Raw genomic sequence first — 244,913 nt, 5'->3', positions numbered from 1 at the left:
ATAACCTTATATATATTAGGTATATTAAGTTGTAGTGTCATGTTCCAAGTAATCAGTCAAGATGATTTCAATGAATTGCCTAAAACTTTAATACTGGATACATAATATATAATATAAAGTATCATAAATAGTATTATATAGAATAGATTAGACCACCTAATGTTGAGCAGCTTCCAAAGTAAAATGACAATGAAATGAATTTGCCACCACTGAACTTATAATCTTAATTTCACATACCAGATAATTTAAATATATCTGTTTGAACTGGATGATTATTTTGCAGCCCACATAGGTAAATGGCCAACGGTGCAGATCACAACACAATATACTACTAGTACTCATGATGTGATTTGGAAAAAGTGTTTATTAGGAATAGGATTGGGTCACTATGTGTTGAATCTGATTAAGCTCTAATAAATATACTTCAGGGCAATGAATGCGGGTCACCTAAAGATACCTAATAATCTTGGAAACTAAGAATGCTAGCTTAATAAAATAAACTGTGCTCAATAGATAGAATATAATACCTCTTAAATGAAAGTAATGACATTTATAAGTCACTGCATTTTATTTAAAAAAAATTACATAAAATAAAAACTGCTGATCCCGCTCTTAAAACAAAAATAGGAAACATAACATTTTTGTACAACAATATGATTTTCTTGAATTTTAATACTTTATATTGCCTCCTCGTTTCGGGGTTTTGTTGTTTTACGTATTTCCCTAGCTCTTCCCATGCATGCTCGATCGAGTAATGTTCATCTTTTGTAGACGAATGTTTCATTCACAATGAAACCTGTACGAGGTCAGGAATTGTCATGCCTAAAAATAGCATCCTCACTAAAAATGACCATAAATGGCCCAACATGTTCATTAATGTTCATGTTCATTGCTAGTTAAAGAGCCGTTTTCTATGGACGCCAGTTCTGTGCGACTCTCAGATGAAATTCCGGCCCACAAAAGTACAAACCCATCACCGTAGGCTACTTTTTCTTCTATGCATGCTTGCTTGAATCTTTGCCCTTGTCTTTTATGCACTCTGTATCTTCCATCGTGCTTGTAGAGCATAAATTTTGATTCGTTGGAGAACATAATGTTCGATCAATCTTCAATAGTCCAATTTAAATGGTTCAGGGCATATCTTAGTCTTGAAATGCGATCGTCACGCTCCAGTTTAGGGCCATTTTCAGGTCCAAGTGGTTTCAAGTTAGCGTCAGCAAGTCGTCGACTTACTGTCTGTAAGTACTGTAATGAATCAAATTCCTACAATCTTCTAGATTATAGATTAACCATATTCGAAAATTTTACATCTCGAAACTGTAGAGTTCTATTTGCAGCTTTTAAGACAAGACAGCTATTCTTATCAAGTAGAATAATCTACTTTGCATAAGTTCCCAATCTGCCTTTACTTTAGAACCGTAATAAGAAGTCACTTAATATATCAGATTACTAAAATAGGATTTTTGTTGATATGATTATTGTTTATATTATAGCAGCAGACTGCTCCAAACTGCTGCCTATTTAGCGGTAGACAGCAATTTGGCATCACCTCTGGCATTGCTGATGTACATTTGCTACCGTTAACACTTACTATCAGATGAGCATACAAAAACAATAATAATGTGAGCATTTTCATTAGAGTTTTTTAATAGCACATATCATGCTTAATATTACAGATAAATTTTAACTCACTTGTAGAATATAGGACGTGTTTAACAAATTGACCTGCGTGAAGTCTGAATTAATACTGTTCTATTATAAAAAATATTTAAAACAAAATTTTGCGTATAAGGTATTATGAATTATGACACTTTATATGGTATATTTTTCTTTACCGTGGATATCATTCGGCCCCACAAAATTCAGCGGTTACTTAAAAACTTGGTATCATGTCGCATAATGAACCTACGGCGTAAAAGTCTCCAATCCGTCGGGCATTCTTTTAACTTCAAACTTTTACATCCAAACTCTGGTTTTTTTCGAGTATTAATTGACAATCTTGGTGTCAAGTATGTTGGAACGTGGAATTGCGCTTTGACTTACACATATGGTGCACGTTTTGTATTTCTGCCGTAATACCGGACTGTGTATATGATCAAGTCAATTCTCAATAACGGATAGTCTACTCTTCAAATCTGATCACTTCATTACGTAGCGAAAGTAAGACAATACGGTAAGTAGAATGGTAAGCCAAACAGTGTGGGATCTATATGCCTTAACATCATTATTGTCAAATTGAGAAATCGATCTCATGTCTAGATGTGGGCGGAACGTGGATGGGTGACATCCAAGATTAGTACTAGATGGACCGTGCCTCTTCCGCTCACTGTATTAAAAATCTAGTTATTGATATTTCTGTTTCAAGAATGGTACTTAATATCTGCGCGAGTCTTCGTTTTATGAAACTTTTTTTCATAATGTAAACATTACTTAAATAATTGCGACATACACATTATTAATTTATCTAACAAATTTCCTTATATTTTATTTGCAACAGTTAATTAGTTATTGTATGTTGTTCGCAAAGACTTTTAAGGCATATCTATAGCAAGTTTAAAAACAATGAACTCTGAAATGAATTTATAAAGTTTATAAGTTATAGTTGCTTCACTAGCTTCCGATTTTAAAACAAGCTTCCCGTTTAAACTCGGGATTTCATACTTTCAAACTTTTCAAACAATCAAACTCGAGACGCGAAACGCTAGTCTGTTACTATAAATACAATCAACATTTTTGAAGAAATATTAGCTATTCGATAGCGATGCAGAGGGTGTTGCAACACCCCTCGCTTCGGCTGTACCGCGCGCGAAACGCCGGATGTACCGCGCGTAAGATGTAAAGCAATTGTGGTACCTAGAATACCGTATCGGTTTTTCTTTAGATGAACTCTGGAATATTTAAATTCTTCTCGTAACGTGTTGCTCCGACATCTAACCTAAAAAGCGACCACCTTCATGTTTCTACTGCGAAGAATTATGTGTGTCCGTTATGAAATGTAGAACGAATTCTATTCCAATGTCATTACGCCTCCTGCTTGATGTTACGAAGTCAACCAGCGCCATCACTTTGTCTGTCGGTTCGCGCTGTAGGTTGAACTAAAAAATAAAAAAAAGTTTAGAAAGATTTTATCAATTGCCACGTAAACAAAAAAAGCATCAATAGCATTTCGGCAGATTTTACTGGTTTGTTTGGCGTTTTATCTTCGTAATTATAAGGGCCAATGTACAGTAAAAACTTATTCGCGCTTCCTTCATTCACGTTTTCACTATTCGCAGCTAAAGATTTCTTTATTCGCGGATCTAATCCGTACATCAGTATATACACATTAATAAAAAGTATTCCAATATGTAGGTACCCAACCGAATATCATTTGTAAACGCGTCGTCAAATGGACTAATAAAAAATAAAATATTCTTTATTACAGCTATGTCTAAAGTATGTTGTCAATTGATATCGAATGAGATGATTTTTTTATACTTGTTTTGTTACCTAGGAACGTATAATTCCATATATGTAAATTATCATTCCAAATTCGCGACATCTTTGTGGAACATATACCCCGCAAATAAAAACCTTTTACTGTGAATAAACAACAAAATTTTTGTGAAATCCCACGAAAACTTTCACACAGCCAAGTTGACAACGAGCATGACCGCATTTCACTAATAACTGACAATATACGTCCAGTTTTTGAAATTTTAAATTCATTGTATTGTAGTGTGTATATTTTATTGCAAGACAATTAAGTTTCCTTTGTGGCATGTTCAAATCGTTTACGGATACGCCCTACGACATTTGTTATTACAGAAACTAGTAGTTTACATAACCTGCAAACGTTTTCTATCCCCGCAAAGCTTCATAAAAATAGTTATTGACGGTTTTATTATATCTTGTAAAGGACACATAGCTTTCATACCTTTCATAAACAGCGTTTCAAATAGCATCGAAGTATAGTGTCACTATCAAGTATACTGTCACTAATAGTTGTACTAAATAAATAATCTTCTTTAGCGATGCGGGGACTAAGAATTTATTATCGAAGCAGTTCTATTTACTGGCGGAAATTAAATAATAATACGCTCTAAAGAAAATTGCACTGAGTAGCGTTAATAGGGCCGTGGGAACTAGACACTTGAGCTATTATCTACAAAATACTTTAAAGGCAACAATCTAATAATCCAATATAATTAAAAAAAAAAAAAGCATTTGCTTGTTCGCATACGTGATGCGCGAGTATTTTTTGGCATTCACTTGTCTTCTTCTACTTCTTGTTTCCTGCCCTTACTCCACTATGTGGGGTCGACGTACCATATCCTCATTTTCCATTGAAGTCTATGCTACGTCAGCTCTGTACTGACACCCTTCCTCGTATATCCCCTCTCACACAGTCCAACCAAGTTTTTTTACGACACCACCTCCAGCTGTTCACTAGTATGGTGATGAAGACAAAAAAATATCATTATTTAGAATGTTAAAATACATATTGTTTTTACAGCAACATACTTGTACGTCCAAAAGGCACATTAATAGTTGCAACTGAATTTAATAACCAATTATAACATACATGTGATATGTAGTGGTGAAAATTTTATCTATTCAATTAATGTTTCGAACATACTAGTAAAAAAATCATCCCAGAGAATTAGGGGTATTAAATACTTTGGCCAATTTGATACCATACTGCCACATTAAAAAATTATGTAATTTTTTTATCTATTATTGGTTGACTTAATATTCAATAATATTAATTAGTTAGCTGACCCGACAGACTGCGTAGTGCCTCAATCGATAAATAAAATACCTAAACTTTTGTATAAAATAAACTTAAAACAAACAAAAGGAATCCGTCCGTTCGTATTTATCTACCTTTTGAACCTTCTCTGGACTTCCACAAATAATTCAAGACCAAAATTAGCCAAATCGGTCCAGCCGTTCTCGAGTTTTAGCGAGACTAACGAACAGCAATTCATTTATATATATATATAGATAATATTTATTTGGCGTTTATTTTCGCTTAGTTTTAATAACACTACTGTTACTAGAACCAGTGAAACCCGGTCACGATACACTATGCACGAGTATATCGATTTGTTTGAATTACATCGATTTTTTTAAACTACTCGCACACCCTTTATCGTGTCTTGATGGTATTATGAGCAAAACGTCCCTCGAGTCCCAATAACAACTGTACGAATATTCATCACAAACGTATGTGTAGATGACTATGGTATATTAATTTTAACAATATCGATAATAAATATAGATTCCGTTCGATTAGATTCGGTTTACCGTGGAGCATGTTAATAATAAAATTCAAGAACCGGCCACAAATGTTTTTTTTACTATTAAAAAAGTAAAAAAAAGACTAATTATATTAATAATATTATTATGATATATCTTAAATGAATAAGAGAAAATGATTCGATTTTTAGCAGTTCCAGCTTTATATGTTGTCTATATCCGTCCGCTGTTGAATTTTACTTAATTATGAAACACTGTTGCAATAAAAAACAGAAGAAAGATAACAATTGCAATAAGTACTTAAGTTTTGAAAAGAAAACAATAAATGATTCCACTCCTAAAACATGTTCTAACAAACATTGATTAAATATATTAATCGCATATGTAAAGTTTCTTTCAAAATCCGGAAGACTAAAATAAAATAAAATAAATTATTTTATTACAATAGTTTTTTTTTATTGCTTAAATGGGTGTACGAGTTCACAGCCGACCTGGTGTTAAGTGGTTACCGTCGCCCATGGACTTCAGCAATGCTAGGGACAAAGCCAAGCCGCTGCCTACCGTTGAGTGTTTATTTTAGTCATTATGCTCAGCACTGAAATCTTATTTTGCATGTGAACGATTAGTTCGCTTGCTAAAGATATGTTTTTTTTTTTTTGTCGAAAAAAAAAAAACGTCGTCTTTCAGGATGGAAGCAGTGTAAACGAGAAGAAGCCTGTGCTTTGCACTGAGCAATTTGGATTATCACAAATATAGTTAGTTACCAACAAAGTTTGCAGATTATTTATTGATTTTTATAGTAAAATTATTATATGCGAGTTTAAATACACAATATATTTCAATAAAATAGTAATCAATTGTGTAACCCTATCAAGCTCGATTAAAATGTATATTAATAAGTAATTACATATACTGAATTAAATTAATGGGCCGTACGCTTGTCTGGCTACAAGGGCAAAAAAAATAATAATTAAATCACTTCTCAAAGCTGTTAATATACCTACAATAGACAAAAATATATATACATACTTCCCATTAGGTAATTTTGTGTGTTATGCAGTGATAATTAAACAAACTAGAGCTCCCGCAGTACTCGAAATTCGACTATAATTAACTAGAATTGTAAGTTTGTACACTATTATGATTTTATTTTATACTTCTATAATCACAAATTTCGCCAAGACTACACTATAAAAAATATACAAAGACAAACAATATTTAATCTATTCTCAATTTGACAACAGACGTCAAGAACAAAAGTTTGACAACAAATAGCTTGCATGCGTGTGTGCGTCAAATACATGGTATGTAGTGTGTGTAATGTTTTCTTTATTGATTTAATGTATCATTTATGCATTATATAAAAAAAAAATTAGCATTGTGCACTTCTTCTTTATATTCTCTATAAGTGTGGAAAATTTCATACTCCGCCGTCCGCGCAATTTTCGTAAAAAGGGATACAAAGTTTTTGCTTCACGTATTAATATATAGATAGGCTAAAATGTAGTCTACCACTATAAAGTCGTATTACATCTATACCTCTATATCTGCGCTATAACTATAGACTCGTCAACTATAAAGTGTAAAAAAAAAACAGAATCGAAGAATATTCCTTGTCAATAATAGCTCGTGTCATATTGGATTTACAAGGGGCTGACTGAAGTGCACTAAGTAACACTATTGTCCGCTATATCACTATAGTACTCTGTTCTTTAATGCTCTAGAGGCGCAGACTAGATTACGTCTCACTGGGTCTTAAGTAGTTGGCGAGGCCACAGACATGATAGCGTTCCTGAGAGATCAAGTAGAAGTCTCAATTTTGTTGCATAAATACTGCCCCGCCCTTCGAATAAGTGAGTCTTCTATTATCAAAGGTGGCAATCTGTGCATTTGGACAAAAAAATGTTATTGATATGTCAATACAGATTGATTTGAATATAATCGTCTCCTTCAAAGAATACGGTTCAAAACCTGCATTAAATAAAGGTTAATACATAACCTGTTATTTATCTAAGATGTCGTTCAGAAGAGTTTTGTGACTGCCAATGGAATACAAAGTCAATAATTCGTTTTTCTGATTTACCAATAATTGTCCAAAAGTCACATTGCCGGCTTTGATAATAGTCGACTCAAGTATATCGGAACGCATAACACGCTTTCAGAAGTTGAACCCTAGCTGTAATAACACTTAAATACTGAGTAAAGTGCTTCTGTAATTCGGAGTTTTTTTTTGTCTTCTTAGTTAGACGTGGATACGGACCCCTTGATGGTACGTAGTTTCTGTTGCTCATTGAAATTAACAACGCCTGTGGTACAGTAAAGCTACTGTGTCGTGTTGAGTGAAGAGCCTCATACCTGTTTTGTACCTACCTATAAAGCCAACCCAAAACCGTTTCACGCGAAAGTCGATGTTATGGAAAATAAACCCTTAAATCAATATAAGTAGCTGATTTTTACTGAATACGTTACTACAAATCACTGCGAACATACTCATCTTAAATTTATATATTATGTAAAAAAAAGATATAGATTTATAATAAACAACATTCATATACTCATTCAAAATCAATATTATTTCATATTTCAAATAAACTTTATACACGCAAGGGAGTGTTTGCAAACTTAAAACTTACTAAGTTTTGAAACAACTGGGATACGGAGTTTCAGACGAAATGTATTTTCCTATAGTGCGTCGTATTTCATGATTTTCAGTGTTTAACTAAAAAAAATTATTTCAATTTAGTCACAAAAATCTGATAACCGATTTACGTTAGGTGTGTTTGAATTTCGGGTGCATAAAAACGATAGCTATCGAATAAACCCGAAACAAAAATTGTAACTCGTCCTCTATTAAAATAAGCGACGTGTTTGTGGATGCTGTATTCATTTCCCTAGATAAAATCTTGTGCGTTCGGTCAGGATTTCAACGTCCAAATTTTTTTCAGAGTGTGTTTCATCGCTCCTATCAATGGTCCGGTACGTTCGACTAAAACCAAGCGGATAGAGGGCTTAATATACTATTGCTACACACGCATACTTTGTGCTATGATATCACAGGGAATCGGTTCTCTTGACGTAAAAATTAAGAAAACATAATGAATGTTCAAATGAGAATGTTAAGATCCAAATTAAAATTTTATAAAATACTTTATCAACTTATTTATGGCCAGTCTCTACGTATAGTAACGTTTAACAAACTTACAAATTGCCATTAACGCGTTTCAAAATAGATTATCCATTAAAATTTTTAGCATCCATTTTTTGCAAATAAATAATGAAATTAAATATTCCCAGTTAAAGTTTAATATATACCATGATGAGCGTTGTAATGGTAATTTTTTTTAACACCTGTTTACCGGCTAGCGGTGGGAAGTTCGGAAAAAAACAATCTAAAACTGACCATTAATCATGACCGTACTGTTGTTGAAGATTACCTTAGGTACTTCTCCAGCTTGACGCCATTAACGCGGAAGTCTCAACAATTCATCAAGAAAGCTACTTCACACGAATGCATTGTCCTTCTGCACTACGCCACGGACCTTGACACAACACTGGTTCTCAAACGTGCTATTGTTAGGAACTGACATTTATTCTTTTGTTACGGGGTGTAGTTGAAGGGGCTTCTGCAAACAAGCATTGGAATACAAACATATATATAGACGTTAGAGCCTTTTAGGGTCATACACGAAAAATAAAGATTAGTTATTTACGAAGAAATAGTTATTCGAATTATAGGACACTAGTCACTATATAGTCGTCCTAGGTATTCTGGGGCGTTTCTCTTGCCGAGCGGCCCTCGGGGTGTCTGCGCGAGTGAGCGAGCAGTAGCGAAGATTTTGTCATATAAATATTATCAGTTACCGCCGTGCTTCCATGCCATTCGTGTGTCCGCACCGAGCTAGAACTTTTAGTTCTTGTCACGACGAACACGCGCCAAATCCGAAACGCCGAACGACATTTTAAAAGCCTGTACGTAGTTACCTAAGTGCAAGAGCCGCCTTAAATTTTTCTTGAAAGCTTTTAAAGACTAAAATAGACAATACAGGAGTTGGAGTTGTCATTTGATCATGTTCCGCTGAAACCTTGTGAATATTTTTGCAGACTTGAAGCGTCGGAGGATGATGAAGTGAGGGTGACGAGATGTTGTCGTGTTTAGCTGTCTTGCTGCTCGTCGAGGCATCGTTACTGCACGCACTTGACATATGTGAGTAGATAACTTTTGTAATTATTGAAGTTTTATTTATTTAATTCTTAATGTTGGTGATAATAAACAGAATTAGGACGTTGACTGAAACCACGATTATCTTCAACTAAACGACATTATGAACTATTAGGCTCCGATATGGACTGTTAAAGTTCGCACACGTGTAATTTAACAGCCGGTAATTAATTTAAGTAATTACCTCAAAATTTCACAAATACTCATAAGATGGATTTGATGTAGTTATGGATGTCACATTCTGAAAGTATTTAATACCTACTAACGTGCCATAAAATTAAGGGCGATAAAATGTTTTCCTTTAGTTCCGCCGAAGTTTCGCCTCCGGGAATTTGAAAACTTTAAGATAAAGGAGCCTACAATATTCATTTATCTATTTTTAGAAATTACAAAGTGTAAAACTCCACATGATAATGTTATACATTGTGTTTGACACTTAATTGAAAAAAATTATAATAAAAATTAGAAAAGTTTCAAAAAAGTTTATAGGTATTGTAAAAAAAAGCATGCCCGGCGTTCAGGCTGAGGCTCGATGAGATAATCAGCATTTGTCAAAACTAGATATTGATACTTTTTCTAATTACGTAGACTTGCATCGTAACGTATATGTAAGTATATGTTACATTTTCTCTTTTGTTGGGTTCATGAAATTTATAAAACTATTGGCAAAAATAACTTTATTGGTAAAACTAAAATTTCACCATTAGTTAAAAAATAAGATTGTTTGACAAACAGAGGAGAAAATGATACTTAACTGTTTTACCTATGGTTCTTTAAATATAAATATTTATAATTAAATAACAAAAACACATCATTGATTGACCACGAAGCATTGATATAATATACTGCGTGTATCGTAAGTATCACATTGAACTTAAAGACTGTTGTACCTAGTAAGAAAAAAACCAAAAAAGAAATTTCAGAGACCTTTATTTGAAAAATTTATATTATTCATCCGATTTCGACCCATTTTTCATGCTGTACTCATATGAATACACTCAATTGAAAGAGAATGCGACTCGTTTCGTTAGTGAAATTTGTTAATTTTACTCATTCAAAATGCATCTTTGTTTTATCTTTTCACACACATTAATAATTTACTAGTGGTCCCGCAGTAGTCGAAATTCGACTATCATTCATTCATTCATTTATGGCCAGATATAACTCGCCTATCCAACTAAGCTAAAGAAACTATTGACCACTACAAAACTAGACTAGAAAGTTTAAAATAAATGTTGACAATAAAAAGGTCGAACCTTAATGATCTTAAAATCTCGACTTTAATGCATTGGTAGTCGAGCCCAAAAGAGAAACTCAACCAACCCGCTTTACTAATCTAATCTCGAGAAAGAACCTTTAACCATTAACCAATAATGATATTTTCTTTAATCAAACGTTAACATGTTTATTAAGTTTGTCATTACGTTCGTGTGTACGCATAAAATATTAGTTCAACCATTGTCAATAAATTCATTCATAAATCGCGCGGCAACCAGCCTGTCAATCCATGTCAATATGGTTCGCGCATTCTCGCAATGTGCATTCATTGACCACAATTTTGTGCAGGATTTCCGGAAACTTTTCATAGTAATCATTTTGCCATAGTAACATTAAAGTCCGAAGTCGTCATTGGCTAAAGGATGTCGGTATTGAAATCCTGCAGATTAGTTTTGTACTGTAGTTGTGACGATTAATGTGCAAAAATAAATAAAAAATGTCCTGATTGCCGTCATATGTGTGAGAAGTAGACCTCAAATCTCGAAGTGTGTGGCGGCATTTACCGATGGGCTTCGGAAACTTCTAAATACTAGGTTAGCCGAGAAAACCTTCCCCAGTCTAAACAATAAAAAAAGATAAATTCTGACTACACCATTACAAATTGTTACTCCTTCGAAACTGCATATAACATAACCAGCGGAGATATATTTATTTATATTTAGCTTAAAACCTTTTTTTTCCTTTACGTTAGGCTACTGTTTTATTACTATTCGATTTCTGTAACGGTCCATTTACATCTCACTTACACACTCGTAAAAATAAGAACAACGGTGAGCACTTTTTGTAATTATTGCTAGCTTGATTTGTTTTAAATAATTTAACTACTGACGATGCCATAGATAGCTGTATACAAGTTTACACAGTTAATTGAAAAATGCAAAGTACTGAGCTTTTAACTCTGCCATGCAGTAAGTGGTATAGTATCGTTAACAATACCTGTCTATGCATTTTAAATTTTACTTAATAGATTCAGGTTACCGAGACGGGAGCGAGACGAGATCCGGCATTTTAAAAAACTTATTATGTCGTACCTCATTATGTAAAGACACGAGTGCTGATATATTTTAAATTATTGGATGGTTTCATGTAATACGAATAATTTTGTTTAATAAAAATAAACGTTTGCACAATTTATAGCTTATATTTCATATCATCAATTAGCGTGTTCTTACTTAAATAACTGCATTTAATTTAACCATTGATGAACTGCCCGAGACTAGAGATAACGAAAAATATTAATCTTCCTTTGAATATAACATGTAATCAAGCTATTAATTGTAATGGTAAAGATTACTTGAGATTACTTAAAATGTCAATCTGTTTTTGTCGTATATAATTCAATAATTAGTCGTTGGTAGCTATTCGTAATTGTTTTTTATGAATAGTTACTTATTTTGATTCTACCGTCACTAGTTGGTATGATATTTGCTTTTGAGATTTGGATTTAATAAAAGAAACCACCAAAAAGACTTTTAAATCATTGTGTCCTAAAGGATAAGGCGGCCAATGAAATCGTATCAAGCGATGCAACGGTGTTGGAATTCCTCACGCATGTATTACTTTGATTTATTTGATTGATTGTACTGTAAAAATGGAGACCTTGAAACTTATGTCTTGAGGTAGGTGGCATTTACCTCGCAAGTGTCTATGAGCTCCGATAACCACTTCATACCAGGTGGGCCGTGAGCTCATCCACCCACATAACCAATAAAAAAAAAGAAAAAAAGACGATTTTGTCTTACATTATTTTTCAAGGCTCATTGATCCTTGTAAACGTATCGAAATTTCTCAACTTATTACAAGGTAATATCTGAAAACGGTGCAGGGGATTTAATTTATCAATTGAATTTGTGGTGTTACAATTAACAGCCATCTGTTAAATTGCCTTCTATTGTTTTTCGTCTTAGCGAGACTCAAATGAGATTCATCATAGTGTTTTGAAAATTTTAATAAAACTCAAGACCACGAAATCTCGAATCAACGACCCCTTGACCACTGACACGACTGGGCAAATATCCAACAAGTAATATTGTTAATATATCATCATGAACGAATATGTATAATTAAGTTAACAAATGAACGTAGTTTCGAATCCTGAACTCCGCTGTCCAAATGGCTTTTTATAGTGTAAACTGATGTTCGCCGGGGCAAGTCTCATGTGGTAGGTAGATACAGAAACATATTTCATCTCGAATGAAGTGACCTCGTAGCGAGCGACTAACGAGCCGGTGCTCCGCGCTCGTCGCTCCAAATGTATGGTTATGTCTTCTCCAACAAACATTTGCACGAAAACTGCCTTGCCGCTTGAAAGCATTTGACTTTTCACTTAGATTTTTAACAATTTCAGAGATACAAACGACAGTGGCATATATCGATGGCTGCTACTCATAATAACGAGGCTATTACGTTTCACATTTGGATAAACCAAATAAATTTACATATTTATTTGGTTTATATGGTTTATTTACAAACTTACATAATACTCCATAAATATTACTGCTAATACTGGAGTACGAATTCAATCCCTACCTAGAGTAAAGTGGTTACGGTCACACCGTAAATTGCGCTTTCCGAAACCATTTTAAAAAAAAAGCATTTGCCCAAATGCAAAAGGGCTGATGTGCAGCAAGCAGCAGCAGCAAGCCAGCTTACGAAATGGCTACCCCAAGATACTTGGGTTCCTACTTGGCGGCCATATCGGTCACGTGTACCGGACACGGTGGGATCGTGCACCGGTTCCCGGTCGTGCGCGGTGTTCCACAGGGGTCGGTGCCCCCTTTTGTGGAATATCGGGCATGACTGGGTGCTGAGAGGTGCCCTCCTCCCGGGCCTGAGCGTAATCTGTTACGCAGACGACACGTTAGTCGTGGCCCGGGGGGGAGTTTTGCTGAGTCTGCCTGTCTTGCTACCGCTAGGGTGCGGCATGTCGTCGGCAAAATCAGGAGATTGGGCGTCGACGTGGCGTTCAGTAAATCCGAGGCTATGTGGTTCCACAGACCCCGGAGAGTGCCACCTGTCGATGTCCATATCGTGGTTTGAGGCGTCCGTATCGGGGTCGGGGTGCAGTTGAAGTACCTCGGCCTCATTCTGAACAGTCGTTGGATCTTCCGTGCTCACTTTTAGAACCTGGTTCTTCGTTTGTTGGGGGTGGCCGGCGCGTTAAGCCGACTTCTGCCCAACCTCGGAGGGCCTGACCAGGTGACGCGCCGTCTCTATATGGTGGTGTGATCAATGGCCCTATACGGGGCGCCCGTGTAGGGCTTGTCCCTGGGCGTGGGGGTGGCGAAGCTGCTGCAACGGCCGCAACGCACCATCGCGGTCAGGGTCATCCGTGGTTATTGCACCATCTCCTTTTAGGCGGCGTATGTACTGGCTGAGACGCCGCCTTGGGTTCTGGAAGCGGAGGCGCTCGCCGCTGGCTGGCTGATCCTTCGGCTGGTCGTAGGACCTTCGAGGCGATTCGCCCGGTCCTTGTGGATTGGGTGAATCGTGACAGAGGACGCCTGACTTTCCGGCTCACGCAGGTGCTCATTGGGCATGGTTGTTTCGGTGAGTTCCTGCACCGGCTCACAGCCGAGCCGACGGCAGAGTGCCAGCATTGTGGTTGCAACTTGGACGCGGCAGAACATACGCTCGTCGCCTGCCTCGCATGGGAGCGGTGGCGTCGTGTCCTCGTCGCAAAAATAGGAAACGACTTGTCGTTGCCGAGTGTTGTGGCATCGATGCTAGGCGACGACGAGTCGTGGAAGGCGATGCTCGACTTCTGCGAGTGCACCATCTCGCGGAAGGAGGCGGCGGGGCGCGTGAGACGCACAATCCCGCCGCCGTCGAGTGGGGGCCAGGGAGGCGGATCTCGCCCAAGCCCTGGCCCTCTAAGTGTTTCGTGTCCCCCTCACACCTCACATGTCGGGGGACCGGCGAAGGGGGCCTAAGAAGACGACGTGCAAGCTGCTCTGTACGCGTTTTACGCAAGAGCATCCAGGTGATGAAAGGCCGGCTATCCTCGACCCACGCTGGTTCTGGCCCAGCGGGCTATTCCGTAGGGTAACTCACTCTAGGCGGGCTTCGGACAGCCTGCCGACCGAGAGGGCTGGTAGTCGTGGCGCCGACGATCGCCGGTCCTGCGTCCCGAGATGGAGGGTGATAGGAGAGATGTGCTCCGCACTAAACGCTTCACTTTCCCCCCTTTGCCTGTTTATGAGTTCTGTCTCATGCGAGGTTTGGATGTTAGTTGTTGAGCGAGAGCAGGTTTTAGTCAGTTCGACTCTGACATACCCTGCCCGCCATCCCCAGTGAAGGGCGGAAGTCCGGCGATTTCCTCCTGAACAAAAAAAAATCCCAAGATACTGCTTGCGAAACGGTTGACTCTAGGAGGGCTCACATATCCCGTGAAGGCCTCCTCTGAATCCACCACACGGTCCGTTCAAGGTAGAGACCGCTCAAGATCTGGCCCGCGAAGGCCTTACGATGGGCAGCGGGTTGCCCTCTGAAGGTTGCCATCACTCTATACTCATCATTCATAACCTGCCACAAAAATAAACACTAAAATCCACAACGTCACTCGATTTCATTCGTTCAAAAATGGAAACAGGCTATCCCAAAAAATTTGTCAAAAAACGAACCTTATACATGATATCATATTATCATACAGATAAAGCTCATATTTGCTTGCCGGTTACGTGAGCCAGAACACTTCTTAGGTATCAAAGTATATATATATATATATATATATATATATATATATATATATATAGTTCTTCTTGAATTCAAATGGAAGTACATTGGGATTTTTAGTACAACTCCCTGAAGGGGCCGCGTCGTTTGCCCATTTCATGTTTACGAAAGCGTTATTACCATATCACATAGGTATAAAATGTTATAGTGGTATCTCCCCCGTCGATGTCTGCGCGGACCACCTTAATATTTAATTACAAAGTTCTCTCGACTTTCGGAGCTGCTAGAACGCGCCTCGTCAGGCTAACTTCAGAAATTAAAAATTCTGTTGGTAGTTATATAATTTTGTCGACAATTTCAAAACTTACCGCGGTAAACTGAATACTGTAATTATAAGTACAGTCAAACCTGGGTAAGTGAGAACTGGATAAGTGAGAAAACTCTATAAGTGAGAGTAATAGCCAGGACCCGTCATTTTAAGCTCCTAAAACCTCTATTAGCGAGAAACAGAAACCTCTGTAAGAGAGAGTCGTTTTTCCCTCATGAACCTCCGTAAGTGAGACTGCTACTTATCTATACCTCTATAAGCGACAGTCGAGCTTTATTTATTTATATTATTTAGGAGGAACAAATAACAAAACAAATTACAAATTTAATATCTGCTATTTTAGGACTCATTCTTAACTTTTGTGGAACTTCCTTCCATTGCTTTTGTATTGTTTTCTCGTCAATATTGAACCTATTCTATTTCGTGGAACTAAATAACGTAGATAATTTATCGCATTCTTTTCGAATGGACATGTATGCCTGTGTACCGTCCTGTTTGTCGGACTTACTCAGTTTGTCGTTAATCAATTGCGAAGGAAAGTTCCGTTCTGCATCATGTATAAACGGAAAATTAAAGTACTGTCATTAATAAGTGATAAACTTAAAACAGTGAATGCATTTGAATTCAGAGGGAGCATTAGCGAGAAACTCGGGTTAGTGAGAAACCTCTATAAGCGAGAATGAGATTGTGCTCCCTTGAACTCTCGCTTATCCAGGTTTGACTGTATTGGAAATATTGTTAATAACCATTTTTGTGTTTATTTTTGAACTTAAAATTCGAACAGGGCTACTTAAGCGCACGTTTTGAATTTACGAAGCTTACAATTAAATCAGTGTGCTTAGTGCGAGTTTTTTAACGTTCTCGATAGCGTTAAAGTTAGCTCATATTTGTATGGAATGGGATCGTTTGCCTATGTTTGCCGCTAGGGGCGCTGTTCCAACTGTATACAAAATTGGGTTAACTTTTACGCTATCGAGAACGTTAAAAAACTCGCACTAAGCACTCAAGGGTATTGCACTGTATTGCACTACACAACCCACTGAGTTTCTCGCCTGATCTTCCCAGTGCGTAGAGATTCCGATCCGATGGTAGATTCAGCTCTTGCTAGCTCTAGAGTTAGCAATTTATCTCAGGCTGAGCCCCGTAAGCTCGCCTACCAAATAGTGCGTAGCTGGAATAGCCCATCGAGGCTACCAGCCGTTATTTAGTAGGAAATAAAAAGTTAAGTTTCACTATCCTTTGTTGACATTTATCTAAAGAACATATCACAATTAATACTACTTAATATAAACCAATAGACCAAAAATCACTGTCTTAATTGACTGGCTCTCCAAAATATATATATTAACCTTTCAGATATGTACGCGTGTTTTGTAAAATTTAAGTTTCGTCTATCGATAATCGTAAGTGTATTGGTACCTATTTGGTATTTGGTTTTCGTTCGTTGACTTGCTTATGAATTGTTTGTCATAAGGCATACGCAACGTTTGTTGTTTCGTGGTCGTGACATCGATGCTTATCGACGTCACTTGTCAATAAACTGCCACGATCACGGAGCGATCGAGAACTGTAAATAGGCAAATTCACTATAGAAAAGACGCGAGTTAGTAAATAGGCAAATCTGTCTCGTGTTTCTTTTCAACTTTGTTGAGTGTTGCCTGTCGTAATAGGCTGCATACTCACAATCGTGCTTGTTAATAGTACATCACCTCTCGTCTCGATCCGCACCACTTTTTATGGCAAGACATAAAAAGTATTACGCATTGCCACAGCGTGATATTTCGTGTTCGTAATAATTCAGTCCGTGTAGTACCTACTAGTATCGTGCAAGTAATGATTTATTTCGTTCGATAGACATAATCGACCAATTGTAAATGGTTCGTAATTACCGCCTCGGTGATGCACGTGGGACATTTCATAATTGTCCCAAACGATCAATAACGAATCGCCTTCGTGTCGTGTCGTTACCAAATTACGTAGAAATATTTTGTTTCCTTTACCTGTCAATATTATCAGAGTAAAATAATTTTAGTTTTGGAAAACTTTTAGATACTTTTGTCAATGCAAATTGATATTTTACTAGCGACCCGCCCTCGCTTCGCTTCGGAAACATTAAAACACACATGAAACCAAAAAAATAAAATATTTTTTTTTTTTACAAGTAGCCTATGTTCATCAGGGACAATGTCGGCTTCTAATGGAAAAAGAATTTTTCAAATCGGTCCAGTAGTTTCGGAGCCTATTCGAAACAAACAAACAAACAAATCTTTCCTCTTTATAATATTAGCATAGATTTATAATATTAGTATAGACTACAATTCCTACTGAAGAGGTTAAACTAAACCAAATCACACACGGATTAGTTATTAGTAGCCTATAGTGTTCAGTCAATCGCTCTGCATTCGCAAAACATTTCGCTTTTAAGCTTGTCACTCTATCCGCGTGACGCAAGCCTGGACATCTGTTACCACTTATCAACCAATGATCGCCGTATAGTTCAGAAACGAAAGTACAGCCACCTTATATATTAATAATGAGAGTTTAAAATACAAAACATCGTCGCTATGAAGTGATGTAACTAATAAAAAAAATGGCATGGTCATTTAGACGCGAACTAGGATTACGTATACAATTCGCACCGGAGGCTTATTTGTACAGTTGCATACGTTTTAAATTAAATAAAATTTATAAATTTCATAATTTATCACGCTTAAGAAGTCCGACTAGGTACCTACACTAATGTCAATAAACTATTATAAAATGCTTTTATCGTAAACAGTATGTAAAAAAAGGTTTAAATTGTGATTATTTTTTAATATTGTAAATGTATTTAATAACGTAGCATTGAATACTGCATAATATTTAGGTGGTACACAAAATAACGATATTGTTCTTGTATTATTCTTTTGCACAATGATACTAGAATATCTAAGGCTTTTTGTGTTTGACACTAAATAATACAGTATTTAAAAAAAGATAATCCACGTCTACATATAAATTAAAGTTATTTGTGTGAAACAGTGAACGTAGCAAAAATGATAAAAGCACATTATAATATAATATCTCCGGCCGTGTTTAAAGCAATGAAAACACGTTCATAAGCATTTCACGTAGATATCGCCGGTGTCTGTGACAATGGCGAAACACGTCATGCCCTCTGATTTTAAAGAATGGAAACGGAAGCCGCTGTAGCATCTTAGGACGTTTACCGACCGGGATGCGTCGGCTTCATACAAATAGGGTTCGAAATGAAATGTGCCGACGCGACGGCCTTCTCGACAACGCTCATGAAGATTTCTTGTCGAACTTCAGAACGTAAAGTTCTCGAATTAGTCGAAGGCGTCTGACATCGAACTTTCACAGGAAATACCTGAATGCCGTCGTTTAATAAAACATTTCAAATGGTATTTTCGCTAATGTAATTAGTTCAAAAGATTAATGAAAACGATATCTCTTATCGTTAAAAACTTGCATAGTTTTTATTTTTTTTTCATAATGCTTCAATGAGCAAACTTCCAAATAATAAAAATAAATTCTTTTAGAGATTCAGTGACATACTTTCGTTTTGCTGTCATAGTCTACTTCAATACCTAGATCTAGTTAGTACATTACAGGTTTAACGATTTGGAAAGACACCATTGATTCTATTTACAATCGTTATCGCTGTCAACTATGTATAAATAACGTACACATTTGTCGTAAAAACTACTGAACATGTAAAAAACGAAATGCTAACGACCCTCGAATACAATGAAAGTAATTAAAATATTAGTACGACGACATCACGCAACATTGCTTTGGTCGTTAAAGAAAATCGTGTAACTATAGGGATAAAGTACATTGCGGTGAAAAATACACGTGTCATAAATCCAGCCCACGCTCATAAGCATACTCTCTCAGGTTGAGCCAGTGAGCTCACGTTGCCATCCGCGAGAAGCCCCTTCGGCTACCAGTGAATAGGTAGAGAAAAAACGTGTCACTAAGATCGCGCTAAGAAAACCGTAGAGAGGCTGTGTTACACGATGGTTTTGATTCTGAGTCAAAGCCAAATATTCTAGGCGGTTTAAGTTGACATTCAATAGCTTTATGTAAAAAAAAAGGATATTGCTTTTCGTGGATGGATATGAATGAGTAGCGACTCGCCGCTGCGCTGTTTATTATTCATTAGACGACTACATGTCACGCAATGGCAGAAGCACGCACAAGTTCAGTGCTTTTTAAACTTCAACAAACGGAAATTTTGCTCTTATCATATAATACTATAGCGTATAAAGGTTAATTTCCAGAACAGGAAGTTGAGAAAACAATATCTTGAATGATTAAAAAAAGTATATTCAATTTACCGGACGTCAGAAACACGCGTACATAGCGAGCTAGTCCAAGGAAATGGTTTCGCTTAAACAGAGAGCGTTTACTCGAGTTTATTAATATTCAAAACTGACTTTATGACGTCTGTAATTTGTTCTCAAGCGCTCGGCAACAAGAGGCCTACCTGCTCAAATACGGAAACACGCAACAATCAAATTTCATTTGCATTTGACCTATTAGCTGTCTTGTGTTCAGTAGGGGGTAAAACATAATGGTAATCGAAATTTCAATTGAAAATAGGTTATCAAATTCGCTGTAAATTAACTAATAACAAAATAATTACACACAATGACACATACACTCGTGCAATGATGAATTGTTACAATTTAGTAAGGTTCTTTTTTATAATATAATATATTGAATGTTAATAGTTATTCATCGTCGGTGCATCTTGTGATCGATATAAATCTATCTACGGTTCCATATCGTAAGTGTTGTTGCTTTGTGAATATAAATTACTATTGAGACGTCAAGAACCTGTGCTATAAGTCTACGGCTGTTTATATCCATGGCTGTTCCGTTCCCAGAGAGAGAGAAACTATCATATTAATTGATATAGTTATCTCTGTCTCTGATTTGCTTACAGATGCGTTCGTCGAATACCGATCTAATATACCTAACAATAACGATATGGTTATGGTAAATGTTATGCGATGAATTGACTCAATCTAGATTAATCTATTTTATTGATTACTTAATTAATATCGTTAAAAACTATACAATCTTTTTCTCAGATTCGGGTATGGAAACTTATGAAATTATTTTTAGGTTAGCCAAATTGAGTTTTCATCTCATAGGAGACATGCTCAACGTGATGGTTGAATAAGGGTGATTGATGACCATTGTGCCAGGCTTGGAGCAAACGATAAGGTTCATCTTTAATAAAATACAAAATTCATATCGACGATCTAGGGGAACTACTCTGATTGCCGTGATTGTTTATAACACACTAAACTATTAGGTATTTATGTATCGTATTAAAATTGTCTAAATTGTTCGCGCCTTTGACTGCTGGGCAGAAAAAAATCACATAATAAAAATTGGCATAAGTTTTTACATATTAAATTCCGGAGCCCATAGAAACCAAAACGTGAATACCCCTGCCATCAAAAGTATCGAAGTAGCGAATCCGAATTAAATCTACACGATACGACGGTTGTCTTAATATTTTTGTTACAATAAGTACTATGTTTATTTTGGCACTTGATTAATATCAATAATTACTGTTAAGAAAAATAACGCAACGAGCATGTCGCCGCCTGTTTATTTATTAATTTGAACTCTGTACGCTCAGATATCTAATTAGGTAGCTGCGTAATTGTGGATAGTTTACAATATATCATGTAATTGAATTATGGGCTACAAGTTATCAAAAATATTATCATTTTGCTTTCGACAAGCTTGACAAATTGTCTAATGATCTCATTTAAGTTACTTTATAAAACGGTATCGGTGTTGAACAACATAAGAAATATGTTCGCTTTCTCTAAACCAAGAATAAAATGAACTACGAATATGGACAATTTTTATTATTGCGCCAATCTTGGATATACAGGTTATTGCTATAGATTAGCCATTATACTCGTATATATATAGTGAAAGTGGCCGCCCATCTTGAGACATAAGGTTGAAGCTCAACGGTATTGTATATTTAATACATTTGGAAGTCGTCGTGGCCTAAAGGATAAGAAGCCCGTGCATTCGTATCGAGCGGGTAGACCACACTACCTATTTCTGCTGTCAGCAGAAATGCGTTTTATCCTCAAGACTGGGGCAACCCTTATACTGTAAAAGAATTAATTTCTTAACGTGGGTACAGTTCGGTCAGCCTCATCCCAGCGTTAGGCAAATTATACGAACGGCTATTACGTAAACGCCTCTGAGACTTCATCACCTCAAAAGCTATCCTGATCTAGGAATAGTTTGGATTCCGCGCGAAACACTCGTGCATTCAGCAAGTGCACCGCCTCACAGAGCACGTCTTAGTAGGGCTAAACACACGAAGACCTGTCCCCACCGAAGGCCTCTTCTTCGATATCGCGTTGGTATTCGACTAAGTCTGGCTGGCACAACGGCTTAATTTATAAACTGTAGACCATATGAGTGCCAGATAGCCTCGTGCTCATCATACGAAACTTCTTGTGAGAAATCGCTCTTTCCCGCGACAATTTTCAACTGGAGTCCCGTAAGGCTCCGTTCTCCTCCTATTAGTATTTAGCCTATATATTAACGATATACCTTGATCACCGGCGGCACAGTTAGCCCTTTTCGCGAATGACTCTACTACTATAATGATCTACTACTCGAGTAAGAAAATGTCGTTCATCCACAGTAAGCTCCAAATTCCGGCCATTAATTTAGGACAGTGTTTACGTAAGTGGCGCATCGACATTAACCCCACAAGAAGCACAGTCGAGCTATTTTCGCAAGGAGTCGCCTTCCCTACACCACTACTAGGATCTCATCCCGAATTGGGGTTGGTAACTCCATTCCCGTAATCAAAATCGTTGACCAGCTCATATCGTGGTCCTCGAAGGCCAAGTACCTAGGCGTAGACAGAGGGATGACATTCGGTCCCCACATTAATTCGATACGCCACCGAGTCACGTTCCGATTCCGTCGACTCTGCCCTGTGATCTGCAAGCGAAGAAAATTGTCTCCTCGTAACAAAGTGACACTTTATAAAATTTGCATAACCTATGCAAGTGTAGTATGTATAATGTATGTTCGCTCACGTGGCCCGCACGCTCATAAACTCTCTCCAGATCATTCAATCCCTTTCTGCAAGATAGCCGTCGGAGCATCGTGGTACCTTCACAACGATCTATATCTAGAACCGATACGTAAGTATCTTGAGGTAGCGTCAGAGAGCTACTTCGATAAAGCGGCGCTCCACGGCAACCTATTTATCGTGGCTGCCGCTGATTACTTATTCGACCCAGGCGACGGGGCAACGCAAAGCCGTCGTCACCTGAAACTGTCTACTCTCGGTACTTTTAGGCCCCTCAAGCACCGATCAGCGTCCTCATCGAACTTGTCGATTACCACAAAGAGTTCAACGAGCAAACTAATCCATAGACACGGCTCACTGAGTTTTTCGCTGGATCTTTTCAATGGGTCGCGAATCCGATCCGGTGGTAGATTCTGCGGAGCACTGCTAATGGTAAAGCTAGTGCTAGCAAATTCTCTCGTGAGCTCACCTGTCCGTTCTGGCGTAGCTGAAACAGCCCCTTAAGGTACCAGCGAATAGGTAGGAAAGAAATTAAGTGGGTGGCGGCATTTACGTTGTTGATGTTTATGAACTTTGGTAACCACTTAACATTAGATGGGCGATGTGCTCGTCTCCTTACATATGCAATGAAAAATAGGCTATCCGGAAATTATTACTGCTTCTCGGGAAAATTAAGCAACATGGAGGTAGACAAGTGAGCCCACAAAACTCCATATCGCTAGTCATTTTCTAGATTACCTGTTCATCCGTAAAACTAATCAAAATAAGAGCGTGTATTTAAATTTACATTCAATTTACGGACAACTTACAATAATTCCCACTAGGCAACAAATAAAATACGAAGACAACTTCGAACACAGTGGATGAAAATTAACTGTCAACTTGTGTTCCATCTAACCGTGAATTTATTCCTTTGTTACATTCGCAATTAATATTTGCCTTTATGCTGTCCCGTACAAAAAGGAATCGTTCAATGCAAAGTTAATTTGTTTCGTATAACTCACGAGCACCGTGGCGGTTTTGGTCGCTTTATTTAAAAGTCGATTTACGTCCAGAGAAACAGAACCGCACAATCGCAAACCGAGCTCGTATGAAAGCCGCTTGATGCCGGCTACACACCAAACGAACGCTAACGAACAAATGCTTCTCGTGTTCGACATATACATATCTTATTTATATTTTAATGCATTAACAAATGAACGAATGAATGAATGATTTATTTTATTTCATACAGCAAGTCCATATGTGTACATAGTATCATTGAAACATACTTCAAATTAACAACACTAATCGAATAAAAAAGATACATTTATTAAAAATAATTATCAGTTGAATACATTTCAAATATTCCATTCAACTGATACTTACTTCGAACCAACCATTATTATTATTATTATTATTATTTAGTCCGCAAGTGAACCATGGTACAATGGTTCAAGTACAAAAACAAATATTATACATAACACTATTATATTTACTTTAAAATGGGCTCGCTATTGACTATGAGATTGTGATACTGTTTCACCGAGCGTTGTCAATCTGCGTTTGCCATCACTTAATTCAACATCTAAGTAAGAACCGTATATTCATTGCATTTGTATCTGCTCTAGTTGATCATGCAATCGAGGTAAAACCCTCACTTTCGTTTAAATCTCAAGCTTTGTTACAGTGTGTTTAATGCGAGTTGTTTAACGTTCTCGATAGCGTAAAAGTTAACTCAGTAAATTTGGATGTAGTCCCTAGCGGCGAACGTTCCAACGCTACACAAATTTGAATTAACGTTTACGCTATCGAGAACGTTTAAAAACTCGCACTAAGCACAATGATGATCCTATGGCATAACGAAACCAGTTATAATCACGGATATTATTCTTATTTTTAAATTGGAAGAAAGCATACAATACTCTTTATATTTAGTTTACATTTTAATAAACCGGTCGCATTTCACAGAATAATATAAGTCGTACGATAGAATACCCAGGCGACTCTTACTTTGTAAGAATGTTAAAGTGCAAAAGGTTACGAGCTTATGTATAAAACAGTGTACGCGAACTTCTTTATAGCATAGCTTTATACATACGAAATAAACAAGTTACCACTTAACAACGGCTCTTGAATGATTTACACTCAAGTAAGGCCATAGCGACAAGCATCTGAATGTCATTTAACTTTGTCGTAGTCGGTCGGCTCACTATGCATAATCCAAACTTGATGTTGGGTCGACGGCGCCATGCGTAATTCGCTCTAACACTGGACGCCCTACAAATGTGTTATCGTTCGATTTGCCAGTTAAGAAATGCGTTAACGTCTTGAGACTGCGTCAAATCGTTAACTTAATTTGACGTGCTCTATTCAGTTGGTCTAATGGGTTATATTTCGTCTACGTCTTCAATTATATTGAATTTAAAAAATGCTATGATGATTATCAATCAGTGTCTCTAGCTTGATGATAAATATACTGCACTGCTTTTGATAATATATCCAAAACTCGTAACTTTACTGCATGTCATGGTTCAGAATTCGCTTAAAGTTTACTAACTGCCTAAATCAGAAGCCATCCGGTAGCAAATTGCAGTCTATCAACTCTTTTGATGCGGTTCTCAACTACGTCAGTTAACTTTTAAAAGTTTCGGTGTCATGTTAAAAGCTATTGCAGAGTTTTAACTCATATCAATACACGCATACTATAACTCTACCGCGATATTGAGTATTATAATATTTATCGTAGGTGCATTCTTCAAATATATATTTTGTTTATTAAATTTAAATTTATTTAAATCAATTATATTTTGTTTCTATATATAGTAATATTTATGCATAAATATATTATTTTATATATATCCGCTGGATGCACGCAGCGCAGGACCGGTCTTTGTGGCGAGGCTTGGGGGAGTCCTATGTCCAGAAGTGGACGTCCATGTGCTGAAAAAAATATATATTTTTTTGCAAAAAAAAAGGAATCGAAGTTAACTTGATTACTCTATAAATAGGAGAAAAGAGACGCGTTAAGTTTCGATAAATTAATAAAGATACTTTTTATTTATGCTACCATTGTATCAATTAGCAAAAATAAGTTGAAAATGTAAAGATATTATCGGACGTCTCATCTGGGTGGGCTTCGCACGGTCCCGCTGACCGTCGGGCGATTGCACACGAAATTATTTAATGACACTACATGTTTAATTATTCACTGATACCGTTTGAGTGTTTAACGATGTGTAAACATGTCATTGAACGTGTAACGAATTGAACTCGTAATCTAAAGTCATACGTCTTGTTCGACTGATTGATTCATCAGCTCGCAACAATGTGTATACTTGTATGAATTTAAATACACCTATATGTTCTTTTTGCTTGTAATAGTAAAACGAATGGTTGGTATTTACTGGTGGTAGGACCTCTTGTGAGTCCGCACGGGTAGGTACTGTACCCTGCCTATTTCTGCCGTGAAGCAGTAATGCGTTTCGGTTTGAAGGGTGGGGCAGCCGTTGCAACTATTAGACCTTAGAACTTATATCTCAAGGTGGGTGGCGCATTTACGTTATAGATGTCTATGGGCTCCAGTAACCACTAACACCAGGTGGGCTGTGAGTTCATCCACCCATCTAAGTAATAAAAAAATAAATAAACATATAATCATCAAATACATCTTGGATCGAATCCTTGGCAGTAGTAGGCTGCAGCATGGCTTTATCGACGTCAATGACAGACGGTAAAGCATGACATTTACCATCCGCTGGGCAACTGTTTTTTTTTTTTTTTTATTGCTCAAGTGGGTGAACGAGCTCACGGCCCACCGGGGGTTAGGTAGTAACAGGATCCCATAGACATCTACAACTTAAATGCCGCCACCTACCTTGAGATATAAGTTCTAAAGTCTCCGTTTAGTTTAGTTACAACGGCAAATTTAATTTTTATTCATTTATTCTCGTTATTGTATTTTTTTCATTGTTCACAGCTCAATGTATAGCGCCTCTCGGAATGGAGAGCGGCCTGATTGCCGACAAGGACGTCACTGCTAGTTCTTGTTATAACGATGGCAACGTCGCGCCGCAGAACGGAAGGTATGACAATCTGTCTACATATTAATATTAACTAGTACATGTGTGAATATGTGTATATTAATTAGTATACATACGTAGTAGTAGTACCTACATATATTTCAGGGTTCGCGCTTACATAATGTAAACTCTCTCTATAATGTTGGGAAAGGTTAATAGGCAACGACATTAAGCCTTGTTGTATAGATATATAATAGTACTAAAATTATAAGTCATAACGGATAAACTAATTTAATGTTGAAACTGTTGAGACTATGATTTTTATGTGACTATTGTAGTTTTGTATTTGAACAAGATTTTCCTTTGTAGTATTGACATTGCAAAGGTTGCATAACCTTTTGCGATCTTAATAGTGCTAGAAAGGATATATATATATATATATATATATCAAAACAATACAACCCGAGACAATAAATTAAACTTTTATTAACAAAATACCAAGATACATCATTTTTTATAGTATCTGACTTCTTTGTAATTGCCGAATAAAAATTTACACGCATTAAATAAGCTCAAGCTATAATGGTCTCATGTGTTATGAGTATCGGATTGTCACATTCGAGACGATTATAAGTAATATCTAGACTATCGCGGCGATTAATCACGATATACATATGAGTTCGCTCTTTTTAAAATATGAATAGTTCCATTGAATTATCGCATAGCACATCGCATTCTCATTTCCAATTCATTACTCTGCGATCCATACTACTCGGATATGTATATACCCTGTTATTTCTCGCCGCAATTCACCGAATTATGGAATGGCATTCCTGTCTCGGTCATATCATTTTGCAACCGAGAATGTAACAAGACACAGACTCCAGTTTCGCGGTGGCTATATACTATGTCGCAGGCTTGTCTAACATCGTCCGAAATAAGAATAAATGATTTATCCCGCACATAGAATCTCTCCATCGCTGTACATCACTTCTAGTATTAACAGACGGTCCATGGCGTAAGCTTAGCCCACATTAATAATAGTTTAACGACCCCAATCCAAGGTCTTACGACGCAAACATTTTTTAGCAAACTCGATATGTTAGACACGATACTAACTATACCTTAGCGATTAAAATTATAAAAAAATATACTTTTTATAAGTTTAGAAGTGTTTTTTTGTTTTTGTCGAAGTACAATATTAATTTTCACAGCCAAAATAAAGTGTTAAATTCGAATGAAATATGTTCATTAAAATAAAAGTTCAAATTGTATAATAAAAAATAGTAGGTAATTTTGATTGTGCATAATCACCACATAATAGTGTGCATGTATTAATTATATCTAGCATCGAAAATTAATCGTTTCCTTTAAAATTTGGACATCATAATAATCTATGGTCATTGTTGATAAAGGGATGCTATTGAAATGTGCGGTTACACAGATTATAAACCAGCATTCTTGATGCGTGCATCTGAAGCGTCTCGTCCACGCGTCCAATTCGTCGCGTTGAATGTCTGCCATCTCGGAATTCGATTGGCTCGGAATTGTACCAAGTGATGTCAGATGTGCGACATACTCTATCCCACTATAAATCCGTCTTGCTAACGATGCAAATGATTAGAAGTCTTAGTCTGCCTCAATTTAAATTTCAGATTGCCACTCCGTATAATATAACGTTCGTCTTTGATCAGAAAGCGTAGCTCTTCCTTTGACAGCGACAAGGAGACCAGTGCCCACTATTTGTAACAAAATACACGGAACTCTCCTACTTATTCACTGATATGTTGATTCACTCGGCTCTTCTAATTGATCATTAAATTTGTAATCGTTACGAATGAATTCAGAAAACAAGATTGATACTTTTTTGCGTGTAGAAGTGAAATTTATGATTGAAGGAAAAAAGCATTATCTATATATATATAAAAATGAATTGCTGTTCGTTAGTCTCGCTATAACTCGAGAACGCCTGAATCGATTTGACTAATTTTGGTCTTGAATTATTTGTGGAAGTCCAGAGAATGTTTAAAAGGTGAATAAATATGAAAATGCTCGGAATTATATAAAAACAAACAATTTCGTTTTTTCTTTTACTGTGTCCCCCGTCGGGCGGATTACTTTGTTTGTTTTAAGTTTATTTTATTTTTAATTTAGGTATTTTATTTATCAATTGAGGCACTACGAAGTCTACGGGGTCAGCTAGTTTATTAAACATATTCTGTTATTTGTTGTTTTTGGTTTGCAGATAAACTCACGGCCTTCCTAGTGAAGCGTACTTACCAGAATTAAATAATAATACACAATGTATTATCATTTTTTTTCTTATTTTCAATATTAGCTCTAGAACCTGTTGTGTCATTAAAATTAGAAACGTACACTATTTAACCATAAGAAGCTTTGCGTTAAGTTATAGGGTAAAACCAACATTGACGATTACGTATTGTGATATGTTGATTGAAGCTCGGAACTAATGATCAGTCGAGAGTGGCCGCTTGGACTGTACATTGCACTACAGGCCGGTGACACCAGATAAATGTGAGCGTTAATAACAACACTACGAGTACACGGTTATTAACTTTGATTGATATATGTAAGGCGGACGCGCTTTGATCACAATGCGTCTAATAATTGTATCTACATTCGTGATGACTATTTAATATGGTTCTAAATAGAATAAGTCATGAATTTTTTCCTAAAAATGAAATTTCTGACACAAAATATTGCAACGTCGGTGCTAACAGTAATTAAGTTAGTCGAGTAGCTCAGTACAAGAATTCACAAGCGCCTCAAGAGTACTCTCTTTGTCAGTGACCCCTTTGTAGCTCTCTTCTTTATTTTGTATGAAATGAAATTATTATCTTACTATTATTTTAAAAAGCCATATTGTAAACGTACTTGGTACATGCTTCATTTCTCTAAGCTAATATTGCTGTTTCAGACAAACTGTAGCACAAATAAATTAATTAAAAACGATATCGTTCAGAAATGAAGACGAATTTACAAATTCTTAAATGATCGCCGTAAAACTAGTTAACGTCTAAAGTATCGTATTAATTATTGTAAAACGACCACCCTCGCCATGTCTGTTTCTTTTCCCACGGCAACACGTATTTTGTGTCGCCGTAAAGCTATTTCGCAAATTAATATAGAGGTAAATTATATACCAGTAGCCGGTTGCAAAAGTCCTTTTGTATATTTCATATTGGTCAGAACTAGGATAGTTTTTGAATACTACTTACGACTTCGTAAGCACTTAGGGAGTCTGCCCTTTGACCGTTCGGAGAGTTAACACAAGAATGTAATTAGTAATTTCAACAATACGAAGGTTTTGTTCACAAGAAATTTCGTTTTGTTCTAATTGGGAATTCACTCTCTGATTTACACATAACACTAAACATTGAAGTAGAATGTAATATCTGAAACTTTTGACCTAACAATAAATTGTAAAAGAAAGTAGTTTTAATCCTGAAATGTGTGTTTATATTCTCCCATTGTGGCTCTTACTCTAAGCACACATTTTAGTGCCTTTTTATAACACACAATGTAACATAACAATAATAAACATATAATAAAAATGAAGTCTATTACGTAGTAACACGATTTAAATTGATTTGAATTGTTTATATAATCTGTATACATATATAAAAATGAATTGCTGTTCGTTAGTCTCGCTAAAACTCGAGAACGGCTGGACTGATTTAGCTAATTTTGGTCTTGAATTATTTGTGGAAGACCAAAGAAGGTTTAAAAGGTAGATAAATATGAAAATGCTCGGAATTAAATAAAAGTAACAATTTTGTTTTTCCTTTGGTGTGTCCCCCATCGGACGTATTCCGTTTGTTTGTTTTAAGTTTATTTTATACAAAATATTAGGTCTTTAATTTATCGATTAAGGTACTAAGAAGTCTGCCGGGTCAGCTAGTGCTTTATAAAATCGAACTCTTAACAGTTGGTCTTCGTTTTGTCAGGCTAAATCAAGACATCAAAGGAGGTGCATGGTGTCCTAGATCCCAAATCACGACTGAATCCACAGAGTGGCTAGAAATTGACCTTCACACTGTACACGTAATCACCGGTGCAGGCACCCAGGGTCGTTTCGGTAACGGCCAAGGTCAAGAGTACGCGGAGGCCTACGTACTTGAATATTGGCGCCCTAAACTTGGGAAATGGGTACGATACAGGAGCTTAGACGGCCAAGAGGTCAGTATCAATTTTCCATTAGAAACATTTTGTATAACATTTATCAAAGTTTATTTTCGCAAAAAATGAAAAATAATATTAATTTTAGAAACTGACCGGTAATACTAACACATACTTGGAAAAGAAGAATCATCTAGAGCCGCCGATCTGGGCGTCCAAAGTTCGTTTCATTCCTTACAGTTCGCATAGACGGACTGTTTGTATGAGAGTTGAATTGTATGGATGCTATTGGAGCGGTAAGTGTAAACTATAAATTACTTCTGTTTTTCTATAATCCGTAATTTATTTATTTAAGGATTACCAACAGGGCTTACAGTAAGACATAAAATAACATTGACATGTATAGAGCAATTGATAACTGCAACTCTAATTAGAGGCAATCACATCATGCATTACATTAATATATCAATAGAGATTTAACAATACTATTAATAATAATAAAAAATTAAAAACAAAAGAAAGACAACAAGGACAGTAATACCCGAGTACTCAGACCAAGGCTGAGGCTGAGGTTCAACAACAACTTTTTATAATTTTGTTCCTGAATATTGGAAGGGAATCGCCAAATATGTCAAGGTTTCAACTTTTCTGAATAGATTATTATAAAGGTTAGTTAGACGAGGAGCAGGTGAGTGCTTGCCTAGATTGGTTCTGCTAAAGCGGGTGCTGAAAAGAGCAACGGGGCGACGAGGTAACCTGGATGGCACCTTCAAAGAGAATTTATTGAGAATGGATTGGGAGTCGACAGCACCGCTCATAACTTGATGTAAAAAACACAAGCCTAACATATATTAATGACAAACTTAAACACATTCGCAGAAGTAATGTCGCTTTAGATTAAAAAAAGGAAGGTATACAACAAGGTGCACAACAAGTGAATTTTTCTTTTAACTTCTGGAACATTTAGAACGAATTTTAGATAAGGTGTCGTGCGATGCCAGACTTTAATAACAGGTTGTGGTGGGTTCTGTATGTTCACGCGACGAACACGTCACGCGCAAGCTGATTATAACGACGTATCTCATACCTTGTTTAAGTAAATCACATACTACAAATGAATTATGACTACGGCTCGTCTACGCCTACTAGAAGTCTTTACTATGCTTAATTACTGGTCTCTGTAATATCACGATCATGTTTACGATCTACAAGCCCATTCGCGGTCTTCCATAAAGCATCTAATCAACTATCGTGCTTTTAAGTAACACGGCAACACGAATCAATGTTGCTATTTCTAAATGGCGAAAAGGACTTTCCGTTACCGGACATGGCGCCAGCTAGTAAGCAAAAACAGGCAAATTGCATGAGCTAATACCATGTACGTGTATTAATGCCGTAATTTGCTTCTTTCTGTATGTTTTACGTAATAGCTAATTTTTTTTTTTGTTTTGCCGTTCGCCCTTTTTATGCACTAGCACAGTTTAAATGTTTCAAAGAAAACTACGAAATTGCCTTTGTTGTTTTGCTTTTAGACATTGAACACGAAAGCTAAGGTTTTCGAACTGTAATTTTAGGTAAGCTTCTCATAGTACGTTACCAAAGAAGTATTTTCTAGAATTGATGTATTTTTTTGCTGTAAACGGACCGGTGACGATCGAAATGAAATGTAAAATAGATTTTGGTGACATTACACCACAGCATGAATGTACCCGGTCACCGTCTTTGTCGAACCTGTCGTTGCGGCGAAGGGCTCGACGAGCAAATTAACCCATAGACACAACCCACTGTGTTTCTCACCGGATCTTCTCAGTGGGTCGCGTTTCCGATCTGGTAGTAGATTCTGCGAAGCACTGCTCTTGGTAGAGCCAGTGTTAGTAAAACTCCGGTTTGAGCCCCGTGAGCTCACCTATATTAGGACGACGCTAAAATAGCCTCTCAAGGCTATCAGCATAGTATAAAAAAAAATGTACATACATATTTGAGACACGAGAATCAAGTCTCAGTTGCATTATGTAAGTGGCTATCCTGTACTACGAACCGGAACGGATCAGCACATGACTGCTTAACGGCCCCATCTGTATGTAGTTCAAGCAATCGCGAAAATGAGATTTATTCCTTTTATTTCAATAGATTTATGTCTGATTACATCTCGTGTTTGCTACGTACAATAAGTAATCGTGTAAAGCAAACTCTCGTATCCCGGTACAGGCGCATTGAAACATCTCCGCTTGTGTAAATAGGTATTCTAGCCAGGTGCCCGCTGAACATGCGTGTTGAATATAAATAATATGCAATGTCATTGAATCATAGCCGGTGCAGTGTCGGACGTTTGACGAGAAAATATTGCAGTTCTTAAATTACTATTATTGCGCGTATATAAATTCTTTTTGGACACATACATTCTTTGCAACTGTCAATCTGCTGTACGATCTGAATTTTAAGCGATCGTTGATAGGTTTATGGGTCTGCTTTACGATAAGATTGATCATGATTGTTTTACGCCTTGACTTTACTTACTGTCGTTTCGTTAAGTCATTGAACCGGCCGTTCTGGTCGAGCGATTAATTGGGCTAAGAACTAACTAACTATTCTACGTACGCAGCTTAGACGGGTTGCTCACACTAAAAAACCCGATTAAAACGTCTTCAAAATATACATACAAATTTGTGTTTTTCAAACAGATTATCTTTTATAATATACGAAATTATAATTATCTCGTTGATTCATTTCTAAGCAATTGTATAAAAGTAAAATTTTACTTTAAATTTCAATACACTTAACGACTATTTGAGTATAGTAGATACAATAAAAAAACAGGCGCCGCAACACTGTGTCTCTAAATTTTAATTTATAATTTGTTTGCATGTACACAACACTTTCTCGGAATTCTCACAGCAAACGGCTTCCAGTAAACGATCTTAACTATTTTGTATTCCCTAGACATTATTTTTGTGGCACGATGTAACCGTGGCATTGCTAAGTGGATGCATGCTTTTTACATTCGCCAACGATATTTTTATTGCGTGTGACATTTGGTATGTAAGGTTCTGTCGTTGTATGATTTAAAAATTTACTTAAAACCACTGGAGTTTACGTGTTTTTCGAATTCACACCCAAATACATACAAATCATTAGTAAAGCTATCGTTTTAGACTCGTGCTTTTATTTTTCACCTGTTATATTTTGGTTAAATTTACATTATAATATCCGTGGTGCATTAATTACTATCTCTGGAGGCTAGTCCGCAAACTGATATAATAATATGTATATGTCTAAAGTGCAGAGCTATAGTTGTGGAAGCTAAAACCAGCTTGACTTAATTGAAACCTTGTAACCGATCGGGTGCTACTGTAGCTTGGGTAATAGGCGCCGATAACATCTATGTTGTTTAGCTAACATCATATAATTGCCAATATATGCATACATTGATTCGTACGTGTCTCTAAAGTAAATATTTTACAAAATAATCAGGATCATTACAGAATAATGAGACTTTTTTAGTTGGAAACAATTTTGAAGAAAAATTAATTTGCGTAATTACTGGTGGTAGGACCTCTTGTGAGTCCGCGTGGGTGAGTACCACCACCCTGCCTATTCTACCGAGGAGCAGTAATCCGTTTTGGTTCGAAGGGTGGGGCAGCCGTTGTAACTATACTTGAGACCTTAGAACTTATATCTCAAGGTGGGTGGCGCATTTTACGTTGTGGACGTCTATGGGCTCCAGTAACTACTTAACACCAGGTGGGCTGAGAGCTCGTCCACCCATCTAAGCAATAAAAAAAATAGTTTTTTTTTTTTTATGTTACGCTTTCTCTAATAATTTGTTCTCAGTGGGAGTGGTTTCGTATTCGATGCCTAAAGGCGATAGACGTAGTAATGGAATCGAACTCACGGACATGATCTACGACGGTCAGTGGGGCGAGGAGCTCCGCGGGGGCTTGGGCCAACTGGTGGACGGTCAGTTCGGAAGCGACGACATCCGAGAAGCCTCTAAGAACTCCGCCTGGGTCGGCTGGAGAAACGACTCGAGACCAGATCCCCCGGTCATCATATTCGAATTCGACAAAGTCCGCGAGTTCAGCGCTGTACATATATTTTGTAATAATAAGTTCATGAGGGATGTACTAGTACGTATTCGTAAGCATTACTATCGCAACGTGTTTGTTGAAAATACGGATCATCCTACAAAGCATGCTCTTTTTAGGTGTTCTCTGAAGCAATTATATCATTTTCGATCGGCGGTCGTCACTTTCAAGACGAACCTATCCACTATACATACGTTCAAGACAAGATCTTCGAGAACGCTCGTAACGTGAGCATTAAACTACACCATAGAATAGGGAAGTGGGTGCGGATCGAACTTCAGTTTGCCGCGAGGTGGATACTTGTTAGCGAGATCGTTTTTGATTCAGGTCTGTATTTTTATCAATAGAGACAGCTCATTTTTTAAATGTCACGTAAACTCTTGTAAAAACGTGACGTGTGACGTTATTCAAAGTTAATATAAACTAACAATAGGTTATAAACTTGTTATGATTAGCCACATATGACGTCATGCGCTGTTATTTGTTTTTTATTTGCTTCGATTTATAATAAATAAAATTCCATTAGAAGTATTGGTTTATTAAATTTAAATAAATAATTAATATACAATAAAATAGTGGCACTTATAATTGATAACATTTAAAACTGCTTGTATCTAAAACGGGATAGCAGTATCGGTGTACGACTATTCTATATAATTTTCGGTTAACAAATGTCTACTAGAATATACCATTTTCATAGGGAATTATAATATCGTTTCAATTAAATCATTTTGCAGACGTAGCACAAGGCAATTACACACCGGAAAGTATGAAGCCACCGGTCAGTAAGGATAAAACGAAAGTGATTTCAAGTAAAGAGGTACCTATTTCGACGGCCCATCAGGAAGATCCGCTGTACGTCGCGATTGTCGTGGGAGTGTTGACCGCTCTCGTCATACTGTTGGCCGTTGCGATATTCCTTATAATACACCGACACAAACATAGGAAGTGTTTCGCTTCTCCGCTTGCGAAGTCGGCTGTCTCGCAGAAACGGGCCGTTGAGAGCTACAGTGGGTGCGGTACGTCTATGCTACCCGAGAACAAAATGATCTTAGACTGCGGTCTCGATGTCAAGTCAGACGAGTACCAGGAGCCCTATCAGGCTCTCAAATGCGCTCCCTACTTTAGTTACAGCACGGTCCTGCTCGAGATGAAAGATTTTAAGGACTCCAACACCGCGCTCTCTGGTAAGTATAATAAATTTATAGGGTCAATTCTTTTTATCTCACAGCAATAATTAGTTGAAAATACAATAGCAATAGTAGATTGTTATACTATAATGTAATAATTAGATTTCATGTTAGAGAGAGAGCGCACTATAGTAAAATATGACGTCAGAAGTTTTGCGTTACATAATATAAACTATACTGACACTTTGCGGGAAAGAGACAACATCTTTTCAATTCACGTAATATGAAACGCTTCATTCGTATACCTCAAGACGTTTACAGCTTAAATTGTTTCATCAATGTTATAAATAATATCAATAAATATCAAAAAGAATGTAATCCACCAGATAATTACTGTAGTCACCCGTTTATTACTAAGAGTATCACGAGCTGTAAACATGATTGATCAATATAATTAGACCCCTGACGACTACATTGTTAATTTTAAGTGCATTGCAAGTCCATGATTCTAGACGTGCGCTTGATAGCACTTCGCATATATCGTGCACTATATCCGCCAGGAAATCTAACTAATTGTTCATCCTCCTCTAACGATTGTATTAAAGAAAGAGAGAGCGAGAAAGAGGGAGATAGAATGTTTTTACGGATACACATGAATCACATTATGACATAAAAACAATTTCTTTTTAACTTGTATGTACGTTAAATCTGAGCAGACAGTTCGAACTACGATTATGCGGTACCAGAATTGAGTTCGGCTCCGTTGTTAACGAAGCGGATGGGAGAAACGCTTTCCCAGCAAGCTACCGAGCTTGTTGGCGAGCCGATGGACACGTTACCTGACCTCGGAACGAGACGATCCCTCAATCCTTCCGTACGATCCAAACAAAGCACGAGAGTAAGTCTTGACCTTTCTACGTAATATTAAGTTATAGTTTTGCGTCGATATTTTCATCTGGTCATGTTGTCATTAAACAACAAATTTATGTTTAAGTTTGTATAGTGTGTGCGTTTTGGTAAAATGAATTGCTTTATTGAATTGGAAACGTCTTTGGCACCGTTGGGATTTGAAGCTAGATGAAACGAAAAAATGACACCCGAAAGAGACAAATATACGTATTTAGCCTGCGAAAGAATGAGATATAATAATTCTGAAGGTATCACTGCTATTACGTGTCAACTGCACGTATGTTTTTTGCAGCGATGAATGCATGAATTTAGTATAAAAGTATGTGGATTAGAGATGGCGTTAATGGTTGAATTTATTTATCTGTTAACTGGTAATTGATAAAAAAAATTACCGATATTTTTATTGGTTGAAAATACCGGTAAATCTTTTCGTTGAAAAACTAATTTTGCTAATGTTAAACTTGAATGGTAGAGTTTCTTACATTTATTTTCGATTCAGTGAACTTTAGAAGCTACAGGCTTAGGGCTAACTAGCTTAACTAATTAGTACGAAATGATTAGTGGGAAAAACTCTTTACAAATTTTCCACCACGGCGGTGCGCTGGTTCAATATTTTTGAATTGATTTTTCTTACAATAATTACACATTGCAATTTTTTCCGCTCCCAAGCACTTTTCGAAATGATCCCATATTTCTGCATTGCGTTTCGGCATTTTAAATTAGATATACACTTTAAAAATCCACAACAACAAAGTAAGCAAAGTCTCAAACACACAAAAACAAAGTCAAAACACACAAACACAAAGTACAAATCTCTTAAAATACAAAAACACAACTTTACCAAAATAATAGAAAAGATGCACTGAGCCGCCAAAATGTCAAGTATCAAACAAAATATTACGTTTAAAAAATCAACCAATCGCGTCATCTTCACGTTCGGTAAAAATATCGTTTCATTTCAATTTTTTAACGAAAAAAATTATCATTAACTGTAAAATACACCAACTTAAATATTGTGCTTTATTTTGAGGGGTATAGAGCATACAATGAAATCATAAAATTCAATATTTTTTACATGATAAGTTGAAAACATCTGCAAGGCGAAAATGAATCTTACGTGTTGAAATAAAGTTGAAACTTGCATAAATATAATTTCCAATAATTGCCTATGCCACTACACGCAGTGTGTTTGTTAAACGGTATTTTTAACCGTTTTGGGTAATTTTATTTATCGAATAGAAGTGTTAATTTTTTTTACCGGTAAATTTATTGGTTAATGGTTATATTAGCCACCTCTAATGTGGATGAGTCCATAGACACCACGTATGCCGCCACCTTGATTATATTTAAATCATAAATTAATTAAACACTGTCACCTCGTTGAGACCATCGTGAAATGTATAAAATAAAATCATATTTTTTTTTTATAAGAGTAGTTAGTATTCGCCCAATGATCGAAAATCGACCACAATCACTGATGTTTCAAGATTTAGATTCGTTTTATATATTTTATTTAATAATTTAATTTTTTCTTATATTTTTTTCCTGTGCCTATGTATAAAAACGTGTTCCTATTTTATTGCTGATAACGCAAAATTCGTTTAAGAGTTACTAAATAAAACAAAAGAAAAACTGCCTTTGTATATTTAAATATATGTAGATGTATTAATGTTGACTGCACCAATTGCTATATGATTAAGTTCATTTCATTGTTCCATCATTATTTCAGTCGCCGAGTCAACAAGAAATATTGTTGGATCTGAAGAGACGCCTCGAAACTACTAACGTTATTGAGTTCCCGAGGCACAGACTCCGGATGATCTCTAAGTTAGCCGAGGGCGCCTTCGGAACCGTACGTACTTAGCGTCAAACAATTAAATATGGTCATAACAAAAATGATATCATTGTATATTTATAAATAAATAAACTTTAGAAATCGGTGTAAGGGGTGATTGTCATAATGTAACGCAGCTGTGGTAGAAAGAGACGGCATAACATAACGTTTCGTAACGACGTCGCTAATGTAAGGCGGCTGTGTTAGAAAGAGATGGCGAGCTGTTCACACTACGCTTTTCGTTGCATTCACATTTCAAAATGTTCATTGCTTAATCATTACGCGTTTAGCTTCAAGATAATCGTAACAAAAATGGAGTTAATATTCTTAAATGCCCAAATAATACTACTAGAATTTGTATTGTCTATAAAAATATAATATTAATCACACCTATTGTGATAAAGTGTGAAAATACAACATTTGTTCCGCTACCTCACCTCAAGTCTCAATTATATTGTATAATTGTTGTCTCATGCCTCAAACATGGTTGTGGTACTTACCGATACGAAATCACAACATGATCTATCTACCAGCAGTAATTACACAAAGCTATAAAGTTAGTGTATTTGATTTTTATTAAATTAACTTGATGAATGATGTGTTTATCATCGTGTTTTTCGAAAATAAGGTAAAAGGTACGTATTTTCTTTAAAAAAAAAATGTTCCTACCTCAGAACTTAAACCGATATTGGCGTATAAAAAGCACTATTTTCAGTATTGCCGAAAGCTATACAAATGGTCATAAAGCTATTTGTGTTCACTTTTCCTCAGTTGGCATCCACTGAATAATACATTCACATTTGTTATACTATGGTCAGTGATTGTATAAAATAACCTCTTACACAGGAACACATTCAATAAAATAAAAAATCCATTGCATTTATCTCATTTTTGACTGCATGCAATGGAAAACAATTCGAAAAATATGGTTACATTGCGTGTTTATGAAAAAATGAATACTGCAATAAAAAATCGTCAAGTATTTTTGTTTTGCAATATCGATAGCAGCTTATGTCAGCTTTGTCGAAAATCGTTATGTGTCGTCGTGTATTTCGATTGAAAACTGATTAATATTACGAAACGAAAACATCAGGTTTACGTAGCGGAAGCGGACGGTGTGCCTGAATATAACGGAGCCATTACGTCGGAGAAGAGATTAGTGGCCGTCAAATTCTTATGTCACGACGCCACGCTCAAGGAGAGGTATATCATGTATGAGCCATAGTTCTATAGATGTTTTTTGGTTTGTTTTGAATGCGCCGCCTATAGCTCTATCCCTAATACATCTTAAACTAGTTTCTGTATACATTACACCCTTATTATAAGTATATTGTAAAATCACACATGCATGAATTCGATGTTTAAGTTTGTGGTTAATAAAAAAAAAAATTGCATATATGGGTGGACAATCTCACAGTCCAACTGGTGTTAAGTGGTTACTGGAGCCCATAGACATCTACAAGCTAAATGCGCCACCCACCTTGAAATATGAGTTCTAAGGTCTCAGTATAGTTACAACGGCTGCCCCACCCTTCAAACCGAAACGCATTACTGCTTCACGGCAGAAATAGGCAGGGTGGTGGTACCTACCTGAAAGGTGTTTCCCGAGCGCTATGACATGTCCTTCTTCAAACGAGGCTTATAGAGAGTATTAAGCGGTAGGCAGCGGCTTGGCTCTGCCCCTGGCATTGCTGAAGTCCATGAGCGACGGTAACCACTCACCATCAGGTGGGCCGTATGCTCGTCTGCCTACAAGGGCAATAAAAAATAAAAATAAAAAAAAGTATTGATAATAAATTAAGTAATATCAATTATTTGTGTCTTACACACTATCCATTCTTCATAATGTTTTTTGTTTTTCGTAACCATGGTGAATTTAGTAAATTTATTTTTGTGTACAGTAAAAAAACCTATTAATCTTAAACGCTTTTGTAGCAAACATTACGATGTTTTTTACTACTAATACGTTCATAAAATAGTGTCGTTATTTTTTAACAATGAATTAAGTATAAAACATTTGGTATAATTCGCAATAGGACCAAACGTTGCGATTTTGTTAGTTAAAACAAAAAGTTTTGGCTTACTGCATGCATTCTGTACAGTGAATTCCTTTGTATGGGCTTAACGTGCTTTCGATGGTTGGATTAAGGTGTACGCTCGGTTCACTTCAACGAGTTTTATACACAAATTACCTGGTTTCAATATAGAAAATAGGTATTTTGGGTTGAGTCGAAACGAAAATATATATATAGTGATGCAACGCATAACAACGGAATGAAGTATCTTATTTCATTATACTTACTCAATTTGACTCTTAGTTATATAATTATATAATACCAACTTAGTAATCGAGTATCTCCCCGTGTTTTATCCAAAGTCAGTTAAAAAGTTTTTTTATTTCCATTTTCAAATCAATAACAAGGAAATGTTTTCGTGGTCAAAAACCTTCCGCCGTTTCAGATTGCAACATATAGAATAATAACGTGATGCATCTTTTTTAATGTCGGGTAATTTTTTCCCCAGAATGGATGATTTTTTTTTACTTGAACACTGTTCTGAAGTAGGTATTGTTTTTTAAATGAACTCGTAATTCATACTTGCTGATTAAATTTGTTGCGTCACTACATATCGTCTCGTGTTCGGAGCCGAGCGCTAAATTCTAATTATATTAAATCGCGTCGTGTTATTGAATCAGGGAGGAGTTCGAACGCGACGTCCGCATATTGGCCGCGTTGTCCTCGCCTCACCTCGCGAGGGTATTGGGCGCGTGTCGCTCGCCGCCCCTCGCCGTGGTGCTGGAGTACCTTGAGCTCGGGGACCTGTGTGCGTTCCTGCGGGCTGCTATTCCGCCGACGGCAGCCACGCTCCTGCACATTGCCACGCAGATAGCCGCTGGAATGCAATACCTCGAATCGCTCAATTTCGTTCACAGGGACTTAGCAGCTAGGTACCGTTTGTTGTCTTAAGCAGTATTTAACTCTAATAAACATTAAACACTAGCCGTACTCGCCCATTACATCGCCAGGGCATTTAACATTATTATTTATTGTCATTATTATTAGGGAGTCCAACACTCTTACCCTCAGACACAGCCCACTGAGTTTCTCGCCGGATCTTCTCAGTGGCTCGCATTTCCGATCCGGTGGTAGATTCTGCGAAGTACGGCTCTTGCTAGGGTTCGTGTTAGCAACGTTAGGTTTGAGCCCCGTGAGCCTCCTAGTTAAGGTTACGCTGATATAGCCTCTCAAGGCTCACAGCTTAGGTAGGAAAAAAAAACAAAAAAAAAACACTCATATAAATAATAGCCTATCCATTAAGTACATGTATTTTCTACATGGATACCAAGTTTCAACTCAATCGAATTCATGGTTCAGTAGTTATAACGGAATATCCGTAAAAATCACTGTAGATTTATATATTAGTATATAGATTACATTAATAATTTAATAGATTTGAAGTTTTAACAAGTATGTATAGGTCAATTTACTAGCTTATCAGACTTAGGTGACGAGGCAAAGCAAAGCCGCCGTCGCCCGAAATATGTCTTGTCGGATCCCCCGGATTCACTCTCGGTGCTTTCAAGACCCCAAGCACCGGTCACAGTCCTTGACCCTAACCCACAGACACAGCCCACTGAGTTTCTCGCCGGATCTTCTCAATGGGTCGCGATTCCGATCCGGTAGTAGACATTGGACATTGAGAATAGGACATTGAGAATTTTGTACATTTTTTGCCACGTACCATCCGGCTTTGGAATGAGCTCCCCTCCACGGTGTTATTCGAGCGCTATGACATGTTCTTCTTCAAACGAGGCTTGTGGAGAGTATTAAGCAGTAGGCAGCGGCTTGGCTCTGCCCCTGGCATTGCTGACGTCCATGAACGGCGGTAACTACTTACCATCAGGTAGGCCGTGTGCTAGTCTGCCTGCTCGGCTAATAAAAAAAAAGAAAACTAATTGAATATGCAATTTCGAAAAGGGCACATCTCTGAAAACGTAAAATGTTCAAAAAATGAAAAAAAAAACTGATTATTTTCTAAAGCAGTGTAAAATTTAAAATATTAACTTTTAAGATATATTTTAGTGTTAATTAGCAAATGAAAATTACTGGAATTATTATAAAATGGGTGTAGGTAGGTAAACCTCAAAAGTACATGTATATGAAAAAACGTATTTGACAAAATATGCGACATGTGCCCTTTTCGAAATTGCATATTCAATTATTCTTTAATTACTTTCCAGGAATTGTCTGATCGGGAAGGGTTATCAAATTAAAATAAGCGATTTCGGCACCGACAACGAGGCGTACACTTGCGACTATTATAAAGTGGACGGTCGCGTACCGCTGCCTCTGCGCTGGGCGGCCTGGGAGTCGGTGCTCCGGGGAAAGTACACGACCAAGAGCGACGTGTGGGCGTTCGCGGTCACGCTGCACGAGATATACTCGCTCTGCCGACGGCGCCCCTACGAGCACCTAACCGACTGCGAGGTACGTACGAGACGATTGACTGACGACGCACCTTTGAAAACGTTTTGGGTACAGTGACATTAAAATTAATGAGGAATTGCTGGTGGTAGGACCTCTTGTGAGTCCGCACGGGTATCACCGCCACGCCTATTTCCGCCGTGAAGCAGTAATGCGTTGTACTGTAAAAACTGAGATCTGGAATTCGTATATCAAGGTATCAGTGTTAGCAACTCTCCCGGTTTGAGGCCCGTGAGCTCACCTACACGCTAAGGCGAAACCGAAATAGCCTCTCAAGGCTATCGGCATAGGTTAGAAAAAAAAACCTAAATTTTTAGCTGTCATTTGATTATTTAAATATCGTTCGTTGAGCGTTGATTCGATGTCTATATATTATTATAGTTATTAGGAAACGGTAATTTTTAACTGTTACAGGTTTTGGATAATCTGTCGCACTTACAAGCGGACGACGGTATGTTCGAGTGCGTCGACCGCGCCCCCGGCTGTCCCCGGGACCTCTACGAGCTGATGCTGGAATGCTGGCGGAGAGACGAACTGGACCGGCCCACGTTCGGTGAGATCCATCTCTTCCTGCAGCGCAAGAGTCTCAACTACGCGACCACGTGATCCAGGCGCGTCCACTGCCCGACTCTGTTCCCGGGCGCGGAATAGCGATCGCGTCGGAGCGACGGTCGGGACCCGGGATGCAGATGCTACGCGATCGACGAACACGTCGCGGAGACGAGGTTCTGAGCTCGCGGGCGACCTTTGAACTTCTTTGTGTGTTTGTGTGTGTGCTCGATGCGCTTCTTTCGTTTTTGACTCTGGCACGGTTTGTGCATTGGCCAGTGTCAAGTAATAAGATTTTTATATAATTCGCCTTTTTAAGTATTTACATTTTATCAATAATAAAAATCAATTGGTATGAAATTAAATGAGATGAGATGATACGGGATGAAATATAATCTCAGTGAAATGGTCGTCATTTTTACTGAGACTTTTTCAATGGACTTTTTGGGAGGATCCCGAGATGTTACGTTCAGCGGCTTTGTTTCACTTTCCCACATTTGTGCACTTTCACAGATACTAAACAGTTAATAAACCACTGTTATTACACATTTAAACCTGAAGAAACACTAAATAGACAAAATAAAACAAATCACACAACTTCACTCCTCGCGTTCCCGCCAAAAAGTCCCGCTCGTTGCGTTTGCGAACAATCAATGTACAATAGTCGACCAGTGTCGTGGTCGTTTCAATCGATACGTCTGCAACATTATTATATCGATTTAATAGGGTATTTGATATTTTTAAAAAAAAGTGCTTCGTTTTGATAAATTCAGAAATTATTTGGACTATGAATATTATCGATTCTTAATTTAAATAAAATAATCGGTTAAATTCACATAATAATATTCCGGTTTCGTTGAATAAAAATCCCGATCTGATTCAGATTCGTTCAGACAGATGTCACGTAATCCAAAAGTTTCTCTAAAAGGGTAATGCTTTATAAATGTAATTACTGTATCTACTAATATTTGAGTTTAAATTAACGTTTGTAATCAAATACCTTATCAAATATGATATGTACGTTATTATTATAAATAAATTAAACTGTGAAAAGTTAGTTTATGTGTTTGTAAGTTTTTATGGAGAGTGGAGACGAGTGTGATGCTCTATCCCTTTCCCGCAAAGCGACATTCATGCTATAGTTAACAACATGATGTTTTTGTTTAACTAATAAATTCATCATAAATTTTTAAGAGACAATAATTAATCATTCGACTTGCCTATTGGAGCCGCACTGTTTTTAGCTTTGCGTTTGCGATTGAAACGTTGCAATGTTTTTAATTAACAATGTAATTGTGAAGCCAAAGCTAGTTTATATCAAAGAAGTTCAAAGTGTGTCTGTGTGTATATATATTAAAAAAAATGCATCTCGAAATGTTTCTCGATATCGCTCCGTTAGTCGCTAAGTGATATATATATTTGCTCCGGTACGAATAGTGATTAGAACTGTAACATTGGTTACGTTGTTTCCCGATAACCCTCATATTTCATACGGAGGCGTTCGTCTTATTTTGTACTTAATGCTTAGATCGCTTTACACCCTCCGATCTCCTTCACGCACGGCTTCCGACAATTTTTTTTTTTTATAACCATCGATACGTTTTCGTGTGAAATATAATATTATTACGTAAATATATATAAATAAACAATAATTACGTATGTACGCTGTAATCTGTTCGTGGTGATCGAAAACGTTACTTATGAAATAAAGTCAGTGCCCTAGTTAGTATAAATCTTATATATATTATAATATATATGTATGTATAAATTTATTTTGTTAGTCGTAAAGTTTTATCGTATAAAAGTTTTTATTAATACTTTTATAGCTTTTTATAATTCGTTTGTCTTCTAAATGTATTAATTTTGATTATCATAATAATAATAAAGCTAATTTGACATCTGTTTTATTAACTGAATCTGTGAAGATACATACAAACCAATATTTTGTCATTACAGTTGACTATTATGATATGAACAGTGGTTACATGTTATTGATTGAAGTAATGTTTTTACGTATTTAACGAGAGGAATTCGCTCAATTATATAAAGAGATTAGATAAAATAATATTAACACATACGATGCTTTAAAATAAATAAATAAAGTTGTGAATTGAATTTCAGCGTTGCAATATAGTACAATAAATAATAATATATATGTAAAAAAAGGTATTTTAGAATATGCTACGAACAGATTACAAAAAAAAAACTTATAGTTGATATATTATTATACATAATACATAAAGAATAGTTTTAAGAATATAACTACGGTAACCTTTATCGCTGAGTTAGAGTGACTTCGAAATTGATATCTTTAAAATTTTTTGGGTTCCTTTTCGTTTTAAACTGTTGCAATTTGCGTAAATATATTCTGAGTTTTTCGATAATTTATACTAAAAAAAGTAGATTGACACGACCGTTGCTTGGTGTCGTATATATATCGAGGAGTGAAAGGAGGAGGCTTAAGCGACATTTTGCATAATATGTCACATTTATCTTTATAATTAAAGGTGTATTTTATTTGATATTTAACAGTTCGATGTTTTTGATTGATCTTCAATTACTACAATTAAATTTGCCCTATTCAAATAGCTGAAAATGTTTTTTTTTCTTTGTCATTTTGATATTTTTTCCTAATTTTAAACTTTAAATTGCTCTGCTGTAACGTTACAAAAATGTCGCTTAAACCAAATAAGCTTTCACCGCTTGATATAAAATAAATATCGATATCCGTATACGGAACCGTATTTACAACAATAAGTATGTTTTTCGTATTGATTAACTTCTTACTTCAGATGTCGATTTTGTATTATTTTGATACATAATTTCGCGATCACTGTAATTCAGCGAAAATGGCCGCTCAGCAAAAGCCACGAGGGTAAAACATTGATTAAAATTAATTATAAAAAAAATTAATAAATAGGTACTGAACGCGTTTTATAATTTTTGAACATTAGCCCGTAAGCGAATTTTCGGTTTCATGCTGAGCTTTAGTTGTAACACTGTTTTATGAAGCTAATGAAAAAGCTGTAAAAAAAAAACTGCTACAATCTGATGCTAAATTTGCTGTGTATGTATGTCGCAGGGCTGTGTTGCTATCATAGATGGGTCTGTTTTGAGGCCGTGAGGTCTAAACCATTATTACATTGAAAACTATACTTCACTACATAGTATAAAACAAAGTCGCTTTCTCTGTCCCTATATCCCTATGTATGCTTAAATCTTTAAAACTACGCAACGGATTTTGATGCGTTTTTTTTTTAATAGATAGTGATTGAAGAGGAAGGTTTATATGTATAATAACATCCATTAAATAGTGGAGAAATCAATAATAAATTACAGTTTCCGAAGCGAAGCGAGGGCGGGTCGCTAGTATGCTATATTTCAAACAGGAATGTATGATTGCTCTGCGTCCGATGTAGGAAATAGGCCAACGCAAACTTAACGCGCCCTATATCATTTTTGAATATGTAATTACATAATCTCACTAGTGATTTCAATACGCGAATTTCTGTAATTTCTGACATCAGGCCATGTCACAGGTGTCGGGATTGGAATATCATTGGAAAAATTAAGAGACGATATGAAATAATGGGTTACTGTTAATTTCGTTTGAGAAATATTTTCATTTTCCTGAGGTAGCAGGTGCGAAGTGAATGGCATGTCCTGTCGTATACGACTTTATTGTTTTTTTAATGACCATAATAACACCCTACATATCGTTCTGCAGTAGGTTGCAGCTTGGCTGATCCGTGAGTGACAATGGCTAACCATCGTATATGTCATATAGTCGTCTATCTCCAATGGCAATATGCCATATTATCATTCAAATACATTACATAATGAATAATAGTATTTTATTAGTGAAAAGTCCAATGATACTAAATACTAAGTAAAAAAAAGCGTAAAGTATTTGAAATAATATCAAACCTACCCATGTTTTTAAAGAATAATGATATAATTTCTTTTAAAAACTTGATTCATAAATGACCATCTACTTATTTATTTAGTCCAGTGGGTAGGTAGAGATAAATAAAAACAGCCTTATCTCAGTCTAATCGATAATTAAAATGCTTAAATATAGATAATAAACTGACCGGCTATAACAAATTAACGTCCTTAATGATCGCCGGCATGCAATTCAAATCCTTGTCCACCACAATGTTTCCACACACGTTAAAGTATTTCCTACAAATGGGCAATTGATGGTGGATAAGTATTTAGCGATAATGCAGATAGCTACTAGTGATATAGTTGCCAATACGTGTGATGTACCAAAAAAATCCTGAATCGCCCAGCTACCTCAGCAAGCAAAGTCTCCGTGAAACTTACGCGCCTATAGAAATTATTTTAGCTGTTGTTTTCAAAACACATTTAGTAATTATATAACAATATTTAAAATTAAATAGGATTATCTGAGATACTAATGTTTTATGCTTATTATTTCCCATTGTTTCATAATATATTTCTTCCTTTACCGATGCTATGTCGTAGTGTGAGCATTCCCGATCCTGCGGACAGAATGGAAAGCAGTCGACGTCGCCCAAAACATTTCATTTCGGACCCTCCCGATCCACTAACGGTGCTTTTAGGTACGTCAAGCACCGGTCATAAATTAGCCCACAGACACAGCCCATTGAGTTTCGCGCCGGTTCTTCTCAGTGGGTCGCGTTTCCGATCCGGTGATAGATTCTGCGAAGAACGGCTCTTGCTAGGGTTCGTGTTAGCATCGTCGTCAGGTTTGAGCCCCGTGAGTTCACCTACTTGTTAAGGTTACGCTGAAATAGTCTCTCAAAGCTCTCAGCATAGGCAGGAGGGAAAAAAAATAGTGTGAGCTCGCATCGTTCCTGTTTGAAATGTAGGGTGGGTAGCTTATGTAGAAATGCAATTAGTGCTTCGTCTTCTTTATTCGAAGCAGAGAACGTTCACAGAGGGACGTCAAATTAAATAATGCAATCCTTTAGCATCTATAGGTATAGTGAGAGAAGATTTTCCTTCGTAATTTTTTGGAAAAGTTCGGATTTATCGTGCTCTCTCAAATAGCTTCAGTACAATGAAATTATTATTTTTTTAAGGGATTTTATGACCTGGTAACTGAGACCTTCAGGTCAAGTCTTACTTTAATTTTAATGAAAACTTTTTTATATGAAAAATGATATTATGAAATGAAGTGACGCTGATTAATATGAAACATGGCATGAAACGAAATGAGATGAGAACAGATGATATATGGCATGAAATATAATCTCAGTAACATGGTGGTCATTTACTGAGACTTTTGGACTTTTTGGAGGATCCCAAGAAGTTACGTTAAGCGGCTTTGTTTCATTTTCCCACATTTGCGCACTTTCACAGATACTAAACAGTTAATAAACCACTGTTATTAAACATTTAAACCTGAAGAAACCCTAAATAGACAAAATAAAACAAATCCCACAACTTCACTCCTCGCGTTCCCGCCAAAAAGTCCAATGAAATTATTCATTTTGACATTTGACACTAAACAATAAGGTTCCTTAATAATACATATGAAAATGTCACTCATTTAATACGATCATTCATTGACAGTTCGAGTGTCATCGTATTCCGTTAAGAGATATTCCGTTAAGATCGAGTGTTCCCGTAGGAAAATAATTTCTCACTACATCTATAGCGATATTAAAATACGACATTGACAATGGCCCTGCGATATGTACACGTCAAATACTTACTGAAAATCGATGTTTTATGCTCATAGCTTTCTCTTCACGTGTGTCAGCTAAATTAATAGACATAAGCAAACTGTTCTTCCCTATTGTAAATATTATTAGAAAGATTCCACGTGTTACATCCGATGACGTATGCAGTATGTGTACGTAAAACTAAAAAAATGATATCGTTTTTATTATAAGGACTACATCCGGTAATACATAATATATCTAAGAATATATTTTATAGTTTATTTTAGACGTTGTATGACTTCTTACCTTTTTTGTTAGTTCAAGTTGAAAATTTCACTTCTAAGTTATTCACTTTCATCTAAACACTTACCGATATCATTTTATTATTGCAATCGTTTATTATGAAAACAAAAGTGTAAACCGTGCAAAAATATCGTGAGACCAAATCAAATATAGTGGCTAAGTTTTAATAAAATAATAGAAAAGTCCTATTTTATCTTACATTACATACAAGCAATATTATACTGCCTTACAGAATCCCGCATAGCATAAATGGAATTATATAATGTAGGTTTTTATTAGAAATAAATAAAGACTTTGTCTAGACTAAGTAATAACAGTTTCACGATGTTATGTAGTTAAAGTTATTTTTAAAACAACAAAAATATGAATATTACTTTGTGACAAATCTAAATACATAATTATAAATTTAGTTAATCCTAATATTACAGATTTTGAAGTGCAGTATCAAAAGTCATTGGCTTATGTTTTTCAAAATAGATCAAATAACTTTACATAAAATACTATAATAATCGCTCGAGATAAATGATATAATTTTTATTATCGAATACTAAGAAATAGGCCTACCAGTGTACAACGAAATTCAATAAGTTTTTACACATGTTAACAATTATTACAAATAGTTTAAAGGAATATATAAACAGAAATCCCTTTTTTAACGTGGCTTAAAAGGCGTGAACCACGACAGTTACCAGTAAACAAAGTATTGGAATTAAAAGAGTATACGGTAGATAATAATCGTTCAACAAAACCATTGATTATTTCGAGACCCCGCAATATAAGCGAACAAAACTCCAGAGTAACTTCGCTGCCTGAATCTCGATCGGCTGACTTTGAACACCACTCATTCTTTATTCCTGTCTTTGATTCAATATGACCGTCGGCAATCACCCTCACTAAAACAGCTGAGTTATATTTCTTCGTTTTTGAGTACTTTTCCAATACATTTTTTGTTATTCGAAAAAGAAAGAAAAATTAAGATTTACAACCTTTTGTACTTAGAATAATAAAGAATATAATATAGTTAATACTTAATAGTTTTATAATTTCAGAGTTAGTCGAAATATGGACTTTGTTACGAAAATAGTAATAAAGTATTTGAATCTATTTTCTGTAGTTTTTCGTGTTATTATAGGCGAAACGTGCAGCGTGCAGGTTATACTGACAATATTTTATTGCGAATGTAATATTATATTATTTAATATGAGAGTTGCAATTTTTCTATATACAGTTGCACTTATATTCAGATACATACAGTGACCATACATCGTGTTGAAATGAATATAAATTATCATTACTAATATTAGATGCACTATGGAGTTTATAAATGATACAATCTATTCTTGTAAATTAATGTTTTTTATTAATAAATTTTTAAAGAAGCACGTATTTTTTTGAAAGTCACTGCAACGATTAATATTCTCGAAAAATTACATTGTAAACATCTAATCTATTTATTGATTTAAAATATTATTAATTGTGTGTGCAGTGTATGTGTCGGAATGAAGGCTTTATTAGTGTCATAAAAAAATCTCTTTAAATCAAAACTAACGGCTTAATGAGAAGAGCCTAATATAAATTGTAAGCACTATTTAGATTTAAGTACATATTTCTGTTTGAGAAGTAGATTGTTACACGGTAGTATTCACTTTTAAAATGTTACAGTCGATTTAGAACCACTTAGGATGTTAAACGTAACATTTGGTTAAATCGGTTCTAATTGTCTGTACACGATGTAATGACGATGAAAGCAGTGTCTACTGTGCGAGATGGTACCCGCATTACACAGCACTAGTAGACTGATTATATTATTACGATAGATTCGCGAATAGATTAGTTCTTGCACAGTGGACACATGCTTAATCACAGCGTAAAAAACTTAGTTTAATCTGTAGCCGTTGTAATTCAATGACGGTCAATCGATACGCACACAAATATATTTCTACCAATAAAGCTATTGAACAGTTAATTAATAATAATTTTACTAATGTATTATAACAAATCTCACAAACTATACACGAATAGTGAAGTGAATGTTTTTACGTTATCATTATATTAAAGATGTAATAGATGTTTATACTTTCAGAGGTTAACACTTAGCTGAGGTGCTACATTTTAATTCATAAATATTCTATAGGTATAATGTGTTCTTTACGCTGTGATTGTAGCACACGCGGAACCAATATTAAGATTATGTAAACAAAGATATCTTATTATTTTTGTGTAAGTAGGACAAGTATTATATGCATTTAAATTTCGAGATTCTAGCCTTATTTTCTTGTTTAAATACAGTAAGATAGCGATTAGTTAAGGAAAATGTAGTTTTGTAATGAATCCTCATTCCCTTGTGCTGCTGTATAATTAGTTTGTAATCTTAGGTGTTAATATTAATAATGTACAATAAAACACCCTTTCTGCCTTAGTGAAGCTATTCTTACCTTTAATGCTAAGAACGAGATATCGATTAGAATCAAATTATACCTTGTAAATACGAATTCTTATGCTGATCTTATATATCAAGCACTATGGAAAACTTAAATTCCTAACAATGGTCCAAACTTCAATCGCTTTTTTATTTATACTATACAATTATACATTTTCTACATAGATAAAGGAATAATTATTATAAAATTTAGTCTATAGATCTTATGCTTTAATTTTTATTTCATAGATGTAAAACATGTATTTGTCAAAATGCTTAATTTTCATAAAGTTTTATGAGAAAGGTCGATACCAAATGCAGTATTTTTATTTTATATTCTACAACTTTGTACCCAAATAAAAGCAATAATCTATTTAAATGGTTTTCATTTAATTTTATTACACACTTACCTTAGTTTGTATCAACGTAGGAAATATAAACCCATTGACGAATTTTAAATTAAAAAGTAGCAATGCGTATTTAAAAAAAAAACCGTAAATTGAATTGAGTTTATTTACAAACATACGTGTTATCGGTACACTCTTAACATTCACTTCCTGAGTTTAAATCAACATCTAATTAGAAGAGCGTTCTGTAGCTGCAGAGTTTACTTGGAGCTCGAACAATGAGTTTGTCGAGTCAAATTGTTATTTGCATTTACTTAACCGAAATCGCTTTTGCTGTTAACGACAAACCAGTCGTTATTGATCAAGAGGATTCGAGGGTTGACGATGAAGATACTAGTCGCACAGAGTCGTGGGATCGTAAGAAAGGAATAGATATTACTTATATGCCATTCATTAAAAAGCGTAATGTTGCGACCGAGAAGCATACTGAATATGAAGATGAAAAAACAACAACGGAGAAAACGAAACCACTTCACCCAAATGAACTGCTCTTTCCCTTGATCTACAAACAGAGTCATGTCAATAGCATGTTCAAGTTCGGCGAGAATTGGTACACTTGGTCGACCGAGAAAAGAACGGATGGATCTAAAGCGACCAATTATTACATTTGCTACGATGAGCCAAAGCGTTGCGACAATATCGGTTGGGTGAGTTTATCGATTCGTTTACGAAAATGTCTTATTCAATTATTTTAATGAATAATTAATGAAAACTGTGTTCGGGAGCTACCATTAGGAATATTTACAATATTTACAATATTACAATTAGGAAATAGGAATTTACTGGTGGTAGGACCTCTTGTGAATCCGCACGGGTAAATACCACCGCCCCGCCTATTTCTGCCGTGAAGCAGTAATGCGTTTCGGTTTGAAGGGTGGGGCAGCCGTTGTAACTATACTGAGACCTTAGAACTTATATCTCAAGGTGTGTGATGCGTTTACGTTGTAGATGTCTATGGGTTCCAGTAACCACTTAACACCAGGTGGGCTGTGAGCGCGTCCACACATGTAAGCAATAAAAAAAAAATAGTTTTATTTGTTTCGTAATTTGATAACTTCTAGAGGTATAATACTCATGAGCCCTTACGCTAAACTGGACAATTGTAATGCTATTGATACTTCGTCATCATGAGTATAGGTAGGTGACGGCATTCAAGTTAAGTCTATGTCTATATACGTAGCGCGCTAACTCTGAGCTCATGTTCAGATATAGAGAAAAATATAGTATATACTGAAACGGATACAACTTAATTCTTTGTAATAGGAACGTACGGATACTCTACCAAAATGCGCGTTTGAAATAGACTCTCTAACGCCCGATGATCGAGCGTGTATCAACAGTTTTGGTGAGGAGCACCATCTTCACTATGGAGGTTTTTGCGATGGGGCAGAGCAGATGAAGGTATTTGGTTTTTTTTTGTTCTACAGAACCCTATTGTAAAAAAAGCTATACATTTATTTAATTATTTATAATCTCTTCTTTTTTATTAAACCAGAACAAATATGATTGTTTTGAAGAGTCAATAACTTAATTGGTAAATCTTTTTGTTTACTCTATAGATCATTCGACTATGTGTATTTTAGGGTAGGTATGTGCTTACCTATAAAGTTCCTAAAAATATGTTCACGGGCGACTACATTAGTGGTACCACCAATACCGTCTTTACCATAAGGGCACACGGGGCCCGTGCCCAGGGCCCCCCTTCTCAGGGGGCCCCTAAGGACCGACAATTTCTCTCACACATTTATTCTCAAAACATTTTTGTCGGGCGCATTACACTTTTTTCACAAACAGTAATCTTATCAGAAGGTATTTACAATAGGAGTGGGTGATATAAATCGTATATAGATTCAATATCTATATATCGCAGCAATATCGTTGAATCCGATATCGCCCCGCACGAAATCTATATATCGATATCAGCCGATACACGATATTGCTCGATGTGATGCGCATCGCCATATCGGACCGATTCGTGAATCGAAATCTATATTTCGATATCAGCCGATACACGATATTGCTCGATGTGATGCGCATCGGCATATCGTACCGATTCGTTAATATCAGCAATATTCGTTTGGTTCGTATCGAATCGGCCAGAGTGAGTGAGCGCACGATAGGGATATCATGTGATGAATGAAACAGAAACAGGCATTATCCATACAATTGTAAACCTTATATTTAAGTCCATATGTCTGTAGATTATTCTTAGCGTATCAGCAGGATACAATTTAGGAAAGAAGTTTCAACTTTCGACCCTAACTTGAATGCAGTATAGCCTATTTGCATCGTTGAATTTAATTTCACGCGCTTTGACCTTGAACTAGAATTTTTGGACAAGTGTTTATAAATACTTAAAAGTTTTTTGTGTTTGATTTTTAAAGTACACATTTTTCTATTTTTAGTTGAATCCAAATAATTGAGTTTATTTCTTGTGTTTGTATTAAACTTTTGAAATCTACACTCTTTTGGTATATTTTGTAATTTTAAATTAAGACATAAAATACTAAAAACTGAAAATAATGTAGCCAGTCCTAAGCCTGGTAAAAGCATGAAGGAAAGTTTTTTTGATATTTTTATTTTCATGTTCTTTTTGTTACTTTAAGATCATATTATAAATTGATATCAGAAAACCAACCGTATAACGTTGACTTAAATCTATATCTACTACGATATTATATCAGCGTACCGTTTCAAATCTCAAATATCATGAATCGAGAAAATCTACTAGCATCCATCAATATATAGATTCAGAAAATATATAGATTCAATATCCGATATTGATCCTCGATATATAGATACGATTCGATACGAGGCAAAACCGATATTACCCACTCCTAATTTACAAGGCACATACTACGCCATTATATCGATGACTGCGCCTATTCTTACTGTACTAATTAATAATATTTCCGAACGCATCTAAAAACCAGCAGCATTCTAATATCATTAATGACATATTATATCATACTTTATTTGATAACCTATAATAAATTTTCATACTCAGTAAAATAATGTTTATTATAATTCGCTTTTTTTACTTTCCAAAAGGACCTCAAATTCTTGTGTGCCCAAGGGCCCCAGCCTAATTTAAGACGTCCCTGGGTACCACAGTGTAGTGATTTTATTTTAGCTTTTTAATTAACTTGCATCATTAATCTAATGTCCTTCCTATATGTCCTATATCCTATGTAGTCTTTACCATTCAATGAAGATATTACGCTTATAATCTTGTGCAAAAATAATTTTCCTACTACCGGAAATAATTTTCAGGTCAGCGAAATGGTTCGGTCTTGTGGACCGCGAATACGTTCTTTGTGGCGATTTGTGCGCGTAGGTCGTCGACCTGCAAACGCGGCCAAACCGGCTGACGTAAACTCTCTCATTTGTGATGATGAAGAAGAATGTTTCGTCACTATCGAATATAGGGTAAGAAGACTTATTTAATTGAATACATAAGTTCAAAATAAATATTTCTCAATCACCATAGATGTCCAATTGGAAAGAGTTTTTTTTTTTGTGGTATCATACCTAAAGCGACGAAAATAGGTGATCAAACATGTAAGAGAAACATCTTAGAAAATCGCATAGAATATGCTTAGATAGCCTTTTGTAATTTTTGCATTCCAAAATTAACTGGATCAGACTAGCTAATAATAGCATTTGCTTGTTTTTAGTCGCGTATAGATAAGTTTTAATTAAGAAACATTTTAAATCGATAGATACATCACGATAGGATAACGTTTTCACTGCACGAGCCGACCAGGGGACAAACATTCAAAAGTGCTTTAAAACGAGAAGTGCCTAGCGAAGATGAAAACAAAGTGAGTACAACCACAGAGACCCGGCAACGATCTGTTCACAGAAGCAAGAAGATCGTTCGGGAAGAAACGAAAACGAAGAAGTTCCGGGTCAAACCTAAGCCCAAAGTTGAAGGGAAAGATAACTATAAAGTTAAGGAGCGAAATGAATCCGGATACACGAGTCGGCGAGAAGACACTAAAACAAAGAAATTCCGCGTCAGGCCCAAAACCAAAGTTGAAGGCAAAGGAGTCGTGAAAGAACGTAATGACTCCGGATATACGAGTCGTAGAATAAAAAACGAGATCACTTTCAAAGAGGACATATCCAATGATACTTCTGAATAAATACTGCATTAATCTGTTTATTAGAGTTTGTATTATTATTCCCTATGATCTTCTCGTGGAATTTACGGAAAATAACGAGTTTCCAGGGAGGTAGTGAAATAAAACAACCGAATCACCATAAATGGATTTTTAATACGTTGCACTTAGCGATTAATCGTTCACGTTTTGTTTCTTCGACTTTTTGCCCTTTATCTGCTTAGTATTGTTGGTTACGTTGTAGAACTTGTCGTAGGTCGCGTTCTGGTATTGGTAACCGGCGGTGACCTCCTTTTTCGCGACATCTATTTTTTTCGGAACATGTTCGTTTTTGTGGGCCCGCCCTACATTTTGTTCCTCTGCGTTTTCGGTGACGATTTTTCGTTTCCGTTGGGCCGTTTTCGTATCGGGCTCGGTGTCATTAGCGGCGGCGGCTTGAGGAGCGACACTCGTCTTATCGTGCTCGATGTGCGACTGCGCCTTTTGCAGCTTCTGCAGAACCTCCTCCTCGATCAGCTCGTTTCCCTGACTGATGGCCGCCACTTTGGCTTCCATTTCTTTGATATCTTTGGCTATTTCCTCCTGCGAATGACGTTCAATGTCTTTATTTTGCTAACACATAAAACGTTTGAGATCAGTCATACAAACAGAAGCTAACGCGGCACGTTTGCTTTGTATATTATTACTAGCGACCCGCCCTCGCTTCGCTTCGAAAAATATAATTTATTATTGATTTCTCCACTATTTAATGTATGTTATTATACATATAAACCTTCCTCTTCAGTCACTCTATCTATTAAAAAAAACCGCATCAAAATCCGTTGCGTAGTTTTGAAGAATTAAGCATACATAGGGATATAGGGACAGAGAAAGTGACTTTGTTTTATACTATGTAATGATTTAGAATATTAATACAAAATAACGTTCTTATTTTTAGTAAAAAAGTCCTTTAGTATTTTTGTATAATCTGATACTAGTTCGTGTGTTTTCCAAATAAGTTAAGAGAATGTTGCAGTTTTCAGATTTCGGGGCGTGCCTCAAGTCTATTTTTAAATTCATCATGTAACAATACCGCACAGGAAATGCAACAAAATATCGTAATTATATTCATTGAAACTGTTTTACGATCCTAAATAAACCTAAATGTATGTACGTACTCAATTTTAGAACAAATACAACAATATAACAAAAAAAGCTAATTTAAACTTTTGATATGCAAAAAATACATTTTTCCTTCTATATATGTATGTATGTATGTATTGGTTTGGCCAATAAATACTGTCTTCATTCATTTCTGTATTGTGTGAGTACATATTTATGCACACATAAGCAAGAATAACGCTGTTAAGTATCATTTTCTCTTAAGCTTGTCAATCGATTTTCAATTTTTGTTTAGTCGTTATTAAAGAGATTTAGTGTTCATCCATACAAATAATTGGAAACATATATTTTTTTGACGCTCACAGAAAAAAAACGTTAACATGAAAACAAAAGAGAAATGCATAAAGAGAATCCTTCAGTGATTATAGTCGAATTTGACCGAAAGTAATAGAAAGAAGAAAGAAAATACAAAATATATATAATATTAAAATTCATAATATCTTATTTATGTATGTATATATTTCTTCTGTGCGTGTGTTTGTCACTGAACTCCTCCTAAACGGCTGGACCGATTTGAATGATTTTTTTGTATGCGTTTGAGTGGCACCCTGGATGGTTTAGATTCACAAATCAGCCCGGCAGATGGCGCAGCAGTCGGTATCTAGGTTATTTATCATCATCATTATCCTGCTCTTCTCCCAGTCACCTGGGTTCGGCGCAACATGTTTTCTCCTTCCATACTCTTCTATCATATACCATTTCTTCGCTCACTCCCCTCTTACCCATATCGTGTTTCACGCAATCCATCCATTTCTTCTTAGGTCTACCTCTTCCTCTATATCCTTCCACATTCATAGTTAACACTCTCTTACCAACCTCATTTTCATTTCGTCTCATCACATGTCCATACTATCCCAAACGCGCACTCCTCAGCTTCTCTCTGTCACCGGTGCCACTTTCAGACTTCCTCTAACAAATTTATTCCGTATTCTATCCATTCTCGTTACTTCACACATCCATCGCAACATTCGCATCTCTGTTGCATGCAATCGCCTTTCATCCGCCTTTAATCTAGGTATTTTTTCTTTCCTAGAAATAATTTATATGGCAAAACAACCTTTGCCGGGCCAGCTAGTAAATATATATATAAATTTTTATTTACCTGAGCAAGAGTCCTGTAGTTCACGTATCTAGAATACGGCGGAACGAACATTTCGGCGTCAGCATTCAATGCGGATACCTAATCAGAAAATTCATTTATTTATTGATTGTTTGCAATTCAAGATACGAAATCCATTTTCCATTTGAATTTAACAGTCATATGACCCGCGACGCATCACGAATCATCTCTATTAAATATAATCCGAGTAAAACTTACAATGGTCCCTTCTGGAAACATCATTGATGCCGGTATAAAGGCCTCGACTTCGGGATTAAACTTCGAAGTAATTTTGGTGGTGACGGTTAGACAGTAATTAACTTGTTCGACATTCGACTTCTGTTCCTCGCTGGAAGATGAAAAATAAATATCGACTATAACAAGTTTTACAATTTCAACTAAACTTTAAATAATCCTTTTAAATGCTCGATAGTTTTTGTGGTTACATTCTTTTTTTTTTTAATTCTCTACAACGGTGTAGTCTTTGCTCGAACATTACAACGTAAATTGAGACAAGAGTTCGAAGTCTTTAATACTTTGCAATCGTTGCCTTAAATTAAGCAGAAAGCTATCAGCTACCCGTGCAGACTGCCAATAAACCCAACATAGTAAATGTATTCATATTAATACGCTTTTTTTAGCTTCAGACTAATGTAAGTTAGTATGTGACAGAATCTTTGAACATGATTTTGACCCCCTTCAAAACGTTGGATTAACTCGAAATTTGGCATACTTATTAAGGACCGATGACAGTTCAATATTTAAAAAAAATACTTGAGAATCGAAATTCAACTAAAAAATGAAAAATAAGTAATAGTTTTCTAAAGATATACGCTTTTATAGAAAATCCAACTAAAAATTAGAACATAAATTTTAATAAATTTGAATTAAAAATAGTGTAAGAAAAAATGATTTTATTGTAAAAAAGCGTAGTGCTTTTCAGGTTATTATCAAAATAACCCTTCTAGTCATATCTGTTCATAAAATATTTATAACTACTGATACCATGCACCCCACGCTATTATTTATTTATTTTTCTTAATCTCCAATCCAGTAGCATACCAACGTACATATTGTTATTAGTGTCACACTAAACCAGAAACATTGTAACAATCAAACCATAATTTACTGATGGTAGGACGTCTTGTAAGTCCGCGCGGGTAGGTACCAACACTCTGCCTATATCTGCCGTGAAGCAGTAATGCGTTTCGGTTTGAAGGGCGGGGAAGCCGTTGTAACTATACTGAGACCTTACAACTCATGTCTCAAGGTGGGTGGCGGCATTTACGTTGTAGATGTCTATGGGCTCCGGTAACCACTTAGCACCAAGCGAGCCACCAAGTGAGCTCATCCAACAATCTAAGCTAAAACAAAAGAATTAATTGTCAGATAAACTGATGTGTTAAGTATAAGTAAAGTGAATTATTATTCATTTACAATCTCTAATCGATTTACTTTCGAATCCCATCGATTAATTTGCTCAAAGACTTAAGTTTAATAAATACCGATATTCCGCTTCGTGATCGAGGTCGTGCATTTCATAATGTATTTGCTCTATCCCGGCGTTCATCATGTTCCTTATGCCGGACGGTATGTGGAATATCTGAGCGTCCTTCGGCAATTCGCGACACTAAAATAATAAATTACAACACATGTCAGAACATATCAGAACCATCATTGAAAGTAAACAAAAAATATTGGCTATATTACTTATGATAAAGGTATAATATTTAACCCTTTGACTGACGTGTAGGTCACCGGTGCCCTACGCTGCGCACTGAAGATTTTTTTTAACTTCTTGAAGTGAAACTTCTTTAGAATCGTTGTGATTTCAAACTCGATGAAACGAAAAAAGAAGTCCATAGAGACACAAACACATAAATGTATAGGATTCAGCCGGCGAGAGAATGAGATAGAACAACTTAGACGTTCTCGGTCTCATCTTTGTGCGACTCTTCGTAGTATCCCCACTATCGTCTACTAAACATTGTCCATATATATGCTCTTATGTAGTGGGATAGTCACTATATCTATATCTTATTTATAAGTTTCACTTCTACCGTGTGTGACTTGCACACACATACACACACTTTTTTTTATTGCCCTTGTAGGCAGACGAGTATACGGCCCACCTGATGGTGAGTGGTTACCACCGCCCATGGACTCAGCAATGCCAGGGACAGAGCCAAGCCGCTGCTTAAAATTATGTCGATTTCTGTTACTAAGGCACCTGTCTGGATTGCGTAACTTTGCCTCATTTTGTTTGTTAACGTATCCTTTAGTATTTTAGGTCTCTTTGAAATAGATTCGATTTTCAACATCTTCAGGTTTGTCTTTCCCAGAGTCTTCTAGATATTCTGGCGCCTTAGTAAATTTTAGTAAATCGACCGAAGAGAGAAATCGACATAATTACTTCAGGGCGCCACGTAAGGCACAGGAGACCTACACAGCAGTCAAGGTGTTAATTAATAGGTATAAAATATTCATTCGTTCAAATCTAATTCTATCAACCGACCTAACCGGATTGCCAAAACTTATTAACTTTAAAAATCAAAATCGTGTATTAAAGGCAACGCGATCGCAATATAGACTAACCAGAGATTTTATTTGTATGCTCGTGACATATTTTAAGGAAATGTCAATGTTGCATGTTATTTAAAATGTGAGTACATACATTATACACGATTTGAGGAATTTATTTTATGTTTTATTCATAGTCAATGTTGCGAAAGGTTTATAACTGTATATACAGAGTATCCCAGAACTCACGTCAAGCCGAAACGGGGTGACAGAATTGATTGTAACCATCATTCAGAAAAAAAATATATCCCATGCAGTTTGGAAATTATAGGCATTTAAGAAAAACCTAGAAATTTGGTCATACTGTAACCATTTTTCGGTTATTGTGGTCAATTTTTAACAGACAAGGTGCAGTAAAATAATGTTAGGGAACGTACCCATACTACGTGACCTATTTTTTTTAGTTTTTTCGACCTCTCCCTCCCCTTGGTGATCGCTCGTAGTATATGCCAAGACCCCCCCTCTCCCCCTTTAGTTTTCACGTAGTAATTCATAATTATGATTTTTAATCAATTCACAGGCAAAAATTAAAAAAAAAAATTTGGTTCATACTCGTTTTTATTGCATAAGACTGCACGCACACTTAAATTACTAGTGAATTATGTAGTGTGAGTTTACAAAGCGCTAAACACTGCGCGCTATATCCGAATATAGGTCGAAAAAATACGAGATTTCTCTCACTAAAATCGACTACGTGACAAAAACCTGTGCCACCCCCCCTCCTCTTGTGACTGTGACTGACCGTAGTATTTTAAAGACTCCGCTCCCCCCCTAAACGGGTCACGTAGTATGGGTACGTTCCCTTATAGTAGTCTATATATCCTAGACAACTAAATATGATTTTAATTAAATTTAACATTTTCATAATAGGCGTACCGTACCGCATGGCCAATTCTGTGCCGTGAGCACGTTAACACAGTAGCGTCGTTCATTATTGCTCACAACATTGTCTATATATGTATTATTATATACATATTGTATTGTATTTATTGTATATACAATTTGTAGCCGTTCTCGCTGTTGAGACAGTAGCTCAGTAAAAAAACGCCCTGACGTATCTAATACGCATTGTTAATATGTTTTGTTATTTTTTTTATTTTTGCGTCACAATTATATCCACTAGTCTTTTCCCTTTGTTACATGCAAGATGTAACCTCATTAGTGGCGTCTGTTATAAAGGTTGATAATCACAAATTATACAAATAACATATTAAAAATACATTAAGAAATAATCAAGGTTCTTTCTGTCTTCGTATACTTTTTACCAAAACCGTATTAATCCCAACTAAATAAAAGAAGGAAAAAATCCAATTTGGAAACGTAATAAAATAACGTAAAAAAATTCGATGCAACGCAATTCAAAAAAATCAATTGAAAATACATATCGAAGCTTGAAAAGCAAAGGTGACTAAGCGACAATAACTGCTTTGTACATAAATGATAGGCAATAACCATATTCGATGCGCAAAAAAAATATATTTCTAGGTCTATTAAAATCATTTCAATCCTACAGCTACTAGCTAGATTCTACTACAGCTAGATTCGTTAAAATAAATTTTGTTTTCAGGTATTTCAACTTTAAATTAGTCTACTGTAAAGTTCACGCATTGTCGCTTAAGCCTTGTTCGGACTAGGCGAGTATTTTAGTCGAGTACCGAGTAATTTAGTAGCTAAATGTGTCTCAACACCAAAAATTTTGTCGAGTAGCTTAGTAAATAATTTAGTCAAGTCAATCCATTTTGTTCTACTTTTATCGGGTGAGTAGCTAGTAGTTTAGCCACTAAATTACTCGGTACTCGACTAAAATACTCGCCTAGTGCGAACAAGGCTTTAGAGTTACGTTTGTCTTTCAAGCGTCGATATAATATAAAACTCAAAACGGAAATCGGTTTTCACAAGCAACATTTCAACGTTCGTCCTATATAGAAATATCTATCGTTAAATTTTAAACGAATAGCGTTTATCACGTAGCTAGCCACCAATTTTTTTATGGAGATTAAAAAACTGACCGATAAGATCATACGATGGATGGTTATCACATTCTGTTTGACGAATGGCGGCATCGGATCGCAGCAAGCGTTGACGCCTTGTAGCTCGCGCGGCAGATTCTCGGAGAGCGACAGCAGCATGTGGTTCGGCAGAAGGTACCTGCGCGTTAGCAACATGAGTAATCCACGAACGCAGACAATGCTTACTTTACGGACGTAAGTATTATTAGCTCATTTATTTTCTCTAGGACAGTGGTCGGCAAACTTATTAGCCAAAGAGCCCCAAATATGCATATTAAAAAAATTAAAAAAAATGGAGAGCCAAATCTGTTTGTAAATGTAGTTAGTAAACGTTTATTATAATTTTTTGAAATTCATTACAAAATTTACAGTCATTTTTAAATAAACTCATATAAAAATCAATTTTCAACAATATGCATACATATAGTTTGTGTTAACATTTCATTTTTATAATAAATGCATAAGAATTATTTAATATTAAAAAGGTATATTTTTCTTGAAATAATACATTTTTTTGTAATAAATTATTATTGCAATTCATAAAATAAATGCTATATTGTATACTGCTTCGATTAATATATAATAATCGACATCAGTCAGGTGTGCTGATATTAATGACTATTAACCGGGTTTTTCGTCCACAGCCGGATAATATTAGAAACCGGGCAAGCCCGTAGGATATTTGTGCCAGAGCCACACTCAAGAGTTCAAAGTGCCGCACTTTGCCGACCTCTGCTCTAGGACGTCCGCTATACCAGAGACCACAGAACAGCCAAGCTAGTATGAGAGGAGTGCTCGGAAAATCAACTACGGAGAAAGGTTCACCCGGATTCTGAGGGTGGGTACTTTGCAAAACTTGGAAAACGCATTACAAACGAGCGCAACGTTCCTAAACATGGATGAACTCTGCTCCGCAGTAATAGGGAAGCGTAATGATATAATCACAAACACATCCTCGAGAGAATTATTGACCTAAATGATACCCAATAATTACGATGAAGATGAATAGGGACATGTGTTTTAATAAATAAACGAAAGCCTTACGGAGAGAATACACATGCTATCAGAACAAACAATTTCCCGACCAAAAATTCGCATGCAATAGACAGCGCGTTTTTTTGTTTGTTCTGATCAATAAAAAATTTCACGGGTGAGTTAAAAATTTCATCTCCCTAAAACATGTGGCTTTACTTTTCTGATTTTGCCTATCACTTATTCATTAATAATGCAATAAAAACAGAAATCATTACGAGACTGAAGTGTTTTGGTTTAAATTATTATATGTTGATTTTCGATCTGTAATGAATTTCCCGATTGGAAGTTGAGGTGTACACCAGTGGCCCGACTCGTAAAGAAAAACCACAATTTTCTATTTGATACATATATGGATTAAATTTATCTATTGATTTTTTTCGCGCTAAAAATAAGCCTTTTAACGGCGACGTTAATTCGGTGGCAAAAATTCATCGATACAAGCTTCACGGACGGAACTTTCCGGCTACTGACATGTCTATAGCTGTGACCATTCGCACGGGCCTTTCGATGTTAATATTATTATATTTAAGTGCCTCAGCCAAGTCTTGCATGTCAAAAATGTAACGTTATGCAATCTAATTATCAGCTTTGGGCACGCCATTTAACAAATACACATTACGGCCATTGATTGGTACGTGCATGGAGATGGTATACTATTGTGCAAGCTACGGACGTGTGTATTCTCGCCTTTTCGGGTAGAAACGAAAGATAATGTCATGCAACTGTAGAACCCTAACGCCTATTGGTTAATTATTGGTGTTTTTGCTCCCACTGCGAGCCCACTCAGACATAGCCGTATTCGCTAATATTTTGGCATCAGTTTGGGGGTATGATAACCGATATTGTATTTCGAATGTGACGTCAGAGATTCACGACTTTCGTCGATCTACGCTCGAACAGTAAAAACGGGGGTGTTTTTTTTTTAATTTTTATTTTTTTTCATTCTTTTCTCCTTCACGTAATGGTTATCGTACCTTAGAATGCAGCCGCAGCAGAAGACCTTAATAGTTTATTAGAAGTAAAACTAAAAAGAAAACAAAAATTTAAAGTAAACATTTACTTGTATAAAACTTAAACGTTCAATGGATCGCTAGTTTTTTTTTTGTTGGAATTACCGATCTAAAGAATCTAGATGATGCAATGAGAAAAATAATACTGACATAATAATAAATAAGTTACTGTTTTGAGTATACTAACTTGCTTTAACGTCTTGTTACATGTCATTGTACAAATTTTCTTATTAATTTTTAGGTCCTGGAGCGTCCTGGCTTTCTCAAATCACGTCTTGGATACGTCTAGCGTAAAATGTTCGCAATTAAAAAGCCGTTAATTAATTATTTTAAATAGAGCAGAATAGTTTTTTTTTTGGTGTTGTATTTACATTATTTTAAATTCATTGTAGTGTAAACACGGAATAGAATGCAATGCAATTTTAAGAACACAGTTATGTACGTAGTTTTTCGTTTCATTATTGTGTTAAGACTTACGTGGTGCTTTCGTCCAGTTGCCGCGCCTGCGAGTCTCTCCATTTGTAGAGCATCTTAAGAGCCGCCATTTGCTGATTATCGAAATTCTTCTTCGAACGTATGTATAATGGTATGTGGCTCTCGTCGTGAATCACCTCTTTATTGTATGTCTAAAGTAACAAAAATATAGAAATTATATTTTCACAATAACATTTTTTTTTTATTCTTTGTTGCTTAGATGGTTGGACGAGCCCGCCTGTTGTTAAACGGTTACTGGAGCCCATAGACATCTACAACGTAAATGCGCGACCCGCCTTGAGATATAAATTCTAAGGTCTCAAGTATAGTTACAACGGCTGCCCCTCCCTTCAAACCGAAGCGCATTACTGCTTCACGGCAGAAACAGGCAGGGTGGTGGTACCTACCCACGCCGACTCACAAGAGGTCCTACCACCAGTATGACATAATCGGTATTTGTACTTAATATTTTCGTAATTAAGTGGCAGTTTTTCTGATATCAATAAGTTCAATGAACGTCAACTGCAAAAAACGATTTCTAAATTAAAATTCACAAACATTACAATGATTAATGATTATTGACAACGCAATATTCTGTACTGCCAACGTTTTGTGCCATATTTATTCTGAAATTTTAAAACAGTTCGATGAACATTCAATTTCAAAGCGTCAATTATGGTGTTTAATTCATTCCTAAACGCTAAACGCTAAACATCTTTAAATAAACTTATATACTAACAGAGGCGCAAGTCTGACGGCTGTCCTCGAAGACCGACAGTAGCATATTCGTTTGTCCAGCATTCTTCTCGATTATTTGATTCTTCATAACGCGCCAAACGTACAAAAGATAGTGCGTATCCATGCGAGCGTACTTGATCAACACGTCCGGAAGCGGACGAATGCGCCAGTCCGCCAGACGATACCTGTGGACAATTGTTTTTTTGTAGCTTGTTAGTTGAACATGCTAACGGCCCACCTGATGTTAAATTACCAGAGTCCATAGACATCTACAACGTCAATGCCGCGACCTACATTGAGATATGAGGTAATATTTATATTGCAAATATTGGACTCCTTCATTTGCAATCGAGCAAAGAACCACGTCTAGTTCCATCAACGTTAAAACATGGAATCTCAAAACCGTTAACAAAAATACTGGAAATGACGTTTAAGAACCACTGATCATTCAACTCGGGAAGCGCGTTCTCGTGTAGGTTAATAGATTCCGGCAGACTGAATTACATATCAACAGCAGCGTTCCAAAACTTAAGACTACAGTAAAACTCATTAATATGGTAGTCGTACTGTCAAATCTCCTATATCCTGTAGAGATGTTATCAGTATACATTGAACAGATTCCAACATAAATGTATAAGGTCTGCTTGTTTGCAAAAGATGTCTTACGACCCCTGCCCTTTTTTATTACTTAGATGTGTGGACCAGCTCACGGCCCATAGACATCTACAACGTAATACCGACAACCTACCTTGAGATATGAGTTGTAATGTCTAGTTTTTACAGTACAACGGCTGCTCCACGCCTTACTGCTTCACGGCAGAAACAGGCAGGGTGGTGATACCTATCCGTGCGCACTCACAGGACGTTCTACCACCAGTAATCTATGGTAATGCTACGGTCTTTTACAGGTGTTTCGGTTAAAGAAAGCACGATCCACTTTGTTTTTTATAGCGGTTTTTGTTCAGTAATTAAAGACGTCAAAACATGAATGCGTCCACTCACTTTGAGGTATAAGATCGAAGTTTCAATTATATTGTAAGCGGCTGTCACACTCTTCTAACTATAGAAAGAAAGACTTCTCCGCGATATAAATAAGCGGAATGGTGGGTCGCTGGTTTTATAAGCAAAAAGACCGCGTTGTCAAAGCCGCATCGTCGTAACTTATAACGGTTACGTGCCCACTGCATTCTGTGCTTTTCCCTAAAGCTACGCAAGTCGTGTAATATTTCAGGAGCGCACGCGAATGTCTGGCCTTGCAGCGATTTAAAATTTGCATCGTTAATTATTAACGATAGGCTAAAGAAAACGTAAAATGAATCGGAATTCAATCTAAGTCTATTTCTGACCGTAGTTTTATTACGTGCCAAATATTTTATTTAAAAATTAGTAACTAACAGCCAAACAATCTATTTAAGGTTTAATATACACACGAGTACAAATATTCAATGTCTTCTAAAACAAAAAAAACAAAACGCGAACAGATTAAAAAAACATACAGAAGGCACAGACAGCTTCGCTCTTGGAAAACATGAAAAATTTCGGTGAAACAACATTAAAAAAAAAAAACGACGCTTTTAAGTGACGCGGTCCGAAAATTACAACTTGAAGAATTCAATTGCAATCTTTATTTAGCCTTCGAATAATTTAATTGAATACAAAACTTGTCCCTACGATCGAGTCGCGGTGCGACATATTTGTACGACCTTGTAATGAATGATAACGGTTTCATTCTTTAATACGTGCACATTTCGAATATCAGTACGTATTAACTAATGAGGTTCTCAAATTTTCTATCGTCTATTTAAAAATAATTGTAAATAGACGACAAGCTTTAACAAAAGACGACTTCAAATAGAAAAGAAAAAATATATTCCAAAACAAATTAATGTACACCAAAAATAATAATCATCGAAATCGATTGGCGTGATATTTAGTTATTCATCTATTTGTCGCGCACGTACTTAATGCAAATTTAAGACTTATATGGTTTTCTCATGGATACCATTATCAGAACTGACTTAATTGAAATGGGACCACACGGAAAGCGTCAGCTTACTAATAAAAAAAGAATCATCAAAATCGATTCACTCAGTCCAAAGCTATGAGGTAACAAACGTAAAAAAAATTTTGAACCTCCTCCTTTTTGAAGTCGGTTAATAATATAATAGAAGTCTGTGAATTTAATGTCTTAACCAGAAGAATAAAAGGATAGAATGCGAGGTTTACTTGTACCCTAATATCACGAAATATCGTTTTGTTACTTTATTTGAAGCAAGCATTATTAAAACCTATCTAATAAAAATGTATATAAACTTCTTCTAATTTTTCAAATCTTAATGCAAGGGAATAAAGAATAAAAAAAAAAAAATGCAAGGGACATAAAGTGAGCCATTACATATCCCTTTATAATTAAAAATGTACGAGTTAAATCCGATTTAAAATATACCATTAAATAAACACATCAATCGGGGATAAGGGTCAGCGACAGAGTTAATTTAAGTTCACGTATTCAAGCTAATGATAATGAAAAATTTTTTTATTGCTTAGATGGGTGGACGATTTCACAGTCCACCTGGTGTTAAATGCGCAACCCACCTTGAGATGTAAGTTCTAAGATCTCAGTATAGTTACAACGGCTGCCCTACCCTTCAAACCGAAACGCATTACTGCTTCACGGCAAAAATAGGCGGGGTGGTGGTACCTACCCGTGCGGAATCACAAGAAGTCCTACCACCAGTAAGAAAATACGCTCATTTTACTGATTGTTAGTCGAATAGAAAAACACAACTCGAACAGAGATCTGCGTCACAAAAAGACAGCATACGCACACAAAAACCCTAACTAGTCCATTGCTGAGAAAGAACTACGCTGCCATTTTTGCCGCGAATGCAGAACGCTTGAACATTTCAACGTTTTCAAAAATAGAACAACAGTTATTGATATACACAATTGAAAGCAAATAAACCAATTCTCGCGAATGACTTCCACGATCAAAGTATAATAATATGTACTAGTGGTCCCGCAGTAATCGAAATTCGACTATAATGAATTGAAATTATAACTCTGTACATTATTATGGTTCTATTGTTAAACTTCTATAATAATAGATTTCGCTAAGACTACACTATAGACAAATAAGTTAAAAGATAACTATCGTTTAAAGATAAACAATAATATATTATCCTATTCTCAATTTGACTACAGACTTAACAAAAGTTTGATATATATATGTGTGTCTGTGTGTCAAATACACGGTAGTGTGTGTAATGTGTTTTGTAAAGATTTAATGTATTATTAAGGCATAATTAAAAAAAATTATTAACATTCTGCACTCTTCCTCCATATTCTCAGAATCAAAGTCGCATCATTTTAATTTGCATTATTTGCAACAACACTATTTGTCGATTAACGAAAACAAAAACCACAATATCAAACATCTGCTACATTGCAATTGTAGCTTGATCCGTTTATCATCGTCAGCTAATCCGGCAAATTCGCTACATCCCGAACGAATTACACACTTATTTGCAACTAACAATCCCGAGTATATTCAACTGGATTCAAGCCCTCTAGTCTAAGGTCCGATTTGACGTTACTATTAGCTATCGATGATCAGCGATACGGGAATATTGTAGTTTTAATTTTTTATTTAGAAAGAAATCTTGTTTAATGTATTAAACAGGGGTTAGTTTACAGGGACTTTGTACCATAGTGTATACTAACACGTTCGTTAAATGAGGTTGCAATTCAAGCATTATCTGACATGTTTCGCGATATTTATATTTATATAAAATATTATTTACCTTATGCAAACAAGCAGAGCGGAAATGGACGCGAAGGAGAAAAAAATTATTACGAATAGCTAACAAGGAAATTTTCAGAAGCCGCGAGGAGATTGGAAAATAATCAAGTTACCTTGGGGATTGGCGCGACTGTGTTTACTTCTTTTCGAAATAGACGCTTCATTTTTACTACAGTACAAAAAGGCGATGTTTGATAATGAAAAAAGATTTTAAATTTAATGTAATAATTTTAATAAATTAATTTAATTTAATGTTTAAAAATCAATTGCTAAATTTTTGGCGAAGTATCGCTATCGATAATCACACAATCACAGCTCGATTGAATTGGGTGGTTTACTTTCAGGACAAGGTATTATATATTTTTTAGAAAATATACGAATGAATGTTCATACAATTAGCGCTATATAAAGTAAAGTGACCAAATTTAACTTTCAAACTATAAGAGATTTAGATATCGACGCTAGAAAGGCAAACATGACTAAGCGACAATGCGTGAATTTTACAGTAGACTAATTTAAAGTTGAAATACCTGAAAAAAATTATATTTTAACGAATCTACCTGTAGGATTGAAATTATTTTAATAGACCTAGAAATATATATTTTTTGCGCATCGAATATGGTTAGTGGCTATCATTTATGTACAAAGCAGTCACTGTCGCTTAGTCACGTTTGCCTTTCAAGCGTCGAATTATGTTATAAACTAATTAACGATATTTTAAAACACAACATTGTTCATACGTCCGGATAAAAAGATACAAATGTAGGTACTCACGTTTTATCGGTGTCAACGCCGCAATACTTCATCAAAAGAAATTTGAGCGAAAGCGCGGGCAGACCTAGTGACTTGGCTGCGTGGTATGTGTCGAAAAGACCCACCAAATACACGCCGAAATCACGTTGAAGCCAAAGAACATCGCTATCGGCACCGTGGAACACCTAAACAAACATTTACTTTAAAATTTCTAATGATAAATCTATTATAAACTAGCTGGCCCGGCAGACTTCGTAGTGCATCAATCGATAAATAAAAGACTTAAACTTTTGTACAAAATAAACTTAAAACAAACAAAAGGAATCCGTCCGACGGTGGACACATCAAAGGAAAAACAAAATTGTTATTTTTATTTAATTTCAAGCTTTTTCATATTTATCTACCTTTTAAACCTTCTCTGGACCTCCACAAATAATTCAAGACCAAAATTAGCCAAATCGGTTCAGCCGTTCTTGAGTTTTAGCGAGACAAACGAACAGCAATTAATTTTTATATGTATATAGAGAAGAAGATAGAAGATAGATATATACGAATGGATTTTACAACTTCAAACTACCCACTAATTTACCTCTTGCACCAATTTCTGTATTTTCCTAGCTAACGCTACCCCTTTTCACCTGATTCCTCTGCAGCCGCCTATTGAACTATGTTGTGAAGCAGTTTTATCCGAAGCGCAACTGTTTCATGACTTCCTATAGTTCACTCTTAACAGTTCAGTGCAATCCAATGCATAGCTATTACCATCAAAGTGGACGGAGATATTCAATGGTCCTGATCGAGGACTCTTAATACTGGGGAGTCCATGAGCTAGACCACAAGTCAGGCCGGTAAAAAATAATGTACGATTACGTTATGGACAGGCGAACGGTTCAAATCGAAAACTATAATTTTAAATACAAATTGCTAAAGCTTAACCACCGAAAATAACGAAATTTTATTATAATACCAAACGTGATAAGCCCCGTCCTTTCAAAAGGTTATATAGTACCTAGGTATCGAATTTCAACACGACATAATGTTACTAAATTTCCTAAAAGCACGAAAATCCTGCAAAATACAAATCGAATAACCCATTTATCTAGAACCCCAAACCCCTTAATAATGAATGTGACCCTCATCAAGTCAATAACAGTATCGAATAATAGAAATGCGTAAATTGAAGTTTTATGTACTAAACACATCAGAGGTCCGTGAATCAATTTATTAAGTTAATCAAAATCGATCAGTGGCCTTTTTTTTATACCATATTACAGGCTCTGTCGATCGTAATAGCTTTACTATATATTCGGGGTACAATTTCAACGCCAATCAGAATCGGCACGAGGCTCAGCGATCGGAAATAATCTGTGTGCTTAGTGCGAGTTTTTTAACGTTCTCGATAGCGTAAAAGTTAACTCGAAATGGTATGCAGTTGGAATAGCACCCCTAGCGGCTAACGTGGCCAAACGTTCCGGCTCCATACAAATTGAAGTTAACTTTTACGCTATCGAGTACGTCAAAAAACTCGCACTACGCACACAGTATCGAATATTATTTATATGCAGTAACTAAAATCACGTGTGCTATTTTAGACGAGGACATGGGTAGTTGCATTTATACAATTTAGATGTCAGGTCAGCGGGAAACGATTACTCCACAGTGCAGCGTTACCCCGTTTATTGGATAATCGCAGGCTTGTTAGTGCTCCAACAGCACGTTTGAGACTCCGATGTCGTTATGTATACATGGATCTGTGATTCCAATATTTATTTAGGGCGCCTTATATAAGTATATACGCCGTATATACGGATGAAATCACCTATAACCTATAGACGATGACAATCGCTACTCTACCTGAAGTTTATCGAATGCAATCGCGCGTCTGATAAACTTTGTTCCAAACGAACTCCTCAAGGCAAAACAGAAATGTTTCTAAACTATTTTATTTTTCTCAACAACAAACTCGTTATTTTCACATTTGAAACGTTCACAAACGAAGCGAAAACAACTTGATAACTAAATAACTTTTTAATGAGATAAAAGAAAAAGAAGAAAAAAATAGTTCGCAACTATTTTCTTAGAAATTCTTAAAGTAAAGTCTTAAGTGAGGAGTTGTTGTTTTTAATGATTAATTATGTTTTTTTACTTGATTCTTTGAACGTTCGTTGATTTCTATAGCACTACGAGGGAGCAAACATTTAATTAGTTATTTGCATTTAACTATAAGAACATCTATACTCGCGAAGACTTCGTACAAAGCATAGACTTATCTGTATCTCTCTCTTACGAGTATGCTCCTGTACAATATTAATATATTTTATATGTAGAACAGTATTATTTATAAAATATTATATATCAACATATTAACATAACATAACATTCTATTAACTAAAATCGTCCAACATATTTGCTTTTCTCTAATTCCGATCTAAAGTTCTTAAAATTTTCCTGTAGGTTCCAATTATCCAAAGTGTTGAACACATCAGATTGAATTTCATTAAATTTCCAAAGGAACCAATGTTTTTCTGATAACTAAATAAGAAACATACATCGTACTCCATAAAAATAAGGGATAACTAAAAACAAAAAATATATCCATTTCCGTTCATACAACAGAAATAGCATTTCCCAAGCCAGAGTCTTCATTCACAGCGGCCGTCTGGTGTAGTGGTAAGTGACATGGTCACCACACAAGGGCGCCGCGGGTTCGAATCCCGCCAAGGGAAGATATTAGTATGATTAATATAAAATGTCTTTTCCAGGGTTATGGATGTATATATGTATGTGTATAATAAAAATCTTCCATTTATTTCCGTTATCTGGTAGCTGTAACACAAGTTCTTTACGAAACTATTATTGATCGAAGTTTACGAACTTAGCACGGGACCAGTTAACGTGGCGTGATTGTTAGTAAATATTTATTTATTATTATTATTTACTTACCTTTAGTTTCTTGGGGTCAGTGAAGACGACATTCAGTTTATGTATGTGTTCCCTTACAGCGAGAGCGTCAATGATAAAGTCTCCTCCTTCATCAGTTGATATTTGAATGAGGCACGTTATGCCTAAAATTAAATATAAACTGTTTATAACATAAAGATGTAATAATAGAGAGATTTTTTGACTTGTTTTTTCGTTTATTGTAAATATTTATACTTATTTAAAAAAAAGAAAATATTTGAGAAAAAACACAAAAAAAACCCGCTGAGTTTGTTTCGCCGGTTCTTCTCAGGACTGTGGCTCTTTTTGGAACTGGTGGTAGAGTTAACAATGTTGTTTTTTATATTTTGACATTCAACAAGTGTGTTATGCTGACATCTAAGTTGAAATAAATGATTTTGAATTTGAATAAGCAAAACAAAAAATACCAACTTAAAAATGTTAAATCATAATCGATAGATCTAAAACCATTTTGTTCCACAATAATCTGCATTGTATTTATAATTAAGACGAAAGCGTACCCTGATAGGTCCTATAGGAATGATGTTCTACATCTACAGCAATTTGTTCGACGGCCATAAGGTGTTCAACCAACTCGTCTAGCTTCGATTCTATATCTATGTAAGTGAATTTCGTTTCCTCCAGAGGGGGTGGAAACATGGGAGGCTCCGGATCGGGATCGATGAACTGCGACGGAGGGTTATACATGTCCAACTCCATTTGGTATGGATGCTCATATCTGTTACAAATTTTTATTATCGTTTTAATGATTACATCATTGTGTATACTAGTGGTCCCCCGGTAGTCGAATTTCGACTATAATTAATTGAAATTATAAGTTTCAACATTATTAAGATTCTATTTTCAAAGATTATTTATTTATAGATACTTCTATAATCACAGCTTTCGCCAAGACTACTACACTTTTGACAAATATTAATAAAGACAAACAATATTTAATCTATACTCAATTTGACCACAGACTATAAGCAATAAAAAATGTTTGACATTAAACAAATAGTATCCATGCGTTAGCGTGAGTGTCAAATACATGGGTAGTGTGTGTGTAATGTTTTTTTTATTCATTAAATTTATTTTTTATGTATTAAAAAAATATTAACATTCTGCACTCCTTCCCTATAGGTACTCTCAATAAGTGTGGGAAATTTCATACTCCTCCGTAGGCGCAAATTTCATAAAAAGGGGTACAAAGTTTTTGCTTCACGTAATAATATAGATTGTGGAAGGATCCCTCACATATATACCTCATAGCAATATATTTGGTTACGATGAGGATGAAGAGTCACAGATGTCATGGGAGACCAGATCCTGGGTGGATATTCCAAAGCCTTAGGTTGATGAGATGTGCCGAATAAAGCAAGTAGAATAGTGAACATGCCAGACTCCCTGTGGCTCGATGGGATAGGGGGAAAACATATTTATATTGCATTGCACTCCTCTGCAAGTGTTGGAATAAAGTCGCCCGACCCTGCTTTCTTATTTCTGCAGGACTGACGGCAATTGAACGGCCCAAACAATAAGGAATCGAGATTGAACCTCCCAGTTAAGTTAATGTATCCGAAATAGATTTTACTTTTATTACATCATACTCATTAATTGAATTACGATTATAGTCTACCTGAGATATAATAATCTAACCAAGAAAATGACAACTGCAACAAGTTTTAAATTAATCGGATAAGCTGTATTGGCACGCAACTTATGTGAAAATCACGAAAAAAAAATTGTTTTTATCTTATATCATATTTTGTTTTCGATGTGATTTACAATAGCATAAATATAACAGTTTATAATATATTTTAAAGTAATTTAATAATAATAATAAAAACAATTTAAAAATATAATGCAATTAATTCAGCTCACCCAACAGCTTCGCCCTTCTCGGTATACAAAATGTTTAAAGCCAAAGGCTTGATGTTGTTTGGTTTGTCTGAAATTTTGGGCACCCACAAATTCTCAGAATTATCAATTGTATCCTTGAAAGTAAGCTGTGGACGCGGAATGTTTTTAGCTCCGATGAATATAGTTGATCCCATCTGTGGACGATTAAAGCTTTTAAAGCCTGTTCATTGAAATTATTAATTACGGGAAAGGGGGGTGGATAAGCAATTGAACCTCGTTCAGAAGTTAATTATCGTTAGGGATTTATAGTTAGTCAGGTGTTTCAACAAATGAACAAACATGTTACCTTCTTTTCAGAAATGACAGGCTTATTCCAAGGCGATGAGTTATGAGAAGGATTATCATTGAGACCGCTCGCGAATGCCTCACTGGGTAAGTTCTCACCGCTCACTGTATCAATGCTAATATTAATCCTGTCCAATAAGCTGTCGTTTACATCAGCAAGTTTCTCTATGTTGCTTGTGAAATCCTCACTAATTAAAATATAAATAAATAGGTCAATCCGATATGTAAGGTACTAGTAAGCTGGATACATGTTACTGGTGGTAGGACCTCTTGTGAGTCTGCACGGGTAGGTACCACCACCCCGCCTATTTCTGCCGCTAAGCAGTAATGCGTTTCGGTTTGAAGGGTGAGGTAGCCGTTGTAACTATACTGAGACCTTAGAACTTATATCTCAAGATGGCTGGCACATTTACGTTGTAGATGTCTATGGGCTTCCGTAACCACTTAACACCAGGTGGGACGTGAGCTCGTCCAACCATCTAAGCCATAAAAATAAAAAATAAAACAAAAAAACGCATTATACGAACTGAACGAAATTAAAAAAGTTCCGTTGCCTTTTGGCTCTGAAACTCGACTACCAATATTATATCTTTGGATTTCATTTTGCATTTGCGATCAAGAGATAACGCAACAACTGCAAGTGCGACTTGTATTTAATATTGATGTACCTATTTCAAAGCATTTCTCTGAATAAATCTATGTCAACCTGAACACCTGTGCAATTAATTAAATTTTTCATGTTCAAATAGTAGAACTATTCACAAAATCCGTCTTTTTGGAAAACAGATTGACATACAAATTATATCTGAGAGACTATTTACGTTCGTACTTTATTGAATTAATATAAAATTAGTATTCCCTACTAATCTATACTAATATTATAAAGAGGAAAGATTTGTTTGTTTGTTTGTTTCGAATAGGCTCCGAAACTACTGGACCGATTTGAAAAATTCTTTTTCCATTAGAAGCCGACATTGTCCCTGATGAACATAGGCTACTTTTTTTTAATTTTTTTTAATTTTATTTTTTTGGTTTCATGTGTGTTTTAATGTTTCCGAAGCGAAGCGAGGGCGGGTCGCTAGTTAAAGTATTAAAGGTAAACAAAACTCTGATCACTAAACGTCACCAATCTGATTTAAAAAATATATAAAATAACAATGAATTATAGCATAAACATATTATTATTATTTTTATTGCTTAGGTGGGTGGACGAGATCACAGCCCACCTGGTGTTAAGTGGTTACTGGAGCCCATAGACATCTACAACGTAAATGCGCCACCCACCTTGAGATATAAGTTCTAAGGTCTCAAGTATGGTTACAACGGCTGCCCCACCCTTCAAACTGAAACGCATTACTACTTCACGGCAGAAATAGGCAGGGTGGTGGTACCTACCCGCGCCGACTCTCAAGAGGTCCTACCACCAGTAATTATACACATTTTTATAGAGTAAGTGCGTGAATGAGCTCCCCGCTTAAGTGGTTCCCGTATGTTATAGACGTTACTAGAATGCCGGCACCAATCATGATACATGAGCTTGAAGTCTAAGTTATGTCGTATAAAGGCTGTCCTATACTTCAAATCGGAATTCATCTTGACTGCTTGAGGCAAAAATGGACAGGACGATGGTATTATTGCAATAATTGTTACGTTATAATACTCATTGTAAAAATGAATATTTAAAAAAATATAATATTTTTTTTTATCTAAAATAAAAAAAAGACATGCCCGCTGAGTTTCTTGCTAGTTCTTCTCAGGACGGAGGCTAGTTTTTGTGATTGGCGGTAGTTCTTTTTGACGTTCAACAAGTACATACTTTCATTTATGTTGAATAAAAAAATTTTGATTTTGATTTGTATCCACCCGTGCGGGCTTAAGCCTACAACTGCCTGCCTACCACTAGTACCACAGATTACATAAATTTAAAAATTTTGCTGGTTTGTTTTTTATTACACGATGTTCATGCACACTTTCAACGTTGGAATCGTTCGTGAACACGTGTTAAGTATAATATACTTCCTCAAAGAAATCGTGCTTGCAAATGGCAATTGCTTGATACGAGTACACTAGACGTCTTATCCTTTAGACAAAGGGTGAGCAAACTTTTCAATCAATGGGCCAATAAAATTTTTTTTTTTTTTGGAGGGCTGCACTTCGATTAACTCTTATTAATAGGTTACGAAACTCTGTTAAAAACAAACAAGAAAAGAACAGAAAAACGAATTGATGGGAGAAAGCAGAAGATAAAATAAATTCAATTTTAGAAATGCTTGGCGGGCCGCGTGTTTCTCGTCCTTTCCTTAGACCAGTGATTCTCAACCACTTTTACGCGGCACTTTTGTGTGCCGTCAAATTTCAAGTGTGTCGCCAAATTTTGCGATTATATAATAATGTTAATATTATTAAATTATATCATTCTAAAAGAAAAATATTTTAAACATGAATATATATTTAAATCCGCAAAAAAAATTTATACTATATTTTAGTTTATTTCGTATATTAAAATTTTTTGATAAACTATTTATGCAGTGTGTTGTAGTAAGTAAATAATTTTTATCTTTTTTTTGTGTGCCGCCAAATTTTGAAATCGTTAAATATGTGCCGCAACAAAAAAAAAGGTTGAGAATCACTGCTTTAGACCACGACTTCTAAGTAATAAGTCTGAGTAAATAATAATTTATGACTAAAACAACTTCAGCGATATATAACTAGTATAACGATCAAATTAATACAGACTGCAGCAAAAATGTGCTCTAGCAAACAAAACACGTACGTATCTATCTGCGTTCACGTGCGTTCCATTTATAAAGTACTTACATTTATTTAATTTTTAAATTATCACTTACCACTTCAGCTTCACGGCCGGTTGTTCAGTGCCAATCAGTTCGTTTGACTGTTGAGCAACATTTTGGCTGATCTGATTTGAAATTTCATTAAATTCTGGATATGTTTTAAATAAATCATACGAAGAGCTCATCGGCAGTTGATTTGACGACTTTATTGTCTTGTTAACACTTCTATATCCTTCCTGCAAAGATTGTCATTTCTCAATCCACGTAATAACATAAGACACATATATAGCGGTCGTGTGGTGAACCTACAGAGATAGTTATCGCCACTATAGCAGCTGCCTTCACACATAATTCAGTCGGGACGGTATAAAACACATTTATTACAATTGAAACTTCGATCCTGAGTCTCAAGGTGTGGAGCGCATTACATTGTGTATTCTTGAATTTCTGAACTACGAAACGCCCGATGGGTCATGTGACCATGAACGGCATCATAATAAAACAAAGAGTAGCAATCAAATTTTAAGCTGATAAGTCATCTTAATTTCTGACACTTTTATAAAACCTTTGATAGGAAAAGCTGAAAATAAATATTGCATGAATAATTATTAACATATGCAATAGTTTTATGATAAAATTTATTCAATTTCGGGTGACATCCTGTGCTGGATATGGGCCTTCTTCTAGGATCAATCACAGCGACCAGTCTTTTGCTGTGTGCATTCAGTAGATTCTTTTTTTTCCTACCTATGCTGATTGAGAGGCTATTTCAGCTTCTCCTTGACGTGTAGGTGAGCTCACAGGGCTCAAACTGGGTGTGTTGCTAACACTGGTCTTAGCAAGAGCAGTGCTTCGCAGAATCTACCACCGGATCGGAAACGCGACCCACTGAGAAGATCCGCCGAGAAACTCAGTGGGCTGTGTCTATGGGTCTGTAGATTCATTGAACAATGTTCCCGATCCATTTTTATTCATACAAAGAACTACACACTCGATATAACTCCACTTTTGCACATTGACTTAAATCTACAATAAGGATAGAGAAAAGCAAATACTAAATGCTATGGTCATTAAATGTGCAACAGGCAAAGAAGGTGAATCAAGTAATATTATGCTGAAAGCATGCATATACATTTATTTTATGTATATTGATTCGATAAAACATTACTCGGATTTCATGTTACATAAATAATACAAATGCTGCCATCTATTGTCAGGTGCATATATTTATTACTATGTTGCGAGATGCTATTTAATTTTGAAATATTCTGTTATCACCGTTAAAATAAAGGCCTCGAGGCATATAATTTTAAAACGATGTGCTCATATATAAAATAAAATTAGCGCCATCGACGCACTATGAAAATTGGATAGGTAATACAGATACAAATGCTGATGTTCAGGTGTTTGCGATAAAATCTATTTGTATTTTCTGGGGATCACGAGTCAAGGACTTTATTAAAAAATACTTCAGGGTTTGATCTCGCATTCTCGATCGAACGTTTTGACATTTGAGTATTGCGCTATAATGAAATTTTCTATAAAACATTAAAAATAATATGTAGACGACATTTTGATAGTATAACCCGAAGACAAAGTTATCATAATTTTAAACCATTTTAATTATATGCCAATTCCTAATTCCTAATTTAAATAAAAAGGAATTGCTGTTCGTTAGTCTCGCTAAAACTCGAGAACAGCTGGAACGATTTGGCTAATTTTGGTCTTGAATTATTCGTGGAAGTCCAGAGAAGGTTTCAAAGGTAGATAAATATGAAAATACTCGGAATTAAATAAAAATAACAATTTTGTTTTTCCTTTTAATGTGTCCCCCGTCGTACGGATTCCTTTTGTTTGTTTTAAGTTTATTTTATACAAAAGTTTAGGTCTTTTATTTATCGATTGAGGCACTACGAAGTCTGACGGGCCAGCCAGTTCATAAAAACACTTTTACAATGGAATTAAAACAAAAATTCATTAGCTTTCTTAGACACGTTGCTCATTAGGTATTTTAGTAACACTTTTTACCCTATAGAAACGTAAATGTCAAGAGATTTTTTTTTAGACTATTTGACGGTAGTTAGCATATTATTCAATTGTTGACGAACTTGTTGCTCGTGACTACAAAAACTAAAGTATTCGAAAAGTCAGAAACAATAAATTTAAAACCACAAACGCGAGATTAAACAATAAACGTGATTAATTTTAAAGTCTCCTATTCTAAAACATAATGCATATTGTTTTATCGGTTTTTCAATTCATCAAGTTTTCGTAACAGAGGCTTTAAATGAAATCGATTCTTAGAGAGAAATCTTAAAAATACACAAATACAAATAAAGTTGCTAGATTATAAATGATCTATATAGTAGATATCAAAAACAGAACGACAACATAAATGTGAAGTTTCAAATCAACAAAATATTTTTATGTATGTGAGCAACTTCTATAGAAATCATGTTATCTTTTTATATTTGTATGATGATGATTATTCATGACGACATTTTTCCATTGCTGCACATGATCCCATTGCTATAGAAATTTTGAGGCTTCTGATCAAAATACCGCGATAATTGGTTTTGGCAGTCCTCTCGTGATGTTAACCTGACACTGCCTAAGGAATTCTGAAGAGACCGAAACAGGTAGAAATCTGAAGGTGCAAGGTCAGGATTATACGGCGCGGATGCATTAACGCCTCCCAACCAAGCTCTCTTAATTTTTGCTGAGTGGCTAAAGATGTTTGAAGTCTAGCGTTATCATTATGAATAACCACACCCCTTCTGTTGGTTAATTCCGGTCGCTTTCTCTCAACTTCTTGCTTTAATCTCATCAATTGTTCACAGTAGAGTTCAGAATCGATAGTCCTGCTGGTGGTAACAGCTTATAATGAATAATGCCCTTCCAATCCACACACACAGCATTACGTTGTTGCGAGTTAACCCGGGTTTCGCCAGAGGCTTTTGACCACGACCTTTTTCGAACGTTCTTGTCGTACGTGATCCACTTTTCATCACCAGTTGTCAGCTTCTTCAAAAATGGTTCGGTTTCATTACGTCGTAATAAAGAATCACAAATGAGTACACGGTTCGTTAATGTCTTTCAGTAAGTTTGTGAGGTACTCAAACATCGAGTTTTTTTGTGTACCCAGTTTTTTTCAAATGCGCCAAAACTATTTTGTGGTCAATCCCCAGTTCTTCAGCTACGTCGTAACTACTGATATACCGATCTTGCTCACTTTTTAAAAAATGGCATCCATTTTATTCGTAATAGAGCGACCAGAGCTACGTGCATCTTTGACATTGAAATTTTCGGATTGAAAACGGCTAAACCAAATTTGTGCGACTCTCACAGACACTGCACTAGGCCCATAAACATCGCATATTTTTTTCCAGGGGTTGCGTTGCATTTCTACCTTTTTTGTAGTAAAATTGTAAAATGTATCGAATTTCTTCTTTAGATTCACTCATCTTGACAGTACGAAAAATAAATAAAAATCACACGTTTTCCTAATTTTAATTTGGAATTATCTTCTTTAAAATTTAAACTTTTAATGATCCAAAAACCAGCCAGGCCAAAGAGATTTTATTACAAGTTCATTCATACTATAATACGAAAAGACTTTCCCTATTATCTATTTATTTTATGTATTTCATTATATATGTACATATATGTTTATGTTATTAAGGTGTATAATTGTGTATGTATATAGTCTGATATATAATGTGTTAGTGTTTTTTTTTATTTCATATTATTATTATTGTGTATTGTATCAATAAGTAAATTGATTAGATTGTACTCTTCTACCCACTTATATAAAGCTCTCCCTCTTTAAGAACGGTTAGCTGGTAGATAACTCAATTGTTGAGTTAAGCTCGCCATTTTATAACTTTTCGCAATTATTGTATTATATTAATTGTGTGTACAATAAAGAATAAAGAAACAATTTATACAGGTTTAGTTTATTATGTTTTTATAAAGTATATTTGTATATTATTTTATCATCATTCTAACTTTCACAGAAAATAGAAAGACAGGTTTCTTCTAGAAAAGTTCTCGTTTAATTATTAGCAGAATCAGGCTTTTAATAGTTTTGATGATAATATTCAGCGCAGGCTAATTCTGGATTGCCAGGCTAAAGACTTTATCTGCTAAACTTTTGTACACACCAAATTACAATATACATTGTGACACCATAGCATATTAGTCTGATACACTGCTATGAATTCATATTTTCATTCATGTTTTTACACTAATTTATAATAGTTTTTGCATTATTGGCAATATTATCATATTACAAACATATAAAAAAAATTAAAAAAAACACCCAAAACAATTAGTAAAAATGAGGAATTCATAAGGTAGTAACAAAACATATAATATTGCATCTATGGATCTTATTAGTAGCTGTGGTATTGGGCATTGTTTTTGGTTCTTTTGGATTATGTAGGTGATTTTTTTTCATTAAGTGTATGTGTGCAAAATTTGTAGTGCTTTAACGCTAGCAATGGCTGGAATTTTAAACTTACAGCTCTACATACATCTGCTTACAGTTTTATGACTGATCACATGACTAATAAAATAAAGAAAAAAATTGCAACATAAGAATTAATTAATGTGAGATATGTTTTTTTTTACGGAAATGTGCATTCAACAAAGCTTCAAAATAACAAAATATTGTATGAAAAAGGCAATTAGTAAGTAAATAAATAAATATATAATATAATAGTACATTGTGCACCAAGGGAGGAAAGTTGGACATTTCGTCTCTCGTGTTAAATTGCGTGGCAAACACGCAGGATGAGATGTCCTATTTTTTTCCCACGGTGCACATACTATTTTTTCTCCTACCAGGCCGAAAGTTCGACATTGTAAAAAACTTAACACCCGAGCCGTGGTTCAGGGGAGAAGCCCTGGCGGGGGCACTCATAAAAAAACAATTTAACTGTTTTTTTTAATTTTTAAATAAACTACAACTAATTGAATAAGAACTCATCTTTGTTTAATACTTCACTATTAAATTTTATTGTGTTTTGTTTATTTCACTTTTACACACGCACAACAGCAAATTCCCCGAGCACAATGGTGGAGAATTTTAGGTGTGTGAGAGCAGACGTAGACACTAACGCACATGCGCACTTGTCAGTACCCAGGGAGAAAAAGTTAGACTTTCTTCCCTGTACAGCGGGACAAAAACTGAACTTTCAGAGTCGGTAGGAGAAAAAATCCATTTAGATGAGAAGAACACTGTTTTATATAAAATACCTCAGCATTAATGTGGTCAAAAGGCAGTTCCAACTGTATTTCTAGATTATTGCTGGCCAGTTCATCTTGATTACTCAGCTTTTTCTAAATACAAAGACTCAATAATATTGACTAACTTAGTGAAAGAAACTAATTATTGGTTATATAAGTAGGTATAGTTATGGGTTAATGGTATAAAGTATAGACAATTAGAACCTTTAGATGAAACACACCTGATCTACAATAATCTTTAAGGAAAATAACTATGGTTTTGGGCTATCTGAAAGCTGTTGATCTAACATGATTATGTATGTATCTATATATTTTTAAGTTTACTTTTTGTCAAAAATGTGAGTTCACAAATTAATCAACCTAATACCAACACAAACAGTGGACCAACCAATAATACCAAATTATTTTATTTTTTCTAAAATTTACATTTATTTGGAGAGTGGAGTGATGTAAGATGAACAATGAACTTAATATGAAACAAATGTGTTTATTGCTAATTATTAAGTTAATAAAGTTACATAGTATTTTTGGTAAACTATGATTGCCATCTTATTAAATAAACTTGAATCGTATTATGAAAACAAAGCACTTTAAGAAATAATTCTGAATGAAATCTATCATCTTTAACACTTTCAACTTCAAACTAACACACGATGAGTTCAACACGTGAAAGGTATATTGTTTTTGTAGGACGTCTGTCAAATCTAATCTATTTCGTAGGGAACACGTTTTGTTCAATGAATGTTGTAATTATATTTAAATACAAAACAAACTAGGTAAATTGTAGGAGATATTAATTAAAATAAAAAAAGAATTCGAAACATGTCTTCATTCAAAGATTGTAAAACTCATGTATTGTAATTTCAATATATTATTTTATAAATTTCTTAAGAAACTTACCTGTGTGACTGCCGCCAGGTGTGGATAAAACTCAGGTGCATCTGGATTAAGCGCGGAGTTCATTTTGATACGCAAATAAAAGAAGTGAACCGAAATCAAAATACGACGGCAGCCTTTGTTGAGCGAGCTTTGTGAATTGTGATTTGTGAATGCGATCTAAAGTCCATCAACTGTCAAGTCGATGTCAACTGCCAGTCAGTTTTTTTTTATTAAAAGAGCGTTGGGAATCCATCCCATGAATATTTATCTTTTTAGTAGGTAAAACTCAGTGTTACTTTTTAGACACGAAGACAAGGTATCTATCCTTTTAAGTCCAGAAGTACCTGTGATTGCTTCGAGGTAAAAAAATGCAGGATTGTGGAGCCTACTCATGCGAACTTCCAATACCCCTGCCAGCAATATCCACCCAACTTTTTAAATATTTCATTTTATTTTCATTTTACGATGCTACCCTATTATCCTGAAAATCATTTATGAACGTATCGATAACTCATTTTCTAAGAAAAAACGACCCTAGCCTTTTCGATACGCTCTAATAGCAGAAAATAGTTCCTCAAAGCACCCCCGCTGGAATAAATGGTAGCAACGCATATGTACTGACCTAAAATATCTTCACATACACATTCAGACACTAAATCAGAACTTTGTATTCCTAAATTTTGTTGTTGTTAACAATCCGGAATAAGAGTCAGCGACAGAATTAATTTAAGTTCACGTATTCAAGCTAACGATAATGATTTTTTTTTTGCTTAGATGGGTGCACGAGTTCACAGTCCACCTGGTGTTAAATGGTTACTGAAGCCCATGGACATCTACAACGTAAATGATGCCACCAGCCTTGAGATATGAGTTCTAAGGTCTCAATATAGTTACAACGGCTGCTCCACCCTTCAAATCAAAACGCGTTACTGCTTCACGGCAGAAATAGGCCGGGTGGTGGTACCTACCCATGCGGACTCACTGGATTGCATAATTATTATTTTTATAATTCAACAATTCTCCTTAAATAATTACAACGTAAAATATTTAGCTTTATAGTTATTACATAAGTCTGGTTCTGATTCTTCTTCTTTTCAGGCGTATGCACTCTTGGGAGAGTGGTCGTGTCGTGGTCATCAGTTCGGGTGCTGGTGCGCTTCACATATTGCTTCGGAGTAAGCATCTTTTTTAGGAAGAAAAATGTGATCAGGGTGTACGTGCAAACAGCTGCCAGAATTTTGTGCTCTATAGGTTTGAATTAGGAAGCATATATTGTACCATAGACAATAACATTCATAATGTACAACAATAACAAAAAAGTTTATAAATACAATAAATGTATGTACAAAATCACTATTTTTTTTCGAAGTTTTGTTTTATACACTGTACTATGATACATTTTATATTTAATTATTAAAATTCGAAGTGTATTAGTTACATACAGCTATATATTGTGCAGCAATACAAGTTCTAGAGTAAAAAAAGTGACAAAACCAAAACTGAACTCTGAAAGAAGGGAGGCAACGAGGTGGTAATAGATTGATAGTGTGGGGCTATTGTGGGGTGAATCTAAGCAGGGTTTGTTGTGAGTTCTCCCGCCCCGAAATAAGTCCTCTGCGGTTGCGCACTGCAGAGCGTTTTGCCACTCTGCGCTGTTTGCATTTTACATGAGCGAGCAAGGGATAGAGAATAAGGCTTCATCGAGCGAGCTTTAAACAGGGTAGGTATCACACTCGATATTCTGTGGGTTGGTCGCCAAGCCGAGGTATTGTACGAGTGTAAGAGAGTGTGCATTTATGGTTAAATTTACAGTTTAAAATTTTAGAAAATCCACAATCACATGGTTCTTTTAAAATTTTTGTTTTATTTTTTGTTGACATGACTTTAGAAGATCCTTTCTACGTCGTTAAAGAGTAAGTGGAGTAAAGTAACTGTTCATTTATATTAATAGATGGCATTGCAGCTAGGGTAAGGTAATTGTTTCCAGTGGGTGGTGCTGAATATTACATGATACTGTGTAGCAAAAAGCAAAGGCTGAAGTTAAGGTTTATATACGAATATTGATTTAATAATGAAAACGAATTTAGTATTGTGCATCTTTTTACTGTTAAAAATAAATGTAACACACTTTAAAATAATTAAGTGTCATTTGTGGACTATAATTAAGTAACATAAAAGTACGAAATCAACTCAATCTAGTCTAGTTTTACTTCTAAGACATCACCTAAAGTAATATCAGCTAGGAGGAGAAAAACTGACAAAGTACAGGTCTTGTTTATTCTTGTTTTTATAGCTATTTTAATAGCAAAATGAATAACTTTGTTTAAGTATGTGATGAGAAAGTTTAAAATTTTCATAGAAGATCCAATATTAATATTCTTATAATATATATACAGTATAATATTTATGAAACTTAAAATTTATTGGATTTAAATAAATTGAATATTTATTAAATTACAATTTTAAATATCGTTACAAAATGTCCTATTGCTATTGCACATCAAAATAGATACTTAGATTTTAATATTTTTTTTATTACATATTTGGGTGAACACACTAATTAACAACTCATTCAACTGTTATATTAAGTAATTGCTTTATTGATCTTCAAGTAGAAAGATCTTATGAGAAATAATAACATTTAACATTATGTATATGGCTATAGGATTATTATAAATAATTGTAGGATTAAATAGTAGGAATAGGAAGAATTAAATAGTAAATGGGCTCATACTTTGAGAACTATCATTTTTTATTGCCTTTGTAAAAAGACCGTATGATCCATCTGATGGTAATTAACCTTCATAAGCTATGTACATGAGCAATTTCAAGGGTACAGCCAAGCTGATGCCTAATTTTGAGGACACTTACATCTCGTTTGAAGAAAGACATGTCATAGCTGTCAGAAAACATGTTAGAGGGAGGTTCATTTCAAACTCAGCTACAGCAGTAAGTTTCTAATGACCAAATTTTGATGTTACTCCCATGACTTGAAGGTTTTTGACATGTTCTCAAGAGCTTTTGCTTCAAATTCGGACGAGGAATGTTAAAAATTCAAATGCTTTGTTGATTGTTGGATCAAATGATTGATTGAATGAAATGATTTGGTGAAATGTGATTAATTTTTACTGGTGGTAAGCGTCTTGTGAGTCCGCAGGGGTAGGTACCACTGGTAGGTGATTCTGTTTGAAGGGTGGAGCAGCCTTTGTACTTTAAAATTAAGACATTAGAACTCATATCGCAAGGTGGGTGGTGACATTTACATTCTATAAGCCTGTGGGCTCCAGTAACTATTTAACTCCAAATGGGACATGAGCTAGTCCACCCAAGTAATAAATAATAAAATAAATAAACAAATGTAGTACTTAAGAACGAAATTAACTTTTCTTTTAGACACACAATACTCAAGGAGTTTTTCAAAATATTTGTGAAACCCTATATATTTTGTATATGACATCAGCTTTGACTTACTATATTAACTTTTGGTACTTTTCTGACACAGTGAGGTGTTCAAAGCACTGAATAAGACTCGTGGTTTGTACCTACGCTGGCAGGAGATTTGTAAGACTCCAATAATTGCAAGTAGTCCAGAAGTAGAATGGACTTCGACTGAATTGAAAAATGCACTGCGCAGCATTGAATGGGATTTGGAAGATTTAGAAGATACAATAAATATCCTTTAAAATTATTTTATATTTTGTAAAATAGTGATGATGTATGTGTTTGTTGTAGATGCTTTTTAAATTGATAAACTTATCAGTTAAATGTTAACAAAAACATTCCATTAGATTTATTTGTGCTATCTCAAATTCCAACATTACTAATTTTCATGGTCCTTAATGTTTTGTTATTTCGGGTTATTTAATATATTATTTACAAATTCCTTACCTTCACACTAGCTTCTTAAAATTTTATTTTATAATTCTTTAGTTTGTCACATGAGTCCACTTGCTGTTTATTAGTCATGACAACAATTCATAGATACCATATCACATTATGGTGGCAATCTGCCATCACCTGCTTGGTGACATGAAGTAGAGATTTCAGTTGTATTATACAATGACTGTCTTTCCCATCAAGCAGAAATGCATGAAAGCTTTACAAACACAAGTAAGCAGTTCCCATTATAAATATGCAGCGTTCATATTAGAAGTATTTTACTCTGAGAAAACTTACACATCATCTTATCATTATTAGAATTCATTAATAAAATATCAATACAAGAGTACTTTTCTGTTAGGACATTCACATAATTTTGTATTAGTTACATGAATATTATGTTTATACCTTATTATATGGTCTATTATTCTAGATGAGCAATGAAAAGTGACAAGTTGCAATGTAATGAGATTTATTTAGACCCCAAAAAAATTGGAAAACTGAAAATATAGCGGTCATAGGATAGGATAGGTCATTCACATTTGAACTAACAGGCATACATGCTAATGATCTGTTTCGTGATCTTGCCCAAATTACACAGAATTCACCTAATATTAAATTGATATCATCAAATAGCATCGCTTAAGTTCTTGGGTTTAAAGGGTCATTGATTTGTATGTATGCATACAATAATAACTGTGATAAATCTAGCATCTTGTCATAAGACAATTTCGTCCGGTGGTGGGTTCGTCAAAAACTAATTTAGGAATAGAATAGAGAACAGTAACCTAGATCTTCTCTTACGTGAACTATATAAATGCGTCAAAATAACAAGATGCAAAGTGACATGATACAGTCCGCAAAAAGAATCTGAAAGTACTGGTTTCCGTTCAATTAATTTTTGACATTATTTGCCCAACTCTAAAATCAAATAACCATGGAGCTAGTAGTATCTTCATCGATATGTTAAGTTCGTCGTTGCATAGTTTTGTTTACAAAGGTTGGTAGTACACTCTAGGCCCTAGGCGAAAGCGCGCCAATGGTTCCGAAAATACTCGCGTAATCCCTAAAAACGAAATTAACATATATTTTTTTTATTACTCTTGTTTGTATTTATTAGTGATTCTCATTAATGCGCGGAATAGATAGAGTGGGATAAAAGGCATGCAAATTATAGACATATATAGTTACAAGAATTTCTTTTCAAAATTCCACCGCAAAACACGACGAAAATGAAAACTTATTCTACAAAATATTTATTAACTAGCTGACCCGGCAGACTTCGTAGTGCCTCAATCGATAAATAAAAGACCTAAACTTTTGTATAAAATAAACTTAAAACAAACAGAAGGGATTTTGATATTTATTTACCTTTTAAACCTTCTTTGGACTTCTACAAACAATTCAAGACCAAAATTAGCCAAATCGGTCCAACCGTTCTCGAGTTAGCGAGCGAGCGAGCGAGACTAACGAACAGCAATTCATTTATATATATATATAGATTGTTAGTTCAGTAATATATTTTATTCAAACAGGTTTATCATTTAGCATAAAAATGTTGAAGGATGTCTAATACAGAAAATTATTGACCAGTTGCAACGGACCGCTTAAAAAAATCACATTTCGTTGAGTCGCAACATATCACCTTTCATTGCTTACATAGGTAACAGTGCGCAATTTGAGTAAAATATAAATTTCTTAACCACATATCTCCAAGTATTGTAGAGAAGAACTCTTCAAAATTCAAGATTGACAACAAAGAAATTTGTGATAGACGAACCTTTATCGAAGCAACGAAGCAAGAAGTCAAGGTGTGAATAATATATAAAAAAAAACATTATTTATTTATTTATTGAACACCGGACAAAAATTACGAATAATTATGAATAACAAGTTTTGTATATACCGCAGAACATGAAGAGCAAGATGAGCTTGAACCGCAATCGAGACAATGACGGAACCGCTCGGGAGCCTCTACTTGGTGACGATAGTCCAATGAACTTTGGCAACAATTGGACATCCACTCCGAAATACACTAAATATTCAAAACTAGCGAATCAAACCGACAGTCCCAATCGCTTCGATATTTATGACAATGATATTCTGTCTATGCAAGATAAGTTGTTGGGAAATCAGAATGAGCAGCTACAAGTTATTAGTGAGACGGTCGGTTCGCTCAAGACAGTTTCCAAGCAGATTGGTCTTGAACTCGACGAGCAAGCTGTGTGAGTACGCCTTTTCATAAAACTGGGTTTTGTCCACTTATCGAAATTTTAACCATAATTACTTACATCTTAAGACTTAGATTCATTTCTCCTCTGGGGAGGGTAGAAATTACTTATCTGCATATTTATCTTTGCATATTTATTGATTTAGATTCAAGAACATCGAAGGATTTTAGTTGATACTACATACCCGATCCTGTAGACCGAATGGTAAACAGTCGACATCGCCCAAAACACGTCATTACGGATCCTCTCGATCCATTAATGATGCTTTTAGGTACTACAATCACCGGTCCACGTCGTCGTCGAACCCGTCGCTTGCGACAAAGGACTCGACGAACGAATTAACCCATAGACACAGCCGAGTCTGAGTTTCTCGCCGAATCTTCTCAGTGGGTCGCGTTTCCGATCCGGTGGTAGATTCTGCGGAGCACAGCTCTAGAGCCAGTATTAGCACCACTCCGGCTTGAGCCCGGTGAGCTCACCTACACGTTAGAGCGAAGCTGATATAGCCTCTCAAGGCTATCAGCATAGGTAGGAAAAAAAAAAAGAAAAAAGTTGATATTAAGTATCAATCTTTAATATTTTGTAGAATGTTGGACGATTTGAATACGGATCTTGAAAACACAGATTCTAAATTAGATTCCACTCTTAAAAAAGTCGCGAAGCTGCTTCACATGAACAATGGTAAGTTATCGAGACTTTGTACTATAAATGGATGTTTTTTACGTTTCATATATTTGTTTAGTCATTGAAGTACGCTACATTTTTATGATGAAACTATTTACCGATTAATCAGGTTGAGCGATGCTCCTACAAGCGAGGACGCGGTTTGTGGTTTATCTGTGCATTGTTTAAAGAACATTCTATTTAAAGAACAACCCTACTCTAATTTCTGTGAGAAAAATATCACTGAGTTTATTGTGAGAACTTCATTTTGTTCATTTACACGCAAGTAAAAAAATATGTAATTCTAAAATCGTTTTTTCCACCGGTTTGCTTTGTAGCTTGGTTACATTGCACAATATTTTCAAACATAGTCTGTACATGACGTTAATCTGCGCAGTCAGAAAAAATACACGTGACTGACGTCATATGGGCCAAAATGTAAATGTTAAGCTAGCCGTAGATCGAGCGGGAATTTATAACTATTGCCCACACATTAATGAAAACATTTGCTTATCATTGTTGTGATTTAAAGTAAAAATATTATTTGTAAGATCGTTTTAATTTGGTTAAAACCCCATAAAACGACTTTTTACATGGTTGCGTTACTGGTGTCATAAACAACAACAATAATAATGTTTCTTTTTTTTAATTCCAGACCGACGACAATGGTTCGCTATAATGATTCTTGTGGGACTAATATTTTTAGTTTTACTGTTATTTATAATTCTTTAAACAATATTGAATCAACAAATTAAGTTTGAGTAATTTTATTTATGTAGTTAAGTGAAAAATGTATTTTATTCTTGTATTAATCTATTTTATATTTACACACAGGCCTGCTTATTATGTGTTTATTTTTTAATGTGACAAGTTAATATGTATTTATTTCTTATTTTTAACTTATTTGTCTAATAAAAATTTAGATTTAAATTCCATTTGGATCAAACTGGACCATATCAATTGTCGTAATGGATGACAACCTTAACGGCACAGTGTGAAGCCGTTTTAGAATAATTTTAAAGTTGTGTGCTTTTTCCATGTAATTTTAATGAATATTTATTATGCAATTCTCGTACTTATCTTTATCAATTATTATTATTAAATTATTGTGTCACTTTTTGGTACCTATTTTAGGAGTTTTAATCAATACGGTTGTTCCATAAATATTGGTTTGCAGACCTGTGTTCTGTTCTAATATTTTTAAAAAGCATTATTAAAATCGTAAGTCAGCTAGATCATGTTTTGTTGCATATCGTTAAAAGATACGCCATTTTATAATTATAATAGGCAAATAGACAAAATTATTGTTATTACAGGGTTAAATGAGATAATAGTATTTTTGGGGTGAATATTCGATACAACGAACATGCCAAAATTATTGTAGAGAAACGAACAGACAACTGACCAAAGAAGTCGAAGTACGATACGTTTACAAGGTTGTACTATTTTGAAAATATTAATAAAAAAAAAATATTGAGTGTTAGATAAATCTTATCGGAATGCACATTTTGTATTAGTTGTCTTAACCCTGCAATAATTATATTTTACCGACTTCCGACAGAGATAATAGAATATATTAGTCAAAATATTAGATGTAGTATCTCGATTCTTAAAGGGATATGTTGGAAATGCCAATTAATTAAATTCTAAATGTCTTTCCATTATTATATAATTAATTAATGTAATTCTATTAGTTCCCAATGTAAAATACTTATCTCGGTAAATGTGAAAGTAAAGAAAGGTGTACATTTGATTTTAGTGCCTATTTGACCATAATCGGGGGTTATTTTATAATTATTTGACAATTATAAATGTATTTAGAAGTTTTTTTGGTAGAATAAATTCTTGCACGTCTTTTACAGTCATTGTATTATTACTTTTATTGTTGTTTTTTTGTTTTAATTAGCAAATAAATGTTCGATAAATGAAACGTTTTCATTTGTGTCACACTGCCCTTAGTTTGAGAATTGAACAGGTCACTTGCTTAAAATAAATAACTGATTAAATCAGCAATAATCTTATGTCCATACTTTGCTCTTTCTCCTGCAATTATATACCTACTACATTTACGAAAGTAACTACAGAAAAACAGTTATTTGCATGTAATTATGTATATGTATTTCCACGTTATTTTAAATATATTCAAGATCTAAAATAAGGTAGCAAAACTGCACCTAAAAATAAATAGGTAAGGACAAAATAGTTCAGTATCATTCTCTCTTCAGTTTGTAAACCTATTTTTTTATTTAGTAACTACGAGCTTTGAGGCTCTATCAATATATTTTTTAGACTCCCCTTTTTTTGAAACGTCACGAATATAATAAGAGCCTTAAATAACACGTTGGTTCGTAATAATAACTATGACAGATTTTTTTTAAATATCAGTTGGGAACCATAGGCTTTCATAGGCCTCAGCCGGTTTCCAGCAGTCAACGGCTGTGGGCTGATGGTGACGAATATTTTTTGCACAGCACGGAATGGAACAAAAAAAAAATTGTGCAAGAGGTCTTTAGTGAGCGCGTCGATTATCTGGATAGTTACAAGTCAAGCGGCCATCACTCAGAAATATACTATTCGTTTTTTATTTATTTATTTATTGATTTAAATGAACAGTGTGAACACAAAACCCTTTCATAATAGTATGAGTTCTTTTTTTCGGTGTGACAATTTAATTAATTAATTATATAATTAATATTATTATTAAATAGATAAATAAATGGCATTGCATTTTCTATTCGCTCGACGAGGAGTCCCCGTATATTTTGTCATACATTTCTGGAATGTAATCGTATTCTTCATTATTGATATCTTCATAGACTGACTTCTGTAGCATCGACCAATCTACACGAGTATCCATTTCAAATAAACTGAAAAAATAACAGTGTCTACTGAAAAGCAGAACAGGTGATTTAGGATTTATTTCCTTAGTCTATATTGAATTATTATGTGTATTGCCGCTTAGGTATACTGGATATTTGTATCGTACCTAGTTTTTATATCACTGAAAAAAAAAAATTGGTTTGCCAAACTATCCTTGTGATTAATAACCAAAATTTAATCTGTGAATGGTAACACCAAGCTTTGTACTTTTTTATGAGCTGAGTGACTGATTTATAGTGAACACAGATTAATGTGTAATTAATTACTAGCTGGATATCTCCAGCTCCATTAAAAAACTGTATATATTCATGTTATTAATTATCTGCAATAATCTCACATTAATTTAATGTATTTGACCATCTGAAAGTCGTTTGATTTTACCTGCTCACACACGACATGTATTTCTTAAGGTATGCACTGGATAATAAGTGCATGACGTTACTGAATCCTGTGCAGTTGGTCCATTGTGCGTCGGGGGCCATTAACATGGCGACCATTCGCCCTTTGCATATTAAAGGGGCACCATACATACCCTGACAAAAAATAAAACTCACATGTTGCCTTGTTTTAACTGCAATCTGTATTAGCAGTTTAAGCATTAGCATAAATTACCGACTAACTGTTCGATTTGCATAAGTGTAACAATAAAGGTTATTTATTATACTTTACCAACATTTTTTCATGTCTCATTTAAGCGTCCCCCTTCAATCTCGAAAATTGAAGAGGGGGACGACCGTTATGTAATAAAATTGAGACTTCAACCTCACGACTCAAGATGAGTAGCGATAGAGGATTCACGTTGTGATTATACCAATATCTAAATTCTGTAAAAAAGCAGCGATAGTCTGAAAGTTTACAAAAAAGTGTAATCATAAGACATGCTCGGGTGGAAAAATTGCTTGGTCACCGTTATGAATGATTACTATAAAATTAAAACTAAATAAACTTAATGACGGCCAAAAAAGATAAAGCCGTTAAGTCGAAACGCTTAAAATTAGAACTAAAGAGACAACCGCACTTCATGAAAGGGACAGTTGTGGTTCGGCCTGAAAATAGCATGTAAAAAGGTCGACATTGATGTTTCCTCTGTTAGTTCCTCCAAAACTGCGCATTTTTTTCGAATATAACCCGAGAAAGTTTTACTTTTTTTTTACATAAAATTTGTTTGGATTTAAAGGATTCTATGAATCAATCACATCCGGTGTATACATAAACAGATGTAAATTAATATCAGTTCGTAAATTAAATAATATAAATCTCGCTTAAAAAGTAAAAAAACTCGTTTTCATAGCAAATTCAACAACAAAAATTAAATTTTTTTTTTGCTATATCCTGAGCCTTAAATCATGAGCTTGGTCAAGCCAACTTTATAAAATTATGTTTAAGTTAATCAACCGTCTTGAATTTATATTTACCAAGTTAGCTTGAAACTTCATGACGTAGTTAAATAGACCATACAGGTCAAACTAATAAAAGCCTATTCAATATAGTTAATTTCGAACTCTTACGTGACACGGCTGAGCTGTTCTATCTGGCTAAAAAAGGAAAAACAAATTTTAGATACCAACTGATATTTTTCTATATAGTAAATGTATTGTATATTGATATATGTATATGAATTTAATTTTCCGTTACGAATTAGGTTAACGAGTGTTTAGATCGACAGTTTTTTTCAAATTTGAAAGAATACACTCTTAGCAAGCGGTCGTGGTCTGAAGGTTTAGGCGTCCGGTAGCATAGATCTACGCCGGTGTACAAATTACGTATACGATAAATATATATATATATATTGCACTAATTTTAATTTCATTTTTTTAATTCAATAACAATAAAATAAAAATCATAAAAAATAAAAATATCTTACATCTCTAACGCAGATACACGCTGTCTTATCGAAGTATCCTAGGAAGCCCAAATTATTCAGAGCTTTTTGGAATTTGATTGTAAGCGTTTCACACCACTCGCTCTTCTTCACGATGTTCATGAACTGTACTCGTACATTCCTTTGTAAAAGGAATTTATGCGATGGATATATCTTGTCCTGAAATCAGAATACAACAATTATTTTCAATGAAACCCGAAAATTAAATGGAAATAAATTAGTTACAATAAATATTACGTCTTAATTTGTTCTCATAATGTTATCTACCACAGAGCAGAGGCGGGTTATCCGTAAGCCAAACTAGACACGTGCCTAGGGGCTTGTAGTTGCAAGGGGCGCGCGAGTTCAGAATTTTTAAATACATAAAGAAAATAACATATCGACGATTAAGAACTAAATGCCTAAACTAAATGTCCTGGTCTACTAAAGTCTACGGTTTGATGATACAACGTCATCATAATTGCAAAATAAAATTTATATTATTATTATGGCCATTTATGGCCTGTACAGGGGCGCCGATAAAGTGATTGCCTAGGGGGCTCTGGACCTTTAATCCGCCACTGCCACAGAGACAAATACTAACGTTTTTTACTCCGTAATATTCATGAAAAATATGTTAACGAGAATAATATTAACAGAATACTTTATTTCTAAATTATATATTCCATCTCATTCTAATTCTGGATTAAAGTAGTCCCAGGATTGATGGTGCTTTGTTCTGTTTAGGAATAAATTATAGATTACCTTCAAGATTCCTCAAAGCGGGCTTTTTGTGCTGATTTGCATTTTACTTCAAAATCAATTGCAATGGACTTAATTTCGTAACGTTTTCTCCTAGTATACCATTAGTAGCGGATATATTGTTTATTTATTGAACTATCGAGGAATTTACGTGAGTCTATTTCCGTTGCACGATTAGATATCGGGCAGAAAATCGTCAATATGAATTAAACCATGTGAGCATAAGATGATATTTGCTAATTAAGATGTCCAGAATGAACTCAGGGCCCACTGATGACCGGTTTTTTACATCTCAAGCAGAATATGCTGCCCTCTTTAAAACATAGTTAAGATAGAATGCGTGGATTGTGAATTAAGCAGAATCATTGGTAAGGTTCTATAGTAGATGAATGGCAAGATAGTCGATAGTAGAGAAGACCAGCTTTGCATAGTAAATTATAATTAAAAGTCGGACGAGTCTTAGGCAGTGAACAGCATAGCGTCGTGTTAATTATCTATGACTTCACTGAGTTTCAATAGTAAAATCTTGTATTTTTAAAATTTTCTCACAATAACGCTACATTGAGTGACTATTTGTCTACATTAGTCGTAAAGAGACATAACACAAAAGGTAGAACAGTTTCCGTCCGCTTGCGGTTTATTTGCACGCATAAAAGGAGTCTATGAATTCGCAAGAAGTTTTTACAGGTACAGTTTATTTACTTAGTCTGGCCATAAATACTGTTACAATTAAAAATAAACAAAATATTACATTTGAATTTGGAATCTGTCATTTTTATATGATTGCTCATTGAGTTTTCTCATTTTGGCGCCAATACATTGTACAGTATTTTGCGATATTAAAATGGAGTGGGGTGATAAAGAGAACCGAATCGCTGTGATTGCATTACACAAAGTAGGTATGGAGCCAAATGCAATTTTTAAAACTTTCCATACGCTTGGTATTAGTAAAATGTTTATGTACCGGGCTATTAATATGTGCAATGAGACCTCCTCTGCTTGTGACAGAAAAAGATCTGGCCGTCCACGTAGTGTTCGTACGAAAAAGGTGGTCAAAGCAGTAAGGGAAAGAATTCGAAGAAATCCTGTCCGAAAGCAAAAGATTTTATCTCGGGAGATGAAGATAGCCCCTAGAACCATGTCGCGTATTTTAAAAGATGACTTAGGACTTGCAGCCTACAAGAGACGTACTAGTCATTTCTTAACTGATAATTTAAAAGAGAATAGGGTGGTAAAATCGAAACAACTACTGAAGCGGTACGCAAAGGGAGGTCATAGAAAAATTTTGTATACGGATGAGAAATTTTTTACAAAAAGGTATCAAAACATCGGCACAAGTGTATCAATATACCATTCTTGAGAAGGTAGTGAAGCCCCTTAACAACACCATGTTCAATAATCAAGAATGGTCCTTCCAGCAAGACTCGGCGCCAGGTCATAAAGCTCGGTCTACGCAGTCTTGATTGGAAACGAACGTTTCGGACTTCATCAGAGCTGAAGACTGGCCGTCGTCTAGTCCCGATCTTAATCAGCTGGATTTGGATTTTGATTTATGGTCAGTTTTAGAGATTACGGCTTGCTCTAAACGCCATGATAATTTGGAGTCCCTAAAACAATCCGTACGATTGGCAGTGAAAATTTTTCTTATGGAAAGAGTGCGTGCTTCTATTGATAACTGGCCTCAACGTTTAAAGGACTGTATTGCAGCAAATGGAGACCACTTCGAATAAGCTTTTTATACTTTAAATTGTTTTATATTTATGTATTAAACTAACACACTGTAAAAGTAATAAATGTTATTTGCAATAGAATTTTTTTCTTCCTTTGTCTCAGTACTTAAGGCAAGACTAGGTATAGATGTCGTACTCGTGATATTTGCTAATCCATTACCTAAATATCTAAAGAAAACCTCTAATTGGTCCGTTACTGCACCAGTCGTTAATAAAGTTTGCCATAGTGTGTTAAATATTATAAAAATTATGAAGATAGATTTCTTAAAAAACTTCGAACCTTCTCATACCGGTCTTATAATAATTCCAAGTATTCATTATCTTTATACGACCGCAATTTATAAATGCTTAAATAATACGGATTTTCCAGTTCAACTGCGTATTATATATACATAATACATTAAAAACACGAACTGTCACATTATTTTATCATTTAGTAAATTGATAACGTCTTCAAAATAGAATTCACTACTGTTTTGTGCACGTGCAGGGCATATCGGCGCCATCTAGGCGGGCTTCGGATAGCCTGCCGACCGAGAGGGCTGGTGGTCGTGGCGCCGACGACCGCCAGTCCGGCGTCCCGAGGGGGAGGGTGATGGGAGAGATGTGCTCCGCACTAAACGCTTCACTTTCCCCCCCTTGCCTTTTCATGAGTTTTGTCTCATGCGAGGTTTGGACGTTGGTTGTTGAGAGACAGGAGGTTTTAGTCGGTTCGACTCCGACATGCCCCGCCTTCCATCCCCAGTGAAGGGCGGAAGTCCGGCGATTTCCTCCTGACAAAAAAAAAAAAAAAATATGTTTGAACAGGAAATAACTGACTCTAGTATCAAGATTTTTAGAAAAGTATGCTGTCTGTATAAACACACAAATGGATAAAACACACAAAAAATATTCATAAAAAATCCGCCAACATTTTGTTTGGTGAATATTATGTATAAAGGCGACTGGTCTAGTATGCAACCTGGAACGTCACGAATTTAATTCAATAAATATAATCATTTGAGCAAGAATATTTGCATTGTGAATGAAGAAACAAATGTCGATTTAATCGCTATTTTTATTAGCACCATCGAATTCTTTGTAAAACGGCATTCAAGTACGCCATTGCTAAATTGCATTTTGAAGCGGCAGTGACGATGTAAGACTACAAATAAATGGGGGCAGTACCGGCGAGACACAGCTCGTTTCCATAATTATTATCTTATTTTTTGCTTAACACTAATCAGAAATTGCAAAAGCCTTTAGCTTGTTAGTTTAAAGCCTAATAATACTAACAAAAAAAATGTAGGTCACATGCATAGCAAGCTAATAATATTATTATTATTATTTCAATGGTGATACCAATAACTAATGAAGACTGTCGTTCATTCTACTAATATTGCAGAATAAGAGTCAAGGGGTATCAGTCATTTTATTGTCAAGTGTGTCGATCCTAACAAAGAATGTTTGTTATAAAATACACATTATTATATTTATGTGTGTGCACACATAGAAAAGATAATTGTGTTACTTACCCCTTTATAAAAAAAGTGCCAGCCCGGTACAAGACATTCTTCTTGCAATGTTAACTTTTCTTCCCCTTTGTAGTCGATGTCTAGGGCGCGCATTGGGATCTCACTGAAGACATCCGGTACTTTTCGTTTCAGAATGAGAACAGCCGGAGACTTCTGCATGAGATAGCCACGATTTGATGACGACACATTTCGCACTGTCAAAATATAGAACATTCAAGTAGTGACACAAGTATTTACACGCAGACCCCGAATAACAAATTTAATATATTTAACAAAAATATTGAGTTTGAAAGAGAACAATCAGGATCAGTAGTAACCAATAGACCAACGACGCTATTTAAAATATACGATTGTTCATTGCTCTTCATTCGTTTTAGTTTTATTATTCGTATGAAACAGTAGGATGATTGGGTAAATGTTCTTTCATTTTTTTTAAATGAAAGAGTGAATGATTAACCCAAATAAATACATCGCGGCGTAAATTTCGCCACCCAATTTATCTGGTCTGATGAAGTCTATTGTATACTATAACCGATGTCTCAGCTTTCAAGCCGGAACCCATGATTTAAATCTTAGTTACTTATTTAATACGATAAGTAGAATGGTAAGCCAAACAGTGTGGTATATATATGCCTTAACATCATTATTGTCAAATTGAGAAATCGACCTCATGTTTCGATGTGGGCGGAATTACTGGTGGTAGGACCTCTTGTGCTTCCGCGCGGATAGGTACAACCACCCTGCTTATTTCTGCCGTGAAGCAGTAATGCGTTTCGGTTTGAAGGGTGGGGCAGCCGTTGTAACTATACTGAGACCTTAGAACTTATACCTCAAGGTGTGTGGCGCATTTACGTTGTAGATGTCTATGGGGTCCAGTAACCACTTAACACCAGGTCGGTTGTGAGCTCGTCCACAAAACTAGACAAGAAAAAAAATAAAATAAAAAATTGTATAAGCATGCAATTATTTGGTATGTCACTTAAGTATATTCTGACCGGAAACTTAACTCTACATAGGTAGGTAGGTAGGTAGGTAGACAAGTAGATTATACAATGTAACGTCGTAGCAGTTGATGAGTACCCAGTTACGGTGCGCAATAAGCGTTGAGCTATTTTTGTCCTTTGACTTTGCCCAGAGTCCTCAACGTATGCGGAAGGTATTCTACCACACTGAGGATAACAGCAATCAATCACAATTTGCAATTGTGCTCGACACGGGACGTGTGATTCGATTTCCCTGTCTATTACGGACTCACCATATACTGATTTAAAAATAAGTCAACTGGTCAAGATATTTCCAGGAAATAATATAATATTTGAGGTCCTTTTTTATGTATTTTCAAACCAAAAAATACATCCTCACTTCAAAATAATAAAGAAGGTTATATTTTACAGAGCTTACATATATGTAGATAGTTACGATGATGAGTTTTGTATACTCTGTTTTTAATCTATTTCAGGCTTTCATCAACCGGTCGATGAGCGGAATACGCATGCTTTGAGAAATCAGACACTTGTGGAGGATTTTATAAATAGTTTCCTACACCTACAGACATGGCATTTTTAAAAAGACACTGTAACACTATGGATTTATATATATCTTTTTTTCTGTATATTATAACAAAAAACATGAATTGTATATTTTTTTCAGAATGGAAATAATTTTGAAATCGGCAACATTGCCCCAATAGAAAACTGTATTAAAGACTATTAACTAAACTGAAACTTATCATAGATACGTCTTTAAAGACAGTAAAAAATAAAATGTGTGTCTAGTTAATTATGTTTTTTTTAAGAAGGTGAGGGGTGGTATTGCGGGCGGGTAGCTTTACCAATTTTAACCAGGACAAATGGACGAGCATGAGCTCAGCCAGGGCTATTTTAAGTTAACCTCCTTAGGTCCTTTTATATATATCGTCATGAATTTAGAAATGTGGTCAGTCCTTTATAACTCGACACGTGTTAGATTGGTTCCAGGGACAGTGCGGTTAAATGAGTTAGAACGAACACATGCAAATTTTTTGCTTGACAAATTGCGACATTTCATAAGAGATTTACATTTCGACATGTTAATTTTTAATATTTAAAACCTCCAGTTTTTCACAACTTTATCCAAATTAACAAGTCAACTGGTAGTGAAGGTCTATTTTCTAATAGTATCTTTGTAGAAGGTTGCCTGGGATATTAGAAAAGCTCTCTCTATTTGAGTCAAATTTTTCATTTTTAACTAGTCAGGTCATAAGTATTGTCACACAGTAAAAACTTTTCTTTTAGAATGCTGGCCACAAAAAAGTTTATTGAATTCGAATCTCGAATTATTCATGAAAATAAAAATGTATACTTTTAGAAATTTTACTCATTTTTAAATATGGAGTGAACGCTTAAAGAAGACCGTGTTGCAGTTATTGCGTTGCATCGTTGCAGTTACGCGCCAATTCAAATTTTTAACATACTGAAAAATTTGAATATAACCAAAAGATTCGTTTATCGTACCATCAAACGATACAATGAAGACTCTATTGTAGATGACAGGTCAAGAAGTGGTCGCCCTCGGTCTGTTAGGACTCTAGCAGTGATAAAAGCTGTGAAGGCGCGAATTCAAAGAAATCCCAAACGTAAGCAGAAACTGTTGGCCCTTCAGATAGGGTTAAGCAGAACCACGGTGAAAAGGGTGTTAAATGAAGACTTAGGGCTTCGGGCATATCGAAAAAAAATAGGACATCGTTTGAATGTTCGTCTAATGGACCTGAGATTGAAGAGATGCCGCGTTTTGTTGAAGCGGTACGCGGGAAAAAAATATCGGGAAATTCTTTTTTTGGATGAAAAAATTTTTACCGTAGAAGAGAGCTACAACAAACAAAATGATAAGGTGTACGCACACAGTAGTGAAGAAGCGAGCAACCGTATTCCGCGTGTCCAACGAGGTCATTTTCCATCCTCGCTCATGGTATGGTTGGGAGTTTCTTATTGGGGCTTAACAGAGGTACATTTTTGTGAGAAAGGTGTAAAAACGAATGCAGTTGTGTATCAAAATACAGTCCTGACGAACCTTGTGGAACCTGTTTCTCATACTATGTTCAATATCAGGCACTGGGTATTCCAACAAGATTTGGCGCCAGCTCATAGAGCGAAGAGCACACAAGACTGGCTGGCGGCGCGTGAAATCGACTTCATCCGGCACGAAGACTGGCCCTCCTCCAGTCCAGATTTGAATCCGTTAGATTACAAGATATGGCAACACTTGGAGGAAAAGGCGTGCTCAAAGCCTCATCCCAATTTGGAGTCACTCAAGACATCCTTGATTAAGGCAGCCGCCGATATTGACATGCACCTCGTTCGTGCTGCGATAGACGACTGGCCGCGCAGATTGAAGGCCTGTATTCAAAATCACGGAGGTCATTTTGAATAAACTTTAGTGTCATAAGAATCTATGTTTTGTTAAGTTCATTTTGGTATATGAATGGTTACATAATGAATAAACTTGTTTCAATTATTTTACATTAAACATGTGACAGAACTTATGACCTGACTAGGTATAACTAGTTTTAAGGTAAAAGTATTATAAGTATACTTAAGTATAATACTCGTATAGCCGGTATAAGTATTTATAACTAAAATATTTTAATAATTAAAATATTTGTATGTATATAATGATATGATGCTACATAGAGGTTGCGTAGTCACATTATGGTAAAATAATTTAAAGTAAATATTAAATATGTATTTATTACTCCTGCTTGTAGAATTCTAAGAAACGAAATTGTTCAGAAATCCTACCGATAATTCTGCGTTCCAATGTTATTTTCCCCACGAACTATAAGGCTTTAAGCAACCAAGGCTTATGGATAATATTCATGTTTGACATTGACCAGTCACAATCAGATAGGGCATGTGCTGCTCTGTCGAAAGACGTAACAAATACGTTTCCTACAACAACATCGACGCAACTACACGGCTTATACCTATGAACCCTAAATAACTATCTATATATATAAAAATTAATTGCTGTTCGTTAGTCTCGCTAAAACTCGAGAACGGCTGGACCGATTTGGCTAATTTTGACCTTGAATTCTTTATGGAAGTCCAGAGAAGGTTTAAAAGGTAGATAAATATGAAAATGCTCGGATTAAAATGAAAATAACAATTTTGTTTTTCCTTTGAATGTCCCTCGTCGGACGGATTCCTTTTGTTTGTTTTAAGTTTATTTTATACAAAAGTTTAGGTATTTTATTTATAAATTGAGGCACTACGAAGTCTGCCGGGTCAGCTAGTTCACAATAAAAAATACAAAACAACTTTTTTACTATATTAAAATTAATTTGTACACGTTTGTATGATAAACGTGAACAACGGATCCCTGTGATTCATTTAACGTAACGTTTTTTTCATATGTAAAAAAACGTACATTTTACTTGAGTGAGTTTTTGTTTTTACCAAAGGGAAAGCGAAGTAAAAATTATCAAGGAAGAAATAATTAATAATTACATGACTGAATTTTGCAATAAAATAAAATAAAAAGTATGCACAAAATAATCAATCGTAAAATGGCCGTGAATTAACAGAGAAAAAATTATACAGAAGCAATTGATATTTATTAATGAATCGATGCTGGCGACGTGACCGCATTTATTTTGTGTGATGCTCTATTTTTTTAAATTTCTTTATTCATGTATTTATTTGCTGCAGAGAGCAGATATTTTATTTTAATACTTAAATATTTTAATTTAAATTACTCCACTCAGCATGTATTCCAGTGTAACTAACGCCTGGACAACTTCAAATTACTCACCGAGCAACTCGATTCCATCGTATACTTACAGTTTGGAATTATGACTTTAGAAACTTGTACTCTGATGCCTTTTCTGGGGTGGCGATATGTTGCTCCTACTACTACATTTATGGATCGTGTGTCCCTCACAGGAGACACAGGGCTGGTCACACACACAGCAGCGGAAATCACAGCTGTTCTAGATACTAGGCTTCCCACACAAAGCCCTCGATGACGTGACGGAAAATATACCTGTTTTTGTAAGATATTTATAGGAAGATTTTTATAGAAATTTCATTATATAGGGAATATTGAACTTTTCGAAAACTAATACAGTCAAACCTGGGTAAGTGAGAACTGGATAAGTAAGAAAACTCTATAAGTGAGAGTAATAGCAAGAACCCGTCATTTTAAGCTCCCAAAACCTCTATTAGCGAGAAACAGAAACCTCTGTAAGAGAGAGTCGTTTTTCCTCATGGACCTCCGTAAGTGAGACTACTACCCATCCTATACCTCTATAAGCGACAGCCGAGCTTTATTTATTTATTTATATTATTTAGGAGGAACAAATGACAAAACAAATTACAAATTTAACATCTGCTATTTTATGACTCATTTTTAACTTTCGTGGAACTTCCTATCATTGTTTTTGTATTGTTTTCTCGTGAATATTGAACCTATTCTATTTCGTGGAACTAAATAACGTTGTTATTTTATCGTATCCTTTTATCGCATTATTTTCGAATGGACACGTGTGCCTGTGTACCGTCCTGTTTGTCGGACTTACTCAGTTTATCGTTAATCAATTGCGAAGGAAAGTTCTGTTCTGCATCATGTAAAAACAGAAAATTAAAGTACTGTCATTAAAGTCATAAACTTAAAATAGTGAATGCGTTTGAATGCGGAAAATCGCGAATCGAAATTCAGAGGGAGCATTAGCGAGAAACTCGGGTTAGTGAGAAACCTCTTATAAGCGAGAATGAGATTGTGCTCCCTTGAACTCTCGCTTATCCAGGTTTGACTGTATTCGGAAACGACGTCAGTCGCAATAAAAAATCAAATGAAAACGCTTAAAGTTTCAGCATTTGTGTATTACAAGCATACGTCCAACATTGAGGAAAGCCACAATGAAATGTCGTAAACTTTTTACAGTGCTGCATCATAATTCCTAAAAAGGCGATCGAACATACGGTCCACTTGATATTATATAGTTATATAATAGTATATTGAAATATAGTAGTCAGCAATGCTAGGATACAGCAAAACGGGTGTCTACAAAGCCTATAGTATATATTATAATTATATTAAATAATTATAGTATACTCTTAAGAACTTACCAAAAATGGTAACGATCCGAATACTGGTTTAAAAGGTTGCCTTCCACCACAAAGTGTTGCAAGGCAAACTACTAAAATTAGAGACAATTTGTTGTTTTTAGTACTTACTAAATAAATGTCATGAAATTATATTTTATCTTATATCAATACATTTTAATAAATATACCTATTAAAATATCCAACCAAATCTTTGTTCTCGAATTCCACATGTTTGAAAACGATTGGAATAATTAAAATGTTACAATTATTGCAGTAACGGTTCGTTAAATAATTTTCCATAACATCGTACTTTTTAATCGTAGGCAACTATCGACCGTCCGTGGCTTCGCTTGTTTATTTTTCTTTGTGTCTACATTATTGTGTGTTAGCTTTGGATAAGATAGTAGTCTATTTGTAGTAAGTACTATTGAATATTAGAATGAAATTAGAATTGATAATATTAGAATATATATTAAAAATATGGGAATGGCTTCGCATTTGTATCATGGAAGTTTTCAATATTCAAGTTAATTATTTTGTGATGATAGAGCTTAAAAATATTATAACGAAAATTGGTTTGAGCAGATACGTATTCAACATAACCTTTTTTTTGTGGTTCGAAACGCGTCGTTTCGAGATCTGTTATAAATTATTTTTTAAGTACGTACAATTTTAACGGTGACAGTTACTTGTAAAACAGTATTATGGAGCAGTTTAATAACTAGCTAAACATTTTGTTCTAGGTCTCCTCCTCCATCTTGAAGGAATAATCACCGGGGCATGAGAGAGCACTTTCTTCTCCGTGCCAACGCATCGAGCCAAGGACCGGGTTGGATGTCTCGCCGAAGCGTTTCTGGTCCCCTTTGTATGTAATGAAACCGGCGGTAAAGCTTGTTGTGAGATCATATGATTTCAGAAAACATAGTAAAAAGTTATGACGCCGTACAGGTCACCTCCAACATAGCACTCGTAGATTTTTATTTCTTAGATGGATGGACGGGTTCACCTCTAATCTTCTCAGTCGTTTGCACTCTTGGTAGAGTGGTCGTGGTTATCAGTTCGGGTGGTGGTGTGCTTTATAAGACTTCGCCATTCCTAGCGTAACGCGGCCCCTTCTTCTACAATTGTTGACGGGACATTTTAGAGCTGCCTTTATTTGGTCGGTCCATTATAACGGTGATCTGCGGCGCGGTCTTGTTCCCTCTTCATAGCCTGCACCACAAGGCGCTCCACTTAGTTTAACAGTACAACGACTGCTGCACATTTCAAACCGAAACGAATTACTGCTTTGCGGCAGAAATATGCAGGGTGATGGTACCTAGCAGGCCAGTGAAAAACGCCATACCAAAATTATATATATTTCTTCTGCACAGAGCAATAATGTGGTTTTTATATTATTCCAATGGAATTTTCCGAATTATCGCAAACAAGGCAACGATATGTAGGTACATATGTTATAATACTGTCTTTGGGGCGGTTAATACGTATTACGCCTATTTAATGCGTAAGACGGACAATCGAATTCGGTGCCCGTAATGTTAAGTGATGATTACGTGCTACTCATTCTGAGTCGTCGTGGCCTAAGGGATAAAGACGTCCGGTGCACTCGTGCACCATTGAGCGATGCAACGGTGTTCAAATCCCAAGCGGGCACCAATTTCTCTAATGAAAGACGTACTCGACAAATGTTCACGATTGACTTCCACCGTGAAGGAATAATATCGTGTAATAAAAATCAAACCCGCAAAATTATAATGTGCGTAATTACTGCTGGTAGGACCGCTTGTGAGTCCGCGCGGGAAGGCACCACCACCTTACCCATTTCTGCCGTGAAGCAGTAATGCGTTTCGGTTTGAAGGGTAGGGCAGCCGTTGTAACTATACTTGAGACCTTAGAGCTGATATCTCAAGGTGGGTGGCACATTTACGTTTGTCTATAGGCTCCAGTAACCACTTAACACCAGGTGCACTGTGAGCTCGTCCACCCATTTAAGCAATCTAAATAAAAAAAAGATAAAAGATTGAAATCTCAACCATATTGAAAAACTAACTGTCCTACTGTTTAAGCTATAACTTAAATATAAACACGCCAGAAAGGCCGTTGTCTGCTCATCTTCGCCGATCAACTTCTTTTAATAGCGTTGACCTAATTCGGTTTTGGACGATTTCGATTTTCAGGACTGATTTGGTATTTTGAACCATTTTTATAAACAGTTAAAGCGTTGTTTAATTGAGATTAGAAATCGGCATAGCACGGGCTCATCGACTTAGTACTTAGTGATGTTTTATATTGTGCACTTTTCGTAAGTAGGGTAGACTAATGGCTGAGACGCTTGGTTGTAGCTGTTGTTTTAAAATTAACGCTTCATGATTCAAGTTGGGTGGTGGTATTCACATACTAAATATCATAGGTCCCGACCATTTGACACGAGGTTAGCAGTGTACAAAGACGCGCAAATTAAAAAAATGTTGAATTCAGATTCGGCTTTTAATATAATTCCTTTTTTTCGCTAATCGCCTTTTTTATTTTAGTATTATTTCGTCACATAGCTCCAGAAAGTTGAAAAAGACTATTATTAATTTTAGTCAAACAGAGTCCCAACCATGTTAAGTATTGAGTTAAATTTAAGGTACTGCCGTATGATTCATTACATATCGTCTTTTCGTATTAAAACTGTATAATCTCAAAACTTACTAATTTTACAGGAGAGTGTTTTAAGGGCTTGACATGTGATATTTTGATACTAATCATCTTTGCAACATTTATTTTTTATTTTTTACCAGTTACATTATCTGTCTTTTAAAGTAAGACAAAATGATGTGTGAATTTTGTTAATAGTAGGTAGTCAAAACATAGGTGAACTAAAAAACAAAAAAAAACTAAAACGCTCTATTGACAGTATTTATGAGAAAAATACTGATGATACCAAATTATTCCGCATATTAAATCAATTTTGAATATTTTTGGAAATTGTACACTTTTTTAATGCGAAAAGACGATATGTTGTAAATAATTAGAAGATATTAGTTATCAGTGCTGTCAAATGTAAATGATTACCGTGACCTCTGTTTATCAGTTATCGGAAGATACACCTTCCTGTCGTTCTAATATTAAGTATCAGTTACAGGATGACGTAGTACATGATAATAGCGTTGGTGACGTGCTTTATTTTAGGGATCATTATTCAATATGTACCTACTTCGACATCATATTATACCCAATACTTTAGACAAATTTACATTCGCAGTCTATTGTTTAAATGAGTCGTCTATTATCAAAGGTGGCAATCTGTGCATTTGGACAAAAAAATGTTATTGATATGTCAATACAGATTCATTTGAATATAATCGTCTCCTTCAAAGAATACGGTTCAAAACCTGCATTAAATAAAGGTTAATACTTAACCTGTTATTTATCTAAGATGTCGTTCAGAAAAGTTTTGTGACTGCCAATGGAATACAAAGTCAATAATTCGTTTTTCTGATTTACCAATATTGTTCAAAAGTCAGATTGCCGGCTTTGATAATAGACGACTCAAATACAAGGTTTTACAATGAGATTTATTAGGATGCGATCGTTGTAAAAGGTAGCGGTGCTTTGACTGACATGTTGATGCAGCAGTTGGCATTTCTCATTGTTAGGCCAATAGTCGGTCCGATACACATTCGTCTGACATTCATATTTGTAAGTACATTCGTATTTTGTTCTGTATCTGAGCATGTAATATACATCTATATATGTAATAAAGTATGCATGTGTGTATACATTTTCACCTAAAACTCTTTTTTAATTTTCCTACCTATGCTGATAGCCTTGGGAGGGTATATCAGCGTTACCCTAGGGCAGCGATCGGGGAATCGGGGTAAATTACCCCAAATGGGGTAAAATGAAGTTTTGAGGAGTAAAAATGAAACTTTTGTGAGTTAAAAGTATATATTGAAGTGAAACTTCTTTAGAATCGTTGTGATTTCAAACTCGATGAAACGAAATGAAACGAAAGGAAAAAATGTTTTTTTTTTTCAAATTCAAAATTATCATGTGGGCTATAATAATTATGAAAGATGCTAAAAAGAAGCGATTTCGTTTTTTTTTGTTCCTCGCCATGGGGTAATATCAATTTACACAAAAATATGTTGGGGTCATAATTAAAAAAGTTCCCCGACCACTGCCCTAGGGTGTAGGTGAGCTCACGGGGCTCGAACCGGGAGCGTTCCTAACACTGGCCCTAGCAAGGGCAGTGCTTCACAGAATCTACCATCGGATCGGAAATGAAACTTAGTCGGCTGTGTCTGTCTGTTAACTAAAAACTAATACTCGATATCCGTTAGCCCTATCGGAAACTTTGTACACAAATAATGGATGACATCACCACTTTCGCGAAAATAGTTACGTTATTCCAGGATAGGTGGCGCTGGCACAAATGATTTGTAAACTTTGAAAATTATTGCTTTTCACATGGTCATTTGTACGTCGACAAGTTAATCTGTTTTTGCTCAAAATGGTAAAACTAAAATTATTTTATACAAAAGTGTTATAGAAAGTGTTAGAATAACAAAAATCATAAACAATAAAATAATGTGTCATAATAACTATGTCTTATTATTTATTTCAGGCGAACATTCGACGCTTGAAAGGCAAACATGACTAAGCGACAATAACTGCATTGTACATAAATGATGGCAATAACCATAATCGGTGCGCAAAAAAAATAATATTTCTAGGTCTATTAAAATCATTTCAATCCTACAGCTACTAGCTAGATTCTACTACAGCTAGATTCGTTAAAATAAATTTTGTTTTCAGGTAATTCAACTTTAAGTTAGTCTACTGTAAAGTTCACGCATTGTCACTTAGTCATGTTTGCCTTTCAAGCGTCGAATTGTAAATTCGAGATGGATGATTACGTTTTACTTATTTCTCTAATGGGTAGAACGAACTCACAATCCACATTGTGTTAAGTGGTTACTCGAGGACGTGGACATTACAACAAGATATAAAATTAAAATTACACTTTGGGAAACGAGGTTTCAATCTCAGTTACATAAAGCCGCTTTCAGACTACGCTATAATATAATAGCATATAGTATATAGCAGAACAATATCGCACACCATACATTGTTATGGACACGTCCACACTGTACTGTACCATATACATATTATTGGATACGCACAGGCTGTTATACTATATAGCACTATAGTATAGCGTAGTCTGAAAGCAGCTTTATAAAAAGGCTGTCTTATCCCTCAAAATATAACATATGATTACGTCACGGCAGGAATAGGCAGCATTAGGAACCATTTTGGTACACACCCTTGAGAGAACACAATACGTCAGTAATCAAATGTCTTTCTTTTCGTACATGGCTTTTAAATAATGGTATGAAAAGTATACAAACTTTAGGAAAAACAACCCAGTTCCAATTTAGTACATACATCATACATGATAGCTAGTTGGGCGTACATTCTTAGTTAACTGAAAAAAAAAATGTCGTTGTTAGGAGAGAAACTCATGGCCAAAACTAAAAACAAAAAGACTTAGAAAGAAAAGATCCGATCCGATTCCGATCTTTTTTAGGTCTAGTCCAGAATTTGTTCCGTTTTTGTTTAATTATTTAGATATTAGTGGCACTAGTTTAAAAGAACTTGACTTTAAAAAAAATATAAATTTTATTATGTATAATTTATAATCATTTTGCAAAGCAAGTACCTACCTACCGTAGGTACATTATAAAACGGCAAAATGCATTATTTTATTAGACAGCAAAACTGTCTATTTGAAAGGATATCCGGCCATTAGAGGGAAAACAATAAATCTTAGCTAGCCACCGATGAAAGATAGCGCGGGGAGAGAGGGTCACGAGTATGCGTACAGGACTGAATGTGGGTGCTGTCGGGCAGTGTCGGGTGCAAGAAGCAGATCAATAGGCGGGCGACCAAGGCAGGGGTGGAGAGCGCGGTGCGGTGCGCGGCGCATCGTTAAACCACTCTCGACCCGTTCGCAGCCCCGGCATCACGCTCCAACGACCCATCTTACCCGATAGTTGACATAATATCCATCAAGTAGCGCTCTCCGCTGAACATCATGGAGGTGAGTTCAACTTTCTTTCGTTTCGTCAATATTTCTCCAATTAGTAACACGATGTTATCAGAATCGCCATTGAAATTTTTATTCGGTGCTTAATCATTTTAACATTTCTTTATTCGATGATTTATATTAAATAAATTCAATTGTTGAAATGTGAAATGTGTAGGTATTCGGATATTTTTAAAACGCACTCATCACTATAATGCGTCATAATGCGTTGATAATTTATTTCATGTATTTCTATATCGATCTTGTATTATTTATTACAAACAAAATTGCTTTATGACGCTCGTAAGTAGATCTAAAACAGAAGAAAAAAACATATCTTTTTTGATTCATGTTATAAATACAGTGGGAACAATTGGGCTTTATTGGGCAAGTTAATGTTAGTTTGATGCGGTCGACATATTAGTCTGTACAGTCAGTAAAATAACAACATATTAAGAGAAGCACAGCTTATTTTTCTCTTGTATGGGATTACCCCATCTGGTTCAAGCCATACCGGATGCCGAATAGCGACGAGATTGGACGGAGTTTTTTGTTTCAAAGGACTTTTGACAACGCAACAGAGATCCCCCTTAGATTAAATTGTCGAAGCATTGTGAAGTATTTTTTTATGAGAATGAATTTGTTAAGTTTTTTTTTTAATTATTAGGCATAGGATTATAGTAAAGCTTGAAAAAAGTTATCCTATTCAATTTCGAAAGCAAAACCTGTAACTAAACACAGTGGTTTTTTTTTGCACCACAATGTTTTAAGTACAAAACTGAAGTTTTTCTATGGGACAGCTTTTACGAATCTTGTTGAAAAAAAAACAGCCTTGAATGGAAAAAGACAACAAATAAAAATTCATAAATGCACCAAAGTGCCTACCATATCTAGTAAAGTACAATAATTGGGAGCACTATTTGATCCCATGCACCCACTGTATGAAACGCATTGGATGTTTGTAGAACCATCAACCAAGCACATATCTGTTTTGCTTATACATATTGTCTATTTCTGTCTGCTTAAAATTTTTGTGTTATTTTTTAATTCAGTTACCGTCTTAACTTATTGTTAACTAATTAAACTATTGTAACATACTGAAACGTATGTAAGCATATATACATTTATGTAAACGTACCTACATGAAATTAAATATCAATACAATTAAAATGTAAAAAATCCTTAGTTCTTCTTCTGTATCGAGAATTTTAGAAAATAAAACAGATTGTAATCCAGACACCGCTATTGTCTATTGTCTTATTGACATTATTATGTAGATACATTATTAGTCTGTCAGCGACGAGCCAATAAGGGGATAATAAGAATATGGAATTTTTTACAGGTTACATGTGAAAATCATGTATACTTATGATGAATTGTGGTTGTTTTTTTTTGTAATCTACTAATTGATTGCGGATCAGCTTATCTATGATATCTATGATATCGACAATTATTTAGTAAAGAAACCCATTTGCAGAAGTGGCTCGCGCCCCTTCATACCCCATCCTGCGGACCGAATGGTAAACAGTCGACATGGCCCTAAACATGTGATTTTGGATCCTCCCGATCCATTAACGGTGCTTCTAGATACCTCAAGCACCGGTCACTGTTCTCGTCGAACCCATCGCTTGCGAAGAAGGGTTCGGCGAGTAAACTAACCCACAGACACAGCCCACTGAGTTTCTCGCCGGATCGTCTCGGTGGGTCGCGTGGTAGATTCTACGAAGCACTGCTCTCGCTAGGGCCAGTGTTAGCATCGTTACTAGATTAGAGCCCTGTGAGCTCACCGACTCGTTCGGTGAATCTAATATAACCCCTTGAGGTTACTAGAGTAGGTAAAAAACAAAAACGCCCCCTCTTTACTGCGTTGATGGCATTTTATAAATTTATAGTTTTATTCTAAAAATATACTCATATCTTAAATAAAATATATCGAAACGCGATGTCCTTTGTTATACCTTAAATTCATAAGCTCTCCGCCAAAGAAGATCAATTTGTTTGTAAAAACCAGATAAAATTATTTGAAATAAAATGTTTTCTTAATTACTTAGGCATTATGATTAATGTATAATAAAACTTATTATTATGTTTATACAAAACATCCATTATCGCGCAGATAATTAGACCCACGAGTTAAATTTAGCAGAAGTGCTGTCACGAACAGAAATAATTGAAGTCATTGACTTTAATAGTTATCTCTTTAGCACACTCCATATTTAGCTGGTTGTTTTCTTTATTTTAGAGACAACTTTTATTCTTTTTGAACTAGACATCGAAGTGTTATATACCTAGTTGAAGATTGATTTTTTATTTTTATTTTTTATTTTTTTTATTGCCTCTGTAGGCAGACGAGCGTACGGCCCACCTGATGGTAAGTGGTTACCGTCGCCCATGGACTTCAGCAACGCCAGGAGCAGAGCCAAGCCGCTGCCTACTGTATTATTAGTATTATAATTAATTATGAAGTAAAGTAAAAATAAATCTGTTTATCTTCCCATAAAAACATGTTAGAACATGAAAACATAAACATACAATTATAATTTCATTCATTGATTTTATATTTGGATTTTTTGTTCAGTATTGTTTTCATTAACACACATCGAACAGAATATATTATGTATAATGTGCTCGTATTTAAAACTTAAACATAACTGTCAATAATTTTGTCAAGATAATTAAACAAAAGGCATGAAAAATATGCATAACCGAAATACAAACAGCAGTACTGATACTGAGATATTTTTTTTAAGGTTTCGTTGTTTTGTGTATATTGTTTAAATTATTTATTTTGACAACAAACACGGACACAGTTCGTTCATTCCAAATGAATCATATCAACATATTTATTTGTTTACAAATTAAATATATAATGAACAGTGAGTAGTACTTCATGGATTTACTGAATAAAAACATATTATATTATCGATGTGGTTGTGGTTTTTCTTATTTTCTATTATATTTCGCCATAATATGACTGCAAGGTAGAAATCATTTAATCTGTGTTTTTGTGTTTCAAATGTTTTCATGGTATTTGTTATTTCAATTACTTTCAATTGTTTTCATGGTATATTATTTACTTTGATACGGAACGGAAAATTATACTCTACTGCTAGGTACTCTCTTCTATAACTACAGTGGTTTGATTTCGAACTACTTTTACAGAAGTTATACACAAGTGTCGAACTATTTATTTTGGACGGAGGGTTTGCTAGGGGGCATGCCTTTCCAGAGGGGTGGGATTTGGTAACAGCCGCCCGAGTGCCTCCGAAGGAGACTTGACTGCTTAAGAGCAGCTGCTTCAACTAATCAATAAGTCAGGAAAACAACATTAGGGAAGAAAACTTATGACAACCACGCGAATTTTTCAAAACGGTCCTCTTCAATGTGGTGCGACGCGAATTATTTTCTCACTAATGCGAATTTTTTCCTAATTTTGTGGTTGAAATATAACTTAACTTAGTCGCTAGTATTAACTACGCAGAAACTAAAAAATATTTCAGGCTGTGTCATTTTGATTAAAATTTGTAACCTTCACGGTTATAAATAAGAATCAAAACCCACCTTAAGATAATATTATAATTTATCAAAATTAGGTTTTTTTTTCTTCTTTTTTCTTTATTGCTTAGTTGGGTGGACGAGCTCACAGCCCACCTGGTGTTAAGTGGTTACTGGAGCCCATAGACATCTACAACGTAAATGCGCCATCCACTTTGAGACATACGTTCAAAGGTCTTTATGTAGTTACAACGGCTGCTCCACCCTTCAAAATGAAACGCATTACTGCTTCACGGCAGAAATAGGCAGGGCGGTAGTACCTACCCGTGCGGATTCACAAGAGGTCCTACCACCAGTAAAACGAGTATATATGATATTTGGTTCCTCTGTTCAATAATATTATTTTAATTATAAACCAATCTTTTGGACAGTACAAGGGTAGGTATATAATTTTTAAAAGATTCATGCAATGCATGAAAAAGGTTCTTACACAAAAATAAAAAAAAAATTGTTTATTTAAAAAAAATGTTTATTTATTTATTATAGTTTTTAAATATTAAATGAACTTTTGGCGAGAACGCAAGAAGAGAAGTTGTTTTATTTTGTTAATTTAGTGTCACATTAGCACTTTTTTCTGTGTGAAATGTCTGTTTCTGTATTCATGAGTTTATAAAAATTTAATGACGGTTGAACAGTTAAGACATGAAAGCGTAATAAATAAAGAAAAACATTTTATTACACGCAGCTATACAGACGGAGTTTTTTTTTAGTTTTTTTTAATTATTTTACTTTTTTTATTATTATTTATACCTATATTAGAAATTTCTAACTTTAGGTAGGTACCTTGTGTCTTCGTTTTCGAGACATAATATAAATACTCCTCTCCCCCTGTATTTTACTGACAAGTATGTAAGGTGTTCTGATTGATAATTCTCTATTTTCTATAGCTCAAGTACTGGTGGTGGATGATGGCAGGACTGGCCCTCTTATCGGTAGCGGTAGTTGCCGCAGATGGCGAGGTGTGGGAGGAGAATGACCATGAAGTTCTCATTCGAAGCGCAAGAGGCGCAAAAAATAGAGGTATGTGTTTCCGTATTTATCGCTCAGACACAGCCCACTGAGTTTCTGATCGGATCTTCTCAGTGGGTCGCGTTTCCGATCCGGTGGTAGATTCTGCAAAGCGCGGCACTTGCTAGGGCTAGTGTTAGCAACGTCGTCAGGTTTGAGCCCCGTGAGCTCACCTACTAGTTAAGGTTACGCTGAAATAGCCTCTCAAGGCTCTCAGCTTAGGTAGGAAAAAAAAGGTATTTATCAAAAGCAGCTCATGCTTGCTGCATTTGTGATAAAAAAATCAAGTTGGTCATCTTGTCGGTCATCACTTATTTAATACTTAATTAGATGAAATATCAAAATGGATGAAATGAAATTACCAAACAGTGTTCGAAGCGTCTCCTGTTTCGAGCGATTCCAAAAATAAACCTTTGTGGAAGACTAAAGCTTCTCCACTTTATTGGTTTTTTAATACTTTCTGGAATAAACAGCTTTATGGTAGTCAACTTAAGGTTGAAAATTATAATCATATTGCCAACTATTTCTTATATCGAAATACTCGTTTAAAAATAAACAAGGAGATAAGTTAAATGTCTTAACACTCTAGTTTTACCGATTTCAATCATGTTCATGAATTTTCATTTTATAGTAAAATCGATTGATTCTGCAATCTTCCTATGTGGAAGGTACCGTAACCCTCTCATCAGAAGTTCAAGACTGGAATGACATATATTGAAAAACGCTTTTATATCCATTTGTGTATAAACTTTATCCCTAGGATCTCGAACCATGATCATTATAAATGAGGAAATTTCGTTCGAAACTGATCGCACAAAGAATATGCAGATTTTCAGTATGAAAATTTAGAAACAGTCGTATCTTATGTCTTAAATAGAGAATTACTTTGAGAGCTAACAGTGTTAAATTGTATTTCTAACGAAATGATTTTCACAGAGGCATGTCGATATGTGCGCGGTGCTTGGAGCGAATGTGACTCCAAAACGAATATCCGCTCAAGGAAGTTGACTCTGAAAAAGGGCGATCCGGCTAACTGTGAAGTTGTTAAAACCATCCAGAAAAAGTGCAAGAGAAGTATACACTTTATTGATTTTAGAATAAAATCAGCCAGCACGCGTTTAGATAGAAAGAATCTAAGATATGTTGCCTTATGACATTTTTAACGACACGTGTCCTGTTCTCAAAAACAAACTAGTATCCAAGTTCCTTTGTTTATAATTGATGAGACAATGTTAAGTAGCTAACTCTTTTTTTATGTTCTTTTCAATTTTTTTTTTATGTTGTACTGTTAACATTTAAATTTAACCTATTTTTCCGCTGTTTGTTTGTAAAATTGCTGTAACATTTTCTGAACATGCCTGTAACTGGCTTACACACCAGTACTTAATTTTATACATGTTAATTTTAAGCTTGAATGTTTTATGTGCATTACTGTTGGTGTGTCTAAATAAATAAATAAATGATCTCATGTCGCAAGGTGGGCAGATTTTACTTATCGATGTACTTCGGTAATCACGTAATGGTTGCCCAATATGTCATTTAAAAAAAGGCACTTAGAATTCAATTAACTTCAATTTCTTTTGTGTAGGTTACATTTCCTTTTAAATACTCTATATTAATAATCAAAGTTCATGTGTAACTCACGTGTCACAGCTTGCCGCTATGAAAAGTCATCTTGGAGCGAATGCAGCATCAATGGGGAGATGTCCAGGACCGATAAGCTAAAGTCCAACAGCGATTCGACTTGCGACCAAAGTAGGCGCAAAACTCGGAAATGTAACAAGAATAAGCAAGTCAAGCTTGCTAAAGATAAGGGTACAGTGAAAAAGAAACTCCATTAGCGGATTACTTAAAGTCCATTTTTCTTGTGATTCATTAGTATTTTTGTTTCGCAGGTCGCAGAAATCGCCAGTAAGGACATGGGCTGCTTTGAAAATTTTACGATAATTATTAATGAACAATGTTTATTCGTTGATTCTCATTTATATCTAAGCCTAGTGCCAAGTAGTTATATAGCTAAATATGAGATTTCTTTTAATCTTTCAATGAAGCAGTAACTTTTACACTAGTTACAATTTTTATTACAAAATCAATTTATCTCAATACTATTGGTATTGTATTAATGTTAGAACTTTTTAGTAGAATATATGTTTTATTAATTGTGGTAAGTTAAATCTTTGATAATAAGATAATAAAATAAGTACTTAAAATGTTGTTTTATTTCAATCGTAATAAGTCAAATTGCTTTATCCCAAACCTTGCTCACAGTGAATCCGAGCTACTAAACTAAATTCTGACTTTTGAAGTATCCGTGGTTCATTGGACAGGCCACACGATGTTACTCGTTTCATAGCTGGCGATTGTGCCGTGGTTATAATCCTTAGGCAGACATTAAAACTTCCAGGTAATACATATTCAACACTGGCTCTCAAACGATCGATAATGATCGATAACGAACGATTTGAAGTCGTCGTGGCCTAAAGGACAAGACGTCCGGTGCATTCGTATCTAGCGATGCAACGGTGTTCGAATCCCAGATGGCTGCCAATTTTTCTAATGAAATACGTACTTAATAAATGTTCACGATTGACTTCCACTGTGAAGGAATAACATCGTGTAATAAAAATCAAAGCCGCAAAATTATAATTTGCGAAATTACTGATGGTAGGATCTCTTGTGAGTCCGCACGGATAGGTACCAACACCCCGCCTATTTCTGCCGCGCAGAGTAGTAGCAGTAATGCTTTTCGGTTTGAAGGGTGGGGTAGCCGTTGTAACTATACTGAGACCTTAGAACTTATATCTTAACGTGGGTGGTGCATTTACGTTGTAGATGTCTATGGGCTCCAGTAACCACTTAACTGGTGGTGGTATATTTTGCGAAGCACTGCTCTTGCTAAGGCTTAATGTTGACAACGACGTCTGGATTGAGTCCCATGAGCTCACCTAGGTACTATTTCGGTGAAACTAGAATAACCCATCGAGGTTACTAGAAAAGGTAGAAAAAAAAAGTGCGAGTAAAGTTTCGTATTTTGTACGAAAACTTTAAGTTAAGCTATGTTGATTGGCCGAACTATGTGAAGCTAAGGTAATGTAATATAGTAATAGATTGTTACATGAGTTAACAGGTAAACCTCACCCACATCCCTTGGGGTACCCCTCTGTCATCTTTTAGTGTCAAACGGAACTACTTAGTAGACTTAACTTAATTTCGCTTGATTCTAGGAATGGATGATCGCATGAAAAGAATTCACAGTTTCTAGGAATTCACAGGGCTTCTAGTCTAGCTTCACTATAGATTAGATCTTTATCTGCCAAGTCTTTCAAGATGGTTGGCAGTGACCTAATGTCATAGACTTAGTACCCAGTTAACGCCAGCTGGGCCGTTAGCTCGAATACCTTGATAATATTAGTATTACATGCGGCTGTGGTTCTACAATTAACACCAGTAACTGCGATTAAAATTTATATATTGTGACTTCCATTAAGTAACAAAATGAATGAAGTTCCAAGTGAATGAATGAATCTACCACCGGATCGGAATCGCGACACACTGAAAAGATCCGGCGAGAAACTCAGTGGGCAGTGTTCATGGGTTGGTTCGCTCGTGAAACTCTTCGTCGTACTTAATCGACGAGTTCGACGAGAACGGTAACCGGTGCTTATGGTACCTAAAAGCACCGTGAGTGGATCGGGAGGATCCGAAATGACGTGCTTTGGGCAACGTTGACTGCTTTCCATTCTGTCCGCAGGATCGGGAATGTAGTTACCGGCAGCCACTATGAGAGGGTTCTCGTGTCGTGCCGCTTTATCGAAGTGGATGCATTGCCCCGTCGCGGTCGGATAAGTAATTAGCCGCGGCCACGATAAGAGGGTTTTCGTGTCGCGTTGCTTTGTCAAAGTAGCGTTCATACGCTTCCTTAAGATATTTACATATCGGTATTAAATTTAGGTCGTCGTGAAGGTCTACATTTCTCACATACCACGATGCTCCGACGACTATCCTGCAGAGACGTGGTTGGATGACCCGGAGAGAGCTGATGTGTGTACGGGTCGCATGAGCGAACACTACATTTGCATAGGTCAAGACAAAACGTATGTAAGTTTTGTAGAGTGTCACCTTATAATGAATGGACAATTTACTTCGCTTGCACATCATGGGGTAGTGTCGACCGAGTAGGAACGCAGCTCGGTCGCGTGACTTAATTTGGGGCCCAAACGTCATCCCCCTGTCGAGAGTAAGCCTAATTTATTGAAGTGAAACTTCCTTATCGGCGTTGGAAAAAAATTTACCGTCACATTTTTCGGTTACGCGTCACTTTTTTCCGTTACGCGCCATCTGTTTTGTATTCATGTCTATGATAATAAAATCCTTTTGTTTAAACTTTATCTAATTTAACTTTTTTGTATTCATGTCTATGATAATAAAATCCTTTTGTTTAAACTTTATCTAATTTAACTTTATTTAACCAATTTCTAGAAAGTTGCATGTAGATCATTTTTCGAAAAATAAGGCCATAAACAAGTTTCACTTCTTACGTGTGTACACTAGTACACGCACACATTTTTTTTTAATTGCCTCTGTGTACGAGCATACGGCCCACCTGGTGGTGAGTGGTTACCGTCGCCCATGGACTTCAGCAATGCCATGGGCAGAGCCAAGCCGCTGCCTACTGAAAGTAAGTAAGTAAGCCTTCGAAGCGCACGTTATCGACTGGCCAAAGATTTAAAGACGGGAATGGAATTACCGCGCCTAATTGGTGATGAGATACTCGCTGTAGTGTCGGGACGGGCCACCCCTTTTGAAGAGCACGGCTGTGTTTTTCGTGGGTTTGATGTCAATCCGCCACTTCCGGAACCACTGTCCTAAATTGGCGGCCGCGATCTGGAGTTTACTGTGCACGAACGACATCTTCCTGCTCGAGTAGTAGATAGTTGTATCATCCGCGAAAAGGGCTAAGTGAGTCACCGGCGACCGGGGTATATAAGCATAAATAAAATAAAATAAGCAGATTAAAAAGTAGCGGGGAGAGAAGGTGGCCTTGAGGGACTCCGGCCGAGAAATGCCGCGGGAGAGCGCGAGCTCCCTCGACTCGATACCGAAACGAGTGGTTCGATAAGAAGTCTAGTATGATGAGCACGAGACTGTCACCATCTGTATTACACCTGTATTGAAAAATACACCTGTATTTTTCGTGCTAAATCCGTTTGTTTACACAACCAAAACTCAAGTGATGCTCGGGACCTTCTATCTGGGTAATACCCGTAAATTTTGTCAGCCGTACACTGTAAGCTTACTAAAATATCAAATATTATGCATATCTTAGAAAACCATTATTATTCCCCTTGTCTTTCCGCTTCGGAAATGATTGTTACTTACATCCCGAAAGAAGTAGTTACATAATTCCTGGATATGCAGAGCTAAAGATCCTGATTTTCGTAGGATATTAAAAAACACTATATTCATTGCAATTTCTATATTTTATTATTTAAAACAAGATAATGTTTTTGAACCTCATTCAATTTTTCGTTTAAAATATAATTGCACCTATATTTATACGTCTCCCGTTTTTGAATGAGATCCAAATCCATTCGTTTACAAATATTTCATATACACGTGAATTAAATAAATAATTTAAGGCCTTATCTACAATTAATAAATAATATTGATACAAAAAAAAAAAAATTATCGTATTTTAAAACTTTATAATGACAATATTCGAGATGGTCTCAACGTTAATGTAAAATATCTAGTGTTTACTATCCGCCAACTATGAACAAGTCGTTAAATATCACAGGTTATATAAAAGCGCGGAGCTGACTTCGTCTCACTTAAATAGCTGTTTAGCGTAGTGCCATATTCTAAAGAAGTATTCGTCGCGACGTAGCAGGGAACCGCGCGCGTACGATCGTATATCAGCATCCATGTTGTGCTCCCGCAGCCACGAAGTCGTGGTCTGAGTACTGAACGATGTTGGCTCCGTGACCTCAGTCTGTTCGCCTGGCTCCTCGTCGGCATGGGAACCTTTCAATTAATATTTACACACATTAATATTTACAGAAACGTATCTATGTAGCATATAATTTAATATCGAGCAGTTCGATTGTAGTGTTTTAAAATTCACAAACGAACAGTTTAATTATACTTTTTTACTGGTGGTAGGACCTCTTGTGAGTCCGCACGGGTAGGTACCACCACCCTGCCTTTTCCTACCGCGAAGCAGTAATGCGTTTCGGTTTGAAGGGTGGGGCAGCCGTTGTAACTATACTGAGACCTTAGAACAAGGTAATATAGGTATATCTCAAGGTGGGTGGCGCATTTACGTTGTAGACGTCTATGGTCTCTAGTAACCACTTAACACTAGGTAGGCTGTGAGCTCGTCCACCCTTCTAAGCAATAAAAAAAAACAAATTGGTTTTAGTGGGGAGCATTCCTGTTTTAGAGTTTATGTACGTATAAGCTTTGATATCCAACTATTTAACGGTAGGTAAGTGAGTCATGAATTCGTCTCTACTAAGTCGAAATAAAAGTTACTGTACCTTCTCCTGGTATAACTTTAAAGGGTTCATCTGACTCCAGGGGCTCGCTGAGACCAATCTCATTTCGTGCGTAGATTCTGATCATGTAGGTGTGGTTTTCGCTCAAATCTCTAATGTTGAATTTAAGCGTGTTGACATCGACTTTTCCAACTTCCATCCACATTGTTTTTGTAACATCCCTGATAGCGATGTTGTAACCGAGAAGTGGAGCCCCACCATCCCATTCTGGTGTACCCCATGAAGTCATAACGATGTTGCTACCAACCATTCTTATTTCAAGAGGAGCCGTCGGCGGCGATGGCACAGCTGAACAAAAGAACAAATAGGTTTGGGATGTGTAAGCTTGCTTTTTGTTTATTATACATTAAAAACACCTAAATATTATAGTGAATATGGACTATTAAACAGGCTCTAAGGACCACTTTAAATATATTTTTTCGTAATATCCATGTATACAAGGTATGCCTTACGTTACGTATGTTTTTCTTGTGATTGTACTCTGTGTTGTGTTATAAATAAAATAAAATTTGTTTATAAACTAAATGTGTATTCTTTTCGAGAGTGTGATATACAGGGTATAATAGCTTTGTGTTAAATTAAGATATGGTTTTTTTTAAATAAGGCGAAACTGTCTGTGAAGTATAATGTGTCTGTGAAGTATAATTAAAAAACTAATTGAAATCTATATACAGTAGTTTTTGTATGATGCGCGGAGAATGTGTCTCGTTTTATTTATACATATCAATGGTAAAAAGCACCTACACAGAAACTAAAAAATCACTGTAACATTTCTTATATAATTTAATTTATGTATTCGCATATGCTGTAGATAAGCTAGTTAACAAACATTGTTACACTATTGTTATTCCAGTACGAGTAACGCCAGTTGTCGTCAAATAGCAGAAAAAAAATATCAAAATATCTTCTCCGTCCAGGATGACCAATCCCTCCCAATGTGCGCAATAAATTTTTTGCAGTTGAGTTCATAAGCACAGAATCGCTCCATTTCGGTGCACTAGCATTAACCCACTCTAGGATCGGCTTGATATCAGCATCATTTTCCTGGGGTTGCTGAAAAGAAGCCCTTCCATTCATCGCTAACATCCGTTCTCAGATATACTCTCTACTCTCTGATATACCGTTAACCTCGCCTTTGATCTCCCATCACGGGCTTGTGAGATGGAAATCGTTGGGGCTCTTCAACTACCAGCCAGCACCTGTCCCGCAACCCTGGACATTTACTCGTTTCCCTGTTGCAGCTGGGCGGCATTGGTCGCAACTTTACTTCCGAGTTTCATGTTATGCTGTACCCCTCATCGGGCAACTCAACCGGAGCTTGAGCTCAATCACTATTCCAGTTTATATCTCATCCACGGTCTTCCTCACATTAGCCAACTGAACCACAGCTTTTATAATCCAGTTCTCGTGCTGTTGCACCTACTCTTTCATCTTTGTCAGGTTTTTCTAATTGTATCTGTCTAGTCCTTTATGAGGAGCATCTGTTCATACAGGCTTCGGAACTGCTCCTCTCTTTTCCACAGCAGGTGTTACTCCAGCCGACGAGCCTGATCCTTTAAACGGCGAGATTTTCCTTCTAGTCGCGAGCCTATTCTTGCTGGCGCCGTGACTTTTCTTATAAAAACGTCATCATGGCATCATCAAGGTTAGGAGTTACCATTGCCGGAAAACATCAAATGTATGATTGAATTCACTGCCGCTAGTTCGCTCTGCTATTCCTCGGTCTGCGTTCCAGAACCTTCAAACTACCTTTTGTCCAACTCTTGCTGCCGCTTACCTCGATAATACTAGTCGTTTTGATATTCGTTTTTTTTTCTATTTCACAACAGATGGCGTTACACGTAACCGCACAGTTTAGGATTGGTATAATATCTGAAATTGCTTATTAAACTTTATTAAAAAAAGTTTTACTTACTTGCATGTTTCTCTAATCGTACTGATTGTGATTCTGTTGGCAAACTAACACCAACAGTATTTTCTGCTGAGATTCGGAAGATTATTTCATCTTTTTCCTTAATATTTTCAATACAATGTTCATGAACTGAACCACCTACGGTGACTATTTTAGTCCACGATTTTCCTTTGACTGTCTTAAATTCAATTATATAGTCTGAAATTTACATGAGAAGTATAGGTATTTAAATCAGTTATTTTTTAATGCATAAATGATTAACACTATACTTATTTTTTTTATTCTTTATTAAAGCCATACACCTATTAGGTTAAGTCGGCTACTATACGTATTAAAATGGAAAAAAATATTTAACATAATCACATATTTTTATTTATAATTTATATATCCGGATTTATAAGACATCATGCGTATACATCCTGTTTATAGCAATCGAGTCTGCGTTTTGCTTTGAAGGGATAGCTCTTTTATAAAGCAATTGAGATTTCGACCTCATGTCTCAAGGTGGGTTGACGACATCCAGATTGTCATGGCTCTGGCAACTATTGCCTACTAGGTGAACCATAAAATCCTCTGTCCACTTAGGGCATCAAATCATAAAACTAGTCTGAGTGATAATAGAAGTTGTTTTGAAAGGACTTAAAATACAGAATACCACTAAGAGGCTTATTTTTACTTTACTATCAACAGATAAGAGTGAATATGATTTATCTTTATAGACAGACAAAGACCAAATTAGGCCTTTTAAATATTTAGGATAATAAAAATACTCACTGGTAATTGGACTGCCGCCATTACTCTCTGGCTCTGTCCATTTTAGCGTTACTGATCGTGACGTAGACTCACTCACTACGAAATTCCGTGGCTGGGACGGCGGTGCTGAAAATTGGCATTTAAAATGTGATCAGTATCTAAAATGACAAAAGAAATTCGAATAAACACTTAAATTAACATTAACACTTACTTAGCGTTTTTCCAATTGTTATTTTGTCATCTGATGTGTACGGAAGACTCGTTCCGATTTCGTTTCTAGCGTATATTCTGAACTGATATGTAGTGTTTATCGATAACTTTTGGATTCTAGCTGTTGTTTCAGTAACAGTTGTGATGGTTTTCCATTTCTTCCCTTCTTGTTTTATTTCAACCTTGTAATCGATTATTGGTGATCCGCCGTTTTTCTCAGACGGGAACCATGTTATATACACGGATTCATTATCGATACCATACAAACCTAGTGGGCCCAGTGGCGGCGAAGGAACGTCTAAAATAAATGAATAATTTAAACATTCATAGTTTGTAATTTAACTAAAATGTTTGCCTGTTACTGAGCTTAACTAACATATTTTATTACTTAATTAGTGTGAGCTAGAATATAATAATTAACAGCTTCACTTTTTTCTAAGTTTGAGAATTAGAGGCCCGGAGGCCTTTCCAGTTTTACCAGGGCAGGTGGGCAAGCAATGGAGACCTAACAACTCAAGAATAACTGTTTCGCGAATCAATCTACTACCGGATCAGAATCGCGACCCGCTGAGAAGATCCGACGAGAAACTCAGCGGGCTGATGTTTAGGTTAGGTGACTTCACTTATAGCACTACCAAGGTAACATTACGTATAAATTAACATGACTTTCAGACAAATAAAAAAGACGGCTTGTCGATTTGATTCATATTAAGACATATTACAAAGTAATATGTCTTAATATGAAGATGAGTCATAAGACAGACTCATCTTCATCAACATTTTTTGGATCATTTTATGACACTATTTTGACACAACGAGATAAATGTATTTTAAAAAAAACCTCCTACCTAATGCAGTTTTTATAACAATCGGTTCACTTTCAAGAGCTTCCGAAAATCCAACAGGGTTTTGTGCTATAACGCGGAACATATATTCACAGTTTTCATTGAGTTTTTGTATGCAATATGTTTCGACGTCTCTGTCTACATCTGCCACTTTTATCCATCGATTATTATCGGGTTCATGTTTTTCGATGGCGTATTTTGTTAGCTCTAGACCTCCGTCATCTAAAGGTGGTTTCCATTCAATTGTAACTGATTCACGACTTATTTCGCGCATTATAACAGGGCCTTCTGGTTTACTAGGTTTATCTGAAATAGAAATTTAGAAATTAATCAAAACTTTTATTTTATTTAAGGATTACTGGTGGCCCGGAGGCCTTTCCAGTTCCACCAGGATAGGTGGGCGAGCAAAGGCTCAGCCAGAAGGGGTGGGATTTGCTAACAGCTGCCCGAGCGCCTCTGAAGGAGACCTAACAGGTCAAGAGCAGCTGCTTCGCGAATGAATCTACTACCGGATCGGAATCGGGACCCGCTGAGAAGATCCGGCGAGAAACTCAGCGAGCTGATTCATGGGTTAGGTTGCACGTCGAACTCTTTGTCGAGTTCGACAATCAAAACTGTTCAATTAAGAGATACTTACGATTGCATTAGTACTGACACTTTTTAAAATCTTTGAAGATGAACTACTTACCGTAGACCTTTAGTGTGACCTCAACTGAAGAAGTTCCAGCGGTATTGGAAGCTTCAATAGTATATTTACTTGAATGAGAGCGCTTCAATTCTTTAATTCGAATTACGCTAGTTTTTTCTTTTGTTGTTATATTATATTCTTTATCATTTTCTAATTTATTTCCATTCTTATACCATATTACTTCAGGTGGCGGTATTCCTTCTATTACAGCTGTTACCAACCATTCATCTCCAACTTTATGCTTCTGTTTGATATCCTCATTAGAAATGGTAATTACAGGTTTTTGTTGTATTCCAACGACGCAAGACGTTTCAACTTCTCCATGATCATTAAAAGCTATACATTTGTAGGTTCCAATAGTTGTTTCAGTTACAGTTACAACTAATGTTGCTACTCTGTTTTCATATGTTGCTTTAGCAGTTTTAAGTTTCTTTCCGTCTCTGTACCATGTAACCTTAGGTTGAGGAACTCCACCGAAAATACACGTTAGTTCAATATCCTCATTTGGTTCCGTTGTTATATTTTTCAATGGTTTTTCTACAGTCGGAGATTGGATTTTCGTTTCTTTTATTACTTTATAATATTCTGTTGTTTCTGAAGCATCACTAATGTCCACTTCATTTACGGCATAAGCACGGAATCTATATGAGGAGTTTGTTTTCAAGTTCTGAATAGAGGTTTGCGTTTTGGTTATATTTTTAACCGATATCCACCTGCAAAATTTAATATATTTAAATTATATACAGCTGTTGCAAAATTGCGCATTAACGTGAATGCACTTGCGTCACCCGCATTAACACCAATGACATGAATGAACTAGAATACTCGAAGAAATTTTTAAAACTAATGCGTTCTGTATTAAAACTTACTCTGTTGTATCAATTTCCTGATATTCGACAACATAGTATATGATAGTTGAATTTCCTGTATTTTCTGGTTCGTCCCAACATATGTTAATCGAACTAGAATCTATTTCTAAAATATTAGGTTTCCCTGGCGGAGATGGTTTATCTAAAAAAAAAGATAGAAATGTTCACAATTTTTAGGATTAAGAAAATTATGGAATATAAAAAATAAATTAATAAACATACCAAGTATTGTCACATTCATTTCAACATCAGCATGACCACAATTATTTTCAAGACGTAGTTTGTAGATACCAGCATCAGTGTTTTCTACTTTTTTAATTGTCAAGCTTGCCGATTTTGAATCTATACTTGGCTTAGTATGTTTACATTTCTTTATTATTTTAGAGTTTACGATCCATTCGTCATTTGGTTGTGGGAAAGCTTGATAGTCCACAAGTAGAGTGACGTCGCTTCCCCGTTTAATTCTATATTCTCGTTCATAATCAACAATTTTTGGAGGAAACTCAACCACTGCAATCAGGAAAAATATATTACAATTTTATTATTTTAATATGAATAGATAAGTAGAGTAATTTATGTAATAACAGTTCCAAAACGAAATACCTTCTACTTTTAATTTTGTAGAGCTCTTCGCATCGAGTAGTACACACGTATATTCGCATTGATCATCCTCTGTACATTTTCTTATAATTAATGTTCGCTTCTTTACATCTGATATTAGAGTGAACTTTTCAGTATCTTCGATTACGGATTTCTTTTTGTACCATGTTACATCTAATGTTTCATCAGGAATTTCAACTGTCAAATAGGCGTCTGTATTTGCTGGAACCAGTATAAATTCTGGAAGTCGCAGAGTAAAGTTGATAGAAGGTTCTTCTACTGTAAGTATCGCTGTGCATTTACTGTTTCCAACCTCACAAGAATATTCCCCTGCGTCATCTAAATCACAGTCGTATATCTTCAGTTTTTGTTTTTTACCATCTATGGTTAACTGTATGTGATTAGAAAATTGAATTTCAGAGCCATCTTTAAACCACCTCACTAGAGCATCGCCTTTGGTCAGCTCTATTTCAAATGTTGCTTTGTTACCTTTGTTTACCTTCTGATTTTGTAGGCGTGTAATGATTTCAGGGGGTAGTTCCACTACTGTTACTTCAGCAGTACAAGATTCGTCACGCAAAATGCATGAATATTCACCCTCATCATGAACAGAAGTGTTTCTAATATAAAGTTTGCGAATATGACCTCGTTTTTCAAAATCATATTTATTTTTCTTTGGTTTTATTATTTCGCCGTCTCTTTCCCATACGACATCAGCAGTTTCAGAATTAATTTCAACTTCCAAAATAGCTACGTCCTTTTCTTTAACTTCGAAGTCTTGAAGTTTTCGTATAAATTCAGGAATGGTTTCTTTTACAACTAACATTGTGCTTGTCTCTTGATCTTTTACGATACATTTTATAACACCAACATCAGTAAGCTTAGTTTTCTTTATTTTTAATTTATGAATTCTACCTTCCTGAATTATTTCTCTGTGGTCCATTCCACTAATTTCTTTTTTGTTGTGATACCATTTTGTAGAAACAGTATGCGATGTTTGACATTCTAAAATCACAGTTTTACCTTCCTCGGTTTCGTAAGATTTCTGTAGATGCTTAACGAATGTTACTTTCTCAACATCGATAGTGACTCGGGCTCCGTGAGATGATTTACCAGCACTGTTCGAGGCAACACATTTATAATCGCCTGAATCAATCTCTGAATCTACGTTTGTTATAACAAGCTCAATATTTTCACCGTCAAAGTTTTGAGTAATCGTTTCCGATGGGCTAATAATTTCATTGTTTCTATACCACGTTATTGATGGAACTGGATTCCCTGTTACTCTAGCGACTAATTTTATGGTACCCTTTTCTTTCACCGTGATTTCTTGGAATCGATTAATAAAAAGTGGGGGTTCAGCATTTTCCTCTGTTGGTTCTATAAAAATATATAAAATTATATGAATTAAAATTAAATCAATAAAGTAATATTAATATGGATTAAAAAGCGTCTAATAAGGTATCTGCCTTGATCTATAGTTTTTTAAAATTATTTTATAGTTTAATTAATTATGAGTAACATACCTTCAACAGTAATAACAGCACTGGTTTCCGCAATACCTTCAGAATTCTCAGCTTTTAATGTATAAACCCCTTCATCTTTAACTTTCTTTGGCTTAAGAATTGTTATACTGTGTGTATCACCATCTGATTTGGTTGGCAAGGCCTTAACAGGTTTATTATTTTTACACCAGGTAATTGTTGGTCGGGGATTACCAACCACTTGTGCTGATAGTATAACACTTTCACCTTGTCTAACAATCATGCTTTTTAGCGGCTCAATAACTTGAGGCGGTTCTTTTTCTCCCGTTTTAATTTTTAGAACAATAGGAAGACTGGCTTCGCCTTCTCTATTGACGGCCACCACAGTATAAGTACCCTCTTGGAATTTTTTAACATTTGTTATTTTTAGAACACTGCAGTACATGTGCATATCGGACTCTATGGCTACAGAGATATTTTCATCGGGTACTATTTCTTCGCCTTTGAATAACCACGCTATATCTGGCTCTGGTATAGCCACAAGTCTACATTCTAATAATATATCCGATCCTTCATCAACGTATTGTGCTTTTGGTTTTTTAGAAAAGGTTGGTGGTATCCCTTCCAAAATATCAGCCAACGATGATTCTCTAGATAAGCTTTTCCTTGATAATACAGTCATTTCAGAACCGTGATCAGAAAGAGGAGCTTCCACAATTAGTTCTGTAGTGCTGGAAGCAAATCCTGCCGCATTCTTCGCTACGCATGTAAAAGTACCGGCATCTTCAGGGAACACCTCACGAATTACCAATGTAGCCACGTTATCATCATCATAATACATTTGGAAATCCTGCGAAGGCTTGATTATAGCTGTTTGTCGGAACCATGTTATCTGTGGCCTAGGATAACCTTCAACTTGACATTCGAATTGCACTGTTGATCCATCGGGAGTATGTTTTGGACGTAATTTCTCAACAAATATTGGAGCCATGGATTGTTCTTCTGACGTCGGTTCTGAAAAACAAAAAAAGTTATAGAAAGACGGAAAATATTTACTATTTACGCTAGGTACCGTGTTATACTTTTTTTCTATTATTACCAGATTTTTACATTAAACGTTTGCGAAAAGAAGTAGTAGTAAGTACTTCTTTAGACAAATCGTTCAAAAAAGTTGTCGAAAAAAGTTGAATGAAAATACTAGTCATTAAAGCGTCAGAATTATAAATAATTAAAGAGGTATTCTAATATAGAAATTTGAAAAAGAATCTATACTAATATATAAATCTACAGTATTTTTTACGGATGTTCCGTTATAACTACTGAACCATGCATCCGATTTTTTTTTATTTTTTTTATTGCTTAGATTGGTGGACGAGCTCACAGCACACCTGATGTTAAGTGGTTACTGGAGCCCATACAAATCTACAATGTAAATGCGCCACCCACCTTGAGATATAAGTTCTAAGGTCTCAGGTATAGTTACAACGGCTGCCCCACCCTTCAAATCGAAACGCATTACTGCTTCACGGCAGAAATAAGCAGGGTTGTGGTACCTACCCGCGCGGACTCTCAAGAGGTCCTACCACCAGTAAACTGTGACTTGAAACTTGGTATTCTTAAAGAAAATACATGTACTTAATGGATAGGCTAATATTTATATGAGTGTTGGACTCCCTACACCAATTGCGGGGGCGTTAATGATGAGAATATTTGTGGGGGTGAGAAATAATAATGTTATTTTTAAATGCCCAGCGAAACGGACGGGTACAGCTAGTATTTTTATATATTCGAATGTTAGACCTTTAAGAATACGAATATCCTTCAAATGAATTTTTAACATCGAATCCTAGATCTTTTTCCACCCACTTTACCAATATGACCAAAATATTGCAGTACCTACTCTGTGTAGGTGGATTATGGTGGGAGGCCTCTATTCAATTAGTATGATTACCATTTGTCTTAATAAATTTTTCATGTAGAATTTAGTATTCTAGGAATCGTATAAGCATTGACGATTAGAAGCAGCCGAAACGAGCGATTAATCAAGACTGGCTGGAGTTGCCCGGTATTCTTAATCATTATGTTCTTCAAAGTACAGATCCGCCGTAAAGCTGATAAGTATCATTTGGTAAGAATATGTGATGAATTATACCGGCACTTAAACCACGACCATTACTATTTACAGTAAGTTTTCGTTAAGCTTAAGTTAAGTTTGGGGCATTGTCTAGGTACAGAATCAAGGTCTAACCAACACGGTGACCGCTTACGACTATCAAAAAGAAACTACTGGTGGTAGGTACTGGTGGGAGGACCTGTTGTGAGTCCGCGCGGGTAGACACCACCGCCCAGCCTATTTCTGCCGTGAAGCAGTAATGCGTTTCGGTTTGAAGGGTGGGGCAGCCGTTGTAACTATACTGAGATCTTAGAACTTATATCTCAAGGTGGGTGGCACATTTACGTTGTAGATGTCTATGGGCTCCAGTAACCACTTAACACCAGGTGGGCTGTGAGCTCGTCCACCCATCTAAGCAATAAAAAAAGATATAAAAAAAATTCATTCATCGCAAGCGATACTGCGATACATAATCCGTTCGTTTCTGTATCTGTTATGCAACATAAAATGATTTACACTTTTCTTTCGGGTCGCTCGGCCGAACCTCCTACGGGATTTCTCTCTAGACATATTCTCTAGACCCCTGTCTTATAGTCTTCTAGGTCTTCTAGTTTTCATCAATAAACAATTCAGCAATTACCAACATTCTTTTAAAATTCGTTTTCATATAGCCAATTGATCATACGTGATACCTACATGGATAAAAAACTACTAAGCTAATATTTACTTACTTTCGAAAACAGGTAGTTTATCTATTTTCTCGTTCAATTTTTTCTGCAGATATTGCGTGTAATTATTTTCATCCATGAGATATTGTGCAGGTACCCAGCCTTTCTCTTCCGTTAAATGTTTTTGTACGTACCACCAATCTTGATTGGAAGTGTCTGTCAGGGAAGTAAAATTACATTATATACAAAATATGAACAGCACTATTCATAAAAAACATTCTAATATGGTTAATCTACAACAAACTGATTTTATATTTCCTACAATATAATATATTTTTTTTCCTGCCTAAGCTGATAAGCTTGATAGGCTATGTCAGCGTAACCTTCGCAGAATCTACCACCGGATCGAAAACGCGACCCGCTAAGAAGATCCGGCGAGAAACTCAGAGGGCTGTGTCCGTAGGTTAATTTGCTCGGCGAGATCTTCGTCGCAAGCCACGGGTTCGACGAGAACGATGACCGGAATAACTTCTGCGTATCATTTCTAGTAAGTGTTAAGAATATGTTAACAATGGTACCTACACCAATACGTGCAACGGAAATGGATATTTGAATATTTATAATTTAGTTAGTCAACTACAAAAAAAAAGTTATAGATGTAATATCGTTCGAAATTTCGTACTTCACCGTTCTATTTGTCAACGTAAATAAACATGTAAATAATATAACCTTTGTGTGCCAGATAAATGTTTTACACCTGTTTATTTTTTTACCTCCTGTATTACCGAATGGTCTAGCGCTTTGTTTTTTTTTTTTTTGAATACCCAATTAAATAGACCACTCTTAACGATAAGACCGCCAATTGTACTTTTTTGTATTCAATGTTTTGCATTGTTTGTTTTGTTGGTGTACAATAAAGAATACTTTCTCTCTCTCTCTCTCTCTCTCTCTCTCTCTAAATATTCTCCATCATCGTCATTATCAGGCTATGACTTGGAGAGCTTCAAGTTAGTAACGAGCTTGTATATTTTGGCACGGGCTGTATTTTCCCATTTCAAAGTGTTCCCAAAAATAATAATACCAGCTTCGCTACAGTTCGTATAGCACGAAGCGCGTCTGAATTCGAATGTGAAGTCGACTTAATCGTTGTTATTGTTTGTAGAATTATATGCACAACTTAAGTTTCTAAATAAAACAAAGAAGAAATTCTAAAATAAGCTATATACCATTCTATACCTATACTATTTCTATTTGGGATTCTAGCTACGGTAATTACTAACCAAGGATATATAGTCGTTCGCCCTCAACAAGATTTATAGCTTCATCAGTTTCTGCCACGTACGAATATACAGCAAATACTGTGTCACCACAGCGGACTTCAACGGGCGTATCTGAAATAATCATCAACGTGAACAATAACATCATACGATCGTTACACAAGTAAATCGTTAAAATGTTAAAAAATCTACGTCTGAGTAGAGGCATTTGTACTGGGTCAGTTAACTTTGTAAATTTAAAGTAAGCTAAATATAATTATTTTATGTGTTATGGTATCACTACGTAGACTGCTGAACATAGAACTTATCAGAAGATCAGAAAAACCGGTTGGAAGCGGTTTGTAATCGATGTACCGTATTCGTGCACAATCTTGTTTATTTCCTTTGAAGACAGAATAGCGCACAGTAAACTTAATGGTTAGAGGTTCGTCGCATTTGGATATATAGGTAGCGACAAGGGTACAACCAACTCGCTACACTCAATTAACGACTCCTTTATATATATTTTTTTTAAGTTACTAACATAGATTATAAGTAATTACTATTAACAAAATGTTATGGTTTTAAAAAAAAAACTGAAATAAAGTATTAATAATAATAATAATAATTTATAACCAAGTTTGAGGAAAGACGAAATTTTCTATTAACGAGGTAGCTATTGTAATAGCTTTAATTGTAATAGCTCTGTCCATACTAATATCGCACTTATGCTAGAGGTCATTGGTTTGAGATTTGTTTTATATAGAAACATGTTATCAGTTTTGAAAGAAATACCTAGCTTTTATTTATTTTATTATTTTATCTGACGTCACAGATACAAGTACTCAATATAAGTCCATTGTTTACTTGTATCTGTACATTAACTACATAGGTTAAAAACATTTCATCTTGTTTAGCTGTGAAAAATAAAATTCAGAAAGTACCTGGGAATTCTTGTTCTCGCGAAATACTCATCGTCGCGTCAGCTTCTGCAAGAAAAGCAGCAAAAAATTACAACAGTTGATTCTATTTATTCTATAATAAATAAACAAACCTCACAAACGGTAGAAATGAAGCCTTCAAAAGCAATACCTTTCATGGGCATGGATTAAAAAAAGTTGCGATTTTAAGATTTATGAAACCAATTTTAGAAACTAATTTTAAATCACTGTATTTATTATTAAATAGTTAGTTGAATATGTTAGTTAGTTGAAAACGCTTTTCAAGGTGTTGACATCATCAGTGGCATAAAGAAACGGGAGCCGTTGCTATTAGACATTTTAACCTTTGACGTGGTACTCCCTTCCTCTTTCTGTCAGTGTCATTCATTTAATAAAATATTATATTTTTTACACAGCCTAAGTATGTACAATTTCTGAAAACATTTTTGGATTATTACATATCGTATTGACAAAAAAGTATTAAAACTGCATAAGTAATTATTACCTTCATATTTGGAATTGAAATTAGAAAAGGGTTTTGAGGTTATCAAAAATATTTTATTAAAAAAAACATCAAAACTGACATTTACGTATACACAGAGTATATAAAAATATAGGCTAAAGAATCTCTTGGATTTTTTTTTTTAAGTCGCCGTAGCCTAAAGGATAATACGTCCGGTGCATTCGTATCTAGCGATGCAACGGTGTTTGAATCCCGCAGGCGGGGGTACCAATTTTTCTAATGAAATACGTACTTAGCAAATGTTCACGATTGACTTCCACGGTGAAGGAATAAGATCGTGTAATAAAAATCAAACCCGCAAAGTTATAATTTGCGTAATTACTGGTGGTGGGACCCCTTGTGAGTCCGCACGGGTATCACCACCCTGCCTATTTCTGCCGTGAAGTAGTAATGCGTTTCGGTTTGAAGAGCGGGGCAGCCGTTGTAATTATACTAAGACCTTAGAACTTATATCTCAAGATGGGTGGCGCATTTTACGTCATAGATGTCTATGGGCTCCAATAACCACTTAACACCAGGTGGGCTGTGAACTCGTCCATCCATCTAAGCAATAAAAAAATCAATCATGACGTTATTTTAGGACAAATAAAGATCAAACGTGTTTGATTAAAATTTAAGAATATAATTTCTGATAATTTTTTCTAATTCTATAATCAGTTAGAATCTTCAAAATTGTTTTTCTATCAAATAAAAAAAAAGATGTGTCCATTATGTCACAAGTACAGCCTAAAGAGGTTTATATATTTTGTGTATTGTGTATGTTTGAAATAAATAAGGATAATTTGGAACAAGAGCAAGTAAATTTAATGTTATAATTCATACTTGATGCAGAAAGAAAGTAATGCTACTCCTTAATATTTGGGGGAAAATCTAGTCTTTGTTTTATATTTTTTATATAGGTGAGGTCGATCGAGTAATTTTAATTTGTCAATTTATGCAGATAGTCAAAATAATAGTCATTTACATTATCTAGCCACCATAGCTTAGTTGAAAAACAGCAACACAGTTTTTTTTTTTTCGTTAATCAACCAAATGTTTAATTATTGTCTCTTGTCTGTGTTTTCAACGTAGCTTGAAGGAAATTTAAAAGTAAGTAAGACACAGTTTTTTTATTATACAATTTATAATATATTGGCAATAAGCATTACAAGCGACAATGTTATTTGCGTAGTCTGGATTCATTATTTTAAATTTAAAAGCGTGATCCAAAGCTATTGTAAAATAAATACCTTGTATTATAAGAGACTTTGGTTTTCGTTTTGTTGAAATAGTAAGTTCACCTTCATTATTTTCATCCTTCATTTGTTTTGGTTTGAATTCGACGCTTAGTTCTTCCACTTCGCTTATTTCGTATGTTGGTTTTTTCGGTTTTCTTTTTATAATCATTTCGATGTTTTCTTCAGTGTCACCATCACTCATGATAATTTCTTCAGGTTGACTTTCATCATCAATTTCCTTATGGATTTGCAACAAAGTTTCATCTGCAGCTTCTATAATTGACATTTTCTTTTTCGGCTTAACTTTAATATTGCTTGAAAAGGTAGTAACTTCGGTAGCACGAGGTTTTACTTCAAATTGCACTTCATCTTGGTCATCTACGATGTACTTTGGCTTTTTCTCTAGTTCAATACATACAACTTCGGATATTTCATTATCGTTTTGTAGCTTAGGTTTAGATAAAGTCACTACAGATTCAACGGTTTCTAAGACATTCTTAGTTTCAAGCTTTTTCTTGAGCGGTATCATAATGTTGGCTGATTCTGATTCTTCTTTTTCAACGTCACTGTCTACTATTTCAATTATTTCTGGACTTTCGTCTTGGCCTTTCTCATAAAATTGAATAGATGTTTCAGCATCTTCTTCTTTAAATGTCAGTTGTTTTTGAGGCTTTAGTTTTACTTTGCTTGACATTGAAATTTCTTCTTCAGCATAAGAGTCTAACTGGATGTTAAATTCCTGCTCCACATCTTCTTTGGTTTTCGTAATTTTTGGCCTAAATGTTACTACTTCAGGTTCTGTTATTTCAGGTAAAGTTACAGAAGATTTTCGAACGGGTTTCAATCTCTTTTTAATAGTTACTTCATCTACTATCTCATCAATCTTTTGTGCGCTTGATTTTCTAGGAGTTATAGTATACTGTTCAGGCACATCTTCTTTAGGCAATTCCTCAAGAGTTTGTTTTTCTTGAATAATTTCATTTTCATCTTTTTTACTTTCTACAATGTCTTCATAACTAAATAACGGTTGTTCTAATTCTGTTTTTTCTACATCGGGCAATTTTGGAGGTACGAACACTTGTTTTTTAACTTTGGCGGCCTCTTTTATATTTCTCGATAAAATTCCATTTTGTTTTATGCTACCCATGTATGAAATAAGAGGTTTGATGGATTCAGGGGGCCAGCTAGTAATATATTTAATTCTGCTTTTTAATTGAAATTTAGGTAATTTAACAAGGCTAGTTTCCTTTTTGGGTTTTACTGCAGTTTTCTTCAATTTAGGCAGGGTGAATTGAGGCCCATCTACAGTTTCTGCGTGTTGTGGTGTACTTACTTCCATTTCTTTTCGCTCTATTTTAATAGGGGTGAGTTTAGATCTCTTGTTAAATGAAGTAGGAGTTTGTGAAGTTTCTTTATCATCAGGAACATTTATTTTTTCTGGTACTTCATTGTCAATTTCTGATGTTTTTGCAATTGGTTGTTCGGATTCTTCTATTAGTTTTGGTTCGCTTTTCGCTTCTTCAATTATATTTTGGGGCGGTTGACTCACATCTGGTTTTGATTCATCCTCTTGGGAATCAAATAAGTCCGATTTTTCCAATGTCACTCTTTCTAAGTCGGGAATTTTGGGCAGTTTCAGCTTTTTCTTTTTGATTTTATTTGCTTCTTTTACGTTTCTCGATAACTCTCCATTTTGTTTAATACTGCCTAGATAAGTAACTATTGGTTTCATTTCTTGAGGTGGCCAGTCTCTTATGAATTTAATGCGACTTTTTAGTTGGAATTTAGGAAGTTTAACAACTGCAGGCTCTTGTTTAGGTAAAACAGAAGATTTTTTTAGTTTCAGTTTAGAGAATTGCGGCACGGTCATTTCTTCTGGATGCTGAGGTTTACTACTTTCTAGTTCTTCAATTTGAAGTTTTCGGAGAATTGGTTTATCTTTACTTTTTTTATTATTTAATAATAACTTTGGCTCAGATTTTTGTTCTTCCGGAGGTATAATTTTGTCCTCGCTGGAATCACTCAGAACTTCTTTTTCATTACTTTTAGGTTTCATTACTTCTGTTATAGGTTTAAATTCAGCATCTGCAAAAGAAATAATAAAAATAGATTCTAAAATTCTAAAAAAAGACCTATGTGGATATCTGGTGCTATATAGTTTTAGCAATGTTTATCACATAAGTAATCACAAAAAAATGTTCTAGTTTCATTTTAAAATAATAAATACATTTATAAATATTCCAATCCACTAACATTGCACTTATGTCATAAATTTTGTTGAATACTGGTAGTAAGCTTAATATTTATAAGACATATTTTAAATATAGTAGAAATCACTCATACAATAATAAAACAATATTTTTTATGTCTAGATATGTTTTAGATTAAATGTAATTAAAAATATTGTGGTTGCTGAAACAACATAATATGTATCTTAGATTGTTAACTTCGAAAGTATTCAGTCCTTTGCATTTAGCTTATCTACAGGTTTCATATAAAATATTTGTTAATATATTTTGAAAAGAGTTACTCCGTGCCTTACGAACTTGTGGGATACTTGTATTCCTACTTGCTATTCCTACTACTACTATCTAGATTAGAGCTTTCTTCTTTTTTATTCTCTTTTTTCGTTTGTTCGATAATTTCTCTGATATCTAAGCTTGAACACAAGTGGGCTCAGTGAAGCTGTCCTTGGTGACTTTATACAATACTAGTCAGAAAGATTTTCATGGTGTTCGACAATTTATAATACATACACTTACATAATAATACATATATACCGCGATACAAGCCACATCATAGCTGCTGATAAATAACTAAATTCATGTTCATAGGCTGAATTGGAATGTCATTTTTTTCTTTGCAATTTTTCCAAAATTTATTGCATGAATTATTTAATAGTTAAGAAACGCCTACCCATAACCTTAGTGATTGAACCTATATGTTGAAAGGTATATGATTCTCAAAAGATAATCATCCTTTAAAATTAAACATTAGATTAAGGCTTAAATTGTGGTTGATCTTCGTAAATCAAGGCCAAGTAATTGGTTTAATTATTAGTTAAGATTTTAAATGAACTATACTCATTTTGTTAATTTGTCATTTCTCAGTTTTTTTTAATAAATCATCATCAGTAAATATATGACGCGTAAGATGTGTGTTAATATCATTTGTGTGTATTTTTTATGTTGAATAACTATAGAATGTAAAGCTTTGAAAGTGTATAATCTTTTGTATATAAGTTTGAGCATGTTCGGTTGCTACTTTGTATTATTATTTTTAATTTCCTACTCGTCGGCTACGTCCTCAGGTTAGAGCTCCGTGAGCTCACCTACTCGGCCGTTTAGACTGGCATAACCGCCTAGGTTACCAGCTTAGTTAGAAAAATAAACAAACACAACGATTTTCTTTTCTTTTGGCTCAATTTCTTCTATGGCCATGTCCCTAAAATTATTCCACAAACGATAGATCATAATATAAAAATATTTGAAGAATTCTATTCTATTAAAATAATTTCAATTTAAGTGTATATTTTAGGATAAGTTTCTTAATAGGATGAATGTTTAATTAATGTTTCTTAATTCATGATTTTGCGTACTAATAAGAACAGCAATGAACTAAATGTTACTTCTTTTTATATATTAGCTTGTCGTTGTGACGATTATAAGGCAAAAGTGGGGGAGTACAAAATTGCAGTGAAACGGTAGTAGGATCCCACGGTTTTGGCATTAGGGATCATAGAGAACAAATGCTGATCAACTTCCTTGAGAAAGAGTGGTTGTTTTTAATGAATTCATTCTTTAAGAAGCAGCCCTAAAGGAAATGGACATGGCAAAGCCCTGACACCAAAACAAAAAATGAAATAGACATGGCAAAGCCCTGACACCAAAACAGAAAATGAGATCGACTTCATCATAGCGGAAAAAAGCATATATTCAGGGATGTCTCTACCAGTAGCTATCACAGGCTCTAACGAGGTTCTCTGAATATCGACTTCAAGCTCGAACGTGTCCGTTTGACGAATTCCAGGCTCCGACCTAGCCTACTGTAGACTTATAGCAGGATCTGAAATATTTCAGTCAAACTTGGAGAACCAATTCGTGCCATGGAAACCACTAATATCGTTGACAAGACCCTCGAAAATGTGATTAGAATCCTCAGGGAAGAAGTTTCGAGGTTTTGTGAAATACGGCGTACCGGCGGAAAGGCTAAACTTTCGGATGAAACTCGGGGTTTTATGAGAGAGCGACGTGAAAATCTACCTGTCACTTTATCAGAATACCTTGCACTCAACAAAAAAATTAACAAACTGGTACGATACGACCTTCGATGCTCCAATACACGCTCTATAGAGAGACGATCGAGCAAAATCGGGGGTCGAAAGTATCATATCAAATCTTTGAGGAGGGAGCCACTGAACGAAGTTGACCACATCCAGTGGACGAGTCGTTACTTCTAAGCCTGAGATTTTGCCTGAGATTCAAAACTTTTATAGCGATTCAAGAGCTACTTTGATGCGCCACTTTACCGAAAACTTGCCGGAAATTAGCCTTAGCGAAATTGGGATGGCTCTTGGACAGCTTAGGGACGGAAAAGCGCCCGGAGAGGATGGAATTACGACTGAGCTTCTGAAAGCAGGTGGCGCACCTATATTGAAGGAGCTCCAAAAAATCTACAACTCAGTCCTTTTTAGAGGTAAAACTCTAGAGGTGTAGGCTAGGAGCGTGGTCCTCTTGTTTTTCAAAAACTGTGACAAGAGCCTGTTGAGAAACTATCGCCCCATATCCCTCTTGAGCAACATTTACAAGTTGTTTCCAAGAGTCATCACAAATCGTCTCGCGCGGAGACTCGACCTATTTCAGCCACCGGAGCAGGCTGGGTTTTGAGAAGGATACAGCACCATAGACATGCACTCAATAAGGCAGATTATACAGAAGACCTACGAGTATAATCAGACCCTGTGCTTACCTTTGGTGGGCTATGAGAAGGCTTTTAACTCTATCGAAATCTGGTTAGTTCTAGAATCCTTGTAGCGTTGCCAAGTAGACTTGCGACATAACCAAGTGATGAAATGTCTTTACAGCGCCGCGACTATGACCGACCAAATCCAGAACCAGGAGTCCTGAACACATCTCTCAAAATATTCATAATTCTCAAATAGTTAGCTCAAATTTAAGACTCTTCTAAGCGCATCGGTCTCCGAATGAACTTGGATAAAACTAAGATCATGTTTGACCAACATGTTCAGCCAGAACCGATTGGCGCATATGGTAGTTCTCTCAAAGTTGTTCAAAAATATGTTTACCTCTGGCACACGTTACAGCTAGGTAAAAACAACTTCGAGAACGAGGCCAACAGACGAATATAGCTGGCCTGACGGCGATTGGGAATTTACGTCGAGTATTTTCGTTGTCTATTCCACAGAGTCCAAAGACGACAGTCTTCAATTAGTGCGTTCGGCCTGTCATGAAATACGGAGCGGAAACGTAGATACTCACGGTTGGGCTGATCTACAAGCTTAAAGTCGCTCAGCGAGCTATAGACATAGCACAGCAAATTAGTTAGCTGAGGTGGCAATGGGCTGGCCATGTTAGCCGGACAACCGATAGCCATTGGGGTAAGCGCGTTTTTGAATGGAGACCGCGAATTAGAAAACGCAGTGCAGGACGCCCTCAGGCTCAGTGGAGTGATGATCTGTGAGGGTGGCTGGTAGGAGCTGGATGGGAGAAACCGAGGATCGTGCTCAGTGGCGAGCAATTGGGGAGGCTTATGTCTAGCAGTGGACAACTATAGGCTGATGATGATGTTGTGACGGCTTGGAAGCTACACATTTCTCTGTTAACATGTGTATTGTGAATTTGCTAAGGTTAATAGCTAATTGAGTAGTTTGTGGTCTATGAATATCAAAACGGCGTCTGCTGTGCCTTACACAAATTTTCTCACTTCTAAAAAGTATATTTGTACTATTTCATTAAAAAAACTGTTTATGTCAATTGATGATGATTTAAATAGTTTTAATTGAAGGCCCTACCTACTACACCATTCCAAATTTATGTTTCAACTTACCTTCTTTTATTTCAATTTCCTTATAGGTTACTTACAAATTTATTGTGTCTTTGTATCTTCCAGTGTCGACTCTTTAATAATAGAGACGTAGAGAATGGGTAAATCAATATCATGCAGTAGGTACTGGGGTGTTTTACTCACTTCTATCTGTCGGCCCTATTTTTTTTTAAATCGCGCTTTGTATCTTTAACGGTTTAGACGTCAATTTTCTCAGTTTTGACTTGTGTAATGTGTACTTTCTCAGGGACTTCTTCAACGACCTGTGCAGTATCTGGTGTGATATCTGAGAGTGGTGTAGTTGTGTCATCTATGAGTTCCTCTGTGGTTTGAACAGAAACGACTGGTTGTTGGTCGTCTTCTTGTTCAGTGGTGATTTGTGTAGTTTCGATTTTAGGCCCTACCCGTTTTTTAATAGTACGCTTTGTGATTTTCTTTTGTTTTGGCTTACCTTCCGGTGTCTCAGTTTCCTCTACAGTCACCTCTTCAGGCAACTCAACAACTTCTTCTGGCTTGCTCTCTTCGGGGGTAGTTTCTTCTACCACAGTAATCGTTGTAATCGGGGCCTCGTCGTCTTTTTGGACTGTAGTGATTTCAGTGACTTCCCCTTTCGGTCCTTTTTTCTTTTTTATAACGCGCTTAGTGGTTTTAACGGTTTGGACATCGCCGGTTTCGGTTTTGACTTGTGTAATGTGTACTTTCTCAGGGGTTTCTTCGACGACCTGAGCAGTGTCTGGTGTAATGTCTGAGAGTGGTGTAGTTGTGTCATCTATGAGTTCCTCTATGGTTTGAACAGAAACGACTGGTTGTTTGTCGTCTTCTTGTTCAGTGGTGATTTGTGTAGTTTCGATTTTAGGCCCTACCCGCTTTTTAATAGTACGCTTTGTGATTTTCTTTTGTTTTGGCTTACCTTCCGGTGTCTCAGTTTCCTCTACAGTCACCTCTTCAGGCAACTCAACAACTTCTTCTGGCTTGCTCTCTTCGGGGGTAGTTTCTTCTACCACAGTAATCGTTGTAATCGGGGCCTCGTCGTCTTTTTGGACTGTAGTGATTTCGGTGACTTCCTCTTTCGGTCCCTTTTTCTTTTTGATAACGCGCTTAGTGGTTTTAACGGTTTGAACATCGCCGGTTTTGGTTTTGACTTGTGTAATGTGTACTTTCTCAGGGGTTTCTTCAACGACCTGAGCAGTGTTTGGTGTAATGTCTGAGAGTGGTGTAGTTGTGTCATCTTTAAGTTCCTCTGTGGTTTGAATAGAAACGACTGGTTGTTTGTCGTCTTCTTGTTCAATGGTGATTTGTGTAGTTTCGATTTTAGGCCCTACCCGCTTTTTAATAATACGCTTTGTGGTTTTCTTTTGTTTTGGCTTACCTTCCTGTGTCTCAGTTTCCTCTACAGTCACCTCTTCAGGCAACTCAACAACTTCTTCTGGCTTGCTCTCTTCGGGGGTAGTTTCTTCTACTACAGTAATCGATGTAACCGGGGCCTCGTCGTCTTTTTGGACTGTAGTGATTTCGGTGACTTCCTCTTTCAGTCCCTTTTTCTTTTTGATAACGCGCTTAGTGGTTTTAACGGTTTGAACATCACCTGTTTTGGTTTTGACTTGTGTAATGTGTACTTTCTCAGGGGTTTCTTCAACGACCTGAGCAGTGTCTGGTGTAATGTCTGAGAGTGGTGTAGTTGTGTCATCTATGAGTTCATCTGTGGTTTGAACAGAAACGACTGGTTGTTTGTCGTCTTCTTGTTCAGTGGTGATTTGTGTAGTTTCGATTTTAGGCCCTACCCGCTTTTTAATAATACGCTTCGTGATTTTCTTTTGTTTTGGCTTACCTTCCTGTGTCTCAGTTTCCTCCACAGTCACCTCTTCAGGTAACTCAACAACTTCTTCTGGCTTGCTCTCTTGGGGGGTAGTTTCTTCTACCACAGTGACTGTCGTTACCGGGGCCTCGTCGTCTTTTTGGACTGTAGTGATTTCGGTGACTTCCTCTTTCGGTCCCTTTTTCTTTTTGATAACGCGCTTAGTGGTTTTAACGGTTTGAACATCGCCGGTTTTGGTTTTGACTTGTGTAATGTGTACTTTCTCAGGGGTTTCTTCAACGACCTGAGCAGTATCTGGTGTAATGTTTGAGAGTGGTGTAGTTGTGTCATCAATGAGTTCCTCTGTGGTTTGAACAGAAACGACTGGTTGTTTGTCGTCTTCTTGTTCAGTGGTGATTTGTGTAGTTTTAATTTTAGGCCCTACCCGCTTTTTAATAATACGCTTCGTGATTTTCTTTTGTTTTGGCTTACCTTCCGGTGTCTCAGTTTCCTCTACAGTCACCTCTTCAGGCAACTCAACAACTTCTTCTGGCTTGCTCTCTTCGGGGGTAGTTTCTTCTACTACAGTAATCGATGTAACCGGGGCCTCGTCGTCTTTTTGGACTGTAGTGATTTCGGTGACTTCCTCTTTCGGTCCCTTTTTCTTTTTGATAACGCGCTTAGTGGTTTTAACGGTTTGAACATCACCTGTTTTGGTTTTGACTTGTGTAATGTGTACTTTCTCAGGGGTTTCTTCAACGACCTGAGCAGTGTCTGGTGTAATGTCTGAGAGTGGTGTAGTTGTGTCATCTATGAGTTCATCTGTGGTTTGAACAGAAACGACTGGTTGTTTGTCGTCTTCTTGTTCAGTGGTGATTTGTGTAGTTTCGATTTTAGGCCCTACCCGCTTTTTAATAATACGCTTCGTGATTTTCTTTTGTTTTGGCTTACCTTCCTGTGTCTCAGTTTCCTCCACAGTCACCTCTTCAGGTAACTCAACAACTTCTTCTGGCTTGCTCTCTTGGGGGGTAGTTTCTTCTACCACAGTGACTGTCGTTACCGGGGCCTCGTCGTCTTTTTGGACTGTAGTGATTTCGGTGACTTCCTCTTTCGGTCCCTTTTTCTTTTTGATAACGCGCTTAGTGGTTTTAACGGTTTGAACATCGCCGGTTTTGGTTTTGACTTGTGTAATGTGTACTTTCTCAGGGGTTTCTTCAACGACCTGAGCAGTATCAGGTGTAATGTCTGAGAGTGGTGTAGTTGTGTCATCAATGAGTTCCTCTGTGGTTTGAACAGAAACGACTGGTTGTTTGTCGTCTTCTTGTTCAGTGGTGATTTGTGTAGTTTCGATTTTAGGCCCTACCCGCTTTTTAATAATACGCTTTGTGATTTTCTTTTGTTTTGGCTTACCTTCCTGTGTCTCAGTTTCCTCTACAGTCACCTCTTCAGGCAACTCTACAACTTCTTCTGGCTTGCTCTCTTCGGGGGTAGTTTCTTCTACTACAGTAACACTTGTCACAGGGGCCTCGTCGTCTTTTTGGACTGTAGTGATTTCGGTGACTTCCTCTTTCGGTCCCTTTTTCTTTTTGATAACGCGCTTAGTGGTTTTAACGGTTTGAACATCGCCGGTTTCGGTTTTGACTTGTGTAATGTGTACTTTCTCAGGGGTTTCTTCAACGACCTGAGCAGTGTCTGGTGTAATGTCTGAGAGTGGTGTAGTTGTGTCATCTATAAGTTCCTCTGTGGTTTGAACAGAAACGACTGGTTGTTTGTCGTCTTCTTGTTCAGTGGTGATTTGTGTAGTTTCGACTTTAGGCCCTACCCGCTTTTTAATAATACGCTTCGTGATTTTCTTTTGTTTTGGCTTACCTTCCTGTGTCTCAGTTTCCTCCACAGTCACCTCTTCAGGTAACTCAACAACTTCTTCTGGCTTGCTCTCTTGGGGGGTAGTTTCTTCTACCACAGTGACTGTCGTTACCGGGGCCTCGTCGTCTTTTTGGACTGTAGTGATTTCGGTGACTTCCTCTTTCGGTCCCTTTTTCTTTTTGATAACGCGCTTAGTGGTTTTAACGGTTTGAACATCGCCGGTTTTGGTTTTGACTTGTGTAATGTGTACTTTCTCAGGGGTTTCTTCAACGACCTGAGCAGTATCTGGTGTAATGTCTGAGAGTGGTGTAGTTGTGTCATCAATGAGTTCCTCTGTGGTTTGAACAGAAACGACTGGTTGTTTGTCGTCTTCTTGTTCAGTGGTGATTTGTGTAGTTTCGATTTTAGGCCCTACCCGCTTTTTAATAATACGCTTTGTGATTTTCTTTTGTTTTGGCTTACCTTCCTGTGTCTCAGTTTCCTCTACAGTCACCTCTTCAGGCAACTCTACAACTTCTTCTGGCTTGCTCTCTTCGGGGGTAGTTTCTTCTACTACAGTAACACTTGTCACAGGGGCCTCGTCGTCTTTTTGGACTGTAGTGATTTCGGTGACTTCCTCTTTCGGTCCCTTTTTCTTTTTGATAACGCGCTTAGTGGTTTTAACGGTTTGAACATCGCCGGTTTCGGTTTTGACTTGTGTAATGTGTACTTTCTCAGGGGTTTCTTCAACGACCTGAGCAGTGTCTGGTGTAATGTCTGAGAGTGGTGTAGTTGTGTCATCTATGAGTTCATCTGTGGTTTGAACAGAAACGACTGGTTGTTTGTCGTCTTCTTGTTCAGTGGTGATTTGTGTTGTTTCAACTTTAGGCCCTACCCGCTTTTTAATAATACGCTTTGTGATTTTCTTTTGTTTTGGCTTACCTTCCTGTGTCTCAGTTTCCTCTACAGTCACCTCTTCAGGCAACTCAACAACTTCATCTGGCTTGCTCTCTTCGGGAGTAGTTTCTTCTACCACAGTGACCGTCGTAACCGGGGCCTCGTCGTCTTTTTGGACTGTAGTGATTTCGGTGACTTCCTCTTTCGGTCCCTTTTTCTTTTTGATAACGCGCTTAGTGGTTTTAACGGTTTGAACATCGCCGGTTTCGGTTTTGACTTGTGTAATGTGTACTTTCTCAGGGGTTTCTTCAACGACCTGAGCAGTATCTGGTGTAATGTCTGAGAGTGGTGTAGTTGTGTCATCAATGAGTTCCTCTGTGGTTTGAACAGAAACGACTGGTTGTTTGTCGTCTTCTTGTTCGGTGGTGATTTGTGTAGTTTCGACTTTAGGCCCTACCCGCTTTTTAATAATACGCTTCGTGATTTTCTTTTGTTTTGGCATACCTTCCTGTGTCTCAGTTTCCTCTACAGTCACCTCTTCAGGCAACTCAACAACTTCTTCTGGCTTGCTCTCTTCGGGAGTAGATTCTTCTACTACAGTAACACTTGTCACAGGGGCCTCGTCGTCTTTTTGGACTGTGGTGATTTCGGTGACTTCCTCTTTCGGTCCCTTTTTCTTTTTGATAACGCGCTTAGTGGTTTTAACGGTTTGAACATCGCCGGTTTTGGTTTTGACTTGTGTTATGTGTACTTTCTCAGGGGTTTCTTCAACAACCTGAGCAGTGTCTGGTGTAATGTCTGAGAGTGGTGTAGTTGTGTCATCTATGAGTTCCTCTGTGGTTTGAACAGAAACGACTGGTTGTTTGTCGTCTTCTTGTTCAGTGGTGATTTGTGTGGTTTCGACTTTAGGCCCTACCCGCTTTTTAATAATACGCTTCGTGATTTTCTTTTGTTTTGGCTTACCTTCCTGTGTCTCAGTTTCCTCTACAGTCACCTCTTCAGGTAACTCAACAACTTCTTCTGGCTTGCTCTCTTCGGGGGTAGTTTCTTCTATCACAGTGACCGTCGTAACCGGGGCCTCGTCGTCTTTTTGGACTGTGGTGATTTCGGTGACTTCTTCCTTAGGTCCTTTTCTCTTTTTGATAACGCGCTTAGTGGTTTTAACGGTTTGGACATCGCCGGTTTCGGTTTTGACTTGTGTAATGTGTACTTTCTCAGGGGTTTCTTCAACGACCTGAGTAGTGTCTGGTGTAATGTCTGAGAGTGGTGTAGTTGTGTCATCAATGAGTTCCTCTGTGGTTTGAACAGAAACGACTGGTTGTTTGTCGTCTTCTTGTTCGGTGGTGATTTGTGTAGTTTCGACTTTAGGCCCTACCCGCTTTTTAATAATACGCTTCGTGATTTTCTTTTGTTTTGGCATACCTTCCTGTGTCTCAGTTTCCTCTACAGTCACCTCTTCAGGCAACTCAACAACTTCTTCTGGCTTGCTCTCTTCGGGAGTAGATTCTTCTACTACAGTAACACTTGTCACAGGGGCCTCGTCGTCTTTTTGGACTGTGGTGATTTCGGTGACTTCCTCTTTCGGTCCCTTTTTCTTTTTGATAACGCGCTTAGTGGTTTTAACGGTTTGAACATCGCCGGTTTTGGTTTTGACTTGTGTAATGTGTACTTTCTCAGGGGTTTCTTCAACGACCTGAGCAGTATCTGGTGTGATATCTGAGAGTGGTGTAGTTGTGTCATCTATGAGTTCCTCTGTGGTTAGAACAGAAACGACTGGTTGTTTGTCGTCTTCTTGTTCAGTGGTGATTTGTGTAGTTTCGATTTTAGGCCCTACCCGCTTTTTAATAATACGCTTTGTGGTTTTCTTTTGTTTTGGCTTACCTTCCTGTGTCTCAGTTTCCTCTACAGTCACCTCTTCAGGCAACTCAACAACTTCTTCTGGCTTGCTCTCTTCGGGGGTAGTTTCTTCTACTACAGTAATCGATGTAACCGGGGCCTCGTCGTCTTTTTGGACTGTGGTGATTTCGGTGACTTCCTCTTTCGGTCCCTTTTTCTTTTTGATAACGCGCTTAGTGGTTTTAACGGTTTGAACATCGCCGGTTTTGGTTTTGACTTGTGTAATGTGTACTTTCTCAGGGGTTTCTTCAACGACCTGAGCAGTATCTGGTGTGATATCTGAGAGTGGTGTAGTTGTGTCATCAATGAGTTCCTTTGTGGTTTGAACAAAAACGACTGGTTGTTTGTCGTCTTCTTGTTCAGTGGTGATTTGTGTAGTTTCGACTTTAGGCCCTACCCGCTTTTTAATAATACGCTTCGTGATTTTCTTTTGTTTTGGCTTACCTTCCTGTGTCTCAGTTTCCTCTACAGTCACCTCTTCAGGCAACTCAACAACTTCATCTGGCTTGCTCTCTTCGGGGGTAGTTTCTTCTACCACAGTGACCGTCGTAACCGGGGCCTCGTCGTCTTTTTGGACTGTGGTGATTTCGGTGACTTCTTCTTTAGGTCCTTTTCTCTTTTTGATAACGCGCTTAGTGGTTTTAAAGGTTTGGACATCGCCGGTTTCGGTTTTGACTTGTGTAATGTGTACTTTCTCAGGGGTTTCTTCAACGACCTGAGCAGTATCTGGTGTAATGTCTGAGAGTGGTGTAGTTGTGTCATCTATGAGTTCCTCTGTGGTTTGAACAGAAACGACTGGTTGTTTGTCGTCTTCTTGTTCGGTGGTGATTTGTGTAGTTTCGACTTTAGGCCCTACCCGCTTTTTAATAATACGCTTCGTGATTTTCTTTTGTTTTGGCTTACCTTCCTGTGTCTCAGTTTCCTCTACAGTCACCTCTTCAGGCAACTCAACAACTTCATCTGGCTTGCTCTCTTCGGGGGTAGTTTCTTCTATCACAGTGACCGTCGTAACCGGGGCCTCGTCGTCTTTTTGGACTGTGGTGATTTCGGTGACTTCTTCCTTAGGTCCTTTTCTCTTTTTGATAACGCGCTTAGTGGTTTTAACGGTTTGGACATCGCCGGTTTCGGTTTTGACTTGTGTAATGTGTACTTTCTCAGGGGTTTCTTCAACGACCTGAGTAGTGTCTGGTGTAATGTCTGAGAGTGGTGTAGTTGTGTCATCAATGAGTTCCTCTGTGGTTTGAACAGAAACGACTGGTTGTTTGTCGTCTTCTTGTTCGGTGGTGATTTGTGTAGTTTCGACTTTAGGCCCTACCCGCTTTTTAATAATACGCTTCGTGATTTTCTTTTGTTTTGGCTTACCTTCCTGTGTCTCAGTTTCCTCTACAGTCACCTCTTCAGGCAACTCAACAACTTCATCTGGCTTGCTCTCTTCGGGGGTAGTTTCTTCTACCACAGTGACCGTCGTAACCGGGGCCTCGTCGTCTTTTTGGACTGTAGTGATTTCGGTGACTTCCTCTTTCGGTCCCTTTTTCTTTTTGATAACGCGCTTAGTGGTTTTAACGGTTTGAATATCGCCGGTTTTGGTTTTGACTTGTGTAATGTGTACTTTCTCAGGGGTTTCTTCAACGAACTGAGCAGTGTCTGGTGTAATGTCTGAGAGTGGTGTAGTTGTGTCATCTATGAGTTCCTCTGTGGTTTGAACAGAAACGACTGGTTGTTTGTCGTCTTCTTGTTCAGTAGTGATTTGTGTAGTTTCGATTTTAGGCCCTACCCGCTTTTTAATAATGCGCTTTGTGATTTTCTTTTGTTTTGGCTTACCTTCATGTGTCTCAGTTTCATCTACAGTCACCTCTTCAGGCAACTCAACAACTTCTTCTGGCTTGCTCTCTTCGGGGGTAGTTTCTTCTACTACAGTAACACTTGTCACAGGGGCCTCGTCGTCTTTTTGGACTGTAGTGATTTCGGTGACTTCCTCTTTCGGTCCCTTTTTCTTTTTGATAACGCGCTTAGTGGTTTTAACCGTTTGAACATCACCTGTTTTGGTTTTGACTTGTGTAATGTGTACTTTCTCAGGGGTTTCTACAACGACCTGAGCAGTGTCTGGTATAATGTCTGAGAGTGGTGTAGTTGTGTCATCTATGAGTTCCTCTGTGGTTTGAACAGAAACGACTGGTTGTTTGTCGTCTTCTTGTTCAGTAGTGATTTGTGTAGTTTCGATTTTAGGCCCTACCCGCTTTTTAATAATGCGCTTTGTGATTTTCTTTTGTGTTGGCTTACCTTCCTGTGGCTCAGTTTCCTCTACAGTTACCTCTTGAGGTAACTCAACAACTTCTTCTGGCTTGCTCTCTTCAGGGGTAGTTTCTTCTACCACAGTGACCGTCGTAACCGGGGCCTCGTCGTCTTTTTGGACTGTGGTGATTTCGGTGACTTCCTCTTTCGGTCCCTTTTTATATTTGATAACGCGCTTAAGGGTTTTAACGGTTTGAACATCGCCGGTTTCGGTTTTGACTTGTGTAATGTGTACTTTCTCAGGGGTTTCTTCAACGACCTGAGCAGTATCTGGTGTGATATCTGAGAGTGGTGTAGTTGTGTCATCTATGAGTTCCTCTGTGGTTTGAACAGAAACGACTGGTTGTTTGTCGTCTTCTTGTTCAGTAGTGATTTGTGTAGTTTCGATTTTAGGTCCCACCCTTTTCTTAATAATGCGCTTTGTGATTTTCTTTTGTGTTGGCTTACCTTCCTGTGTCTCAGTTTCCTCTACAGTTACCTCTTCAGGTAACTCAACAACTTCTTCTGGCTTGTTCTCTTCGGGGGTAGTTTCTTCTACTACAGTAACACTTGTAACAGGGGCCTCGTCGTCTTTTTGGACTGTGGTGATTTCCGTAACTTCTTCCTTAGGTCCTTTTCTCTTTTTGATAACGCGCTTAGTGGTTTTAACGGTTTGGACATCGCCGGTTTCGGTTTTGACTTGTGTAATGTTTACTTTCTCAGGGGTTTCTTCAACGACCTGAGCAGTATCTGGTGTGATATCTGAGAGTGGTGTAGTTGTGTCATCTATGAGTTCCTCTGTGGTTTGAACAGAAACGACTGGTTGTTTGTCATCTTCTTGTTCAGTAGTGATTTGTGTAGTTTCGATTTTAGGCCCTACCCGCTTTTTAATAATACGCTTTGTGATTTTCTTTTGTTTTGGCTTACCTTCCGGTGTCTCAGTTTCATCTACAGTCACCTCTTCAGGCAACTCAACAACTTCTTCTGGCTTGCTCTCTTCGGGGGTAATTTCTTCTACTACAGTAACACTTGTCACAGGGGCCTCGTCGTCTTTTTGGACTGTAGTGATTTCGGTGACTTCCTCTTTCGGTCCCTTTTTCTTTTTGATAACGCGCTTAGTGGTTTTAACGGTTTGAACATCGCCGGTTTCGGTTTTGACTTGTGTAATATGAACTTTCTCGGGAGTTTCTTCAACGACCTGAGCAATATCTGGTCTAATGTCTGAGAGTGGTGTAGTTGTGTCATCAATGAGTTCCTCTGTGGTTTGAACAGAAACGACTGGTTGTTTGTCGTCTTCTTGTTCAGTGGTGATTTGTGTAGTTTCGATTTTAGGCCCTACCCGCTTTTTAATAATACGCTTTGTGATTTTCTTTTGTTTTGGCTTACCTTCCGGTGTCTCAGTTTCATCTACAGTCACCTCTTCAGGCAACTCAACAACTTCTTCTGGCTTGCTCTCTTCGGGGGTAATTTCTTCTACTACAGTAACACTTGTCACAGGGGCCTCGTCGTCTTTTTGGACTGTAGTGATTTCGGTGACTTCCTCTTTCGGTCCCTTTTTCTTTTTGATAACGCGCTTAGTGGTTTTAACGGTTTGAACATCGCCGGTTTCGGTTTTGACTTGTGTAATGTGTACTTTCTCAGGGGTTTCTTCAACGACCTGAGCAGTATATGGTGCAATGTCTGAGAGTGGTGTAGTTGTGTCATCTATGAGTTCCTCTGTGGTTTGAATAGAAACGACTGGTTGTTTGTCGTCTTCTTCTTCAGTGGTGATTTGTGTAGTTTCAATTTTAGGTCCTACCCTTTTCTTAATAATGCGCTTTGTGATTTTCTTTTGTGTTGGCTTACCTTCCTGTGTCTCAGTTTCCTCTACAGTTACCTCTTCAGGTATCTCAACAACTTCTTCTGGCTTGCTCTCTTCGGGGGTAGTTTCTTCTATCACAGAAACACTTGTCACAGGGGCCTCGTCGTCTTTTTGGACGGTGGTGATTTCGGTGACTTCCTCTTTCGGTCCCTTTTTCTTTTTGATAACGCGTTTAGTGGTTTTAACGGTTTGAACATCACCTGTTTTGGTTTTGACTTGTGTAATGTGTACTTTCTCAGGGGTTTCTTCAACGACCTGAGCAGTATCTGGTGTGATATCTGAGAGTGGTGTAGTTGTGTCATCTATGAGTTCCTCTGTCGTTTGAACAGAAACGACTGGTTGTTTGTCGTCTTCTTGTTCAGTAGTGATTTGTGTAGTTTCGATTTTAGGCCCTACCCGCTTTTTAATAATGCGCTTTGTGATTTTCTTTTGTGTTGGCTTACCTTCCTGTGTCTCAGTTTCCTCTACAGTTACCTCTTCAGGTAACTCAACAACTTCTTCTGGCTTGCTCTCTTCGGGGGTAGTTTCTTCTATCACAGAAACACTTGTCACAGGGGCCTCGTCGTCTTTTTGGACGGTGGTGATTTCGGTGACTTCCTCTTTCGGTCCCTTTTTCTTTTTGATAACGCGCTTAGTGGTTTTAACGGTTTGAACATCGCCGGTTTCGGTTTTGACTTGTGTAATGTGTACTTTCTCAGGGGTTTCTTCAACGACCTGAGCAGTATCTGGTCTGATATCTGAGAGTGGTGTAGTTGTGTCATCTATGAGTTCCTCTGTGGTTTGAACAGAAACGACTGGTTGTTTGTCGTCTTCTTGTTCAGTAGTGATTTGTGTAGTTTCGATTTTAGGCCCTACCCGCTTTTTAATAATACTCTTTGTGATTTTCTTTTGTTTTGGCTTACCTTCCGGTGTCTCAGTTTCCTCTACAGTCACCTCTTCAGGCAACTCAACAACTTCTTCTGGCTTGCTCTCTTCGGGGGTAGTTTCTTCTACTACAGTAACACTTGTCACAGGGGCCTCGTCGTCTTTTTGGACGGTGGTGATTTCGGTGACTTCCTCTTTCGGTCCCTTTTTCTTTTTGATGACGCGCTTAGTAGTTTTAACGATTTGAACATCGCCGGTTTCGGTTTTGACTTGTGTAATGTGTACTTTCTCAGGGGTTTCTTCAACGACCTGAGCAGTATCTGGTGTGATATCTGAGAGTGGTGTTGTTGTGTCATCTATGAGTTCCTCTGTGGTTTGAACAGAAACGACTGGTTGTTTGTCGTCTTCTTGCTCAGTTGTAATTTGTGTAGTTTCGACTTTAGGTCCTTTCCGCTTTTTAATAATGCGCTTTGTGATTTTCTTTTGTTTTGGCTTACCTTCATGTGTCTCAGTTTCCTCTACAGTCACCTCTTCAGGCAACTCAACAACTTCTTCTGGCTTGCTCTCTTCGGGGGTAGTTTCTTCTACTACAGTAACACTTGTCACAGGGGCCTCGTCGTCTTTTTGGACTGTAGTGATTTCGGTGACTTCCTCTTTCGGTCCCTTTTTCTTTTTGATAACGCGCTTAGTGGTTTTAACGGTTTGAACATCGCCGGTTTCGGTTTTGACTTGTGTAATGTGTACTTTCTCAGGGGTTTCTTCAACGACCTGAGCAGTATCTGGTGTGATATCTGAGAGTGGTGTAGTTGTGTCATCTATGAGTTCCTCTGTGGTTTGAACAGAAACGACAGGTTGTTTGTCGTCTTCTTGTTCAGTAGTGATTTGTGTAGTTTCGATTTTAGGCCCTACCCGCTTTTTAATAATGCGCTTTGTGATTTTCTTTTGTGTTGGCTTACCTTCCTGTGTCTCAGTTTCCTCTACAGTCACCTCTTCAGGCAACTCAACAACTTCTTCTGGCTTGCTCTCTTCGGGGGTAGTTTCTTCTACTACAGTAACACTTGTCACAGGGGCCTCGTCGTCTTTTTGGACTGTAGTGATTTCGGTGACTTCCTCTTTCGGTCCCTTTTTCTTTTTGATAACGCGCTTAGTGGTTTTAACGGTTTGAACATCGCCGGTTTCGGTTTTGACTTGTGTAATGTGTACTTTCTCAGGGGTTTCTTCAACGACCTGAGCAGTGTCTGGTGTAATGTCTGAGAGTGGTGTAGTTGTGTCATCTATGAGTTCCTCTGTGGTTTGAACAGAAACGACTGGTTGTTTGTCGTCTTCTTGTTCAGTGGTGATTTGTGTAGTTTCGATTTTAGGCCCTACCCGCTTTTTAATAATACGCTTTGTGATTTTCTTTTGTTTTGGCTTACCTTCCGGTGTCTCAGTTTCCTCTACAGTCACCTCTTCAGGCAACTCAACAACTTCTTCTGGCTTGCTCTCTTCGGGGGTAATTTCTTCTACTACAGTAACACTTGTCACAGGGGCCTCGTCGTCTTTTTGGACGGTGGTGATTTCGGTGACTTCCTCTTTCGGTCCCTTTTTCTTTTTGATGACGCGCTTAGTAGTTTTAACGATTTGAACATCGCCGGTTTCGGTTTTGACTTGTGTAATGTGTACTTTCTCAGGGGTTTCTTCAACGACCTGAGCAGTATCTGGTGTGATATCTGAGAGTGGTGTAGTTGTGTCATCCATGAGTTCCTCTGTGGTTTGAATTGAAACGACTGGTTGTTTGTCGTCTTCTTGCTCAGTAGTAATTTGTGTAGTTTCGACTTTAGGTCCTTTCCGCTTTTTAATAATGCGCTTTGTGATTTTCTTTTGTTTTGGCTTACCTTCCGGTGTCTCAGTTTCCTCTACAGTCACCTCTTCAGGCAACTCAACAACTTCTTCTGGCTTGCTCTCTTCGGGGGTAGTTTCTTCTACTACAGTAACACTTGTCACAGGGGCCTCGTCGTCTTTTTGGACGGTGGTGATTTCGGTGACTTCCTCTTTCGGTCCCTTTTTCTTTTTGATAACGCGCTTAGTGGTTTTAACGGTTTGAACATCGCCGGTTTCAGTTTTGACTTGTGTAATGTGTACTTTCTCAGGGGTTTCTTCAACGACCTGAGCAGTGTCTGGTGTAATATCTGAGAGTGGTGTAGTTGTGTCATCTACGAGTTCATCTGTGGTTTGAATAGAAACGACTGGTTGTTTGTCGTTTTCTTGTTCAGTAGTGATTTGTGTTGTTTCAACTTTAGGTCCTACCCGTTTCTTAATAATACGCTTTATGATTTTCTTTTGTTTTGGCTTACCTTCCGGTGTCTCAGTTTCCTCTACAGTCACCTCTTCAGGCAACTCAACAACTTCTTCTGGCTTGCTCTCTTCGGGGGTAGTTTCTTCTACTACAGTAACACTTGTCACAGGGGCCTCGTCGTCTTTTTGGACGGTGGTGATTTCGGTGACTTCCTCTTTCGGTCCCTTTTTCTTTTTGATCACGCGCTTAGTGGTTTTAACGGTTTGGACATCGCCGGTTTCAGTTTTGACTTGTGTAATGTGTACTTTCTCGGGGGTTTCTTCAACGACCTGAGCAGTGTCTGGTGTAATATCTGAGAGTGGTGTAGTTGTGTCATCTACGAGTTCCTCTGTGGTTTGAATAGAAACGACTGGTTGTTTGTCGTCTTCTTGTTCAGTGGTGATTTGTGTAGTTTCGATTTTAGGCCCTACCCGCTTTTTAATAATACGCTTTGTGATTTTCTTTTGTTTTGGCTTACTTTCCGGTGTCTCAGTTTCATCTACAGTCACCTCTTCAGGCAACTCAACAACTTCTTCTGGCTTGCTCTCTTCGGGGGTAATTTCGTCTACTACAGTAACACTTGTCACAGGGGCCTCGTCGTCTTTTTGGACTGTAGTGATTTCGGTGACTTCCTCTTTCGGTCCCTTTTTCTTTTTGATAACGCGCTTAGTGGTTTTAACGGTTTGAATATCGCCGGTTTCAGTTTTGACTTGTGTAATGTGTACTTTCTCAGGGGTTTCTTCAACGACCTGAGCAGTGTCTGGTGTAATATCTGAGAGTGGTGTAGTTGTGTCATCTACGAGTTCCTCTGTGGTTTGAATAGAAACGACTGGTTGTTTGTCGTCTTCTTGTTCAGTAGTGATTTGTGTTGTTTCAACTTTAGGCCCTACCCGTTTCTTAATGATTCGCTTTGTGATTTTCTTTTGTTTCGGCTTACCTTCTTTCGTCTCAGTTTCCTCTACAGTCACCTCTTCAGGCAACTCAACAACTTCTTCTGGCTTGCTCTCTTCGGGGGTAGTTTCTTCTACTACAGTAACACTTGTCACAGGGGCCTCGTCGTCTTTTTGGACTGTGGTGATTTCGGTGACTTCTTCCTTAGGTCCTTTTCTCTTTTTGATTATGCGCTTAGTGGTTTTAACGGTTTGGACATCGCCGGTTTCAGTTTTGACTTGTGTAATTTGTACTTTCTCAGGGGTTTCTTCAACGACCTGAGCAGTATCTGGTGTGATATCTGAGAGTGGTGTAGTTGTGTCATCTACGAGTTCCTCTGTGGTTTGAATAGAAACGACTGGTTGTTTGTCGTCTTCTTGTTCAGTGGTGATTTGTGTAGTTTCGATTTTAGGCCCTACCCGCTTTTTAATAATACGCTTTGTGATTTTCTTTTGTTTTGGCTTACCTTCCTGTGTCTCAGTTTCCTCTACAGTCACCTCTTCAGGCAACTCAACAACTTCTTCTGGCTTGCTCTCTTCGGGGGTAGTTTCTTCTACTACAGTAACACTTGTCACAGGGGCCTCGTCGTCTTTTTGGACTGTAGTGATTTCGGTGACTTCCTCTTTCGGTCCCTTTTTCTTTTTGATAACGCGCTTAGTGGTTTTAACGGTTTGAATATCGCCGGTTTCAGTTTTGACTTGTGTAATGTGTACTTTCTCTGGGGTTTCTTCAACGACCTGAGCAGTGTCTGGTGTAATATCTGAGAGTGGTGTAGTTGTGTCATCTACGAGTTCCTCTGTGGTTTGAATAGAAACGACTGGTTGTTTGTCGTCTTCTTGTTCAGTGGTGATTTGTGTAGTTTCGATTTTAGGCCCTACCCGCTTTTTAATAATACGCTTTGTGATTTTCTTTTGTTTTGGCTTACCTTCCTGTGTCTCAGTTTCCTCTACAGTCACCTCTTCAGGCAACTCAACAACTTCTTCTGGCTTGCTCTCTTCGGGGGTAGTTTCTTCTACTACAGTAACACTTGTCACAGGGGCCTCGTCGTCTTTTTGGACTGTAGTGATTTCGGTGACTTCCTCTTTCGGTCCCTTTTTCTTTTTGATAACGCGCTTAGTGGTTTTAACGGTTTGAATATCGCCGGTTTCAGTTTTGACTTGTGTAATGTGTACTTTCTCTGGGGTTTCTTCAACGACCTGAGCAGTGTCTGGTGTAATATCTGAGAGTGGTGTAGTTGTGTCATCTACGAGTTCCTCTGTGGTTTGAATAGAAACGACTGGTTGTTTGTCGTCTTCTTGTTCAGTAGTGATTTGTGTTGTTTCAACTTTAGGCCCTACCCTTTTCTTAATAATGCGCTTTGTGATTTTCTTTTGTTTCGGCTTACCTTCTTTCGTCTCAGTTTCCTCTACAGTCACCTCTTCAGGCAACTCAACAACTTCTTCTGGCTTGCTCTCTTCGGGGGTAGTTTCTTCTACTACAGTAACACTTGTCACAGGGGCCTCATCGTCTTTTTGGACTGTTGTGATTTCGGTGACTTCTTCCTTAGGTCCTTTTCTCTTTTTGATTATTCGCTTAGTGGTTTTAACGGTTTGGACATCGCCAGTTTCAGTTTTGACTTGTGTAATGTGTACTTTCTCAGGGGTTTCTTCAACGACCTGAGCAGTGTCTGGTGTAATATCTGAGAGTGGTGTAGTTGTGTCATCTACGAGTTCCTCTGTGGTTTGAATAGAAACGACTGGTTGTTTGTCGTCTTCTTGCTCAGTAGTGATTTGTGTTGTTTCAACTTTAGGTCCTACCCGTTTCTTAATAATACGCTTTATGATTTTCTTTTGTTTTGGCTTACCTTCCGGTGTCTCAGTTTCCTCAACAGTCACCTCTTCAGGCAACTCAACAACTTCTTCTGGCTTGCTCTCTTCGGGGGTAGTTTCTTCTACTACAGTAACACTTGTCACAGGGGCCTCATCGTCTTTTTGGACTGTTGTGATTTCGGTGACTTCTTCCTTAGGTCCTTTTCTCTTTTTGATTATTCGCTTAGTGGTTTTAACGGTTTGGACATCGCCGGTTTCAGTTTTGACTTGTGTAATGTGTACTTTCTCAGGGGTTTCTTCAACGACCTGAGCAGTGTCTGGTGTAATATCTGAGAGTGGTGTAGTTGTGTCATCTACGAGTTCCTCTGTGGTTTGAATAGAAACGACTGGTTGTTTGTCGTCTTCTTGTTCAGTGGTGATTTGTGTAGTTTCGATTTTAGGCCCTACCCGCTTTTTAATAATACGCTTTGTGATTTTCTTTTGTTTTGGCTTACCTTCATGTGTCTCAGTTTCCTCTACAGTCACCTCTTCAGGCAACTCAACAACTTCTTCTGGCTTGCTCTCTTCGGGGGTAATTTCTTCTACTACAGTAACACTTGTCACAGGGGCCTCGTCGTCTTTTTGGACTGTAGTGATTTCGGTGACTTCCTCTTTCGGTCCTTTTCTCTTTTTGATTATTCGCTTAGTGGTTTTAACGGTTTGGACATCGCCGGTTTCAGTTTTGACTTGTGTAATGTGTACTTTCTCAGGGGTTTCTTCAACGACCTGAGCAGTGTCTGGTGTAATATCTGAGAGTGGTGTAGTTGTGTCATCTACGAGTTCCTCTGTGGTTTGAATTGAAACGACTGGTTGTTTGTCGTCTTCTTGTTCAGTAGTGATTTGTGTTGTTTCAACTTTAGGCCCTACCCGTTTCTTAATGATTCGCTTTGTGATTTTCTTTTGTTTCGGCTTACCTTCTTTCGTCTCAGTTTCCTCTACAGTCACCTCTTCAGGCAACTCAACAACTTCTTCTGGCTTGCTCTCTTCGGGGGTAGTTTCTTCTACTACAGTAACACTTGTCACAGGGGCCTCGTCGTCTTTTTGGACTGTAGTGATTTCGGTGACTTCCTCTTTCGGTCCCTTTTTCTTTTTGATAACGCGCTTAGTGGTTTTAACGGTTTGAACATCGCCGGTTTTGGTTTTGACTTGTGTAATGTGTACTTTCTCAGGGGTTTCTTCAACGACCTGAGCAGTATCTGGTGTAATGTCTGAGAGTGGTGTAGTTGTGTCATCTACGAGTTCCTCTGTGGTTTGAATAGAAACGACTGGTTGTTTGTCGTCTTCTTGCTCAGTAGTGATTTGTGTTGTTTCAACTTTAGGTCCTACCCGTTTCTTAATAATACGCTTTATGATTTTCTTTTGTTTTGGCTTACCTTCCGGTGTCTCAGTTTCCTCTACAGTCACCTCTTCAGGCAACTCAACAACTTCTTCTGGCTTGCTCTCTTCGGGGGTAGTTTCTTCTACTACAGTAACACTTGTCACAGGGGCCTCGTCGTCTTTTTGGACTGTGGTGATTTCGGTGACTTCTTCCTTAGGTCCTTTTCTCTTTTTGATCACGCGCTTAGTGGTTTTAACGGTTTGGACATCGCCGGTTTCAGTTTTGACTTGTGTAATGTGTACTTTCTCAGGAGTTTCTTCAACGACCTGAGCAGTGTCTGGTGTAATATCTGAGAGTGGTGTAGTTGTGTCATCTACGAGTTCCTCTGTGGTTTGAATAGAAACGACTGGTTGTTTGTCGTCTTCTTGCTCAGTAGTGATTTGTGTTGTTTCAACTTTAGGTCCTACCCGTTTCTTAATAATACGCTTTATGATTTTCTTTTGTTTTGGCTTACCTTCCGGTGTCTCAGTTTCCTCTACAGTCACCTCTTCAGGCAACTCAACAACTTCTTCTGGCTTGCTCTCTTCGGGGGTAGTTTCTTCTACTACATTAACACTTGTCACAGGGGCCTCATCGTCTTTTTGGACTGTTGTGATTTCGGTGACTTCTTCCTTAGGTCCTTTTCTCTTTTTGATTATTCGCTTAGTGGTTTTAACGGTTTGGACATCGCCGGTTTCAGTTTTGACTTGTGTAATGTGTACTTTCTCAGGGGTTTCTTCAACGACCTGAGCAGTGTCTGGTGTAATATCTGAGAGTGGTGTAGTTGTGTCATCTACGAGTTCCTCTGTGGTTTGAATAGAAACGACTGGTTGTTTGTCGTCTTCTTGCTCAGTAGTGATTTGTGTTGTTTCAACTTTAGGTCCTACCCGTTTCTTAATAATACGCTTTATGATTTTCTTTTGTTTTGGCTTACCTTCCGGTGTCTCAGTTTCCTCAACAGTCACCTCTTCAGGCAACTCAACAACTTCTTCTGGCTTGCTCTCTTCGGGGGTAGTTTCTTCTACTACAGTAACACTTGTCACAGGGGCCTCATCGTCTTTTTGGACTGTTGTGATTTCGGTGACTTCTTCCTTAGGTCCTTTTCTCTTTTTGATTATTCGCTTAGTGGTTTTAACGGTTTGGACATCGCCGGTTTCAGTTTTGACTTGTGTAATGTGTACTTTCTCAGGGGTTTCTTCAACGACCTGAGCAGTGTCTGGTGTAATATCTGAGAGTGGTGTAGTTGTGTCATCTACGAGTTCCTCTGTGGTTTGAATAGAAACGACTGGTTGTTTGTCGTCTTCTTGTTCAGTGGTGATTTGTGTAGTTTCGATTTTAGGCCCTACCCGCTTTTTAATAATACGCTTTGTGATTTTCTTTTGTTTTGGCTTACCTTCATGTGTCTCAGTTTCCTCTACAGTCACCTCTTCAGGCAACTCAACAACTTCTTCTGGCTTGCTCTCTTCGGGGGTAATTTCTTCTACTACAGTAACACTTGTCACAGGGGCCTCGTCGTCTTTTTGGACTGTAGTGATTTCGGTGACTTCCTCTTTCGGTCCTTTTCTCTTTTTGATTATTCGCTTAGTGGTTTTAACGGTTTGGACATCGCCGGTTTCAGTTTTGACTTGTGTAATGTGTACTTTCTCAGGGGTTTCTTCAACGACCTGAGCAGTGTCTGGTGTAATATCTGAGAGTGGTGTAGTTGTGTCATCTACGAGTTCCTCTGTGGTTTGAATTGAAACGACTGGTTGTTTGTCGTCTTCTTGTTCAGTAGTGATTTGTGTTGTTTCAACTTTAGGCCCTACCCGTTTCTTAATGATTCGCTTTGTGATTTTCTTTTGTTTCGGCTTACCTTCTTTCGTCTCAGTTTCCTCTACAGTCACCTCTTCAGGCAACTCAACAACTTCTTCTGGCTTGCTCTCTTCGGGGGTAGTTTCTTCTACTACAGTAACACTTGTCACAGGGGCCTCGTCGTCTTTTTGGACTGTAGTGATTTCGGTGACTTCCTCTTTCGGTCCCTTTTTCTTTTTGATAACGCGCTTAGTGGTTTTAACGGTTTGAACATCGCCGGTTTTGGTTTTGACTTGTGTAATGTGTACTTTCTCAGGGGTTTCTTCAACGACCTGAGCAGTATCTGGTGTAATGTCTGAGAGTGGTGTAGTTGTGTCATCTACGAGTTCCTCTGTGGTTTGAATAGAAACGACTGGTTGTTTGTCGTCTTCTTGCTCAGTAGTGATTTGTGTTGTTTCAACTTTAGGTCCTACCCGTTTCTTAATAATACGCTTTATGATTTTCTTTTGTTTTGGCTTACCTTCCGGTGTCTCAGTTTCCTCTACAGTCACCTCTTCAGGCAACTCAACAACTTCTTCTGGCTTGCTCTCTTCGGGGGTAGTTTCTTCTACTACAGTAACACTTGTCACAGGGGCCTCGTCGTCTTTTTGGACTGTGGTGATTTCGGTGACTTCTTCCTTAGGTCCTTTTCTCTTTTTGATCACGCGCTTAGTGGTTTTAACGGTTTGGACATCGCCGGTTTCAGTTTTGACTTGTGTAATGTGTACTTTCTCAGGAGTTTCTTCAACGACCTGAGCAGTGTCTGGTGTAATATCTGAGAGTGGTGTAGTTGTGTCATCTACGAGTTCCTCTGTGGTTTGAATAGAAACGACTGGTTGTTTGTCGTCTTCTTGCTCAGTAGTGATTTGTGTTGTTTCAACTTTAGGTCCTACCCGTTTCTTAATAATACGCTTTATGATTTTCTTTTGTTTTGGCTTACCTTCCGGTGTCTCAGTTTCCTCAACAGTCACCTCTTCAGGCAACTCAACAATTTCTTCTGGCTTGCTCTCTTCGGGGGTAGTTTCTTCTACTACAGTAACACTTGTCACAGGGGCCTCGTCGTCTTTTTGGACTGTGGTGATTTCGGTGACTTCTTCCTTAGGTCCTTTTCTCTTTTTGATTATTCGCTTAGTGGTTTTAACGGTTTGGACATCGCCGGTTTCAGTTTTGACTTGTGTAATGTGTACTTTCTCAGGGGTTTCTTCAACGACCTGAGCAGTGTCTGGTGTAATATCTGAGAGTGGTGTAGTTGTGTCATCTATAAGTTCCTCTGTGGTTTGAACAGAAACGACTGGTTGTTTGTCGTCTTCTTGTTCAGTGGTGATTTGTGTAGTTTCGACTTTAGGCCCTACCCGCTTTTTAATAATACGCTTCGTGATTTTCTTTTGTTTTGGCTTACCTTCCTGTGTCTCAGTTTCCTCCACAGTCACCTCTTCAGGTAACTCAACAACTTCTTCTGGCTTGCTCTCTTGGGGGGTAGTTTCTTCTACCACAGTGACTGTCGTTACCGGGGCCTCGTCGTCTTTTTGGACTGTAGTGATTTCGGTGACTTCCTCTTTCGGTCCCTTTTTCTTTTTGATAACGCGCTTAGTGGTTTTAACGGTTTGAACATCGCCGGTTTTGGTTTTGACTTGTGTAATGTGTACTTTCTCAGGGGTTTCTTCAACGACCTGAGCAGTATCTGGTGTAATGTCTGAGAGTGGTGTAGTTGTGTCATCTACGAGTTCCTCTGTGGTTTGAATAGAAACGACTGGTTGTTTGTCGTCTTCTTGCTCAGTAGTGATTTGTGTTGTTTCAACTTTAGGTCCTACCCGTTTCTTAATAATACGCTTTATGATTTTCTTTTGTTTTGGCTTACCTTCCGGTGTCTCAGTTTCCTCTACAGTCACCTCTTCAGGCAACTCAACAACTTCTTCTGGCTTGCTCTCTTCGGGGGTAGTTTCTTCTACTACAGTAACACTTGTCACAGGGGCCTCGTCGTCTTTTTGGACTATGGTGATTTCGGTGACTTCTTCCTTAGGTCCTCTTCTCTTTTTGATTATGCGCTTAGTGGTTTTAACGGTTTGGACATCGCCGGTTTCAGTTTTGACTTGTGTAATTTGTACTTTCTCAGGGGTTTCTTCAACGACCTGAGCAGTATCTGGTGTAATGTCTGAGAGTGGTGTAGTTGTGTCATCTACGAGTTCCTCTGTGGTTTGAATAGAAACGACTGGTTGTTTGTCGTCTTCTTGTTCAGTAGTGATTTGTGTAGTTTCGATTTTAGGTCCTACCCGTTTCTTAATAATGCGCTTTGTGATTTTCTTTATTTTTGGCTTACCTTCATGTGTCTCAGTTTCCTCAACAGTCACCTCTTCAGGCAACTCAACAACTTCTTCTGGCTTGCTCTCTTCGGGGGTAGTTTCTTCTACTACAGTAACACTTGTCACAGGGGCCTCGTCGTCTTTTTGGACTGTAGTGATTTCGGTGACTTCTTCCTTAGGTCCTTTTCTCTTTTTGATTATGCGCTTAGTGGTTTTAACAGTTTGGACATCGCCGGTTTCAGTTTTGACTTGTGTAATTTGTACTTTCTCAGGGGTTTCTTCAACGACCTGAGCAGTATCTGGTGTGATATCTGAGAGTGGTGTAGTTGTGTCATCTATGAGTTCCTCTGTGGTTTGAACAGAAACGACTGGTTCTTTGTCGTCTTCTTGTTCAGTAGTGATTTGTGTAGTTTCGACTTTAGGCCCTACCCGCTTTTTAATAATACGCTTCGTGATTTTCTTTTGTTTTGGCTTACCTTCCTGTGTCTCAGTTTCCTCTACAGTCACCTCTTCAGGCAACTCAACAACTTCATCTGCCTTGCTCTCTTCGGGGGTAGTTTCTTCTACCACAGTGACCGTCGTAACCGGGGCCTCGTCGTCTTTTTGGACTGTGGTGATTTCGGTGACTTCCTCTTTCGGTCCCTTTTTATTTTTGATAACGCGCTTAAGGGTTTTAACGGTTTGAACATCGCCGGTTTCGGTTTTGACTTGTGTAATGTGTACTTTCTCAGGGGTTTCTTCAACGACCTGAGCAGTATCTGGTGTGATATCTGAGAGTGGTGTAGTTGTGTCATCTATGAGTTCCTCTGTGGTTTGAACAGAAACGACTGGTTGTTTGTCGTCTTCTTGTTCAGTAGTGATTTGTGTAGTTTCGATTTTAGGTCCCACCCTTTTCTTAATAATGCGCTTTGTGATTTTCTTTTGTGTTGGCTTACCTTCCTGTGTCTCAGTTTCCTCTACAGTTACCTCTTCAGGTAACTCAACAACTTCTTCTGGCTTGTTCTCTTCGGGGGTAGTTTCTTCTACTACAGTAACACTTGTAACAGGGGCCTCGTCGTCTTTTTGGACTGTGGTGATTTCCGTAACTTCTTCCTTAGGTCCTTTTCTCTTTTTGATAACGCGCTTAGTGGTTTTAACGGTTTGGACATCGCCGGTTTCGGTTTTGACTTGTGTAATGTTTACTTTCTCAGGGGTTTCTTCAACGACCTGAGCAGTATCTGGTGTGATATCTGAGAGTGGTGTAGTTGTGTCATCTACGAGTTCCTCTGTGGTTTGAATAGAAACGACTGGTTGTTTGTCGTCTTCTTGCTCAGTAGTGATTTGTGTTGTTTCAACTTTAGGTCCTACCCGTTTCTTAATAATACGCTTTATGATTTTCTTTTGTTTTGGCTTACCTTCCGGTGTCTCAGTTTCCTCAACAGTCACCTCTTCAGGCAACTCAACAATTTCTTCTGGCTTGCTCTCTTCGGGGGTAGTTTCTTCTACTACAGTAACACTTGTCACAGGGGCCTCGTCGTCTTTTTGGACTGTGGTGATTTCGGTGACTTCTTCCTTAGGTCCTTTTCTCTTTTTGATTATGCGCTTAGTGGTTTTAACGGTTTGGACATCGCCAGTTTCAGTTTTGACTTGTGTAATGTGTACTTTCTCAGGGGTTTCTTCAACGACCTGAGCAGTGTCTGGTGTAATATCTGAGAGTGGTGTAGTTGTGTCATCTACGAGTTCCTCTGTGGTTTGAATAGAAACGACTGGTTGTTTGTCGTCTTCTTGTTCAGTAGTGATTTGTGTAGTTTCGACTTTAGGCCCTACCCGCTTTTTAATAATACGCTTCGTGATTTTCTTTTGTTTTGGCTTACCTTCCTGTGTCTCAGTTTCCTCTACAGTCACCTCTTCAGGCAACTCAACAACTTCATCTGCCTTGCTCTCTTCGGGGGTAGTTTCTTCTACCACAGTGACCGTCGTAACCGGGGCCTCGTCGTCTTTTTGGACTGTGGTGATTTCGGTGACTTCTTCCTTAGGTCCTTTTCTCTTTTTGATTATTCGCTTAGTGGTTTTAACGGTTTGGACATCGCCTGTTTCAGTTTTGACTTGTGTAATTTGTACTTTCTCAGGGGTTTCTTCAACGACCTGAGCAGTATCTGGTGTGATATCTGAGAGTGGTGTAGTTGTGTCATCTACGAGTTCCTCTGTGGTTTGAATAGAAACGACTGGTTGTTTGTCGTCTTCTTGTTCAGTAGTGATTTGTGTTGTTTCAACTTTAGGCCCTACCCGTTTTTTAATGATTCGCTTTGTGATTTTCTTTTGTTTCGGCTTACCTTCTTTCGTCTCAGTTTCCTCAACAGTCACTTCTTCAGGCAACTCAAGAACTTCTTCTGGCTTGCTCTCTTCGGGGGTAGTTTCTTCTATCACAGAAACACTTGTAACAGGGGCCTCGTCGTCTTTTTGGACTGTGGTGATTTCGGTGACTTCTTCTTTAGGTCCTTTTCTCTTTTTGATTATGCGCTTAGTGGTTTTAATGGTTTGGACATCGCCGGTTTCAGTTTTGACTTGTGTAATGTGTACTTTCTCAGGGGTTTCTTCAACGACCTGAGCAGTGTCTGGTGTAATATCTGAGAGTGGTGTAGTTGTGTCATCTACGAGTTCCTCTGTGGTTTGAATAGAAACGACTGGTTGTTTGTCGTCTTCTTGTTCAGTAGTGATTTGTGTTGTTTCAACTTTAGGCCCTACCCGTTTCTTAATGATTCGCTTTGTGATTTTCTTTTGTTTCGGCTTACCTTCTTTCGTCTCAGTTTCCTCAACAGTCACTTCTTCAGGCAACTCAATAACTTCTTCCGGCTTGCTTTCTTCAGGGGTAGATTCTTCTACTACAGTAACACTTGTAACAGGGGCCTCGTCGTCTTTTTGGACTATGGTGATTTCGGTGACTTCTTCCTTAGGTCCTCTTCTCTTTTTGATTATGCGCTTAGTGGTTTTAACGGTTTGGACATCGCCTGTTTCAGTTTTGACTTGTGTAATTTGTACTTTCTCAGGGGTTTCTTCAACGACCTGAGCAGTATCTGGTGTGATATCTGAGAGTGGTGTAGTTGTGTCATCTATGAGTTCCTCTGTGGTTTGAACAGAAACGACTGGTTGTTTGTCGTCTTCTTGTTCAGTAGTGATTTGTGTAGTTTCGATTTTAGGTCCTACCCTTTTCTTAATAATGCGCTTTGTGATTTTCTTTTGTTTTGGCTTACCTTCCGGTGTCTCAGTTTCTTCTACAGTCACCTCTTCAGGCAACTCAATAACTTCTTCCGGCTTGCTCTCTTCGGGGGTAGTTTCTTCTACTACAGTAACACTTGTCACAGGGGCCTCGTCGTCTTTTTGGACTGTAGTGATTTCGGTGACTTCTTCCTTAGGTCCTTTTCTCTTTTTGATTATGCGCTTAGTGGTTTTAACGGTTTGAACATCGCCAGTTTCGGTTTTGACTTGTGTAATGTGTACTTTCTCAGGGGTTTCTTCAACGACCTGAGCAGTGTCTGGTGTAATATCTGAGAGTGGTGTAGTTGTGTCATCTACGAGTTCCTCTGTGGTTTGAATTGAAACGACTGGTTGTTTGTCGTCTTCTTGCTCAGTAGTGATTTGTGTAGTTTCGACTTTAGGTCCTACCCTTTTCTTAATAATACGCTTTGTGATTTTCTTTTGTTTTGGCTTACCTTCCTGTGTCTCAGTTTCTTCTACAGTCACCTCTTCAGGCAACTCAATAACTTCTTCCGGCTTGCTTTCTTCAGGGGTAGATTCTTCTACTACAGTAACACTTGTAACAGGGGCCTCGTCGTCTTTTTGGACTGTGGTGATTTCGGTGACTTCTTCCTTAGGTCCTTTTCTCTTTTTGATTATGCGCTTAGTGGTTTTAACGGTTTGGACATCGCCAGTTTCAGTTTTGACTTGTGTAATGTGTACTTTCTCAGGGGTTTCTTCAACGACCTGAGCAGTATCTGGTGTGATATCTGAGAGTGGTGTAGTTGTGTCATCTACGAGTTCCTCTGTGGTTTGAATAGAAACGACTGGTTGTTTGTCGTCTTCTTGCTCAGTAGTGATTTGTGTTGTTTCAACTTTAGGTCCTACCCGTTTCTTAATAATACGCTTTATGATTTTCTTTTGTTTCGGCTTACCTTCTTTCGTCTCAGTTTCCTCAACAGTCACTTCTTCAGGCAACTCAATAACTTCTTCCGGCTTGCTCTCTTCGGGGGTAGTTTCTTCTACTACAGTAACACTTGTAACAGGGGCCTCGTCGTCTTTTTGGACTGTGGTGATTTCGGTGACTTCTTCCTTAGGTCCTTTTCTCTTTTTGATTATTCGCTTAGTGGTTTTAACGGTTTGAACATCGCCGGTTTCGGTTTTGACTTGTGTAATGTGTACTTTCTCAGGGGTTTCTTCAACGACCTGAGCAGTATCTGGTGTGATATCTGAGAGTGGTGTAGTTGTGTCATCTACGAGTTCCTCTGTGGTTTGAATAGAAACGACTGGTTGTTTGTCGTCTTCTTGCTCAGTAGTGATTTGTGTAGTTTCGACTTTAGGTCCTACCCTTTTCTTAATAATACGCTTTGTGATTTTCTTTTGTTTTGGCTTACCTTCCTGTGTCTCAGTTTCTTCTACAGTCACCTCTTCAGGCAACTCAATAACTTCTTCTGGCTTGCTCTCTTCGGGGGTAGTTTCTTCTATCACAGAAACACTTGTAACAGGGGCCTCGTCGTCTTTTTGGACTGTGGTGATTTCGGTGACTTCTTCTTTAGGTCCTTTTCTCTTTTTGATTATGCGCTTAGTGGTTTTAATGGTTTGGACATCGCCGGTTTCAGTTTTGACTTGTGTAATGTGTACTTTCTCAGGGGTTTCTTCAACGACCTGAGCAGTGTCTGGAGTGATTTCTGAGAGCAGTGTAGTAGTGTCATCCATGAGTTCCTCTGTGGTTTGAATTGAAACGACTGGTTGTTTGTCGTCTTCTTGCTCAGTAGTGATTTGTGTTGTTTCAACTTTAGGCCCTACCCGTTTCTTAATGATTCGCTTTGTGATTTTCTTTTGTTTCGGCTTACCTTCTTTCGTCTCAGTTTCCTCTACAGTCACCTCTTCAGGCAACTCAATAACTTCTTCTGGCTTGCTCTCTTCGGGGGTAGTTTCTTCTACTACAGTAACACTTGTCACAGGGGCTTCGTCGTCTTTTTGGACTGTGGTGATTTCGGTGACTTCTTCTTTAGGTCCTTTTCTCTTTTTGATTATGCGCTTAGTGGTTTTAATGGTTTGGACATCGCCGGTTTCAGTTTTGACTTGTGTAATGTGTACTTTCTCAGGGGTTTCTTCAACGACCTGAGCAGTGTCTGGAGTGATTTCTGAGAGCAGTGTAGTAGTGTCATCCATGAGTTCCTCTGTGGTTTGAATTGAAACGACTGGTTGTTTGTCGTCTTCTTGCTCAGTAGTAATTTGTGTAGTTTCGACTTTAGGTCCTTTCCGCTTTTTAATAATGCGCTTTGTGATTTTCTTTTGTTTTGGCTTACCTTCTTTCGTCTTAGTTTCCTCAACTGTTACCTCTTCAGGCAACTCAATAACTTCTTCCGGCTTGCTCTCTTCGGGGGTAGTTTCTTCTATCACAGAAACACTTGTAACAGGGGCCTCGTCGTCTTTTTGGACTGTGGTGATTTCGGTGACTTCTTCTTTAGGTCCTTTTCTCTTTTTGATTATGCGCTTAGTGGTTTTAATGGTTTGGACATCGCCGGTTTCAGTTTTGACTTGTGTAATGTGTACTTTCTCAGGGGTTTCTTCAACGACCTGAGCAGTGTCTGGAGTGATTTCTGAGAGCAGTGTAGTAGTGTCATCCATGAGTTCCTCTGTGGTTTGAATTGAAACGACTGGTTGTTTGTCGTCTTCTTGCTCAGTAGTGATTTGTGTTGTTTCAACTTTAGGCCCTACCCGTTTCTTAATGATTCGCTTTGTGATTTTCTTTTGTTTCGGCTTACCTTCTTTCGTCTCAGTTTCCTCTACAGTCACCTCTTCAGGCAACTCAATAACTTCTTCTGGCTTGCTCTCTTCGGGGGTAGTTTCTTCTATCACAGAAACACTTGTAACAGGGGCCTCGTCGTCTTTTTGGACTGTGGTGATTTCGGTGACTTCTTCTTTAGGTCCTTTTCTCTTTTTGATTATGCGCTTAGTGGTTTTAATGGTTTGGACATCGCCGGTTTCAGTTTTGACTTGTGTAATGTGTACTTTCTCAGGGGTTTCTTCAACGACCTGAGCAGTATCTGGTGTGATATCTGAGAGTGGTGTAGTTGTGTCATCTACGAGTTCCTCTGTGGTTTGAACAGAAACGACTGGTTGTTTGTCGTCTTCTTGCTCAGTAGTGATTTGTGTTGTTTCAACTTTAGGCCCTACCCGTTTCTTAATGATTCGCTTTGTGATTTTCTTTTGTTTCGGCTTACCTTCTTTCGTCTCAGTTTCCTCTACAGTCACCTCTTCAGGCAACTCAACAACTTCTTCTGGCTTGCTCTCTTCGGGGGTAGTTTCTTCTACTACAGTAACACTTGTCACAGGGGCCTCGTCGTCTTTTTGGACTGTGGTGATTTCGGTGACTTCTTCTTTAGGTCCTTTTCTCTTTTTGATTATGCGCTTAGTGGTTTTAATGGTTTGAAAATCGCCGGTTTCGGTTTTGACTTGTGTAATGTGTACTTTCTCAGGGGTTTCTTCAACGACCTGAGCAGTATCTGGTGTGATATCTGAGAGTTGTGTAGTTGTGTCATCTATGAGTTCCTCTGTGGTTTGAACAGAAACGACTGGTTGTTTGTTGTCTTCTTGCTCAGTAGTGATTTGTGTAGTTTCGACTTTAGGTCCTACCCGTTTCTTAATAATACGCTTTACGATTTTCTTTTGTTTCGGCTTACCTTCTTTCGTCTCAGTTTCCTCAACTGTTACCTCTTCAGGCAACTCAATAACTTCTTCCGGCTTGCTCTCTTCGGGGGTAGTTTCTTCTACTACAGTAACACTTGTAACAGGGGCCTCGTCGTCTTTTTGGACTGTGGTGATTTCGGTGACTTCTTGCTTAGGTCCTTTTCTCTTTTTGATTATTCGCTTAGTGGTTTTCACGGTTTGGACATCGCCGGTTTCGGTTTTGACTTGTGTAATGTGTACTTTCTCAGGAGTTTCTTCAACGACCTGAGCAGTGTCTGGAGTGATTTCTGAGAGCGGTGTAGTCGTGTCATCTATGAGTTCCTCTGTGGTTTGAATTGAAACGACTGGTTGTTTGTCGTCTTCTTGCTCAGTAGTGATTTGTGTAGTTTCGACTTTAGGTCCTACCCTTTTCTTAATAATACGCTTTGTGATTTTCTTTTGTTTTGGCTTACCTTCCTGTGTCTCAGTTTCTTCTACAGTCACCTCTTCAGGCAACTCAATAACTTCTTCCGGCTTGCTTTCTTCAGGGGTAGATTCTTCTACTACAGTAACACTTGTAACAGGGGCCTCGTCGTCTTTTTGGACTGTGGTGATTTCGGTGACTTCTTCCTTAGGTCCTTTTCTCTTTTTGATTATTCGCTTAGTGGTTTTAACGGTTTGGACATCGCCGGTTTCAGTTTTGACTTGTGTAATGTGTACTTTCTCAGGGGTTTCTTCAACGACCTGAGCAGTGTCTGTAGTGATGTCTGAGAGCGGTGTAGTCGTGTCATCTATGAGTTCCTCTGTGGTTTGAATTGAAACGACTGGTTGTTTGTCATCCTCTTGCTCAGTAGTGATTTGTGTTGTTTCAACTTTAGGCCCTACCCGTTTCTTAATAATACGCTTTATGATTTTCTTTTGTTTCGGCTTACCTTCTTTCGTCTCAGTTTCCTCAACTGTTACCTCTTCAGGCAACTCAATAACTTCTTCCGGCTTGCTCTCTTCGGGGGTAGTTTCTTCTACTACAGTAACACTTGTAACAGGGGCCTCGTCGTCTTTTTGGACTGTGGTGATTTCGGTGACTTCTTCCTTAGGTCCTTTTCTCTTTTTGATTATTCGCTTAGTGGTTTTAACGGTTTGGACATCACCGGTTTCAGTTTTGACTTGTGTAATGTGTACTTTCTCAGGAGTTTCTTCAACGACCTGAGCAGTGTCTGGTGTAATATCTGAGAGTGGTGTAGTCGTGTCATCTACGAGTTCCTCTGTGGTTTGAATTGAAACGACTGGTTGTTTGTCGTCTTCTTGCTCAGTAGTAATTTGTGTAGTTTCGACTTTAGGTCCTTTCCGCTTTTTAATAATGCGCTTTGTGATTTTCTTTATTTTTGGCTTACCTTCATGTGTCTCAGTTTCCTCTACAGTCACCTCTTCAGGCAACTCAACAACTTCTTCTGGCTTGCTCTCTTCGGGGGTAGTTTCTTCTACTACAGTAACACTTGTAACAGGGGCCTCGTCGTCTTTTTGGACTGTGGTGATTTCGGTGACTTCTTTCTTAGGTCCTTTTCTCTTTTTGATTATTCGCTTAGTGGTTTTAACGGTTTGGACATCGCCGGTTTCAGTTTTGACTTGTGTAATGTGTACTTTCTCAGGGGTTTCTTCAACGACCTGAGCAGTGTCTGGAGTGATTTCTGAGAGCGGTGTAGTCGTGTCATCTATGAGTTCCTCTGTGGTTTGAATTGAAACGACTGGTTGTTTTTCGTCTTCTTGCTCAGTAGTAATTTGTGTAGTTTCGACTTTAGGTCCTTTCCGCTTTTTAATAATGCGCTTTGTGATTTTCTTTTGTTTTGGCTTACCTTCTTTCGTCTTAGTTTCCTCAACTGTTACCTCTTCAGGCAACTCAATAACTTCTTCCGGCTTGCTCTCTTCGGGGGTAGTTTCTTCTACTACAGTAACACTTGTAACAGGGGCCTCGTCGTCTTTTTGGACTGTAGTGATTTCGGTGACTTCTTCCTTAGGTCCTTTTCTCTTTTTGATTATTCGCTTAGTGGTTTTAACGGTTTGGACATCGCCGGTTTCAGTTTTGACTTGTGTAATGTGTACTTTCTCAGGGGTTTCTTCAACGACCTGAGCAGTGTCTGGAGTGATTTCTGAGAGCGGTGTAGTCGTGTCATCTATGAGTTCCTCTGTGGTTTGAATTGAAACGACTGGTTGTTTGTCGTCTTCTTGCTCAGTAGTGATTTGTGTTGTTTCAACTTTAGGCCCTACCCGTTTCTTAATAATACGCTTTATGATTTTCTTTTGTTTCGGCTTACCTTCTTTCGTCTCAGTTTCCTCAACAGTCACCTCTTCAGGCAACTCAATAACTTCTTCCGGCTTGCTCTCTTCGGGGGTAGTTTCTTCTACTACAGTAACACTTGTAACAGGGGCCTCGTCGTCTTTTTGGACTGTGGTGATTTCGGTGACTTCTTCCTTAGGTACTTTTCTCTTTTTGATTATTCGCTTAGTGGTTTTAACGATTTGGACATCGCCGGTTTCAGTTTTGACTTGTGTAATGTGTACTTTCTCAGGGGTTTCTTCAACGACCTGAGCAATGTCTGGAGTGATTTCTGAGAGCGGTGTAGTCGTGTCATCTATGAGTTCCTCTGTGGTTTGAATTGAAACGACTGGTTGTTTGTCGTCTTCTTGCTCAGTAGTGATTTGTGTTGTTTCAACTTTAGGCCCTACCCGTTTCTTAATAATACGCTTTATGATTTTCTTTTGTTTCGGCTTACCTTCTTTCGTCTCAGTTTCCTCAACAGTCACCTCTTCAGGCAACTCAATAACTTCTTCCGGCTTGCTTTCTTCAGGGGTAGATTCTTCTACTACAGTAACACTTGTAACAGGGGCCTCGTCGTCTTTTTGGACTGTGGTGATTTCGGTGACTTCTTCCTTAGGTCCTTTTCTCTTTTTGATTATTCGCTTAGTGGTTTTAACGGTTTGGACATCGCCGGTTTCAGTTTTGACTTGTGTAATATGTACTTTCTCAGGAGTTTCTTCAACGACCTGAGCAGTGTCTGGTGTAATATCTGAGAGTGGTGTAGTCGTGTCGTCTACGACTTCCTCTGTGGTTTGAATTGAAACGACTGGTTGTTTGTCGTCTTCTTGCTCAGTTGTAATTTGTGTAGTTTCGACTTTAGGTCCTTTCCGCTTTTTAATAATGCGCTTTGTGATTTTCTTTTGTTTTGGCTTACCTTCCGGTGTCTCAGTTTCCTCAACAGTCACCTCTTCAGGCAACTCAACAACTTCTTCTGGCTTGCTCTCTTCGGGGGTAGTTTCTTCTACTACAGTAACACTTGTCACAGGGGCCTCGTCGTCTTTTTGGACTGTAGTGATTTCGGTGACTTCTTCCTTAGGTCCTTTTCTCTTTTTGATTATTCGCTTAGTGGTTTTAACGGTTTGGACATCGCCGGTTTCAGTTTTGACTTGTGTAATGTGTACTTTCTCAGGGGTTTCTTCAACGACCTGAGCAGTGTCTGGAGTGATTTCTGAGAGCGGTGTAGTCGTATCATCTATGAGTTCCTCTGAGGTTTGAATAGAAACGACTGGTTGTTTGTCGTCTTCTTGTTCAGTAGTGATTTGTGTTGTTTCAACTTTAGGCCCTACCCGTTTCTTAATAATACGCTTTATGATTTTCTTTTGTTTCAGCTTACCTTCTTTCGTCTTAGTTTCCTCAACTGTTACCTCTTCAGGCAACTCCATGATTTCTTCTGGCTTGCTCTCTTCAGGGGTAGTTTCTTCTACCACAGTGACCGTCGTTAGCGGGGTGTCGTCGTCTTTTTGGACTGTGGTGATTTCGGTGACTTCATTTTTCGATCCTTTTCTTTTTTTGATTACGCGCTTAGTTGTTTTGACAGTTTGGTCCGCGCCTGTTTCAGTTTTGACTTGTGTAATTTGTACTGTCTCTGGGGTTTCTTCGACGACCTGAGCGGTATCAGGTTCGATGTCTGAGAGTGGTGTAGTTGAATCATCTATGAGTTCCTCTGTGGTTTGAATAGAAACTATAGGTTCTTTATCGTCTTCTTGTTCAGTGGTGATTTGTGTAGTTTCGACTTTAGGCCCTACCCGCTTTTTAATAGTACGCTTTGTGATTTTCTTTTGTTTTGGCTTACCTTCTTGTGTCTTACTGTCCTCAACTGTTACCTCTTCAGGTAGCTCAATAACTTCTTTTGGCTTGCTTTCTTCGGGTGTAATTTCTTCTATCACAGTGATCGTCTTGATAGGAGTCTCGTCGTCTTTCTGCACTGTGGTGATTTCGGTTACTTCCTCATTCAATCCCTTTTTCTTTTTGATTAGGCGCTTAGTTGATTTAACGGTTTGAACATCATCTGTTTCCGGTTTCTTTTCCGTGATGTGTACTTTTCTAGCAGATTCTTGAAGTACCTCATTTAGTGTTTCAGTGAGTTCAGTTACGTCTTCTATTATTAGATGTGTTGCCATCTTCGGTATGTGTAGAAATTCATCTGGCATTTCAATTTTACTTTTTTCTAAGTCATCAATTATTTGCGATTCATCTCCTTCATATTCAACAATATTCAGATCATGTTTTGTTTTCCTAATTGATTTTTTGAGATCTTCGTCGTCTAATGTCTCTTCAATGACGACGTCGCCTGTTTCATCGCCAACCCTCTTTTTCTTTCGGAGAATGGTTCTTTTAGTTTTAATTTGTTGAGGCTCACTATAGCCAGGTGTTTGAACAAATTTAGTGATTATTTCTTCCGTTTCCTCAACATCAGATCGTGAAGATATTGAAATTCTCTCGAGTTTGTCTGAAATTTACGCGTTAATAATTAATTTCATTTTCCCTATTTTATTTATACATGAATATGTATAACTATATATACTATAATCTTAAACTATAATCTATAACAATAACTATAATCTTAAAGCTTTTTCCCATTTTTGCATTAATATTGTTTCACTTCAAAATATTTTATTAAACTATTGTTTTTTTTTTCGATTAACACAATTTTTTCATACGAAGTGTAACGTCATAATTTGCAATGATTTTAATTCAGTATTCATTTTACTATTATAAAGAGTGAGAGAGAGTCTCATATACTACCATTACGTACTGATTTTCAAACGTCTCATATACAAGGAAGCTTGATTCTAAAAGTAAGAAAGTAAATGTATTGAAAAACCCTTTTAATTAATATGCCACACATCTTTCTTGAAGCAAAAAATATAATAATTTCAAGATTTGTTTTAAACAAAAATAAAGTCGTAATAAAAAAAAATAAAAAAAATTGAAGGATGAGATAGCCGAGATACAATAGAATTATGCTTTATTTTTATAAGAAATTATTTACTTACCATCAACAAGCCCATCTTGTTCTGTGATAAGAACCCGATTTGATTGATCGTGTTGAATTTTTTCATCTGCTTCTCTTAATAAATCGACTGGTTCATAAAAGCATGGAGCCGTTTGTTCATTAAAATACTCAGAAATAACTTCTGTTTCGTTAGCAATAATATAATTTTCTCTAATTTTTTGTTCTTCTGGTTTTGATGACTTAAATTCTGTTTCCATTTGCATACTTTGAGTGTCAGTTATTATTAAGGGTATCATTTCGGTTGATTTAATTTTTGGTGTTTGAAGATGTACTTTATCAGAGGTGAATTGATTAGTTCGTGCCTCCGCAATGTTTTCTGAACATTCGATGTGTGTTAATGGAGTTATATTATGCTGAGCTACCAATGGCTTATTATTACTCGGTCGAAAATCGTACGGAATCTCCTCATTTAGAACCTGATCTACAATTAAGCCTTGCGCAGTGTTAAAGTTGACAGTAGCATTTTCCTTTAGTGAAAGCTTTCTGTCAATGTCTATTAAATTCGTTTCGGATTCATTGACTAAAACCTCACTTTGACTCAGTGGTTGTAATTCTATTGATTTTAATGTAACTGTTTGTGTTTCAACTGAATTAGCTGTTATAGTCCCGGTATGTTCACTTGTTATTATTTCTGTTTGTTCTAAGGGTTTTACTTCTAAAACAGATTCAGAAACTTGTTTGGTTATGTTTTTATCGTGCGTTATGGAGTACGATGTTTCGTGAGCTATGTTTTCTGTCGTCTCGTAGCATCTATGTGCCTCAATTTCTAATGAAACTTCTCCAACTTGAGGTTTTATTGCGGAAGACATGTCACGTAAGTCATCTATCACATCTGGTTTTATTTGAGTTATTTCAGATAGTATGATGTGACTTTCGTCTGCCTTCTGTATATTATCAACATGATTTTTAGCGAACTTACCTATTTCTTCGTGAAGCAGAATTTCTGTTTGTTGAACATGTTTCATTTCAATTATATTTAGAGCAGCTTGTTTGAAATTATTGTCTGTAGTAGTAAAGATTTGTCCTGAGGTTTCTTGAGGGTAATCTTCAGAAGTTACAATGCTTTTTTGTGCTTCTATTGCTACCTGAGCTTTGTTATTTTCTGTCATATAGTCAGGGACGATCTTATTAACAGTTTCGATAGTTTGGTGGTCATTGTTAACTACCTCAGTATTAACCACTTGCTTGGGAGTTGCCTTAGTTTCTGTATTTGTGTCAGTTGTGTCAGCAAACCTAACAGTACCTTCAACAGGAACCATCTCACTTACTGTGATGTGTGTAGCTGGATTTATTTCAACACCTTGTTGAGAAGATAAGGATGGTATAGTTAGGCTATCCTCCATATTTCGTCCACATTCCCTAATTATATCATTGGAAATTACTAAATAATTTTGAGTTTTGATGGTAACTTCAGGTTTTTCAGATGTCTTTATCACAAACTCCGCCAAGTTGCCTTCTTTTTCCTTAACGATTGCCTCTTCAATTTGAAGGGGTAATATACTTTCAACAGAAAAATTGCCTTGCTTGCACATATTGGATGTATTTCTATGCAACGTAGATTCAGATTCTTGAATATTCGTTTCAGTAATTAAAATATGCTCTCCAGTTTCGATACCAATGTGTGGGCTAGCATCTTTCGATTTTTGTTCTTGTAATAACTTTTCTGACTGTTCTCCGAAATTAATCTCACTAACTTCCAGATGTTTCAATGTCTGTAACGAAACATCACTTTTTACCTGTTTAACGATTTCCGTTTCTTCAAGTGCTTCTTCATTTTCATTAAATTGGTGAATTTCAACATTTAAATGCATATGTGGACTAATATTGAATTCGCTAAGAGTCGTTTTTGGGAAAAGCATCGGCTTTATTTCTATTTCTTTTTCAACTGTTATGTTTTCTGATATCTGTAGGTGATCGTTAGCGTGAATATCTGTGCTAGCTTCAAAATATTGGATTTTATCTGATTCAAATGGAACATCGCCTTCTGTTGCATTTGTTTCGTTAATATTTATACTGGATTTTAAAATTATATCAGTTTTTGGTGCCACTGATTTGTCTTCTACTAAATTATTGTGAGTATGAAAAGTTTGTTCTTTTTCAGAAAACATTACCTCTGTTACATCGACGTAGTTTTTACCATTAATAATAAGCTGTGTTGTTTCTTTTTTAACTACAGGAGTATCCTGTATTGTGTTTTCTTTTTCATTTGCAATGATTACAGTTATATTCAAAGGTTTTTGTTCTTCAACCGTACCAGTACCAATTTTCTCATCCGCAGTCGGTATTGTAAAAGTATTTTCTACCTCTCCAATGAATAACTCATATTCTTTTATTGCTTCTTGCATTTCGTGACCAGTAGATACGTTTACTAAATTAATATCTGAAATACTAAAGCTCTGACTTTCTTGACTTGAAACTATTTCTGTCTCTTGTAATGATTGCTGTTCATTAAAAGCAAGTTTGGCATTGACTTCGGAATCTAGAATTGCTGCTCGAAGATCTTTTTCGGCTTCCATTGGTTGAACTTCTAAAGTTTCCTTTGCCTTTTCTTGTATAATTATTTCTGAAGCATTTGCAGTTATTGTCTTAGTATCCACAAATTCAAATTCTTTTTCTCCGTGTACTATCTCTTCTTGAACATAGCTTTGTAAATTATCCTGCGTTGTTTCTGCACTTACAAGCTTTGTGTCTTTACTTTCCAATTTGCTTATATTCCCCGAGGCTAATACTTCCATGCCGATAGCACTCTGGTGCGGAACTACTTCTATAAAAGCTTCTAAAACATTTGGTGCTTTCTGTGAAACTAACTCTTGTTCTTTTTCTGCTATAATTGTAGAGTTTGTCTCAACTGCATGGATTTCTGTAATATGAGGGGTAATATTGGAAGCTAATGGCTTACATAAATCTAATTCTCTCTCACGTTCCCCAAAAATAATTTCGGTTCTTTCAAGGGCATTTTCACAGATTGCGTTTAAGTCAGAATGTTGCGGTTTCACAGCTGGTTCGAGCAATTTTCCTACTGATTGATTTACAGTACATTCTTCAGAATTAGCAATTTTGCCATAATTTTCATCTAATTTTGATACAGCATTTTTATACTTCATATCAAAATCTTGAGATGCTTCAAGACTTTGTGATTGTGATAGCACTTCGGATGTTTGTATGCCTTGCTGGGATCTAAAAGCGACTGCGGCATGCTGCATTTCTGGTGATATCGTGTCTCTTAAATAGTCTTCTGTTTCAATAAGTGTCTTCTCATCACATTGTGGTAGATGTAGTGTGCTGACAGATATAACTGGCATTTCGCTTTGGTTTTTGTTTATATCGGAAAGTATTCCTTCAGAGGAATGTACCAAAATTTCCTGTTGAGTTAAAGCTTCTGATATCACAGTATCTTGTTCTGCTTTTGCAAAAGGTAATTTATTTTGTATGAGTGATGTAGGCTTTATTTCTGTACTTCTTTCATCAATTTGTAATGCTTGACTTGAGTTTAATCCTACTGAAGCTGTAACAGTTGTTGGTGTTGATGTTGTTTTAATTTCATCTTCTTTTTCATGCCAATCAACTGTACTGATAATAATTTCATTAAAAGCTATGTTTTTGACATTAGCTGTTTTAACATCATCTACAACAATATCGGTGTCACCTACGTCTACATCCGGTGATATTTCTGTTGAAACAGCAACTAGGTGTCCAGTTATAAAAGGGTTAGCAGTTGACGTGTCAGGCAGCTTATAATATTCATACTCCTCCTCTTTTTCATGTTGTACAATCTCCGTAATATTCAGGATTTCCTGAGACGGAACAATCTCAGAGGAAATTGTTTTAGGGGACGGGTGGATGTCATTTTCTAATGTAGATTGACTATCCAAAATATTGTTTTCAAGTACTTGTATGGACTGTAGATGAGTTGATATTAAATTAGCTTCCTCGGTTTCCATTATAGTGGACTTAAGGTTTCCCAACCTTTCTTTAAGGTTTATCTCCGAAGTTATTGCTAATTTATGATCTGAGTTAATGTCCAAAGTAGCAAGCTGCTTTGTTTTTTCCTCAGATATCGTAAGTTTTGTTTCATGAATATTTGGTATTATTTCAGTCACATTTATGCTTTCGTTACTAATATAACCAGTTTTTACTTTGTTATGTTGTATTTCATTTTCTTCTAACTTATTTAATTGTTCTTCTACAGTGGTTTCAATTACAGCTATTTCCTTTTGTAAATCTCTGCTTATAGATGCTGTTCCAGTATTCTCTTTAGGTAAAGTCATGAAATCTATCTGATCAGTAGTATTAATTTCTTGTTTAACTGGAATTTTAAGTTGATGAGTGAGTGTAAATTCCGCGCGACTAATACTAGGAATTTTATTGAGATGAAGTTTATTTTCCGATTCTGACAGTTGTGTTTCTAAAACTGTAATTGGCATAACTGGGATCAAAGATGTATCAAATTCTTCGGGTTTTTTGGACAAAAAGTTTTCATTTTGTTCCTTTTCATGTATAAAAGGTATAGTGATTATTTTAGCCTTGGTCATTTCGATAGATTTTGATGCGGTCTCTTCCGGCACTACTTGAGGCTTAGCCATTTCATCAGTGGTCGTGATATGTAAAATTTCGGACATGACAATTGGTTCAATGGATTTAATATCTACATCAGCTTTTACCATTTGTTTGTCCTCCTTAATCACTAATTCAAATTCTTTTTCATGAACATCAACTTCTTCTACAGTATTTTTGTCCAATGCTGTTATAGAGACGTCGGCATGACTTTCAGGTGTAGGTTTTGATTTTTCAAGTATCGTCTCTGAATCAGCGGTAGTTGTTTCAGAATTAGTTTGGTGCAGGTGTTCATTAATGGTTATTATTGCTTTTCTACTAGGAGTATCACATGGAGCAAAATCTGATTCTTTAATATGTGTTGTCGTTATAGTATTACCAAGACTTGAATGTAAAGTTACATCCTTAAGGGCTGATTGTTGTATAGGCTTTTCCTGTACTGGAAGGTGGCCTTCTTTTTCATTTAGCTCTTCAAATGATATAATTAAGCTGTCTTTTATTGCTATATCTACTCTAGCTTCCTGTTTTGGAGGTACTTTCAAATCTGAAACATTTCCTTCCTTCTCTTGGACATCATGAATTTCTGTTATGAGTTGGTTAGATACAAGAACATCTTTACGGGCTGTTTCCGTTGGTACAATTAGTTCAGGGTAGTATTTACCTGATTTGTCTTCTACAAAAACTTCGCCTACTTCAATTGGCTCAAGTAAATTGAAATTTAGATTTGGTACCAGACCTTTATCAATATCGGGAGTTTCCAGGTATTTTTCCTTCATATCTTCGTTTACTTCTATTACATTTAAACTAATGAGTGGAGAAAATGCTATCTCTGCACTTGATGCATTAATTTTCAAGTCATCTAAAGGTCTTTCTTCAGTGGGTAAAATATGCTGAGAGACGTTTACTGCATTGTTTAAAATTAAAGTAGATTTTGCTGTTTCCATACGCTTATTTTCATGTTGAGTATCTAAATCATCCAGTATCCCAGCTGCATGAGTTTCGGAAGTAATAATGTTTTCCGACAAAATTATTTTTCGGTTAGCTATGTTTTCAGTTGCATTGCTCGAATTCTGGAAATATTCGTTTATAGCTCCTGCTGGCTCTACTTCTGTTACTTGTAACGATTCAGATTCTGTCACAGTTGACTTTATTTTGCTATGCGGAAACTTTTTAATTGGAAGAAATTCTTCTTTTTCTTGAATTAGTTGCACATTTTCAATAATTGGAAAAGAAGTATCTAATTTTATGTTAGCTTTAACGTCTTCTCGTCTTTCTAGTAAAATGTTACTGGCTTCATTAGCAGGAATTACTTCAATTTTAGTATCAGGTATATCCGTGGCAATTTCCTTAATATATTTTATAGTTTCAGAGTGAATTTCTTGGACTTCATCACTCTCATTGCAATCTTCACTGAGTAAAGGTTTCAATATTTTTAATGCTTTTTGACTCGATTCTTCTTGTTTTACAATTTCTTCGATAATATTTTTCTGTATTTTTGTTTTATCTGTAATATTTATAGTAAAGTGTATTAGGTGGAAATGTACAAGTTGGATAAAAGTCTGAACTGGCTGATTGATTGAGATTTGTATTATTACTACCTTATCTGTGATCTGACAAACAGATTAAATAAGTAATTTTAATATTGTGGTACTATGATTTTTAAATGTGAATCTTGGTATGTTACTAGAATATTTACAATAGAATAAAGTACTCAGCTAGATGCAGGAAAATAAGACAGCTAAACCTGCTTAATTTTTCAGTATTCAAATAAACAAAATAATCCAACGACTCTAGGATAAATTCTAACAGACATCTGCCTTTTTAACCAACTTATATACATAATATATATTAATATACTTATACTGATACTACGTCTATTTAAAAATCTCAAGCTTCTATAAATAATTTTAAACATATTTATATATTTCGATATATTACATTTTACAATAAATAATCACGTTGTAATGTATATGGGTTCCTGTAGCCAACCACCAACCAGGTTGGCGCTAATAGTATTATAATTAACGAATACTTTAAATCGTGCATTCAAAGAAGTTTTAATTCATCAAAATTTTATCTTTGTAATGGATTATGATATCTTTAGCCTTACCTTTTAGTGTTAGATTTCTTGCCCAAGTACTTGCCGTTCCAAAGCATTGCGAAAACACTGTTTAAGCTTTAAGCCATGCCTCTATTTGCATAAAATAAATCATTAAAAAATACGTTGTAATATGTAATGGTAATGACGCAATGTTGCGAATAATTAAATTCAATAATATTACCTAGAACTATTAACTACGCATTATTGCATTTCTTCGAATTTGGTAATTAACAAAACTTTACCAATACACGAACTTTCGTTTTAACTTTACAAGCTTCAATCATCATGCAAGGTCACTTTAAAAGTTAATAGGTATTAATTTTAAAAGATTAAGCTAATAGTATGAATAAAGCACGTAACTTATGTGGAGAAATACGATATTTTGATTTTGTACGACTTTAGTAACGGGGGCTTTTTTACATGAACCGATCAGTCTTTTAAGTTATAATATAAAAGCGTCACCTGTTTTCGTTTTTTAAATAATGATAATATGATAAAACAATTTTCAAACAGTTCCTTTTAGTTAATGTCAACTGAAAATGGCTTACAGTCTGGAAAGTATAAAAAATAGCAAAACCAAAATTCATATTAATCATTAATATATCTTCATATTACGTGAGACGACTATTAATAATATTGATTTTTGATTGACACGACTATAGATAAGTTTTTAAAACATTCACAACTATTTACATAATTGCAAAATCATGGTGGCAATAGTAAAAAATATGTATTGGCTTAAAAAGGCTCGGTTAAATTGATGGGTATAAATTATTATAATTGTGTTGTAGTTCTGGTATGTAAAGGTAAGTAGCTAAAATCTATAATATAGTGCGTCTGCGATCAGTATTACCGAAGGGATACATAAATTTTAAAGGTGGAAATGAAAAGAATCACGTACATGTGTTCCGTTTATCGTAAACATAAAAAACGTTTTATGAAAACAAATACACATAATATAGGTTTAATAAATTATTGCACACATTTAAGTGTATGAATAACTAACTGAACTTGAATTGAAATGATATTTTACAAGCTAAAAAAAACACTGTTTTTTTTTTGCATTAAATGCACTAAAAAGCCATGATAGGTTATTGTTATTTATGTTAAATTAAGAAGTTACACAATTTTTGAGCACAGTCTCTGTTTGTGCTATATTTCTGTTTAATGTGTGTAATAAGCGCAAATTTTCTTCAGGCCACAAAAAGAACTTAATTTTAACAATATTGATTATATCGGGTCATTTTAAGCTGCAACCTGCAGATTTAGTGTTTATTTTACACATAATCTTACCTTTGCTTATTTTTTCTTTCCTCTTACTTGAATCTATAAACAAAACCCTGTGTTAATTTTTTATTAAACAATACAATCGCTATTCTAGTAATCTCGTTACTAAAATACTTTTGAGATGATGATGATTACTTAATGATAAATGATGATAAATGATTACCTACTTAAATATTATTTTCTGATTACCATTTCTTTATTATACTAGCATGATTCCATTTCAATAATTAAGAATATACGGTGACCTAATCTACAATACGTAATTATTTGTTATATACACTATTTTTTGAAATCTTACCAATACCCTAATATTAATAAAATTATTAAAAATGTAATTAACATTTATTTGGTTTAGACAAACTCGTCTATGACCCAAGCTTCCAGTAAAGAAGGCTCAAAAGTGAAAATTGCCCTCGCGAAAAGCTTCAACAAGCTTAAATCCTTAATAAGCTTTCACTACCCAGCAGGTTTATAGGACCAGTACATAAACCAGTCATTCTTAATTCAGCGCGTATTGTGAATAGTTTTTTATTTATTTAATATAAACTTATAATGTCAGCATAATAATTTTATATCCACATTCAACTATTTTTAAAACTAATATTAGCATTTACTTTTAACCTTTTCGTATTTATTCTACTTACCTTATTCTTATGACAGTAATAACAGTACTAATTAATTTTCATAGTAAATGTAACTGACACACCATTTTTGATAAAGCGAAAATCAGATAATTATAATTTTGCACCCGTGAATCTTGGGTATGATTTTCAACATACTTCATTCTGACTCACCTTTTATGACTTTTGTGGTGTGTGCTTCGACTACATGATCTGCAGTCGCTTCCACAATAACCTGCAATTAATTGTTATCCTGATAATCAAGGTTGACCAATCTCACATACCTAAATGATTCGGATTCATCAAATGTTTGGATAGATAGAATTCAAAAGATTATAATTAGTGTCAATGAAAAATTTAAAATTAATATAACAATTTAAATGACTTAAACATGTTAACAAAAAGTACTTTATTTACCTCATTTGCTGCTCTTTGTTCCCAGGAACGTGGCTTAAAATCTTCTGGATAAAACTGAGCAATAACTTCCTCAACAGAAGAATGCTTCATTTCGACCATTTTAAGGAAAGCTTTAAAACCTACTTTGGCGGCAATAATATCTTCATCTTGTGCCGTCTCTTCTGTAAGCACTTCAGTGATCAACGCTCCGTGACCTTGTCTTTCAACTAATTGTACTAGAGCTGATTGTGACTGAGGAATCAGAAGAGAAGGGAAGTATTGTGAATCATACAAACTCTCTATTTGTTCAATCGTAATACCTCGTCTTAACAAATAACCAATTTTAGCAAGCTCTCGTAAAGGCGTCTCTCCTGGTCCAAATTCTTTTGCGTTAATAACTTCCAGTAACTCATTCACTTCAGCTACAAGGTTTGAATCAGCTTCCACCATTTTAATGATACCCTTCTGCGTTTGGTAGGATTCATCAAACGGTTCAACAGATTCACCTTCTTGTTGTTCGGATAAAACTACGTGTTCATGTGTAGTCAAAATTGGTTTTGCTTTTTCTTCGACTGGTATACCTTTTGTTTTTTCATCTACTTTCTTTTGTAGTGCTATATCTTCAGTTTCTATATGCTCAGATTCACTCACGACAATCTTTGCTTTTCTTTTCTTTACTTTGTCTGTAGAATGTTGTTTATCTAGTGCTTGAACTTCAGAAACAGTAGCAAAATCAAGGGTATCTTCAACACCTACAGATTCTTCTTCACTCTTAATTACTTTTTGCTTGGTAACTTTTTCTTTCGTCTCTTTTCCTTTTTTAATTTTGGAACCTCTTTGGAAAACTTGCAGCTTCGCTTTGGTTACTGCTAAACCAATGTCGCTAACAGCTTTACAGGTATATGTGCCTTCTAAGTCTTTGGTTGCCTTTTTAATTGTGCATGTGGTACGATTTTCTTTGTTTTCAATAATGAAACGTTCATCAGTACGTATAACCTTATTATCTTTATACCAAAGTATTTCTGAAACATTTTCGTTATTGAAATTCATATTTCTCTATAAAATCAATAAAAACTTAAGTATTTTGTAAATGTTACTTAATTTGAAAATGTTAAAAATACCTGGCGTTGGATTTCCGCTATAAATCGCTTCGAAGGTGACTATTTCTTCTTCGTGTACTCGCTCTGGGATAATTTCCTTCACAAATGTAGGCACAGATTGTGTTGCTGAAAATTTAAAGGAAAACCCATAAACGATTCATATTCGTTATATCTATAAATGGATTGAATATTATGCTCAATTACACAATCAAAATTACAATGGTACGTATTGTTGCTAAACTCTAACTCTTCCAGTCCACTTAATAGACAGGAATCATGAAAGAAAATAAACAAATTGAGTTCTACTTTCAAGTTCTTCGTAGATTTATGTAACGTATCACGTGCTGTGCTAAAAATGTTTGGAAAATTTTGCTAACAATATTTGAAAGCTCACCTTTCAAAGCTGCTTGTAACTCTTCCATGTGTGTCACCCATTCGGGCTTTCTATATTCTTGTGTTCCCACAATACCTATAATAAAAAATTTATAACAGTGAAGTCATTTCTTGCAGATTACTTTTTAATTAAACATTCAATATGAGCAAAACATTAAGGTATCTTTTGTTACTAAAAAAAATACAAGTGCTAAAAACAATTTGCGTCATTTAAAAAGTAAAATTTTTTTTGGGTCCAAAATATTTTCTTGCTGAAAAGTAAATGGCGCGTAGTGTAAACTGTATCGTGTATATGGGGGTAGGAATAAGGTTTTCAGGAAAATGAGAGGTCGCAGAGCTTTTGAACTGCAAACAAAGGTTATTATAATGCTGTATAATAATAGAATAAAACCCGGATGTATTTTTCTTCCATACTAACTTTCAACCGACAACGCAGCAATTGTCGCTGTTACCCCAAGATGATTGTAGGCTTCGAAGACAATTTCTCCTGTGTCGTCTTGATAAACTTCTGGCATTGTTAAAATAGAAGTACCGTCGTCTAATTCTTCAATTTGATACTCAGTAGATTGAAGAAGTTCGGTACCCTGTCTTAACCATCTGACTTGTGGTTTAGGTATGCCAATAGCTTTCGCCTCCAATCTAAAAGCACAGAACAGCAATTAACACTGCATAATAATATCAGTATGTTTAAGCTACTAAAATAAGTTGAAAATAATTTATATGCTGAAATAGAATTGGCTGTTCTCATTTATTATATTACTAGTGCGTAAAAATTAACATATTTACACTAAAATATTAACAATTATTTCATATAATAATAGAAATGTTATTTATGGAATATGGATATTCATCCATTGCAATGCTATTTCTAGTGAATGAAATATTATAATCTTTTAAACAAGTATTCGGGCTGAATAAATTAATAGGTAAATAAGTAGTTATCAATTATTAGATCATTCATATTACAGTCGTACCTCGACATATGAGTTTAATTCGTTTCGTAACCTTGCCCGTATCTCCAAGCAATTTTCCGCATTGAAATTTATTGAAATGCGATTAAGTCGTTCCAAAGCTCTCAAAAAACACCTCAGTCGTTTTTTTTTAAGTGTTTTTGAATAAGAAAAAAAAAAGTATTTACAATAAGATTTTTTTTTATTATAAATACATAAAAACATAATAAAAGAAAAAGTGAAAAAAAGCAAAAAACGCGAATCCTACTTAACAAACACACAGACTAAGGTCTAGTCTGAGGTGGGAGAAACTGTTAGACGCTGCAGTGGTATAGTGTGCGATTCTTCGTATCTCAAATTTTGCTCTCTTCTCAAAGGAAAATATCGCCCGTTCGGCCGCTCGTATCTCAAAGCACTCGTATATTAGGGCACTCGTATAGCGAGGTACTACTGTATTTAACGGCGGACATAATAACTGTGCAAAGATGGCCATAACATTAACTATCTTGTCGGAGCCCCCGGATCAGTTTTCGATTCTTTTAGGCTCTTTAACTACCGATCACCATGCTATTGTGGCGTTTAAGAACGCACCTTTTTATGATGATGCGTAAACCGGAACACACGAGAGGTGGGAAAAATAAGATAGTCTGTGACACGGGGCCTTTTTACCGCCGAAAATTTAAAACGGACAAAAAAATATAATGTGTATAACTTAGATCTGTTTATGCCGCTACAACAATAAAACTCCTATTGTTTCAACTGGCGAAATAAAGAAGGGACCCTATGCGAACTCCCTCACTATTATTATGAACTAGACTCTAGATACAACCCATTGAGTTTCTCGCCCGATCTTCTCACTGCTCTCGCTGGACCGATTGTTAGCAAATTCTTTGAGGTTCAGCCCGTTCACCTAGTAATCCATGAGTAGCTGGAATAGCACCTTAAGCTAACAGCAATTAGGTATGCAAAAAACATTAACTGTACGTTGAAAAATACATATAAAATTAATATATAAGTATATAATAAATATATTATGGAGTGTTCGATCCTCTAATAAGTATTCTAAATTAAAATTTCAAATAGTAAGAACCTTATTAATTTTCCTTCAGTTGTTGTGACCACAGTGGGTAGTGCCTTTACTATCCGTGGTGCAAATTCTTCAACATCGCTCGTTTTCTGAAAAAAAATAAAAATTTAGATACAAAAATGCCGGTATTCAAAGCCCGCAGGCAGTTACCAATTTTTTAAGAAAATACATACCTACCACGTGTTCACGAATGATTTCTACGATGAAGAATCGCTTTTGTCTATGGAATCCGATAATCACTAAAGACCAGATTAACCCTGAGATAGTTGACCCGTTTACAAAAAGCTGCCAAGTCACATATCATTGCTTTTAAATGATAGTTTGGGGGCGCATCAAAACCTTAGTCCGAGACAATGTTTATGTACTTAAATAAGAATAGAGGCCTTTGTTTCAGGAAATAACCATTCACTGGGTTTCAAAATGTGTGATGTATGTGACTCAACAAATTCCTCAAGGCGCCCTACACTACTACAACCTATACTACTACAATCAGAATTTTGGTAAGAACCACTCGTGTTTGTTATATGGCTAATGTTATTGGGATGTTATAGAAAAATGATAAGTTAGTTAGTTGACTTACTCCGATAATAATATTTAATTCCTAATAATATATACAAATTTTCGAATTTTGCACCGGTATTATTTTTACCGCCCTTTTTTTATTTTTGAGGAATTGTGGAAGGAATGTGGAAAATGTAATTCCAACACAATGTATGCAAATTCTTTTGAAAACTGAATTTTTACCGTCAACACGACATAAGCGTAAAACTGTAATATTTCGTAGTCTACGCTTAACGATCACAAAATATTATATCAACAATGGCGAATTTTAGATTGCAGGTTCCTTTCATCAATCATTCGGACCCCGTAATGTGTAATACGGAATAACTTCGGATAAACTAAATTTATGACGGGCTTCTCGATTAGAGGTATAATGAAACTATGGTGTTGAGATATAAAGCGTTCAAAACAAACGGTAATGCTCACAAAATAAAATAAATAAGCAAAAAAAACTTACTTCGTCACTCAACACATCTTCCTCTGAAACACTAGGAACGTATTCGTAAGCTGAAAAAGAAAAGATACTTAGAACTTATAATAATATCTAAGAATCAATTACTTAAATAAAAGTGCAGTTATTCTAACATAACCAAGATGTTCGTAATAATCTTTTAGAATATTGAAATGTACCTCAAATATAAACGTGGGAAGCAAACAAATCAGTTAATATTACTAAGCATAGATAGATGGTTAGCATATTTATTTTTATAATGATCGTAAAATTTAACTTAAATTGCAAGTAAAAGTCAAAAAGGCGGTGCAAATATTTTTTGAGCATGTTAAGCATGTCTATACCCAATAACCCAAATAGCAATTATAAAACGTTCCGTTTCAAATCTCTTTAGGCTTACTCATAATACAGATGCATGGCAAATGTTGTGCATTCATTAATGTTAAAGTAAATTAAAAAAAAAACTACAGTTTTAAAGCCTACTTATTTCAAAAGTCGTAAGTATCATAGAACAGCATTTTTCATGCAACTATGATAACATGCAAATGTACAGATAATAAAAATTTATCCTGCTACCTTCTATATTTAATATGCACTCCGTGCTACATTTTCCGAATTGATTTGATGCTGTGCATTTATAAATTCCTGCCATTTCTGGGAATGCCTCTTTTATATGTATTTCACAAAGACCAGACTTTTGTCGGCTAATAGTTATGTCTCTTGCTGTTTCAATAAGTTTTTCATTATGAAACCAATCTATTTTGGGCCACGGTCGACCAAGTATTTTACAATTTAACGAAATCCGTTCCCCGTCCATAACAGTCGTAGTTTCTAGGGGAGCTAATACTAAAGGAGCATCCCCATCTATACAAGTTTGTTCTTCTAAAATCAAACTTCCTGATGTAGAAACAGAGCCTGCAAAGTTTTCTGCTCGGCACGTTACAACTCCTATCAGATCTTTGCTTATATTTTCAATACAAAGACATGAAACGTTTTCATTATGAGATACATAAACATTACTTAATTTGTTTTGTTTTATAAGCGAATTTATTTCATTAGTGTCAATAAACCATTGGAACGAAGCACAGGGATTCGACACAACTTCGGTTTCCAAAAGCACAATAGTTCCTAAAGAAACTTTATTTGGCTGTAGAGCTCGCACAAACACGGGGGGTAAGACAGTATTTTCTTCTATATTTTTCGTTAATTTAACAGAGCATGCTGTTTTTGCTAGAATATTGTCATTTTCAACAATAACTTCATACTTTCCTACTTTCTTTTTATTGGCATTGTATACTTGCAACCTAGATGCCCCATGTTGTGTAGTAATAGCAAAATTATCATTATCTTCTAGAACTTGGTTGTTGAGGTACCATTTTGGAATCTTATCTCTTGGTGTATAAGTAACAACCAGTTCAAAATTTTCACCTTCCAACACGTTCAAGGCTTTTAATGGCTGAATGATACGTGGAGTTAATTCTGTAAAACAGTCATGGTTATTTTTAAACTCTATGTTAAATTTTGTAATATTTAACCGACTGCCTAGCAAATAAGTAATATTTTCGATTTACATATGTATACCCGAATGTGATTGTGTGTATATTCGAAACGGCTGCTTACTTATAGACTTTGAAATTTATGATGTGCTTAGATTCATTTTAATTGACAGTGACATCGGGTATGCAGTTTGTAACGATAACTTTTCGGGTCTCGTGAATTTAAAGAAATGAATAGATCTTTGTGTCTAACTGTATACCATGTTATAATCAACTAATTATCGTTCAAATTTAATGTCACTGATACGCTTTTATTGTGTCAAGGCAAATCCCCACCTGTCTTCATGGTCGAGAATAATCTCCTAGAATATATTACAAAGTAGTTATGACAATGTACTCAGGTTTTTTGATATTTTTTATGAGTACTAATTCATGAACTTCAAGTTCCATGCACTTTTTTTCAAATTATTTCAAAGAAGCGAAATGATTCTTTTAAGATTGGTAATACTAATGAAACTCTAACGATATAACATGGTAATACCGAATAAATAATAATGTAAAATATCCTCACAACCATTAGGTACTTGTTAACACCTACGAAATTTTACTGAGCAATATTAAATTCTTATTTATGTTCACCGACACAATTTTTACACACTTCAATTAATGGCCGTGCCAAGCTAACTCGTTCGTAACGTAAAAAATTAACAAAAACCTGTATAAAGGAAATACAAGCACAAAATTGATTGTGGAAGTTTTATTAAGAAACCCAAGCATCCAACAGTACTTGTTTAATTAACTTAAACAAAAATATATTATATTTCTTTAATGTATAAAATACTGCGTCGGAATCCACATGTTTTTGTTTCCGTCGTGACAAGAGATATTGAATACATCAAGTCATGTTTTTGTAATAGCGAATATGTGTGTACATATTATTATGCGTAACGCGGCGCTTTTGTAGTTTAAAGGAGATAAAGGCTTATACTACTATGCTACTTTCAACTTTGCATTCCCACATAATTTAAATAAAATCGACTTTTTTAAAATATTCTGAATCTATTCTGTTTGACTACGTTTCCTTCGAGCATACCTATAAGTTTTCTTCTAAATTTTTGTAAGTATTCGTAGATCGTCATCACTTCTAATTAAGTCGCCCAAATTTATGTAGACAATATCTTTGATGATGACTATAAGATAAACAGCGAAGGCCTGCCATGATTATTCACGAGTATAATCGAAACTGCTTACTTTTATATTATCAACCATGCATCTGTTTCAGCTAATAAATTACATTTATGAGATGTAATCTTTCTTCAATTTTGCTGTTAAACTTAAAGATTATCAACGAAATCATCGTAAAAATTCAGATGTTATTTGGAATGTGAATTTTAACTTGCTATTAGGGTATGTATGACCAAATTAAACCCTTCGTGAGTATCCTAAGCTATTTTGGTCTTCTTCTTCAAATTAAGAATATAATAAAGTAATTTAAAGATGTAGGTACCTGTACTGTCTTTTTCTATTATATGTGAATCTTTTTCGATGGGCTTATCTTTCCTGACCGGCTTAAGTTGGACTTCCTCGGGCTTCTCTTCTTCAGGCTCCTTTTGCTTTGGTATTGGTTTGAGAACGACCTCTTCTTGTGGAGTCTCTTCCTTAGGTCGTCTCTTACCACTGGGCCATTTACGTTCTTCAGGCGTTACATCGTCAATTTGCTTCTCTTTTTTAACTGGTTTAAGTTGGACTTCCTCGGGCTTCTCTTCTTCAGGTTCCTTTTGCTTTGGTACGGGTTTGAGAACGACTTCTTCTTGTGGAGTCTCTTCCTTAGGTCGTCTCTTACCACTGGGCCATTTACGCTCCTCAGGTGTTACATCTTCAATTTGCTTCTCTTTTTTAACTGGTTTAAGTTGGACTTCCTCGGGCTTCTCTTCTTCAGGTTCCTTTTGCTTTGGTACGGGTTTGAGAACGACCTCTTCTTGTGGAGTCTCTTCCTTAGGTCGTCTCTTACCACTGGGCCATTTACGCTCTTCAGGCGTTACATCTTCAATTTGCTTGTCTTTTTTAACCGGTTTGAGTTGGACTTCCTCCGGCTTCTCTTCTTCAGGCTCCTTTTGCTTTGGTACGGGTTTGAGAACGACCTCTTCTTGTGGAGTCTCTTCCTTAGGTCGTCTCTTACCACTGGGCCATTTACGCTCTTCAGGTGTTACATCTTCAATTTGCTTGTCTTTTTTAACCGGTTTGAGTTGGACTTCCTCCGGCTTGTCTTCTTCAGGCTCTTTTTGCTTTGGTATGGGTTTGAGAACGACTTCTTCTTGTGGAGTCTCTTCCTTAGGTCGTCTCTTACCACTGGGCCATTTACGCTCTTCGGGCGTTGCATCTTCAATTTGCTTGTCTTTTTTAACCGGCTTAAGTTGGACTTCATCGGGCTTCTCTTCTTCAGGTTCCTTTTGCTTTGGTATGGGTTTGAGAACGACCTCTTCTTGTGGAGTCTCTTCCTTAGGTCGTCTCTTACCACTGGGCCATTTACGCTCTTCAGGCGTTACATCTTCAATTTGCTTCTCTTTTTTAACTGGTTTAAGTTGGACTTCCTCGGGCTTCTCTTCTTCAGGCTCCTTTTGCTTTGGTATGGGTTTGAGAACGACCTCTTCTTGTGGAGTCTCTTCCTTAGGTCGTCTCTTACCACTAGGCCATTTACGCTCTTCAGGCGTTACATCTTCAATTTGCTTCTCTTTTTTAACTGGTTTAAGTTGGACTTCCTCGGACTTCTCTTCGTCAGGCTCCTTTTGCTTTGGTATGGGTTTGAGAACGACCTCTTCTTGTGGAGTCTCTTCCTTAGGTCGTCTCTTACCACTGGGCCATTTACGCTCTTCAGGTGTTACATCTTCAATTTGCTTCTCTTTTTTAACTGGTTTAAGTTGGACTTCCTCGGGCTTCTCTTCTTCAGGTTCCTTTTGCTTTGGTACGGGTTTGAGAACGACCTCTTCTTGTGGAGTCTCTTCCTTAGGTCGTCTCTTACCACTGGGCCATTTACGCTCTTCAGGCGTTACATCTTCAATTTGCTTATCTTTTTTAACCGGCTTAAGTTGGACTTCCTCGGACTTCTCTTCGTCAGGCTCCTTTTGCTTTGGTATGGGTTTGAGAACGACCTCTTCTTGTGGAGTCTCTTCCTTAGGTCGTCTCTTACCACTGGGCCATTTACGCTCTTCAGGCGTTACATCTTCAATTTGCTTATCTTTTTTAACCGGCTTAAGTTGGATTTCATCGGGCTTCTCTTCTTCAGGTTCCTTTTGCTTTGGTATGGGTTTGAGAACGACCTCTTCTTGTGGAGTCTCTTCCTTAGGTCGTCTCTTACCACTGGGCCATTTACGCTCTTCGGGCGTTGCATCTTCAATTTGCTTGTCTTTTTTAACCGGCTTAAGTTGGACTTCATCGGGCTTCTCTTCTTCAGGTTCCTTTTGCTTTGGTACGGGTTTGAGAACGACCTCTTCTTGTGGAGTCTCTTCCTTAGGTCGTCTCTTCCCAATTGGCCATTTACGCTCTTCGGGCGTTGCTTCTTCAATTTGCTTGTCTTTTTTAACCGGTTTAAGTTGAACTTCCTCCGGCTTCTCTTCTTCAGGTTCCTTTTGCTTTGGTACGGGTTTGAGAACGACCTCTTCTTGTGGAGTCTCTTCCTTAGGTCGTCTCTTACCACTGGGCCATTTACGCTCTTCAGGTGTTACATCTTCAATTTGCTTCTCTTTTTTAACTGGTTTAAGTTGGACTTCCTCGGGCTTCTCTTCTTCAGGTTCCTTTTGCTTTGGTACGGGTTTGAGAACGACCTCTTCTTGTGGAGTCTCTTCCTTAGGTCGTCTCTTACCACTGGGCCATTTACGCTCTTCAGGCATCACATCTTCAATTTGCTTGTCTTTTTTAACCGGTTTGAGTTGGACTTCCTCCGGCTTCTCTTCTTCAGGCTCCTTTTGCTTTGGTACGGGTTTGAGAACGACCTCTTCTTGTGGAGTCTCTTCCTTAGGTCGTCTCTTACCACTGGGCCATTTACGCTCTTCAGGTGTTACATCTTCAATTTGCTTGTCTTTTTTAACCGGTTTGAGTTGGACTTCCTCCGGCTTGTCTTCTTCAGGCTCTTTTTGCTTTGGTATGGGTTTGAGAACGACTTCTTCTTGTGGAGTCTCTTCCTTAGGTCGTCTCTTACCACTGGGCCATTTACGCTCTTCGGGCGTTGCATCTTCAATTTGCTTGTCTTTTTTAACCGGCTTAAGTTGGACTTCATCGGGCTTCTCTTCTTCAGGTTCCTTTTGCTTTGGTATGGGTTTGAGAACGACCTCTTCTTGTGGAGTCTCTTCCTTAGGTCGTCTCTTACCACTGGGCCATTTACGCTCCTCAGGTGTTGTATCTTCAATTTGCTTCTCTTTTTTAACCTGTTTAAATTGAACTTCCTCGGGCTTCTCTTCTTCAGGCTCCTTTTGCTTTGGTATGGGTTTGAGAACGACCTCTTCTTGTGGAGTTTCTTCCTTTGGTCGTCTCTTACCACTGGGCCATTTACGCTCCTCAGGTGTTGCATCTTCAATTTGCTTCTCTTTTTTAACCGGTTTAAGTTGGACTTCCTCAGGCTTCTCTTCTTCAGGTTCCTTTTGCTTTGGTACGGGTTTGAGAACGACCTCTTCTTGTGAAGTCGCTTCTTTAGGTCGTCTTTTACCAGTAGGCCACTTGCGTTCCTCAGGCATTGCGTCTTCTACTGGTTTGTCTGTTTTCATTTGCTCGTCTCGGATTTCCTGTACCCTTTCTTTGTCTTTGAGTTCTTGTTCTTCTGTATGGATTTTGTCCACTAGTGCTCTTAATGTGTTAGCTTCTTCTGGTTTTTCGCCTAACATAGAATCTTTTCTTATGGGTTTTAGTGTTATGTCTTCCAATTTTTCTTTTTCCATTGGTAATTTTTCAACTTTTGTTGGTCGCAATTTGATTGCTTCTTGAGTCCATGGAATAGATGATTTCCTCGTGTCTTTAGTTTGGATTTTATCTCCTCTTTCTTTTGATTCTTTCTCTGTTTCTGAGACGTCCTTCAGTACGTTTTGTTCAATTTTTTCCTCATCTATTTCTTCTTGTTTTTTCACGTGCTCAAGTAGAACCTCTTTTTGTGGAGTCTCTTCCTTAGGTCGTCTCTTACCACTGGGCCATTTACGCTCTTCAGGTGTTACATCTTCAACTTGCTTCTCTTTTTTAACTGGTTTAAGTTGGACTTCCTCGGGCTTCTCTTCTTCAGGCTCCTTTTGCTTTGGTACGGGTTTGAGAACGACCTCTTCTTGCGGAGCTTCTTCCTTAGGTCGTCTCTTACCACTGGGCCATTTACGCTCCTCAGGTGTTGTATCTTCAATTTGCTTCTCTTTTTTAACCTGTTTAAGTTGAACTTCCTCGGGCTTCTCTTCTTCAGGCTCCTTTTGCTTTGGTATGGGTTTGAGAACGACCTCTTCTTGTGGAGTTTCTTCCTTTGGTCGTCTCTTACCACTGGGCCATTTATGCTCCTCAGGTGTTGCATCTTCAATTTTCTTTTCTTTTTTAACCGCTTTATGTTGAAATTCCTCGGGCTTTTCTTCTTCGGGCTCCATTTGCTTTGGTATGGGTTTGAGAACGACCTCTTCTTGTGGAGTCTCTTCCTTAGGTCGTCTCTTACCACTGGGCCATTTACGCTCCTCGGACTTTTCTTCTTCAGGCTCTTTTTGCTTTCGTGTGGGTTTTAAAACGACCTCTTCTTGTGGGGTCTCTTCTTTAGGTTGTCTTTTTCCGGTGGGCCACTTACGTTCCTCAGGGGCATTATTTTCGCTTACTTTATCTGGTTTGTGCTCTTCTTTCTCAATGTCGTCCAGTGCAGATTTTAATGCGCAAACTTCCTCTGTTATTTCGTCTACCAAAGACTGTTTTCTTGTTGGTTTTAATGTTATGTCTTCAAACTTTTCTTTTTCAATCGGAGTTTTTTCCATTTTTGTTGGGCGCAATTTAATTGCTTCTTGAGTCCATGGGATTGATGGTTTTCTCGTGTCTTTAGTGTTGATTCTATCTTCTGTTTCTTTTGATTCTTTTTCTGTTGTTAACACGGGCTTCAGAGATTTTTGTTCAGTTTTTTCTTCAGTGAATTCCTCTTGTTTTCGTACAGTCTTTAAAGCTACCTCTTTTTGTGTAATCTCTTCCCTCTGTCTTCTTTTACCAGTTGATTCTTTGCTTTCCTCAGAGACAATGTTTTCAAGTAATTTGTTTTTCTCGGTTGGTTGAAGTTGAGTTTCCTGAAGACTTTCTTTCTTTTCAGTTATTTGTCTTTCGTTCTGAAGTTCACTTATTTCACTTGATTTTTCATCCATTAAAGAATCTTTTCTTACTGGTTTCAAAGCTACATCTTCGATCTTTTCTTTTTCGATGGGTGATTTTTCAACCTTTGTTGGCCGCAATTTTATTGCTTCTTGAGTCCATGGAATCTTTTGCTTGCTTTCGTCTTTAACTTCCAAAGCTTTCGTGCTCTGTTTTTTCATCTCTTGAACACGTATTTCTTCTTCATTCTTATCTTTTAAAATCTCTGAGGTTTTTGGTTTTCTCCAATGACATACTTCAGGCTCGTTAACACCTTTAGTAGGGCCTACCTCTTCCAAAGATTCTTCAAGCCGTGGTTTACGCCATGATTTAGTTTCTAGTTTACTGCTTGTAGTATCAACATTTACTGATTGCAAGTTTTCGACCTTTAAAATATTGGTATCCTCATGCGTAGAAACCTGAAGTAAATCTTTTTTTTCTGAAATAGTTTTTGGTTTGCGCCATAACTTTGTTTCAACAACTTCTTGAACTTTGACATGTTCTTCAATGACACCACGTTCAAAGACTTCTTTAGTTTTATCTTCTTTTGTTGAAGTAGTGGTTCCAATCATACTTGTATGCTCGGTATCTTTATTTTGTTCTGGTCGAGATCTTCTCCAGTGTTTTATTTCTAAGGTGTCTTCTTTTTTAAAATGCATATCCAGTTGTTCCCTCTTACGCCAAGGTACTGTAGTAATGTTTTTTGTTTCGGTGTCTTGAATATTTTCCACCTTTAACATATTAGTTTCTTCAGTGGTAGAATAACTTGTTTTTCCTGTTGTAGGTTCCACTTTCTTTGTAGAAGTCGTCTGAATTTGTGTTTTGTGATCAAACGTCTTCTGAGTACGTGTCCGAGATTCTAAAAACAACAATACTTATATTATTGTTAAATTAATAACATGTAATTATACACAGTGCCTTTCTGACGGGTTTTGCTTTTTCATAATGACAAGAGTAAGTAATAATGAAATAGTATTACAACTCCATTGTCGTATCACTCTTGACAGAGCGGTCATGGTAGTCATTCAGTATCATTGTTGTGGGCAAGATTGACCGACCAAGACAAGTCGGCAGTTGGCGATTCTTTGGATGAGTGTACCAGGAGAAGTGGCGACCGGTTGTGAGGCGCATAGTAATGCTACAGTAGTAACTACTAATATTACTATAAAAGTAAAATAAAGACTATTATACTCATTGAATCTGTTAACCATAGGAAAGTTTTTCTTATTGTTATTTTAGGTACACGCTGAACGATCTGGACTTATGTGTGTACTTACTTTATAAAATACCATTTCTATATTAGTAACAACATATACATATATCATAATTTTATAAAGTTTTTTTAATTATATATAAATAAATCGCAATCGTAGTCGTAAATCGAAATCAATAAGCTTTATATCTGTTGCAATATGATCAAGCCACCAGTCAAGATGCAATTATGTCATCTATCAATTAGTTACCCCCACAAACAAAAAGCGGTATACTATTATAATGTTATGTTAGTATTGGCCATGCAACAGAATATAATATTAAGAATAATTTTAATTAATTTCTTTTTAGTTTAAACAACAGTTGGTAACACATAACGAAGATTTTGATTTACTAAGCTTCTATTCGAAATTTAAAGAACGATTTGTCTATTAGTTAACATTAACATTTTCATCTACAATTTATGCAATTGCTCTTAAGCTAAGCAATTGCATAAATTGCATAAATTGTAATATTTTATTATTACAATTACAACACATTACATTATTACAATTTATTTTATATATTTATTGCATTCATGCAATTGCACAAACTGTAGATGAAAATGTTAATGTTACTAAGAGACAAATTTTCGTTCAAGGAACATTTCCAGGACACTGATATCACCATGAGACAGAATGCGATCAAAGTGCGTATTTACTGGTAATATTACTCAGTGCAGCCGTATTGGAGTAGGTGTAGCATGTAATGACAATTAATTTGTATTGGTAAAAGTCAAAGCGAAGCGAGCAAGCACTAATAAAATTTAGTGCCCCATGGCAAAATAGCTAGGAAATATAATTATGTCGGTGCCAGTAATTTCTATGCCTTTCCAACGTGTATTTTCCGCATGGGATATATATACTGTCACCACCTACAGAAACAAAATACCTACAGAGTATACCAAAATTATGATTTAATCTATTGATTTACTTTATGCATTGATTATTGATAATTGATAAAATTTTAAATTAAAAATAACATGTTTTTCAATCATTTTATCTAAATTTTTTTAATCCGTGTGGTAAAAATATGGTTTATGAAGCAATCGGTTTAAACCGGTATCAAATATTTGTAATCGGTCGAAATCTGTCTCTATACCGAACAAAAAAGTTGTATTTTCGCGGCGGTGTTTTAACCGCTTCTCAAATTTATAAAAAATTGTAAAGAAATCACCTATTTTTATAGCAGTAGTATCATTAATGATTTATATTTTTAAAATCATAGTGAAGTACACATGACGCTTATTCTATCAGAAAGGGTAGAATACGCAACTGCGAAGAACTAGAAATGCATTTTTATATGCATTCCGAGACCTGAAATAATTTCGATACATTAAAGTAAATCTATATTTAATACAACATTACTAATTACATTGGATTTTTTTTAATCATACGATCCATATTTGCTTTTGCCTATGTTGCTTATGCAAAGGACTATTTCGTATAAGTAAATTAATGAGCTAAAACTACGAATTACAATATCATTCAGTGGATCACACATTGTTATATAAAACATGAACAAAAATATTGCAATGTCTACAAGAGACCTAAATGAAGGTTTTCTTGAAATTGATCGTTTTGTAGTAGGATATAAGGGAATACGTAAAGTCGATTTTTACATGAGTATTTTGAATTCGAACTGGATTCTTAGTAGTGACGACTTTACTGGACTCTGCGAATCTTATCGCGCTAAGACGGGATCTCGTATCGTGGGGCGGGATGGCGATGTTACTGCCGAATTACGAATCACTCAAGCAGTTACGCAGCATTTATTTCAAAGAAATTCCTAATCTACAACATGTTTAAAAACTTCCAAATCGCCTTTAGCTACCTTATCAAGGCTTTAAATATCAGAAATCAAACAAATCTACTATTTACGATCTTTTCCCTTGGTAAAAGCTGTCCCTAGCCAAATTTCTTAATTCTAACTCAATGGAAAGTGCCAGCAGTATGTAATCTCTATGAATAACTATGCAGTATTTATTTTAATTGCGTTATCTGAGAATTTTAAGATTTGTATCGTTTGCTTTCGCCTATATCTGATACAAGTTTTAATATAATACTCCTAGCCTATCTTAAAAAAATCAGACAGACGGATAGCGAAATGTACGAGTTTACTAGACGTCCTTTTGTGTATGTGAAGTGTAAACGATCCTATCCTCTTCGGCTAGATTTGAAGGAGGGGACAGCAAAATAATCTTTAATCACCTTTTATTTAAATTTCTAGACACTCGCGAAATTGAATATGTATAGGAAGTTCCTTACACGCATTAATATAGCGCTTGTATATTCAATATCATAGTAGCACCCTGCGATCCTTGGACGATGATACGTGGCTACTATTATACCATTACTAGGATTGATATTCGCTACGTGTATCCCGCTACGTGTTGCTACTCGGATAGTGTCGGGTAGAGACTTTTAATGGTGATGAAGGCAAAAACGAATGGAGATTTCATGTAACAGAGGACATAATCCTATCTGAACCACAACTGTGAGCAAGCAATAGTTCCTTGTTGATTTAATTCGAAAACAGATAACCTGGCTATCGGCATATATTAAATAACAATAAAAAAAATATATATTCTTTTTATCATTACGACTAAACCGCTTGTTTTAAAAAAAAATTAAATTGTGTTTAGTTAGGGTAAAATAAAATGTTGTATAACATTAATATAACGATATACCTATAGATACATTACACCTCTCTTGTGGCTCTATCTGATGCTACCAATGAAAATTTGACGATTTGTGTAAGAGAAAATAGCATTTCTGCTGCAAAAATATTCTAATATATTCCCAATTATCTACTGGATTTAAGTATATCCTAGAATACATCCGAAGCTGTGTTTATTAAGTCAATAGTTGTAATCAAGTCTTCATCTAGTCAAGGACAGAGTACTTCTTAATACCATAAACGTACTTAAGCAAGAATCTATATACTGACCAACGGATCTGATCGCAAGGCAATTCTGTTTTTTTTTTACCTAATCTGATGGTCTAGAGCAGCGGTCGGGGAACTTTTTTAATTATTACCCCAAAATATTGTTGTGTACTTGTAACTTGTTGTAACTTGATATTATGCCGGCCACTCACATGTGCGCTAACATTCGTACAATGTACGAATATTTGCGCGCATGTGAAGGGCCGTCAAACATTCATTCGCAAACTCAGCGGCTGTGCAAATGGGTTCGGTACTCAATTTGCGAACCCATTTGCGCTTCCTCCTACACTTGTTTACGAATGTCTCACGAATTTCTCCTCCTTTTTAATTCGTCAATAGAACATTGAAGAAAAAAAGAGTTTTGAATTCTTTCCCAGACATCATTAACAGCCATGCTGTTTTTATGGGATTTCTTTTGATGAAGATACGCTACACAGTAGACGTCACGATCTATGAAAATAGCGAAACGTCCGTTGCCTTCGCAATCCTGGGCGCAACTGGTCACCCGAATGTGTGGGAGACTAAACGAAGGATCGCGGTTCGCGCGCTTTGATGTCTGTTAAAAAACCGACACCGCTTGGAAAACCACGAATGCAGCGAAAACTTTGCATAATCATTTGCAAATGTCGTCCTACACTTGCGGGTTTGCGTATTCGTGCGAATGTGAGAGACCGGTATAACCCCATGGCGAAGAACAAAAAAAAAACTAAATCGCTTCTTTTTAGCATCTTTCATATTATAGCCCCCATGATAATTTTGAAAAGAAAACAATAACTAAAAATTTAATTTAAACATAATTTATTCAATTTATCAATGTCAAAATTTCATACCTTACATAACGGTAATAATAGTAATATATGTAATATACAATCGAGGAAAAAAAAATCGCCCCCACAGAAAATATAAGCACCTAAATGATAATTTCTTGTTATTTTATAATTCGCTACAGCGAGTAACTTCAATATTTGTGTTAATTTTTTTACGAAAGCTGTAAACCATTAATATGACCCAGCATAGCTGGAGCTCCATCCAAAGATACAGAAATACAGTTTCATTTCGTTTTATCGAGTTTGAAATCACAACGATTCTAAAGAAGTTTCACTTCAATATATACTTTTTACTCACAAAAGTTTCATTTTTACCCCCCAAAATTTCATTTTACCCCATTTGGAGTAATTTACCCAGGTTCCCCGCCCGCTGGTCTAGAGAGACCATGTCAGCTTCGCTGGGCTAGTATGTAGGTGAGCTCACGGGGCTTAAAACTGACGATGTTGCTAACCCTAGCAAGAGCAGTGCTTCGCAGAATCTACCACCGGATCGGAAACGCGACCCACTGAGAAGATCCGTCGAGAAACTCAGTGGGCTGTGTCTGTGGGTTAATTTACTCGCCGAGCCCTTCGTTGCAAGCGACGGGTTCGACGAGAACGATGACCGGTGCTTGGGGTACCTAAAAGCACCGTTAGTGGATCAGGAGGATCCGAGATGACGTGTTTTGGGTTACTTCTGTACTGTAGTAAGTATAAGCGATAATTTTTTTTTTTTGTTTTTTTTTTTTTTATTGCTTAGATGTGTGGACGAGCTCACAGCCCACCTGGTGTTAAGTGGTTACTGGAGCCCATAGACATCTACAACGTAAATGCGCCACACACCTTGAGATATAGTTCTAAGGTCTCAGTATAGTCACAACGGCTGCCCCACCCTTCAAACCGAAACGCATTACTGCTTCACGGCAGAAATAGGCGGGGCGGTGGTACCTACCCGTGCGAACTCACAAGAGGTCCTACCACCAGCATGTATATATGTATAATATACCGAAGACTACAAAATTATAGATTTGTTTTGACGTTACAATCTTGTTGGTTGGTGACGTTGGTATTCGAAGCGTAGGTATAAAAATTAATTTTAATAAGCTCAAGATTACACAAAATTTTCATTTTAATTGCCAACCGGACATATTATATAACAAAGAAATTAACAACAGCTTTGAAACAATGATGCAATACCAATGTTTTGTTATATAATATCGATTAATTACCTCTATATTATTAATATTATAAAGCTGAAGTTTGAAGAAGTTTTTGTTTGGTTGAACGCGCTAATCCCAAAAACTACTGGTCCGATTTGTAAAATTCATTCAGTGGTAGATAGTCCATTTCTTGAGGTAGGCTATAGGCTATATAACATCACGCTAAGATCAATACAAGCGGAGTACTAATAAAGAATATTTCAAAGTCGGGGTTTTTTTCCCTTTTGAAAGCTTCCGCTGCGTGCTCTGCGGAGACGGTTAACGTTTCGCTAAAAAAATTTATGACAGAATTGTTTCCCTCTAAAAGTTAAAAAAAATGTCCGCGATAGCATATGTCTATATTTTATGGTTGGCTCACTATAACCTTTTTTATGCTAACCACATTTGTTCTAAAATAAGCATTAATTATGAAGGGGTTTTTATAAAGATTATATTAATCCTTATCCAAATAAATACGTTACTCATTACAAAAATTTAATTTAAAAGAAATTTTCCCTTTACATCATTTGATTTCAATGAGTATCTTAGATGGTATCGCAGTTTTAAAATAACATTGCAGAAAAATAATGATCAAGCGCGTAATAATAATGTACAAGGCCGGTGCGCGGCGGCACATAATAAGAAGAAAAACAAGAAACACCCAAATCACTTCAAGATAGGCTTTGAAAATTGTAGATTTATCTCGATTTGTCCAGGATCCCGTCAATCAGCCTGATCCTGATTATTACAGGACCATTCAGGAAGTCTTTAGAAGTCTACCTTTTCGACCAAAAAAAAAAGAATTATCAGAATCGGTTCAAGCATTCTCGAGAAATCGGTGAACATACATAGATAAAAAAATGATGGCCGAATTGATAACCTCTCTTTGGGATTCGGTTAAAAAGCGTGATTTTGGTACCTTAAATAGCTCCTTAACATTCTATTATTCAAAAATATTTTCAGCTTCTACGTAAATGAAGTCGCGGGTAAAATTTAGGGTTATCACAAAGTAACTGAATAGTAGAATAGTAGTAGTAACTATTCCACGCGGACGAAGTCGCGGGCAAAACAATCAGTTTTTTTTTAAATATCAATATGTAATAACAAAAATGTAATGTACACAAATTTAACTGTCACACCATGTATTTTGTTTATCAGTTTTTTTTTAATTCACGAGTACAAAAAGTTACTTATTCTTAATATATCATATATCTTTATATAACAATCTTAGGTTTGTGTAAAATTCTACAATATAATTATATGCAGTATTTTCCAACGTATACTGCATATAATATTATGCAGTAATTTTCTTTCAACGGCTTTTTTCTTTCCATTATACAGTACACGATGCTAATACTATGTGTAATGCTACGAGTATTAGAATCAAAAAACTGTAAAATCTAAAAACTAACGCACAATCACCATATCTCAAAAATAATGTGTGATATTTCTTTCTATACTAAAATAATATCATAAATGTGAGCTTATTTGTTTGAATGTTCTTTAATCAATCACTGCAAATGGATAAGCGGGGGACGAGTGATAAACAACTTGAGATACGCTGATGATATAACCTTCTCACACAGACTAGAGAAGACGTGGAAAATCTACAGACTCGTCTGGAAACTACCAGAATTAAATTTGGACTTGCTATTAACCGGGACAATACGAAGATGATGATAGTAGACCGGGCAGGACGAATTGTTTTTATGTATTTTTTATTGCATAGACGGGTGGACGAGCTCACAGCTCACCTGGTATTAAGTGGTTAGACGACGATGCACCATTACCAAGTCAGCAGTGCAACGGCTAGGAAAGATTTGGAAGGATAGGAGGATTACCAAGACGACTAAGGTCAGATCGATGAAATGTGTTGGGTTTCCAATCTTTCTGTATGGAGCCGAAACCTAGTCTTTAAGATTGCAATATTGCCATAAAATCGATGCACTGGATTCGTGGTGCTGGATGCGCCTCCTAAAGATCCCGTGGATAGCATTCCGCACCAATGCATCCATCCTCAAAAAACTCTGTATCAAAGACTTTCGTCAACTGTACAACTAAGGGTTTTCATTTTCTTTGGCCACATCTCCAGAAAAGAGGACTCGATGGAGAGACTGGTAGTCCAAGGCCGGGCGGAAGGCAGGAAATCACGCGGCCGATCACCAGCCCACTGGACTGACCTAATAAAGAAGGCAACTGAGTCCACTATGGTCGAATGTACTCGAAACGCTTCGAACCGTCAGACCTGGAAGCACATTGCCTAGAAGGCGGTCCTCGGTACCATAGGCGACCTAAAGGGTGCTTCTGCATATACATCGTCAGCGCAACCATGACCACTCTGACAAGAGTGTCCGACTAAATAAATAATAGTTTAAAAAAAATAAAAAAATACGCTTTTATAGAAAATCCCACTATTTCTTTTTTTTCATTTTCATTTTAAATATTGATTTGTCATTGGTCCTTAATAAGTATTATATACCAAATTTCGAGTTAATCCGACGTTTTGAAGGGGGTCAAAATCATGTTCAAAACAAAACAAAACAAAACAAAACAGTGTTCAGCGAGTGGGCCACCACCGGAGTGTACAAAAGTAGAAAAAAGTTATATGATCTGTACTCTGAAAAAGCCTATAATAATGATGAAACATTTCATCAATATGTCAGGAACTATTCAAAAGTATTTAGAAAAGTTTGTTTAGCGGCAAAATCTTTACATTTAAGTGATTTAATAAAAAATGCCCCTGACAAGATAAAGATGACTTGGAACATCATTGGTAGAGAAAGTGGAAAAGTCAGAAATAGCCACCAAGAATTCTCATTAAAAATAGATGATAAATTGGTAACTAGTCATGAAGATGTGGCTAATGCTTTTGAAAAGTTTTTCTCTGACATTCCAGTTTCAACTACCACTTCTCTAAATTCATCCCCCACAGCAGCTGAAATATTATTGCATAGACATGTCAACAAATGTAATAAAATTTTTAAATTTAAGCAAATTAATTCAAGCAATATTATAAAAAGTTTTAATAGCCTTAATGTAAAAAATACAGCTGACTTGTGGGGAATATCAGTAAAGATTTTGAAGTCTGTAATAGACATTATTGCTTCTCATCTTGTTAGCATTTTTAATGATTGTATTAGGTGTGGTGTATTTCCTGACTTAATGAAACATAGTAAAGTGATTCCTCTTTTTAAATCTGGTAGTACTGATGACCCCTCTAACTATAGACCTATTTCAGTACTCCCTACGTTGAGTAAAATCTTTGAAAAAATAATTTTGACACAACTTTTAGAACATTTTAATTCAAATAACCTGCTTCATAATAAACAATTCGGGTTTACCAGGGGTCGCTCTACAACTGATGCAGGTGCTTATCTAGTCAAAAATATTTTTAAATCTTGGGAGGAATCACATGATTGTCTTGGAATTTTCTGTGACTTATCCAAAGCATTTGACTGTGTTGAACATGAAACATTGGTGAGGAAACTACATCACTATGGTATTAGGGATGGTGCATTGGAACTTATTACTTCCTATTTATCAGAACGGATACAAACAGTAGATGTGAAAGGTAATAGATCCTCAGGTACCTTGTTGAAAATGGGTGTACCTCAGGGTTCCATTTTGGGTCCTTTTTTATTTCTAATATATATAAACGATTTACCTAGTTTTATTGAGTCCCGACACGAGGTCGTATTATTCGCAGATGATACATCTTTATTATTTAAAATTAAACGACAATTACAAGTCTATGACGAAGTGAATGATGCGATTTCGTGTGTGGTTCATTGGTTCCGTATCAATAACCTATTATTGAATAGTAAGAAAACTAAATGTATTAAATTTACTTTAAAATGTATTAAACCATCTTTAAATGTGAGACAAGTGGAAAGTGATATAATTGTTTCTGAGGAATCATTGGAGCTTGTTGAGTCAACCGTATTTCTTGGTATAACAGTGGACTCCAAACTGCAATGGGGACCTCATATTCATAAATTGGCGAGTAAGCTCAGCTCTGCAGCATACGCAGTAAAAAAAATTAGAATGTTAACAAACGCGGACACGGCTCGTTTAGTTTACTTTAGTTACTTCCACAGTGTCATGTCCTATGGCATTTTGCTATGGGGCAATGCGGCCGATGTAGAAACGATATTTATTCTGCAGAAAAGAGCTATACGCGCTATTTATAACATGCACTCAAGGGAATCCCTGAGGGAGAAATTTAAAGAAATTAAAGTTCTCACTATGCCATCCCAGTACATTTTTGAAAATTTGATGTATGTTCGTAAACATATTGAGGAGTTTCCTAAACAGTCGGACATACATAATAGAAATACTAGGAACAAACACAAGCTTGTTGTGCCGATGAGTAGGTTACATAAGATACGAAATTCATTCGGGTGTTTGTCTGTGCGCCTGTACAACAAAATCCCACAAGATGTTCAGAACCTACATATACATAGGTTTAAGAAAACTGTTAAAGAACATCTGTGCAATAAAGCTTACTATAAAGTCAATGATTATCTAGAAGATTGCACAAAGTGGGAATGAGTTGCTCGCTCCGGGCATTTCAATATTGTAGTAATTGTTACGTTATAATACTCATTGTAAAAAACTCATATTTTAAAAAAAATGTAATATTAAAAAATTAATAAATAATAATTGCTTATTAAAAAAAAAAAAAAACATGCCCGCTGAGTTTCTTGCCAATTCTTCTCAGGACGGAGGCTAGTTCTTGTGAATTGGCGGTAGTTCTTTTGACGTTCAACAAGTATGTACTTTCATTTATGTTGAATAAAAATTTTTTGATTTGATTTGATTTGATTTGAAAGATTCCGTTACATACTAACCTACATAGGTACGTCTGAAGCTAATAAAAGCGTATTAAAAAGAAGGATGAGCGGATTTGTATACAATGTGGCTTACTATATTATTTATGGCTGAAATAATAAATAAGATACTTTTTATCATGGTGATATAACGACAGTGTGTACGCTGGTTCGTGATTTTACGCACCTAAAGATCTAAAAATCGTGCAGTAATTTATGGACCACACATTTCTTTATCCCGAACAAATACAACCTGCTTAATTATTTCTGAATTACAAACTTAAGCGATTAAAATCTTGAGATACGTATAGTGCTATATTATCGCCAAATTTTAATCAGCTAATAGATGTACTTCCAAGATATCAGCGGTTAAAGTATTTGATGAGTATTAAAAAAGGACGACCAATTAAGTGAGTATAGTAACTAATTTGAATGTCGTCTTGACTAATTTTTAAGAATAAGAATAAGTTCTAAGAATATTATGCTCATAATCTCACAAAAATATTAAGACCCTTGTTGGTTGAAATTTAGAATTTTTGTTTTTTTTTAGACCATAAAAATGACCATTTTCTATTAGGTGTTACTTAGTATTATAGTTAAAAAAACTCAAGTACTCTTGAATTAACGGTCAAAATTTAGAAATAAACGACTTTTTCCGTAAAAGTCATCAATAACAGACTTTAAAGCTGTAAAATAACTAATGTACTTCCATACTATAGGATTTTTTTTTATTCGACGGATTTTAACTATTATTTTACAGGCCTCGACGTGTTTGTAAATTGAATCTGATATGATACATTTTGGTTTTACGAATATAAGAACACTTGTCATAGTACACAATGTTAGTATTACACCTTCGAGAAAATTACAGAAATCCTACGTTAACTAAATCATGGCAACTACACAGCGACAAAATATCGGGAATTCAATAAATTGAAATTAGTGTAAGAATAAAAAAGACAAAATAGTTAAGTACCAATATCTCCTTTGTTTGTCAACCGGCTATCTTTCCATTTTTAACCGACTTAAAAAAAAGAGGAGGTTCTCAATTCGACTGTACTTTTTTTTATGTTTGTTACCTCATTACTTTTGACTGGGTGAATCGATTTTGAGGATTCTTTTTTTTATTAGAAAGCTGACGCTTACCGTGTGGTCCCATTTCAATTTAGTCCAGTTCTGATAATGGTATCCATGAGAAAACCATATAAGTCTTAAATTTGCATTAAGTACGTGAGCGACAAATAGATGAATAACTCAATAACTGAATATCACGCCAACCGATTTCGATGATTATTGTTTTTAGTGTATATTAATTTGTTTTGGAATATTTCTTTTTTCTATTTGAAGTCGGTTTTTGTTAGAGCATGTCTATTTACAATTATTGGTGACATTGAGAAATTTTACCATTATTAAAAAAGCCGACTTAACCTATTAGGTGTATGGCTCTAATAAAGAATTAAAAAAAAAAAAATTAAAAAAATATATACTTTGCTTTTCGAATTTCACTAACATATAAAATGGAATTGATTACGGTCGAATGATCATTGGGAAAATTAGCTAAGAAAAACACCTGTTCGCAAAAACTTTAAAGAATAATTTTTAAAATGATATTTTGGTGTCCTCCCTAAAAATTTGTCGAAGAAAGCATACGAATTACCTATATAAAATGTGAATTTGATATTCGTGTTTTTTGTTTTTCTTTTCATATATCGGTGGAGAAACTCACAACACACTAGATATTAAGTAGTTTCGGAACTAACAGAGATGAAATTTCCTTCTTACCAACTGAACTTATTATTAGATATTTTAACTATATTTTATATACTTTATGACAGATAGATAATCTGGCTATGTCTATTTGTTTTTTTATTGTGGTAAAATGTGTTTGCGAGCCAGATACGTTGAGTTTTAGTAATTTTATGATCGTAATAAAATATATTTATATGGATAAAAATTATACGACCATAGCGCCGCACGCAATACATATTTATTTTTAACAATCTGATTAAAATGATAATGACATATGTGATTGTTGTATTTGAGTCAGATACAGATAGGCAGATAAATTTTATAAATTTATCTGCCTATCTGTATAAATCAATAATAGCCAAAAAGCCAGAACCGATTCTGACGAAACTTCCATTGTATCTACCACCAATACCAGCTATTTTTGTAATTATTAAAAGATACTGAATAAAAAATAAATTTCCTAGACGTAAGACCAGAGTGGAATCACGGGATCAATTAATTTCCAATACTCGTAGTATCAGTTCCTAGATTATGTAATTCAAGTTCATTTTCAGGGTTTTTTATCTTTCTTAAAACAATGACTTACCTTTGATTACCTGTGTGTGTCCCACGAAAATCAGCGTTTTCACAAAAAGTCTGTTGTAGGTTTATATTAATCATGTGTGTAGGTGTCAGCATATGTATCGTAAATTTATGTATTATCTAACCAATATTCATATTCTATCGCACATTATAGTACTTGATTTACCAGGAGATAAACCTTTCGGCACTTTGTTTTAATGGAAAACTGTTAAAATTCCTTACAAAAAAAAGAATTCAGATTTTTGTTCGTAATTGACATCGATCATCGGAACACACTTCATAGGTGTGTCTGCGGATTTGTGGCACTGTAGATTTAAAGTGAATTAAAAAAAAAAGTTTCCAAAGAATAATTTTAAAGGCAACTAAAGGTTAAGTTAATCAACTGTTTAGTTACAATAGTAACAAATAAAAACTGTCTTAATAATCACAACCGGAATTTAAATGGCATGAAGAGGAAATAGAAGTAAGACAGTGATTTGCCAGCCGATGATAAATTGAAGCAACCAATGACCTCGTCATCCATCAAAAGTCTTCGACGCGGGACCGAGCTTTGCAACTATTCATATGTCTCGTAAAACTAAGCACTTAGTTTTACAAATGAACTGTCGAAACCTATGATGAATACGAGTCATTGAATGTAAGTGCGTTGTGTTTGTAAGTAGATGAAGGTACTTGGATACCCTACTTCTTCAAAGAGTACGTAATCAATCTACGGTGCATTTGTGTCTCTCTGGATTTAGAAATGTTTCTGTAGTGTGTACAATAATGCGAAATTGTAATTAATTTATAGCGTTTATTAAACAGATCCACATAGAGATAACATACAAAAATGTGTCATAAATATATTATTATTATTATTAAATAAGAATGATAAAATATTAAGTGATAAAATACTGCCACGCCTAATAACTTAAAAGGTACAATTAGGTGAAACATACAACACATTGAAATTTTCAACAATTTCGTGCACTTAAAAACAAACTACGTTAATTTAAGATCATTTAAAAGTTAAACTAAAAGAAATCTCAATCAATTTGGATTTGTACTTGCAAAGGCAAACAATAAAAGTCGCCAACATCGGCACGTGTTGTCAAAACATAGAAACTGGCAAGGCAAGTGATGCGTGCGTGCGTACTCTTGTAGGACGATCGAATTATTGCTCGCTGTGGCGCATTGATTTTAATAAATACTAAGTTTCTTTGTGGCAATAGTTGACAGTGGAACGCGATTGTAAAACCAACTTTAGTACACGTTATTATAAGTTTTGTACCCCATGAGAACGACCCAACTGGACCCGCGTTATATCTGACCTACCCTCCTTTATAACTTTGTATGTACATTTCCGACGTCGAGAGATGTATACTCCGTTTCTAGTGGCAAAATAATTAGTCATAGCTGTTAAGAGACGGGGTGCCAGTGTACTCACACTGCAGCCTATGAGTATACACTTGTTAGATGCAATAGATTTTAACAATTGTGTCAAAATTTATTTGGACATTACAAACGATGTACATGCTTTATGTTAATATTCCTATGAAATTATCTATCGTTCTGTGACTCGTATATATTTTTTCGCAACTCGAAAAAATCTGTTTATATTTAATGACCTTTTGAAATACAATTAAAAACTTTACGGTATATTAAGAGTTTTATATAGAAATTAAAAAAAAAATAGTAATTAACTTTCAGTCACAAATCACAGTTAATTTCATATTTCGATGACCGCTTGATAAACTTAAATTCAAAGTTTGATACAAACAGAAACATCAAAGAGATCGTTTGCACATGTTCCACAGGTCAGATCTCAACACAAAAAGCGTCAACAACAACTCTCATTAAGGTTAATAAGGCTTAATAATTCTTTTTAGCGCAGGCTTAAAATAATTAAAAGAGTATTGGGTGAAAAATACGTTGACGGTTTGTCAAAACATTTTTTTTAATACGCACATTTTTTTTGATATACATCGATTTTTTTCATAAATTACAGAATTTAGTAAACATCGTAGCGGTAAAAGCAAAACAAAAACAGTTGTTGAATGTCTCGTGTTCATGTTAATCACATGTTACGTGTGGTCGATGTTCGCAGCAGAACTCTACTACGACATACGGGACTTAGAAATTGCCAGAATGTCCTCCTCCTCCTCTATCGATGCCAATGGATTTATATGTCAAAAACAATTTGGATCCCTATTCCATTATAGTTTAGGTATTAAATTTGAGAGAAAGAGACAGCGAGACGAAGAGAGCAAGAGAGAGAGCGAGAGAGAAGTAGAAAGATATATTTTATTTATGTATAAATATCAGGAACAAGTCGAAATTTAAATTTTACGTAACCTGACATTCTTTAACTAACTTAGTGGTATTTTGTTGTGTTTATTTTGAGTATGGCAACGACAAATGAATTCTACTGATTTCGAGTAGGGGATTCTGGCAGAGGGATTTCACATTTTAGGAATTTTGATACTTTTGACATTAAAACGAAGCTCTCCACTCGACGCTCGAAGATCTTCGATCACCTGTCGCCTGACGACTAGTATACTATTTACACAAAAAGCTTAATGTACAGCATTGTTAGATGCGAAAATTCGTCCAGATTACGCTACTGAGTTAAATTTACAATTGTGTCGGTTTAATGTTAAATTTTCCCGTAAGGTCGGATCACTAACGAGGCCGCAGGGATTAGGTCGTTCAATTAAATGGGTTCTCGAGAGATTATTGATTTGGTTTACGTGTCATATCACAACGAACAGCGTTTGTTGGGGTGTGTTTAGGAAACGGGCGGATGTTATTGCGGTAACCGCTACGATAGTTCGAAGCCGAATTAATAATAGACCCCTAAACACGCCTGTCAACTTTCCAACAAGTAACAATAGTAGTTTTCACCCGATCTCATATAGTGATAAAAGTAACAAAGAAACACTACAGGATTAAAAGGTGCGCGACGCGAGCTCGCTGCCTGTATCTATGTCTTACTTTTGACGACTAGTTTTGCCGAAGTCTCGACTTGACCCGCAGCCGTGGTAGCGCGGCATGTGAAAGTGCCAGTGTCTTCTTCGTATGTGTTCCCGATTAGCAGCACAGCGTTGTTGCCTTCGTGAATCATCTGGAAATTCATTATGGAATTCTTTGAAAAACACTTAATTAACATTTTAAGTTCGATTCGAATACTGATTCTACGGTTTTTTTCAAGATTTCAATTCGAAGTTGTCTTGAAATCACTAGTTTTTCACGAAAAAATCAACAGTCATCAACAGCGATGTCGATGTGACGTATACTGACATGATAGTGATACTAAACGCTCAATTTATTCAGTTAAGCTGACAAGATCGTATGTGCAAAAAAAATACCTGAAAATCGGGAGTCTCCGGTATTAGTGCACCTTCTCTCAGCCATTGAATGGTCGGCTTGATCTTGCTGGTGATCTGTGTTTTAAATTGGGCCGGTTGGCCCTCGTAGACCACGATGTCACGAAGAGGTGTCAGGGCTGGAAGATTATCAGCCTGGTCGGGCTGTGTCACTTTCAGTTTCGCAGCGACAGTCACACGACCAGCCGAGTTATACGCCACACATTTGTAGTCCCCTTCGTCTTCCGGGAAAGCTTCTGATATACGCAGGGTGTATTCATCAGCGGTCCTCGACATTTGGAAGTATTTTGATGGTTTAATCAGTTTATCACCCTTGTACCACTGTACTGTTGGAAGAGGTTTCCCAACGATCTTACAACTGAACTCAATAGCCTGTCCTTCAGCGACAATTTTGTCCTTTAAAGGTTCGATAATCTCGGGTGGGGCATTTGCTGCTTTCGTTTGAGGTTTAGGCTTGTCCTTGGTAGCTGGAAGGCTTACAACACATTCAGCATCACATCTGGCTTCTCCAGCGCTGTTAATTGCAACGCACTCGTATTTACCAGAATCTTGCGGGTAAGCTTCGAGAATAAGCAGGGTATAAGTTCCATCTTCTTCTAGAATCTTGTTCCTTATATCAGGTTGGACTTTCTTACCGTTTTTCAGCCAATAAACGTCAATAGGTTTCGTTCCGGTAACCTTGGTGTCAAGCCTCACAAGTTGACCTGAGGTCACGTTAACGTTTTGAGCAGTTAACGTAAAACTAGGAGGAACGATCCCTCCACGTCCTTGACGTCTTTTTTCTTCCACCACCAAGTTAGCGCTGCATTTAGCAGTCCCACCTCTATTTTCAGCCACAGCAGCAAACACAGCGGAATCTTCGACAAACACCTGTCTTATGATCAATATAGACTTGGTACTAAATGTATGAATTTGGAAGTCAGGCGAGTTTTTAATAGGGAAATTCTCCCGATACCATTTAATCAAAGGCAAGGGTTCGCCATCGAACTCAACTTCGAATCTAGCTTGTTCATGTTCAAACACACGGCAGGGCTGCATTTTCTTAGTGAATATCGGTGGTTTCGAAGGTTTAACTGGCCCTTCCACAACTCTCTCTTGTGTTTGAGCTTTATGCTCGATCTCCGTTGTCTCAGTAGAAGTAATTTTACGTGTTATTTCTTTATCCCCGACGACCTCTTTCTGAGTTTGTTTTTGTTTCGCAACGTGCACTTCTTTGCCGTGCACGGTCGATTCCGAAGGATCCGGTATTCTTGGCTTTTGAGTCACCTTCTTTTGCACTCTTTGTTCCGTTACTTCTTCGGTCTGGTCACTGCAATATATACCGTTCGATTTAGAGTTATAATGAACTACTGTGAAGTTAAGCAAATCTCATTTCTATAAAAATGTTAATCTATATAATAATATATAAAAAAAAATTGCTGTTCGTTAGTCTCGCTAAAACTCGAGAACGGCTGGACCGATTTGGCTAATTTTGGGTCTTGAATTATTTGTGGAAGTTCAGAGAAGGTTTAAAAGGTCGATACATATGAAAATGCTCGGAATTATATAAAAACAAACAATTTTGTTTTTCCTTTGATGTATCCCCCGTCCCCAAACGGATTCCTTTTGTTTGTTTTAAGTTTATTTTATACAAAACTTTAGGTCTTTTATTTATCGATTAAGGCACTACGAAGTCTGCCGGGTCAGCTAGTAATATATGAAAATAAAGGGATACTTACAGGTTGTCCTCGTATCGTTGGGCCATGCTTTTAGCTACAGTATTGCTTGTAACTTTATCACCGGGAATAGCGTATTGGTGAGTCGATTCTCTCAGCCTACTCTCCTTGATGACCTGTTCGTTTTCCAATTCTTGAAGTTTATTGTAATATTCCTCATTCTTTTTCCTCTTTACAGACTGTTGCCATTCCGTTTCTGGTTCTTTGATTACTTTAGGTTTTAACTCTGGTCTGTGATCAATAACGCCCTGGCGTTGCAGTACTTGACGCTCCTCAAATGTTTTCTCTAATTCGGTTTCAGTGCGTTGATATTGTGTCGTTTCATCGTACCACGCTGTTCAAAGAACAATAGCATACTTTAATTATTTCTCGTTGAAATGTTAAATTATTTGAAAGGTTCGACACATACCTCGTATTGATCCATGATAAAACCGGAAGAAGCAGGTGAATTAGCTGCGTTTCTTGGATAGAGAGATAGGATTTTAAAGCAGGAAAAGGTGTGTTTTTTGCTTTAGCTATGTATCAGTGTGTGTGATGTTTTTAGGAGCTTGTTAAGGACATGACAATTCGTGTGATCGCGTCCTTTCTCAAGGACAGTATAAAATGTTAAGTAAGCAATGAATGTCTTGAGTGAAATGAGTTTACACTTACGACGTGGTGCGTTCTTCAATACACCTCGATAATCGTCATGTCTGGGAATAACTTTTAATTCGGCTGATGCCGCCGCCTCGCCGGCTGAGCTTCTTGCAATAACTTCGATTTTACCAGTATCATATTGCCTTGTCTTTGGTATGTCGAAATGATACATTCCATCGTAAGTCAGTTTGTATCTTGATCCCTGAAGAAAGCGGTTTAATTAAGCCTCATGTTTATAATAAAATAAACTAAGTTGGTAACATTTATTATAATTATTACATTGACGATGGTGTTGCCGTTTAGGAGCCACATCACTCGTGGTTTTGGATGACCAGTTACGCGACAGCAGAAACGAGCCCATTCTCCTTCTTCTACCGTAACTGCGTCCGGAAGACTAACGAAGACAGGTGGGCAGCGCGCCTTACTTTCTTCCACTACTTGCTCGGGCGTCCTGATAAAATTATATTTCATGTAATAAATATACTTAGTGTTTGAAAATCATGGGTGATATAGACTTTTCTAAGTAATTGTGCGACAAATATGTTAATGATAGAGCACATTCTACATGAAATCGAATATAATAAAAATTAAATACAAAAAAGTGGACCTGTTGCGTGGCCTTTAAGTCCTTATAAATCGTTATCAATAGCCTAAATTTTTGTGAAGTGTAAAGTAATAACTGAATTATGTAATAAAAAAAAAATCAAGATATATAATATTATAAAAAGACTACTCTGATGAGTATGTGGTGTTGAAGACACAATCGTTTGGTGATAGTTTTACGATTTATAAAAGTTTTCAATTTACTGAAATTTAATTTCATGGCCCCAGTTGTGATGTCAGCCGACTTAACCTAATAAGTGTATGGCTCTAATAAAGAATAAAAAACAAAAAAAAAAAGTGATGTCTACCGTATTCACCAGAGGAAGCTTGATAACGTCTCTTTTAAGAAATTCTAAACGATATAATGATAGAATGTAATAAATATTTTGTATACGCACACTTGCCAAGATGCTTCCATCTCTCGTATTTTTTCAATGCTCTTCATGTGTTTAGGTAATTGTGAATCGTATACGATTCCTGGTTTTCCTGTTGTTTTGATGACTGCTTTGGTTTCATCCATTCCATACAGATTGGTAGCGCGGCAAAGGTATTCCCCACTGTCTTCAGGATATACCCAACCGAAGTTCATAGCAACGTAACCGAAGTCGTAAATGGGTGTGAAACGATTTTCTGTAATAGAAATTCGCAAGGTTTATATTTTAGCATACTAATACCAATCACTTACCAGTGTGCTTAGTGCCAGTTTTTTAACGCTCTCGATAGCGTAAAAGTGTAGTCTATTTTGTATGCAATTGGATCAACGCCCCTAGCGGCAAACGTAGGCAAACGTTCCAACTCCATACAAAATCGAGTTAACTTTAACGCTATCGAGAGCGTTAAAAAACTCGCACTAAGCACACAGATCATGATAATAACGGGAAAGGCTTAACGTTGGTTTGCTTGATTATTTGCAAAGTCGTTCGCCTTTAAAAGATTGAGTTTATTTCTTTATTTATTTCGATACGGCGAATCAAAAACACCGATGAAGGCGAAATTGATGGGTATGAATTTAAGGGACATGACTAGTATACATAGGTATTGATAGTACCATGCATAAGTATAGGATGGATGGATATGTATGGATATTTTATTTATTAAACAATCTAGTACTGAATCATTTTTATAACAGTTATTTTTAATGTATAATGATTTTTGTGTTATTTATCCTAAATTTCTTTCTCATTTAAATAATAGAAATTTAATGAAATTTACATTAATTTCAAATACACCGATTGAGCGTGACTTAAGCGTGATTTAACTTGAAAAAAGCATGTCGAAATTAATGTGCAATAAATTCAAATACTTACTATGTAGTAAAGGTTTTCCGTTAAAGAACCATTCGACTTTCATATTAGGATCTCCTACTGGCGCCAGTTGACATTCAAATTTAGTAGTTTCCATTTCTACCAAACTGGTTTGGCTTTGTATCTGCGTAACGAAGCGTGGTGGTTGTTTCTTATCCACGTCATACAGATCATCCTCCGTCAGATAAACTTCAGATGTATATTTTTTTATTGTAGCTTCCATCTGTGTGAGCGCTTCAGACCTCTTCATTCCACGAGGAACTTGATTTTGTAGAATAATATCAGGTAATTCTAAAATTATAATATTTTTTATAGTTAATAAGTCTAGTAATCTTAATAGTTATTTAACAACTAATATATTTAAAAATTTTCTATCCAGAGTAAAAAATATTATATACATATAAACCGAAAAACTTACTCTTGCACGAAATTGTAGCCTTTGTGAAATCCTCTCCGAAGTCGTTAACGGCACGACAAATGTATTCACCGGAGTCTTCAGCATAAACATACAAGATGTCCAAAGAAACAAAGCCCATGTCGTATACCGTCCTATATCGATGGCCGGAAGGTAACAATTTTCCGTTGCGGTACCATTCTATGCGTAATTTAGGATCTTCTTTAGGTTCGACGCGACACTCAAATCGTACACCCTCTGATTCTTCTACTGTGTGCGATTTGATTTGCGTGATAAACTTAGGCGGTGTACTAACGATCGGTTCTTCTTTCGGAGCATCGCTTATGCGGCCTCTTTCCAGTTCTTTAATCTTTTCGCCACTCATACCTTGCGGCAATTGTGACTCTAGAACGATATCGCGTTTGGCGCTGCAAGTTATTTTAGCTGTAGTAGTTGCTGATCCCCATTTGTTTGTGGCCCGACAGGTATATTCGCCGGCGTCACGAGCATAAATGTAATCAATGTCTAAAGCAATAAAACCAAAATCATTAAGCGTGTGCACACGAGAGCCGGTAGCAAATGGCCTGCCATTGTGGAACCAATCAATCCTCATGGTAGGGTCACCTACTGGTTCAACACGACAATCGAAGTGAACCGGACCGCCTTCAGGTACGTCGATATTATCTTTTATCTCTACCGTGAATCTCGGCGGGTTCGGTTTTTCGTCTTCGATAGTAATCTCTTCGCGTTTGTGAAGCGTTTCTTCTAGTTTCTGGATACTCTCAGTTCCGGACTTAAAGTGTGAAGGCAACTGAGGTTCAAGGATAATGCCCTGTCTTCCCTTTACTTGCAACTTGCAAGATACGGTTGCTTCACCGTGACGATTTGTTGCCTTGCATGTGTACAGACCGGCATCTCGTTGATACACTCCGCCGATTTCCAAGATTACGAAACCAAAATCATTAATGGTCTTAACCCTAGATCCGGTTAATAGCGGTTTTCCATTGTGGAACCATTCAACACGCATACTCGAATCGTTTACTGGTATCAAGCGACATTCGAAATGAGCCGATGAGTTTTCGGAAAGAATTAGGTCCGAAGGAGTCGTTGTGAATTCTGGTGGGTTTCCACTTTCAGCTTCTGGTGTCAAGGTATCTACGGTTCCAGAGTAACCTTCTAAAGCTGCAATCTTATCAATGGTCCCTTCCATTCCCTTCGGCAGCTGTGATTCCAAAATGATATTACGTTTTCCTTGTACCTTCATAGAAGCCGTGGTAACGGCTTCACCATAGTTATTGTAGGCTCTGCACAAATATTCTCCAGAATCTTCAGGATACGTCGGAGATATTTCCAGAATAACGAATCCAAAGTCGCAGAATGTCCTAAATCTGGACCCAGCTTTAAGTGATTTTCCATTCCAGTACCATTCAACCTGTAATTTACAAAATATTATTTAGTAAATTTTCAGGGATGTTTTATATAATTTAGGTAGGTACCTAATTTAAAAAAATACATATTAGAAACATCCTTACTTTTAGGTTAGGATCATCGGTCGGTGTCAGTCTAGCTTCAAAGTGAGCATTTTCGCCTTCTCGCAAATTTTCTATGTTTGAAAGTGGAACTGTAAACACTGGAGCTTTGCCCTTTTCTTCTTCTACAGATGTATCTTTCCTTCGAACCATAGAATCTTCCAAAGTTTGAAGTTTTTCCAATCCACCTTCCATGCCCTTTAAATTACAAATTTACATTTTAAACAGGTAAACAACTAAAATCACAAAATGGATTCGAAATAAAATTGACTAGTCAATCAATTAATCAATTAAACACTCACCCGCGGAAGTTGCGAGTCCAGGATTAAGTTTTCTTTTGATGTGCACTTAAGATTGGCCTTCGTAGAGTCACGTCCTAGCTTATTGGTGGCGACACATTCATATTCACCAGAATTTTCTTCGTAACAATATAAAATATCCAAAATTACAATACCAAAGTCATGGAACGTTCTGTACCTATGTCCATGAGGCAACTTTTTCCCATTATAGAACCATTCAACCTTTAAGTCAGGGTCATCTACTGGTACAAGTCTTGCTTCGAAGTGAGCACTCTGTCCCTCAACTAATTTCGTAACATCCTGAATTTGAGTTATGAACTTAGGTGGCTCAGCAGATGGTGTTGATGGTGTCTGTTGTTGCGCTCCTTGTAAGCTTTCTAATTCCCTTATCTTTGCTAAAGAATCTGGCTGTAAGCTTTCCAGGTAGACGCCACCTTTTCCATAACAGTTTATAGTGGCACGAGTAAAGTCTTCACCATATTTGTTGTAGGCGCGACAAACATATTCACCAGAGTCGTGATTCTGTGTGTAAGCTATGTCGAGAACGACGAATCCAAAGTCTGAAACAGTTTTGATTCTTGTAGAGTGACGCATATGTTGACCATTGTGGTACCATTCGATTTTCATATCCGGATCGTCGACTGGTACGACAGTGCATTCGAAGTGTGCAGACTGTCCGTCTTTTAGACCTTCAATGTTTTGTATGTGTGTTGTGAATCTAGGTTTCTGTCCTTTACTCTTATCCACGCATTCTAGTTTCACGCTTATTTCAGCTTGTCCCCATTTATTTGTGGCACGACAGGAATATGTTCCAGAATCAGTAGTTTTAGTTCCTAGTATCTCTAAAACCACCATCCCAAATGCGTAAACTGTGCGGATGCGATGACTAGCTTCAATGGTCTTTCCGTTATAGAACCATTCAATAACCATACTTTGGTCGCCAGTTGGTATCAAAGATGCCTCGTAGTGAGCAATTTGTCCTTCACTAATATCAACAATGTCTTTGAAAACGGTGGTAAATTCTGGTGGTCTACCTGTATCGTCATCAGGCTGTTGCCCGGGTTCTTTGCGAAGAGAATCCTCCAAATTTTGAATCTTTTCTAAACCTTCAGTTCCTTTCGGATGTTGAGTTCTTTCAATTAGATTATCTTTACTAGTGCAATATACAGTAGATGAAGTAAAAGCTTCACCCCTCTTGTTGTAAGCTTTGCACGTATAAATGCCACTATCTCTTTCATACACGTCCACGAGATCTAGCGTCACGAATCCGAAATCACTAGTAAGTTTGAATCTGGAACCTTGTTCCAAAACTTTACCATTGAAATACCACTCAATCTTGAGATCTGGATCATTCTTGGGTTCTACTTGGCCTTCCAAATGAAGTACTTGGCCTTCTACTAGTTGATGCTCAGCAGCAATTGGTATAATCCATTCTGGTTTTGGATATTCTGTATCCGGAACGGAAGGCCTCCTACCCTTTGCCAATCTAGCTTCCTCAGCTTGTTCGACAGCTTCCAAACCAGCTTTACCTTGAGGATGCTGAGTATCAAAGTAAATGTTTTTGTCACCCGTGCATCTTAATGAACCAGAAGTTGTAGCTGAGCCCTTGCTGTTCGTTGCTTTACAAGTGTAAATACCGGAATCCTCTTCGTAAGTATGCGTTATATCAAGCGAAACATAGCTGAAGTCATGAGTACTCTTATACCTAGTTCCCGATGGTAGAGGTTTATTATTAAAGAACCACTCGATTTTAAGAGTAGGATCTCTAGATGGTTCCACATTACATTCGAAATGAATATTATCTCCTTCTTTACATACAATATTATTTAAATGGGATATGAATACGGGCGTTTCATAAGTTGGTTCGGGAGCTTCAGGTTTTTCAGGCTTGGGCTGCTCAAGTGCCCCAATACGATCGAGTGAGTCCGGATGAAGTGATTCTCCAAGCAACCAATGACGATCTTCTATTTTAATCGATGCAGTTGATACAGCTTCACCCAAAAGATTTGTTGCTTTACATGTGTAAATACCCGAATCATCATTTCGCAAGCTATTAATAGAAAGAGTAACTAAACCAAAGTCAAACGTACTCTTCAATCGAGCTCCAGTAGTTAGCGTGACTCCATTTTTGAACCACTCAATCTTAAGGTTTGGATCAGTACGTGGTTCTACCTGAGCTTCCAAATACACGTGCTGTCCTTCTACAAGCTTGTCGTAGCTTTTTAGATGTGTAGTGAAAATAGGGGCTTGTTGAACACCAGTGTCAACGAACATTTCGGGAACCTTGTTCATGGCAGCTTCCTTTAATTGAATTTGTTCCCACGACTCGGGTCTCATGGCCTGGTCGATAATAGTAGATTTAGTTTTGACTTTAAGTGATGTCGAAGAAACTGTGCTACCAGCTCTATTAATAGCTTTGCACATGTATAAACCTGCGTCATTTGCCACGACTGAATTAATGTCTAAAGTAACAAAACCAAAGTCATGAGTGGTGCGGAACCTTGAACCTGAAAATTTGGAAAAGTACAGGTTATACTCTTCATCGTATAGTAAGTATATAATAAAACTTTCTAAAGCTTTTTAAAAAAAAATACTTTGTAAAGAATTGTTTAAACTTACCCATTTTCAATTCTACGCCATTTATGTACCATTCAAACCGAAGACTAGGATCACCGACAGGAACTACGCGAGCTTCATAATGTGCGTGTTGTCCTTCCCACAGTTCGGATGGCCCAGTAAGAACCTGAGTGAATATCGGTTTTTCGAACTCGCGATCTGGCTCTTCTGAACGTCTCTCATGAGGCTGTTCAAGTTTCTGAATTTTCTTCATTCCTTCGGGATGTTGGGTCTCCAACTGGATTGCTGCTTTTGCTTTATTTTCAGAAAACACAAATAATATTAGTTATGCTTAACTAGATAAGCAAGCTCAGTTTAAAGCGATGTCTCTAGGGTTATAATAATATGTTTGTTATTGTTATGACTAAAGTATTATTTCTCGTTTATACTATATTATCCTAGGTGCGAACAAACACTGCACACCTGGTTATGTAATAAGTGGAGCGTGGATGTCTAGAACATTGAAAAAGTGGCCATTAATCCTGAGATAAGACTGATGACAACAATTTAACGGTAAAGTATAAGCACTGCCCTTCAAACTGTGCCACTTGACTGCCGTGTGGCATATAGGATGGATGATATTACCTACCTATCTATCTGGACTTACAATACTAAACTAATAGTAGAACAGTAATTACGAACATGTTAATAGCCCGTCTTTATTAATATGTATTTTAATATTATTAAAAGCGTTCATTCTTACTTTTGATTTTCATTGCAGCCGTAGTTACTGCTTCTCCAAGTAAGTTGGAAGCTCTGCACATGTAAACGCCTTCATCTTCATCGCGTACGTGTGAAATGGTCATGGATACATAACCGAAATCGTGCGTTTTCGTGATTCTGGAACTGTCTTCAATGAGTTTCTCGTTTCTGAACCATTCAACTTTCAAAGTTGGATCTCCAACCGGAATTAATCTGCAGTCAAAGTGTGCAGTCTGGCCTTCCTGAATATTATCAATATTCTGTAACGGTTGAGTGAATACGGGCCTTTGCCTAGTAACTGGTTCCGGAATTTCGGGACGTTTGAACGGTTCAGCTGATTCCAATTCTCGGATTTTCTCTAAACCTTCTGGACGTTGAGATTCCGATATTATACTGCCTTTTGCGGTTACTGTCATGGAGATTGCTGATGTACAGTGTCCTAGAGCATTAATTGCCTTAACCGAATATTCTCCTGCATCTTCAGGTACGCAGTGTTGAATATCCAATGACACGTAACCAAAATCAAAAGTGATATGGAATCGTGCGGCAGATTGCAGGGCCTTGCCATTGTGATAAAATTCAATACGTAGATTAGGATCATGTACTGGTTCGACTTGGCATTCAAAATGAGCTGTTTTTCCTTCAAAAACATGTGTGGTGCCTCGTAACTCCGTAACAAATCTTGGCGGGCTTATCTTTGGCTCTTCAACTTCGATCCTTGTAGAGTGACCTTGAGCTTCAAGTTGTCTTATCTTTTCCAAGCCGTTAGGATGTTGTGTGTCCAATATAATGTTTCTATGTCCTAAAAAATATGATATAAGCTATAATCGACCAACGAGTACTTTTGAGGTAACATGTTTTTTTTTTTATTGGGCAGTAAATCTGTCGGTTTTATACCGTATAATAATATTAAAGTTAAGTCACTGAGACATTCGTATTTTTATTTTCAACGAAGTAATTACAGGGGAATACGATTGACATAAAATTACTCAAAAAACCTTATATGTATTCCGAGATTTACACACCATTAAACTTCATTACTTTTATACCCGTAATGAGAAACATTATTCGTGAAATCTGAATTATTGTCTGCTTTTTAATAACCGACGTTATAACGTTAAGTTACGTTATAATGTATTCTTATATCATCGTTTTTACTTTCGGTAAGCCCTCTAGCATAGTAAAAAATAACGTACGGAACGTACAGCGAATCGATTTAGCAAATAAATTTGGTAAAAATGATCATAATAATTAAGTAGATAATTAACGTTGTTTACTGACCTGCAACCTTCAACGTGCATGTGTTGACAGCTTCACCGAGTTTGTTGGTAGCTTTGCACATATATGTTCCAGAATCTTCAGCATAAGTATACAAGATATCCAGAGCAACATAGCCGAAATCGTGTGTGGTTCTGTACCTATGCCCGGCTCTGATCTTCTGGCCATTATGGAACCAGTCAATTGTCAGATGAGGATCGTTGATTGGCTCTACTCTGCACTCAAAGTGCGCACGATCGCCTTCTTTAAGATTCTCAAGACTAGTCAGAGCAGTTAAGAAGACCGGCCTCTGACCTGGCTGCTCCTCTTCAATTGGCTTAGGTCTTTCGTATTTCTCCAACTCTTGTATCTTCTTAAGTCTTTGTTCATCCAACGTGTCGAGATACAGACCAGATTTTGCTACAATTTATAATTATTAAACCATTACTCCTATGTTAATTTCAAGTCAATAAATAAGTACTGTAGATGAAATTTAGCTTTAGATCCTTTCTGTCTTAGTTTAAATGTGTATATAGTAGGTGCTACTGAAACTTTTAGACGATACCACGAGACATTAGCTCGAACTTTTAATTCTATTGAATTTACAGATATAGACAAGACTTTGGTAATGTCCCGACAGAGCTACAACGCCTCTTATTATCATTTCGAGGTAGACATTGTAAAGTGGGTAGAAAAATATTAACGTCAGTAATAGAAGTAGTTGCCGATGGTACACATTTCATTTGATTAATGAATATTATCAATTTTGTTTTTATTATATTAAAGAGTGATGGATCTCAAACCCAACCTGGTGTAAAGTGGTTAACGGCGACCAAAGGTATAATAAAAATCAACTTACCGTCTACTTTTACTGAGCTGGTAGTGACAGCTTCGCCAACGGCATTTGTCGCTTTACACATGTAAGTTCCTGTATCTTCTGCATATGCATACAAAATGTCCAAGGCAACATAGCCGAAATCATAAGTCGTCTTAAATCTATGTCCTTGTTGTACAGGTCTACCGTTGCAGTACCATTCGACTCGCATGGTAGGGTCGTTGACTGGCGTTAGCGTAGCTTCAAGGTGCACTGGGTGACCTTCTGTTACTTCTGCATTCTTTATCGGTTTGCCGAACTGTGGTTTCTCAACTACAAAGCTATCATCTTGAACGGCCCGTTTATATCTGCTATCATCTTCAAGGTATTGGATTTTCTCCAAAGCGCTTTCGTGCTGAGAATCTCTAATTATAGATTCCTTTGCTGCAATACATACGAAATTTTGTGAGTTTAAGAGTACTATATTGGACTCAAGAACAGTATTATAAGTAGTACTAGAGGATGACCGATTTGTTTTGTTGTTGATAAATTGTGTTTTTTAGAATTTATATTTAAATACGAATTACATATTAATATTATATTATTTGTTATTTTCTTTCAATAAAAAAAAAGTATGTTTAAGTTGATTATTGATAAAGTTGATTATTGAAAACAAAATAACAAAAACAACATTTTCCGAAAATAAATCATAGCTAGATCGATTTATTGCCCCCGAAATCCCCTGTATACTAAATTTTATGAAAGTCTTTGGAGTCGTTTCCGAGATTCAGATTATATGTATTTATATTCAAGAATTTCTCGTTTAAATATATGTATAAGATAAGATTAAACAGAAGCACTACGCATACTTACATTGTACATTCAACCGAATGGAAGAAACAGCTTGTCCTAAGTTATTAATAGCTTTGCATGTGTATTCACCAGAATCTTCACCATAAACGGTGAGAATATCAAGTGCTGCAAAGCCGAAGTCATTGGAAGTCCGGTAGCGGTGTCCACTTTGGAGTACTTTGCCGTTGAAATACCATTCAACGCGCATATTCGGATCCGGGTAAGGTTCGATACGACATTCGTAATGCGCACTTTGGCCTTCGCTTAGCTTTGTTGGTCCATTTAGTTGAGTTATAAATCTGGGCGCTTGATTTACAGCCACTTCTACGTCCTCTCGTCTTTGATACCGCGAAGAGTCTTCAAGCTGTTGAATTTTCTGAAGAGCGCTTTCGTGTTGTGATTCGAGCTGTAGGGATGCTTTCGCTGTACAAGAAAAAAACATCAATTAGCTTTCCTATCGACAGTAATTTATTAGCATTCATTTATTTTTAGCCACTATAACTTACACTGCACGAACAGCGTCGAAGATGTTACGGCTTCACCCAGCTCATTTATAGCCCGACACGTGTATGTGCCAGAATCTTCAGGATTTACGTATTTCATGTTTAATGCGACGTACCCAAAATCGTGCATTGTAGTCAAACGGTTCGCTGAAAAATCATTATAAAATGATTAACTGTATATTACAAGCCAAAATTATAATGCAAATATAGCGAAACAATTAAGTAGGCTTCATATACTTACATGCTTCTATGGGGACACCATTGCGCAACCATTCTACGCGTAGTTTTGGATCGCCAACAGGTATGAGTCTGGCTTCAAAGTGAGCTGCTTGGTTTTCAGCGACTCTTATGTCTTTCATCGGCATAGTGAACACAGGTGCTTGAGTAATTACCTCGTCTTGTGCGCTGTGCCTTTGATACTTTGAAGTATCTTCCAATTGATTAAGCCTTGGAAGAGCTCCTTCATGTTGAGACTCCAAATATATTGATTTTTTGGAATGTACTATTGCGATGCCAGAAGTTACGGCTTCCCCAAGAGCGTTTATTGCTCTGCAGGTATAAGTACCTGAATCCTCTGGCAAGCAAGACATGATATCTAAAGCGACGAAACCAAAATTGTTGGTTTCGGTAAATCTCGAGCCGCTTTTCAGAGGTTTATTGTTGTGATACCATTCTACTTTCAATGTAGCATCAGATACTGGTATCAATCTGCATTCGAAGTGAGCGCGTTGTCCTTCCTTGATTTCGACGTTCTTCAACGATGTCGTAAATATAGGAGCCTGGGTTGTGACTTCATCAACCATGTCAGTTCTGTGATATTTGGATCGATCTTCTAAAACTTGAATTTGTTCCAAGCCGGCTTCATTTTGAGTGCTTCTGACGATGTCGGTTGTACTGCGACATGTGAGCCTGCAGCTAACTTCATCAGTACCAACAAGGTTAACAGCACGACAAGTGTAAATCCCAGAATCTTCAGCAATCAAGTCAATGATATCAAGGGCCACGTACCCAAAGTCATGGATTGGTCTGAATCTATGTCCTATCGTAACGGGTTGACCGTTTTTGAACCATTCAACTTTAAGATTTGAATCTGTCACTGGTTCAAGTTTGCATTCAAAGTGGACATGCTGACCTTCAATGACATTTTCAATTGACTTTGGCCGTGTTACGAATCGTGGCTTTATAGTCACTGACTCATCAATTATATCAGTTTTCTTGTAACGGGATGTGTCTTCTAGATATTGAATTTTCTCTAAGCCTGATGGATGTTGTGACTCAAGAATTAGATCCTTTTTAGCAATTACACGTAACGCACAAGACGTTACTGCTTCTCCAAGTTGATTTGTAGCTTGACAAGTGTAAACACCAGAGTCTTCTGGATACACGCTTAACAGGTCAAGAGCTACATAGTCAAATTCGTAAGCCGGTCTAAAGCGGTGTCCGGTTTTAATTGGTTTTCCGTTACAGAACCATTCGACTCTCATGGTCTGATCACCAACGGGTTGCAAACGACATTCCAAATGTACGTTTGTACCTTCAACAGTTTCGATGTTATGAAGTGCTCTTGAAAACTGTGGTGCTTGCATAACGGTTATGTCTTCCCGCACTTGTTTGGTTCTTCGAGCAGCATCTTCTAATAATTGAATTTGTTCTATAGCTTGTTCATTTTGCGTGTCTGTAACGATGTCTGATCTCTCGATAACTCGTACTATTGCTGAAGTGTGAGCAGATCCTAAATGATTTACAGCCCTCACTGTATACTCGCCAGTATCAGCAGAAGTTGCATGTATAATGTCAAGAGCAACAAAGCCAAAGTCGTAATAAGTTTTGAATCGCGAACCGACAGTGACTGATCTACCATTATGGAACCACTCTACTCTCATTGTAGGATCACCCATAGGTTCAAGTCTGCATTCAAGATGAATGTTCTTTCCTTCAGAAACTGGAGGCGGGTTAGACAGAGGCTGCACGAACACAGGTTTTGACTTGGATATTTCCTCAATCTGATACATAGGCTCTACAAATTTGGATTCTTCAATGTGTCTTGTCTTTTCATATAAACCACGATGAATACTAGATGTATCAATGCTGGATCGTGCTGAAACGCAAACTCACGATTAATTTTAAGAATATTTTGATTCAAAACTTATATATATTTCAACAAGATAACGAAATTAGAAGTTTATTTATCCTTGGTCTGGTTCTATGTAAATATTCAAACGTAGGTTGAGTATATAAATCAGTATTTGGTTTTAGTATGATTTGTGCCCGTTTACTTATTTATATGGTCAGATATTCATGATTTAAAGATTGTAAATACTTTAGGTCCTTTTTTATAATTGATATTTGATTACAATATAGCGTCCAGACACCAAAACAACATACCACGTGAAAAAAGTTTAGAAAGATGCACTTATTATTCATATGTTAGAAAAGATTGTTTTGATTTTAAAAAACAATACTTACTTTCGACTGTCATTGACGCGCTTAACTGCGCTTCGCCGGCTGCATTACGTGCCACGACAGTATAAACGCCAGAATCCTCAGCCCTAACGCTTGCGATGTCAAGGGCAACATAACCGAAATCATGATATGTTTGAATACGATTAGCACTTGTAATCTGTTTTCCATTAAAGTACCACTCTACAGTCATCGTCAAATCGCTTTGAGGTTCAACTCTGGCTTCAAAGTGAGCACTTTGTCCTTCAACAATTTTATTTGTGCCTTTAAGGGGTCCTAAGAACCGAGGCTTTTGTGTGATCTTTACTTCTTCTTCAGTTCTCTTTGAATAGCGACTAGCGTCCTCAAGGTATTGAATTTTTTCTAGTCCACCAGGATGCTGTGATTCCGCAATAATATCCTTTTTAGTTACGATCGTTAAGTTGGCACTTGTAGTTGCTTGACCGATAGCATTGTAGGCTCGGCAGGTGTAATGACCTGCATCGTGTACCGTAACTGATTTGATAGTTAATGCGACATATCCAAAGTTGAAGAAGGTCGTTATTCTTGAACTAGCTTCGACTGGGCGACCATCCTTTAACCATTCAACTCTTAAAGTCGAATCCCCGATTGGTTCTAACCGGGCTTCGAAATGAGCGAATCCTCCTTCTTTGATGCTGATTTGGTCTTTGATAGGAGTTTTAAATTCTGGTTTTTGTGTACTTTCCGGTACTTCCTGATAATATTTTTGATGTTGCTGTTGTTGATAAGCTTCTAATTGTTCTGTTTTTTCGATGTATCTACGTTGCTCAGGAATACCAAGATCTGCGGTAACCGTACTCCTCGCTGCGACTCTAATAGAAGCGGTACTGATAGCTTCACCCAATTTATTTACAGCTCTAACTGTGTACGAACCTGCATCTTCAGCCCGTAGGTGCATGATGTTAAGGGAGACGTAGCCGAAGTTGAAGATTGACGTGATTCGCGAGCTAGCTGTAATTGGTCTGCCATCTTTATACCACTCTACCCTCATTGTGGGGTCGCTCACTGGAGTCAGTTGTGCTTCGAAATGGGCATTTCTGCCTTCCTGAAGTTCACCAAGATCCTGCAGAGGTCTTATAAATTGTGGCCTCTGAGATGTTTGTTCTTCGATAGATTCTTGGTGTTGATATTTTGAATAATCTTCTAATTGTTGTATGTACTGCAGAGTTTCTGGGTGTTGGCTAGTTCTTTCGATAGTAGCCCTGGGAGTTACGTGTAACACAGCTTTTGTTTCAGCAACCCCCGTTGCGCTCACCGCTCTGCATGTGTACTCACCACTGTCTTGGATATTCAGACTGAGCATATCAAGAGAAATGTAACCAAAACGGAATATTGACGTAAATCTTGAACCTAAAAAGGAATGTTATTGTACATTAATACAAGAATTTTAAACGGAGTTCAGGAACTTCGTTTCCTGGGTGGCAGGTAGCATTTACGTTGATTGCAACGTCTATGAGCTCTGTCAACCACTTAACACCAAGTAATCTATGGAATCATTATCCGATCCAAATAATTTTAAAATGTTAACTCACATATAATTACCCCTGTTTTTTTTGTACAATTTTAAATGTAAAAAACCTTTCTACTAGTTTCTGTTATTAATTGCTTTCGTAATTACAATGCTATAATATATCTTCTGAGATTAGTTTCCTTTTCTTATTGCCTGTGTATGCAGACGAGCATACGGCCCACCTGATGGTGAGTGGTTACCGTCGCTCATGGACATCAGCAATTCCAGGGGCAGACCCAAGCCGCTCACTAGCATTTAATACTCTCAACAAGCTTCGTTCAAAGAAGGACATGTCATGGCGCTTGTGAAATACTATGTAGGGGAGCTCATTCCAAAGCCGGATGGTACGTAGCAAAAAAGAACTCCGGAAAAGCACTGTAGGTGAATGCAGTGGCTCCAGGTAGTATGGATGAACTGTACTCCGATGGCGGGCCGTGCGTTCGTAAAAACGAGATGATGGTATCATCTCAAACAATTCCTCAGAGCACTCCCCATGGAACATACGGTACAAAATACTGAGGTACCGTAACGGAAGTCCCAGGCGGACCCAGAGGTTCCAAACGATCCGTAAGAATAAGATTATTGATAATTCGAACGGGTCTCTTCTGTATGAAGTCATATGGAAGTAGCTGGTATTCGGGAGCCCTGGCCCAGAGGTGGAAGCAGTACTCCACGCGAGGTCAGACATGTTCTTTGTAAAGCAAAAGTCTTTGTCCAGGCGTGACGTACCGAGATGGACTTAAAAATAATACTTTATAGTCTGCACTCTTGCTTCCTATCCTGTAGTATTTTCAAAATATGTATTACATCTAATATGTTAAATATATTTGTTGTTAACTTACTTGCTTCAATACTCTGTCCATTTTTCAACCATTCAATTTTCATCGTGGGGTCGCCAACCGGCTCTATCCTCGTCTCAAAGTGTATTTTGCCACCCTCCATAGCCGTGACGCTCTTCAGTGGCACAATAAACTGTGGCGGAGGATAGACGCGGTCTTCCTCACCGGGAGGAATATACGGTCTTGCCCTTTCCACGTGCCTTAAGTAAATAATTTCTGGTCCAGGAGCAGGCCTACAAACAATAAGAAGCCATATTTAATTGACGCAAATTTAAACTAAGGTGTTTTTTTATAAAAATTATAATTACAATGCATAATTATTATTTTTGTTTAATTTCGTAAAATTGCTTGCTTGCTTTAACTTTCAAAGTCTTAATTATAATGAATATTATGTGTTTGTATTTTCAATTTCATTCATATAGAAATTATAATAAGCATTTAATTATAAAATTGAAATAAAGAGTTTAACGACTCGCACATTATATTTTTACATTTAATAGATAAGACGTGCCTGTTGGGACAATAATACTTTAAGGAATAAATATTGTAGCTTATATAACTTACTCTGGTTCGATTACTTTTGTAGGCCGGGGTAGGTGTAGACGCTTCTGCTCGGGCGGAGGCTCTTTCGGAACTTCGACATAGAGCCTGGCCCGAGTGGCGGTGGAACCTGCGACGTTTTGAGCGGTGCATTGGTACCATGCCGCATCCGACGCCTTGGCTCGCGGTATATCTAGCGTCGAGGCCCCACCGTCAGTATGAATTCGTAATTCTGGATTGGGTATTATCGGAACGCCATCCTTCTGCCATGTGATTCGTGGCGTTGGTGTGCCGACAGCGCGGGCATTCAACACAACCGGTTCGCCTTCTCTAACATTCAGTGTGCTGAAACGCTCCACGAATTTAGGAGCTACTACTTGTTCCTTTTCAATAACATTCAGTCGACACTGGAAAGCTGTCTCGCCGCTCTTATTACGTGCGACACAAGTAACCACACCACTATCACTGAGAGTGACGTTTGTAATCATAAGTGCATGATTACCGGATTCGTTTACTAATATCTTATGATTATAATCGTCTCGTATTTGTCTATCGTTAATGAACCACGTGACTTCAGGGTAAGGTCTGCCTGTGACGCGGCAATCGAATCGCGTCATTTTACCCTCCGTTACATCACGGTCTTGGCAAACCTTAACAAATTGCGGAGCAAGAGCTTTTTCACTTATTTCTATTCTTTCTTCAGTCTCTCTTTGTTGAGTATCAGTTATGTATTGTGACCTTTGGTCCTGTACATAACTTTCGGTCGGAGATTCAACAGCAAGATATCCTGAGGTTACAATGCAACCGTTGGGATTTTCAGCCAGTAAAGTGTAATGGCCGGAGTCTGATTTTTGAGTATTTCTTACCCTTAGCGTCGTATGATTATGGGTCGTTATGATTTCGTGCTTGTTTGAGTTGATTAAGCGCTGTCCATTTTTGAACCAAGTAACTCGCGGTCTGGGATTACCCGATAATTGTACTTGGAACTGTGCATCAGCTCCTTCTTGCAGTTTAGAGTTTCTCGGTTTCTGAGCTATTTTCGGTGGAGATACAGGTCCTAGAGATCTATCAATTTCTGTTGAAATTTGAACATCGCTTTCTCCTACGTATCTTTTCGTGATGGATTCCCTAAATGATACTTCTCTCAAAAGTCTGTACTCAAAGGTGTCTACTTTGAAGTCGTCCGTTGAAGAATGGTCAGTACCATTAGTGTATGCTACTTTCTGTGTTTGTCGTGACTGTTCTGTTGTGTATCCTTGTGTACCGTAGGCTTTGTGCTCGACTGTTTCACTAACATGTCGGTAGCTTTGTTGCTGACTAGCTTGTTGAGCAGGTACCGGGACACCTTCAGGTTGAATGTATACGGAGCAGATAGCTTCACCATACTGATTACGAGCTGTACAGGTGTACTCGCCCTCATCACCAGGTCCAATTTGTTTTATAAGCAGCGAAACGTCGCCAGTTTGTTCGTTGTAACGCATGCTGTATTTATTACATTCAACAAGAGGCGCCTTCTTTCTCGTCCACGATACGACGGGTGTAGGGTTTCCTCTAAGCTTTCCTTCGAACTTAGCATTGCCACCTTGTGCAAATCTAGCATTTTTGAATATTTGCTCGAATATTGGCGGGGAGGGTTCACCAGGCCGACCTGCAGTGATGGGCTGGCGATCACCGGAGCTCTCCACTGAAACAAGAAAAAAAAGTTAAATATTTGTAATATGCCACCTATCATACCATGCTGGTCCGACCAGATTAAGACGACTTTGGAATCCAGCATCAATGTCGCTATCCACTGCGCGGAGGACAGGAGTGAATGGAGGAATATAGTCCTAACAAAAGTGCTCCGTAAAGGTCACGACCCTCAGCACTGAGGAATACGACGCACGGGGGAACAGGATCATACCCATTCATCAGTTTTTTTTTATATTTAAAAATTATGACAAATGAGATTTTTTCTTTTGTTTTCTTGCAAAATGCTAAGCAGGGATTATCTCACTTAGACTAAAAGGAGTAACATAATCACATCCTCGCTCACTACAAAAAAATATTACTCGAAGCTTAATCGAAAAATCTATATATGTACATTCTAATTTATCATATATAAATTAACGCTCTGTGAAATTAGAAAATTATATAACACTGTTTCATTACGATTTATAATGTAGTCTGTTGCACTTTAGTACCTGTCAATTATGTGTTAGTATTTGTCTAGCTAAATTATAAAATGATAATGTCGAATATTGACCGATTTACTGATATATTTTGAAACAAAATGTAATATTTATTCCCTATCTTCAAATTTAGTTTCATAATTATTTAATTTTTAATTAATTGAATTTAATTTAAATTTTATTTAAACCTCAAATTAAGACCAGAGACCTCACTCAACAAGTAACCAAATAATATGACAGGAATGACCTATTATGATGACAAACGTCTCTTCTCTCTATGGAACACTAAAACTAAGACCACGTAAAAATAGTCTACAAAAATATATTTTTGTAATAAATTGATGTTCATATTTTTTAACTCTATCGTTGAATCGATGTTTGGTATGAATAGATCCTATCTATACACGCCATTTCACGATGATCCGACATTCTTTACATCGCAATAAAAACCGAAAAAATAAAGTGAAATCATTAAAAACCCAAAATTACATCAGCATTTATACCTACGGCTCGAGTAATTAAATAGTCGTCGTATAAATAAATTTCTGGAGAAAGATGTATGTATGCACTGACTCACAAATAACAAGGCAGGCGAGCGCTTTTCGCGCGTCTATTTTAGTACGACCACTCGGGATCTTGTTACGATCGCCATTTTGGTGGATACGCGTCACAAGTATAAATACGCTCAACATGTTTTTGTGACTTATACATTCCCGATCTTGCGGACAGAATGGAAAGCAGTCGACGTCGCCCAAAACACGTCATCTTGGATCCTCCCGATCCACTAACGGTGCTTTTTGGTACTTCAAGCACCGGTCACCGTTCTCGTCGAACCCGTCGCTTGCGACGAAGGGCTCGACGAGTAAATTAACTCTCAGACACAGCCCACTGAGTTTCTCGCCGGATCTTCTCAGTGGGTCGCGTTTCCGATCCGGTGGTAGATTCTGCGAAGCACGGCTCTTGCTAGGGTTCGTGTTAGCAACGTCATCAGGTTTGAGCCCCATGAGCTCACCTACAAATGTTAGGGTTACGCTGAAATAGCCTCTCAAGGCTCTCAGCTGAGGTAGAAAAAAAAAAAAAAGTGACTTAAATCTGTCAGTCGATTTGTACTTATGTTGTAGAAAATAATAAAATAAATTAAATTAGTAACATTCAACACGATTCGTTGTTGAATAGAGTAGCTAGTGTAAGTACTGCAAGTAGTAATGTGTACTTACAAACGGATTTTAAGCAAACAGATACTATGATTGTCATGAAGTGATCAGAACATTCGTTTGCCGGCGCTATTGTTTGGATTAGGTTGTGTTGTGTTACTGTTTATAATGGAATTCTTTGCAAGGTTTCTTTTTTGGGTCAAGGTCACGTTGGGCGACCCATTTTAAATAATTGAACTCGACCTTTACACAGATCGAGTGAATTAAAAGAACGATATAAAATCGTTACTTAGTTCTTTTTTTTTTAAATATAATGAAAAATCAAAATCATACAATAAAATAAAACAATCCAATTCGAACATTTTTTTTAATTATCGCTTTTTGCTGTTTAATATTATACGTTGTTGTTCAACATGATTATTAAGTCTTCTACCAACTTTAAAAAGCAAAAATTCATTCGCCGCAATGTTTTTTGTGTTCGTTATCATAAAAAACGTTAAATTATGCTTTATTAGATAAAGAGCATAATTTGCTAAAAGAATGTGCAGTTTATTATATATATTTATGTAACGCATGTAATGTGAATTTTATGGAGAATGTATCAAAATATATATGTTTCACAACACCGTCTATTCAGTTATTTATAAAATTCTGCTGTACTTACACAACTTTGAATACTTGAATAATGATTTTATATAATTATAATAATACTTTGAGTTTTATTCTGAAAATACTTTGCGCAATTTGTCACCGCGAAAAAGTTTATCTATATAGTAGTCTTCTAGTAATGGCGTTTTTCTCTAAATAGGCGAACGACCTAACGGTCACCCGTGTGCTTAGTGCGAGTGTTTTAACGTCCGCGATAGCGTAAAAGTTCACTCAAATTTGTATGCACTTGGAACAGCGCCCCTAGCGGCAAATGTAGGCAAACGTTCTAACTCCATACAAAATTGAGTTAACTTTTACGCTATCGAGAGCGTAAAAAAAATTCGCACTTAGCACGCGGGTTTTAAGGACCGGATCCCATACGCGATAACATGAATGCCGTCATCCACCTGGAAGCGAGAGGCCAAAGTCTCAATTATATTGTATGCAGACTGATTCGCTTTAAAAAACCGGATCCCATGATTGTGTTGGGGCAAAAATAAAGAGAATACGACACACCAACAATACGCCTAATATAAGTATTATATACACATAATATGTATTTGAACCCAGCCGTATATCGAAATCGAACGAACGCTTGAAAAAATCTTCCCTATAATAGTTTACAGTGCCTACAACTATAAAACCGCAGATGCAATGAGACCCTATGTAACCCTATTATAAACTACATACTACAAATCAAATTGTAATAAAAGTAACTAATTTAATTTTTTTTTAAATTTGCTTTTTTCAAACCCGAATATCGGAACTTTGAACATATTTCTACAAATATATTTGTGACGTGTTGAAGATTTAATCCTTTCAGACAAATCACTTCAAATAGTATAATAATGCACGTGCAAAACGAAAATTGTACAATTTATACAAAGCAGTTTGACAACTAATGGTATGAATGGGTATTCTTGTAACTGTTATACATATTTTAATGTTCACAGATGTGTAGATATGGCCACGACCGACAATTTACTGCACGCACCATATGGTCTCTGGCCCTCATTCCGCTGACATACTACACGGTAAGACTTATCATCAAAATCAATACGTTAATAGAGATTCCTATAGCCAAAACAATATATATTAAATAACAGTATTTTCTAAAACACATTAACTGAACATATTATTTAGATCTCATTTTCTAAACCCGGTTCGGTTAATAAAATAATTTCGGTTAGACAAATTCTTAACAATATTAAAGTTGATTTCGCTCACTACACTGCTTTTCATTTTTGTGTACGTATATTGTAATTTTTTTTTTCATGTTATCTCGCGCGATTATCTTAGATGTTATAAGACTATATATAATTACAGCCTATGTTATATGGAGAACGCAAAGAAATTTTTATTATAAACTACGTATTCAATTAATTTAGCTTACTTTTTATTTTGCGCCAGCACCGTATAATGTTGTACCGAATTACCATATCTTAGAGAGGATGACGTCATTACATATAGTACAGTGCTGGCAACATTTTAAAATCTAAAAAAATTAGTTGTGCTTCCACTTTAAGATATCTTCTCTGGACTTAATACCTTTAATTAACTTTTGAACTTAAATAAATTTTTTAATAGATTTTTTTATGTTTTCTTATAAATATTATATTTATACTCTATTTACTTTTTTTATATAAATAATCCCAAGCACAAAATCAATCCCAAAAATACAGGTAGTAAAACATTACATTTCCATTTTTCTAAGCGCATATTTAATTTAACGATTGATATGTGTTTTATCAATATATTGATAGCGGAACGTGATTTAACCGGGCTTTATCCATTCATCTCCGAATCCAAACGTGCTTTATGTCGCAAAATGACTAAAATAATTAGACGAGAATACTAATCGACGATCTAAAGTCACGCCGGATATTTGAAATCACATAACATTTACTTAGTAATACTTGCGATGGAAGGTATACTGTTAGCCCGCATCGTACGCAGGTACGACCAACCCATTTCTGCCGCGAAATGGGCATCCGTTTCGATTTGGGAGTAGTTTAATGCAGTTTGGCTGTCAACTTCATGAATCAAATTATATATACTTAAACATGAAAAGTAGCTAAACCCACATGAATATATACATATGCATATCTAATCTATAATAGTAAATAATCAGAAGAAAATGTATTTATATTCTAAGAATATATAATACAATTTTAATGTTTTTATGTAATCCGTATTACAACTTATGAGGCTTTAATTCCACACGTATTTACTCAATTACTGTACTTCAGTACTTTTACAAATATTCCAGCTGTTTGTAGGTTTTCGGTTTTAATAAGATGGCAATAAAATAACCATAGAATGTATGCAAAACAGTGAGAGTTGCTTACTACTCAGTAACTGTTTATTGAGATCATAAATTTGGAGATAAGAACGGTAAATGTAGGCGCCGACCATTTCTTGTCTCGCACTTTTTTTTTCGCTGCTTTAGATTTGTTTTTTTTTTTATTTATACCTGTAAACTCAATCATACGACAGTTGACAGATTTGTATTTATTCATCGGTGTTTTGATATTGTTCACTTTAGTCGGGAGCTTTTTTAAATTTTACACAGCAACAAATTTAGTGGTTTAAATTGTCAAAAACTAAATCTTTTAAAACCACCACATGACTCTTTGATTTGAACTGTGTAATCTGTTTGTTTTTTTTTTTTTTCTCCATCGATTACGCGTTTATCGTTCGCTTTATGTTTTTCTCTTGTTTTTAAACAGCCAGTACGCCTTGATTTTTTGCGAACCAAGATAAAGAGAGCAAGAACCGAGACGCGCTACAGTTAAGCTGCTACGTTATAATGAGCGAGGAACACGTTCTAGCTGCGCGGCATACGGAACCAGACCCACGGCACCTCTGAGATGACCATCTGGCTGAGACGTCGACCGTTGCACCCGATGTATCGCATTTATTCCACGACATCACGCATCCATCAAAACATACTACATAACATAATTTCAATTTTGTTAGGGAATTTAAAAAAAAATAGTTTAAAAAAAAAAACTAACAAAATACGCTTTTATAGAAAATCCAACTAAAAAATAGAAAATAAACTTTAATAAATTTGAATTAAAAATAGTGTGAGAAAAACTGATTTTATTGTAAAAAAGCGTGGGGTGCTTTTCAGGATTTTATCAAAATAACCCTTCGACTCATATCTGTTCATAAAATATTTATAACTACTGATACCATGCACCCCAAGCTTTTTCAATATTTTTTAAGTATACCAAATTTCGAGTTAATTCGACGTTTTGAAGGGGGTCAAAATCATATTCAAAAATTCCGTTACATACTAACATACATACGTCTGAAGCTAATAAAAGCGTATTAAAATGTATTAAATCGGACAATGATTTTTTGTGTTAATATTAGTTCCTATAAGTTATGATTAAAACTCGTTCAATCTCTAATAGCAGAAGTATTAAGCGAATGCGTTTCGCGTTTCTTTCTGTCTTTAAAAATTAACATTGTCTCGTTTCTATCGAACGCTACGAAGAAAGAGTGAAAACGGTTATTGACGGCACTTCGGTTGAGTTTTTCGCGTTACGTTTTAATTACGCTATTATTCTTTAGTTCTCACTCGTACGTAGGAATAGAAAATAGATAATTAACGAAAAGAATGCAAAAACTACGAATGCGCCACGCCCTATTGCGTCTATGATGTTCATACGGTATGGAATGTTACGTCTAAACGTTCAGTTAAGAATTTACAGATTGGTTAACCAGTATATTTCAAGTGCCTTAAAATAATGTAAACATTTTTTTTTTTAATCTAATATTATATTTTAATGTAAATTTAAAATTAGTGATACATTGTCTTAAAGTGTTCAGTAACTGATATTAAATAATTCAACTGCAGCTAGAAAGAATGACGCACGTTTGTCAATACTCTGTGGGTTTTGTTTCCATTTCACACTTTATTTCACATAATTAAATGCTAAACTACATCAGTTTGAACAACTGTGTACCATGTAGATACTTTTTCGAATCTGTCATCATATAAATAATTTAATTTCTTATATGTATGTCCGTGCGTAGGTCCCCAATTATTATATCCTATTTTTTTGTTTACTATATTATATCAGCATTTTGAGCGTTGACATTAAATTTACTTTAATCACTTTGACGAATTAAATTAGCTTTTATTAAAATTATTCGGTGCCGCTATTATAGGTTTATGATGTTGATAAAGTTTACAAAAATCTTAATTTCTTGATTGTTGTACCAGCGGTTTACCCAGCGCATTGTATTTACAACTTTACAATACATATTACTTTAATGTATTATTAGCTTGGTTATTTAACTATATTCATTTTAATCACATTACAGCCCCTGTGGCCTACTTTGAAGTTTAAATCAAACTTTCGTTTTAGTAAAATTGATCCGTGAATGGAAACATATTTGTCAGGATTCGTATAAGGAATGAACATGCCTTATAAAATAAACAAGTTTTCAAGCCTTCGCGGTGCAACCTTAAGGAGAGACGAACGAACTCACACCATCACGACATGGACCAGTAGTGAACTAAGTATTGTGGACGGGTCGCACAAGCTTGTCCCTATTCTTTTAATGTCTGTGTATGAGTTCGCTAGTCATACTAATAATTATTCCCTAATTCGCATTAGTAAAAGATACAGTTCGAGGTGATCATCTATTTTAATAAATAATGGAAAATGTGTTTGATTTATTAGTTTATTTGTGCCATATTTTGACGAAGCAGTGCGGGGCGTATCGACCGACCACCCGGACTCGAGTGTATTTAGTTTCTTCCTGGTACGTAACTTTATTTGTGCATGACGCTTTTCCACTGCGAGCGAGATAGTGCGGCTATTCTGGGGAGGGCGCGTGGGCGTCCTAGCTCGCCGCCCGCACCGTTTCGACTTACAACAACGCACCCAAAATTTTCAGGCCGACATACATAGCATAATACAATTCGCAATAGCCATTTGGATTATTGTTAGTAAATTTTAAGCCTTAAATTAATAAATGAACATGATTTAATTTAATTAAAAATAATCGGTTTCACCTAATTAATATTAGTTCTGTAAATAATGTTAAGTAAACTATCGCTCACCTTGTGTCGTCATTTGTCTTGTAAAGTGTTGCTCCGTGCGTTGGATCCTCTCCTGTTGCTGCACAACTTGCTCGCGTCGTTCGGAGTGTTGTTGAACGCGTTGCTCAGAACGTTGTTCGGAGCGCTGCTCCGACCATCTCGACTGCTTCTCCATCTCGCCGCCACAGCAGCACAACGCACAAAAAAAAACTCTCACTCGACGCTACTGGTCCTTATTGTATTAAAAACGTCGCTTCGGCGCTCGCTCAAATATAAATACATACGCCACTGCGAATAACTTAAACTAGTCCACGGGTTCATTTAGCAGAAGTTAAGTCATTATTAACCCAAGTCCAACAACCAAGACGTCGGTCGATTGCGAATAGTTAGCGGATAGTGCGGGGCCGTA

The 244,913-nt window shown here is 36.6% G+C and overlaps 9 protein-coding genes across 11 annotated transcripts; 4 read left to right on the top strand and 5 right to left on the bottom strand.

The window, feature by feature from the left end:
* The first annotated feature begins 26,820 nt into the window (after positions 1-26,820).
* On the top strand, positions 26,821-44,028 carry Tkz (tyrosine kinase-like protein). Its single transcript, NM_001114997.1, is given in 10 exon segments — positions 26,821-26,915; positions 30,746-31,087; positions 31,089-31,094; positions 31,096-31,129; positions 31,132-31,276; positions 34,812-35,262; positions 35,265-35,396; positions 41,634-41,897; positions 43,179-43,473; positions 43,837-44,028. Coding segments are annotated over 10 exon segments (1,956 nt in total).
* Positions 44,029-52,856: 8,828 nt separating this feature from the next.
* Positions 52,857-56,923, top strand: LOC101739607 (uncharacterized). The gene is made up of 4 exons (XM_012693536.4): positions 52,857-53,404; positions 54,021-54,158; positions 56,031-56,186; positions 56,480-56,923. The coding sequence occupies exons 1-4, from the start codon at positions 52,976-52,978 to the stop codon at positions 56,903-56,905; spliced, it is 1,149 nt and encodes a 382-aa protein (XP_012548990.2). The 5' UTR covers positions 52,857-52,975; the 3' UTR covers positions 56,906-56,923.
* Positions 56,924-63,613: 6,690 nt separating this feature from the next.
* Pm-scl (PM-Scl autoantigen-like protein) lies at positions 63,614-76,539 on the bottom strand. Its single transcript, NM_001115000.1, is given in 8 exon segments — positions 63,614-63,869; positions 66,253-66,401; positions 66,989-67,172; positions 71,564-71,727; positions 74,486-74,624; positions 75,004-75,013; positions 75,016-75,298; positions 76,372-76,539. Coding segments are annotated over 8 exon segments (1,353 nt in total).
* A 10,820-nt stretch (positions 76,540-87,359) lies between these two features.
* Syx6 (syntaxin 6) lies at positions 87,360-94,314 on the top strand. 2 transcript variants are annotated; one of them, XM_012693424.4, is made up of 6 exons: positions 87,360-87,524; positions 89,114-89,283; positions 91,207-91,301; positions 91,402-91,715; positions 92,308-92,402; positions 93,040-94,314. In XM_012693424.4, exons 1-6 carry the CDS (start codon positions 87,490-87,492, stop codon positions 93,114-93,116), a joined length of 786 nt encoding a protein of 261 aa, XP_012548878.1. In that variant the 5' UTR covers positions 87,360-87,489; the 3' UTR covers positions 93,117-94,314. The 2 variants fall into 2 exon arrangements, with proteins under 2 accessions (XP_012548878.1, NP_001108474.1); NM_001115002.1 differs by having other exon boundaries at positions 87,490-87,524; positions 89,114-89,284; positions 91,208-91,301; positions 93,040-93,116.
* A 643-nt stretch (positions 94,315-94,957) lies between these two features.
* On the bottom strand, positions 94,958-101,293 carry LOC101739467 (uncharacterized). The gene is made up of 4 exons (XM_021350388.3): positions 101,132-101,293; positions 97,129-97,305; positions 95,646-95,797; positions 94,958-95,251 (listed from the first exon to the last, which is right to left on the bottom strand). Exons 1-4 carry the CDS (start codon positions 101,288-101,290, stop codon positions 95,116-95,118), a joined length of 624 nt encoding a protein of 207 aa, XP_021206063.3. The 5' UTR covers positions 101,291-101,293; the 3' UTR covers positions 94,958-95,115.
* Positions 101,294-113,090: 11,797 nt separating this feature from the next.
* On the top strand, positions 113,091-120,060 carry Miple (pleiotrophin-like protein). Of its 2 annotated transcripts, NM_001115004.2 has the most exons (5): positions 113,155-113,302; positions 117,730-117,862; positions 118,787-118,924; positions 119,504-119,665; positions 119,746-120,060. In NM_001115004.2, the coding sequence occupies exons 1-5, from the start codon at positions 113,297-113,299 to the stop codon at positions 119,763-119,765; spliced, it is 459 nt and encodes a 152-aa protein (NP_001108476.2). In that variant the 5' UTR covers positions 113,155-113,296; the 3' UTR covers positions 119,766-120,060. The 2 variants fall into 2 exon arrangements, with proteins under 2 accessions (XP_062532927.1, NP_001108476.2); XM_062676943.1 differs by having other exon boundaries at positions 113,091-113,302; positions 119,504-120,060.
* Positions 120,061-123,677: 3,617 nt separating this feature from the next.
* Positions 123,678-177,947, bottom strand: Titin2 (titin-like protein). The gene is given in 23 exon segments (NM_001098373.1): positions 123,678-123,854; positions 124,385-124,735; positions 126,345-126,517; positions 127,094-127,198; positions 127,284-127,550; positions 128,131-128,433; positions 128,816-129,528; positions 129,685-129,826; positions 129,907-130,194; positions 130,288-131,664; positions 131,811-132,782; positions 134,613-134,765; positions 135,830-136,020; positions 136,023-136,039; positions 138,425-138,775; positions 138,980-140,606; positions 143,882-144,273; positions 144,753-145,073; positions 145,075-145,172; positions 157,106-157,424; positions 167,982-168,335; positions 169,713-170,171; positions 177,057-177,947. Coding segments are annotated over 23 exon segments (10,041 nt in total).
* Positions 177,948-178,921: 974 nt separating this feature from the next.
* Positions 178,922-200,888, bottom strand: Titin1 (Titin-like protein). Its single transcript, NM_001114933.1, is given in 11 exon segments — positions 178,922-178,934; positions 178,937-179,960; positions 179,963-179,975; positions 180,862-183,986; position 183,989; positions 184,165-184,977; positions 187,784-188,775; positions 192,890-193,855; positions 197,742-197,744; positions 197,747-197,837; positions 198,387-200,888. Coding segments are annotated over 11 exon segments (9,543 nt in total).
* A 15,584-nt stretch (positions 200,889-216,472) lies between these two features.
* Positions 216,473-244,679, bottom strand: Kettin (kettin protein). The gene is given in 31 exon segments (NM_001114876.1): positions 216,473-216,613; positions 216,858-218,184; positions 218,594-218,924; positions 219,242-219,428; positions 219,506-219,677; positions 220,228-220,459; positions 221,137-221,424; positions 221,552-222,959; positions 223,060-223,247; positions 223,249-223,254; positions 223,355-224,902; positions 224,905-224,913; positions 224,915-225,862; positions 225,975-226,016; positions 226,019-226,023; positions 226,025-226,226; positions 226,675-226,744; positions 226,747-226,749; positions 226,751-227,475; positions 227,955-228,350; positions 228,790-229,188; positions 229,618-230,019; positions 230,103-230,246; positions 230,341-232,197; positions 232,566-233,250; positions 233,253-233,264; positions 233,267-233,273; positions 233,276-233,930; positions 234,933-235,162; positions 235,494-237,153; positions 244,526-244,679. Coding segments are annotated over 31 exon segments (14,433 nt in total).
* Positions 244,680-244,913: the final 234 nt, after the last annotated feature.

Source organism: Bombyx mori, chromosome 1 (assembly GCF_030269925.1).
Source record: "Bombyx mori chromosome 1, ASM3026992v2".
NCBI lineage: Eukaryota > Metazoa > Arthropoda > Insecta > Lepidoptera > Bombycidae > Bombyx > Bombyx mori.
The sequence above is the reverse complement of the archived record's forward strand: the minus strand, read 5'-3'. Positions and strand labels throughout refer to the sequence as shown.

What these genes read in the sequence shown, in the direction of transcription:
- LOC101739607 (XM_012693536.4), top strand. Translation starts at nt 52,976, where the DNA reads ATGAGTTTGTCGAGTCAAATTGTTATTTGCATTTACTTAACCGAAATC. An exon ending in GTTGCGACAATATCGGTTGG is followed by an intron (nt 53,405 to 54,020) that starts GTGAGTTTATCG and finishes TCTTTGTAATAG; the next exon opens with GAACGTACGGATACTCTACC. An exon ending in ATGGGGCAGAGCAGATGAAG is followed by an intron (nt 54,159 to 56,030) that starts GTATTTGGTTTT and finishes AATAATTTTCAG; the next exon opens with GTCAGCGAAATGGTTCGGTC.
- Syx6 (XM_012693424.4), top strand. Translation starts at nt 87,490, where the DNA reads ATGACTTTAGAAGATCCTTTCTACGTCGTTAAAGA. An exon ending in AGATTTAGAAGATACAATAA is followed by an intron (nt 89,284 to 91,206) that starts ATATCCTTTAAA and finishes ACATATCTCCAA; the next exon opens with GTATTGTAGAGAAGAACTCT. An exon ending in GCTGCTTCACATGAACAATG is followed by an intron (nt 92,403 to 93,039) that starts GTAAGTTATCGA and finishes TTTTAATTCCAG; the next exon opens with ACCGACGACAATGGTTCGCT.
- LOC101739467 (XM_021350388.3), bottom strand. Translation starts at nt 101,290, where the DNA reads ATGCAGAAGTCTCCGGCTGTTCTCATTCTGAAACGAAAAGTACCGGAT. An exon ending in CGTGTATCTGCGTTAGAGAT is followed by an intron (nt 95,798 to 97,128) that starts GTAAGATATTTT and finishes ATTTTTTGTCAG; the next exon opens with GGTATGTATGGTGCCCCTTT. An exon ending in TACATGTCGTGTGTGAGCAG is followed by an intron (nt 95,252 to 95,645) that starts GTAAAATCAAAC and finishes TTATTTTTTCAG; the next exon opens with TTTATTTGAAATGGATACTC.
- Miple (XM_062676943.1), top strand. An exon ending in AAGAGGCGCAAAAAATAGAG is followed by an intron (nt 117,863 to 118,786) that starts GTATGTGTTTCC and finishes TGATTTTCACAG; the next exon opens with AGGCATGTCGATATGTGCGC. An exon ending in CCAGAAAAAGTGCAAGAGAA is followed by an intron (nt 118,925 to 119,503) that starts GTATACACTTTA and finishes CACGTGTCACAG; the next exon opens with CTTGCCGCTATGAAAAGTCA.